Source organism: Xenopus tropicalis, chromosome 9, assembly GCF_000004195.4.
Source record: "Xenopus tropicalis strain Nigerian chromosome 9, UCB_Xtro_10.0, whole genome shotgun sequence".
Taxonomy (NCBI): domain Eukaryota; kingdom Metazoa; phylum Chordata; class Amphibia; order Anura; family Pipidae; genus Xenopus; species Xenopus tropicalis.
The window spans coordinates 82,923,198-83,211,555 of record NC_030685.2 but is presented as its reverse complement, the minus strand read 5'-3'; the positions used below and the strand labels follow the sequence as shown (position 1 = coordinate 83,211,555).

The 288,358-nt window shown below is 46.2% G+C and overlaps 9 protein-coding genes across 13 annotated transcripts in view; all 9 read left to right on the top strand.

The window, feature by feature from the left end:
* The window catches only part of asic4 (acid sensing ion channel subunit family member 4), a 122,481-nt gene extending 108,455 nt beyond the window's left edge, over window positions 1-14,026 (top strand). The window contains exons 2-10 of the mRNA XM_031893271.1: window positions 6,396-6,540; window positions 6,925-7,052; window positions 8,815-8,974; window positions 9,388-9,441; window positions 10,077-10,230; window positions 10,673-10,764; window positions 11,809-11,888; window positions 12,056-12,160; window positions 13,245-14,026. Of these exons, the coding sequence (XP_031749131.1) occupies window positions 6,396-6,540; window positions 6,925-7,052; window positions 8,815-8,974; window positions 9,388-9,441; window positions 10,077-10,230; window positions 10,673-10,764; window positions 11,809-11,888; window positions 12,056-12,160; window positions 13,245-13,358 (1,032 nt within the window). The 3' untranslated portion in view covers window positions 13,359-14,026. The remainder of the gene's footprint in view (window positions 1-6,395; window positions 6,541-6,924; window positions 7,053-8,814; window positions 8,975-9,387; window positions 9,442-10,076; window positions 10,231-10,672; window positions 10,765-11,808; window positions 11,889-12,055; window positions 12,161-13,244) is intronic.
* An 18,491-nt stretch (window positions 14,027-32,517) lies between these two features.
* retreg2 (reticulophagy regulator family member 2) lies at window positions 32,518-50,639 on the top strand. The gene is given in 10 exon segments (NM_001127953.1): window positions 32,518-32,925; window positions 35,459-35,565; window positions 37,527-37,557; window positions 39,585-39,729; window positions 40,613-40,697; window positions 40,781-40,912; window positions 41,042-41,136; window positions 41,779-41,914; window positions 42,920-44,272; window positions 49,772-50,639. Coding segments are annotated over 9 exon segments (1,455 nt in total). The 5' UTR covers window positions 32,518-32,704; the 3' UTR covers window positions 43,423-44,272; window positions 49,772-50,639.
* Window positions 50,640-57,420: 6,781 nt separating this feature from the next.
* abcb6 (ATP binding cassette subfamily B member 6 (Langereis blood group)) lies at window positions 57,421-72,804 on the top strand. Its single transcript, NM_001079175.1, is given in 20 exon segments — window positions 57,421-57,848; window positions 59,669-60,209; window positions 61,125-61,262; window positions 61,471-61,654; window positions 62,175-62,267; window positions 62,362-62,554; window positions 62,653-62,774; window positions 63,347-63,456; window positions 63,619-63,684; window positions 64,760-64,885; window positions 64,970-65,046; window positions 65,341-65,404; window positions 65,530-65,615; window positions 65,854-65,911; window positions 66,850-66,954; window positions 67,163-67,337; window positions 67,762-67,874; window positions 68,321-68,415; window positions 69,257-69,325; window positions 70,063-72,804. Coding segments are annotated over 19 exon segments (2,550 nt in total). The 5' UTR covers window positions 57,421-57,848; window positions 59,669-59,690; the 3' UTR covers window positions 70,220-72,804.
* Window positions 72,805-74,735: 1,931 nt separating this feature from the next.
* On the top strand, window positions 74,736-82,971 carry cnppd1 (cyclin Pas1/PHO80 domain containing 1). The gene is given in 8 exon segments (NM_203604.2): window positions 74,736-74,955; window positions 77,935-78,037; window positions 78,921-79,002; window positions 79,105-79,225; window positions 79,579-79,707; window positions 80,343-80,404; window positions 80,793-80,910; window positions 82,134-82,971. Coding segments are annotated over 8 exon segments (1,374 nt in total). The 5' UTR covers window positions 74,736-74,856; the 3' UTR covers window positions 82,794-82,971.
* A 9,968-nt stretch (window positions 82,972-92,939) lies between these two features.
* On the top strand, window positions 92,940-114,118 carry ttll4 (tubulin tyrosine ligase like 4). The gene is made up of 19 exons (XM_002933944.5): window positions 92,940-93,086; window positions 100,164-101,619; window positions 102,110-102,210; window positions 102,571-102,634; window positions 103,366-103,490; window positions 103,785-103,895; window positions 104,704-104,780; window positions 105,002-105,196; window positions 105,679-105,761; window positions 105,891-106,019; window positions 106,093-106,215; window positions 106,774-106,872; window positions 107,597-107,731; window positions 108,057-108,188; window positions 108,620-108,719; window positions 108,805-109,015; window positions 109,578-109,645; window positions 111,929-112,005; window positions 113,059-114,118. The coding sequence occupies exons 2-19, from the start codon at window positions 100,250-100,252 to the stop codon at window positions 113,168-113,170; spliced, it is 3,312 nt and encodes a 1,103-aa protein (XP_002933990.3). The 5' UTR covers window positions 92,940-93,086; window positions 100,164-100,249; the 3' UTR covers window positions 113,171-114,118.
* A 12,633-nt stretch (window positions 114,119-126,751) lies between these two features.
* On the top strand, window positions 126,752-142,101 carry prkag3 (protein kinase, AMP-activated, gamma 3 non-catalytic subunit). 2 transcript variants are annotated; one of them, XR_001171769.3, is made up of 13 exons: window positions 126,752-127,086; window positions 130,549-130,597; window positions 132,194-132,300; window positions 134,225-134,306; window positions 134,412-134,470; window positions 134,563-134,608; window positions 136,344-136,398; window positions 136,893-137,019; window positions 137,145-137,310; window positions 138,701-138,738; window positions 138,882-139,028; window positions 139,223-139,398; window positions 141,019-141,947. XR_001171769.3 is itself a non-coding variant. In NM_001078938.2 (13 exons), exons 1-13 carry the CDS (start codon window positions 127,054-127,056, stop codon window positions 141,039-141,041), a joined length of 1,026 nt encoding a protein of 341 aa, NP_001072406.2. In that variant the 5' UTR covers window positions 126,752-127,053; the 3' UTR covers window positions 141,042-142,101. The 2 variants fall into 2 exon arrangements, 1 of the variants encoding a protein (NP_001072406.2); NM_001078938.2 differs by having other exon boundaries at window positions 139,223-139,316; window positions 141,019-142,101.
* Window positions 142,102-144,470: 2,369 nt separating this feature from the next.
* slc23a3 (solute carrier family 23 member 3) lies at window positions 144,471-158,235 on the top strand. 2 transcript variants are annotated; one of them, XM_002933961.4, is made up of 12 exons: window positions 144,471-144,670; window positions 148,210-148,361; window positions 148,495-148,586; window positions 149,713-149,786; window positions 149,907-150,088; window positions 151,809-151,929; window positions 152,345-152,540; window positions 154,524-154,777; window positions 155,386-155,491; window positions 156,451-156,618; window positions 156,707-156,802; window positions 157,549-158,235. In XM_002933961.4, exons 1-12 carry the CDS (start codon window positions 144,572-144,574, stop codon window positions 157,800-157,802), a joined length of 1,794 nt encoding a protein of 597 aa, XP_002934007.2. In that variant the 5' UTR covers window positions 144,471-144,571; the 3' UTR covers window positions 157,803-158,235. The 2 variants fall into 2 exon arrangements, with proteins under 2 accessions (XP_002934007.2, XP_012826889.1); XM_012971435.2 differs by having other exon boundaries at window positions 152,345-152,552.
* A 2,793-nt stretch (window positions 158,236-161,028) lies between these two features.
* nhej1 (non-homologous end joining factor 1) lies at window positions 161,029-224,367 on the top strand. Of its 2 annotated transcripts, none has more exons than XM_031893506.1 (8): window positions 161,029-161,134; window positions 161,732-161,920; window positions 162,682-162,891; window positions 165,478-165,616; window positions 166,673-166,731; window positions 219,776-219,884; window positions 221,086-221,201; window positions 224,064-224,367. In XM_031893506.1, exons 2-8 carry the CDS (start codon window positions 161,735-161,737, stop codon window positions 224,154-224,156), a joined length of 912 nt encoding a protein of 303 aa, XP_031749366.1. In that variant the 5' UTR covers window positions 161,029-161,134; window positions 161,732-161,734; the 3' UTR covers window positions 224,157-224,367. The 2 variants fall into 2 exon arrangements, with proteins under 2 accessions (XP_031749366.1, XP_031749367.1); XM_031893507.1 differs by having other exon boundaries at window positions 161,131-161,200.
* Window positions 224,368-236,342: 11,975 nt separating this feature from the next.
* Window positions 236,343-279,009, top strand: ihh (indian hedgehog). Of its 2 annotated transcripts, XM_002933942.5 has the most exons (4): window positions 236,343-237,299; window positions 258,398-258,659; window positions 264,941-265,112; window positions 268,219-269,665. In XM_002933942.5, the coding sequence occupies exons 1-4, from the start codon at window positions 237,000-237,002 to the stop codon at window positions 268,421-268,423; spliced, it is 939 nt and encodes a 312-aa protein (XP_002933988.2). In that variant the 5' UTR covers window positions 236,343-236,999; the 3' UTR covers window positions 268,424-269,665. The 2 variants fall into 2 exon arrangements, with proteins under 2 accessions (XP_002933988.2, XP_004917692.1); XM_004917635.4 differs by lacking the exons at window positions 264,941-265,112; window positions 268,219-269,665 and adding an exon at window positions 276,482-279,009 and having other exon boundaries at window positions 236,742-237,299.
* The last annotated feature ends 9,349 nt before the right edge of the window (window positions 279,010-288,358 follow it).

Genomic DNA, 288,358 nt, shown 5'->3' with positions numbered 1-288,358 from the left:
GGGTACATTATCCCTTATAATACATGAGTGATACTCAGAGTTCCCTGTATAACTCAGCCTGCAGCCTTGTGCCTTTATATGGGGCACAGAACCCCTCAGTGACTGCTAATATCCTTATCATTTACAGTAGGGGGTACATTATCCCTTATAATACATGAGTGATACTCAGGGTTCCCTGTATAACTCAGCCTGCAGCCTTGTGCCTTTATATGGGCACAGAACCCCTCAGTGACTGCTAATATCCTTATCATTTACAGTAGGGGGTACATTATCCCTTATAATACATGAGTGATACTCAGAGTTCCCTGTATAACTCAGCCTGCAGCCTTGTGCCTTTATATGGGCACAGAACCCCTCAGTGACTGCTAATATCCTTATCATTTACAGTAGGGGGTACATTATCCCTTATAATACATGAGTGATACTCAGAGTTCCCTGTATAACTCAGCCTGCAGCCTTGTGCCTTTATATGGGCACAGAACCCCTCAGTGACTGCTAATATCCTTATCATTTACAGTAGGGGGTACATTATCCCTTATAATACATGAGTGATACTCAGGGTTCCCTGTATAACTCAGCCTGCAGCCTTGTGCCTTTATATGGGCACAGAACCCCTCAGTGACTGCTAATATCCTTATCATTTACAGTAGGGGGTACATTATCCCTTATAATACATGAGTGATACTCAGAGTTCCCTGTATAACTCAGCCTGCAGCCTTGTGCCTTTATATGGGCACAGAACCCCTCAGTGACTGCTAATATCCTTATCATTTACAGTAGGGGGTACATTATCCCTTATAATACATGAGTGATACTCAGAGTTCCCTGTATAACTCAGCCTGCAGCCTTGTGCCTTTATATGGGCACAGAACCCCCTCAGTGACTGCTAATATCCTTATCATTTACAGTAGGGGGTACATTATCCCTTATAATACATGAGTGATACTCAGAGTTCCCTGTATAACTCAGCCTGCAGCCTTGTGCCTTTATATGGGCACAGAACCCCTCAGTGACTGCTAATATCCTTATCATTTACAGTAGGGGGTACAGTATCCCTTATAATACATGAGTGATACTCAGAGTTCCCTGTATAACTCAGCCTGCAGCCTTGTGCCTTTATATGGGGGGCACAGAACCCCTCAGTGACTGCTAATATCCTTATCATTTACAGTAGGGGGTACAGTATCCCTTATAATACATGAGTGATACTCAGAGTTCCCTGTATAACTCAGCCTGCAGCCTTGTGCCTTTATATGGGCACAGAACCCCTCAGTGACTGCTAATATCCTTATCATTTACAGTAGGGGGTACATTATCCCTTATAATACATGAGTGATACTCAGAGTTCCCTGTATAACTCAGCCTGCAGCCTTGTGCCTTTATATGGGCACAGAGCCCCTCAGTGACTGCTAATATCCTTATCATTTACAGTAGGGGGTACAGTATCCCTTATAATACATGAGTGATACTCAGAGTTCCCTGTATAACTCAGCCTGCAGCCTTGTGCCTTTATATGGGCACAGAACCCCTCAGCGACTGCTAATATCCTTATCATTTACAGTAGGGGGTGCATTATCCCGTATAACTCAGCCTGCAGCCTTGTGCCTTTATGTGGAGTTTAGTGTAAGTGACAAAGACTGGATATTTCTGGGTAGGGAAGGGGTTAAATGGTTTCAGTACTGTAGGAGACGTGGGACTTATTTCCGCTGATACCATGAGGCTGACGCTTTATACCAATAAGATTAAAACTACAAATGTGTTCAGCGTTTTTCTCTCCACTTTAATCCGAGCTCCTTTATTCTAATGCTCATTCACAGGCTTAATTAGAAGTCTCAAGATGCGAGCTTGGCGCCTGCTAAGCACTAGACTCAATTAACCGCTTCGGATGTTTAGGAGGATTCGCGAGCATTTCCAGGCAGGCAGTTTAATAACGTCCTCTCTCAAGCACTTTCATAGCGTCTGCACAACAAGAACCCTTTAAAGCCAAAGGCTACTGGAGATTCTGGGAGTTATAGTTCAACAATGGATTGTGGGAAGTTCATGCTCTTCATCGCCTTTATGAGGTGGGACAGTTAACAGGGCTCATTAACTAAGCTTGTAGGACAGAGAATGTTCATATCCTTATTATTGACAGTAGGGGGTACATTATCACTTATAATACATGAGTGATACTCAGAGTTCCCTGTATAACTCAGCCTGCAGCCTTGTGCCTTTATATGGGGGGCACAGAACCCCTCAGTGACTGCTAATATCCTTATCATTTACAGTAGGGGGTACATTATCCCTTATAATACATGAGTGATACTCAGAGTTCCCTGTATAACTCAGCCTGCAGCCTTGTGCCTTTATATGGGCACAGAACCCCTCAGTGACTGCTAATATCCTTATCATTTACAGTAGGGGGTACATTATCCCTTATAATACATGAGTGATACTCAGAGTTCCCTGTATAACTCAGCCTGCAGCCTTGTGCCTTTATATGGGGGGCACAGAAGCCCTCAGTGACTGCTAATATCCTTATCATTTACAGTAGGGGGTACATTATCCCTTATAATACATGAGTGATACTCAGAGTTCCCTGTATAACTCAGCCTGCAGCCTTGTGCCTTTATATGGGCACAGAACCCCTCAGTGACAGCTAATATCCTTATCATTTACAGTAGGGGGTACATTATCCCTTATAATACATGAGTGATACTCAGAGTTCCCTGTATAACTCAGCCTGCAGCCTTGTGCCTTTATATGGGCACAGAACCCCTCAGTGACTGCTAATATCCTTATCATTTACAGTAGGGGGTACATTATCCCTTATAATACATGAGTGATACTCAGAGCTCCCTGTATAACTCAGCCTGCAGCCTTGTGCCTTTATATGGGCACAGAACCCCTCAGTGACTGCTAATATCCTTATCATTTACAGTAGGGGGTACATTATCCCTTATAATAGCAGGAGGAGCACCCTTGAGGCTGCTATTGATACTGTGTAGGAGATGTATCTTACGGACCCCTGGGCACCCATCAGGGGGATACAGAGCATCCCAGTCATATTTAGGGATCTGAATCCAGTATGGCAGGAGTGGCAGACAGGGCCCAGACTGGCAATCTGTAGGTTCTGGCAAATGCCAGGGGGGCTGTAAGATGCCCCAGTCAGTGACTATTTAGTGGGCTGGTGGGGGGCTGTTTAGACATGTGTGTACTGGGAATGCCAGGGAATATTTTGAATCCCAGTCCAGTCCCAGTCCATGGGTCCCTGTGGGTTTAATTGTACTTTGGGCCATTTTCCAAACTAATGATAGGTACAAAAGCCTCTGCCCCTGCTTCTCTCCAAGGGGGGGGTCCTCAGGATCCAAGACACCCGCTGTATTTATTCCCCTGGGTCTCAGGCTCTTGCTATTGGTCAATAAAGAGCGCAGAATGACATCAGACCCCTGCCAAATAGGCACGAGAGTGCGGTGCCCGACTGAGCGTCTCTAGAGACTCCCCAAGAAACGTGCCAAGAAAGTTAGGCCTCGCCGATACGCTCAGCGCCCACCTTAGCAAAGTAGGGTTAGATAGAGACTGGAATAAGCAATGTGGTGGGGAATCTGGAGAAGGGATTGGCCAGAACTCACTCTTGGGAACTTGCACTCCTATTGGGTTCAGATTCATTGGATTTAGAGTGGGACATAAAAGCCTTAGTGCCCCGGAATCAGACGGGCCTATGACACTGATTAAATGTTGTTAGCTATAATCATTATATTAAGGGCTAAAGTACTGTTAATATGAAAGCAGCGCCACCTGCTGGTCAGTTTCAGACCATGATGTAGTCGAGGAAATTGTCAGGAGAAAGAAAGGGCTGATGCTCTTCTGGTTGGGAAAACATAAATAAATATAAATAAGGAATGTACATTGCAAAACTGCTTAGAAGAGCACTCTCCTCAATTTTACATCAAGGTTTACTTACCCTTTAAGTTCTGAATGGAGTTTATGAGATGACAATGCAGAAAGGAGAGGATAAAAGAGTTCAAGCTGATCCTACAGAGGCCTGTAAGTTCATGCCCGCAATAAACTCTCGCCCACGGCGCGATGCTGCTAATTGGTCTCCGTCCATTGCCGGGTATCAAAGTAATGCGTCTAAGTGATGGGATCAGTAATTAGAGAGAGCTTCCCTCTCCGAGAGATAAGTGACTGAGACGAGACTGTGCCAAAGAGAGGATCAGTCTGGAGCTCAGAAGAAGAGAGCAGCCTGGGGTAACAAGCAGCAGCCTGGGGTAACCAGCAGCATCCTGGGGTAACAAGCAGCATCCTGGGGTAACAAGCAGCAGCCTGGGGTAACAAGCAGCAGCCTGGGGTAACAAGCAGCAGCCTGGGGTAACAAGCAGCAGCCTGGGGTAACAAGCAGCAGCCTGGGGTAACAAGCAGCAGCCTGGGGTGACCAGCAGCAGCCTGGGGTAACAAGCAGCAGCCTGGGGTAACCAGCAGCAGCCTGGGGTAACAAGCAGCAGCCTGGGGTAACCAGCAGCAGCCTGGGGTAACCAGCAGCAGCCTGGGGTAACAAGCAGCAGCCTGGGGTAACAAGCAGCCAGTGGGGCAAGGAGAGGACCTGGCTAGAAGCAGACACTCGGGGCAATAGGGAAAGAGCAGGACCTTCAGCACCTAGAACTTGGCTCCTTCGCCCCATCACCTAGTGCCAAGGTTCCCCCCATCCCTTTGTTGGTTGCCTAAGATTTTGGGGTGAGGCTCCTGCGCCCCTGGACCCCTCTCTTACACCTCCTTTGACCCAGCAGTCGGAGAGACTATGGATGGTCAATCTCCTGTCGGTGCTGATGAACCCAAAATAGGAGCAACCAATCGTTTCCTGGAAAGCACCAATATCCATGGGCTGCGCCACGTACAGTCGTCCTTCTCCCGGTGCCACCGGGCATTCTGGGCCGCGGCGTTCCTAGCCTGCCTCTGCTCTTTCCTCATCTGGTCCTTGGAGCACGTCACCTACCTGCTGTCCAACCCGACCAACGTCCTTGTCCATATGCTGTGGTCTAGAACCCTGAGCTTTCCTGCCGTCACGCTCTGCAGAGCATCTCACCTCAATGGATCTGTTTGGGTCACTCCCATCTCTTCCACCTCGGGGTTCCACCATGCAGGCTATGGGGGTGCTCCCCAAACAGGCCAATATATAGGTGCCAGGATGATAAAATGTACTTTCCAAGGGGAAAACTGTACAGCCGAGGACTTTACTGAAGTGAGTGGGATTCTGGGTAACTGGGGTTCAGATGCACGGATGGAAACTGGGGCCCTAGGCAGGGTAGTAATTTGGGGCCCACTCCTACTGCCAATGTAGGGTCTCTCTGAACAAACTGGCAGCAGTTGTTGGCAGATACAGTGGGTATATAGAGAGTTGGGCTGTATTTCTATTAGTAAAGATCAGTGATTGTAGCATCTGGGTCACAACTGTAAGGGACATTAGAGCCCTATGGCATTTGCTGTAGACTTACAGGTTTCAAAGGGGGGGTCTGTGAGTAAATGGGTGTGGTTAGGGTGAAGCAGTCCCAATTTTAAAATGTTTGGGGGGGGGGGTTGTTGTGAGCAAATGTAGGGGGCTGTTCCTGCTGAATTGTGCTTAGTACAGGGGAATCCCTATGTGCCATAGTTTTATGGTATCTCTCTGTACAGGCTATGAGCAAACTTAGGGGACTGTTCCTGCTGAATTGTGCTTAGTACAGGGGAATCCCTATGTGCCATAGTTTTATGGTATCTCTCTGTACAGGCTATGAGCAAACTTAGGGGGCTGTTCCTGCTGAATTGTGCTTAGTACAGGGGAATCCCTATGTGCCATAGTTTTATGGTATCTCTCTGTACAGGCTATGAGCAAACTTAGGGGGCTGTTCCTGCTGAATTGTGCTTAGTACAGGGGAATCCCTATGTGCCATAGTTTTATGGTATCTCTCTGTACAGGCTATGAGCAAACTTAGGGGGCTGTTCCTGCTGAATTGTGCTTAGTACAGGGGAATCCCTATGTGCCATAGTTTTATGGTATCTCTCTGTACAGGCTATGAGCAAACTTAGGGGGCTGTTCCTGCTGAATTGTGCTTAGTACAGGGGAATCCCTATGTGCCATAGTTTTATGGTATCTCTCTGTACAGGCTATGAGCAAATTTAGGGGGCTGTTCCTGCTGAATTGTGCTTAGTACAGGGGAATCCCTATGCTGCCATAGTTTTATGGTATCTCTCTGTACAGGCTATGGGCAAACTTAGGGGGCTGTTCCTGCTGAATTGTGCTTAGTACAGGGGAATCCCTATGTGCCATAGTTTTATGGTATCTCTCTGTACAGGCTATGGGCAAACTTAGGGGGCTGTTCCTGCTGACTTTAAAACAAAGTGGTATCTGTAATGCTAAAAAGTGTCCCTTTATTTCCCAGGTATTTACAAGGTACGGTAAATGCTACACCTTTAATGCAGACAAGAAGCACCCGAAGGTGAGCAGACAAGGAGGAATGGGCAATGGGCTGGAGATTATGCTGGACATTCAGCAGGAGGAATATCTGCCGATCTGGAGAGAGACCAGTAAGTCAATGTCAGGGACCCTAAAGTGTCACCCTATTTGCCCTGATTCCTCTACTGCCATTTTCTGACCCTTAACTGAAATGTAAGTGAATTGTTTCTAGTTTGCACGATATAAGAAGCTCTTACATAGAATAGAATGAATGTGAAACAACAGCACCACCTGCTGTTCACTGTAAATATATTGAAGTTATTGATAAAAGAGCAGTGATGTCTCTGCTTAGAACTGACCAGAGAAGCACCACAAGACTCTCTGCTCACTAACTTTATTCTCTAGCAAAGAAATATCACAAGACTTTCCTTCTCTCAGTCATTTCATTTTCTGCCAACTGTGTCCTGCAGGGCACAAAGCACATTTAAGCACCCGGTTCCCTCTTTCCCCTCCAGACGAAACATCCTTCGAGGCGGGAATCAGGGTGCAGATTCACAGCCAGGACGAGCCTCCCTATATCCACCAGATGGGGTTTGGTGTATCCCCAGGATTCCAGACGTTCGTTTCGTGCCAGGAGCAGAGGGTATGGGGCTTATTGTCCATTCGGGGCAGGGGGGGCACTGGGCGTTGGAAATAGAGAAAGAGTCGAGCCTCACACGCGGGACACCGCTTCCTCACACGCGGGACATTGGTTCCTCACTGTATCTAGAATCTTCGTTCATTCCGTCTGACTGACACCAACGGAGATAAAGGGGAAATAAATCCTCTGTGTCTGTACCTGTCCAAGTGCAGAGAGAGATTCCATTCTGTAGTGACCCAGAAATGTCCCATCATTCTTTTCTATTACTGATACCAGCCCAGTCTATTCACCAGAACCTCCTGAAACTGATTCCCTAATTCTTACTGCAAGCTCTTCAGCCAAGGATTCCTTTAGGCCATGATACTGTAAATGGGCACCTACCTAGGCCTGGGCACCTACCTATCTCTCTGCAACAGAGACATTAAGCTAGACTGCCCCCAAGCTGCCCACCCAGCGTCGGCGAGGCCCCCTGGAGCTATTACAACAGGGGCCCCCACACCCCCTCAGGGGACCCACCGCCCCCACTGCCAGCCCTTTCCTCCGACGCACGTACCTATTACTTTGTCCCAATCAGGGGTAGGTGGGTGTGGGCTGGCGAGGCCCACAGGGTCCGGGGCCCACCTTTGTTCTTCTGGTGTTTGGCCGGCCCAGTCTGACCCTGTGCCCACCCTGGAGGTGTCACAGATGGATATAAATGGAGCCTTAGTAGCCGGATAGACAGATTTTCTATCTAAGGTGCCATTCAGAGTTTTTAAAGGAACAGTAAACATATAATGATAGTTCCATGGCCCATGTATAAAGCAGCAGGGCTGCTGTACAGTATGCATTATACATAAGCACCACCGGCCTCTCTGCCCCTACTTGATCCCGTGAGTAGATTTCGTGCCCCCCCCCCCCCCCATTGGCCTTGCTGGTACGGCGTGCGTCCGGCTTATCTGCCCGAGGCGCCGAGGGGAATCAGTATTCGGAGCACGGGCCCCCCCGGCTCACACTTATCTCTCCCGTTCCTCTCATTCCCAGCAAATGAGAAGTGAGTCTGAGGAGCCGACAAGTGAGTTTGAGGGGCGAGGAGGGAATCAGTCTGTTTAATTCTCATATATCTCTGTAACAATGGCGGGCAGGGAAGTCTGGCCAGAGATTAACCCTTTGTGCTCTTGGGCCAATGTGCTACACGGCACTACTTGTGCCCATACATAGTTATGGAACTACAACTCCCAGCATCCCCATGTCACCTTCTATAACAAATTAGCAACACCACTTGCCCCTGTGGTGTCTAAGGAGTCACATTGGGTTTGGGGGGCAGGGTAAAGATCCAATAGGGTCTAAGTCTGTCCTGCAGCCTATCAGGTTTATGCCCCACCAGCGCACCCAGTATTTGCTGCTTGGTCAAGCCAAGTGTTAATGGCTCCCTTGCACCCAATAGGGCTCAACCAGAAAAAGGGTGCTGTATACGGGATCACATGTAGGTGCTAATAGTGCAAGTCGCCATTATCAGTACCAAGGGGCAGATAGTTTTATAGTAATGCCCCAGTCAGGGAGAGCTCTGTAATGGAGCTTGGGCTCCCCCTGCTGGACAAGGAATATACTGCAGCAGCCAGAACACCAGTCTGTGTGTAGAACAGGGTAAGTAGGCAATGGCACCCCAAGTTTGACTTATAAACTGCTGTTCTAATAGGGGGTTTGCCCACTACCTGGAGGGGGAATAGGAAGGGGTTTGTCCCTGTGCTAAACAGAATCTAACATTCCCATGCTCCTTTGCCCATAGATGACATATTTGCCCCAGCCCTGGGGTAACTGCAGATCCAGCATCCCAGGGGAGGAGTTCCTGTCCGGCTATAGCACATACAGTATCTCAGCCTGTCGCCTGCAATGCGAGAAAGAAGCCGTCATTAGGAAATGCGCCTGCCGCATGGTGCATATGCCAGGTAAAAGCCCCCGGGGGGGGTAAAGGGAAAGTATTCCCAACTGATATGTAGGCTGCACAGCATTCACTTAATTATCTGCAACTGTTTAGTAAACCTTATCGCATTGCACAGGGAGTATAGGAATCCTAATGCTAATACTGATTTTATACAGGTCTTGTAACCCATAGCAACCAATCATAGGCTTGCTTTTTAAACTAAAGGCTAGTGTATGGTGCCTGGTGATTGTCCTGGAGCACCAGAGATAGTCTGCCACCTGATGTGGAAGAGGCTGGGCGCCCAATGAGGCCCTACTACATAGCCACTTGAACCCCCTTTTATTCATAGGGAGGGTCCAGACAGTGAAGGAGAAGAAAGGTTTGGGTCTCATAGAAATTCTATGTCAGGAAAATTATTAATTTTTGTTTTTTTCCCAGGAAATGAAACGATCTGCTCTCCTGTGATGTACATGTGCGCCGACCACATCCTGGGTAAGAACCGACGCATTGTCCTACTCCCATAGCATCTCTCAGGTACATCGCTGTCCATAGGGCGCCACCTTGGGGTCAGAAATGGAAGGGCCCAATAGGAATGGGGACAACAGGTTGGAGCAACATAGTGACAGGTGGATCTCTATGAAGCTCTTAGCCCTTATACAGATACTATCAGAGCCACCAAAAGACTAGGGATGAGATGGGGCTCAAGGTGAAATGCACTTGAGATGCCCCAATTTATTTAAAACGCTCTAGCTTATTGGTTGCCAGATTTGTTCAGGTCAGTCTCCTCTTAAGATCCAACCTTTGGTCAGTGTCCTCCTTGGTTCTAAGAATATATAAGTGAGCAACCATGTTCTCAACCCATTTCTAACCCTACTTAACCTTCAGGCTAAGCCCTCCTTCCAATGCTCCAGCCCCAGAATCCAAGAACCACTGTTCTAGCTGCTGGTGCATGTTGGGAGTGGTCCAAAACAACAGTTAAAGTGGTGGGGATGGAAGAGTAGGAGACTTGTAGACGGGATGATTGAAGACTAGATGCCTCCAGATCATGACCATTGAACTCTACCATGATCCATTGGTCCCTTCCATTTTACAATGAATCACATCCCCGTCTCTTTCTCCATTCTCAGACAACATGGTGGAGGATACCAGTGAGAAGTGCTCCTGTCCCACCCCGTGCAACCTGACTCGCTACAGCAAGGAGATCTCTATGGTTCGAATTCCCAACAAGGGATCTGCCCGTTACCTGGCTCGAAAGTACAATAAAAATGAGACCTACATCAGGTGACTATGATAGCGTTGTAGTGAATTTCAAAAATCAAAAAAATACCCTTTTCAAGGCAAACTAGTACTCACTAGAACATTTTGCATCAAGTTTCTCTCCAAAAAAAATCAGTGCCAAAAGCAACATACTCTTTCTACCCAGGTAAAGTCCAACCTTGGTCAAACAAGAGGGCTGAAGTCCAAGTTCTGGGAACCTATGGATTGCAACCTGGGCCTCCAATGGCCCATTCATGGAGCACTTGTGCCCATGGGATTGGTAGTTTAAGCCCTTGTGTCACACAATCTCCATCATTAATAAATGAATCTGCAGTTCTAACCTTACTGGTGCCCACTGGCCCTCCATCTTATTCTAGGCTACAACATCTAGTATCTCAGCTGGGACCATTCCTTCTGTAATCTCAGAGCTTTCAAATGTTCTCAGTGGTTTTATCTTTTTCAACAGAGAAAACTTCCTTGTTCTGGACATCTTCTTTGAAGCTCTGAACTACGAAACCATTGAGCAGAAAAAGGCATATGACCTACCCAGCTTACTGGGTAAGTTAACTATCTGCAGTGATACTTGGACTTTATGGTTTGAGGCATTTGTCCTATCGTCATCATGGCTCAAATATTGACCTTTGCGGCTAGAAAAAAATGTCATGGTCTAAATCAGTGATCCCCAACCAGTGGGGCAATTTCAGGGCTGAACACGTGGTCTAGATCGGTGATCCCCAACCAGTGGGGCAATTTCAGGGCTGAACACATGGTCTAGATCAGTGATCCCCAACCAGTGGGACAATTTCAGGGCTGAACACGTGGTCTAGATCAGTGATCCCCAACCAGTGGGACAATTTCAGGGCTGAACACGTGCTCTAGATCAGTGATCCCCAACCAGTGGGGCAATTTCAGGGCTGAACACGTGGTCTAGATCAGTGATCCCCAACCAGTGGGGCAATTTCAGGGCTGAACACATGGTCTAGATCAGTGATCCCCAACCAGTGGGACAATTTCAGGGCTGAACACATGGTCTAGAACTCTAGATCAGTGATCCCCAACCGGTGGGACAATTTCAGGGCTGAACACGTGGTCTAGATCAGTGATCCCCAACCAGTGGGACAATTTCACGGCTGAACACATGGTCTAGATCAGTGATCCCCAACCAGTGGGGCAATTTCACGGCTGAACACATGGTCTAGATCAGTGATCCCCAACCAGTGGGGCAATTTCACGGCTGAACACATGGTCTAGATCAGTGATCCCCAACCAGTGGGGCAATTTGAGCACTGAACACATATTCTGAGGCATCCCAACTAACCTCTGAGGTTGTGAATGTGGTTCTATTACCTTTTTAAGTGCCAGTGAAGGTTTCTATGTGTAGTACTAAAGGAATCTAGATACACATACCTGATTGGATATGGGAAAGTATGAAGGCACTCAACATTTCATGTTAGGCTTGGTCAATTCAGTTCATAAACAAAAATAAGAGTCACAACATGGAGGAGGTATATAACATTTTACCATATCATGATTATGAGATTTGGTTGGATCAACGTGTTGAGGAATCTAGAACTTTAAAGAAGTTGTTGTTTGTTTCCCCAGGTGACATTGGAGGCCAAATGGGTCTATTTATTGGGGCCAGTTTCCTCACCATACTGGAAATCTTGGATTATATGTACGAGGTGAGTTATGTTAAATAAGTACCATCTCTACCTGAGGATCCTATAGTCCTGGGATGATCAGAGGCCGGAGGGACCCCGTTTCCACCAATCCCAAGCAACGAATGTGTCATTCCTGTCAGGGCTCAGAATAATTCCTTCCTCAGTCACCATAAATCTCTCTTTTCCAGGTGATTAGAGATAAAGTAAAGCGGGTCGCTGGCAGAAAGCAATCTCCTGCAAAGAAGCCATCAGAGAATATAGCGACACTGGTGATGGATGATAACAAGGATCAGGTATGAAGAGGTTGCGCTTGGGATGAGAGACAGAAGGGGAGGCCGAGAGGAAGAGAGGAGGAGGGAAATTAGTTACACCTTGGTAGCGCTCATAATGGGAGGGGGAAGTGGGGGAGCAGGAAGCATAGGACCTGTGCTAGTCTCATACGAGACAATGGTGGGGGAACTGGATAATAAGAAAGTGGGTTGAGATTAATGGACAAAATAGTGACAATAGTCCAAAACATACTCTGATGCACTCTTTATTATGCCAATGTTTCAACACCGTAGAGTAGTGTCTTCCTCAGCACAAAAACACATAACAAATGTTAAAAAAAACATTTATACCATAACATTAAGAACCTCCCACTATGGGTTGGTCCAATAAACAAATCCTTTGGGAGGTTCTACTGCTCTCTATGGTATCAATCATAAAACACCAGAAAGGGGTGGCATAAGGCTCTCAGCAGCCCTCTACTTACTACCTGCTTAGGGCACCTGTTGGGACCCTTTATCCAGAATGCCCCAGACCTGCAGATTTCCTGCTAAGGGGTCTTTCTTTCTTTTGGACCTTCATACCAAGTCTACTAAAAAAAAAAAAAATAAACCCAATAGGGCTGTTCTGCCCCAATAAGGGGTAATTATATCTTAGTTGGGATCAAGTACAGGTACTGTTTTATTATTACAGAGAAAAGGGAATCATTTAACCATTAAATAAACCCAATAGGGCTGTTCTGCCCCAATAAAGGGTAATTATATCTTAGTTGGGATCAAGTACAGGTACTGTTTTATTATTACAGAGAAAAGGGAATCATTTAACCATTAAATAAACCCAATAGGGCTGTTCTGCCCCCAATAAGGGGTAATTATATCTTAGTTGGGATCAAGTACAGGTACTGTTTTATTATTACAGAGAAAAGGGGGGGAAAAAATCAAACATTTGAATTATTTGATTAAAATAGAGTCTACGGGAGATGGCCTTCATGTAATTTGGAGCTTTCTAAATAATGGGTTTTGGACTTACTTTTTAAGAAAAAGGGTAGTCACATGAGAAGTGAGGGTCAGCTGACCCTATAGATAACGGTTCTTTTGCTGTTGTTCTTAGAGCCCTTGCGAGGTACGAGGAAGACACCCAGAAGGCGCCTACGCCACCACAATGCTCCCAAACCATCACCGGCACTATACGCACCACGGCGTGTTCGAGGACTTTGCCTGCTAGGCGACTAAACGGCGGCGGCGCATTCACCTGAAGCCAACTGTGTGGGGGGTGTAAAGACACTATGAGCCTTACCCTGCCTCCGTTTCCTACAAGGGAACACAAAACCCATTGACCACAATATGGTTGGACTCAGCTTCTAAACCGACGCCTAAGGCTATAAGAACTTGGGGAACCTCTGGAGAGACGTGTCCTTCATATCTACAGGAAAACCCCAACCCTCCACTTTTGCTGCCTTTCTTTAATGCAGGAAGATTCCCCCCGAGTACCCGTACAGGTCAAGGGGTCTCCTTGGTCGCCCCGCGTGAATAGAGGACTTGTACCCAACAATGTCCCCTGTAGGCCACTGTCAGAACGTTTTGGACTTAGACATTAGAAGTCTCCAGTATCCCTGTTGGTTATTGATAGAAAGATTGCTATACAGCAGCACAGACACCTAAACATCTCTATGTCTTTATTAACCGTTTCTATGGATTTTTATAAATATATATATATATATATATACGTATATCTCTATCGCGCCGCCAGGTAATGCAGTACAACAGGACAGGCACAATTTCTCCAAAGATCTTACTAACGCGTTGTCCGGCACCTTAAGCACAGCAATCGAAAGCAATTGATCTGTTATCCCTCTGGACCCCAATAAAATAAGGTCTTTGTGGATCCATAAATGGAAGTCCTGAACCTTTTTGCATGAAATGCGTAGGCAGTGATAGATAATAAGAGGGGGGAAAGGGGGCCAATTATAAACTCCAGGGATGAGAGAACGGGGCAGTCTCTCTGTGTCGGAGAGTTCATAATAACTTTATTATAAAATGTATTTATTTTTGTCGTTGATACTAGTAACCCTAATATCCCAAACTGTGGGGAGTCAATACCAGAAGCCTCAGCCGGAAGATTATTTAGGGGGAGATACTGCTGGAAACCCAGTTTAAAGGGGAACTCCGGCTTCTGAACAGCCCCACGCAACTCAGAAACCCCTAATATCCCTATCCCTGTAATCTGTTCCTTCAAAAAGTATGAATAAATCCCATTTTTATATGCTGAAATCCAGCTGCAAAACAGTTTCTGCATCATTTGAACTCTTGGCAGGGGAGGAGGGACTAAAACATTGATGTTACTGTGTTACAGCTCAATAGTGTCGGTACTTGATCAGGCCGGTATCTCCCATATAGTTATCTCTGCGGCCGCTTGTGAGACTCTTTTCCTTGGTTTAACAGGACTGACAATTCCTCGGGGGGCAACTGCGCCTCCGTCTCTACATTCCCACAAATTACATGAATGAAGGTTCTGCCTTTAGTTACCCATTTGGACTCCCCGTAACCTGCCCCGGGGGGTATTTGAGCAACACCTGCAACATTTAGACACTAAGGAGTCTCATTCATCTTGTGAATATGTCTAGTCGCCTCATCCACAGCCGCGGCTTTAGCCATTAAACTGAGCCCCTATTTATCATTTAAAGGGAGGCGAGATTGGCCGGGGGGGGGGGGGTGTAGGGGAGAAGCGAGGCAACAAAGGCAAAACTAATCATTTGTCACTAAAACTATCCATCAGCCAATCTCTGACAATCATCTGATATGGGAATTGCACGGCCGGCCTGTCATATGCACAGAATGTAACTGTGTGTGTCTGTGTGCCCCCCGCCAAGTTAATAAAGGAGAATGTACAGCTAAGGGGGTGGGTGGGGTTTAACAGAATAGAAGAAATATTAACCCATAGGGCTCATACAGAGGAGGAGATAAGTCTTTCCTATGCCCCAGTATAGATAATGCAGAGTTATATAGGGAAAGCTATTACTGCTACATAATATAGTGAATAAAGTACCCCCTATTGTAAAATATAAGGATTTTATAAGTCCCCCGAAGAGTTCATTATAATATATAGTGAATAAAGTGCCCCCTATTGTAACATATAGCGATATTATAAGTCACCGAGGAGTTCCTTATAATATATAGTGAATAAAGTACCCCCTATTGTAACATATAAGGATATTATAAGTCCCCGAGGGGTTCCTTATAATATATAGTGAATAAAGTACCCCCTATTGTAACATATAGGGATATTATAAGCCCCCGAGGGGTTCCTTATAATATATAGGGAATAAAGTACCCCCTATTGTAACATATAGGGATATTATAAGCCCCCGAGGAGTTCCTTATAATATATAGTGAATAAAGTGCCCCCTATTGTAACATATAGGGATATTATAAGCCCCCGAGGAGTTCCTTATAATATATAGTGAATAAAGACGCCCCTATTGTAACATATAGGGATATTATAAGTCCCCGAGGAGTTCCTTATAATATATAGTGAATAAAGTACCCCCTATTGTAACATATAGGGATATTATAAGTCACCAAGTGCTTTTATACAGGTCATGGAACTTCGAGGTGACTTTTAATATCCTTATATTTTACAACAGGGGGTACTTTATTTATTATAATATATAAGTTTCACTGAGTCATGTGACTGAAATTACATCACTAAGCTCCAATTATAACTGATGACATCACTAAGCACCATTTATAAGGATATTTATAGTTTGGTCCCATAGGGAAATGGCCAAACTGTATATCATAAAGCTATTATTTATTTTACGCTATAATCATGGCCGCACTCATAATCTTGTAACATATTTTGATATATTTATATATGGACCTCTCAGAAAGATTAGCCATAGCTTATTGTGACCCTCATATATGGAAACCAGTAAGTAAGCTAGATGTTGCTTTACCTGCGGTACATTCTGATAGTTAGCTCCCCTGCCTACTGCCATTGGTTGCTCTACGTGTAGCACTGAGCTCTGTTAGTACTGGAGTAGAACCAGGGGAGCTTTATTAGAGAGCTCTGGCCCAGACCAACAGGTACTTGGGTTCTTCACCCTTGAGTTCACTTTTTGTATGATGTAGAAAGTTGCAATTGGTCTTCATTTTTTATTATTTGGTTTTTTTTTTCAGTGTTTGTTCAGCAGCTTTCCGCTTTGGAGTTTCAGTGGTTCTATCTGGTTGCTAGGGCCCACATTACCTTAGCAACCAGGAAATGGTTTGAATAGGAGAGGGACTGAATATAAAAAGTAATAATAACAATAAAACTGGAGCCTCAAAGAGCAATAGTTTTGAGTGCCAGGGTCAGTGACCCCCATTTGAAAGCTGCAAGGACTTAGAAGAAGACAGCAAATAATTAAAAAATTGTAAAAAAATAAATAATGAAGACCAACTGAAAAGTTCCTAGGAATAGGCCATTCTATAACATACTAAATGTTAACATAAAGGTGAACCACCCCTTTAGGGGATAATAGTGGAGGCTGTACCCAAGGATAAAGGGTAAGGAAATACACTACTCACAGATTTGTCCCACATGTCAATGTGAAATGATGTTGTGTGTAATTCTGTCCTTATAATTAAGCATTACACTTACACTGAGGCCCATACAGTACAGCGCACAGGGAGACTATATAGAGCCCTGTGTAAGGGCGCCACCTGGAGGGGAAAGCTAAACATACGGGTGATACAGAGGAACAGGACTGGCTTGGGAATACTAGGGAATATCCTGTTGGACCCCCAGTCCCGTTTGGCCTCTTTCTTCTATGATGTTCTACTGGGGGCCCCCAACGCTCTGATCAGTCTCTGATAGATGCCTTATACCTTTCATTGTGTCTGTAAGGGGGTGAGCCCACAAATCCTGCCAGGGAAACCCCATCTTTCTAGCTCCCTCTGTTGGTGACTAACAGTAATTACATCCTTAACACCAGAACTCTGCCATCTATTGGCAAAAAAACTCACATTACACAGAACATAACATTTAGACCTTTGGATCCCTCCCTTTACATGCACAGTTCTTGCCTTGGGCCACAGTCTCCTACAGATTTACCTTTACTTTTCACTGTTCCTAATTATTGTGGGGAAGTGAGGAAGCGCTATGGCCGCCAGTAAGATATCCATGGCACTCGGGGAAGGTGGGCCCACTGAGAATGGGTTCCAAGGCAAGAAATACCAACAAGGAAGTGTATAAGGAATCTGTCGGATACTGAAGGCATTTTTCAGGCAGCCAGGGGAACAGCTTCCGAGAAAGCGGGACCACTGGGAATAAGGCAAGAGTTATGCTCAGTCTCGGGCAAAATGTATACATAGGCATGCTTGGTGGGCATCTGGCACCAGGCCGGACTGGCAGGTTCTGGCTGGAGGTGCCCCCGCTGAACGTGTCCCCTAACCCCTTCACCCCCACAGGTGCCACCCCTAACCCTGCATGCAGGGTCCCCCACCCGACGGCCTCCCCTAAACGCGCGTAAATTTAACGTGTCAGGGGAGGTTGGGCAAAGGGAGCGCCGACAAGGGTTGGATTTTTCGCGGTGTCCCGGCGGTCAGGTCTGACCCTGGCCATAGACAGTCACTATTTATTGGGCTGGTGGGGGCTGTTTGGGCCTTTGGGTACTTGGAATACCAGGACCCATTCCTCTGGTGGGTCCAACATACCCTAGTCAGACAATGAAAACATACAATGAGGAATGTGAATATAACTTAGTGAATACATAACTTAGTGAATACAGTGGCCACACGCAGGGTTGTATAGTTCAGCACTGCCCCTGATACCAGGCACTATTTTGGAAAAATTTAAGTTCACAACAAAAGACACTGAAATCGGTTACAGTGACATCAGTAGCCACAGCTTGGCCCTTCTCTGGCTCTGTAATGGCTTGGCCAGTTGGCAGGCCCGGGGGGTAGCCTTGGGCGCTGCATGTAACGCAGATATAGGCTCATTAGGGAGGGTTACACTGCTGTCTCCTATTATTAATGAATACAATGTGCTGCTCACTTGGGGGCTGCAGGGGAAAAAGACTTGTTTTGACTGTAAAATGTTCTACTGTTCAATATTCAAAATAAAAAGAAAAAGTATTTTTAAGTGTTAAATGTGTCCTGTCCCATTGCCAAACAGGCGCCTCATAGGGTGGAGCTGCGCTTCCCTTTCAGACACTAACCAACCAATCAGGTTAAAAGGATAAGTAAACCTATAAAATAAAGGTTTTTGTACAGGAATAGGATCCCTTATCCGGAAACCCGTTTTCCAGAAAGTTTCAAATTATGGAAAGCCAGTCTCCCACAGACTCCATTTTAATCAAATAATTCAGAATTTTAAAACTGAGTATTGTAGAAATGATACCAAGTTTTATACAGGACACTACTGACCTTCTAAACAAACTGGCTACCATAGGTCCACTTCCAGAGGGCACCATCCTAGCTACCATGGATGTGGAGTCTCTTTATACCAACATCCCACATGAAGATGGTATTGCAGCCTGCCAGTATTTCCTTGAAAAATCTCATTTGTCCACAATGCCAACTCTACAACTAATCAGATTTATACTAACACACAACTACTTCTCATTGGGAGATGCCATATACCTCCAACTGATGGGAAGTGCTATGGGAAGCAAAATGGCCCCTCAGTATGCAAACTTGTTTATGGCCCAGTAAGAAGAAAATTTCCTGGCTTCCTGCAACACCAGACCGTTGACCTATTTACGGTATATAGATGACATACTTATAATATGGACAGCATCAGAAAAGGAACTATTGACATTCCACCAAAGATTCAACCAATTTCATCCCACGATTAACCTTACCCTCAACCATTCCTCTTCACACATCAATTTCCTGGATACCACTATCTACATCAAAAATGGAATCATACAGACATCCCTATACCAAAAACCAACAGGCGTCCAAGCATATCTTAGGTGGGACAGTTTCCATCCACATCACATTAAAAAATCAATTGTTTTTAGCCAGGCTCTTAGATACAACCGGATGTGCTCAAATACTGATGAAAGAAATAAACATCTCCATTCCTTACGGAAAACTTTTGTTAATCAGGGCTACCATCCACAGGTTATTGATGATCAGATCCACAGAGCAACTCAAATACCCAGAGACACACTCTTGGATTACAAACAAAAAACAGAAATCAACAGGGTACCAATTGTAGTCACCTACACCCACAGCTGAACATTATAAGAAAAATAGCCAGAGACCTGCAGCCCATGCTCCATACAGATACCAGACTAAAGGAGATATTCCCTGAACTACCCCTTCTGTCCTATAGACCAGTGTTTTTCAACCTTTTTTGGGCAAAGGCACACTTGTTTCATGAAAAAAATCACGAGGCACACCACCATTAGAAAATGTTAAAAAAATTTAACTCTGTGCCCAGCAGCAGTGCCCCCCTAGTACATTGGTGCCCAGCAGCAGTGCCCCCTAGTACATTGGTGCCCAGCAGCAGTGCCCCCTAGTACATTGGTGCCCAGCAGCAGTGCCCCCCTAGTACATTGGTGCCCAGCAGCAGTGCCCCCTAGTACATTGGTGCCCAGCAGCAGTGCCCCCTAGTACATTGGTGCCCAGCAGCAGTGCCCCCTAGTACATTGGTGCCCAGCAGCAGTGCCCCCTAGTACATTGGTGCCCAGCAGCAGTGCCCCCTAGTACATTGGTGCCAAGAGCAGTGCCCCCCTAGTACATTGGTGCCCAGCAGCAGTGCCCCCCTAGTACATTGGTGCCCAGCAGCAGTGCCCCCTAGTACATTGGTGCCCAGCAGCAGTGCCCCCTAGTACATTGGTGCCCAGCAGCAGTGCCCCCTAGTACATTGGTGCCCAGCAGCAGTGCCCCCTAGTACATTGGTGCCAAGAGCAGTGCCCCCTAGTACATTGGTGCCCAGCAGCAGTGCCCCCCTAGTACATTGGTGCCAAGAGCAGTGCCCCCCTAGTACATTGGTGCCAAGAGCCGTGCCCCCCTAGTACATTGGTGCCAAGAGCAGTGCCCCCCTAGTACATTGGTGCCCTGCCTACGGCACACCAGGCAACATCTCGCGGCACACTAGTGTGCCACGGAACAGTGGTTGAAAAACGCTGCTATAGACAACCACCCAGTCTGAGGAAAATGATTGTTAGAAGTGCTCTTCCCCAAACAACGTGCAAATACATCCTGTGCAAAGATCAAATTGCAATACCGAATACACAAAAAGTCTACACCATTCGGGACTGCTATTCATGTGCTTCCTCCAATGTTGTGTACTTGATCATATGTACTAAGTGCCCTACAGGAGGAATGTACATTGGAGAAACAGGGCAAAAACTGCGCACAAGGATGAACCATCACAGACATAAGATCAAAACCAAAGCATGTGATACACCAGTGGGACAACACTTCTGCAATCAGGGACACAGGCTTCAGGACATGAAGGTGTTAATTCTAAAAGGGAACTTTGGATCTGAAGGAGAAAGGAAGATCTATGAATTCAAATGTATGGAGTTATTCAACACATTAAGACAGGGCCTTAATTTGGGGTCAGGTTCCATGTCTCACTATCTGATCTGACTGAATCCAGACCCCTGGACTATTTACAACCCACCCCAATAAACCTTAATTACTTTCACTATCTTCACAAGTTATCTCTATCTGTAACTTCCTAATTTATTGCTTGTAAACACTTCTCTCTGATCTATCAGTATAAATGTTGTGCCATTTCAGTTCTCATTTGTATTTTGCCTGATAAAGGGGCCTTAGAGCTCCGAAAGCTTGCAATGTATTTTTATTGTTAGCCAATATAGGTATCATTTCTACAGTACTCTTGTGTTTGTGTTTTGTTGTTTTTTTTATTATTATTTGTGACACTGGCTAACACGGTACTACAGTTTTTGCTCTGTATAATAAAACAGTACCTGTACTTGATCCCAACTAAGATATAATTACCCCTTATTGGGGGCAGAACAGCCCTATTGGGTTTATTTAATGGTTAAATGATTCCCTTTTCTCTGTAATAATAAAACAGTACCTGTACTTGATCCCAACTAAGATATAATTACCCCTTATTGGGGCAGAACAGCCCTATTGGGTTTATTTAATGGTTAAATGATTCCCTTTTCTCTGTAATAATAAAACAGTACCTGTACTTGATCCCAACTAAGATATAATTACCCCTTATTGGGGGCAGAACAGCCCTATTGGGTTTATTTCATGGTTAAATGATTCCCTTTTCTCTGTAATAATAAAACAGTACCTGTACTTGATCCCAACTAAGATATAATTACCCCTTATTGGGGCAGAACAATCCTATTGGGTTTATTTAATGGTTAAATGATTCCCTTTTCTCTGTAATAATAAAACAGTACCTGTACTTGATCCCAACTAAGATATAATTACCCCTTATTGGGGGCAGAACAGCCCTATTGGGTTTATTTAATGGTTAAATGATTCCCTTTTCTCTGTAATAATAAAACAGTACCTGTACTTGATCCCAACGAAGATATAATTAATCCTTAATGGATTGCAAACAATCCTATTGGATTTAATTTATGTTTTATTGATTTTTTAGTAGACTTAAGGTATGGAGATCCAAATTACTGAAAGATCCCTTATTCGGAATACCCTTGTTCCAGAGCATTCTGGATAATGGGTCCTATACCTGTATAATAATATACTTTAGTCCACAAAATTAATTTTTGTTCTCATTTTTCACTAGAAATATATCTTTTGTATATTTTTTACCAATGTATATGTCCACATATTAATTCTGTGTACTGGAGATTGTTTTTTGTATATAGAATGTATTTTTGTAGACAAAATATGCTTTGGACAAATGGCGCCCCATAGGGAACTAGGGAACCGCCGTGTTAGTTAGGGAAGGAAATAATTCAGTCTGTGGCACAATACTGCCACCCTATGGTGAGACTATGCGATTGTCATGCAAGTGGGAAGAAGGGAATATATTTTACCTTTATGCACAACATGAAACCGGTTAAAAAGCCAAAGATATGTGGTTCCTTTAGCCTGTGTAACGCTGGGAAAGAACTGCAGAACCACGGCAAATAAATAATGTCTAACCGTTCAGCAAAGTATGCTTCTAAACCTCACCCACCTGTGGGGGGGCCCCAGTTACTTCCCATGGCACCCATGGAATGGCTGGGGCCACAGTATAACCCAATAAGCTTTACTAGATACAAAAAGAGGATAGTTTACTCTATAGAGAGAAGCTTTTTGGGTACAAGTTTCTCTTTATACTCAACATTTGTTCACAACCCCCCTAAGTTTATAACAAGGATTGGATAAATAAAAGAATAGTTTTTTTTAGCACAGTCACTCTACAATGGCTCTAAAATTATCCAGAACAGCAGAAAGACATGTCCTGTACAGGTCTGGACTGGCAATCTGTGGATTTGGGCAAATTCCAGAGGGGCTGCTGTGAGATGCCATAGACAGTCACTATTTATTGGGGCTGTTTGGGCCTCTGGGTACTTGGGGTGCCAGGGAATATTCTGACTTCCAATCCAGACCTGGCACTGTATACTATATCCCAGCCTAATTCACTGTTTGGGCCCCAAGTGTGGGAGGGGGGCTACCCCATAGCTCCCACAGACCCTCATTGTATATAGCGCAGGCAGCTGTACTGTAATGCTTTTTCCTCATACCCTGGTCCTGGGATCCCCCCACGGATATTTTCCCAATGACAAGTGAGACAACAAGCAGCCGTTCTGGGAAATAACAACTTTTTTGGTCGCTGCTGGGAAAACCTGTTCCAATAGTTTAACGCTGCCAGTGTGACGGTGAAGTAGGACAGGTGTAGGTGGGAAGATTCCCCCCGGGCCGGGATGTTTCCATAGAAACCTGAGCATTAAGCTACTAATTCTTGTCACATTTGATTTCTCAGTAATTTCATTGAGCAAGAGATATGGCAGCTATTATCAGAGATTATCCTTCTGAATCCCCTGCCTTGGTGCTGAGCCGGAGACGCATTGCTTAACTCTTGAAGGGTACAACTTATGCCCTGTACACGGGCTTTACCCCCAAACTGCCACATTCACACCCAATTACCCCTCAAACCCCACCCCAGGCACAACCCTTAGGTTTAGGTACAAACATTTTTACAAGTTGCCCCAGGGACTGGTCCGATTGCCATCTTGGAGTCAGGAAGGAATTTTTCCCCCTCTGGGCCAAGTTAGAGAGGCTTCAGATGGGGTTTTTGCCTTCCTCGGGATCAGCTGACAGTTAGGCAGGTTATATATAGGCATTATGGTTGAACGTGATGGACGTATGTCTTTTTTCAACCTAACTTACTATGTATTACTGGAACCACCAAGCAGGGTCGGACTGGGCCACCGGGAAAAATCCCGGCGGCCCCGGCCCCGGCCCTATGGGCCCAGACCCGACCCTCGCCAGCACTCCCCCGGCCCGACCGTTCCTCCCCTGACGCGTTAAATTTACCCGAGGTCAGGGGAGGACGTTGGGTGGGGGACCCTCTGAGGGGTTAGGGGGCCCCTGCTGGGGGGGGGTTAGGGGACGCGGCCAGCGGGAGCCTCGGTAGGTCCTGAACCCCCCAGTCCAACCCTGCCCAACCAAATGTTTAACTGCAAAGACGGTCCTTAACCCCTAATGATCTGAATACCTCCAAGAGGTCCACGGAGGCCACCATAAAAAATGTCCTCTCCGCCGGCAGAAGTGAATTGAGATAAAAGTGATAACGGCAGCCTCACTCTGCACATGTATTTTTTTCCCCCCACATTAATTTATTCACTGTTTTCTGCCAAGAATATGAATATTTTAGTTTGATAATAATATGAAACAGCTGCAGCCTTCCCTTATTAGAAAGTAACCTCTCGTTTGCCCGAATGGCTAGAGGGACACTGGCTCTCAGTGTGCCAAGCCTCAATTTAATCAGGAATTTTGCCTTGTGAAGCATATTATGGGCTGTACGGCCCTGAATGTCAATCCCCGGGCAAATTCCTCTATCGGTGAGTTGGAGAGAGGCAGCCGTTGCCAAAAGCAGATTAGGAGGCTGCCTGGGGATCCGGCGAGCACTTCCCTGGCTTCTCACTGAGACGGATGGAAAGTAGAAGAGACACCGGTACCCAGCGAACAGATGACTCCTGGCATAGGACATGACAGCTAGAGGGCACGCGTGTTACACACATGCCCAGTCACTATGGGTCGGAAGCTTTAGGGAATGCGGCTGAAACCGTTGCGCTGCTTCAAGGAAAAAACATAGAAAACTGGTCAATGTCTGTCTTTATCTTGCGCTTTTGTCTTATTAAACCCCAAGCATCTTCATTTTCTCTCATTTTACCCCAACCAGGTTGTTCCCCATCTAATGCCATCGTTTAAGGAATGAAAACTGCTCCTCAAAAATTTTAGGATAAACCATTTATTCTCTAGATTTCAGAAACGAACATTTTTTTTCACATATAAAAAGCGTTGCCACCTTTGTTAAACAATAACAAGGGCCGGGAAGGGGGGGGGGCATAGCAGCTAGGGGTGGAGTTATGATACAAAATGCGTGGGGACACAGTATGAAGGGGCGGAGCAATGACGTGACAGGGGTGACACGGGACATATGGGGCTATCACTTAAGAAGGGGGGGAGAGAGCTAAAGGGCAGACCTGTTGGGGATGGGCGGGGGAAGAACAACAGGTTATTACAAATTTACCAGCAGATACATTGCCTGTAAATTTGTAATATTGGCCCTGGCCATGGCTGGCAGCGAGGGATTGGTCCGCCAGGGTACTGGGAAAAAACCCGGTGTGCCCCGGCAGCCCAGATCCGATCCCCCCAGTGAGCTCCCGCGATCTGCCGTCTCCCTCCCCCGACACGCCACAGGTAAGTTTCTTCCTGGTGGGCCCTGCACCCCCCCCAGTCTGACCTTTTTGGCTGGTATTTTGGTCCATAAAATACTAGCAAGGTGGCATCCCCACATATAAACATGCTTTAAAATCCTTGCTTGCGGTCTGGCAGCTATAGCTCTGATTGGCTGCTGCTCACTCAACAAGCTCAAGCTGGATTAGATTTCACCATTGCAAAGATCTATATGAAGTCAGAAATCAATTGCATTGCCCCACCTAGTGGTAGACATGAGAATGGCACCCAGGCAGGAGAAACCCTGTTTTGCTATTATGCAACTAGGGCCATATTAAAAGTACATGGGAGTAGGAGAAACAATAGGTTAGCTGAAAGCAGTTCTAATGTGTAGCGCTGGCTGAAAGCTCAGACTCAGGCACACTTTACTGCTGCGCTGCAAGTTGGAGTGATATCCCCCCCCCTCACCCCCAGCAGCCGATCAGCAGAACAATGGGAAGGGAGCAAGATAGCAGCTCCCAGTAGGTATCAGAATAACACTCAATAGTAAGAAATCCAAGTCCGGCTTGGGACTCCTCCAGTTACATGGGAGTAGGAGAAACAATAGGTTAGCTGAAAGCAGTTCTAATGGGTAGCGCTGGCTGAAAGCTCAGACTCAGGCACAAGGCACTGAGATGGCGCCTACACACCAATATTACAGCTACAAATACATTTGTTGGTTCAAGAATAAAAGGTTAAATGGCAGAGGGAATTATTTGCTGTGTAACAGTGTCATGTAAAAATAAAAAGTGCCCCATTAATATCATGACAGAATCTATGTTCCACCCTGCCATCCAAGCCACTGACACCCTAGAAACGAATGAATGAATAATAGAAACAAACATTCTACATGATACTAAGGGTTAATTCTGAGGTGAGCTACATATTCAGCTACACTTGGTGAGCTCGTTCTTCCAAGGACTGAGGGGCCACATTCCCCCCCCCCCCGAGACCTTAACTTACTCTGTCCGCCTTGTTCTGTCTAAAGCAGTCGCCACTGGATCAGCAAATTCTAGAAATACTGATGAATATTTTATCTCTGCAGGACAAGAAACGGCAACAAATCTAACATTTCCAATCCGGCTTTAACAGATGAGCAATAAAAAATAAAATCACCATCATAAAGAACAGAAGCTGCTGCCAAAACGTGGCCGGCTACTTATCAACCCGACGTGCCAGCTCTGCGCTCACCGGCAGCGTCATAAAAAAAAAAAAAAGGAGCCTCAAATGTTCTGTGGTTTCGCATTCATATAAATCATTCCGGAACCTTGGGCATAAAACTGGGATATCCAAAGAGCGTGAAAGGTCATTCGCTACGGACTGCTGCATTAAAGGGGAAGCAAACCAAAAAATAATCATTTGTCTTGTTAAAATCTAAGCAACTTTCAGTGGTTTTAGAGATATTGAAAGCAGTATCTGCCTGTCGCTTTGTTCTCTGCCCTGCAGGGTCTGACTTTTGAAACAATGTAGTAGAAACCAGATCATTAAAGGGGAATTCCGCCCAAACACAACTTGTTTTTTGTTTTTTTTAAAAGAAAACAAATTTCAAGCAACTTTGCAATATACATCAATTAAATAATATGCAGCCTTTTTATGATTGTTAATGTTATAATATGGATTGGAAGAGTTCCCTAAGCCCCGCCCCCTGCTAATCTGGCTGACTACTTTGTGACTCAAATAAAATATAACAGTAGTCGCCTGCCCTCAGCCTGCCTCCTCCCAATCCCACAATCCCCTGCTGCACATGTGATGTCAATAAGGAAAGGAACATCCCAGTGCAATGCACTGTGGGTTATGTAGTTCCTGCGTGCTGTCTGTAAGCTGTGGAGAAGTTGTTACAATTTGTAACATCAGTGTTTTAGTCCCTCCTCCCCTGCCAGGATTTCAAATGATGCAGAAAGAGAGCCGTTTTGCAGCTGGATTTCAGCATATAAACATGGGATTTATTCCTACTGTTTAAAGGAACAGATTACAGGGATAGGGATATTATGGGTTTCTGTGTTGTGTGGGGTTCTTTAACACATTTTGGTTGGGAAGCCAGAGATTGAGGCAGGAGTAAGGAAGGGGTTTCCTTGAAGCCCACTCTTGTATAGTTATGCAATAGATCCTTTGCTGAGAGCACTGCAGAACTGCGGCTTACAATATAAGTAGCCTATGTGGACAATGTGGATATTTTCATTTCTAATTCTATTGAGGTTAAGATCATAGCTAATTACAAGCACAGTTATTTGAGAGCCTCTGGTTCGTGGATAAATCAGAAAAAAAATCAAAAGCTTTTTGGATTTGGGAGAATGAATCAGTGTCCCTGTGTTACCCAGGCAGTCGTCCCTCCTCAGTATCCCATATGCAGCTTCAAGGATAAGTAAACCTATAAAATAAGTTGATGTAAAATTGATGAAAGTGCCATTCTAAGCTCTTTTACAAGCTACAATCATTGTTTTTTTTTTTTTTAATACCAGGATATTAAGGGTTAAATTACTGTTACTATTAATGCATTTTGCTACAACGGCGCCATCTGCTGGTCACTTTTTGAACATGAAGTAGTCATGGAAATTGTCAGGAGAAAGAAAGGGCTGATTTGATGTTCTTTTGGTTAGGAAAACATTAGAAACCTCAGAAGTTTTTTTTCATGTCTTTCCTGACCAGAAAATATCAGATTGAAAAAAAAAATAATAATAAATTGCAAATGTGCTTAGAACAGCTCTCATCAATTATACATCAACTTCTTTTATAGGTTTACTTATCCTTGAAGCTGCATATGGGATACTGAGGAGGGAAGACTGCCTGGGTAACAGAGACGCTGTACATTATAATCCTGATAATTGTATTTGTTGCTTTTAATGTCTATGAAATCAACAGGACGGGATGTAGAGTCCATTAAACATACTGCCCATGCTGTGATAAGGAAAATCCTCTTTATTTGGGCGGAGAAGGTAAAATCTCAAGCGAAATCCTTAGTTATGAGACAACACTTATATTGCTTTGTGATACTTCGCTATGGCGACTTCTTCTTTAGTCTTTGCTTCCTGCGTTTGTATGATATTGATCTTAGTAAAGAAAGTTTCAGTGTTTTATGAATTCCCAAAATTAAGGGCCATAACAGTCCTACTTTATATAAATAACGCTCTCTCGTCTTAACCCTTTCTATCTTGCTGCTCCTTCCCTCTGGAACTCTATCCCTGAATCCCTCCGTAGGGAACACTCACCCACTCTCTTTAATAAAAAACTCAGCTGTTACCTTCTGGAGCACTAAGACATTAATTTTGCCCAGTCCTGCGCTTAAGGGCAAATGCCCATACCTGGTGCCTCTTACCTTCCAGTTTGTGCCTGTATGTTACCCAACCACTTAGACTGTAAGCTCTACGGGGCAGGGACCTCCTTCCTACTGTGTCTCATACCACATGGCACTTATATATATATATATATATATATATTGTATTTATTTATTATATCACTCGTTCTCCCTGTGTGTAATTGTGTATTCTGTAAGACTGTACAGCGATGCGTACCCTTGTGGCGCTTTATAAATAAAGTTATACATACATACATAACGGGCCATGCAAGCCCCTCCTCCCTCTGTTCCGTAACTGACGCATACCTCCCAACTGTCTCGATTTTCGTGTTTTCCAGTCCCTCTTTTGACAGCTCAGCCCGCAGTCTCGGATTCTTACTGAAAAGTCCCTCATTTCCCCTTCAACTCCTGCACTGAAGCTAAAAGGATACAAATTTAATTAAAAGTAGTTTTTGGCAGAGAGCCCAGAAATCTTAACGAGCGACACCTGCACTTAGATACAGTGTTTCTCACTTTTAATTAAATAAGTGGGCTTTTGGCAGAGAGCCCAGAAAGGTAAAAAGCCCCCCCCCCCCCCCTGCACTGAGATACAATTGTAACTAATAAACTAAACAGGGCAACTTCACCTTTTTTTTAGCAAAACTGTAATAACACATAAAACAGGACCCCAAAACCCCCAGAAATGTGTTGAAACATTAAATAACCTGCCAAATTTAGTCAAATGGGAGTGGTATTTAGGGGGTGTGGTGAAAAACATTTGCAGCACTGCGCGCGGCATTTAAGTTGTCCCTCTTTCCATTTTTTATAGTGTTGGGAGGTATGCTGACATACGTGTAAAAAGTGGAGTAAAACATTACCGGTGATGTTGCTCATAGCAGCCAATCAGATGCTTTGCTTTGGTTTTCTAACTGTTAAAATCTAATTGCCGATTGGTTTATCTGGACAACATCACCAGTAAAGTTTCACTCCACTTTTTACACAGCATGATAAATATACCCCATAGTGTGAATCTGAGAATTCTTGGCTCTTCTCATACAATGTCTCCTCCTTCCTAGAAATCATTCTGAAACTTCAGCTAGTTCAACCCCATTGTCATCTCCTTAACTGAGAAAAACCTGCCCATTTTTTGCACAAAAAACACTGGAAGCAGGGTTGCCAGATTTATTTTTCCAAACCAGCCAAAGTCAGTTCTAAAATCAGCCCAAAACTAGCCAAAAGCCACTTTGAAAGTAGATCAAAAATAGCCCAATATGAAAAAAAATAAAAGTATATATGGGAAAACCTGCCTTTTTAAAGCGTATAATCACTCCCCAAGCCCTGTGCCCCCTCTCCAGTTACTGGGATGGCTGATAATTCCCTCTGTGCCCAGTCCCGCTGGGAAGTCACTACAGAAATGGATTCAGAATGTTGCATTAACCCCAGACATGATATACATATGGGTGTGTTAAAACTACAACTCTCTGCTGCCCCAAGATTTCCTGAGAATTATACCTTAAGGATCAACTGCAAACTGCCCCACATCCCAGTAGAAAGTAATAGTACAGTCACATACCCTATAGAGCAGGGAGCAGGGGGTAGAACTGCCCCACATCCCAGTAGAAAGTAACAGTACAATCACATACCCTATAGGGCAGGGAGCAGGGGGTAGAACTGCCCCACATCCCAGTAGAAAGTAACAGTACAATCACATACCCTATAGAGCAGGGAGCAGGGGGTAGAACTGCCCCACATCCCAGTAGAAAGTAACAGTACAATCACATACCCTATAGGGCAGGGAGCAGGGGGTAGAACTGCCCCACATCCCAGTAGAAAGTAACAGTACAATCACATACCCTATAGAGCAGGGGGTAGAACTGCCCCCACATCCCAGTAGAAAGTAACAGTACAATCACATACCCTATAGAGCAGGGGTAGAACTGCCCCACATCCCAGTAGAAAGTAACAGTACAATCACATACCCTATAGAGCAGGGGGTAGAACTGCCCCCACATCCCAGTAGAAAGTAACAGTACAATCACATACCCTATAGAGCAGGGAGCAGGGGGTAGAACTGCCCCACATCCCAGTAGAAAGTAACAGTACAATCACATTCCCTATAGGGCAGGGAGCAGGGGGTAGAACTGCCCCACATCCCAGTAGAAAGTAACAGTACAATCACATACCCTATAGAGCAGGGGGCGGTAGAACTGCCCCACATCCCAGTAGAAACCAGTAACAGTACAATCACATACCCTATAGAGCAGGGGGTAGAACTGCCCCACATCCCAGTAGAAAGTAACAGTACAATCACATACCCTATAGAGCAGGCCGGTAGAACTGCCCCACATCCCAGTAGAAAGTAACAGTACAATCACATACCCTATAGAGCAGGGAGCAGGGGTAGAACTGCCCCACATCCCAGTAGAAAGTAACAGTACAATCACATACCCTATAGAGCAGGGAGCAGGGGTAGAACTGCCCCACATCCCAGTAGAAAGTAACAGTACAATCACATACCCTATAGAGCAGGGGGGGGTAGAACTGCCCCACATCCCAGTAGAAAGTAACAGTACAATCACATACCCTATAGAGCAGGGAGCAGGGGGTAGAACTGCCCCACATCCCAGTAGAAAGTAACAGTACAATCACATACCCTATAGAGCAGGGAGCAGGGGGTAGAACTGCCCCACATCCCAGTAGAAAGTAACAGTACAATCACATACCCTATAGAGCAGGGAGCAGGGGGTAGAACTGCCCCACATCCCAGTAGAAAGTAACAGTACAATCACATACCCTATAGAGCAGGGAGCAGGGGGTAGAACTGCCCCACATCCCAGTAGGAAAGTAACAGTACAATCACATACCCTATAGAGCAGGGAGCAGGGGGTAGAACTGCCCCACATCCCAGTAGAAAGTAACAGTACAATCACATCCCCTATAGAGCAGGGAGCAGGGGGTAAGAACTGCCCCACATCCCAGTAGAAAGTAACAGTACAATCACATCCCTATAGAGCAGGGAGCAGGGGGTAGAACTGCCCCACATCACCAGTAGAAGTAACAGTACAATCACATACCCTATAGAGCAGGGAGCAGGGGGTAGAACTGCCCCACATCCCAGTAGAAAGTAACGGTACAATCACATACCCTATAGAGCAGGGAGCAGGGGGTAGAACTGCCCCACATCCCAGTAGAAAGTAACAGTACAATCACATTCCCTATAGAGCAGGGGGTAGAACTGCCCCACATCCCAGTAGAAAGTAACAGTACAATCACATTCCCTATAGAGCAGGGAGCAGGGGGTAGAACTGCCCCACATCCCAGTAGAAAGTAACAGTACAATCACATACCCTATAGAGCAGGGGGTAGAACTGCCCCACATCCCAGTAGAAAGTAACAGTACAATCACATACCCTATAGAGCAGGGAGCAGGGGGTAGAACTGCCCCACATCCCAGTAGAAAGTAACAGTACAATCACATACCCTATAGAGCAGGGAGCAGGGGGTAGAACTGCCCCACATCCCAGTAGAAAGTAACAGTACAATCACATACCCTATAGAGCAGGGAGTAGAACTGCCCCACATCCCAGTAGAAAGTAACAGTACAATCACATACCCTATAGAGCAGGGGGTAGAACTGCCCCACATCCCAGTAGAAAGTAACGGTACAATCACATTCCCTATAGAGCAGGGAGCAGGGGGTAGAACTGCCCCACATCCCAGTAGAAAGTAACAGTACAATCACATACCCTATAGAGCAGGGGGTAGAACTGCCCCACATCCCAGTAGAAAGTAACAGTACAATCACATACCCTATAGAGCAGGGAGCAGAACAGACAGGTTGAGCCTGAATAGAATAGAAATTGGAGCCCAATTGCATGCTGGGTATTGTAGTTTTATTTTAATTCGAGCTGTAGGCTAATTGTTAGACACAAACTACATTACCCAGCATGCAGTGGAACAGGCAAAATAGGGGAAAAAACTTTGGCTAGTTTCCAAACTACAAACCCGCCAAAGCTCCAAAATAATAGCCCAAAGCTGTACCTTAGCGGGCTGGTACTTTGGCGGGAAAACCACCAACCTTGCAACCCTGACTGGGACTGAAACTTCTGAGAAGCTCCATCCCTGCGTGTCACGCCTCACAGGCAGCTGCGTGCTGCGTCACCGCGCTTAGTCATGACGCCTAGTTCCCGCCCAATGAGACTTGCGACGGCGAGATTTCCTGTGAGACAGGAGCCGAGGCGCTTGTTATTGTCAGGGCTGCAGGATGTGTGCGTAGCGGTCCGGCACTGCGGGGCAGTATGGGGAATGCTGTGCCAGGGCTCCGGCCGTATTCCCTCTGTGGAGCCGGGGGCTAGAGCTCAGCCTGAGCCGCGCACAGTATGACTAGCGCCGCCGCCACTGGGGCTCCGGTACAAGGCGTCGGAACCATGCAGAGAGAGGACGCGGGGTCGTGGGTGTCGGGGGAGTCGGAGGAGAGGAGCGGCCGGGCTCCCGGATCCTTAGAAGATGAAATGAGGCGACTGGAGCTTCATCTGCGCCTTGTGTTACACGAATGGGGCCCTGTGCTCTCTGCTGCCCAGCGCCTCCTGGTGTGGGAACGGGCCCTGCCCAGCCTGCTCACTGCCGCCGCCCTGCATGGCCTCTTCTGGTGAGCGTCTCCCTGGCAACCCAACCCCCCTCATTGCCTTCTATTGGAACCCAGGGCTCTCGTTTAAAGGGGAACAAATATGTCTTACAGAGCCCACAAACCCCTAATATCCCTGTAATCTCTTCACTCAAACAGTAGGAATAAATCCCATTATTATATGCTGAAATCCAGCTGCAAAACAGTTCTTCTCTTTCTGCATCATTTGTAATCCTGGCAGGGGAGGAGGGACTAAAACACTGATGTTACACATTGTAACAACTTCTCCACAGCTTACAGACAGCATGCAGGAACTGCATAACCCACAATGCACTGCACTGGGATTTTCCTTTCCTTATTGGCATCACGTGTGCAGGGGATTGTGGGATTGGGAGGAGGCAGGCTGAAGGCAGGCGACTACTGTTACATTTATTTGAGTCACAAAGTAGTCAGTCAGGTCAGCAGGGGGCGGGGCTTAGGGAACTGTTCCAAACCAGATTATTACATTAAACATCATGAAAAGGCTGCAAAGTTGTGTTTGGGTTAATTATACCCTAGCAACCACATTGCAAATACAATTCTAAACCGGAGAAAAAAAAGGCTCATTTAGTCAAAAGCCATAAAAAAAGTCCCAACTGCAAATTGTTTGTCTCAGTTTGCCACTGTCTACATCAGGGGTGGGCAAACTACGGCCCGCGGGCCACATCCGGCACGTTAGCCCTTTCAATCCGGTCCGCAGTCTCCGGCCCCCTTAAAAGAATGACGGGCCCTGATTGGTTGAGCCCCGTGCATGCGCACAACGTCAGCGCGCACGGGGCGCAACCATATAAAAGAATGCACTGGGGAACAGAAGGATGGGACGGAGGAAGGAGCGGGTCGCTGGAGGAGGGAGCCGCAGGTCATGGCGGATGCGGGGGGGAGCTGGTGGGAGGATTTTGAGGAGAAGCTGGAAGATGCTGGGGAGTGGAACTGCAGGATGCTGGGGAGTGGAACTGCAGGATGCTGGGGAGTGGAGCTGCAGGATGCTGGGGAGTGGAACTGCAGGATGCTGGGGAGTGGAGCTGCAGGATGCTGGGGAGTGGAACTGCAGGATGCTGGGGTGGGGAACTTCAAGATGCTGGGGTGGGGAACTTCAAGATGCTGGGGTGGGGAACTTCAAGATGCTGGGGTGGGGAACTTCAAGATGCTGGGGTGGGGAACTTCAAGATGCTGGGGTGGGGAACTTCAAGATGCTGGGGTGGGGAACTTCAAGATGCTGGGGTGGGGAACTTCAAGATGCTGGGTAGTGGAGCTGCAGGATGCTGGGGTGGGGAGCTGCAGGATGCTGGGGTGGGGAACTTCAAGATGCTGGGGTGGAGCTGCAGGATGCTGGGGAGTGGAACTTCAAGATGCTGGGTAGTGGAGCTGCAGGATGCTGGGGAGTGGAACTTCAAGATGCTGGGTAGTGGAGCTGCAGGATGCTGGGGAGTGGAACTGCAGGATGCTGGGGAGTGGAACTGCAGGATGCTGGGGAGTGGAACTGCAGGATGCTGGGGAGTGGAACTGCAGGATGCTGGGGAGTGGAACTGCAGGATGCTGGGGAGTGGAGCTGCAGGATGCTGGGGAGTGGAGCTGCAGGATGCTGGGGTGGGGAACTTCAAGATGCTGGGGAGTGGAGCTGCAGGATGCTGGAAAGTGGAGCTGGGGGGGAGCTGAGAGGCCCCATAATTTCTGATGGCAGCCCCGGGCGTAACGCTGTCATGGCCCGTCTATGTGGCCCCTGAGCCAAAAAGTTTGCCCACCCCTGATCTACATCATACAAAAAAATGAATCTAAATGTGTCCTTGTTCTTTAAAGAGTCCAGTTTGGGACGGCCTGCTAAGTCATATCATTGTGGGTTATTTCTGTGTGTAACACCCTGTTCTGCTTTGCCCACATTATTTAACACATTATACAGATTTTCTAAACTTGTCTAGTTATTCAGTGATCACACAGTTTCATATTAAAGGGGAACTCCACCCAAACACAACTTAAGCTTTTTGAGAGGTAAACATAATTTCAAGCAACTTTGCAAGATACTTCAGTTACAAATATGCAGCCATGTTGTGGTTTTTATGGGCTCATTTGTCAGTTTGAGTTTGTTTTTTAAATCAAATAAACTTGCATATCGAATGCTCGCTTATTTATTAATAAGGAAAACTCGTTTGAATAAATAACTTAAACAGGTTTATGAACTCAAAAAAGGAACGTCCCAGTGCAATGCATTGTGGGTTATGTAGTTCCTGCATGCTGTCTGTAAGCTGTGGAGAAGTTGTTACAATTTGTAACATCAGTGTTTTAGTCCCTCCTCCCCTGCCAGTGTTTCAGATGATGCAGAAGGAGAAGAACTGCTTTGCAGCTGGATTTCAGCATATAAACATGGGATTTATTCCTACTTTCTGAAGGAGCAGATTACAGTGATAGGTTTATTAACACTGGCATTCATTTTCATTTGTTTTCCCTGTGCCAATAAGGGGAGGGAGCCAAACCTTTATATAACAAACAGGCTGACGGATCTGTGGTTCTGCTCTCTCTGCAGGCTCTTCTCGTACCTGTCCCCAAGACCTGTGTTTTTATTAAGCTTTTTCCTGCTGTTGCTTATTTGTGTGGAACGCTGGAAGCCATGGCTGGTGGCGCACTTCAGAGGTAACCGTTATTGGCTTTCATTTCTAAACGGAAATGCGCGGCACGCCCGCTCTTGTAGCTGCCATTGTTATGGAGTCGCCAAAATCTGCACAGAAAAAGGCTCTGCGGGCACGGAACCAGTACATATAGGGATATATTTATCATGCTGTGTAAAAAGTGGAGTAAAACATTGTGGGTGATATTGCTCATAGCAGCCAATCAGATGCTTTGCTTTGGTTTCCTAACTGTTGAAATCTAATTGGTGATTGGATGCCCTGGTCAACATCATTTAGTAATGCTCCACTTTTTACACAGAATGATAAATATACCCCATTGTATATCTAATCACTGCTGGGAAGGTCTCTGCTCCTGAATATGTACTCTACCTATAGTAGGGACATACTGGACTTGGCTTAAGGTCCCCATACACGGGCAGATCCGCTCACTTGGCCCACCTACGGGTGGGGCCAAACTATTGAATTATAACGATGGGCATAGCAAAAGTCGGTCCGGGGACCGCATCAACGAGCGATGCGGTCCCCGATCCGACTAGATTTTCTAACCTGCCCGATTTCAGGCCAGATATCGGTCGGGCAGGCCCGTCAGTAGTGCCCATACACGGGCCGATTAGCTGCTGAATCGGTCTAAGGGATATCAGCAGCTACAATCGGCCCATGTATGGGGACCTTTAGGTTAGTCCCTTCTATATGCCAATAGCCCAGTTAAATCCCATTGTAACTTGGGTCACGATAGGTGTTCACTGCACAGTCCACTGGAATATACCAACAAAAAATGGCATTTAGAGTGACACGATGGTGTTACAGAGGGCATTTACAACTGTAGATCTTCCCTCTGCTGTATCCCCAGGCTTGTACGGCAGTTGTATGATGAAACATATGCTGTTTCGGCATTGTGTATACCCAGCCCTTATTTAAGCCAAAGTGGACTTACCCTTTAACTACTTGCCTGCTGGAAAGTGTTAATTCCACAGCACCTGCTGTCACAGACCTGTCTGTTGACACAATACAATTTACACATTGTCTGCTCTTTCATCTGTCCCCGCAGAACACAGGACTGCAAAAACAAAGAGCCAAAGTAAGAAAAGGCTTAAATGAGATGTATAACTTATTTATAAGTAGCGGTATATTGGGAGCGGATTAGGGCCAGTTAGAGATGTAAAGGGGACCTGTCACCCAGCCATAAAATGCTGTATAATAAGTCCTTTTTCAAATTAAACATGAAACCTCAAATTGTTATTTCTTTTTTTTTTTTTATGAACACATCCATATCTGTTATTACATTATTTTAAAACCTCAACTGTCAATAATATATTGCTTGCCCCGCCTCTTTGCATAGAGACGGGGGCTTTTCACTTTCCATTCAGCACTTCCTAGACGTCACTGCACTCCTCCCATTTTGGGGAATACACATGATTTTGGGATAATGCAGAGCTTGCCTTATTAACAGTATTCACAAAATAGCCCCTGTCTAGGTACTCTAACTGAGGAGTCCAAAACAACGAATGGAAAAATATTTAAATCATTTTTATAGTGTCAGTAAAGTTTATTTTGCAAGACAAACACAATAGAAATGAGTTGGGAATTATTTCTGGACAGGTCCCTTTTAAATATTGGTATGTGCTGCATTCACTTAACTAGTGGGGATGATTCTATTGAGCCTCGTGCCAGTAGGTTAGATCAGACTAATGCCGGCCATACATATAAAGATCTGTTCCATTGCCCAGGTCACAGGCCGAATGTATCTTTGCCTGATTTAGCCATCCACATGTTGGCATAGAATTGTCCAAACTGATCCAAATCTTTCGGTCCCTTGGGTTACTATTCGGTTCACCACACTGGGCAGTATAATTGTGGGACCTGTGGGCTACATACATGGATCACTGGGACCCTTGCTAGATAGGATAACTGCCCCTGTATCATTATTATTATACTGTTATAACACAACTTTGTTTTCTTTCACAGCACCATCTCGGGGTGATCCTTCCAATGATAGGTATGAACAATGCAAACACTTGTATGAGCATAAAACTCATCATTAGCACTTTATTTGTACTAACATATCTCTATAATCACTGCTGTGCAGCTTTGGTTTCTATGAATACTATTGTACAAGAACATCTGCTGCCAATGCGTCATTCAGGCGTCATTTTGGAATCTTTAAAATGCTGTCAGCAGTTGCAGCCGTCGCTGGCATGTGTGATAGGCATGTTTATTTTGGGGCATTGCCGGGCACGTGATTGGTTAATATGCACTCATCTGGCTTTTACCAGCTGAGCACTCGTTAGGCATTGGAGCCCCTTGCATGCCCAAAATAAAGCACAGACCCATGGCAGCTTATAGCAGTTATTTTAAGGTTTGCCAGGATCTTCATTTTACCAGTCTGGGTCTTTTCTCCTACTCGGCACTCGAGTAATAAAATTAATATATACCTGTTAAACCTGAAGAACTTGACCTTGTGTTATGGCATCAGCTCCGCACTATATAATCATTGTCATCATTAAAGGAGATCTAAAGCTTAACTAAAGAAGTAGGGCAGGAATGCTCTGTTATATTTGGGGTATCTGTACCAGCCCAAGGCAACCACAGCCCTTTAGCAGTGCAAATATGTGCCCCCAAATATGCCCCCAGTAGCCCTCCTTCTTTTCTGCTGATTCATTAAACTTGCTCTGTGCTGCTGTGACTTACCTGAGCTTAGGGACCCACTCCACATCATACTGTATATATATATATATATATATATATATATATATATATAATAGAAGTAATTGATTCAGAATTTAATAATCAGCCCTGTAATATCAGCTTATATGGTGAGCCCCATTTTCTGCTTGATAATTTGCCATAACCCTAGAGTGCACTGAGTAAAACCTAACAAAATGCAAGATGGGGAGCCCCTGTGACAATTTGAAGGCCTGGATCAGTACTACTAAAATGATTTACCATTAGGCTGGTGCAATAAGTTTATTATATAAAATATGGCCTTTCCAGACATATTCATTTGTAGGGTTTTTTTTTTTGTTTTTTTTTTAAATGGCTTATTAATATGAACTTGTAATATTTTTCTATTGTGTTTACACTTGTATCTACCCTAGTATCCGCTTTTGTTCCTTGTCAGCGAGCTTAGGTCTAAGTGGCTCTCTTGAGTACAGAGATCTTCTTCTTATATGTTGTTTGTTATTGTAGGAAGTTGTGCTTGGCTTTTATTAATTATTCCCACAGGACTTTTTCAGGAGCTGCAGCTTTCACACAACACTTATCACTGTAAAGATAGTGTTCTAGGTGGCACTAATGTGGCTAATCTATTGGCAGTAAAATGCCAAAATGCCTTTCCTTCTCCTTTGAAGGTGAGCTAAACCCTTAAATGAATATTGCTAAAAATGCTGAACTTTTTGCACCAGCCTAAAGTTTCAGCATCTCAGTAGCAGCAATGAGCCCAACTTGAAAAGTGTGTGCGACACTCACATACTCGGGGGGCTCTGAGAAGCTGAGCTTAGGGGTCGTCAATTATCAAGCAGAAAGTGAGGTTGGCCTGTCATATAAACTGATGCTTCATGGCTGATTATTAAATTCTAATTCCAATTGCACTGGTTTCTGAGCTGTCATGTAGTAATTATCTGTATTAATCACTAATCCGCCTTATATTGTGACATTTGTATTCTATATACAGTATATTGTGAGTCCTTTCCTAAACTCCATAACTGACCGCAGCACAGAGCATTTGCAGTGAGTCAGAATAAAGATGATGGGGGGCTACTGGGTGCATCTCCAGGGGCACAGATCTTCCCTGCTAAAGGGCTGTGGTTGCCTTTGGCCGCTACAGAAGCCCAAAACATAATGTACAACGTTTCTACTGTACTACTTTAGTTAGGCTTTAGTTCTCCTTTAAACTTTGGCAGAAGTGCCGGCTACAAGGTTTCCTTGTGAGAAATGTCACTAAATAACATACATACAAGTATTTTGTTAAAGTTTTAACTGACTTCTGTGCAGAACTATAACAAATGTACTTATTTTTGTGTGTAGTGAAACCCTGTCATCTGTGGCTGGAGCAGGGCACCCCCGCCTTCTAAGTGTGCCTGAATTGTGCCATTACCTGGCAGAGAGCTGGGTCACTTCTCAGCAGTACATCCAGGAGCTGCTGCAGTACAAGAAGCAGAATCCTGGCACGGTGAGTAGAGATGTTCTCATCTTTTTGCACTCTCTGGTTTCCTTCCTGCAGTCACTTTATACCCGGTATTATCATAGGCCACACATCTCAGAAGTATTTAATGAGACTCTTTCTATGGAATAATGGACCCAGTTAGGACAGTTCTAATGGTGCTATAGAATTATTGGCGTAGAGCAACAAGGCAGCAACCATTCATTTAAAGAGGTGCTGTCGCCTGAGAGGTTGGCTTCTATATTTGCACTGTTCCTCTCCAGTGTTATTTGGACATGAACTATGTGAAGCCAAGAGATCTAGAGCCTCTCTAAAAGGGTAAATTCACTCAGGATTGAACCTGGATCCGTTTTATTAGCAACCTCTGACTGGGCTGGACTCAGTATTCATCCTTTATACATCCTGTTCCTCAACTGCTCTCTTTTCAGTGGTTGCCTATTGAGGCAGGGCACAGACCTAAACAAGAGGCTGCATTACATTCTTGGTGGACAAAGGAAAAGCTGCATGATACAGTTAGACTGAACAAGAACTAGTGGGCAAACCCCTTTTAGACTGTTGTCTTTAGTGCTACAGATAAATCTCTGCCCCTGCCGGAGTGTTAGGAAGGATCAAGCCTATGTATATTTGAAAATGTGGGGGCTACTAAGCAGCAGATTTCTAGAGGTTCTAATTCAAACGAGCCCATGCTTCATGACAAGGACTTACCTTTAAAATGTAAGTCATCGGGCCTTTTCACATTTCTGTTCTTGAGCTGTTGCTAAACTACATCTCCCAACATCCTCTGGCAGTTTCAGGATACCGGATGCTGTAGTCCATGAGATGCAGAAGAGAGAAAAACAAAATATTAACCACCCAGTGACTTAGTTTGGTGTTCTTCCTCTCTCTACCCCAGTTTTGCGCTGTGGTGTGCTCTGGCTGTGCAGTAATGGCTATCATCGGACATTATGTGCCAGGGATCATGATCTCCTATATAATCTGTAAGTATATCACTAAGGAATATAGCACGGGGGCAGAGTTTGCCCTGGTACGCCCTGTTTATTCCTATTACCCTCTCTTGCAGTGCTCAGTGTTTTGTTGTGGCCTGTAGTCGTTTATCGTGAGCTGATTCAGAGAATGTATACGGCACTGGAACCAGTCCTCATGAAGCTGGACTACACCATGAAGGGAGAAAGACTACACCGCTCACACAAGAGTAAGAGAAGTGCTGATGCCCAGCCTGACAGTGGCAGAGCTCTAAGGCCTAGCCTACAAACCATACAATACTCCTTATCTGTGTCCTGTGCTCTATGTGGTATTAATATATATATATTTCTCTTCCCAGAGAGGCAGGGAAAGAAAGAAGCTGAACAAGGTGAAGAATTGGTCGCCGAAACAGACAGTGAAAGTGAGATTGAGCTCTCTGGATTTTCTCCTGAGGTGAGTCTGTTGTTAGCAAATAATTATTGGGTGACAGTGTGTCTAGCACTTTCAGAGCCGGGTTGTCTAACCACGGAACACGTAGGTGTGAAGTTTAGGTGTTCAGCTACCTGGTGGGGAAAGCTTCCTAGTCTTACCAAAGGCTCTTTAATGTCAGATTTAAACCTTTTATGTTACATAGCATGCCTGTAGGCACCCCAAAATGTGCTTAAAGGGATTCTGACGCTATAAAAAAAATACTCATCTGTCACCAACAAGAAAGGATGCTTCCCAGCATTTCTGTACTCTCAGGGACTTCTATAAACCAGCTCTACATCATGTGCATTATTACAAGCCATTTTGCAGCTATGCCAGAACAGCTAGCTGTAACTAGCCATCAGGAATGGCTTTGTGAATAAAAGATTGCTGAGGATTCTAGTGCCAAAAGTGGCAGGGAATGAGAGTGAGCTATTTGAGATTGCTATTTTCTGTGGTCATCACAGGCTTTCGTTAAGATTTAGGAGTGTATATATATTTTTATCCGTATAGCCCTACTTGTATACACTGTGTCGGCATTCAAACAATTTCTAATTCAACTGACTGTGTCTGATAAAGAGAATTGCAGCCAGTAGATAGAATATAACACGTGTTCTTTGCTTGCAGATGGATGTAAGAATTACAGCCTTGGCTCTATCTATTACGGATTCCGAGTTGTCTGACGAGGAAGCCTCCATTCTAGAGAGTGGTGGGTTTTCGGTCTCTAGGGCAACCACACCCCAACTGACAGACGTGTCTGAAGGTAAGAGCTTTACTCGGCAAGGTCCGAGTTCCAGGGGGTAGAATTCTGTTAACTTGACTGTGTACAAATCTACAAGGTGCTCAAACAAGCCAGGTAGCCTTGCCCAGCCAACATCATCATCGGACACTGACCTGCCCTGAGTGTTGCTTTAATATAAATGAGTTTGTATCAATTTAAAAATGAGAAGCCTGCACAGGACACATTTGGGCATAAAAATTAAAGTGAGTTGTTAAAATAGATGATATGGGCTAACTGCATCTCTACAGTGTAGCTCTGAGCAAGCAGTATTAGTTGACCTCGGTATTAGTAAAACATTATCTAAAGGGGTGGTTCACCTTTAGGTTAACTTTTTAGTAGGTTATAGAGTGCCCTAATCCTAGCAACTTTTCAATTGGTCTTCATTATTTATTTATTCTTTATAGTTTCTCCAAAGGGGGTCACTGACCCCAGCAGCTAAACAACTGTTGCTCTTTGAGGCTACAATTTTATTGTTATTGTTACATTTTATATTTCTATTCAGTTCCTCTCCTGTTCATATTCCAGTCTCTCATGCAAACTGCCTGGTTGCTAAGGTAAACAAGGCCCTAGCAACCAGATAGCTGCTGAAATTCCAAACTGCAGACCTACTGATAAAAAAGCTGAAAAACCACAAAAAATGAAGACCGATTGCAAATTGTCTCAGGCTATCAATATGAACTAGAAATGCACTGAATCAGTGTTTTTTTTTCTTTTGGGCAAATACTTTGTCCACTACCAAATTTTTGTCCAAATACCAAACTGAATCTGCACCCGAATTAGCAAATTTAATGCCCTGAAAAGATTTGGAGTCTTTTCTTGTCCAGTGGTTCGAATTAAAAAGGACATAAACTCTACATACAATTGCCCAGAATGCTCTTATACCATAAGTTATATAAAAGGGTATATGTCCGAAGTAAATGTTCTATTTGGTGTTTCCCTGGCCATAATACTTTTCTGCTTTTACCATGATTCTCTTTTCCTTTTTAGATCTAGACCAGCAGAGCACTGTGACAGAGGAAGGATCTGCTCCCAAAGAGTCCAGTGACTTGTCTCAGTGGCTGGGGCAGCGCCCAACTGATGAGAAGCCTTTATTTGAAACTCACTCTGTGGCTCACTCACAAGCCCAGTCTCTTAACTTAGATACGGAAGAGCTGTTGCCTTCGCTAACGTCCCCTTTGCACTTTGTCAACACTCACTTCAATGGAAAGGGACAAGCGGTGGGAATGGCGGTTGAAGTCCAATCGCTAAGGGAGGGCGGCGCGGTCATTCCCTCCGATTTGCAAAGCCCTATAATGCCGGTTGCTACTTTGGGACACCTTCTTTCTGAAATGCAAGAGCCGGGGGATGATGGAGAGGATTTTGAGTTGTTGGAGCAAGAGGAGGCGGATCAGATGGAGCAGGAGCTAGAGGAGGACGAGAGGCACCGAGCTGCCGGAACATCAGCAACCCCAGTCTGTCCTGAACTGGAACAAGAGAAACCTGCTTCCTAGGGCTCACAAAGACTAGATGTGTAGGGGAGGAACACAGGGCTCCTCTCTGATTTGTCTATATGCACAGTATCTGATAGGCAGCTCTGCTCAAGGGAAAGCTAACCTTTCAATTAACTTTTAGTGTGTCACAGGCAGATGTAACTTAAGCAACTTTGCTGTTGGTCTTCATTTTTTATTGATGCCTCTTCTTATTTCATCATTTCAGTTTCTATCAAAGTGAAACATAAAATGTTTTCAGTTTGTTATGGTGAACGACTCAAGGAAATAAAAGGCAATGAGGACAATGGCACGGGCAGCGATATCTGGGCATTTAGTTGCCCAAGAGTTTTATTAGCTCCTCTGGCAAAATGTCTGGAATTGCTTCCCAGTAGCAGTGGCCTGGACCCCTGTGCCGTCTAGATGATTTGCCAGTGAAGCAACTAAATGTGCTTTTCCTAAGGTACAGGTATGGGACCTGTTATCCAGAATGCTCGGGTCCTGGTGTTTTCCAGATAAGGGATCTTTCTGTAATTTGGATCTTCATAACCTAAGTCTGCTAAAATTAATTTAAACATTAAATAAACCCAATAGGCTTGTTTTGCCTCTCATAAGGATTAATTACATCTTAGTTGGGATCAAGTACAGGTACTATTTTATTATTACAGAGAAAAGGGAATCATTTAACCATGAAATAAACCCAATAGGGCTGTTCTACCCCAATAAGGGGTAATTATATCTTAGTTGGGATCAAGTACAGGTACTGTTTTATTATTACAGAGAAAAGGGAATCATTTAACCATTAAATAAACCCAATAGGGCTGTTCTGCCCCCAATAAGGGGTAATTATATCTTAGTTGGGATCAAATACAGGTACTGTTTTATTATTACAGAGAAAAAGGAAATCATTTTTAAAAATTCGAATTATTTGCTGATAATGGAGTCTATGGCAGACAGGCTTTCCGTAATTCGAAACTTTCTGGATAACGGGTTTCCGGATAAGGGATCCTATACCTGTATTTTATTTTGCTTCAAACAAAAGCCTGGTTGCTAGGGCACTGAAAACCGCAACTACATTGCAGTTTCCATTCCAGACTTGGTGAGCTGCAAAACAAACAAAAAAAAGACCAACTGCAAATTGTCTCAGAATGTTATTGCCTACGTCATACTAAAAGTTGATTTTATGGTCAAGATCCCTTTTAATATTATCCGGCAAAGCATAGAACGGCCTATCACGACGGGCATTGGCTGAAGGGACGAGCTTTTTGCCATCCTTTTCCCTAGGGAAAGGGTTTTTTTTATCTAGACAAACATCTTCCTTTTTTTAAATATTTTGCACCCCTGGATATGCTTTATAGTATTAATTATTATTTTTTTTTTTCCATCTGAAAATTGCTAACCTGCACAGCTGGACAGATCGGGCGGCATTTTGTAAGTGCGTTTATATTAAGTGGGGTGCAGGCATTTATGATTTTTGTAAGTATTTTAATATTCACGGTTCATGTGAGTTGGTTGTGTCGGCACTTTTGTACCTTGCGTATATTTTTTAAACATGTCCGAGTGCGTGGGCTGCTCTTGATGACTTTCATAGTACCCCTAGGCGTGTCAAACTAGTGGCCCCTTTAGCTGGCAGTTGCTGTAGACAACGGCTGGAGGGCCCCGGTATTTGCTAACCCTATACTCCCTGGTCTGTTACAGTTTAATGAAAGGCAGCCACACTGGACTAGAGTACACTTTGCTCTTCGATAAAGGGAATGGGATAATGGTCCTTATACTATTTATATAGAGAGTTTTCTGCTCTTATTCAATGATAAAGAAATGCAGAAATTCCACACTTGGCTCTTATTTATAGGAGCATTTTATAATTTTCAATAATTTATAGTTTTCACCTTTAAAAGCACTTAATGAATGCATTTTAGCAACAATTTCTTCCATCGGACATTGTTAGTAGTTTTTGCTCTTATTTTGGGGAATGAAAATTAATTTATAAGTTGTCCTTCCATTAAAAAAGGGTAGATGTTAATTATATTGTGAAGCAGCAGGTGTCCGGGGGGGGGGCGGGAGGAGGAGGGGGGGGGGCATTTTCTTTTTGCTTCTGACAGGACTTGCGAGACATTTGCCGACCAGAAACATCTAAGATGTAATAAACGCATGTTAAATTGCTTCCATTAGCTGGTATTCTGTGTCTGAAAACAATGTGTGGTATTAAGTGAATTTGGGTTGTTTTGAGGAAAAGGGGTTTAAGTCAATTATAAAAGTTGTCACTTTTATGCTTTCAGAAGGTAAAGCAGCAGTCCTGCCCTGCTTTATGGCTGAGATTCTAGCTATCTGTATAACAGAGCATTCTGTCACAGTGGCACAGATCCTATCTGATCCCCCCATTGTAAGCAGCAGTCCTGCCCTGCTTTATGGCTGAGATTCTAGCTATCTGTATAACAGAGCATTCTGTCACAGTGGCACAGATCCTATCTGATCCCCCCATTGTAAGCAGCAGTCCTGCCCTGCTTTATGGCTGAGATTCTAGCTATCTGTATAACAGAGCATTCTGTCACAGTGGCACAGATCCTATCTGATCCCCCCATTGTAAGCAGCAGTCCTGTCCTGCTTTATGGCTGAGATTCTAGCTATCTGTATAACAGAGCATTCTGTCACAGTGGCACAGATCCTATCTGATCCCCCATTGTAAGCAGCAGCCCTGCCCTGCTTTATGGCTGAGATTCTAGCTATCTGTATAACAGAGCATTCTGTCACAGTGGCACAGATCCTATCTGACCCCCCCATTGTAAGCAGCAGTCCTGCCCTGCTTTATGGCTGAGATTCTAGCTATCTGTATAACAGAGCATTCTGTCACAGTGGCACAGATCCTATCCCCCCCCATTGTAAGCAGCAGTCCTGCCCTGCTTTATGGCTGAGATTCTAGCTATCTGTATAACAGAGCATTCTGTCACAGTGGCACAGATCCTATCTGATCCCCCCATTGTAAGCAGCAGTCCTGCCCTGCTTTATGGCTGAGATTCTAGCTATCTGTATAACAGAGCATTCTGTCACAGTGGCACAGATCCTATCTGATCCCCCCCATTGTAAGCAGCAGTCCTGCCCTGCTTTATGGCTGAGATTCTAGCTATCTGTATAACAAGCATTCTGTCACAGTGGCACAGATCCTATCTGATCCCCCCATTGTAAGCAGCAGTCCTGCCCTGCTTTATGGCTGAGATTCTAGCTATCTGTATAACAGAGCATTCTGTCACAGTGGCACAGATCCTATCTGATCCCCCCATTGTAAGCAGCAGTCCTGCCCTGCTTTATGGCTGAGATTCTAGCTATCTGTATAACAGAGCATTCTGTCACAGTGGCACAGATCCTATCCCCCCCCCCCCCCCCATTGTAAGCAGCAGTCCTGCCCTGCTTTATGGCTGAGATTCTAGCTATCTGTATAACAGAGCATTCTGTCACAGTGGCACAGATCCTATCTGATCCCCCCCATTGTAAGCAGCAGTCCTGCCCTGCTTTATGGCTGAGATTCTAGCTATCTGTATAACAGAGCATTCTGTCACAGTGGCACAGATCCTATCTGATCCCCCCCATTGTAAGCAGCAGTCCTGCCCTGCTTTATGGCTAAGACTCTAGCAATAAGATAAAGTTTAATTATCTTTTCTCTATGCTTTGTGTAAGTTTGAGTATACACCTAGTCATAAAGCAAAAAGTGACTTTTTATTCAGAAGTAAATATTTTTCCCCAAAACCACACTTTATTACCCAGTATTGCATATTGTATCATTTATTCGGAATGAAAGACACCCGCTAACCCAAGCTGCACTGGGATATGAATAACTAAAGTACCAGCAGAAAATGTAGGTACTGGATGGGGATCAGTTATTCCAATGCCTGTGAATGTCTGGGCCCATCTATCAACTTCTTTTGAATTAAATGACATCCTATTGGCTATATATATAATGGCTCTTCTTGTGGCTTTTGTTGCCCCGGGTAGTTTAGGCGCACAGCTCGCTCTTCAGCTTTCCTTGTTCCGACTGAGAGAGATTGGCTGGTGTGAGTGGGGGCAGGTAGGGGTGTGCTTTTCAGCAATAGTTGATCAGATAGATGTTATTAGTACCTGGCTTGTGATTGGTCGTTGGCTAAATAATGTGAGCATCTAATTGCTCCATGGGCTAAGCAGCTACATTGTACTGGCCGGAGCTTACTGGGGCCACGTGACTTGTTTGGCTTGCTGTATAGCAGGCAATTATTTGCATCTTGGGTAATTTCCTTGGTGTTTGATGACCACAGCTAAACCGCCCAGTGTGACGCTGATATTCCATACCATTGTGTGTGCTGGAAGCTTGAAGCACTTTATATTCAACAAGCATTTCCGTTGCTTCCTTGGTGTTTAGGCATTTCAGTCTTTATCGGCTACGGGGAGCAATTTAAGGTTGAAAAGGGTCTGTTAAAAGGACCACAGTACAAATGTATACTCCAGGGCAAATACATGTAATTTCCCTATTTACTTACCAGGGTACAGAGCTCTTATTTACTTTGAGTCCCTGGGCTGTTCTCTTTCCTCGTGGTCCGAGGAGTCAAGGTGGAAAATTGATCTGAAAGCAGTGGTTTATAGGATTATTCCATACATTGGTCTCTTTTCAGTAGTGTTCAAAGCTTCATAAAACCTTAGAGATAACAACAATAACAAAAAGAACCCATCATGTCAGCCTGACAATGGGAAAGAGAGCAGCCCAGGAGCTGGAAGCACAGAGCTTTCGGATCTTTGTTACCAGATAAGAAATGGGGAAAGATTGGTTTCCTTTATCCTGGGGGAGGATCTAACCGGGTTAAGGCAAGGCAGATCTTAAATTACCCCCTTTAATGAGGAATTGTATCTTTTAACTGTTAAGGTGCCCATACACCTTTTGCGAGCGAGGTCGCCAAGTGAGCGGATCTTCTCCCGATATCCCCCACCTACGGGTGGGTGATATCAGCGAATCCAGGCTCATTCGGTCATTTGGCCCTGGGGCCAAACGATAGAATTAGAACGACCGGTATTGGCGAAGTCGGATCAGTTAAAAAAAATTTAGTTGGACCGGCGACTACGTTTTTTAACCTGCCCGATTTCAGGCCAGATATCGGTCAGGCAGGCCTGTCGTTAATTCCCCTACACGTGTATGGCCACCTTTAGTATGATTAAATTCCCAGCAAAGTTTCAATTGGTCTTAATTTTTTTTTTTTTTTATATATATATATATATATATATATATATAGTTTTTTTAATTATTTGCTTTCTTCTTCTGCCTCTTCCTGGGCAAAAAACATAACTGCAAGACTTCAGTTTTATTGTTTTGTTAGTTTTTATATAAATATAGATCCTATCAACCTGAAATTCCAAGCTTGAGAGCTGCTGAATAAAAAGCTCAATCATTTTTAATTGATAAAAATGAAGACCAATTGCAAATGAAAGGGGAAGTACCTTTTGAAGCTACTACATACAAACAATTAAACACTTTTATATTGGTGCAATTTTGCTAAAGACAGACCCATATACATTGCCTCCTGGCAGGGTTGGACTGGGCCGGTGGGCCCCCGCTGACCCAGACCCAACCTCCTCCTAATGCTGCCCTCCTTTCTCCCATAGCAGCAATGTATAAGGTATGCACTTGGGACTCCCCTATGATTACATTTTCCCATGACCTCCCAAGTTGTTTGACAGCCGCTGTGTATAAAATGATTTTATTTATGTGACTGGTAACTTTCCCTTGAATTGCTTTATAGTTGGGTCGCTTTCTCATGCAGCCATTCTGATTGGTCCAGCCTCACTACAATACTCCTATATTGGCACTAGGTTGGTTTTACAACCTAACGGAACAGGTATAAGCTAATGTTGTGACACAGAGGAGCACTCGGGGGGTTTTAACTGCCATTTTCATTTGGCGAGTAACAATGGCAGACAAAACACCCGTCTCTGCCTATTACTACTCTTAAAGGAACAGTAACACCAAAAAATGAAAGTGCATAAAAGTAACTAAAATATAATGTGCTGCTGCCCTGCACTGGTAAAAGTTGTGTGTTCACTTCAGAAAGTCTACTATAATTTATATAAATAAGCTGCTATGTAGCCATGGAGGCAGCCATTCAAAGGAGAAAAGGCACAGACACATAGCAGATAACAGATAAAACACTATTGTATTCTACAGAACTTATCTGTTACCTGCTATGTAACCTGTGCCTTTTCTCCTTTTTTCCAGCTTGAATGGCTGCCCCCATGGCTACACAGCAGCTTATTATATAAATTATAGTAGTGTTACTGTAGCAAATACACCAGTTTTACCAGTGCAGGGCAACAGTGCATTATATTTTTATTACTTTAAAGCTCTCTCATTTTTTGGTGTTACTGTTCCTTTAATTCTATTTCAACAAAAGCTTGCCATTGGAGCAGACTTCACTGCCATAACACCCCCTAGAATTTTCCAGGGGCCTAATACTGCTAAATAAAAAGAGCCCTATTGGACCTATAGTGGTAATGGGTGGAGCTCAGCCCTGCTATTTCCTATTCTTCATATTTATGGACCCAAAGCAGTGACCCTATTTGCAGCCCCCCTAAAGACAGTCCTAGATCTGACCTGGTGTCTGTGGAGGAGAAATGGCTTTGTAACCAAAGGCAGTAATCGCGCTGTTACTGTAGAGACCCGATCCATCTGAATTACAGTATCTCAGCCACTGACGTTCAGCAAGAGCTGCAAATTAAATGTAAACCCTAAAAACAAATTCAAATAATTATAGTTTATGACATAAGTAGTTATTACACTGCCAATAAAATGAATTTGAAACAACAGCGCCACCTGCTGTACGGCTAAGGTAACAGAGGGAAGTCTTATGAGGTTGCTAATCTTGAAAACTAGGGGGGGGGATGTAAATTACAAAAATGTTTATTTTACATACATTTTCAAGGGTTAATGTTTCCTTTAGATATCACAGATGCAAACTAATAGGAACATAGGAAATGTCTCTCACTGCTGTGATACCTCCCCCACGTGTTTGTATGTAAGAGGCTGCTTGTGAGTGTGTGTAGAGCAACCCCATGTGGAAGTATCCATGTTTGTATAGCTATAGAACTGTATTTTGGTGTAAATCCATGCGTTACTCTGCGCGTGAGTGTATGGGTGTGTGTATAATGTGTACAGTGTACAATAAGTGTACTAACCCTAATGTATTTAATGATCTCTTGTGTTGCCTCATTAATTAATAAACATTGTTAAAGAATTGTTTGTGTCACTGTTAATTTGTGGGAATGTAGTTTAATCTTGCAGGGCAAATAGTGGCCCCTTTATGGTCTGGGTGGCTTGTAGCTGAGTGGGCTGCACAGAATCCTTACTGATTCACATTGGCAGATGTGTCCCTCGGGGTACATTTTGCTGCCCACCTACCGAGCCAGGCCCGGACTGGCAGTCTGTGGATTCAGGCAAATGCCAGAGGGGCTGCTGTAAGATGCCATAGACCTGGGGTCCACAAACTATTATGTGTGTGTGTAGCCTCAGGCGCAACCAGTCAAAGGAGGAAAGGCTCAGGTTACACAGATAATACACAAAACGCCATTATATTCTACAGAGCTTATCTGTTACCCACTATTTAACCTGTGCCCTTTAGAGCCGGTGACACAAGGAGATTAGTCTCCCCCTGGTTAATATCCGCTAGCGATTTATCTCCTCTTTTCTACTGGCGACAATGGAAATTGCCAGTAGGAAAATATATGCGTTGCTTCGGCATTCCTTTAAAGGAGACATATATAAAAATTATGAAATTAGTTAATTATACTCCTCTAGATATAGAAAGATTGTGCTTAAAAAGTTGTGTTTTGGACCGATTTATTGAGAAACGCCACCAAAACCCCACTAGCCCCGCCCATCTGTTCCACTTCCTGCTGGCTGAATTCTCTGGATAGGCAGGGGGGTCAGCGGCACTGTGGGATAGGAACCAATCAGCAGCTAGGCTGACCTGATAGGGAACTGAAGCCTGTCTGTGCTTGTGTGACTGCAGGGCTGTGATTGGCTCTCCCCCTCCTACTGTGCTTCTGGCTGGGACCATTAGGACACTCCCACCCCTCATTTGAAACAAGGACCGACAACTGAGAGGATCTATAGGGAGCTCCAATAAAGGGGCCATTGTTACAGATAGGATTAGTGTTTAGCCCAAAGGGAAACCAGCACCGGATATTATTCATAATTGCCTATAAAATATATAGGGTTTTTTCCATTTATCCAATATGTCTCATTTAAGGCCAATGTATGTATGTATAACTTTATTTATAAAGCGCCACAAGGGTACGCAGCGCTGTACAGTCTTACAGAATACAAAATTACACACAGGGAGGACAAGTGATATAATAAATAAATACAATAAATACATATATGTATATATATATATATATATACACTATATCCGTGTTCTATCCCGCAAAATTTAGTGCTATATCCCGATTTCTGATAGTGGATAGTCACTATGTAACAAGTAAGCAATGAGTTTTTGGTACAACTACAATTTATTACAAGGCAATGACACGGGGCCCGAATGAGAATAAGTTTTTACAAGTGTAACAGTTTTGACACACGGGAGAACATATTATTACAGATAACAACTTACTGACATTTAGTACCCATTTTGTAACATTCTTTCACGATGACTTCTTACCATTCATTATGTGCTAAAGTAGCAATAGCTATCCCAGCAGAAGCAATAACTTAGCAGTATAAATGATTGATGCCTCTAATTATCCGGAGGAAAGCCACAGATACCCCCGATCCAACAGGACAAACTATGCTGGTGATTGATTCCCCCAGACTAGCACAGCAATCCTCGGTATAAATCTCTGCTTGAACTCCTATACGTGTGCTAAAGGTACCCCATGAGCCCTCATGTTTGCCGCTGCAAGGTGACCGAACGGCCTGACGAGTTTCCTTCTCCCGGAGTGAGTTTCTGTTTTTTGTCACAGATAGTGATCAGTGGCCCTGATGAGTATGCGGACAGACATAATTTAGATAGGAATGTTTGTGTTGTATACATTATATACATCAGTTATACGTGTCAATCTTGGTTTTGACTTCCGACTGCTTGCTGCTTTGGCATAGCAAGCCCTTAAGTTCGGGAGAATCATTGGATTTTATTTGTACAACAATGTTTAACACGAGATCGTGACCCGGTTCTGAATAATGTTACCCTGTTTTGAATAAGTGTCACGCTGTGTATATTATCTGTGTCCCATTTTCTTTATTTTTTTATTTTTCCTTTACTTCTTTTGGGTAAATTCACATTAACACATACTCTTTTATTTATTCGGATCGTCTAGCATAATTATTTGTTATATTTCGTAACCTCGGTGTGGATTGTGTATATGTACTGTTTGATGTCATCACATTTGCATTTTTTGGGGGGTGTTTTCTCACGTTCACGGTATTGTCCGTTGGTGTTCCCGCCAAACACTGTTTATAAGGTTTTTTTTCACTTGTATTTGTAACTTTGACAAAGGCTGGTGTTGCAGCCGAAACGTCAGTTCCCCTGCCTCTTCAATAAAACTACAAAATTGAACCTAAGACCTGAGTGAGCGGTACCTTCCTTCGAGTACCTATGAACAATAATTGTGGAACTGCACCCAGGCATCTGTATTCGTTTTATACGAGAGTGCTGGCCTCTGCTGCATAATATATATATATATATATATATATAAGTGCAATGTGGTATGAGACACAGTAGGAAGGAGGTCCTTGCCCCATAGAGCTTACAATCTGAGTGGTTGGGTAACATACAGGCACAAACTGAAAGGTAAGAGGCACCAGGTATGGGCATTTGCCCTTAAGCGCAGGACTGGGCAAATTAATGTCTTAGTGCTCCAGAAGGTAACAGCTGAACTTTTTCTTAAAGAGAGTGGGTGAGTGTTCCCTACGGAGGGATTCAGGGATAGAGTTCCAGAGGGAAGGGGCAGCGAGACAGAAAGGGTTAAGACGAGAGAGCGCAGTGGGTGTGGATGGTGTAAAGAGACGGAGGCTCTGAGAGGAGCGGAGGAGACGACCAGGAACATGTAGGGAGACCAGGGAGGGAATGTAGTGAGGAGCAGGGAGACCAGTGAGGGAATGTAGTGAGGAGCAGGGAGACCAGTGAGGGAATGTAGTGAGGAGCAGAGGAGTGAAGGGCTTTGAATGTTAGCAGAAGGATTTTGTAAGCTATCCTTTGCTTGACAGGCAGCCATGCTAGTGAGCTTAAATGAGGCTGAGCAGGATCCCTCTTAGGAGAGAGCAGGAGGATCCTGGCAGCAGAGTTTAAGATTGATTGCAGGGGAGAGAGGTGGGAGGCAACCCTACTAGCAGCTCCTCTGAGCATTTCTGAAATGTACATTTATTTTCTAGTTTTCAAGATATTAGGGGTTTTTTACACTGTTTTTATAAAGAATTTTAAACAAAACCTCTGAATTATGGGTAAAAAAAATTACCATTTGTATAATTGTGTTCTGCTGTTTCCCAGAGTTTAACCCTTTCTGCTCTGCCTGGTTTCCCATGCTACCTGAATATGACAGTATAACTGGTGTTGCCCCCTTTTTGCACCCTCCTCATAAAGGGTTAATAGGTGCTGCTGACTCACACCAGCCTGCACTTTGCTCTCTTACAGAAATATAACTGCTGCACCCTATAGCAGCCACTTCCACACCCCAAGCTGGGGTATCATTATATATATATATATATATATATATATATATATATATATATATATATATATAAATCATTTTTATTTATTTTTTTTGTTTACATTTACATTAACCTTTAGTATAATGTAGAGAGTGCTATTTTGAAACAATTTGCAATTGGTCTTCATTTTTTATTATTTATGGTTTTTGAATGATTAAACTTTTTGTTCAGCAGCTCTCTAGTTTGCAATTTCAAAGGCTACCTGTTTGCTAGGGGCCAATTTAACCTAGCAACCAAGCAGTGGTTTAAAAGAGAGACAGGGACATGAATAAAGGAGGGCCTAAATAGAAAGATAAAAAGTAACATCTACAATAAAGTTGTAGCCTCACAGAACAATAGTGTTTTGGCTGCCGGGGTCAGTGACCCCCATTTGAAAGCTGGAAAGAGTCTGAAGAAGAAGGCAAGTAGGTTAGCATCTATAAAAAATAAATAATAAAGACCAGTTGAAAAGTTGCTAGGACTAGGCCATGCTACAACATACTAAAAGTTAATGTGAAGGTGGACCACCCCTTTACTCCCTAGCTATTCGCCATTTGCTCCACTCCTTTGTTACCAAGGACACAAAAAAATAGGACAAATCTGTACCTTGGAAACCCGCCTGGGCTTTAAATTAGTAGCCCAATTTGGCAGAGAAACCTCCAACCTGGCAGCCCTGCCCCTGGCCAAGATTTTAACCCTCAAAAGGGTACTTGAACCTGGCTCTCGCCCTGATTGGATTGAAATTGAATAAGCCATTCTGAATCCGCTCAGTGATTGACTCACATCATAAGTCCTTGTATTTTGATTGGTTCGATTGGTGACAGCGACCAGGAGTCCGATTTGTTGTTTGGTGAAGGAGGTAAAAAGGCAGGGGCAGAATGGAATCCCGCTGAGTCACGGTGCTGAGAGTTATACAAGCAGCCGAACCCCCAGTCCTGCTGAGTCACAGTCACAGCGCTAGGGCCCATGGGAGCAGACAGGCTTTTAGCATGTGTTCTGATTTCCCGGGCTGAAGGAGAGAGACTGCCCCTGGCACTGAGAGACTGCCCCTGGCACTGAGAGACTGCCCCCGGCACTGAGAGACTGCCCCCGGCACTGAGAGACTGCCCCCGGCACTGAGAGACTGCCCCCGGCACTGAGAGACTGACTGCTGCCGCCGCCAATAGACTGCAAGGTCTGGCTCAAAACTCACAGGCACGGCTAGCAGAGAGACAGTTCCAGTTTGCAGTTTCAAAGGCTACCTGTTTGCTAGGGGCCAATTTAACCTAGCAACCAGGCAGTGGTTTAAAAGAGAGACAGGGACATGATTAAAGGAGGGCCTAAATAGAAAGAGAAGAAGTAACAACTACAATAAAGTTGTAGCCTCACAGAGCAATGGTTTTTGGCTGCTGGGGTCAGTGACCCCCATTTGAAAGTTGGAAAGAGTCTGAAGAAGAAGGCAAGTTGTTTAACATCTATAAAAAATAAATAATAAAGACCAGTTGAAAAGTTGCTAGGACTAGGCCATGCTACAACATACTAAAAGTTAATGTAAAGGTGAACCACCCCTTTGAGAGGCCTAGCTATCCGCCATTTCCTCCAATCCTTTTTCCCTGAGGAAGCTGTAGGGAACTTGCCGCCAAGACACAGCATATTTTCGTGTGTTTTTTGCACCCTGAAAAATGGTCGATAATAGTCAATTGTGAAGTGAAACAGTTTTCTCATGGGAAAACCCAAAGTTTAAAGAAAAACAAAAAACTATTTCCAGATGCCACTTGAGAGAGTCACCCTGTTTTGGCGCCAAACTCTGTCACCTACTGTAATGCCCGCTCCTTCTAACTGGAAAGGCCTTAAAAAGCTGCCTGAAATTACCTCAGACAGACAGAGCAATATGGGGCGTGGCCAGGATTGTAATAGTGACTGGTGTGCGCCAAACCTGCCAGCCATTTAGAATGACATTGGGGTGCAAGACCGTTTCCTTAAATTGCATATACTTGAAGCTTGAAGGTTCAGGAAGAACCCTTACCTGCAGGGTTGCCAGATTTATTTTTTCAAACCAGCCAAAGTCAGTTTTAAAACCAGCCCAAAACTAGCCAAAAGCCACTTTGAAAGTAGCCCAAAACTAGCCAAAAGCCACTTTGAAAGTAGCCCAAAAATAGCCCAATATGCACAAAAAAAAGAAATTCTAAAAAATAAAAGTATATATGGGAAAACCTGCCTTTTTAAAGCGTATAATCACTCCCCAAGCCCTGTGCCCCCTCTCCAGTTACTGGGATGGCTGATAATTCCCTCTGTGCCCAGTCCCGCTGGGAAGTCACTACAGAAATGGATTCAGAATGTTGCATTAACCCCCGACATGATATACATATGGGTGTGTTGTACTACAACTCCCAGCAGCCCCAAGAGATCCCGAGAGTTATAGATTAAGGATCAACTGCAGAAAGTAACAAATGGCAGCCCCCTCCCCTCAGACAGGTTGAGCCTAAATAGAATAGAAATGGGACTCTCCATCTATACTGTCCAATTGCATGCTGGGTATTGTAGTTTTATATTAATTCTAGCTGTAGGGCAGGGGTCTCAAACTCGCGGCCCGCGGGCCATTTGCGGCCCTCGGTACAATATTTTGTGGCCCTCACCAACGCCTTCTCAAAAGCAATGAATGGATTGCGATTTTTATTGCGATTCAAGAGATAATGCAAGGCACGGCGGGCGGGAGCTGCTGATTGCGGAAATGACGTTATGCCATCATAAGGAGCTAATTGTGCACACAGAACGTCTTCCCATAATAACTGTTATGATGGCATAACGTCATTTCCGCAATCAGCAGCTCCCTCCCGCCGTGCCTTGCATTATCCCTTGAAAGCCAATTTTTTGTGAAATCCCTTATGCGGCCCAGCCTCATCCTGACTTTGCCTCCATTGGCCCCCAGGTAAATTGAGTTTGAGCCCCCTGCTGTAGGGTAATTGTTAGATACAAACTACATTACCCAGCATGCAGTGGGGCAGGCACATCAGGTTTACTAGGGGAAACAACTATGGCTAGTTTCCAAACTACAAACCCGTCAAGGCTCCAAAAAATAGGCCAAATCTGTACCTTAGCGCGTTTGTACTTCGGAAACCCCAACTTGGCAACTGTGCACTGGGGTGCAAGACCGTTTCCTTGTATTGCATATACTTAAAGCTTGAAGGTTCAGGAAGAACCCTTACTCGGCAACCTATGGCTGCCCGACCCCTGGCCAACATTGTAGCCCTCAAAAGGGCACATGAACCTGGCTCTCGCCCTGATTGGTTGAAATTGAGTAAGCCTTTCCGAATCCGCTCAGTGATTGGCTCACATCATAAGTCCTTTTAGTTTGATTGGTTCACATCGTAAGTCCTTGTAGTTTGATTGGTTTCATTGGTGACAGCGACCGGGAGTCCGCTTTGTTATTGTTTGGTGAAGGAGGTAAAAAGGCAGGGATAGAATGGAATCCCGCTGAGTCACGGTGCTGAGGGTTATACAAGCAGCCGAACCCCCAGTCCTGCTGAGTCACAGCGCAGCGCTAGGGCCCATGGGAGCAGACAGGCTTTTAGCATTCTGACTCTCCGGGCTGAAGGAGAGAGACTGAGAGACTGACTGCCGCCAATAGACTGCATCGTCTGGCTGAAAACTCCCAGGCACGGCTAGGGGAGAGACAGTTGTGTGTGAGAGACGGAGAGACAGCCTGTAGCAGCGGGTTACGGTGCCTGAGAGACCTCCCTGTTCCTGTGGGATTTGAGGCTCAGAGGAAAGGTCAAAGGTGAGTCTGGCAGCACTACCCCCCCCCCCCCACATTCTTATCCTTTACTGTTTTATTATTATTATTATTATTATTAAGCACTGACCTGAGAATAGCAAGGGAAGCCGGGCAGTCCTGTAATCTTATTTACTCCAGGGTTATACCCACCTCCCAGCCCTGTTGTGTAACTACAATTCCCACAAACCTTTCCCTGTTCTTTAAAGGGGAACTAAACCCCAAAACACACTATTTTGCCTAATGAAAGAAAATACAATCCTAAATCACTTCTCAATATACATTAAGTACAGGTTTTCACTGGGTTTTAATTGAATGCAACTGAAAACAACGTGTTGCAAATAACAAGTGGTTGTGGCTTCTGAAACAATGCCGGCTTTAATACGTAACTGCCCTGGATGGTGTTAGGGCAATGGTACATTCCATCACATGGCAATAGAGTAGTGCAGGGATCCCCAACCAGTGGCTCCAGGGCAACATGTTGCTCCCCAACCCCTTGGGTGTTGCTCTCAGTGCCCCCAAACCAGGGAGTTATTTTTGAATTCCTGACTTGGGGGCAAGTTTTGGTTGGATAAAAACAAGATTTCCTACCAAATAAAGCCCCTGTAAGCTGATAGGGTGCATAGAGGCTGCCTAATAGCCAATCACAGCCCTTATTTGGCTCCTCCATGAACTTTTATGGTGCTTGTGTTGCTCCCCAAGTCTTTTTCCATTTGGCTGTGGCTCACGAGTAAGAAAGGTTGGGGATCCCTGGTGTAGTGTATCCATAGTACATGTATGGGATCTGTTACATGGAATGCTTGGGACTGGGGGATTCCAATTAAGGGGGTTTCCTTAATATGGATCACCATACTAAGCTTATAGCGCCCACACTCCATCCCATGGATCCTATAGGAGAGACCTTTCCCATAAATCGGAGCATTCTGGATATTGGGTTTCCCCATATCTGTAATTATTTTATCGGTATAGTTTTCGGAATAACATTGATGTACGAGTGTGTGCGCCCTCAACCTAATATTGTTCTCCTACTGCAAACAAGCCGACCATGCCGCAGGTCCTTGATCTGTTGCTATTTGCTGATTCATGCCAGAAAGAGCCAATTAGAGCACGGGAAATGTGACAGTGACTCTCAGCATCAGTGGCTGCAGCCAGGAAGAAAAAAGGTTAGGTTGAGGAAGTTACAAATAACATTAGGAAAAAAAATAATAGGTTGATTATGGTCTGAAGGAACTTTTTCCCCCTCTGAGGGAAATTAGAGATGCTTCAGATGCAGGGGCGATTCTGGACATATCGCCGCCTGAGGCGGCTCCTGGATGCCACCCCCCCCCCCTGCTCCCCAGCGCTTACCTTCTGAGCACAGGAGCGGGTCCGGGGGCAGTGAGATCGCTAATGCAGAGAGCGCAATTGCGCTCTCTGCACTAGAAGAGCCGAATTTCCGGTTTAAAAACCGGAAATTCGGCTCTTAAAGTTACCAGGAGCGGCTTTTTGCTGCCCCTGGTAACTGGGGCGCTTCTGCCGCCTGAGGCTAATGGCAGAAGCGCCCCTGTTCAGATGGGGTTTTTTGCCTTCCTGTGGATCAACTAGGAGTTAGGCAGGTTATATATAGGCATTATGGTTGAACTTGATGGACATATGTTTTTTTTCAACCTAACTTACTATGATTATGTATCTGCTATAGTTTAGTTTTTAATAGTGACAGTTCCCCTTTACATCAATACCATGTGACCACAAGTTATTACTTTACTTCACTTTTAACCTTCCTAATGTCACTGAATATATAAGTGTGTTTTGCCTGTATCTATAAGCTGTTTTTCTTTTTCTTTCAGGGGCCGCTGCTCATAGTTGAAGATGGTGCGACTGGGCAGTTACTGTGAGCACAATGGCAGCATTTCCCAGGCCTGGCTGGATAGCGGCCTCTCCCCTTGCTTCTACTTTACCCTGGTCCCCTCCATGCTCCTGAGTTTCTCTTTCTTATTAGGGGCCTTACAGTCTGCCTTGTATGCCCGGCACAGCACCACCATGGAACCCAAGTACATCCCACGGTCACGTCTCTACCGCCTTCAGATAGTGCTGTCTGTGGTGCTGATACTGCAGTCTGTTATAGGCCTGATCTGGCAGGCTGCAGGCACCGATGTGGTGTATGGCTACATGATTGTGCATGGCTGCCTGTCTGTAGTGGCCTGGGGATTCAGCTTGTGGCTCCTTCATTTGGAGAGGACAAGGGCCCTAGTGAGAGAGAAGAGCCGGGGCCATGGAGTTGTGCTGTTACTATTCTGGGCACTGGCCTTTGCTGCTGAGAACCTGGCATTTATTTCATGGCAGAGTCCGAACTGGTGGTGGTTATCGAGGGATACCGTGCCACAGAAGGTAGGTCTGTTTGTCCTCACTATACTCTGTGCCTGACTTGCATAGAATATAGGCTGGGGGGCACCTAAATCAGGATAGATTCTACCACATGTTGGAAAGCTGCCTTTATAATCTTAAGGGTGAAGACACACAGAGCTATTAGTAGCAGCTACTTGTAGTGGCTACTAAAATAGACAATGCTGATCATTTACAAAAACCACACCATCAGCTTGACGCGTTTCTATGGCTTCTGAAGAAGTGGGAGTAGGCCACGAAACGCGTCAAGCTGATGGTGTGGTTTTTGTAACATGTTTTTAATGGAGATATGAAATAAAGCATTTATTATTTTTATGAAGAAGTAGTCCTGCCGTGCTCCATCCACCAACACCAACTATTCTGCCTATTAAACATGTGGGTTTGTTATTTCTTATGCTAAACAGCTCAGAACTGTGAACTGTCAAATTTGCTTCTATATTATAAGGGATAATGTACCCCCTACTGTAAATGATAAGGATATTAGCAGTCACTGAGGGGTTCTGTGCCCATATAAAGGCACAAGGCTGCAGGCTGAGTTATACAGGGAACTCTGAGTATCACTCATGTATTATAAGGGATAATGTACCCCCTACTGTAAATGATAAGGATATTAGCAGTCACTGAGGGGGTCTGTGCCCATATAAAGGCACAAGGCTGCAGGCTGAGTTATACAGGGAACTCTGAGTATCACTCATGTATTATAAGGGATAATGTACCCCCTACTGTAAATGATAAGGATATTAGCAGTCACTGAGGGGTTCTGTGCCCATATAAAGGCATAAGGCTGCAGGCTGAGTTATACAGGGAACTCTGAGTATCACTCATGTATTTATAAGGAATACCAAGGGGCTGTACCAAGTTTCTCGAAATGAGAATAGCAATCTGTTGTTTGGAATTCAGGTGCAGTTTGGCCTGTGGATTACACGGTATGTGTGCACACTCTTCCTCTTCGTACTGGGAATCCGTGCCCCAGGCAGACCACGCAAGCCTTATATTGTTCTTATAAATGAGGATGAAAGGGATGTGGAGACTTCACAAGTGAGTAGAAAGAAAAAGATGTTATTTTGATACATTGTAAGACAAGGAACGGCTCTGCTATCAAGTAAGCTACCTCCATTCTTGCCATAATCCTCATGGTCATGTGTCCTTTTTTCTGTCTTTCACCTAATTTGCTTAACTTTGTTGCTGGTTCATTTATATTCTATGTATTCAGTGTTTTATTAAATTGCATCTCTTTTGTGTTTAGCCTCTTCTGAGAGATCCAAACCAATCCACCTGGCAGGGTTTCAAAAAGAAGTTACTTCTGGTTATGCAGTACATTTGGCCACGTAGGAACATACCACTGCAGCTACTGGTGGCTCTGTGCATGGGGCTGATGGGATTGGAGCGGGCCATTAATGTCTTCGTTCCCATATATGCAAAGAAAATTGGTAAGTGCCTAAACATCTCACTCTAATATATGAACTATATAGGGATGCACCTAATCACTATTTTTGGATTCTCCCGAACCCCAAATCTTTCATGAAAGATTCAGGCAAATACCGAACTGAATCCTTCAACATGCACATAAGGTTGGGGAGGGGTGAAAGAGAACTGCGCGATTTGCACGCAGAGAACATTTTTCAACTTCCATGTTTAAGTGACAAAAGTCACGTGATTTTTGGATTTGGTTTGGCCAAGAACGTGAATTTGGCTGAATCAGAATCCTTCCTAAAAAGGCAAAATTGTGGCCGAATCTCAATCCATATCCTGGATTTTTAGCATCCCTAGAACTATAGTATGCTAATAGCAAAACAGTAGTGTCCGTAGTTGACCAATAAGAAACTTGACCAGAAGGAGCATCTCTCAGTTTAGGGAGCATCTCATCAGGGCATTAAACCCATCTCCCAGTTTAACAGCACCAACTCCAGCAGATGATATTATATATTTTATATTTTCTCTTTGTCACAGTGGATGGGCTAACAGAGGATTCTACATGGAATATACTGGCTGTGACTGTCTGTATTTACGTTCTTCTGAAGTTCCTACAAGGTGGAGGAGCAGGTAATCATGGGAGCTGCAGCCCTGACCAGTCCCCTCATACTCAAATTTACACTAGTAATATTTCATAAACTCAGTTCTCTTGCGCCCTTCCAAGGTACGACTGGGTTTCTCAGCAATTTGCGGACCTTCATGTGGATACGAGTCCAACAGTTCACCAACCGGGAGGTGCAGATCCGGCTCTTCGCCCACCTTCACTCCCTTTCCCTACGTTGGCATCTTGGTCGCAAGACGGGGGAAGTGTTACGCAGCGTGGACAGGGGAACCAGCAGTATCAACAGCCTTCTCAGGTGCTAAAATCTCTGCCTACGTAAAAAGTTATTCCAGCTAAGCAATCATGATCTTGTTATGTAATATATCTGCCCTGCTCTCGCCCTTTGTCTTCCAGTTATATTGTGTTCAGCATACTGCCCACCATTGCTGATATTATTATTGGGATTGTCTACTTCACGTCTTCCTTCAACGCCTGGTTTGGGCTCATCATTTTCGTCTGTATGACCTTGTATTTAAGTAAGTAAGATCTGATTCTAATTAACAATTTTATTTGGTGAGCTTTATCCTGTTAATGGGGGGAAAGAACTTCCTCCTTCACTTCATTACAGCCAGTTCAACTACAGCTCTTTTACTGGCTTCCTTGTCTACAGTGAAGCCCCACCCCTTTTACTTTCTGAACACTCGTTCTCTCTCCGACAATGACCTCAAAGAGTTGCCTACTGCACATGCCTGATTGATTTTAATTGTAGCAAAGGCAGTGAGCATGCCCAGTAGGCATCTTGAGGTCTTCATCGCTGAGGAGAGAGGGAGAGAGAAAGAGAGCTTCATGCTAGACAAGGAAGTCAGTAAAAGAGCTGCAATTCAGGGGATTTGTAAAATTAAAAGGCTTACTTATTCTTTAATACAGCTAGCCTTGCTAGCCCTTTTTTGAATGTCTCTAATGTATCTGCAAGTACAACCATTTGTAAGAGAGAATTCCACTTCTTCATACTGTCTTTATGGTTGGACATGTTAATAAATTCCATGTGCACATAGCTATTTAAAGGGCAAAACATCCAGCCTATTTACTTATCATCTGCCCCTTGCAGCTCTGACCATCATTATCACCGAATGGAGAACCAAGTATCGTCGGGAGATGAATACCAGGGACAATGAAGCCAAATCCCGTGCTGTAGACTCCTTGCTGAACTTTGAAACGGTAACCAAGCAGTTCTTATTTGTATAAGGCAATACAGTAAACACTGTGTAACCTGTCTGTTATAGCAGCTGTAATATACAGAACACCCCATGTTATAAATACCATAGTAGTAAATCCATCCCCTCCCTGTCTTTACTGTATCTCCTATCTGTTCTGTTACAGGTGAAGTACTATAATGCAGAAGGCTATGAAGTGGGCAGATTTAATGATTCAATTATGAAATATCAGGTGAGTAACTTACAGTATGTTTCTACGTTTCTATGCCTACAACCTCAACAAAACACACATAATTAAATAGGACATTCTGTTTTTTAAAGCACATTCCAAATGTTATTGAAATTGAATATGTTCATATGTCTCTGCACTGAACCCATTGTAAATATTGAATTTTATTGACTCCCCTCCTACTGTGCTTCAGGCAGGAACACACCCATCACTTAAATCATAGGGAGCTCCAATAAAGGGGACATTTTTACAGATAGTATTAATTTTTAGACCTAAGTGAAACCAGCACTACATATTATTCCGAATTGCTTACAAGACAAGAGCTTTTTTTTTTCTTTATCCAATTTGACTCCAGGAAGCACCTACCCATCAAAAAAGATTGTTTGTCTATGAACAAAGCCGTCCCAGGATAAGTGTTCTACCTTAACCATAAACCCAGCCTCCCTAGCGCATAGCATTTCCATCAGGGTTGGTCTGGGGGGGGGCAGGGCCCACCGGGGCTCCCGCCCCAGGGGCCCTATCCCCCCGCAGGGTCCCCCACCTGACGTTCTCCCTTGAATTCGCATAAATAATGCGTCAGGGGAGGAATGGTCGGGCAGGGGGAGCGCCAGCAAGGGTCGGACTGAGCAGCCGGGACACCGGGAAAAATGCCCATTAATTCAGCTTAAATTTTGCATCAGTGCAGCCTCCTCAGCTCAGGTTCTGTATGGCCTCCATATCAATTTATCCAGGCCCAGACTGGCAATCTGTTGCCATAGACAGTCACTATTTTTTGGTCTGGAGGGGAAGGGCTGTTTGGGCCTCTGTGTACTTAAAAAGCCTGGGCCTTTTTGAATTTCACTGCAGACCTAAACATATTCTTTACATCTGCCTCCTTAGCCTCAAAACCTTTTTATGGGCAGCCAGTCTACCCCTAAACACAATCTCCTAAACAGCAAAGCGTGCTTATCAGGGTAGGAGTGCAGTCTTCCATCTGCCTAAACCTCTCCACCCCTGTAGCCTCCCCAGCAGCACAGTCTTTGCATTGTTGCAGCCTTTCCACCAGTGTAACCTCCTCTATTGCATTTGTTACCTATAGGTTTCTGAATGGAAAGTTAATGCTTCGCTTGCCATGCTGAACCAAACCCAGAATCTTATCATTGGACTTGGGCTGCTGGCTGGGTCTCTACTTTGTGCATACTTTGTAACTGAAAATAAGTTTAAGGTGAGTAAACAAGGACCTTTGAAATGGGATCATTATGTGAAATATATGCACTTACCTAAATATTCCTTACTTTGTTACACACAGGTGGGCGACTATGTGCTCTTCGGAACATATATTATCCAGCTGTATACACCCTTGAACTGGTTTGGCACATACTACAGGTAAGCCATGGGGTGTCAGGGCTGCAGTTGTATTTTTTGGTAGGGTTTCAAATATTCAGGAAAATGAGCAGCTTTAATGTATGAATTGAAGATTGAAAGAGATTATCAGTCAGGACCCCTCTGGGCTCCCTTAACTGTCAGAGGGTCTGCCATCCCTACTGTTACACCCTTTAAGCCATTGTCTGCTTTGTAGTTGTTTTGGTGATGTTTTATCCCTGTATCAGTAATACCTCTGATCTCAATGTTTTATGCCGAAAAGCTATTTTTTTTTTTTTTTTTTCTTCTCTTTTCTAGGATGATTCAGAGTTCTTTCATTGATATGGAGAATATGTTTGAACTCTTCAATGAAGACCAGGAGGTAGGTTTGCAGCCGTAACTATCTTGATCTGGAGATTAAATTGTAAAGGGTTCTATGGATATGTAGGGCCACTCAGTTCTTCAGTCTAGCAGATGAAGCAATGTCTCCATTTCTCTTTACTCCAGGTGAAGGATGCAGTAAATGCCCCAGCTCTCATGTTCCGCTCTGGAAAGATAGAGTTTGAGAATGTCCATTTCAGCTATCTGGATGGGTATGTATATTCCTCGGGGATGTTATTCTCTCCCATTTTTAAAATGTAGTTTGTAGACGAACTCGGGCTTCTTGCTGGACCGTATCCATCTTAGGTGCAGGGGCAAAAACTGCATTTTTTTTTTTTTTACTAGGGGATGTGCTAATAAACCTTAGAGTAGCAAACTTATTAGACATACAGTATGTGTATATTGCATACAAGTTGTATCTTCTTATCCTTTGTCTCTTTCCCTGACTAGTAAAGAAATACTACGGGATATATCATTTACAGTAATGCCAGGACAGAGTATAGCACTGGTAAGTATTAAATAAAATGATTCCATTGACTTATATTGAATGTGTTTCTGAGTTGTACATACAGTGTCAGTGAGAAGATACTGTGAATTGCTGCTTAGGCTCAAGATATCATCACTGAGTCCAGTCCTCTTCTTCTTCTGATCATTCCCCTCTATAAATAAAGTTCAATAACCTGGAGCATATGCCTCCATAGACCTCTTAAAGGAGACATATCATGTGAAAATCAAAAATATGCCAGTACATAATACAGAAGAGATGTGCTTTAAAAAGTAGTGTTTTCGACTGGTTTATTAAAACTTCAGTTCAGTTCACTAGCAATGCAGCCCCCCGTGAGACGTGAAAAAACTAAGCAAGGGGGGCGGCATCAACTTGGCCGCCATAGACGGCTGGGACCTCTAAGGCAACGCTGCCTACTAGCCCCACCCATCTCTTCCACTTCCTGCTGCTTCCTTTCCCAGGCTGTGCAGCGGAGCCAGTGGCACTCAGCCCACTGCACTGTAGGAAAGGAACCAATCAGTAGCTAGCCTCACCTGATAGGGAACCAAAGCCTGACTATACTTGTATGACTGCCGGGCTGTGATTGGCTATCTCCCTCCTACTGTGCTTCTGGCAGGGACCATTAGGACACGCCCACCCCTCATTTAAAACACTGACAGCAACCATAGCAGATCAATAGGGAGCTTCAATAGGGGAGCCATTTTTAAAGATATTTATTTTTTGTCCCAAAGTGAAACCAGCACCATATATTATACATAACTACCTACAAGACTGGATGGGGTTTTTAGTTATGCTATTACTTTTAAGGTTAGAATAGGACCTGAAGGAATCAATGGCAGGATAATGCAGATAAGAGACCTAGCTGCTGTGTTTAATGACAATAAGAGGAAGTTTGGATATAAATGTTACATTAAATGTTACAAGATGATTCTGTTCTTCAGGTGGGTCCATCTGGTTCTGGGAAAAGCACCATTATACGCCTCCTGTTCCGCTTTTATGATGTCAAAGGAGGTACTATTAAGGTTGATGGTCAGGACATTTCCACGGTAAGTCTCTTATGGGTAAAATGATCTATTGCCAGTAAGTCATAATACGGTAGCCTATTCCTCATACTGTAGAAAGGAAGTTACCAAGCTTAAGGTGCTTCCCCTAACCATACAATATTGGCTCGTGTTTGGGACTTGTTTCCTTTAGTATTTGGACCTCTGTCGATGTTAATGCTGAGCTTGCAAATCCCTACTCCTGTGCTTGTAGGTCCGGCAGGAATCACTACGCTCTCACATTGGGGTGGTACCTCAGGACACGGTGCTATTTAATGATACAATTCGGAACAACATACGCTATGGGCGGGTCAGTGCCACAGATGATGAAGTGGAGGAAGCTGCAGCTGCTGCTGATATACATGAACGCATTCTTTCTTTCCGCGATGGTGAGAATCCCTTTGCTGGTTTCCCTATGATTGGTTTCTATACAATTTCTGTAAAATACATGGTTATGGGTTGTCCTTGATCACTGTAGTGTTTCTTAATACAAGTAGGCACCCTACATTATCCATGGAGTGCAGGAGGCAGAGGTTGAGGCCCCATGACATTTAAATATAGTGTATAGGGATAACTATTAGTTGGGTATAGAACTATCACTGGCTAGTGTTTATGGGAAACCCCCTTGTTGGACAAGGGTCTCACTTGACATTCCCAGTTGTGTGCTTAGGTACATTGAAACTGTTTTTGTTGTCAAGGGTCAGTGACCCCTACATCCAGAGGCATATTTGAAACATTCTACATTCAGTGCTGGGAAATGTGTCAGTGTTGTGTAAATAAAGACAATAATATGTGATCATGTTACATTTGTAGGATATGACACACAGACTGGAGAGCGAGGACTGAAGCTGAGTGGAGGAGAGAAGCAGCGGGTCGCTATAGCTCGAACCATTCTGAAAGCGCCACAGATTATCCTACTGGATGAGGTAATTTCTGGGTTATATTCATCGCCAAGCTGGCAGCTCTCCAGCTGGCATAAAGGTTGCCTACCTGCACTTGCAGTTCAGCTAAAGCTTTAAAGCACAGTATCAGTCCATGATGTGATTAAGGCCAATAGGCCAGAAGGTTGCCTAGGTTCTATACATACAGGCCTAGGTTCTATACATACCGGCTTCTGTGTGCATCTAGTCTCCTGAATGGGAGACCTGTTCTTTGCATAAGGGTTGCTGGATTGTATACACACATTGCATAATACACACCTTGACCTTGTAACACACGAGTAAAAGTTCCATTTTTCAAGGCACCTCACCCTCAATAAAGGATACAAATACCTATGTGTACATAGCCATGTAATAATTAGGTGTTAGTCTAATAATGTTTCTCTCTTCTGCTATTTAGCTTGATGTTACATTTTACTCCCATTCCCACACAGGCCACCTCTGCCCTGGACACTGAAACAGAGAGAAATATCCAGGCATCTCTGGCCAAAGTCTGTGCTAATCGGACAACTATTGTGGTTGCCCATAGGTAAGTTCTCCTCAGCCAACCTGATGCCCAAACAAATGAAACAAGCGAATCTTTTCCCCAATATGCCCACCTTGGTTGGGCAATATTGTGCTAATGCCCTAGGGCCAAACAATTGCATTACAAGGAAGGGGATGTGAAAACTCCAAGTGAGAACTGCATCAGTGAGCCGATGTGGTCCTTGATTCATCAGAAAAATCAAGCCTGCCCGATCAACATCTTGTTGATTTTTGGCCAGATGTTGGTCGGGGAGGCCTGCTGTAAGGCCCCATACATGGGCAGATAAGCTGCCAAATCAGTTTGAAGGATCCAAATCAGCAGCTTAAGTCTGCCCTTGTATGGCCACCCTAAGGGTACACAGGGAGACTTGCGAGTCTTTTTCGGTGATTTCGAGAAATCGCGCCGCCGCGTGTGCCATCCCGCCAGCGACTTACATGTTCGCTGGTGGGATGGCAACTCTGGGAGATTAGTCGCCCGCGAACAGGGAGTTTTGTCGCGGGCGACTAATCTCCCCGTGTGCCAGAGCCCTTAGGGTGAAGACACACTAGTAGCAGCTACTTTTTTATGGCTATTAAATGCCAGAAAATCCCCTGCCATAGACAATACTGAGAATTGCCTCTGCTAAAACACACGTAGAGACAGTTATCAGTAAATGATCAGCATTGTCTATTTTAGTAGCCACAAGAAGTAGTTGTTACTAGTAGCTCCATGTGTCTTCACCCTTAGAATGGCTAAAGAAACTACGAGGAACAATGTAATAGAAAGCAACCTATTTGATTTTTTTTTCATGTTTACTTTCAATTTTTTTTACATTTTAACCTTATATATTTTTTCTTTTTTCCAGGCTTTCGACTGTAATAAATTCCGATCAGATCCTTGTACTGAAAGAAGGGCAGATAGTAGAACGTGGGAGGTAAATACTCTTACAGCATCTCTCAAAAACCAGTATAACTATGAAAAACTATATAAAATATCTTGGTTTGTTTTTTTTCCAAATTCATCATTAAGTATAGTAAATTTCCAGCAGCTGATAATTACTAGTAACCTGTGATACTCAATACAGGCTCTTGGCCCTGAGTTTGGGCAAAATTTGGTAAATTTTTGGCAAGTCATGTCATATAAATTCCAAACTCCATTTACCGTTAACTCTCTGTATACAAATTTCATCTGCTAAGAATGCTATATGGTGTCTTTATGTGATATAGCATCACAAATAGAATACTGAATACATAAAGGATTGTTAGCCAATGGAATTATGTATGTATGTAGTAGTAGTAGTAGTAGTAGTAGTAGTATAAGCAAATGTACATTTCCATTCGTCTAAAATGTTATCTATTCTATTTGCTAAAATTGTCTAAAGTTCTAAATTCTATATAAATTCTCAGTTTCATTTGCCAACGATGCTATATAAATTCTAAATTGGTTATTTTATTATCCTGTAATAGAACACCCAGCCAATCCCCAATTATGCCAAAGCTCCACCCGTTATCTACCCAAGCCCCCATATTCTTAACCCCTTTTGTAATCTGCAGTACCCCACATGATGGCAGCCCTGCCATTCACTAACAAAGCCACATAGATTCTAGATTCTGTTTGCTTGCTATATAAAAGCCAAGGTGCTCACCATCATTTATTTCTTTTACTTTGTAGACACGAAGAACTCCTACTTAAAGGGGGAGTCTATGCTGGAATGTGGCAGAAGCAACAGAGCGGCAGCGAATCTTCCTCAGACTCTGATTCTGAAAGAAAAGATCGGACCTCAGAGAAATTGCAGCCCCCCAAAGCAACACCAAGAAGAGGCCATTAACCGAGATGTATTAATTGAAGCGGGGTCCTAAAAAAGGGGAAAACCAGAGACTTAATGCAACCACCGCCCAGGTTGCACTAGATGTGCTGATCTTGGGCTTCCTCAGTACAAAGCTCTCTTTCTGCTACAGAATGTCTCCAAAGCTAGGGTTGCTCTATTTGTCCTATTAGCAGTAGGTCTGCAATGACTAGCCATACAGCTAGCAGTCAGCACCTTACCCCTATAGCTTTCAATTTGGGTGCATGGCCCTCCATTGTCACCTTATAAGGCCAAGCAATATGGACATCCCACACAAATTTTTAATTGGAAAAAAATGCCTTTATTGGTAACATTGTGGGACAGACCATGAACCGTGACAATTCAGGCTTTTATTTAGAGCCAAAAAGCAAAGCTCTCCGTCTGTTCTCATGAACCAACCCCTTCCAGATTCCACAGCCAAAGAAATCTCCTTGTGTTTTGTGGATCTCACCCAGATCCAGGTGAAACAGGTCCATATGAACAGTGGATTTCCCAGGACTGCAGCCCTTTGGTATAAATCCATATAAGACAAAGCCAAATGCACAGCGAAACAACATTTCCTCCAATAAGAGGAGACTCACTGGATGCGTCTAAGAAACTCAGGGTTAGATAACAGCACTTGCACCAGCTGTGAGAGGGCACAGCTATTTCTAAGCTACATTTTTTAGAATATAGATTGTTGTTTTGAAATATCAATATGGTGTTTGGGTGGGGAAAATGAGTATTTATTCTGATGCAGTAATCCTCTGATTTGTAGTTCAACAGCATCTGGCCAAATCCAGTATGGACATCCCTGTTCCACAGTGTGAATTACTGCTAATGAATGGCAGTATTTGTTTATATGTAAGGTGTGTGTTTTACGTATTCTCTTATACCACCTGAGAGAAGGGGGCAGAGCCACTAATATTCGTGTAAAGCCTCCGTCCATTTAAACCATCTTTAAACGTTCAAGTTTATCCCCCACCATCCCTTATTATGGGACACTAGGGGGTAGCCCTGTAATTAGGGAACCACTGAGTTATACCATGTAACACCGCCCAATGAGAAGAAATCATTTATAAAGTGGATATGAATGGAATAAGCAATGACAATAGGGGAACTCCACCCTGTTATAAAATCTAACTTCTTTTACCCATAGGCATTAGCAACCTCTCTCAGATACATTACAAACCTCTCTATAAGAGATGGACATACCTTAAAGCTGGCCATACACGTTATGATTTTTAAAAGATCTTTTTATTATTGTAGGACCAAGCTTATCCTGAAACGCTTGTTTAAAAGTATGACTTGTTCATCATCGTAAAACCAACCATTTCAAGCAATAGGAAGTTAGGAAACTACCCGCTTGCTCCTACTAACTATTGGACAATGGGCAAATTTCATTAAAAATTTTCAAACCTGTCCGATCGTTTTTTGAACAATATCGGATGAAAAATCTCTATATTTGCAGTTGTTCGGTGCCCACTGATCTTACAATAATTTGTTGGATCGCTCTAAAATTGTTCATTAGGGAGAGAAAAATCTTAATGTGTATGGCCACCTTAAATGTGTGGAATGCAAGGGTTCTGTTCTGTGACTGGAACAAAGTTGCATTGCAAACATCATACCTGCGCCTGAGCTGCATCTGGGCACGTGTACTGGTATTTTTTTAAACCTATAATTGCCCCCCATTCTGCACACACAAGGCACAGCACCCTTGCCCACCAGTGAAAATGGCTCTTCATACCCATTTTCACCAACCAGAGCAATGGCTGAGACTGTGTTATCCAATGCAGGGCAGTTTGATTTAGAAATCACTGTCCTAGTTACCCTTTAAAAGGCAGCAAAGATTTTATACATTAAAGTGAAATGTATAAATAGGTGTAGAATCTCCATGAACAGTACCTGTACTTGAGAGCAGCGTCGGACTGGCCCTCCTAGTTAACTTTTAGTATGTTACAGAATGGCCAGTTCTGTGCCTTCTTCTTCTGACTTATTACAACTTTCAAATGGGGGTCACTGACCCCGGCAGACAAAAAAAACTATTGCTCTGTGAGGCTCCAATTTTATTGTTAGTGTAATTTTTTATAACTTATTTTTCTGTTCAGGTCCTCTCCTATTTATACAACAGTCTCTCATTCAAGCCAATAATTTCGACCCAAGCTGCTGAAATTCCAAACTGGAGAACTGCTGAACAAAAAAGGGATATAATTAAAAAAAAACTTGAAATAAAAAAAATGAAGACCAATTGCAAATTGTCTCAGACTATTACTCTCTACATTATGCAAAGGTGACCAACCCCTTTATAAATGGTATGGCTCTCAGGCTGATGGGGATTGTCCTTTGGAGAGGGGGTCCTATTACAGAAAGATTACTGGCACCCTAATAATCCAGTCGGGCCCTGCTCAAGATGTTTCTATGGGGGTGTCTTGGAAATGTGAGGCAGAATGTATGTGATTGCAGCTGACTGACTGATGAACCTGCTCCCCAAAGCTGCAGGATACATGGGGATGTAATTAATTACATTTGTGCCGCCATATTTATTACTGAATTTTCTTGGATAACAAATAAACGATCTTTTTCTATGATCTGGGCATGTTGTGTGTGATTTGCCTCGGTGCCTGGGAGTAAGGGCTTGTGGGAAGGGGTTCCGGGAAGGACTTGTGTGTTTATTTCTTCTGCGTCCCTCCATGTCAGTACACATGGGTAGCATCGCCCCTCCCACACAGGAGGTAGGACCTATACCAAGCCAATTAAAATTAATCGTGCCCTATAAGACCACCTGACTTCCTCCTCACCACTGTTATTTTTTGTCCTACCAGACAGGTAGGTAGGATCTCCTTGGACTTCTTCATGTTGCATCAGCGCTTGTTGGGTCTTCTTTTGGTAGGTGTACACAGTTGTCCATTCTTTTTTGAGCTGCTCCCATTGAGCTGTGGAGTAGATGCTTGCAGGTGACAAGCTTTATTTTCTAGTGCAACTGTTTGGGGCTTAGGGTCAGTTCCTTAGCCCCAGCACTAGTGAGTTTATTATCCTAGTTGTTGCCAGTTTCTGGTGTGGTTTTTCTGGCCTGCTGGCTGTGCTAGGGTAGTGATAGTACTGAGCTGGTTTTGCCAGGATTATGGTTTTCTGCAGTGAGCATCTGGGTCTTGTGAAAGGCCCTCTGGTCTGTGAGGGAACCCTTGTTGCAGGGAATGGACATTTATTGTTCTGGCTTGCTTTTCTCTCATTATGTTAATTGCAGTAGTTGGAAATTTCACCCTTGGTTGTCAGCCACTTACCAATACCTTGGGGGGGATTGTTGTTGTTCTTTTGGTTGTTCAGCATTCTTGTCTTATTTCCAGGGATTCCTTAGTGTCCCTAGTTCCTCTACGGGATGTTGGCCTTGCATTTGGCATTACTAGCTCTTTTGGGCTTTGTACCTTTTTGTTTCCCACCCCTTACTGCTTGTGGGGCATAGCTTGGTAGATCCCATGTGTACTGACATGGAGGGACGCAGAAGAAAAGGAGAATTTTACTTACCTTCTTGACGTAAATTCTATTTCTTCTAGTCCCGACATGTCAGTACAGGTTTCCCATCCCAATTTTGCTTCCTGTACTGCTATGGCAAATGTATAACAGTGGTGAGGCGGAAGTCAGGTAGTCTTATAGGGCAGGATTCATTTTAATTGGCTTGGTATAGGTCCTACCTCCTGTGTGGGAGGGTACCCATGTGTACTGACATGTCGGGACTAGAAGAAATAGAATTTATGTCAAGAAGGTAAGTAAAATTCTCCTTTTATTGTAGTTCTAGAACAGCGGTTCTCAGCCTGGGGGTTGGGACCCCTTTGGGGGGGTCGCTTAAGACCATTGGAAAACACATATTTCCGATGGTCTTAGGAATAATTTTATGGTTGGGGGTCACCACAACATGAGGAACTGTATTAAAGGGTCGCGGCATTAGGAAGGTCGAGAACCACTGCTCTAGAGGATTAGGCGGTGAATCAAGGGCCAGGATTGGGCAAGTCGGGGGTAACAAGCTGTTTTGGGATTGGGGGGTTGGGTGGTCACATGGGTGACTGGGTGTTTGGGCACAGCTGGATTGGTTGGAGACAGAAGAATAGGGAAAATTAATTTTAAAAGTAAAATTGCTGGTAAATGTGTAATTCTGGCCCAGGTAGAAATCTAAAAACTACTAGGCTAGGCAGGTTGGCCAATACTGCCTGTGGGATATTGGTATAGTTTGGCACACACTCCAATGGCTGTGCAGAAGTAATAGAATGTACTTGGACAATAAAAGTTCATACTATTTACCCATACGTTTGTGATGGATTTTATTTCATTATTGCCTTACAGGCTTCTGACCTTCACTCAAGCCAAATCCCCTTTATCCCCACACAGAGTTGTATTGCCCAGAGGCGCCGCAAGAGGGCGCTCCCACTAGGCTGCCAGTGGTTTCCAGCGGGAAGCGCAGACCTGTGACAGACAGCAGCTGCTCTTCTCAAGTCCCCGCCCTTTCGTGTCAGAGCCCGGAAGCGAGCGGAGGCGGAGCTAGGCCTAGCGGGTTGTGAGGGGAGGGAGAGCAAGGGGCGGCGGGTAAACAAGCGGTCTGTGAGGGATTCGGTGCTGGTTGTAACGTAAATCTGTCCGAATAGGCCGGCATGGAGCGCAGGGTGTTCGGCTCCTTCGCTGGGCACCTACAGCGGGAAGAGAGCAGCCGCCAACGGGCCGGGATCGGGCGGGACTTCCAGGACTTCCCTGTGAGTGACTGTGTGGTGCCCACTGGGGGGCATGGTGTATATAGTGTCACTGGCACATTGTACCTATGGGAGGGGGCACAGTGTCACTGGCACATTGTACCTATGGGAGGGGGCACAGTGTCACTGGCACATTGTACCTATGGGAGGGGCACAGTGTCACTGGCACATTGTACCTATGGGAGGGGGGCACAGTGTCACTGGCACATTGTACCTATGGGAGGGGGCACAGTGTCACTGGCACATTGTACCTATGGGAGGGGGCACAGTATCACTGGCACATTGTACCTATGGGAGGGGCACAGTGTCACTGGCACATTGTACCTATGGGAGGGGCACAGTGTCACTGGCACATTGTACCTATGGGAGGGGCACAGTATCACTGGCACATTGTACCTATGGGAGGGGGCACAGTATCACTGGCACATTGTACCTATGGGAGGGGGCACAGTATCACTGGCACATTGTACCTATGGGAGGGGGCACAGTATCACTGGCACATTGTACCTATGGGAAGGGGGCACAGTGTCACTGGCACATTGTACCTATGGGAGGGGCACAGTATCACTGGCACATTGTACCTATGGGAGGGGGGCACAGTGTCACTGGCACATTGTACCTATGGGAGGGGGGCACAGTATCACTGGCACATTGTACCTATGGGAGGGGGCACAGTATCACTGGCACATTGTACCTATGGGAGGGGGCACAGTATCACTGGCACATTGTACCTATGGGAGGGGGCACATCACTGGCACATTGTACCTATGGCACAGTATCACTGGCACATTGTACCTATGGGAGGGGCACAGTATCACTGGCACATTGTACCTATGGGAGGGGGCACAGTGTCACTGGCACATTGTACCTATGGGGGGGCACAGTATCACTGGCACATTGTACCTATGGGAGGGGGCACTCACTGGCACATTGTACCTATGGGGGGGCACAGTGTCACTGGCACATTGTACCTATGGGAGGGGCACAGTGTCACTGGCACATTGTACCTATGGGAGGGGCACAGTGTCACTGGCACATTGTACCTATGGGAGGGGGCACAGTATCACTGGCACATTGTACCTATGGGAGGGGGCACAGCACACGGCACATTGTACCTATGGGAGGGGGCACAGTATCACTGGCACATTGTACCTATGGGAGGGGGCACAGTATCACTGGCACATTGTACCTATGGGAGGGGGCACAGTATCACTGGCACATTGTACCTATGGGAGGGGGCACATTGTACCTATACCTATGGGAGGGGGCACAGTATCACTGGCACATTGTACCTATGGGAGGGGGCACAGTATCACTGGCACATTGTACCTATGGGAGGGGCACCTATGGGAGGGGCACAGTGTCACTGGCACATTGTACCTATGGGGGGGGGCACAGTGTCACTGGCACATTGTACCTATGGGAGGGGGCACAGTATCACTGGCACATTGTACCTATGGGAGGGGGCAACATTGTACCTATGGGAGGGGGCACAGTGTCACTGGCACATTGTACCTATGGGGGCACAGTATCACTGGCACATTGTACCTATGGGAGGGCACAGGGCACATTATCACTGGCACATTGTACCTATGGGAGGGGCACAGTATCACTGGCACATTGTACCTATGGGAGGGGGCCAGTATCACTGGCACATTGTACCTATGGGAGGGGCACAGGCACATTGTACTATGGGAGGGGGCACAGTGGGAGGGGGGTCACTGGCACATTGTACCTATGGGAGCAGTGTCACTGGCACATTGTACCTATGGGAGGGGCACAGTGTCACTGGCACATTGTACCTATGGAGGGGGGCACAGTTCACTGGCACATTGTACCTATGGGAGCACAGTATCACTGGCACATTGTACCTATGGGAGGGGGGTATCACTGGCACATTGTACCTATGGGAGGGGGCACAGTGTCACTGGCACATTGTACCTATGGGAGGGGGTCACTGGCACATTGTACCTATGGGAGGGGGCACACACCTATGGGAGGGGGCACAGTCACTGGCACATTGTACCTATGGGAGGGGGTATCACTGGCACATTGTACCTACAGTGTCACTGGCACCTTGTACCTATGGGAGGGGCACAGTATCACTGGCACATTGTACCTATGGGGGGCACATCACTGGCACATTGTACCTATGGGAGGGGGCACAGTATCACTGGCACATTGTACCTATGGGAGGGGGGCACAGTGTCACTGGCACATTGTACCTATGGGAGGGGGCACAGTATCACTGGCACATTGTACCTATGGGAGGGGGCACAGTATCACTGGCACATTGTACCTATGGGAGGGGGGCACAGTATCACTGGCACATTGTACCTATGGGAGGGGGCACAGTATCACTGGCACATTGTACCTATGGGAGGGGGCACAGACATATTAAAAGGATATTACTCGGCTGTTTATTGTGACAGTTCATCACTGACATCACTCCCAGTGGAGCTGCCTGATTGCTCTTAAATACACGTCAGTTTCATCAGAAGCCATTTAGCCTCCCAGGAAGGTTACAGACTGCACACAGATGGGGCCCGGCTTGTACTCTAACCCAAGGCTGTTATCCAACCCACCTCTCTCTAGCCTGTACCTATAGGGGAGAGTGTGGGGTAACTATGTAGTGCCTGCGCATTGGAGGGGGACATAGTTATAGTACTAGTACAGTGGTGCTTGAAGCTCATACAAAGGGAATATGCAGTGTTGCTAGCCTATATTATATATAGTAATTCTTTAGATTATAAACTCTTGTGAGTAGGGCCCTTTAATCCCATTTATGTTCTGTATCTCTTGTTTGTTAAATTATTATAAGACCCCTGTTTGTTATAAATGAACATAAAAGTGTGCGTAACTTGCCGAGAACTATATAAATATATAAGGGTGTAATGTAATGAAAGATATAAATGATGGTAACTATTTTAAGACTTTGGGGTCAGTGACCCGTACTTACAAGCTATTTTTAATCCCTGACAGTTTTTGCCTGGACACACCCAGCTGAGCAAGAGGGTCTGCAAACGTTTGTACTATGGCTGGGAGGATGATTGCTCCATGGAGAACTTATCTAGCCCAGTGACAGGTAAGTAGGCTTCTATAGTGACGGCGAAGCTACAGAAACCATATCATACCAGGTTTCTGCCTGTTTTACAACAAATAAGATGACACAGGCCTATTGCTGACTTGGCCCATTCTAACAGAGTCATTAGCTCATTGGTTCATGTACTGGGCCCTTGGCAGGCTCTGTCCAAGCAGCATCTATTGGGCAGGTTTGAACATCCCACAGCACCCCTGTACTTTCTCTTGGCCAGCTGTGTGGATGGCCAAATTACACTGTATGTGAGCCATTTAGCCAGATAGTCGGAAGGCAATTTACCGGTAATTATCTGTAAACCGTAATGTGCTCATCTCACTTCTCATACTACTTCCAGCTTTCTCGTCCCTTTTCCCTGTTATATTCCCATTCCCTTACGGGAGACCCATAGTCCTAGTGCTTATACACAAATAGACCTCTGTGTTAATGTTTTACTGTATGATAAAAATATGTCCTAATTAACTCTATTAATTGGGGGTGGGATATGTAAAAGTCCCCATACAGTGGCAGATGCGCTCGCTTGGCGATGTCGCCAATCGAGCGGATCTTCTCCCGATATCCCCCACCTATGGGTGGGGGATATCGGGAGAATCCAGGGTAATTCGATCGTTTGGCCCTAGGGCCAAACGATCGAATTATAATGACGGGCATAGGCAAAGTCTGTACCAACTAGATTTTCTAACCTGCCCGATCGAGATCTGGCCAATTTCAGGCCAGATATCGGTCAGACAGGCCCGTCGGGAGTGCCCATACACGGGCTGATTAGCTGCCGTAAAGGTCCAAGGGCCCAATATCGGCAGCTAGAATCGGCCCCTGTATGGGGACCTTTAGAGTCGGGATGTTGATAATAAGACGTGTTTCCCTTTACCAGATATTGCAGTGGAACTGCTTCAGAAGGCTGCCCCAAGTCCCATCCGCCGCTTGCAGAAGAAATATGCTGCTCATGTGTCCAGGTGAGTTCTGTGCGATGGCAGCCATACCTGCAGCTGTGTGTATGTTGGTATTAGCAAAGTGCTCCTCGCTGTAGTACTAACACAACTGCTTTGTTTTTATAGGGAAGCCTGCATTTCTCCTTGCTCCATGATGCTGGCCTTGATTTACATTGAAAGAATTCGGAACCGGAACCCTGAATACCTGCAGCATATCTCCTCGTCTGATCTCTTTCTCATATCCATGGTGAGTTTCCATAATGGTTAAATAACTATGTTTTGGAGTTTTTTCCCCCCTCTGGCAGTGCAGGGGTTAAACTAAACCTATAGATGTCTGTTACATGAAATACTGCAGGTTAAAAGGAACAGTGATTTGAAACCTGCTTTTCTGGTCTTGTGGCTAAAGCTGGAGTTGTGCTGTGCTCTCATATAGTGATCACTGCGCGGCTGTTAGTAGAACATGTGATTTTATCTGTAAACAGTAACGCTGATCTGTAGCCATATCCCTACAAAGGTACTGGCACAAAGCAGAATTATTGGATGAATGTCGCTGTAAGGTAAACAGTTTCTAAACACCCTCTTATGTGGGCTTTTCTGCAGATGGTGGCCAGCAAGTACCTGTACGATGAAGGCGAGGAAGAGGAGGTGTTTAATGACGAGTGGGGAGCAGCTGGGAGACTAGATGTACAGTTTGTCAACTCCTTGGAGATGAACTTCCTTCAGGCTATTGTAAGGCTATGATAAGGGCAAGTGTGCCCCCTGCAAACAATTCAAGCGCACAAAATGTTTTTTGCACTTGTGAACATCATGCTTTAGATCAGGGGTGGGCAAATTTTTGGCTCAGGGGCCACATTGACTTACAGACGGGCCAGGCCAGCGTTACGCCCAGAGCTGCCATCAGAAATCACGGGGCCTCTCATTTTCCCCCCAGCATCCTTCAGCTTCCCCCCCCAGCAGCATCCTTCAGCTTCCCCCCCCCCCAGCAGCATCCTTCAGCTTCCCCCCCCCCAGCAGCATCCTTCAGCTTCCCCCCCCCCAACATCCTCCAACTCCCGCCCAGCGACCTTCCCAGCATCCTCCATCTCTCCCCTTCGGCTTCTTCTGACCCCGGCTCCCCGCTGCATCCTCTTATATGGTTGCACCCCTTGCATGCTGACATCACGCGCACGCACGGGGCGCAACCAATCAGGGCCCGGAATTCTTTTAATGGGGCCGGATGGAAAAGGCCAGCGGCCCATACTTTGCCCGCCCCTGCTTTAGATTTTTATTGAGTAAAAAAAGATAAATCCATTAGATACTTGTTGTAATGGCACTGTAAAAATTATTAGTGACCCTAATTAGTGTTTCAATGTCTCCCATCATAGGACTGGAGTCTGTATACACATCCCAGGGAATTCTTTGAGGTGCTCAGATGGCTGGAAGGAAGGTGAGTAGTCTCTTCAGGGGATGGTTATGTCTCAGAAAGCTCATAAAGAGGCGCCATATCCTACCTTTGGCACAATCTGGGCATTATGCTGAGACTTGCTCAGGGAGGTAGCAGGGCTTGTGTTCTGAAAGCGCCATTACTTGAAAGCATTTTGTCCCCCAACCCTATATTTGGGATATTCATGGTACTGTTGCTTGATCCCTGACGCTTAGATTTTTAGACAATGGCAAGGAGAGCTTGAATCCACTGGCTTCTTAAGAAGCCAGTGGATTCAAGCTCTCTTTGCCATTGTTTAATCAGGTGTATAAATAACAGCAGTACAATTTTAATATGTCTCCCTGTGTGTAATGTTCTTTCCCACTCTAACCTGGTTTACCCTTACCCACAGGGTGGCAGAGCAACAGGGTATGAAGAGGGGCTGGTTCACCTACACAGACTTTTGTGCTCTGCTTGAGCAAGGATTGTGGCAGAAAGTGTTTAGTGATTTCTTCCAGCAAGTAACCAAGGTAAGATCTGTGTAGGCCTGATGTGTTATGCTTGCCTGGTAACTACGTCCTGCATGCCTGGTAACTGTATGATGCGTGCTATATGCTATACAGACTGGTTCTTTCATGTACAATACAATCCTGTTCAAACAATGATTTCTCATCAAAGCATTCAAGTTTCCATACAATGTTCCTTCTATAGAAGGAATGGCAGTAGTTAATACAGTATTTTGTTGCCTAATACAATATGTTTGTATGTATGTATATGTTAGGTTCTTGTTGTTAGGCAGGGGGCGGGGTTGTTTTATTTCTGTCAGATTTTTATTTGTTCTCTTTCCCATGTTTAGACAGAATGCGATTTGTTTCTGGTTCTGAAATGCAGAGCATTAATTCTCAGTATTTCCAATTCCTGTATTAGTCCTATTCAATGTAAAAAATGGATAGAGGGTGTTGCCCATAGATATATTTATGTAAATATGTATATTCTTATATACACCTCTACATGAATATTCCTGGTTGTAAGGGTTCTTAAATAAAAGGGAGAGTTCAGTCAAAAATATACATTTATTAACAAAAGCTATTGACACATATCTACAGAAATAACAAACATGCAAAAAACAACGGCACTAAATCTAAATACAATATATTACTGATATTTACAAAGATAATTATAAATGTGGATATGTTACATATAAGCCTCCCTTATACTCATCCTTCCATTGAGTCTGGCATCTGTGTCCGAACTCCAGGAACACACTAACTTAAAACTTAACCCATGCTATTAACCTACCTGATCATAGATGATGTCTCAAGTTCTGATTGGTCAATGACCATTTAGTTAAATTTAGGGAGTTGGCCATGGATTCCTGAGGCCGGTTGGACAGTGGAAATTGGGAAAATGCAGTTGAATTTCCAATACCCTTGGTCAAAGGGGAGGAGACTTAGCAACTGTGCTAAATAGGATGTGTTTAAAGCTTACATCTGTTGTAACCTGATTGTATCTAATATGTAAATAACACAGCATTCTTAAATTCATAAGTCACAATGTATATATAAAATACAGGCATATTGTATTTAATAGAGATATAATGCAAGCAAGTCTCCCTGAGGTAACAGAGGGAACAACCCCTTATAGGGAGCTTTTGCTACTTCATACTTTCAAGTGGACCTTCTACTAGTTCTAATGGAGTCCTTCCTCAGAACATATGATAAAGTCATAATTAAGCTGTTTGTCTCCTTTGCAGCTGGCTTGTATCTTGGGCCTGATGTACCTTACCGGAGTTGCCACGTTGTTTGCTTCCATCGCCGTGCTTCACAAGGCCACCTGGGAAATGAATGGTACACTATTGGTTCCTTCTGTTTCTGATCAAAGCTCAGGTGAACCAGCCCAGCTTCCACTGCTCGTGCCAGCTACTGTTCCATCAGAGGAGTTCATCCTACCTCCTGATTCAGTTCCATCATGGTCTGTGGGAGAGGAGTCACTGGAGAAAAGGTCTGGTGTAACAGCCACTGCCTTGTACCTGTGGGGTTCTGTGCTGACAGCGCTCACTTACAGCGATACAGGAGGGGTTAATAACGAGGAATCCCCACCCCCAGACTGGATTTGCCCTTTCTGTTCTAAACATAAGGTATCCACTTTCCATCCTACCAGCAACAAGCAAAACCACACTCGCTGCAATTCTAATTATCCAACTCTTGGTGCCTTACCTGGACTCTTTCGTTATGGGTTTCCCCGCACGCTGTTCTGTCGAAACCACCCAACCTCACACTCGAGGGAAAACCCGGACACTTTCCTACCGCATAGGCCTTTTCCAGAGACTGACTTGGCACATCCAGACCAGAACAAGTACGCCTTCTGCACCACTGAATTCTCAAGGTTTAAATCTTTTATAGTCCCCGGTTAGTGAAAAGTGGGCTTATGGGAACATCCAGGCAGAAATGACACACACACACCCAGCCTATTATTTGGAAGCCAGAAATAGAAATATCTTCTAAATCAACTGCATTTCATATATTCTTATTCTTTATGTTGATGCTTTTTAGCGGGTTTTAAAAAAACAAACAAAACATTTTTTGCTGTAACCTTCAGCTAACCGAATCTGTTTGCAGGTATGAGTGAGGTTTTTCTTCATTTTGTTTTATTCTTGGTAAAAGAGGTACTTTTCCATTAGCAGGGACTATTGGGTGGCTGTAGAACAAGCGGGCTTAGTGCTAATATATGCAACCCTTTGTGACTACACAATATTGTGCTACCTGCTATGTAGAATAATGTTCATAATGGGTCACAGATTCACTCAATCTTCCAAAATAACACCACCTATATATCACTTATTGTTGCCCCAGACTGGATACCAGTCTAGTGCTGCCCCTGCCCTGACACACTGGGAATCAGCACCAAATCCACACCAGTTTTGCACTTTACCCAACATTTAACAGATCTGAAAAATGGGAAAGTACCCCAAAATACACCCACACACAAATAATACCAGCAAGCACACAATGGTATGTTTGGCACTTACACCGATTGATAAAATCACTTACAGACAGACTATGGAATGTTGTGGTCCCATTTCTAGAGGGAATTTACAGAGTTTTTTTTTCATTTACAAGATACTGCAGGAAAGAATTCTATATTTTATTATTCACAATGGGAAAAGGATTTGTAAACTAGTGAGTACTGAGATGGTTTTTATGTTTTAGGGCAATGGTGCATGGGCTAATTCCACTTGTTATGTAGCTCACTTGGTGGGAGACCCAGACTTACATAGGATTAAATGGGGATGCCTTACTTTTGTTTTTTGCCCGCCAACCTACAAAGCTCTCTGTGTGCTATTGTCCTAATGTTGGTGGCAGTTTCTTGGAACCGATTGCTTTTGGGTATGTTGTTTTCCTGGGATTCACCACATATTGATGACTGTGATTAATGTGAGCACTTGAGGGTGGCTGCCAGTGCCTTTTATCCTAAAAGGAGGCACAGTTTTTAAAACTGAAAGGGATTACACTAGGGATACACTAAATTCAGGGTGGGCAAACTACGGCCCACGGGCCATGTCCAGCCCGTTCGGCTTTTTAATTTGGCCCGCCGACTCCACAAGTCTCGTCATGCGAGACTCGGACTGATGAGCGGAGATGGCGTAACGCTGGTCCGGCCCCTCTGTTGGCTCCTGAGCCAAAAAGTTTGCCCACCCCTGCACCAAATACATCATTTTTAGGATCGGTGCAATTTTGGCTTTTGATCTAATACTCATTCCTCCAAATAGCAAACTTATTCTGAAGTCGCTATACTGATTTCAGCAATATTCCCAAAAAGTAGAATTATCTGGTGGGGGGGAAAGTGTCAGTTTCACAGAGTTTTAGGGGCACATTTACTAATCCACGAACGTCCGAAAAGTGTCCGAATGCGGTTTTTTCGTAATGATCGGTACTTTGCGACTTTTTCGTGAATTGTCGCGACTTTTTCGAGCTCTCAATACGAAAGTTGCGATAATTCGCGAAAGTCGTAATGGCTATGAAAAAGTCGCGACAATTCACGAAAGTTATAATGGCAATGAAAAAGTCGCGACAATTCTCCAAAGGCATAATGGCAATGAAAAAGTCGCGACAATTCTCCAAAGGCATAATGGCAATGAAAAAGTCGCGACAATTCTCCAAAGGCATAATGGCAATGAAAAAGTTGCGACAATTCTCCAAAGGCATAATGGCAATGAAAAAGTCGCGACAATTCTCCAAAGGCATAATGGCAATGGAAAAGTCCCGACAATTCTCCAAAGGCATAATGGCAATGAAAAAGTCGCGACAATTCTCCAAAGGCATAATGGCAATGAAAAAGTCGCGACAATTCTCCAAAGGCATAATGGCAATGAAAAAGTTGCGACAATTCACGAAATTTGTTATGGCTATGAAAAAGTCGCGACAATTCGTGCAAGTCGTACCGGTTACGGAAAAGTCGCGACAATTTACGGGAAAGTCGTAACGGCGAGGAAAAAAATCGCAAAATGTTCGTTTTCCAATCCGAATTTTTCTCATTCGGATTCGTGGATTAGTAAATCAGCCCCTTAATGTTAAGGTTTAGCTGAAAACTAAAGCATCCTGTCCTGCAAAAAGTGCTAAAATATGGCAGATTCACTAACCTAAACTGAATTTAGCGCATCGCTACCCATAAACACGTACAGAAGCAAGGGGGTAGCCAGATGAATGTACATATAATAGGAGCAGAGTGAGAGCATCTAAAGCAGATTCTGGGATTTGCTAAATAAATAGGGACTTTAAGTGAGTTCAGAAAGTCAACAAAGATTGATTTGGTAGGCTGGTGGTTACTATAGCAACACTTTCTAAAAATGGTGTCTGATCCAAAAAGCTCCAATACATCCCCTGATTTGGACATGAATGGCCGTTAGGAGACCCCCTTATAGTATTTTCTCATTGACTGTGATGTTGCTGTGTGCTGTCTGTTGTACGTATTTTGCAATACAGCCACTTCTAGAACAATCATTTTTCCTTCCCCGGGGCCTGTAAATAAACGGCTCTTAATTACTTCTTTCCCTTTCAGTGGCAAATAAACAGTGCTTTGTGTAGGCTCCTTTGTTACCTACTCGTTAGTGTTGTCATAAGGATTTAAAGCATCAACTTCCTTGACTGAGTAAAGACTGTGTGTTGTGTAATACTCTCAGTGACGCAGCCCCAGTGTCTGGGGGCAAACATGGCCAAAAACATGCAATCTATGTGGCAATATTATGTTTATGCAGTTCACTCCCAACAGGTCTCCATAGGCCCCTGTAATGATCTGATCATTTGGCCCCTACTGACGGGTCTCCATAGGCCCCTGTAATGATCTGATCATTTGGCCCCTTCTGACAGGTCTCCATAGGCCCCTGTAATGATCTGATCGTTTGGCCCCTTCTGACGGGTCTCCATAGGCCCCTGTAATGATCTGATCATTTGGCCCCTTCCAAAGGGTCTCCATAGGCTCCTGTTATGATCTGATCATTTGGCCCCTTCCAAAGGGTCTCCATAGGCCCCTGTAATGATCTGATCATTTGGCCCCTTCCAAAGGGTCTCCATAGGCTCCTGTAATGATCTGATCATTTGGCCCCTTCCAAAGGGTCTCCATAGGCCCCTGTAATGATCTGATCATTTGGCCCCTTCCAAAGGGTCTCCATAGGCTCCTGTAATGATCTGATCATTTGGCCCCTTCCAAAGGGTCTCCATAGGCCCCTGTAATGATCTGATCATTTGGCCCCTTCCAAAGGGTCTCCAAAGGCCCCTGTAATGATCTGATCATTTGGCCCCTTCCAAAGGGTCTCCATAGGCCCCTGTAATGATCTGATCATTTGGCCCCTTCCAAAGGGTCTCCATAGGCTCCTGTAATGATCTGATCATTTGGCCCTTACTGATTGGTCTCCATAGGCCCCTGTAATGATCTGATCATTTGGCCCCTTCTGATGGGTCTCCATAGGCCCCTGTAATGATCTGATCATTTGGCCCTTACTGATTGGTCTCCATAGGCCCCTGTAATGATCTGATCATTTGGCCCCTTCTGACGGGTCTCCATAGGCCCCTGTAATGATCTGATCATTTGGCCCTTACTGATTGGTATCCATAGGCCCCTGTAATGATCTGATCATTTGGCCCCTTCTGACGGGTCTCCATAGGCCCCTGTAATGATCTGATCATTTGGCCCCTTCCAAAGGGTCTCCATAGGCTCCTGTAATGATCTGATCATTTGGCCCTTACTGATTGGTCTCCATAGGCCCCTGTAATGATCTGATCATTTGGCCCTTACTAATGGGTCTCCATAGGCTCCTGTAATGATCTGATCATTTGGCCCCTTCTGACGGGTCTCCATAGGCCCCTGTAATGATCTGATCATTTGGCCCCTTCCAAAGGGTCTCCATAGGCCCCTGTAATGATCTGATCATTTGGCCCCTACTGACGGGTCTCCATAGGCCTCTGTAATGATCTGATCATTTGGCCCCTTCCAAAGGGTCTCCATAGGCCCCTTTAATGATCTGATCATTTGGCCCCTACTGACGGGTCTCCATAGGCCCCTGTAATGATCTGATCATTTGGCCCCTACTGACGGGTCTCCATAGGCCCCTGTAATGATCTGATCATTTGGCCCCTTCTGACGGGTCTCCATAGGCCCCTGTAATGATCTGATCATTTGGCCCCTTCCAAAGGGTCTCCATAGGCCCCTGTAATGATCTGATCATTTGGCCCCTTCCAAAGGGTCTCCATAGGCCCCTGTAATGATCTGATCATTTGGCCCCTACTGACGGGTCTCCATAGGCCCCTGTAATGATCTGATCATTTGGCCCCTACTGACGGGTCTCCATAGGCCCCTGTAATGATCTGATCATTTGGCCCCTACTGACGGGTCTCCATAGGCCCCTGTAATGATCTGATCATTTGGCCCCTTCTGACGGGTCTCCATAGGCCCCTGTAATGATCTGATCATTTGGCCCCTTCTGACGGGTCTCCATAGGCCCCTGTAATGATCTGATCATTTGGCCCCTTCTGACGGGTCTCCATAGGCCCCTGTAATGATCTGATCATTTGGCCCCTTCCAAAGGGTCTCCATAGGCCCCTGTAATGATCTGATCATTTGGCCCCTTCCAAAGGGTCTCCATAGGCCCCTGTAATGATCTGATCATTTGGCCCCTACTGACGGGTCTCCATAGGCCCCTGTAATGATCTGATCATTTGGCCCCTACTGACGGGTCTCCATAGGCCCCTGTAATGATCTGATCATTTGGCCCCTACTGACGGGTCTCCATAGGCCCCTGTAATGATCTGATCATTTGGCCCCTTCTGACGGGTCTCCATAGGCCCCTGTAATGATCTGATCATTTGGCCCCTTCTGACGGGTCTCCATAGGCCCCTGTAATGATCTGATCATTTGGCCCCTTCCAAAGGGTCTCCATAGGCCCCTGTAATGATCTGATCATTTGGCCCCTTCTGACGGGTCTCCATAGGCCCCTGTAATGATCTGATCATTTGGCCCCTTCTGACGGGTCTCCATAGGCCCCTGTAATGATCTGATCATTTGGCCCCTTCCAAAGGGTCTCCATAGGCCCCTGTAATGATCTGATCATTTGGCCCCTACTGACGGGTCTCCATAGGCCCCTGTAATGATCTGATCATTTGGCCCCTACTGATGGGTCTCCATAGGCCCCTGTAATGATCTGATCATTTGGCCCCTTCTGATGGGTCTCCATAGGCCCCTGTAATGATCTGATCGTTTGGCCCCTACTGACCGGGCCCCATAGGCCCCTGTAATGATCTTATCATTGGCCCCTACTGACGGGGCCCCATAGGAAGCTGTTGGACTGGCATAATGAAACCCCGACACCGTTCCATATGATATTAGACTGAGTGTGTGGATCTGCTTACAGGGATGCCCTTATTCTTCTAATCCATTTATCTTTTAGTATTGTGTTCTATATACAGGTATGATTATAAAATACCAGTTTGCTCTTAGAAACAGCAGGAAAGGCACCCTTGGGCACTTTAGCGCTTGCTGAACTACAAGTTCCAACATTCCCCCCTCAAGGGAGTTGCAGTTGTGCAAGAGCTGGAGTGTCGATGTGCCGACCTGTGTTACAAGATGTTACAGCACTTTAACTAAAATGATATGTTTAACCCTTTGGGTTCAGACGTTGGTTCTTCCCAGTGGAGTGAAGGCCCCTTTCTCCCAAAGCGGTGAGCATCCACTAATTTTATGCTTCATGTTTATAATAGCAGAGTTGTTACTATTTTGTAGGAAACGAATAAACTCCTTGTGCTGCAATAAAATGAGTATTTGTTGACTGCAAGCTGCCATGTTTGAGTTTTTTCTTTTTTACACATAACTTTAAAACCAGAGAAAACCAGCAGCCTCCTGCGATATCGACTCGCCAACTTGCCGACTTGCCATACACGCACCAAATATCCTACGAAACGAGGTTTCCTACGATATTACCGGTGTGTGTATGGCCAGCTTAAAACTCAGTAAGCTTTATCAGAAAGGTCTATGTAAATACAGCCATAAGCACTCACAGAAACGCTGCACTCTCTATCAAGTCCAAGTCAAGTCTATCGAATCCTCTATCAAAAGCAACACAGGATTTCTTCTCCTCCTTTGTGTAAACATGTACTTTGGTATCAGACTTCCTCTCTCAGAAAAATTCTTCATTCTCAGGGCCGGGGTCTGTGCAGCTCTCTCCCCCTCCCTTCTCCTGCTCCCCCTCCCATAAGAGTTCACTCCCCTCTTCCATCTGAATGTGTGATCTGAGCTACCAGCCCCTAGAGCTGTACCAGGGAAGCTACTGAGACCAAGCTAAAATGGCAGCTGCTATCTTAAACAAACAGAGGGAGCTTCTAGGGCTGTTTACTCAGGTATGGTAAAGCTTTCTGCAGAATAAATATAGCGTTCTAGGTGGTAATATGTCAAATCTATTGGCAGTAAAATACCAAAATGCGTTCCTTAATGGCTGTAATGGCCTTGTGTTTGTGAAATGTTAGTTCTCCTTTAAAATGATTTTCACTTCCAGTAAATATAATAATGGGAAAGTGCTAGGAAAGAATTGATTTAGGAAAATGCTGACTGCACCGGGGCTTTCTCAGTATAGGAGGGAATGTAAAATAAACACGTTGTACTGGTCTGCAGCAAACAGGTACACCCCAAGCCCGGAATGCTGGATATTATTTGCTTAGAATGGAGTCTATGGGAGATGGCCTTTCCGTAATTCTGAATTTTCTGGATAAGAAAAGGATGAATATAGAGTTCTCTCTATTCTCACCCATTCATAAATATGCCTGTGCAATATCTATACAAGTGAATAGAAAGAAAGATGTGATTTTTTTTTCTTTTTGCTCTATGCTCTGTTTTAACCCTCTGATAACTATGTCTCTAAGAGCCGTGTCAGTCAAGGCGTCTCCTCTGCCGGCGTACTTACACCTTGTCCGACATGGCCCTGAGTAGCCGTGTTAGGGGTGGGCCTCAATATAAATAGCAGCTGCTTCTCTCTTATCTGCATTCTGCCGTACAGACATTCTGTAATGTTAAAGGGGGACTCCACCCAACACCTGTTTTTGTTTACGCAACTGTAATGTACACACGCATATGCCCATCGTTGAAATTCGGGCATTTGGCTCTAGGGCCAAACTATCGAATTCGCCTATCGCCCACCTTTAGGTGCGCATATTGGGAGAAGATCCGCTCACTTGACAGCCTTGCCACACAAGGGAATCTTCCCGTGTCTGGCCACCTAAAGAAAAGGACAGTAGCAGGTATGAAAGGGGGCTTGCTTGTGACCACTGAGCCTGTCATTAAGTTCATAGATAATTCCATGTAATGGGCCAAATATCAGGCCTACAAGTCATCAGGTGCAGTGTTATATTACAAATAAAAAGAGAAAGGAAATGAAGTTTGCCTTTAAATAAATAAACTGGCAGAGTTCAGCATTCTGATTGTTACTGCACAGACACTGCCCGGTTCCGGCATGACACGCTGACAGCGGGAATTTCATTTACATTAAGCCTGGTGGCACTGCTGACTCACGGATTTCTATGGAACGGGAACAACAAACATTCACATTTAACAGGAAGCGGAAAAGAAGGCATTTGTTTGATACAGATCCCCTGAGCACTTTTGCAATTGCCTATTTTTAATATTGGTTGGTTATGTTTCCTCGTTTGGGCACAGCGGTCTTCCATACTGTTCCTGGCAGCCATGGGGTTCATTATATGTCTATGGGTTGTTCTGTTCCCTGGCATTTTCATTCTGTACAGAGAACTGGAGAGAGACAGCTGCTGGCCTCTAATCCAAGACAATGACTGGAACAAAGGGGAACATCACCCTAAAACCATTGTTTTGCCAAATTAAATTAAAGAAACAATTTTCCAGTGTATATTTATGTCACTGGATGTTAAGTTTTTTATCATTATAATTGATACTGAAAGCAGCATTTGTTTATCCCTTTGTTCCGACTCTTGCAACTATGTAGCAGGTGCAGGTCTGTTAATATGCTGGTTTCTGCTTACAGTTATAGTTCTACATAGTCAGAACCAGCACGTCAGGAAAAACAGCCAGGCAGACACTGCTTTCAATAGAAATTACATTTACACGTAACTTAAAAACCAGTGAAAATGTAGGAAATTGCTTAGAATTACATATTATTATTGGGCAACACACAGTTTTTGGGTATAGTTTCCTTCTTAAGAGTGGCTAGTTGTTAGGTACCTACAGGGCCACCATCAGTTATTATGGGGCCCATACTACTGAGTTAGGAGGGACCTCCCTGCCAGGGACCCCAATTTTTAGTCCACCAGTCAATAAGGCTTCACCCCAGGTAAAAGGCATGGCCAGCCCCTGATCTGCCCTGGCAACTGCCAGTTATACCAACCTTACTGATCTGCCCAAACTCCACTTGCTCCATCACTATTTTTTTTTTTATTATAATCACTGAGGGTGACTAACAAAATGGCATATATATAGTAGACAGAGAAGACCACACCTTCACAACAAAGCAGCAACCCTGGGTGCAAGTTAAAAAAATAAAATTTAGAGAAATTGTACGTCAGTCAGAATGAAACCTCAAAGCAATGATTAAAAGCAACATATATCTGAGGTAACGTTTGACAGGTTTAAGGAGCGGCTGAAGATAATGAATAAGTGACCCAGATTCTGCCCCACATCCAAACAACATCACATATTTTGCAAATTCTTGACTCCAAGGGTGTCTGAGAGTATTATCATGGCTACGGCATATTACGTGAGGTGCAGGGTTGCCAGTTTTATTTTTCCAAACCAGCCAAAGTCAGTTCTAAAATAGCCCAAAGCTAGCCGAAAGCCACTTTGAAAGTAGCCTAAAAATAGCCCAATATCATACCTCCCAACATTTGAAAAACAAAAAGAGGCAATTTTTGGCCACGCCCACTTTTGTGACCACGCCCCAATTAACACACCCCATTTTTTTCTAAAAAAAAATCCTTTTATATAGATGAAATGGTGGGATCAGATGCAAATGTGCTATACCCTCATACTGTACTACCTAAGGAAGCCCACAGAGCCCCCCCATACACAGTGCCCTCCCATATACAGTACCCCCCATACACAGTACCCTTTATATACAGTACCCTTTATACACAGAGCCCCCCCCATACACAGTGCCCCCCAAACACAGAGGCCCCCCCAAACACAGAGCCCCCATACGCGCTCCGACTCCTTGCGCTACTTCTCTCCTGTGGCTCCTTCGCCTGCGGTCCCTGGCCCTTTTATAAGGTTGCGCCCCGTGTGTACGTGTGACGTCATTACGCACGGGCGCAACCTTATAAAAGGGCCAGGGACCGCCGGCGAAGGAGCCACATGAGAGAAGCAGCGCAAGGAGTCATTCCGCTGTCACGGATCCTTCTATGAATGTCCCGCATTTCCGTAATCTATTACGAAAATGCGGGACATTCAGGGAACTATCTGAGACAGCGGGACGAGCTATAGAAAGCGGGACTGTCCCACTTAAAGCGGGACAGTTGGGGTGTATGCAATATGCACAATGAAAAAAATGTCTAAAAAATAAAAGTATAAATGGGAAAATATGCCTTTTTAAACCATATAATCACTACCCCTCTCCAGTTACTGGGATGACTGATGTTTCCCTCTGTGCCCAGTCCATGTAGGTTATAGTAGTTTTGCTGCTTCAGGTTCAGCAAAGAAAAAGGAGCTTCTGTCTATAATTGCATGCTGGGTATTGTAGTTTTATCTGAATCTTAGCTGTAGGCTAAATTTACAAACTACATTACCCAGCATGCATTGGGATAGGCATGTCAGAGGAATAAACTTTGGTTAGTTTCTAAACTACAAACCCGCCAAGGCTCCAAAAACTAGGCCAAATTTGTACCTTGGCGGGTTTGTACTTTGGGCTTTAAATTTGTAGCCCAATTTGGCGAAAACCCGCCAACCCTGGTGAGGTGAAATTCGTCGTACGGGTGTACAAAGATGGCTGCCTACCGCAGTGGCGAATAGACGTCTGCGCGGCACTTCTATTAAGGGGGCGCGGTGATTGGCTAATTGCTTTCTAAGCCGGAAGTGACGTACGCCGCGCTAGTGAGATGCGTGGTTGCTAGGCGAGCTGAGGCCGCCAAGCCCGGGAGCGGCGGGGTGGAGCGCAGCTTTTGCGCACTACGTGAGGCTGCCGGCCGGCTTGGGACGGGGCTCTTCGGTAAGTTGTATAATTCGTGTCATGTTGCTTAAAACTGGGGGTTTCATGCCCATGAGTGGGAGGAAAAGCTTTCACATCGTTCAGCCATGAGGTTCTTCACCCCTGGTGGTGCCTGCTGGGGAATGGGGCTTAATGAGGGCCGAAACGTTGGCAGCCACGTTGTACATATGGGATCCATATGCAATTCCGAGCAGCTGGAGGGTAGGCAGCACTTGGCTTTAGCTTCAGTCGGACTCACGACTAGTTTTATTGTCCCTTGGTAGAAGATAGATGGACGTATCCTTATGTTTAACAGCAGGGGGTCATGCCCGGCTTCCCTGTGTCCCACCAACCTGTCTGTTTCTTCAACTCTTGGCAGGTTACTAGTAACCAGGGTTGCCAGATTTATTTTCCAAACCAGCCAAAATCAGTTCTAAAACCAGCCCAAAACTGGCCAAAAGCCACTTTGAAAGTAGCCCAAAACTAGCCAAAAGCCACTTTGAAAGTAGCCCAAAACTGGCCAAAAGCCACTTTGAAAGTAGCCCAAAACTAGCCAAAAGCCACTTTGAAAGTAGCCCAAAACTAGCCAAAAGCCACTTTGAAAGTAGCCCAAAACTAGCCAAAAGCCACTTTGAAAGTAGCTCAAAACTAGCCAAAAGCCACTTTGAAAGTAGCTCAAAACTAGCCAAAAGCCACTTTGAAAGTAGCCCAAAAGTAGCCAAAAGCCACTTTGAAAGTAGCCCAAAAGTAGCCAAAAGCCACTTTGAAAGTAGCCCAAAACTAGCCAAAAGCCACTTTGAAAGTAGCCCAAAACTAGCCAAAAGCCACTTTGAAAGTAGCCCAAAACTGGCCAAAAGCCACTTTGAAAGTAGCCCAAAACTAGCCAAAAGCCACTTTGAAAGTAGCCCAAAACTAGCCAAAAGCCACTTTGAAAGTAGCTCAAAACTAGCCAAAAGCCACTTTGAAAGTAGCCCAAAACTAGCCAAAAGCCACTTTGAAAGTAGCCCAAAACTAGCCAAAAGCCACTTTGAAAGTAGCCCAAAACTAGCCAAAAGCCACTTTGAAAGTAGCCCAAAACTAGCCCAATATGCGCAATGAAAAAAATTCTATGAAAATAAAAGTATATACGGGAAAACCTGCCTTTTTAAAGCGTATAATCACTTCCCAAGCCCTGTGCCCCCTCTCCAGTTACTGGGATGGCTGATAATTCCCTCTGTGCCCAGTCCCGCTGGGAAGTCACTACAGAAATGGATTCAGAATGTTGCATTAACCCCAGACATTATATACATATGGGTGCGTTGTACTACATCTCTCAGCAGCCCCAATAGATCCTAAGAATTATACCTTAAGGACCAACTGCAGAACTGCCCCCACATCCCAGTAGAAAGTAACGGTACAATCACATACCCTATAGAGCAGGGAGCAGGGGGTAGAACTGCCCCACATCCCAGTAGAAAGTAACAGTACAATCACATACCCTATAGAGCAGGGGGTAGAACTGCCCCACATCCCAGTAGAAAGTAACAGTACAATCACATACCCTATAGAGCAGGGAGCAGGGGGTAGAACTGCCCCACATCCCAGTAGAAAGTAACAGTTACAATCACATACCCTATAGAGCAGGAGCAGGGGTAGAACTGCCCCACATCCCAGTAGAAAGTAACGGTACAATCACATACCCTATAGAGCAGGGGGTAGAACTGCCCCACATCCCAGTAGAAAGTAACAGTACAATCACATACCCTATAAGAGCAGGGGGGTAGAAACTGCCCCACATCCCAGTAGAAAGTAACAGTACAATCACATACCCTATAGAGCAGGGAGCAGGGGTAGAATTGCCCCACATCCAGTAGAAAGTAACAGTACAATCACATACCCTATAGAGCAGGAGCAGGGTAGAACTGCCCCACATCCCAGTAGAAAGTAACAGTACAATCACATACCCTATAGAGCAGGGGTAGAACTGCCCACATCCCAGTAGAAGTAAACAGTACAATCACATACCCTATAGAGCGGAGCGGGGTAGAACTGCCCCACATCCCAGTAGAAAGTAACAGTACAATCACATACCCTATAGAGCAGGGAGCAGGGGGTAGAACTGCCCCACATCCCAGTAGAAAGTAACAGTACAATCACATACCCTATAGAGCAGGGAGCAGGGGGTAGAACTGCCCCACATCCCAGTAGAAAGTAACAGTACAATCACATACCCTATAGAGCAGGGGGTAGAACTGCCCCACATCCCAGTAGAAAGTAACAGTACAATCACATACCCTATAGAGCAGGGGGTAGAACTGCCCCACATCCCAGTAGAAAGTAACCGTACAATCACATACCCTATAGAGCAGGTTGTAGGGCAGACAGGTTGAGCCTAAATAGAATAGAAATGGGAGTCTAATCTCTCTACTGTCCAATTGCATGCTGGGTATTGTAGTTTTATATTAATCCCAGCTGTAGGCTAATTGTTAGACACAAACTACATTACCCAGCATGCAGTGGAACAGGCACACTAGGGGAGAAAACTTTGGCTAGTTTCCAAACTACAAACCCGCCAAGGCTCCAAAAAATAGCCCAAAACTGTACCTTGGCGGGTTTGTACTTTGGAAACCCACCAGGGCTTTAAATTAGTAGCCCAATTTGGCAGGAAAACCCGCCAACCTGGCATCCCTGCTAGTAACCCATGTGAGCCAATGAGCTGCTGTTTGATAGCATATGTCTGGTTGGTTGCTGTTGGTTACTAGACCTGGGGCAGAAATTACACTGCTAGGGGTATTTCAATGTGCAGCACTGCCTAAAATGTCCTGTATCTCATTGTAAGCTCTTTTGGGCAGGGCCCTCTTCACCTCCTGTATCGGTTATTGATTGCTTTATATGTTACTCTGTATGTCCCATGTATGTAACCCACTTATTGTACAGCGCTGCGGGGTATGTTGGCGCTTTATAAATAAATGTTAATGTAATGTATCTCTCTCCTGTGAGGAGTTTCATGGTAGTGACCTGCTGAGGAGAAAGAGCAGATGCGGATCAGGCTGTTTAGTTTATATAAATAAAGATATTTTTGGGACTGCAGTAGAGGAATTACCACTGGGTATTAGTCCATAACCGTGAAAATATTTTCCTATATCCTAGAGTTATTGTATATTTGCCACTTCCCTCGGTTAAATGGGACTTTTTGATGTGTTTTAGTGATGTATAATTAAACATGTGAATAAACATTGCCCAAGGCTTGGCTGTTTGTAGCCACAGATTCTGCTCAGGGTGTTTGATTTACTGCTCTATACCTAGCGATCAGCATTAGATGAGGTCTACCATACAATCATGGCCCCCTTTTCTAAAAAAAAAAAAAAAGTTCCCTTCCTGTTCGTGAGTGGGTCTGTGTTATGGGTGGATGTGAGTCCGTTAACCCAGACCCAAGCAGGTCTCTTACAGGACTCCCAGTATGAGATGGAGGGATGCTGGGAGATCTTGAGGCTTATATGTTGAGTTCTCTGACTCCTTTTTGGCTCCAAAGTGGGTGTTTGAGAGGGTGGAGGAAGGTGTCCCCCCGAGTATATGCTGAATAGATCTTTGTAAGCTATGGACTGTATATGTGTCTGTTTAGCTGAGAGAGAGAGATTATGTAGCTAAGGGCAGAACCTGCTCAGGCACATCCTTCCAACTGGGCTGGAGCACAGATATCACTCTGTTCTCTTAGTTATGCAATATCCCTTCATAAACATATTCCCTCACTAACAATGTATATGGACTTATACCTGTGTATGTTGCACAGAGAAGTGCTCATACTCCAACCAGGCAGCATGCCTTTTAAATTTAACTATTAGTATGTTATAGAATGGCCTATTCTTAGCAACTTTGCAATTGGTCTTCCTTATTTATTTGTTATAGTTTTTGAAATATTTGCCTTACTCTTCTACATCGGGGGTCACCCCGGCAGCCAAAAACATTTGCTCTATGAGGCTGCAGTTGTATTGTTACTGTTTATTCCTTATCTTTGTATTCACTTCCTCTCCCTCATTCTAACCACTGCCAGGTTACTAAGGTAAACAAGACCCTAGCAACCAAACTAAAAAACCAAACCAAAGAGCAGCTGAAGAAAAAGTAAAATAACTGAAAAACCACCAAAAATAAAAAATGAAAACCAATTGCAAATTGTCTCAGAATACAACTGAGGAGAACTTCACCCAAAATTTCATACTGTAAATCTAAGCAATGTACATCCATTAAAAATCTTCAATGGTTTTAAAGTTATTTGGAAATGCTATTGTAATTGATAGAGGAATCTGTCTGTCTCTTAGAGTTCCCGCCGCTGCTTCCCCTGATTACTCACATCATATTGAAATATTATATTGGCAGTCCGCTCACCTCCAGCCAAGACTTTCTTTCCCACAATGCCATATTCGGTGATTAACACACACCTTAAAAGAAGAATAACATAAGCCTCCAAGGCATTGTGGGAAATGGAAGAGGGCTGATTTCTAATAACCAATTCTGTGAATGAGAAGGCAATGGCATAGGGCAGATATTAAGGTGTAGCTTATAAACCCAGCGTATGCTGCTTTTATCCATATGCACATTAATATGTGTGGGAGCTGCCATATTGCTTTTATTTCCTGTAGTAGAGTTCAGCTTAGAGTAAATGAATGATGAATCCATTCCAATATGCAGATAATGTGCCCTTAGTTTTTTTGTTTATTGGCTTATATTAAAGCTAGGGATTGCTTAATGAGCCCCAGCACGTTTGTTGCTCAGTCTGTATGTACTGGGTGATGTAGGCCGTGGGGTATTTCATGCAAATGTCAGCTGTCCCATTGCACAGGCTGAAATACACACGGGCAGTGTCCGTTACATAACAGAGCTGACGTCTGTGCCAGTGAAATTAAAGCTGCTGTGACTCTTAGATCCATGGAGAATGTACCCCCTGCCCCTTTCCCCCTCGCCCCACAGTCAATCCAAAATATATATTTTTGCCTAATAAAAAAAAAACTAAGTTTTAAGCAACTTTGCAATTTACATTCATTACAACATTGCAATGGTATTTGACTTATCTGTATATATAATTGCTATTAGAAGCAGTGTTTGTTTTCTATTCCCTGCCCTGGGGGCTCCGGCATAGGAAACAATGTAACACAAGGCAGCAGCCTGACAGACCTGACTCGCTGGGGGAGACAGACCCCTGAAACAGTGTAACACAAGGCAGCAGCCTGACAGACCCGACTCGCTGGGGGAGACTGACCCCTGAAACAGTATAACACAAGGCAGCAGCCTGACAGACCCGACTCGCCGGGGGAGACTGACCCCTGAAACAGTGTAACACAAGGCAGCAGCCTGACAGACCTGACTCGCTGGGGGAGACTGACCCCTGAAACAGTGTAACACAAGGCAGCAGCCTGACAGACCTGACTCGCTGGGGGAGACTGACCCCTGAAACACTGTAACACAAGGCAGCAGCCTGACAGACCTGACTCGCTGGGGGAGACTGACCCCTGAAACAGTGTAACACAAGGCAGCAGCCTGACAGACCTGACTCGCCGGGGGAGACTGACCCCTGAAACAGTGTAACACAAGGCAGCAGCCTGACAGACCTGACTCGCTGGGGGAGACTGACCCCTGAAACAGTATAACACCCCTTTAAGCATAGGTTTCCTAAACTGTAGCAATTTCTTAATCTCCTGTTCCTTGAGCTGCAGGCTATTAGCTTCCTCTTGTTCCCCAGCTAATTTGCGATATCGGAACCACACAGTATAGTTTTTGCACGTAGCATAATGGATATATGTCTGCAGGCAATTATAATATAATCATAAAGTAAAAGTACCTGAGTAATCACGAAGGCTGGAACCTGTTGGATTGGGTGGTTCACCTTTAAAATTACCGTTAGTATGATGTAGACACCCCTATTCCAAGACAGTTTGCAATTGGTTTTCATTTTTTATTTTGTGCCTTTTTTTAATTACATCGCTTTGTGTTCATCAGCTCTTCAGTATGGAATTTCAGCAGTTATCTGGTTGCTAGGGTCTTGTTTACCTTAGCAACCAGGCAGGGCTTTCAATAAAAAGACCAGAATATGAATAGGAGAGGGACTGAATAGAAAGATAAACAATAAGGATCACAGAGCAATAGTTTCTGGCTGCTGGGGTCAGTGACCCCTATTTGAAAGATGGAAAGATATAATATAAGTTGAAAAACGATAACAAATACATAATGAAGACTAATTGTAAAGTTGAAAGGAATAGGGTATTCTATAACATACTAAAAGTTTACATAAAGGTGAACCACCCCCAGTATACTTAGTAATGCACATTGTGTCCACGCTCAGGGACCCCCAGATTTAGGTGTTTATTTAGGGGTTTATCCCTTTCTGTACAGCCGATATGCAGTGCTGTGGCCCCAACACAGGGAGGCCAGATACAGGGCTTTGGGGCTCATTGTATCACAGTCATGCATAGTTGTAGGCAGCCCAGTGTGTAATGTACATGTTCAACTACACTGGGCACTGCCAATGAAAGAGCTCTGCCAGAAACTGTATCAGTTGTTAGTTGGCTGCCTCTCCATGCTGGGCATTGGCTGCCATTCCTAACGGCATTATCTCTATGGAGTTTGTATACCGACAGTGGCCAAATCCTGGGTTCTCTTTGGGATTTGGCTATATCTTTAATGTTCAGCTGAACTGGATCCAACACTTAAAAAGATATGTGATAACTCATTTTTTTTCATTTTATACGAATTCACAAGTATTTGGCACAGACGTAATGTATAAATTGGAGTTATGGATTCAGTGCATCCCCATGTAATAGTCTTATGCTGGGCCGATATGTCATTACTAAAGTGCTGCGTGAAGCACAGTTCCCTTTCTCATGAATGTTTAACACAGGGGAGCATTAATTACATTTCTATGGAGTCAGTCTCCTAGTAAACCTTGACAATGGCCGTACTAATTGCTCTGTGATCTTGTTTCATCCACTTCGACCAAGCCAGCTCAGATGTGTTTATAAGGAAGTAGGTGTAAGCTGGAGCAAGCCTTACATAGTAAGCACGCAGTATGTACTCATTCCCCTAATCATGCTGCCTTTTGTAATGCATTTTCTGTTTGTTTCTCCTAAGGGTAAAAGCGGTGGAAGGATGTACAAGGCGGCCGCTGCAGGCATGTTTCAGGGGCAACAGGGCAAGGCCTTGTGAAATGGCTCTTCATGGCATCCGTCGGGACAGAACAGCACCATGCAGCATCCAAACGTGACAGTGAGAAGCTTTTGACTGCCGTTCCTTCTTTCCGATTTAGCGTGTGCAAAAGTAGGAGCCACAGCACCCGGTACACGCCTGTTTGGAAGCTAGAGAGGAAATATGTCGGTGTGACTAATGAGAACAGGCCAGATCACTGTTTTGTCCCCCCAGCTGTTCATCTTTACTCCAGCTACGGCAAAGGGGTAGCTCCGCTTTCACCGACTCCCCCACTAAACCCACCAAGTGGCTCTTTTCACCGTCTCCGATCCTTCCATGACCCATTTGATAGAGAGCTGTTTCTCCAGAGACCTGTGAATGACCATACATCCTTCCAGAGACTTGAGTCTTTGTGGCTAAGGCCAAAGATTGCCATTCTGAGGCCTTACACAGCTTCAAACAAGCATCCACCTATCACACCTACCCTAAAGTTACCCTATAGCGCCATGGCCACCTCGTTGATAGATCAGCGTCACTTGCCAAGTGCAGCTGGTGAGCCACATGACATTTCTGTACGGAACCCAACCCGAATAGCAACTAGGACGCTTTCGGAGAACCCAAGACCGGCCCTAGTCACAAACTCATTCTTACGGCCCAGCAGCGCCAAAGTACATTTCTATCCGCGATTAGACAGGAAGCCGATGAATAGCACTTCTAGTTCTCCATTGCACCATGGTCCAAAAGACATAGGCCAGTCTAAAGAGGAGACCCAGCCATATTGCCACAGCTGTATTCACCCAGGAACTACTTCCACCGACCACAAGGGAGCAGCAACAGCCAAAGCGAATGATGACATTCTCTGGAAAATGGTTGAAGATAATAATGCTGTGGACATCATGCACTACCAAGAGGCTCAACTTACTGAATTTGTGAAGCAGTTAACAGATAAGGGAGACCTGTTAAAAACAAGCCACATTGTCCCACCGCTTGAAGCAATACCTGTAATTTGTGACGACACTGCGTATACCAGCTGCAAGGAAAGTGTTCCTTTTGCCTTAAATCCAGCTGGACACCCACAACCTACCCTCTTGCCATCTGTTTCTGGTGACGTTTGCCTTAATGGCAATGTTGATTGTACCTTAGCCAATAATGCCAATGCCTGTACCCAGCAGGCTGCTGCTCATCTCAAAGCCCAAAGTCCTGGTGCTTCATGTGAAAGTAACTCATGCCCCAGTTTATATACACTTGCCCCAAAGAGTGAGTCCCATCTGCCAGAGATTGGGAATAATGTTCAGGGGGTCAACATAACTGTGATGGCCACCCAGATATCCACAATCCACCTGAACAGGACTTCTGGTGCCAAAGATACCCAAGCACAGCCTGAGCGTATTGATGACTTACCGTAAGTTTGGCCGAAGTATTGGATATAAATAGCTTTATATACCCTTGCACTGATATAAACATCTTGCACTGAGGCAAATGCAGGAAATTTGAGTATCCCTATAGCCAATCGATTGTGTGCTTTCAAAATGGATTTATGAAAAATGCTACTTTCTGATTGGTTACTTGGGTTACTAGGCCTGCTCTAACCCTAGTTACCTGTCTCATCTGCACTGTAATGGTTTGCATTAGTTTCCCCTTTATGAATGATACTTTCTTTTTCTGATGATCTTTGCTGTCATGAGGTGAATCCATTATTAGTTTTCTGTGTTGAGTAATAAGGCATTACCTTACACTGCTTTGTGCTCATTGCTGGTACACCCACAGCTTCTGTTGGAATGGATTCCCCGTACCCCTTTGTCCACTTTACTCTGCCTAATAGGGTTCCTGGGGCTGCTGTTTACCTTTCATAACCCATTGTAATCCCTGTTTTGGCCACGTTGCGATTACAGGTCTCCTGTGCCAAATCAAGAACTGGATGGCATTGAGGAGGAGCTCCCAGATGACTTAGATGACAGTGAGGTAGAGGAGGAGGAGGAGGATGATGAAGACAGTAAGTGATTTGCATATCTTTGTAACTTTTTCCTACTGAATTTAGTCGCAATGTATCTGCTGCCACCCTGGGGCTGTGTAGTAACTAAGAACTTACATCCAAGGGTTGTTCAATGGGCAGTTGTGGTTCAGCAACAAATATGGATACATTGGGCCCTGGTATAGGCTGGCATGCACTGTGTGTGCGGCAGGGATAAAGGGAGCTGCAGCCAATCAGAATATGGAATGTATCACATGACTAATCAGGTCATGAAACGTCAGTAGTTCAAATGTTAACAGAGCCCACTGCCAACTCCAGTAGCAACATGTGTGGAAAACTCTTTATTGGATCAAAAAATGTGTCTCTTTTTTTGTAACATAGGCAACGTGGACCAAAGCAGTTCAATTGGAATCCCCTCCGCTGCATCTTCATTTTCTAACGCCAGGTAAACTGCATCTGAAGTAGCCACGTTGGCATATGGCAAGTGTGCCTTTTGTAGTCTCACAATCAAAACAAATGTCTGTCTACAGAGATGCCATTTTATCTTGCACCGATAAAATCTTTCATGTGATTTTCGGGCCATGTCTGGGCTCAGAATTGTCATCCTGATAATTTTCATATCGCGATGATCGGCCAGGTTAGAAAATTTCAGTTGGACAACAATAACATCTGTACATGTATTGTGTTTTTGACTATATCCTCGTACGATTGGTCTCTGCCAACTATTTCATGTTCAGAACATTGTCCCATTTGTATTTTTTATCCTGCAGTTTCAGTCATTTTAGATTGTTGCATTTAAACTTATGATCGATATCCGAAAGTTTGTCAAAAGAAGACTAAAATCTGAAGGTGTATGGCCACCCTTTACTGGCTACAGTTGAAAAATGGGATGGGGTTAATTAAACAGATGTTTCTTAGTAGAATGGGAAAGTATAATTCAGAAGTATGTTCAGCACAAGCCCTATTTATTGTGCTTTTTTTTTGGGGGGGGGGTATACTTTCCCTTTATAGCTACTAGTCTACTGCATGTGATTTGGTTGCTTTTGGTTATTGTACCAGGTCAGTTTTTGTCTGTTACTCTACTTAACTGTGTGCTTCAGCTTCTGTATGGAATAAGGTAAATGGCCATTATTCACCATTTATATCTTATCTGAATTTTTTTTTATTTATTTGAAGGCAAATCGATGAGTCCGTAGAACAGATGTCTTCAGAAATGGATTACACAGTGAAACCTGCTTTTTCCAAGAGTCTCTTCCCCAATGTTCACCCAACATTATACTTTGGCACTCAAGAAGAAAAGGGTAAGTTCACGCAGTATTTTGGTTATGCAACCTTTCCGCTCTAAATCTACCACTGAAAAGCTAGACTTGCACTAGTGGCAGCCTATTTTTTTGGGTGGGGTGGGTGTGGCAGGTTGACTATACAAATCATCTATAGTATAGATTCATCATTAGTAGTTATTGAAATAAAGGGCGGAAAAGGGTATTACTATAGATACATAAGGGCGTAAAAGGGTATGTGTATATATGTGTTATATAATATATAATAATCTCTGTTTTGCTATATACACCTAACGATCTCTGCTTTCTTTGTAGTGGAGCTGTTACCATGGGCACAGAGGAAGCTGCTGAAATGGAAAATGAGCAACGTAACCCCGAATGTAGTAAAGCACACTATTGCACGTTCTCACTTTCGAGTCACAAAAAGTGAGTGACAAAGCTGCTGGCTTGGGGCTCTTAAATGAATCTCTTCTGGCCCCTTCAGACACCACTGTTTCAATTTCTCATAAACAGACCATAAACTGACCTGCATTGGCCGCTCAGTATGGTGCATCCTCTGTCTTTCTGCAACCATTAAAGGCAATTTACAGTGAGGACTGCTACTCCCTACTAGCTCAGTAAATAGGTGTCTTCCTGTAGGTGTCATAGTAATGCCCCCTTCCTTCCTTCCTTCCTTTTTCTTTCCCATTGGTCCTATTTGTTGGTGCTGTCGGCAGAGGCAGGGCATTTTTAAGAGGCAGTAAATACCTGAATACAACTTTTTTTCAACATAAGCAAAATAAATAGTAATAATGCTGAAAATACATTAATTATAATGCAGTAACTGAGCATTATTTTGCTTTCATGCTTACTACCTCCCCTATAAGTAGCTAAGTTGGGTGATGGCTTTTGGGTCGGCTTTAAACACTTTAAAAGCAAATTCAAACAATTTTGTGAATGTTATACCCATGGTGATTAACATTAACTGCCCTGCCAAGGTCTATTGTTGTAACTGTAATGGCACAAACCATGATGATTGAGTATATGCTGGTATACTGCCTCTTTGAATTGTCCATCCTTACGCCCCGGAACTTCAGATGATGTTGCTCTATCCTAGGATGTAGGCCCATGGCCCCTTGTCCGTCTAGTTATTGGTTTTTGTATTAGAGTTGTGCTTTAACCACCCTCAGATCTATGGTAGTTTCCCTTCCCTTTAAAGAATTACATTTAATTCTAAGCTTTGTTTGTTTTGCAGAAAACCAAGACTGGTTGGGATGCTGGGGTCACCATATGAAGTCCACTGCATTTAAATCCCTCCGGGCATATCAGAAGGTATTTAGAATGACAATGCAGCTGGTTATAAATAACCCATTTTATTACCTATTTATACATTATGCCCTTCTGTTGCCTTCTCTGCATGCTTCCTCATAACCCAGAACATACCTGCAAAGTGTAAGAGAAAATCTCAAGAAATCCTGTTTTTATTGTTACTATGATCTTTGCCTCTCAGTCTATTTGTTCATAATTCCTTTTCCCATTCCCCCACCCAACAGCTAAACCATTTCCCAGGCTCCTTTCAGATTGGCAGGAAAGACCGGCTGTGGCGCAACCTTTCTAAAATGCAAGCCCATTATGGGAAGAAAGAGTTCAACTTCTTTCCGCAGTCGTTTGTTCTTCCTCAGGACATCAAGTTGCTAAAGAAAGCCTGGGAGGAAGGTGGAAACAGGCAGAAGTGGATTGTGAAGCCGGTACGTACCAGGCAATAGTGCCTACCCATAAGCCCCATGTGTTTTAACCCGCAGCCACACTGAGATACCTGTTTATACCCAATGATGCAAACAGCCTTGGGCAATTCGGGGAAGACGTTTAACCCTAAGCCCCATAGTTTCCTAAGGTTTTTAGGTGCTAACTTACAAATTCAGTTGCCAACAGACTACACATTCGAAAATGAAAGCAAAGACCTGATTGGTTGCTGCTGGCAATAGCACTTGTGCAAGTTAGCACCTATGTAAGTAAATGAGCCCAATGCATTCAATATTATGCAGTATCAGCACTATGTTCATTTCCTTTCCAAGTGTATGGGAGGCAGAGCAGTGTTTAGTGTTTCTTTATTGCCAGAGGACTATACCTGTGCGCTAGGGACAGTCTCTTCCTCCTCAGGTTTTCTGCATCTCTGGAGTATTTTTCAGTTGCCACTTATTCATAATGAATGATTTCTTATTTGTTTTAGCCTGCCTCAGCCAGAGGGATGGGGATCCAAGTTATACACAAGTGGAGCCAGCTTCCCAAGAAAAGGCCATTGTTGGTGCAGAGGTAAGAGATAATATATTTGGACATTTGGGAGGTGGGCCTTTCAGCTTGTATTATAGTACAGCATTTCCAACCACTTATGTTACAGGGCTGGTTTTGTGGTTTGGTTACTAATTTATCTCTGCCTCCTAGGTACCTTCACAAGCCCTACCTCATCAGCGGGAGCAAGTTTGATCTGCGAATTTATGTTTACGTCACCTCCTTCGACCCCCTCAGAATCTACATGTTTACAGATGGCCTTGTGCGCTTTGCTAGCTGCAAGTATGGCTGCTCCTGATTCCCGTTTCTTGAGGGGACCCCATGTTCAGTTACATGACTAGGCATATCTTTCCAGGTATTCTTCTTCCATGAAAAGCCTTGGCAATAAGTTCATGCACTTGACAAACTACAGCGTGAATAAAAACAACGCAGACTACCAGGCCAACCCTGACCAAACTGCATGCCAGGGCCACAAATGGTAAGAGCTATGAGTGAATCATAAGTAAAGATGGGAGAAAACAGCAGTGACACATACACTCACACAACTTTCAAACTGAGCATATTCTTGGGCAATAGGGCCCACTACTCAACTATTAGTACAATGTAGACTGTAATATTCTGACACTATTTGTCATTGGTATTGCTTTTTTAATGATTTTTATGTTTAGCACTTCTCTAGTTTGGATTATTATAAGCGATCAGGTTGAGTTGCAGAGGTTTGAATGAGAGACTAGAAGGCATATAGGAGAAGGCCTAAATAGATTATTATAAAAGCTTCAAAATAATTGCATGCTAAGTAGCTCTAAAATGTATGTACAAAATACCTACAGTTAATTATTAGAAGAACTTCTCCATTAACCAAAATAGTTACCCTTTAATGCACACGTGTTAAAATGTTTTCTGCAGCACAGCATAAAAATGTGTGGTAGTGTGCAGAAAACATAAAAAATGTAAGCGTCAGGGAAAGGACATACCTGTGCCATTGTGTTTGGATATTAATTCATTTGTGTGAATTCAAACCTGTCTCTCTGTGTAGGGCGCTGAAGGCGTTGTGGAACTACCTCAACCAGAAAGGGTTCAACAGTGATCGAATCTGGGAGAAGATTAAAGACATAGTGATAAAGACCATTATTGCGTGAGTTCCCTAATTCTTAAAGACTGGCTTATAAAATGCATAGAATCATGATGTTGTACATATAAACCTTAAGTTTAGGGGTGTTATTGTTGTGCCCCCCTGATGCATCCAAATGACTTCCGGCATCTGCCCCACAGTATCTAGAAAGTAAGCGACCTGCTCCACTCACTGTCCTGGAAAGACAGAATTGGCCGTTTGGTTGCACTAGAGAAATTTTTGTAATAAAAATTTTGTGTATTAATGTCTCTAGCTGCTGTACTCCTTACTTAATAGCAGGGCTGTTTTAATAAGGTTGTTGCCCCTCCCAATTATTCCCCTTATACTTCCCCTGGCCTCCCTCTTCATGCCCACCCCCAATCAAAATGCCTGCTCAGGTTATCATGTGGAAGTGCATTCCTAGACATGTCTGTGAAGGTTCTCATTCATCTGTGCCATGGTATATAGTAGTGATTAAGTCTAAAGCAGCTGGACTTGCTGAGTAATCTTGAAAATGTTTCACCACTCAACCAAGCGGCTTCTTCAGAAGCTGGGCAGTACCAGACAAGCCACACATAGACCAGGTTAGGGTAACTGAAGTTTTATTGGGCTTCTGAGTGTATGAAGCTTGTGCTGGGGCTTAATTTCCCCTTTAATTATGTCAGCAATTAACACTGCATAGATATATGCAGATATTAATTTTTTTTTAATATAATTGTATGTGTTTTTGTTTTGTTTCTGCCTTTAGCTCTGATCCCTATGTGAACAGTTTTGTGAAGATGTACGTGCAAAGCCCATACTGCTGTCATGAACTGTTTGGCTTCGATATCATGCTGGATGAGAACCTGAAGCCGTGGGTACTGGAAGTCAATATCTCCCCAAGGTACAGTGTGTACAGTCTTATTATATTTATGGGCAACCACACTGCATGCTTTAATCGCTGCTTCTTATAATTTACTAGTAATGGCTACTTGTACCTAGTTAATCCTGCTATGAACGAACCTGTTTGTAGGGAGAAGCACAGGTCGTTCTGCCCCCTTAGGGTAATGGCACCAAGGGCACTGCTGATGGTGAGACCTTGTAGGTCATCTGCTTGTGTTCAGCCTAGCGTAAACAAAAAACCCCTCCCTGCTCAACTGATTAAATATGAATAACTATCTCACTCATTTTTGTAATATGTTTAATGTTACATTATTGTTCCCCTAAAGCCTCCATTCCAATTCTCCACTGGATATAAGCATCAAAGGCCAAATGATCCGAGACCTCCTCAACCTTGCTGGCTTTGTTCTTCCCAGTAAAGATGAAGTGTGCACGGCAAGTCCCAGCGGCTCTTCCATCAGGTGAGTTTGAATTTAGGGCTGATAGGCTGCAGCCGACTTCTACTGGTGCTGCAAAAGATACATTTCCAGGCTCGGATTTGTGACGAGGCCACAAAGGCCCGGGCCTAGGGCGGCAAAAAACTTAGGGGCGGCCCGCCTCAGTGCAGTTTTTACACTTTGCTCCCATGCGGTCCCGTATAGGACTTTTACTGTTTGCGCATGCACGCTCGGCTGGGGGAAGTGTGGGGGTTCCGTTGGTTGCACATGCGCACGGGGGGGGGGGAGAGTGGGGGCGGCCTCGGGGTGCCCCCATTAGAAATCCGACCCTGTGCACTTCCCTCGAGGATACTGTAAAATCTGTGGCATGTTTATGGGGTCACCAAAGAAGCTGGGGCAGGATTGTGGAGCCACTATAGAAGCATAGAATGAATGTTTTCCTATCCTTCTGTCAGTGAGTCCAGTGCGGGAAAGGATAAAGGGCATTCGTTGGAGATAGTTGCTGAAGAGAAGATGAAGCGAGCCCGCTACCTCATACAGAAGATCCCTGATAAGGTTCTTTAACTTACAACACTCAAGAGATATAGTCCCTGAATATGGAGGGTTCTATTTGTTAATGATTGTGTTGCTCCACCCACAGGATCTCTATGCTACTGTACTTGACCACCTAACACCAGAAGATGTGCGAGTTCTGGTGGAGACCGAGGATGAGCTCTCTCGCTGCGGCCAATTTGAACGCATCTTCCCATCTCCCATTACCTCGCGGTACCTGCGCTTCTTCGAGCAGCCTCGTTACCTTAACATTCTCACCAACCAGTGGGAGCAGAAATATTACACAGACCGAGAGAGAGGTGAGAAGTGGGTTTCTACTGGTTACCTAAGGAACAAACTAGCTGTAGATTGTTAGGGGACCTGTCACCATAAGAAATCTAAATCCTTTTCTATCATGTTGGTTTAGCAAAATAAATGTACACTATATAACTTATTAAGGCAAGTTTTGTGACATCTACAAAGTGCTGAATGAAAAGTGAAAGTAATTGCCTGCCCCACATTTGTGCCTGAGACATGGAGACGGGGCCGGTGATACATGATTGACGGTTTAGATTTTTAAACACATTTATTACAGGTAGTGATGCTTTTAATGAAAAAAAAAATGATTTGGGGTTTAATTTGGGAAAGGCTATTGTTTTTATATAGTTTGTCTGGGTAACAGGTTCCCTTTAGTTTTTAGTCTCAAAAGATGATAATCTGGGTTTCTTAGGATCCAGAATATTGTGCCTAGAGCCCTGCAAGAAACTCATATGTTACAATATAAGGAATTGTATGCAAACTGTTAAAAGTTTTTCAGGGATGCTCAATCTGTGATATGGTGGAAAGGCCTTGTTTAATTTTGTTACTCTTAACTCTGTTTAGGACGTGACTTGCTCAGAAGCTTTTGCTTAAAGAATTACCATTCTGGTACAGTGCTGCCTTCCCAGCTGGTGAGTATGATCCAGCTTTCTCTCCTTCCTGCTGATTTCATACCCAAGGCCACAAACTGCTACTATCCCAGAGGCTATTCTGCCTACTATATATGCAGAATGTTGATGGAAGCGCATGGAAGTAAAAATAAAATATATATAGTGCAACAACGTCAAATAATAAATAAATCAACCATAATATAAAGTGAATGCTTAAGTAAAACACCACTAATACGTGTGACCCCAACTCTATATATATGTTCAAACTGCTCACCAGAACAGCAAATCAGAAAGCATATAGGCAACACACAGCTGGGTATTTGATTGAAGTGGGATCCAATTCAACAACATATATAGAATGGAAGATGAGGCAAATATAGTGTGAAACTGTTTAATAGATATAAAAAGCCCTGCGCTCTGCAGGCTACTTACAGTACAGAAGTAGTATAAAAGCAATGAACAAATGAAGTGTCCTCCAAGTGTCCTGGAGGACACTTCATTTGTTCATTGCCCCAGTCCCTTCCCAGAGGCTATTATCCCCCCCCCCACTGCTACTATAGGCACCATCTCTCCCTACTATGCATGCTATCCCACTGCCCCAGTCCCTTCCCAGAGGCTTTTATCCCCCCACTGCTACTATAGGCACCATCTCTCCCTACTATACCTGCTATCCCACAGCCCCAGTCCCTTCCCAGAGGCTATTATCCCCCCACTGCTACTATAGGCACCATCTCTCCCTACTATACCTGCTATCCCACAGCCCCAGTCCCTTCCCAGAGGCTATTATCCCCCCACTGCTACTATAGGCACCATCTCTCCCTACTATACCTGCTATCCCACAGCCCCAGTCCCTTCCCAGAGGCTATTATCCCCCCACTGCTACTATAGGCACCATCTCTCCCTACTATACCTGCTATCCCACAGCCCCAGTCCCTTCCCAGAGGCTATTATCCCCCCCCACTGCTACTATAGGCACCATCTCTCCCTACTATACCTGCTATACCACAGCCCCAGTCCCTTCCCAGAGGCTATTATCCCCCCACTGCTACTATAGGCACCATCTCTCCCTACTATAGCTTGTATCCCACAGCCCCAGTCCCTTCCCAGAGGCTATTATCCCCCCACTGCTACTATAGGCACCATCTCTCCCTACTATACCTGCTATCCCACAGCCCCAGTCCCTTCCCAGAGGCTATTATCCCCCCACTGCTACTATAGGCACCATCTCTCCCTACTATACCTGCTATCCCACAGCCCCAGTCCCTTCCCAGAGGCTATTATCCCCCACTGCTACTATAGGCACCATCTCTCCCTACTATACCTGCTATCCCACAGCCCCAGTCCCTTCCCAGAGGCTATTATCCCCCCACTGCTACTATAGGCACCATCTCTCCCTACTATAGCTTGTATCCCACAGCCCCAGTCCCTTCCCAGAGGCTATTATCCCCCCACTGCTACTATAGGCACCATCTCTCCCTACTATACCTGCTATCCCACAGCCCCAGTCCCTTCCCAGAGGCTATTATCCCCCCACTGCTACTATAGGCACCATCTCTCCCTACTATACCTGCTATCCCACAGCCCCAGTCCCTTCCCAGAGGCTATTATCCCCCCACTGCTACTATAGGCACCATCTCTCCCTACTATACCTGCTATCCCACAGCCCCAGTCCCTTCCCAGAGGCTATTATCCCCCCACTGCTACTATAGGCACCATCTCTCCCTACTATACCTGCTATCCCACAGCCCCAGTCCCTTCCCAGAGGCTATTATCCCCCCACTGCTACTATAGGCACCATCTCTCCCTACTATCCCTGCTATCCCACAGCCCCAGTCCCTTCCCAGAGGCTATTATCCCACTGCTACTATAGGCACCATCTCCCCCTACTATACCTGCTATCCCACAGCCCCAGTCCCTTCCCAGAGGCTATTATCCCCCCACTGCTACTATAGGCACCATCTCTCCCTACTATACCTGCTATCCCACAGCCACAGTCCCTTGTAGATGCTTGGGATATACAAGTCTGTCTTCAGCATAAACTAACCCTTGTTGCTGGTTGGGTGCCTAACAAAGGACGGGATGTGGTGCAGCCTTGAGCTGTAGGGGCAAATTTTTTTTTTTTTTTTAATTTGTTTTCCCCAACCAGAGTGTGGGCTCTATTAGCTAGCACCTCGGGGGGGGGGGGGGGGGGATGGTTTGAGGGGTGGTAAGTGCCCTTTAAAGAATCAGAACCAGCGATGGGGCTGTAAGTCTTGATCCAGTTACACAGAGCAATTCTTGACATCTCCTTCTTTCTTCTCACAGTTCTCATTCCCGAGATCACCGACTCGAACTGACGCGCATCTAAATGGCTTTACTAGATCAGAAGTGATGCGGCATGGGTGAGTGTGCTGACGCTACAGGGCAGGACTGGGCCAAGTTTTAGATAACTGCTAGTCTATTCTCTGCCCAGAGCATCACTTACTCGCCATGCTTGCTGCAAGGGGTTTCTCATGGTTTGATGGTCTCTAAATATATTTAGTACATTTAATTGGTAACTTAAAGGAACAGTAACACCAAAAAATAAAGTGTTTTAAAGTAATCCATCACTTCAAAATGGAACAAGATATGGATGGGGTAGCATTACAGGGGGGGGGTGGAATTTGCACACAGTCTTTTTTGGATCTTTTCAGTCTCTGTCTCTAAAATAAAATACATTTATATTTTTAAATGGAAGTTCAGATTGTCTTTAGGAACCTTTTCTACACTCCTGACTTGAATACTCTGATGGCAGCTTACAGGGGAGGGATAGGGAGTCTGTAACTCAAGCAGTGGGTGGGACTAGAACACTCTGATGGAAGCTTACAGGGGAGGGATAGGGAGTCTTTAACTCAAGCAGTGGGTGGGACTAGAACACTCTGATGGAAGCTTACAGGGGAGGGATAGGGAGTCTGTAACTCAAGCAGTGGGTGGGACTAGAACACTCTGATGGAAGCTTACAGGGGAGGGATAGGGAGTCTGTAACTCAAGCAGTGGGTGGGACTAGAACACTCTGATGGAAGCTTACAGGGGAGGGATAGGGAGTCTGTAACTCAAGCAGTGGGTGGGACTAGAACACTCTGATGGAAGCTTACAGGGGAGGGATAGGGAGTCTTTAACTCAAGCAGTGGGTGGGACTAGAACACTCTGATGGAAGCTTACAGGGGAGGGATAGGGAGTCTGTAACTCAAGCAGTGGGTGGGACTAGAACACTCTGATGGAAGCTTACAGGGGAGGGATAGGGAGTCTGTAACTCAAGCAGTGGGTGGGACTAGAACACTCTGATGGAAGCTTACAGGGGAGGGATAGGGAGTCTGTAACTCAAGCAGTGGGTGGGACTAGAACACTCTGATGGAAGCTTAAAACAGGAGATCATTACCATTAACATCAAATTGTTCTTGTGTTTCTGCCTTCAGCCCCCTGCCCAATAATCCTAGTGGCGGAGACACTGGCCAACTAGAACTCGGCAAGCAACCTCTCTCATCCCAGACTCTCTCCAGTGTGTCTGAATCGGCCTTCATCATGTGACAAGCCTCGCTCTGACTCCCTAATCCTGCATTGAAGAATCTACCTCAAAGTACTATCCTTACGCAGCTGGACCCTGGCAAACCCATTGCCTAGGGTAGGGGTGCTGGAGGGGCATCTTTTCTAGCTGCACCCTTGTGTGATGGTCTCGCTCTGGCAATAAATGAGTTTTTGGCACACAAACTCTCGGAGGTGAAACTCTTATAATCATGTTCCTATATTTTTGTTAATGAAAAACATCGTAAGTGCCTCAGGTTCCTGAAACGGGGGAAATGTGGAGCCACAGAGAAATAACCCGTTTGGACTTTTATTCATATTGGAAAACCTGGTTCCAAAGGGAACCCACCTGCGTTTTTGTGCTTTAGGGTCTGTACAGGGAGGTGTTTAGCCCCCTGCTCCTAGTCTGGAGTTTAATGGCACTGCACTGGTTAAATGCTGTAGTGATGTAGCGGTGCATTATGGTTACAGGGCCTATAGGCATGGCTAAACCCTAGTGTGCACTCCCTGGTACAGACTATTGCTTGCCCCAAGCACTAACGTTTCCTACAGTTTGCTCAGCCTCCCACCCAGCTGTGTGACCCCTGCTGGGAGTTTCTGCCCTTCAAATTTATGCTGCAAACAACTGTGATATAAACCATTCTGGAGCATGTATCTGCTACTGGCCGACCTGGAAATGTACTGGCTGGGCCTGTCTGCCTGATCTGCACAATCTGACCACCCACATGTGTGACCCGATTGGCCTAATATCCAGCAGATCGGCCACTGAGCCTTTAATCCTGATAGGGTGAGTGGCACGAGTAATGGTTACGGGTTGCTAACGGTCTGTACGGGGTTAACTGCAGTCATTTCATTGCCCTCTGCTGTGATAGGGTGAGCTCTGTTCTTCATGGGTTTATTTCTTTCTTTTGTCAAAATAATATATTAATAATAATAAAGCATCAATTTGCAAATTGCTTTGCCTGCGTCTTTTAGAAGCAACTTTATTAAATGCGCAGTACTTTAAAAGGGGCGTTATGCCTGCCCCCTACTCGTCGCCCACACATGGCCGCTTTAGAAGATGGGCCACAACAAGGGGGCCCTATGCCCCATGTGTATTATTTTGCTCTATTCCCCCAAGCTGCTGTGAACGTGTTCCTAGCTCATCCTGCAGTCTGTGCCGTGTGTTGGCAGCCATTGGTTGCTCACAAGTGCCGTACTTCCCTGCTGTGTTCATGATGGGCACATAAGTGGCACTTTGTTGGCAGGGATAAACCCGAGTCAGAAAATGGTGGCTTTTTTTTTTATCTTTGTTTTTATTTTGTCATCAAACATTTCTATTATAACATTTTGTGGTGATATGTTTTCTTACATTTGCATCTCGTAATAGAGAATAAAACATTTGAGCTCAACTTTTATCTCATACCTGTTCGTCCTGGACCTTGTGGGATTGATTTTTACTGTAAATATGTTGCCAATATTTTGTTTATTTGTTGACTCCTGGGGGGGTTCGTGGTTTTGTTGGTTAGTTTCTTGGGTTTGCAGGTTTTATTGGGATGCTTCGATCAGGAGTGGGTGTTCCTTGAGTGTTTCTATATCGTACCATGTGGTTTGAATGTGTAGACCGTGAGATTTCTGATTGTCGGAGGTAGAGAGGATATGTATGTGAGCCATGTGTTAAAGAATTTTGCAGTAATTTGTTCTTTTTTTGTTGTTGTCTCTAACCAGTCCATGTAGAAAATATGGTGTAGTTTTTGTTTTGCTAGTTTTATGGATGGGGTATCTGAGGTTAGCCATTGGTGTAGTATTGTCTTCCAGGCCGCCGCTGGCAGTCTCCCCGAAAATAATTTTTCAGGTTTGGTTAAGTGCGTATAGAATTTGGTCGTGCTGAATAGTAAATGGTGGCTTTTTATCAATTTGCTACAGGGCTAGACGGACGCATAGGGGCCCGCCAGGGCTACAACCTTAAGTCTCCAACCAAGAGTCTGCCCCACTCTCCTTCACACAGCATCCCTTTTACCTCCTGGGGAGTGGGGAAGAGGGGGGGCAGCCCCTGAGCAGATGAGGGGAGCCGGGGTGGGCCGGGTCAGAGTGACCTGGCTGGGAAGCTGTCTGTTTTTTTTCCCCGGTGTCTCTCACCGCCCCACTCTGACCCAGATTTGCTACTGTGCAGTGCATTGCTGTGTGCAGGCAACATAAGTTCATTGGTTTCCTAATGGAGCTGTGACCCTGACAGGTGTAGGGCTGTAATGTACAGATACCCCCCCTATTATTAGCATAGGGCAGTAAATCATACAGCTTGCCCTCTCTTGCACAGCTGCCCTCGGTGCCAGCTATCTTGGGGCGGCACGGAGACGCCCGCTGAATAAATCTTCCTTCTACAGGGAGTTTTCGCATTACTTGATGATGTTCAGGGAATTCTTTTTTTGTTGCACTTGTTTAGTTTTATCCAGTCATCCTGGCCGGATTGAGTGCTGTACATGGAATATCCCCCCCTGCAATGGGCTGGAATGTAAATAATCACACTGCGGAAGACAACAGCATGACTTTGACATTTTTTGCAAGACATGAATTGGTTAAGTACCGTATCTCTGGCCATTAAGAGCGTACCAAAATAAACTTATCCCCTCCCTCCTTCTCCCCACTGGCCGTACAGCTGGGGTGTCACTTAGTACGTCCCAGGGACGCTAAGTCCTTCCAGTGAGGACTGAGCCGAAGCCTGGAATCCTGCAGCTGTCACAGGGCGAGCTCTCGGGATTACGGAATGGGCATCTCTGGGGGCATTGGGAGGGGGGAGAGGCGCCCTATTTAAAAATATGGCGGTAATGAGTTTTGCACCAGGCCCCCTCTAAAAACAGTTGAAGGGAAAGCACTGGGAAAGACACGGAATAGCTGTTACATGGGGCAGGGATTTATTTGCCCCGGAATGTTGCCATTGGAACGCTGAACCTGGGGGGGGGGACCTGTAGATTAGCCAAACTAGCCTTGTGCTTACCTCTTATCTTTAGGTGGCAGATCCAGACTGTGCCAAGACATCGACAGCATAAGGACAGTATAAAACTATTACCCCTGGGGGTCATGGCAGATGGGTATAGCAAAAAAGCACTGGCACTCAGAGCTGCAAACGGGACTAGCCCTTTAAGGTTGCGGAGGTGCAACCTTTCGGGGCAAAGTGATCCTTTTATCAAGCAGGGGTCACTTTGCCCCGAAACATTGCACCTCCGCAATAAAGACTTTTAAAGTCCCATTTGCAGCTCTGAGTGCCAGTGCGAGTAAAGTCTACTTTGTTTGTGGTCATGGCAGATGGGGTAATTCAGGTTGTGTTGTTGCCTGGGCCATTCTCAGCCTATTGGGCGGCCAGCAAATTACTTAAAATTACTCCTGGACTCATCGGTCAAGTTTTGGTTTAATATATTGATTTGGGGGTTTCCACCTAAAAATTCCCACTTGTCCATTTCTTCATGGCTGCGTTGCTGGGCGAGTTGGATAAGGACGTTCCTTTGGGCCCAACAGTCTCTAAATAACTCCCAAAGTATGAGCACCGAATCCATTGCAAAATGTTTGGCCAAATACCGATTTTGGTTTGGCCAGAGGCATGGATTTGGTGCACCCCTATTGGTTTTCCACCCCCACCCTGTTCCAGATGGATCTTGTTTGGTTTGGTTAGTTTGGTGCTTAATGATTTACATCTTGGGCGGGTTAAGAGGGGTTCAGTGGGGTGTCCAAAGGGGTTCAGGGCCATGTACCTTTAACAAGATACTTGGGTCATATGATCCATATAATTTACCAATACTGCAACACAGTGCATCTATAGCTGGCCATACATTGTGAGATCTGCTCAAGTGGATCAGCACCAGATCTGTCTATACAACTGGGCAAATACGCTAATCTGATTGCGCCAACAAATGGATTAACCAGCTGTCCTACGGAGACCCGTGGAATGTGGGCCGTGGCAATATGGTGCTCACTCAAAGGGATTTCCAAACCTTACTGACTGGGTTTTTATTTTATATCTGGATATTGGTTGGGCAGAGCCTGTGGATTTATCGACCTGTGTATGGACAGCTTTTATCTAGCAGCCAATTGCACTCTCATTGACGGTCATACTAGAAAATCACAAAATGTGAGTATTCCTTTATCTTTTAATGGGTTTCTCTGCTTAAAACTGGAAGAAATAGGAACCATTATGTTCAGTGGAGTAATATAAACAAGCAGGCCTGTTTGGTTCCGACTACTTGGGACTTGATGGAGAGTTGCTCACCCATGGTCCAATTGGCCTAAGGCTGCCCCAATTCTTAAGAATAAGGATAGCACATGAGTTTGTATTGGGGATGGTACCTAGCTATCTAGTCTTGTAAAGTATGTGCTCTCCTTGCCAATGTGGGAAGCATGGAATGTTCTGTATCTGATGCTGATGTCATCATTCTGCGCCCATATCCAGCGGCACCTACTCAGCCATGACATCAGTGTCAGGAATAGCGGCACAATCTGGCAGCTCCGTGTCACTTGTGTATCTCATGTTCCCCTGACAGGAGCCAGATGTCAGAAGCTTTTGGATCTTTGCTCTCTGTATATTGTTGGTTCTGTGCAGGTAAAGCAGAGAGTCTGGTGGAGAAACATATCCGGTGACATGGATGCATCCACCATGAGATATATATAAAATAAATTACTCTGTTTATTACTCTGTTTATTTATTCCAACAGTCGTCTCTCCAGGAATTGTCACCTAAATAAATAAATATATATATTTATTTATTAGGTGACAATTCCTGGAGAGACGACTGTTGGAATAAATAGACAGAGTAATGGTGTCAGCAGGCGGGGGGGGGGGCTCCAAGAGGTCCAAGAGGGACCTACTTTGATGCTGAACATCTACTGCTCAGCCAACTGGGTAACCCAACTGCACTAATGATATTAGTATAAGGCCTGGCCTAGATGACTGTCCCTCTTTGCTTGAAGACAAGTAGACAATCACTTTTCAGTTCCCACAATGCCTGCAGTTAGGGTTGCTACCTGCCCAGTATTTAATTGGCTTAGCTAATAAATCACCGGCTAGGGCCCGGCACCAGTATTACTAATTTACCGGCAATGTACTCTTTATAACCATTGGCCCAACTCTGCTCTGCCTATTTCCCTGCCCAGTCAGCCCATTTCCCCACCCTTACATCATAGCCCCACCCCCAAACAATGTCATGGCCTAACCCAAAGACTGGTTTTAGGGACAAAGGTGGCAACCCTACCTACAGTTTAAGTTGGGGGTGTGGCTACTCAGATCTATACTGTGCCAATCACCTTGATTTATACTGATATTGGATGGTCACGTGATTGAGCATCTTCTGGTTCCTCTGTTTGGTGATACTGTGTAATGTTCAGCCCTGAAGGAGAAAGGGGTGTGGGGGCCCCTGAGGTAACAGCCCCGGTGGGCCTTGCACACCCCCAGTCCAACCCTGTACACTGTACAGCTACCTCCAGGGATGAACCCTGCCCCACCCTAAAGTGCCCCCACCCAACAATGAGCTGAAGGACACAGTTGTCCCTAGCCGGAAGCTGAGCCATTTGCCCCTATGAGGATATCCTGACAGATAGGAACATATACTCTGCTCTCAGGGCTCTATTTACAGAGAGTCATTAATAAACCAGAATCCATTCAGGGAGGGACACTGATATTGATTATGGGATCAGTAATGAAATGTACCAGGAAGGACATAAAAGACCTTGAGCAGAAATCCCTTCTTTTATGAGGGTGATTGCTCTGTGTATCCAAGGAGTGAATCAGTGGGACCTTCCAGCGTGGCTTTCCCACCTTAGGGAATGGCCCATTCCTAGCAACTTTGCTATTTGTATTCATCATTTATTCTTTATAGTGTTTGAGTTACTTACCTTCCTCCTCTGTCTCTTTCCAGCTTTCAAATGGGGGTCACTGACCCCGGCAACTAAAAAACTATTGCTCTGTGAATCTACAATGTTATTACTGTTACTTTCTATTTCTTATCTTTTTATTCAGCCCCTCTCCTATTCGTATCCCTGTCTCTCAGTCAATCCACTGCCTGGTTGCTAAGGTAAACAAGACCCTAGTAACCCGATACCTGCTGTAATACCGAACTGGAGAGCTGACGAACAAAAAGCAAAATCACTGAAAAACCACAAATAATAAAAAATAAAAACCAATTGCAAATTGTCTCAGAACAGCATTGTCTACATCATACTAAAAGTAAAAGGTGAACAGCCCCTTTAACAACTTATTCCCTTAAAAGAACACTGTCATGGGAAAACATGTTTTTTTCAAACCCCATCAGTTAATAGAGCTTCTCCAGCAGAACCCTGCATTGTAATCTGTTTTTCCCATGGGGCTAGCCATATTCTTCATTTCCCAGGGTGCCACAGCCATGTGACCTGTGCTCTGATAAACTTCAGTCTCACTTTACTGCTGCGCTGCAAGTTGGAGTCATATCCCTCCCCCCCAGCAGCCGATCAGCAGAACAGTGGGAAGGGAGCAAGATAGCAGCTCCCAGTAGGTATCAGAATAGCACTCACTAGTAAGAAATCCAAGTCCGGCTTGGGACTCCTCCAGTTACATGGGAGTAGGAGAAACAATAGGTTAGCTGAAAGCAGTTCTAATGTGTAGCGCTGGCTCCTTCTGAAAGCTCAGACTCAGGCACACTTTACTGCTGCGCTGCAAGTTGGAGTGATATCCCCCCCCCTCATCCCCAGCAGCCAATCAGCAGAACAATGGGAAGGGAGCAAGATAGCAGCTCCCAGTAGGTATCAGAATAGCATAGTAAGAAATCCAAGTCCGGCTTGGGACTCCTCCAGTTACATGGGAGTAGGAGAAACACTAGGTTAGCTGAAAGCAGTTCAAATGTGTAGCGCTGGCTCCTTCTGAAAGCTCAGACTCAGGCACACTTTACTGCTGCGCTGCAAGTTGGAGTGATATCCCCCCCCCATTCCCCCCCAGCAGCCGATCAGCAGAACAATGGGAAGGGAGCAAGATAGCAGCTCCCAGTAGGTATCAGAATAGCACTCAATAGTAAGAAATCCAAGTCCGGCTTGGGACTCCTCCAGTTACATGGGAGTAGGAGAAACAATAGGTTAGCTGAAAGCAGTTCTAATGTGTAGAACTTGAGAGTAGACTCCGTTTAAAGGCAAACCCACATAAATGCTATAAATATTGGAGAGGTATGCTTAATTAATTAGTAATACTTCCTTGGGTGACCAAAACCAACCAAACAATTCCATGTATGGTCAGTCATACTGTACTTGAGTCCTTAAGCCGCTGGGCAGGAACAGTAGGAAGCGCTTCATTACTCGCCTGTTATTTGCGGCATTAATGTAGGAGTATGTGCCTGTCTCAGTGGGGCATTGGGAATGGCGCCAAGTGTGAGTCGGGCCCAGCAAACAGCTGGTGTAGAAGCCGCTCAGCCACTCGGTGCAGCTACGTGAGGAGTAAAGGGAAAGTCACACCCTCATTGCCTGCAGCTACGCGAGTCACAATACATACCCGTCATGCAAAATATATAGCATCCCTGTAGGCCAGTCACTATAATCAGCAATAATGACCGGCAGCTGAAAAGCAAGGCTGGCAGCGGGGTGCTGGGAGTTGTAGTCCATAACCCCCTATACTTATAGATTGTAAGCTCTTTTGGGCAGGGCTCTCTTCCCCTCTTGTATCGGTTATTGATTGCTTTATATGTTACTCTGTATGTCCCATGTATGAAACCCACTTATTGTACAGCGCTGCGGGGTATGTTGGCGCTTTATAAATAAATGTTAATAATAATAATGTAGAGTGTAAGCTCTTTTGGGCAGGGCTCTCTTCCCCTCTTGTATCGGTTATTGGTTGCTTTATATGTTACTCTGTATGTCCAATGTATGTAACCCACTTATTGTACAGCGCTGCGGGATATGTTGGCGCTTTATAAATAAATGTTAATAATAATAATAATAAGCTCAATGTGTGCAAGGCTTTATGGTTGGAGAAAGCCAATAGGAAAGAAGTAAGGGCAAAGCTTGGGCGTGATGATGTCAGCATACAGGAAGTTGTCAGTGTATTAGGGTTGTCAGTGTGTTGGGGTCAAAATAGGCCCCTCCCATCCCTTCAGCAAACTGATCAGAGAGACAGAGGAAGGGCTGATTTAACAGATATAAAAAGTAGATTTTACAGTGGCCTTTGTACTTATTTTATGGAAAAAAGAGTTTCCAACATTCTGAGAGCGTTCTTGGTGGTTTCAGTGGGTGGTTCACCTTTAAATTAACATTCAGTATATGATAGAATTTCCTATTCCTAGCAACTTTGCAATTGGTCTTTATTATTTATTTTTAATAATAATACATATTTTCAGCTTTCAAATGGGGGTCACTGACCCCGGCAGCCAAACCCTATTGCTCTGTGAGGCTCCAGTTTTATTGTTACTGTTACTTTTTATTTCTTATCGTTCTGTTCAGCCCCTCTTCTATTCATATCCCTTTCTCTCATTCAACCCACTGCCTGGTTGCTAAGGTAAACAACAAAAAGCTAAAAAAAACACAAGTAATAAAACATTAAAACCAATTGCAAATATATATCTCTTTGTCATACTAAAAGTTAATTTAAAGATGAACAGCTTTTAATGCAATAGGTATTTAGTGTTAAACTGAAAGTTCCATGTGAACTCGCCTGCTGGGACTCATACAGACTGATACAGGGGGGGCTATAATCTTCTCCTGATAATCTGGTCTGAATAATTGGATCAATAAGAATTTTACAAAGCAAAATTGTATTGTTTGTACATTATTTACATTTACTAAAGCATGGATTCCTATAATCATTAGGGCTAGGGCTAGGGTCAGGGCTAGGGTTAGGGCTAGGGTCAGGGCTAGGGTTAGGGCTAGGGCTAGGGTTAGGGTTAGGTCTAGGGTTAGGCCTAGGGTTAGGATTAGGTCTAGGGTTAGGGCTAGTGTTAGGGTTAGGGCTAGGGCTAGGGTCAGGGCTAGGGTTAGGGCTAGGGCTAGGGTTAGGGTTAGGTCTAGGGTTAGGATTAGGTCTAGGGTTAGGGCTAGTGTTAGGGTTAGGGCTTGGGCTTGGGCTAGGGTTAGAGCTAGGGTAAGGGCTAGGGTAAGGGCTAGTGCTAGGGTTAGGGCTAGTGCTAGTGTAAGGGCTAGGGTTAGGGCTAGGGTTAGGGCTAGGGTTAGGGCTAGGGTAAGGGTTAGGCTAAGGGTTAGGGCTAGGGTTAGGCTAAGGGTTAGGGCTAGGGTTAGGCTAAGGGTTAGGGCTAGGGTTAGGTCTAGGGTTAGGCCTAGGGTTAGGGCTAGTGCTAGGGTTAGGATTAGGTCTAGGGTTAGGGCTAGTGCTAGTGTTAGGGCTAGGGTTAGGGCTAGGGCTTGGGCTAGGGTTAGGGCTAGGGTTAGGATTAGAGTTAAGGTTAGGATTAGAGTTATGGTTAAGATTAGGGTTAGGGCTAGAGTTAGGGCAAGGGTTAGGTCTAGAGTTAGGGTTATGGTTAGGGCTAGGGTTAGGGTTAGTGTATTAGGGTTAGGGCTAGGGTTAGGGTTAGAGCTAGGGTAAGGGCTAGGGTTAGGGCTAGGGTTAGGGTTAGGGCTTGGGCTAGGGTTAGGGCTAGGGTTAGGTTTGGGGCTAGGGCTAGGGTTAGGGTAAGGGTTAGGCTAGGGTTAGGGCTAGTGCTAGGGTTAGGGTTAGGTCTAGGGTTGGGGCTAGGGTAAGGGTTAGGGCTAGTGCTAGGGTTAGGGCTAGGGTAAGGGCTAGGGTTAGGTCTAGGGTAAGGGCTAGGGTTAGGTCTAGGGCTAGGGTTAGGTCTAGGGTTAGGGCTAGGGTTAGGTCTAGGGTTAGGGTTAGTGTTAGGGCTAGGGTTATGGTTAGTGTTAGGGTTAGTGTTAGGGTTAGGGCTAGTGCTAGGGTTAGGGTAAGGGCTAGGGTTAGGTCTAGGGCTAGGGTTAGGGCTAGGGTTAGGGCTAGGGTTAGGTCTAGGGCTAGTGCTAGGGTTAGGGCTAGGGTTAGGTCTAGGGTTAGGTCTAGGGCTAGGGTTAGGTCTAGGGTTAGGTCTAGGGTTAGGACTAGGGTTAGGGCTAGAGTTAAGGTTAGGGTTATGGCTAGGGTTAGGGTTATGGTTAGGGTTAGTGTATTAGGGCTAGGGTTAGGGTTATGGTTAGGGTTAGGGCTAGGGTTAGGATTAGTATATTAGGGTTAGGATTAGAGTTAGGGTTTGGGTTAGGGTTAGTGTATTAGGGCTAGGGTTAGGGTTAGGGTTAGGGCTAGGGTTAGGATTAGTATATTAGGGTTAGGATTAGAGTTAGGGTTTGGGTTAGGGTTAGTGTATTAGGGCTAGGGTTAGGGTTATGGTTAGGGTTAGGGCTAGGGTTAGGATTAGTATATTAGGGTTAGGATTAGAGTTAGGGTTTGGGTTAGGGTTAGTGTATTAGGGCTAGGGTTAGGGTTATGGTTAGGGTTAGGGCTAGGGTTAGGATTAGTATATTAGGGTTAGGATTAGAGTTAGGGTTTGGGTTAGGGTTAGGGTTAGAATTAGAGTTAAGGTTAGGATTCGAGTTAAGATTAGGGTTAGGGGCGCTAGGCATGTACCTTTTCTATCTCCTCCCTCTTGCCCATCCCTGCTTTGTGTTTATAAAATTATTTTTAATAAGCCATTATCTGTCTTTATTTAGGACATGTTCCTTCCTGTTAGAATAGTTTTCCTTCTTTTGGCTCTAATCTCTATATAATGTATGTAATGGATACGTCCCAAAAGGACAATGATACACAGAAGTGAGACCAATGTCTATTGAGAAGCCAGAACCTGTATTTCATTTTCATTATGTAAAAAATCTGGTTTTGGCTGTATTGCCCCAACATGGACCCCCGCGCTGGGAATGAGCAAAACCCAATACTGTTGTTACCACTATCTGCAGTGTGGCCTCAGTTATCTTCAACTTCTGATGGGGGAAACAAATTTTCTATGGTAAGTGCCATTTATGAAGCCTACGGAGACAATCTGCATGGTACGACTTTGCAGCAATGCCAGTTTCCAAGTCTGTTAGTAGAGTTTTCTCTGCTGTTAGGTTTTTACTACATACGCCACCTAGTGGCAAATTATATGAATAATTATCACTTGGGTCAAAAAACAGGGAGTGTTTGCTCTAATGGGTATAAATAAAAGTGAAGGAACCCAAAAGTGTTATTGTTCCTTTACAATTTAAACTGCAGCAAATGTGGGCCTGAATCGTTAGTCTTTAACCCCTTCAGTGCACAAGAGGCGGAACATAGAGACAGAGGCGCTTTCCTGCCAGAGGGGACACAACACTTTCCTATCCCGGTGGCACTGCCAGTTCTTTCCTTTCTCCCAGAGATGAACGCTTTCCAGGTCTGTACATAGGGGCATTCACTGCTTACCCTTTAACCCAAAGAGTTGCTATGTGCACCCTCGGAGGGGCGAGAGGAATGTCGGGATTGGGGGGGCAGATAGTTTGTATCATTATGTGAGACGCTTCACTTTGGAAGCACCGGGCCCCGATCTCTTAAAGGGACACATTGATATTCTGAGACAATTTGCAATTAGTCTTCATTTTTTATGGTGTTCCAGTTATTTAGCAGCTCTCCATTTGGTATTTTTGGCAGCTATCTGGCTGCTATGGTCTTCTTTACCCTAGCAACCAGGCAGTGGTTTAAACGAGAGATGGGAATATGAATAGGAGAGGGGCTGCACAGAAAGATACGTAATAACAAGTAACAATAATAATACAATTGTAATTGCCGGGGTCGGTGACCCCTGTTTGAAAGCTGGAAAGAGGCAGAAGAGAAAGGCAATTAATTCAAAAACTATAACAAATAAGTAATGAGAACCAATTGTAAAGTTGCTAGGAACGTATAGGTGAATTTCCCCTTTAAGCTTCTGGCATTGTGTCCGACCAGCTGGCCCTGACACTCTGTTCTTTACTAAAACATAACAAGTAGAGGAGAGAACAGCAGGGGGGACCCCTATTACAGATCCATCATACTAACAGTGTAAAACTGCTTATTACATAGTTACATAGTAAGGTTGGGTTGAAAAAAGACCAAAGTCCATCAAGTTCAACCCCTCCAGCACCCACACATAGACCCCTACTGGCCTATACACTCACATACATAAGCTATATATACCAACATCAATACTAACTGTCGATTTAAGTCACAATAGCCTTGGATACTCTGCTTGTTCAACAACTCATCTAGGCCCCTCTTATAGGCACTAACAGAATCTGCCCCCCAACATTTATTTTCCCTATGAGGGGTTCACACTGAGGCCCATTTTATTAGAAGCAATCTACCTGCCAGTTTGGTTGGGACTGTGTAGGAAACCCCCCATATACACAGAGAGAAGCTACTAAGGGCACATCCTTGGTCAGAATTGTAAGTATGGTGCCACCCCCACACTGCAAGTAACCCCCCCAGCTCATCAGACTGGACTGAACGGCCCCTAAACCCCCATTGTTCTATTTGTTTGTGTGTGCCCTTCATCCTAAAATAAACACGGTGACTGCTCCTAACAACTGCCTCTCAGCTCTAACACCAACGGGGCCAAAGGGCTACAAGCTCCAGGGGCCAAGCAAGGTCACCATATGTGAGGGTATACTTACCCTTTACCTGAAGGGCAAACTCTGCTGATTCACAGCTCTCCCGTAGGCACTGGGCAATCCCAGTACAATAATGAACTATACAAAGAAGCCTATTAACAAGAGAGGGCAATTAAAATACCACAAAGGGCCACATCCGACCTGTGAGCTGCCAGTTAGGGAATCCATCCATCAGGCATAAATGTCCATTTAAATGAATGGGATGTTGGGAGCTGCAGTCCAGCAATATCAGGGTTGTGGTGGGGGCCCCTTGGGGGGGGTGCAGGGGCCCCTGGGACAGCAGCCTGGTAAGCCCTGCACCCCCCAGACCGACCCTGTGTGCCTCTCCCTTCCTGCCCTGCCCCATGGGCTGCCCCATTTCCTATCCTGTCAGAGAGGAGATTTCCTTACAAGATCTGGCAGTTTGTTCTCCTGTACAGAAAGCCGTGGCAGGAATGGCGTCAGGCCACTGAGTGGGGCATTAAACCTAAATAATCAAAATAATAATTAAACCTATATAATCAATAATTCACTAACCCCCTGTCAGCATTCAGTCTCTGTACATTCAGCTTTGCATCATATTTTTGACAGACAGATATCTTTAATACATCGCCTAGGTAACGGGAGCATGGACCAATGATGTATTGAAGGGGGGGGGGGGGGCTAGTGAAGTGTCAGTATGATGCAAACTATTGCTATTGGAAGCTGTATTAAAACCTTGAAACAATGTAGCTGAAGTCAGTCTAAGGTCTGCTACATTGTTTCAGGAGTCAGAACCAGAGAACAGAAAAGGACACTGCTTTCAATTACATTTGCTCATAACTATATGTAATATATAAATACTGGGAATATGGGGCTCACGTGCCAGTGCAAGGTGCCGCCCCGGAGCCCCCCAGCCTGGCACCACAGGGAGCTGTTGCCCAGCACTGACATTCTATACCAGGAGCAAATGTTATCAACACAGACCTGCAGCGAGGGAGGGAGGAGAGGAAGAACACGACACTGGGGTGGGGGGGTGGGAAGCTCAGACATGAAGAAGACAGGGGAAAGATACAGCAAGAGAATATACCAGCAGGGCAGGAGTCGGAACAGACAGAGAGAGGGTCACACAGGAGCCACAGCCGGGGGAAAGGGGCCATAGGGGGCTGCTCGTTGGCAGGGGGGTGCTCAGAGGCACAGGGAGCAGGGAGATTGGGCTAAAGCTGCCTGACCCACTTAGCACAAGCTGCGAGACCCTTCCTACCCCTGCCCCGGGGAGGGTGGGAGAAGAGCTCGGGGGCAGTATGGGATAGGGAGTCACAGCCAAAGGAGCTCAGAGAGACCCAAGGGTGCAACATGGAAGTGATGGAGCAAGAGGAGTCCCAGCAGGTAAGTGATACCTACTGTATAATGTAATGCCCCGGCACCCTAGGGCACCTTCAGGGGCCAATTGTATTGCTTTAAACAGGGCTATCCAGATCCTGCTGTTGTGCTACCTGCATCCTGTCATAGGGAATAATGGGGGGCAATAGCTGGGGGTCTGTTAGTGAAACTGTCTTGCCTTACTATACACACTGTCCAATTTAAACTCAAATTAGAGCTTCAGGCTTTAGCGCATCTCTATATTAGTTGCTAATTAGGCATCGTTAGTTCCACAGTTCATTCAATCTCCAGGGTGTAAATAATAAAACTCTGAACACAACTGCTATGTGGGACCCTGCCAACATTGGGGGCGAGGGTGGTTGCCAGGTCTGACTGAGGGTCAACATGGTCCTGGCAACAGGCAGTTATCCCTAAGCGTTGGCTAGTGAGCAACATGTTACTTGCCCCCCCATCCCGGTGATCTTGCCCCCAACAGGTGCACAGCTATAGTCCAACTTTCCAAGGGTCTCTTCTTATTGGAGAACATGTAACAGCCAATTAAAAACAGTTATAGGCTGGAAGGTTGGAGACCCCTTAGTGCACTGTAAAGAAGCAGATAATGAAGGTGAATGTTTTTGGTTCCCTGGCAACAGAGGGTTAATAATGGGTTTAAGGGGCCCTGCCTGACCTTGTTACAGACAGGGAGATTTATGGGCCGCAGCCTGTCAGCCTCTTCATCTGGTTACTGCTCCCTGCAGGGGTCCGATGGGCAGTTACAGCTCCCTGCAGGGGTCCGATGGGCAGTTACAGCTCCCTGCAGGGGTGTGTTGGGCAGTTACTTCTCCCTGCAGCGGTCTGATGGGCAGTTACTGCTCCCTGCAGGGGTGTGTTGGGCAGTTACAGCTCCCTGCAGCGGTCTGATGGGCAGTTACTGCTCCCTGCAGGGGTGTGTTGGGCAGTTACAGCTCCCTGCAGCGGTCTGATGGGCAGTTACTGCTCCCTGCAGGGGTCTGATGGGCAGTTACTGCTCCCTGCAGGGGTGTGTTGGGCAGTTACTGCTTCCTGCAGCGGTCTGATGGGCAGTTACTGCTCCCTGCAGGGGTGTGTTGGGCAGTTACTGCTCCCTGCAGCGGTCTGATGGGCAGTTACAGCTCCCTGCAGGGGTGTGTTGGGCAGTTACAGCTCCCTGCAGCGGTCTGATGGGCAGTTACTGCTCCCTGCAGGGGTGTGTTGGGCAGTTACTGCTCCCTGCAGCGGTCTGATGGGCAGTTACTGCTCCCTGCAGGGGTGTGTTGGGCAGTTACTGCTCCCTGCAGCGGTCTGATGGGCAGTTACAGCTCCCTGCAGGGGTGTGTTGGGCAGTTACTGCTCCCTGCAGCGGTCTGATGGGCAGTTACAGCTCCCTGCAGGGGTCCGATGGGCAGTTACTCTCCCTGCAGGGGTCCGATGGGCAGTTACTGCTCCCTGCAGGGGTGTGTTGGGCAGTTACTGCTCCCTGCAGGGGTGTGTTGGGCAGTTACTGCTCCCTGCAGTGGTCTGATGGGCAGTTACAGCTCCCTGCAGGGGTCCGATGGGCAGTTACTCTCCCTGCAGGGGTCCGATGGGCAGTTACTGCTCCCTGCAGGGGTCTGATGGGCAGTTACTGCTCCCTGCAGGGGTCTGATGGGCAGTTACTGCTCCCTGCAGGGGTCCGATGGGCAGTTACTGCTCCCTGCAGGGGTCTGATGGGCAGTTACTGCTCCCTGCAGGGGTCTGATGGGCAGTTACAGCTCCCTGCAGGGGTGTGTTGGGCAGTTACTGCTCCCTGCAGGGGTCTGATGGGCAGTTACAGCTCCCTGCAGGGGTGTGTTGGGCAGTTACTGCTCCCTGCAGGGGTCTGATGGGCAGTTACTGCTCCCTGCAGGGGTCCGATGGGCAGTTACTCTCCCTGCAGGGGTCCGATGGGCAGTTACAGCTCCCTGCAGGGGTCCGATGGGCAGTTACTGCTCCCTGCAGGGTTCCGATGGGCAGTTACTGCTCCCTGCAGGGGTCCGATGGGCAGTTACAGCTCCCTGCAGGGGTCCGATGGGCAGTTACTCTCCCTGCAGGGGTCCAATGGGCATTTACTGCTCCCTGCAGGGGTCCGATGGGCAGTTACTCTCCCTGCAGGGGTCCAATGGGCAGTTACTGCTCCCTGCAGGGGTCTTATGGGGAGTTATTGCTCAATTATTAACATTTTTTATTATTAACATTTATTTATAAAGCGCCAACATATCCCGCAGCGCTGTACAATAAGTGGGTTTCATACATTGGACATACAGAGTAATATATAAAGCAACCAATAACCGATACAATGCAAGATTTTCCCTAGAATAAGCCCAATATAAACACAATGGGGCTCATTTATCAACACTGGCCAAATTTGCCCTTGGGCTGTAACCCATAGTAACCAATTAGCAAATTGCTTTTCTCAACCAGCTGCAGATAGAACAATGAGTGCAACAATCTGATTGGTTGCCATGGGTTAAGGTGCCCATACACTATAAGATCCGCTCGCTTGGCGATGTCGCCAAGCGAGCGGATCTTCACCCGATATCCCCACCTACGGGTTGGCGATATCGGGTAGCAAGTAACTTAAAAAAAAATAATCCGATCGTTTGGCCCTGGGGCCAAACGATCGGATTACATTTGTGGTTATGGGGCAGTCGGTTCGGGGACCGCATCAATGAGCCAATGGGTCCCCGATCTGACTGGATTTTCTAACCTGCCCGATCGATATCTGGCCAATTTCAGGCCAGATATCGGTCGGCCAGGCTGCTCTGTTCTGCCCATACACGGGCTGATTAGCTGCTCAATCAGTCCAAGGAACCCATATCGGCAGCTATAGTCGGCCCGTGTATGGGGACCTTTACTGCTCATGGGCAATTTTGCCCAGTGTTGATAAATTACCCCCAAAAACTTACTGTATATCTCTATAAATGTATCCATAATTATTATACCCCCCTCACTTGCCCCACCCCTATGGGGGCTCTACTGGGGCTCATTTATCAAGCGCTGTGGGCAATGGGCAGCTACCAATGTAAATGGAGATTTCAGCACTTTGCCCCAGTCCAAGTGTACCCCTATAATGAGAGGGGCTGGCCAGGGCTGTGGGGCAATGGAGCTACAGTTTTTCTTTGGGGGGGGGGGGTGACTTTATTGATTGCTGTATCGCCAGACTCATACAGCAGCACTATGACGGGGGGCTAAGTGCACTTTGTTTCATTTTGGTATTTACGCTATATTTTTGTCTGTATACTTTATTGGCCCTTATTGCCCTACCCTGTTTAGTTTTTTTAAATACAATGAAGCTGCCATGCTGGTTATTACTTTACCCTGAGCATTGCAGTGTATTCTACAAAGACACCTGCTGGGAATGCTGGGAAATTTCACACTCCAGCACCAAGGCAGTCATTATATATTATTATATAGGGGGTCCCTTTATGGTCTCACCCGCCTTTTATCTTTCAGGAACCCATCTTCTTTGGAGCAGGACCACCTCCCATGTGCGAAGCCCCAGGTAATCTCTGCTTTTTGATTTCCCAGGGCGGCTGGGCTTTTCACTGGTGGCACGGTTACATAGGGAGACCCCAAATGGAAGTGCAAAAGCACCAAGGGTGCAACATTGCCCCCCTAATTACTCATGTCCCTGGTTCTGCAGCATTCAGCACCTTGCATTGGATCAAAGAGGTTGTTCACCTTTTGCAATTGGTCTTCATTTTTATATTATTTGCAGTTTTTGAATTATTTAGCTGTTTGTTCAGCAGCTCTGCAGTTTGGAATTTCAGCAGCTATCTGGTTGCTAGGGTCCAATTTAACCTAGCAACCAGGCCGTGGTTTGAAAGAGAGACAGGAATATAAATAGAGGAGGGCCTAAATAGAAAGCTAAGTAATAAAAAGTAACAATGACAATCAAACTGGAGCCTCACAGAGCAATAGTCTTTTGGCTGCCGGGGTCAGTGACCCCCATTTGAAAGTTGAAAAGAGTCAGGAGAAGAAGTGAAATAATTCAACAACTATAAAAAAAATAATGTAGAACAAATAAACATTTATATAAGGTACTGAAAGTCCACCTAAGGGTGACCCACCCCTTTACACATTCTGCAGTGCAAGGATTTCTGGGTGCCCCCCCCCCCGGGGCAGCTTGTTACTGCTGTTTTGCACGTTGCGCCCTGCCCTGTGCTTGATTAATTGCCCCATATTATGTATCCCCTTGGCTCTCAGTCAGCTGCTATAAAACTGATGGGTTGCTACGGATTATTCTTACCTGTCCCAGCCATTCCCGGAATGGATCCTTTCTCGCTGATGTCATTGGCTCAGCCGATATTTCTGCAGTTCTGCTGTCACCCTATCAGGTTCTGTTCCCCAATCCCCAATCCCTGGGGGGCACTCACAGATGGATGGGCAGTTGGTCTGCTGGGAAATTCATCCATATGAAAATACATTTCATTTTAATAAGGGACTTTTCAATGGCATAGTATCCTTTTTAAAGGGGAACTCCAGCTTCCGAACCAAACTTAGTTAAACAGCCCCATACAACACAGAAACCCCTAATATCCCTATCCCTGTAATCTGTTCCTTCAAACAGTAGGAATAAATCCCATTTTATATGCTGAAATCCAGCTGCAAAGCAGTTCTACTCTTTCTGCATCATTTGAAATCCTGGCAGGGGAGGAGGGACTAAAACACTGATGTTACAAATTGTAATAACTTCTCCACAGCTTACAGACAGCATACAGGAACTACATAACCCACAATGCATTGCACTGGGATGTTCCTTTCCATATTGACATCATGTGTGCAGCAGGGAATTGTGGGATTGGGAGGAGGCAGGCTGAGGGGAGGCGACTACTGTTACATTTATTTGGGTCTCAAAGTAGTCAGCCAGATCAGCAGGGGGCGGGGCTTAGGGAACTGTTCCAAACCAGATTATGACATTAAAAATCATGAAAAGGGTGTGTATTTTTTAACTGATGTATATTGCAAAGTTGCTTGAAATGATGTTTAGTTAAGTTGTATGTTTGGGTGAAGTTCCCCTTTAAAAATCAGTGACCTCCTCCTAGACCTGCCTGTCCCTGTCTCTCCCTGCCCTGTTCATGCCGCCTCTCTCCGGTAGATCTGGGGGAAGATGCCGGCCTTTACATGGAGTTCATGATGAAGAACTGCTGTTACGACGCCATTCCTACCAGCTGCAAGTTGGTCGTGTTTGACACCACCCTGCAGGTCAGTGAGGAGATACTGGGGGGGGAGATTCTGGGGGGGCTCGAGAAAGAACGACAACAAAGAAAAAAAAGTTTTTTCTAAAATGCTAAATAATTCAATGTTTTTTTATCTTTGCTCTGTACTTAAGTGGTTAATTAGATCCCTGCAGCAACAAGCAGCAGCCTGCTCTGTTATTAAAGGGCAACTACTACTATTCTCTTCTCTTGCTTCTAAATGATTCTACTGCTCTTGGTTTGTCATTGAGATCTCGTGGCGCTGGGGACATTAAGATGAAATTGATTGCAGTCTTCAGGGGAATTCTATGGTTTCCATGGAAATCAGCTCGGTGGTACCTGGCCAGTGAGCCGGGGGTTATATTAAGCCTACGTTTAAGGGAAGGTTTTCTGTTAGATGGAGCCGACGGGAGCAGAACGGCAACGCTGTGTTTCCTGGGAGTGGGTTTACCCTATTATGGGATATGTATAATAGTTCTGTACATTATATATTATATATAAATGGATTGGGGCGGGGCATGCCTTAGCCACACCCTGTAATGCCCAGTCCATAGCCCATTGAGGCCAAACCAGACCATGCAGTTGCTCCACCATGAGAATAAATCCTGATATTAATGGGGGGGGGTATCGCCTTGGCCTCATACATGGTCATGATTGGTTGTTGGGAGCTGAACTTTGGGCTCACTGGTCTATGGGTCAGTAGTCACCATGGCTTTAGCGTTGGCAACTCTGTTTCCCAGATGCTGACAGTGATCACAGAAGGGAAAATGGACCTTTACCTTCCCGGCAATTGCAGAACCAGTTACAATGGATCAGTGCTAGTCAGTCTGCTCATCCATCTCCCGGTCCAGTCAAGCTTTAAAGGGTCTTGCACTACTCAAAGCTGTATCTGTTTGGCTCTTTCTGTTCCCTATACTGCTGGTTCTGACTCCTGAAACAATGCACTGACCTGGAGGAGCACTGACCTCTGCTACATTGTTTTGTTTCACTTATGTATATTGGAAAGTTGTGCAGAATTATATTTTCCTTCATTATGGGAAAAAACTGTTCCCATTTAATGGAGAAGGCAGGGCCGGAACTAGGGGTAGGCGGAAGGAGCAAATGGCTACAGGGTCGGACTGAGCTGCTGGGACACTGGGAAAAAATCCGGTGGGCCCCGGCCCTAGTGGGCCCCTGTGGTCCAGACCCGACCCTTGCCGGTGCTCCCCTGGCCAACTGTTCCTCCCCTGATGCATTAAATTTATGCACACTCGGGGGAGGATGGGGGGACCCCGCGGGGGGGTGGTGTAAGGGGGTGCGGGGGACGCAGTTAGTGGGGACACCTGCAGGGCCCATGGGGCAGCAACCCCAGACTGGGGGTTGCAGGGCCCACTGGGGTTGCTGCCCCATGGGCCCTGCAACCCCCAGTCCGACCATGAATGCCTAGGGTGCAAAAGTGGGGAATGGGGGAGGAACAGAAATACTGGCAATTTTGCGCCTGTCAATGCATTCTCATATTTGGGGGGGGGGCATACATGGTTGAGAACGGGTTGCCCAGGGGGCCCATCCAACTTGGGAATGGGCACTCAGTACAGCGCTGGATCCGATTCTGGCCGCACGTACAAACATCATAAAGTTTAATGGCCAAAATGAGACGTGAGACTGGTGGAGTTCTAGTTTCCCAATTAAGGTTCCAAGCTCAGGCTTTTGAAAGCTGATACATATGAAATCCACATCATCCCTGCCTAATCATCACTTAATTTAGTGCTGACCGCACTGCTTTCTGTGCAGCCATGTAGGGCCCCTGTGATTATTATATGGGGGTTTATGTGCCCTAGGGACAGGGTAAGGTGTTACCCCTATATCCAGTTTTGTATTAGTTCCCCTTTACAGATCCGTCATTTCCCTCTCTTCTTCTGATTCATTCACTGATTGGTCCTGTCTCCCCCCAGATAAAGAAGGCGTTCCTGGCACTGGTGGCCAATGGAGTACGGGCAGCCCCTCTATGGGACAGCAAGCAGCACAGCTTTGTGGGTAAGTGCATCCCAAGGCCCAGGGTAAGGGTAAAGCCATTGGGCCCCTAACAACATATTAACTGTATGAGCCGGATCTGAGCCAGTTTCCCTCTCTGTTCCCCAGGAATGCTCACCATCACCGACTTCATCAACATCCTGCACCGATACTACAAGGCGCCCCTGGTACAAACGCCATTTTCCTCCTTTTCTTTCTTTTTGCTTTTCCTTCCCATTGGTCTCTATCACTCATACTGTGTCTCTGTATCCGACTGTAGGTTCAGATATACGAACTGGAGGAGCATAAAATAGAGACATGGAGAGGTAATGTCATATCTACTCTATAGGGAACTGCATTGTGTATCCATACAGGGCCAGGCCTGCCTGCTTCATATACACATAGATAGATAGATAGATAGATAGATAGATAGATAGATAGATAGATAGATAGATAGATAGACTTATGTCATGCTTATACATCATCTTCATGTATAACTCAGCCTGCAGCCTTGTGCCTTTATATGGGCACAGAACCCCTCAGTGACTGCTAATATCCTTATCATTTACAGTAGGGGGTACATTATCCCTTATAATACATGAGTGATACTCAGAGTTCCCTATATAACTCAGCCTGCAGCCTTGTGCCTTTATATGGGCACAAAACCCCTCAGTGACTGCTATTATCCTTATCAGTTACAGTAGGGGGTACATTATCCCTTATAATACATGAGTGATACTCAGAGTTCCCTGTATAACTCAGCCTGCAGCCTTGTGCCTTTATATGGGCACAGAACCCCTCAGTGACTGCTAATATCCTTATCATTTACAGTAGGGGGTACATTATCCCTTATAATACATGAGTGATACTCAGAGTTCCCTGTATAACTCAGCCTGCAGCCTTGTGCCTTTATATGGGGGGCACAGAACCCTCAGTGACTGCTAATATCCTTATCATTTACAGTAGGGGGTACATTATCCCTTATAATACATGAGTGATACTCAGAGTTCCCTGTATAACTCAGCCTGCAGCCTTGTGCCTTTATATGGGCACAGAACCCCTCAGTGACTGCTAATATCCTTATCATTTACAGTAGGGGGTACATTATCCCTTATAATACATGAGTGATACTCAGAGTTCCCTGTATAACTCAGCCTGCAGCCTTGTGCCTTTATATGGGCACAGAACCCCTCAGTGACTGCTAATATCCTTATCATTTACAGTAGGGGGTACATTATCCCTTATAATACATGAGTGATACTCAGAGTTCCCTGTATAACTCAGCCTGCAGCCTTGTGCCTTTATATGGGCACAAAACCCCTCAGTGACTGCTATTATCCTTATCAGTTACAGTAGGGGGTACATTATCCCTTATAATACATGAGTGATACTCAGAGTTCCCTGTATAACTCAGCCTGCAGCCTTGTGCCTTTATATGGGGGGCACAGAACCCCTCAGTGACTGCTAATATCCTTATCATTTACAGTAGGGGGTACATTATCCCTTATAATACATGAGTGATACTCAGAGTTCCCTGTATAACTCAGCCTGCAGCCTTGTGCCTTTATATGGGCACAGAACCCCTCAGTGACTGCTAATATCCTTATCATTTACAGTAGGGGGTACATTATCCCTTATAATACATGAGTGATACTCAGAGTTCCCTATATAACTCAGCCTGCAGCCTTGTGCCTTTATATGGGGGGCACAGAACCCCTCAGTGACTGCTAATATCCTTATCATTTACAGTAGGGGGTACACTATCCCTTATAATACATGAGTGATACTCAGAGTTCCCTGTATAACTCAGCCTGCAGCCTTGTGCCTTTATATGGGCACAGAACCCCTCAGTGACTGCTAATATCCTTATCATTTACAGTAGGGGGTACATTATCCCTTATAATACATGAGTGATACTCAGAGTTCCCTATATAACTATATATCCTTAGAATTTACAATAAGGTGTGTTGTTTTCTTTAACTCAGTTTTACCATGTGTGTATAAGGCAGAGGGGCCTTAAAAAAAACTAAAATATTTTTTTCCAAATCTCCTTTTCTTTAGAAGTTTACCTGCAAAGTTCTTTCAAGCCATTAATCTATATCTCCCCAGCAGACAGGTAAGAGAGCAGATCATGTTTGTTATTGCATTTTAGGTTTACGAAGAACAATCATTACAAAATAAATTACACATCACTTCATCTCATAGAAATGCATTCAAAGGGATTCTGTATAAATGACACTGTTACACAGCAAATAATTCCCTCTGCCATTTAACCTTTTATTCTTGAACCAACAAATGTATTTGTAGCTGTAATATTGGTGTGTAGACGCCATCTCAGTGCCTTGTGCCTGAGTCTGAGCTTTCAGCCAGCGCTACACATTAGAACTGCTTTCAGCTAACCTATTGTTTCTCCTACTCCCATGTAACTGGAGGAGTCCCAAGCCGGACTTGGATTTCTTACTATTGAGTGCTATTCTGATACCTACTGGGAGCTGCTATCTTGCTCCCTTCCCATTGTTCTGCTGATCGGCTGCTGGGGGTGAGGGGGGGGGGATATCACTCCAAGTTGCAGATAAGACGCCATTAATCATCTTATTGACTCTCTCTCAGCCTTTTCCACGCTGTATATTCACTTATCAAGAATAAGATCCACCGGCTGCCAGTAATGGATCCCATATCCGGAAACATCCTGCATATCCTTACGCACAAACGTCTCCTCAAGTTCCTCCACCTGTTTGTAAGTCGGGCGCCTGTAGTACCTGTGCCTGTAGTACCTGTGCCTGTAGTACATACAGTTAGTAAGTAGTGGGTATATACAGTACAAATGCTCACACTGTTCATGTCCCACAATGCACTTTGCAGGGAGACACTCTCCCAAGGCCACGGTTCTTGCAGAAGACCATCCTGGAGTTGGGCATCGGCACCTTTAGGGATGTGGCAGTCGTGCAGGACTCCTCCTCTGTCTACAACGCACTGGAAATCTTTGTAGAGAGGAGAGTTTCTGCCCTCCCCGTGGTGAATGAATCTGGTGAGTGCAGTGACTCCCCCAGACTATATTGTCCCTGCAGAACTATGCAAAACCCCAGGCCAGGCTGTTCCTGCTTTACTATCTACCTGTCCCAGGCCAGCTTGTCCCCACATTACTATGGCCAATGCCCAGGCCAGCTTATCCCCACATTACTATGGCCAATGCCCAGGCCAGCTTGTCCCCACATTACTATGGCCAATGCCCAGGTCAGCATGTCCCCACATTACTATGGCCAATGCCCAGGTCAGTATGTCCCCACATTACTATGGCCAATGCCCAGGCCAGCTTATCCCCACATTACTATGGCCAATGCCTAGGCCAGCTTATCCCCACATTACTATGGCCAATGGCTAGGCCAGCATGTCCCCACATTACTATGGCCAATGCCCAGGCCAGCTTTTCCCCACATTACTATGGCCAATGCCCAGGCCAGCTTATCCCCACATTACTATGGCCAATGCCTAGGCCAGCTTATCCCCACATTACTATGGCCAATGCCCAGGCCAGCTTATCCCCACATTACTATGGCCAATGCCCAGGCCAGCTTATCCCCACATTACTATGGCCAATGCCCAGGCCAGCTTATCCCCACATTACTATGGCCAATGCCTAGGCCAGCTTATCCCCACATTACTATGGCCAATGCCCAGGTCAGTATGTCCCCACATTACTATGGCCAATGCCCAGGCCAGCTTATCCCCACATTACTATGGCCAATGCCTAGGCCAGCTTATCCCCACATTACTATGGCCAATGCCTAGGCCAGCATGTCCCCACATTACTATGGCCAATGCCCAGGTCAGTATGTCCCCACATTACTATGGCCAATGCCCAGGCCAGCTTATCCTCACATTACTATGGCCAATGCCTAGGCCAGCATGTCCCCACATTACTATGGCCAATGCCCAGGTCAGTATGTCCCCACATTACTATGGCCAATGCCTAGGCCAGCATGTCCCCACATTACTATGGCCAATGCCTAGGCCAGCATGTCCCCACATTACTATGGCCAATGCCTAGGCCAGCTTATCCCCACATTACTATGGCCAATGCCTAGGCCAGCATGTCCCCACATTACTATGGCCAATGCCCAGGTCAGTATGTCCCCACATTACTATGGCCAATGCCTAGGCCAGCTTATCCCCACATTACTATGGCCAATGCCTAGGCCAGCATGTCCCCACATTACTATGGCCAATGCCTAGGCCAGCTTATCCCCACATTACTATGGCCAATGCCCAGGCCAGCTTGTCCCCACATTACTATGGCCAATGCCTAGGCCAACAAGCAGTACTATGCACAACACCAGGGCCAAACAGTCCATATTTTTTCTCCTTGCCCCACAGTGTTCCATTCCCCTCAGTATAACCTTTATGTGCTTGTTTTGCAGGGCAGGTGGTCGGACTCTATTCCCGCTTTGATGTAATAGTGAGTATCCTTCCCTTCCCATAATGCATGCAGAGCCATAACCTTGCCCCCCAGAGAGGCTGAGCTTTCCCTGTAGCCTTAGCTTATAGACAGCACCCTGCCCTGGGTGCCACATCTGGGTACATTTGTCCCTTCCCTTTCAGCACCTTGCGGCACAGAAGATCTATAACAACCTGGATATCAGCGTACGAGATGCCCTGCGCTTGCGTTCTCTGAGTATTGAGGGGGTCCTCATGTGTTACCCCCATGAAAGTCTGGAGGTGGTCATTGATCGAATTGTCCGAGAACAGGTAAGTACCATTATACCAAAGGTGGGCTCTGGGTGCTCTTCAAGCTGTAGTACCTCCCCCAGCCTGCAGAGGGAGGAGCTCCATAATAATAATAATAAAGACACATGGTTATGGAAACAAAACCCAGAATGTTCTAAGTTTCTCTCAAACAATCCTATGGGATCTCCTGTCATTCCTCTTCCTCCCAATCCCAGATTCATCGCCTGGTTCTGGTGGATGAAGACCATCGGCCTCGGGGTATTGTGTCTCTCTCTGACATTCTGCAGGCACTGGTGCTCACTCCCGCAGGTATTGATGCCCTTAATTCCTAACCCTGGGAAGGCTCTTTTCTACCTTCACCCTGAACCTCCTCTTCCTCTCAGAGGCACAGGTAGGCTCCCCATTGGCGGCAGTCAGGAGCAACGTGGGTGCTGGAGACTGTCTGCACTGCTCCTCTCTGCACTCTCTGCCGTGTGTCTGACTTGGCTCTGATGAACACCCCCTTCCTTTGTACTTGGCAGTGTGAACCCCACAACTCAGAGACCCCTTATGTTAACCCCTACACTTGTGTGGATCCCTGTTTCTGTCCTTGGGCCCCTACATCAGCCAAACAACCAAGTCTACTTGGCCACATTGGGAACCCCCCTTGGAAAGTGGTACATACCCAGGCACAGTGAGAGGGGTACCTAGTGGCTCAGTGGCTGCACCCAAGGTTCTGTAACTTACATCCCACCCATATAGAAATGGCAACCTTACCCACCTGTAAGTTCGCAACAGCAAAACAGTTTAGCTTAGAATCCCTCTATCTGCCAGTGTTGCTTATTTGCCAGTCCCATGGGCATGGTTTGGTGGTGCAAGTTGCCCTTTATGTAATCTGCACCTTTGTGCAACCCTGGCACACCCTAGATTGCTACCCACCTACCTCTGCATTCATTTGTGGTTCATACAAGAAGCTCTGGGTGCAATCCATGGGTACCTTGCCCATAGTTTAGTAAACATGGTCTATTGTATTTTACCATGAATTCCATAAGAACAAAATCATGACCCATCCCTTATAGCTCTACCCACATTGACATCCATATCCATAGATTTTATGATCCTAAAGCCCATCAGGGCATTTACTGTATGTGTTACCTTCATGCCCCCTGCATGCCAGGCTCTGTATGTGGCCGTTCTGCATCTGCTCCTCACTGCTTTACTGAGTGCTGATTGAGTTCTGTGCTTTGCCAGTTTGACCAATGAGAAGCCTTGGTCCCAACATACCATCATGCTGTTCAGCTTACAGTACCCTGCGTATTTAACTGCCCCTCTGAGTAGCCTCTTACCTTACTTACCCCAAGCATTATTAAATTATGTTTCAATTCAGCCTCTTATTCTCCTGCTGGAATATAGTTCCATGTAGCCCCCACCCTATCTCCCATCATAGAGCTTCAGGTTTTCCCCTCTTAATCAATCATTTGTCTTTCACTCCCAAGGTTTCTGTATCTTTACTTAACCACCAGGCATGTTCTAGTCATAAGGCCAATTTTGGATTTTATTAACCCAAAGGGGCTGCTGAGACATTTCTGGAGATGATATGAGCATTTGGGATGAAACCGTTGGCTTTAGATCCTTTGGGAACCTTTCTCTGAGCAAGTGAATTCAATCTCTCCACAATACTTATCTACAGTAGATTCTCTCTACTTCCTGAACTTGTTCTGTTCTTCAGAAAATACCTGGAGCCCAGATAGCAGAATTGTACAATTGTATTGACTTACCTAGAGGAAGGTTTCTGCAGGTTTCACCCATATTGGATTTGTTAATGCCAAGGCTATTGGTTCCTACTTACTGTATGGCTTTGCTCTGCATTGCATTACCTAGATTGGTTGCCTTTATCACAACTGCCACTTACTCTCCTTCAACCTTGATATTACACCACCCAACTGGCACCCTGGAATATAGCAAATAGCATTCATTCTCTGTCTCTGCCACTGAGTATGTAGCCTTACATCTTGTCTCCTGTGTCCTACAGGTATTGACCGCAATTCCTTGTGACCCGACGAAGCTCAGGATGTTAAGTATGTTGCATTCTTGCGGATTGGTGTGATTGGATGTTTTTGTGGTTGTGTAACCAGAAGAATGACTCTGGACATAGTCCAAAAAGGGAAACGGTCTATTCAGGTCTAGAAGACCATGGTGGACACTTCCAGGCAATGCCTTACTGATGGAGGCCAAAGATGGTGAATGGTCGCTGAGCTGTGGATGGGATATCTTCCATATAGTCAAGCCTCTTCAATCCAGTGCCTCATAAAGTGATGATCCCCAAAGGATTGTAGAACTTTTTCATAATGAATATCATTGGACAGTATATGGAACTGCCTTCTGTTGTTGGGTTGATGACTACTCTTGGGTTGATGGTACCGTCAGCCACACATGAAGGAAAAAGACAGAACTGACATTAATTCCACCAACCTGGAGTATTGGTGAAGCTTGGTAAGGAAGCAGATCATGGGAGATACAATGAGCCCACATATAGATAATGTTTGCACCCCTATAATTTAGGGAATTCCCCCCCGTGGGAACCTTTGGCTGTTGAGAATCCTTCATTTATTAAAGGTGGACATGGCTACTCACTGTATCTCTTGAATGGCATTGGTGCAGAGTCGGCATAGACAACCGATCCCTCCTTGTAATTGGATCCTCAGTCAGCCAATGGCCCATCACTACAATTCCCTGAATAGTAAATTGATCAGAACTTAAAGGGAAAGTAAGACCATAAATTTCCACAAATGCATTTACCCATTGAGTTTGCACCTTTGTAGAACGTTTGATATTTAACGGAAACATCTTTACCACTGTAGGGCTTTGTGTCCCAAGCTATGGACATATATTATAACATGTTCCACTGAATGCAGCAGCTTGGGCTTTATTGAGACCACAAATAAAAGATGGCTGAACACAGCAGCAAAGATACTGCGAATATAAAAACATTACAGAATAATGTCTGTGCTAATCCAAATGAATGGTTTTGTGTGTGCCACTAGCATCAGCTGGGTAGTATATGTCTATATACACCTCAACACGTGCAGAATAAATAGAACTTATGCTGACAATGTATTCGACCATAACTTTATTTGAATAGAGATAATGAGCTCTGTTTAATCAACCCCTCCCTTTCACCCTTAATTGTGTCTGTTTTGTCTCACAGGTATAAAGAGGGTTCATTATGCAGGATATTAGGATTTCCTAATATTTGTATTTAATAGCTTGAGTGGTAGTGCCAACATGGAAAATAAATAATGATCCATAGATGCCAAAGAACCAGTGCCCCCAGTGGTCAAATAATCATTGTGGGTTTTATAAATAAATTCTTGTTATGCACTTTTTTAGCATGGCAGCAATACTCAAATGAGCATTTGTGAGTATCTGTTTATCTGTTAATTCTGGCATCCAAAACCGGGGGGGGGGGGGGGGGGGGGGGGGCTGGAGATGTGGCTGCAATTCCCAGCATTCCATGGGCCGTGGTAGGTAGTTCAGTTACATTTGCTGGGTCCCAAATTGCTCATTCCTGACCCACAGGCAGACCCCAGGGTGCGCCGCAGGCCGCTCTGCTATAGGCAATGCTGATGTCAGTATTTGCTATGAATAACTGGGTATTTTAAGCCGTTGATTGGAGTCGGCTGCCGGGTACAGTCTGTATCATATTATCTATCATGTTAGAGAAAAGGATATTTTCACTTGGCTCGGGGAAGGTTTTAAATACCAGAAAGGGCAGATGTGCAACATTACCCTTGCAGGAAAGAGAAGGGGGTCATTTTCTCTGCTTTCAAGTTCTCCTATGGGGAGAGGGGTCCCCTTCTGGGCCACATTACATAAGTGAGAGTAGCGGTTGTACAAACTGGCAGTTTAAAGCCAGAATCCAGACTGTCTGTTTCATAACTGGGTATAAAATCTGATGCCGTGGGGCTGATCGCTTTCCCATGGATACACAGGGGATGTGGATTGATGCCAACGTCCAAGAAGACGGTTCACATTGATCTCTAGGGACGTTCTAAGGCCGATTTTATCTCTAGAATATAAGTTCTCTCAAACTGAGGGACTGGCCAAATCATTCGGAGAAGGTTGAAGACCAGTTGGGTTGATATATGCCGTGAATGCTTATTAGGCCAATAAATGGTTTTATTAGCTAAGGGGAATGAGCAAGGGATATACTTCCAATGAAGCTTGAATGCTAGGCTACATGAGGCTATCAGTTGGGAGAAAACCTGGTGGAACATGGAAGAAAAATTCCAAAGGAGGGGTGGAGCTCTAGCAAAACATATATGTGAATGGGAGGAGCTTATGTTGAGAAGCAGATCATTAGAAGAGCAGAATGAGTACTGGAGGTAGAAGCCACTGTTGCGATTGGAAGGGTTCATGTCAGAGGAAGAGTAGCCGGGGAGGTGTAGGAACCTGTGACATGATAAGTGAGTAAAGATGGAATTTTGATGGCTGTTCCATGCAATCAGAAGAAAAACCTGTATTGACTTTTGGTCAAGTTCATACTCAATACCCACCTGATCATGGGAGAGATGGCGGCCCAAGAAGAGGAAGGATATGGCCAAATCGTTTGGAGAAGGTTGAAGAGCAATTGGGTTGATATATGCCGTGAATGCTTATTAGGCCAATAAATGGTTTTATTAGCTAAGGGGAATGAGCAAGGGATATACTTCCAATGAAGCTTGAATGCTAGGCTACATGAGGGGGGCTTCTTTAGTTTAGACAAACATGTTTTCAAATATAATTTGGGAGAAAACCTGGTGGAACATGGAAGGCAATTCCAAATGGAGGGGAGGAGCTCCGGCAAAATATATATGTGAATGGGAGGGGCTTATGTTGAGAAGCAGATCATTAGAAGAACAGAATGAGTACTGGAGGTAGAAGCCACTGTTGGGATTGGAAGGGTTCATGTCAGAGGAAGAGTAGCCGGGGAGGTGTAGGAACCTGTGACATGATGAGTGAGTAAAGATGGAATTTTGATGGCTGTTCCATGCCCATTTCCCACCTGATCATGGGAGAGATGGCAGCCCAAGAAGGGGAAGGACATAATGCAGCACAATCAAAGATATGAAAGTTGTGTTGCTTTAGTCCTGCACAAACATTGGTTAGCTCCACAAACTACACTGTTCATAGTCCTGGGCAATTATGGTGACCATATGGGGTTCAAATCAGCATTTCAGTATCTATTATAGTGTTTGTTTAGTAGGTATTGGATAAGATGACATCTATACTACAGAAAACGATGCTTTATTCCTGTCAAAAATCATTTTTTCTTGCCATGTAGTAAAGTGCTGAGTCCCATAGCAAATTCCCTTACGTAGGGCCGGCCCAGGCAGGGAGCCGCGGGTTACTGGAAAACCAATGTGCAGGCAGCCAGAACATCCATGTTAATAGCTAATCAGAGGATGGGACTAATGGAAGCAAACAAGCTTTCAGTCCAGATGGGTCACTGGGTAGGAGTCCTGCTGGTACCCACCTCCTCCCATGTAGGCGTCTTGTAAGCTGGCTCCAAGGCTCTTCCACAAGGCAGATCCGCTGGGGCTAAAATGTCTGTGATCTGCTGTGGTACCAGAACCTCCCGGGTCTCCTCCTACCGACCGCACCACTCGCCTCCTTGGCTGCTCAGCTTCTTCTTTGCAATCCAGGTACATAAACACCTCAACAAAAATTGGGTGAACTTGGATAAAGAATGAATTGCTTCTAGGTTGTAGCCAATAGGGGGTCCCATCAGTTTTTAATTTATTTACGTTCTATTCTGTCTCTCAGACCTGAAGTCAAAGCAAAAGCTTCCGATTGTTCTAGATCGGTCTAAATTGTAGACTTTCACTTACGTAAAGGGCAAGTAAATGTATGACTTAACCAGGGCTTCAACTTACCTTCTGGATTCCTCTAATGGTCTTTCTCCTTCTCATCCTCCTCATCATCATAATTGAGTAGTTTAACTGTTTCCTTTCCATGACAAGAGGAAGAGGAAAGCTGTTTGGGTGGGTACTGGAGGTCGGACGACAGGGAAAGGGTTTCTTTAAGAATTAAATTTGTCCTACCCATCAACATGTTGGAGCTACATTCAAGCTGTGCTCTGTTTATCACTATCACAAGTTGGCACACCTTTTTTAATTTAATTTAATACAAATAATCTTCATTGTAAATTAAATAGGTTTCTAACTGTAAGCTTAACTTTCCCTTCATGGTTAATTTCATACATTTTGGCTCAACTATAATGAAATGAAAATGATTGGTCTATTGGATTTTAATTGTGAAGTCATTAGTGCTGAGTATGGGATTTTGGCAGGCCCGTGATAGCCAACTGTTGCTTTGACCTTTCAGCCTGTGACATAATGAAGGGGGTGGAGTCTGTGGCCCATCCCATCCGGCTACTGTAAGTCTGACAACTCTGCTCCGCTTTATGTGACATTGCATAACTCCTGGCAAAGGGACAAAAACTCTGATGTTACCCCCCCCCCACACCCTACACACGCCATCGTTCCTTTTTAGCATCAATGCTCGGGGGTTATTCTTTATTATTTATTCCTACTGCAATATATATTGGGATATTTTTAAAAAATTCAGTTTTTTACATTCATTGTTTCATTGGTAATTATATTTTATGGTGTCCTACTTTTGAACTTAACAGATGTTTTTGTATTGGGGAGCCCAGACTGGCCCCCAAATAGATCTGTGACTGTACTAGAGTCCTGCAGTGGGTCAGGTACCCGAGCTTACCCAGGGGTTACCTACAAGAAAAGTGGGTACCCTGCGGGTAGGATTTTGCAGGTTGGTGGTTAGCGAGTCTGGTTGGGGGTCTTATCCATATTTCTTACCTTATATTATCTATATTTTACTCCTTTTTACACTTTTTTAAACTTTTTTCTACCCCTGCCCACTTCTGATGATGTCACTTCCAGTTTGCAGCAACTGCACTTCCTGTTTAATGGTGGTCAGTGGGTCGTGGATTGCTTGGGGATAAGGCAGTTGCAGGTTGGGTTGGGTAGTGGGTGAAAGCAGCTTGTGGGCCACATGTCCGTGTCTTGTGTTGGTCTGAAAAATTGGTTCCTTGCAGGACCCTCCTTTGTACAAACAAGTGCAAGTCCTGCTAGGTCTGGAGAGGGTGAAAATAGAGCCCACCCCTGTTTGTGGTGAAAGTAAAGTTTGCTGGAGGTTTCCCCTGTGGATGAATCCTATGTATATATATATGTGAATATGGTGCTGATGTTGTCCCCTCCGGTCAACTATGGTGGACTCTATTGTCACCCATTGATGAATCTTCTCTTGCAAATCTGATCCAAGCGAATAGAGAGCTGGCGTGTTCCCCTCTGTTCAACTATGGTGGACTCTATTGTTACCCATTGATGAATCTTCTCTTGCAAATCTGATCCAAGCGAATAGAGAGCTGGCGTGTTCCCCTCTGTTCAACTATGGTGGACTCTATTGTTACCCATTGATGAATCTTCTCTTGCTAATCTAATCCAAGCGAATAGAGAGCTGGCGTGTTCCCCTCTGTTCAACTATGGTGGACTCTATTGTTACCCATTGATGAATATTCTCTTGCTAATCTAATCCAAGCGAATAAAGAGCTGGTATATTCCCCTCTGTTCAACTATTGTGGACTCTATTGTTACTCTTTGACAAATGTGCTCTTACAAGTGAATAGAAATTTGCTGTGTTCCCCTCCGGTCAGTAATGGTGGGCCCAGTTGCCATTGCCCATTGTCACCCACTTTTACAAATCTGATTCAAGTGAATCGAGAGCTGGGGGGGCAGGTGTGCGGGTTCAGCAGAAGCGATGAGCGTAAAGTTACACAAGTCAAAAAGCTCTGATCAGCAGGGCTGGCGTTTAATTAGTAACTCCCTGCCACGTGCCCAACAGAGTCAATAATTTCTTTTTTGGGTTTTGTTTTTCCATTCTGTGTTTAGTTAAGGCCCAGTAGGGGGTCCCGCAGAGCATCCGTTGTAGGTAGGAAGAGTGAAGGGATAGCTGGTCAAGTAGGGCAAGATGTTCTCATAGGCTGGAATGGCAACGGTACAGTGAGATGGATGGAATTGAACAATATGGCAACCATAGGGCCTATAGCAGAGGAAGTTGGCTTCAGTAGGGGCAATGTAGCCAGAGCAGAGCAAGATGGTGTCAGTAATAACCGTATATCAGTGCTGGCCAGGCTACAGCCCTTTATCTGATGCTAAATACAACTCATAAGGGAACATCTTTCATTTAGATGCACAAAGCCCACATGAGAGGTAGGCTGGGGGCACAATAAACCTGATATCCGATACACAAGCAGGAAGCAAAACCCTTGGCAGACACCCCTAGTGCCATGCAGAGTTATGCAATCCTCACATGCAGGGCATAGTTACCCTTTAAAATTATTCTTGGACATTAAATTGCCTATGAGTCGGGTACTGCAGAAATGTTAATTGGATTTAGCAGCTTTGTGACATTCATGCCCCCGTGTGACAGATAATGGCTGGAAATACCCGTTAGTGTCTGTATCTGGCGCGGCATCTGTGCTCATAAACACATTCCTGGGATAATCAGGGATTTTCTGCTTAAAGGGACAGGGGGGCAAGTGTCAGTTAGGCAGAATCGCTAGCGAGGGTTTATAAGCATGGGGGGGGGGCGAAGACGCTAAATGGTTTTTATGGTTTGATTTTTTTTTTAACCCAAATGGAAGAAATGTAAAAGTTGAATGATAGTTTAGATTTAATGTTTTTACTATACATGGACACTGAGTACCTATAGACCAGAGTACCTATAGCCCCAACCAGTGGCTCGGGGGCAATATGTTGCTCATCAACCCCTTGGCTGTTGGTCCCAGTGGTCTCAAAGTAGGTGCCCATTTTGGAATTTCTGACTTGGAGTTGGAGACAAGTTTTGGTTGAAAAAAAAAACAGCTGTACATATAGGGGCTACCAAATAGCCAATCACAGGCCTTATTTGTCACCCCAGGAACTTTATTTATGCTTGTGTTGCTCCCCAACTCTTGTATAATAAAGGTTGGGGGCCTCTATAGAGAAAAGGTGCCCTAGGCCACTTACTCTAGGTATAGAGCTGAGGGGAAGCTCCTATTGGGTCGGTGCATGGGTCATGTGACATGACAGTAAGGGGGGATGTGGTATTTTTATTGTGTAATTTATTCTGTAATGGGTTTAATTTCACTTTGTATATGAACTCTGATTCTCTCCCCCAGCACCTGTTGGTTCAGGCTTCCCTGCTCTGTACCTGCCATTACCTTCTCCTCCAAGCTCGTCCCCTGGCCCCTCAGGAGCAGAGTCGGCTACTGGCCAACAGCCTCTTCGCATGTGGCATTGCCACCTCATTGCAGAGCGGCCTTGGCACCAGGTATATTTTTCAGATAATGGTTTCTCTTTGAATGTGGGGGGGCAACATAACTGGGCACACAGGCTTGAAGCATTGTCTCATCCATAGATAGACACATGGTGAAGTCTCTTGAATTTGCTCTCTTGTCTTTCAGGTTGCCTCTTGTCCAAGCTCCCACCTTTGAATTACTTATCCCAGCGCTGATTCTCAGCAAGCACCAACCAAGTAACGAGACCTCCAGGAATGGTGAGTTGATGTGCCGAACTTTACAGAGCTGAAGGCCAAAAGTATAAGTACAGTATTGGGTTGGAACTCATACCTCCATAAACATGTAAATACTAATGAGCCAAGGGCTACAGTGTGCTTGTATCAAAGGCATCCAGAACCCCCACTATAGCTCCTTCAGCCTCAAGAACTGCATTGATATCCCCCACCAAAGAGCGCATCCCCAGAACTGCAACAAAGGGAGTGACCACTAAAGTTCAATGCAGTTCAATACTTTTGTGCAATCAGCCACCCCCCACCCCCACCCACCAAATGCATCATAGTCTTCTGGAACTGCAACTCAAAGAGTGTCCCTTGAGCAGAACCAGGCCATGGAACTTTAGAATCCAAGGTGAGGATGGTCAGTGTTGGACCGGCCCACCGGGATACCAGGAAAACTCCCAGTTGGCCCATGTGTCAGTGGGCCCTCTTGCTTCTAAGTATTTGGCCTATTTCATGGTCAATGCCCACTTCTGTATGGGAACAAAGTGGCTTAATAGATGGAAGAATAGTACAGTATGTAGAGAAAAGAGACTAGGGTAATAAAAAGATTGAGGAAGAGGAGGAGGAATAATAGTTTAGCAATGGGCCCATGGTCCAAGGTTTTTTGGTGGCCCCCTGGCATTTCAGTCCGACACTACGGGTGGCAATGGGCAATAGCCAAGTGTGCCAGGGTCCCATTAACCCCTGTTTCGTAGACATTAGTGAGGAGCAAGTATAATAGGAAGGCACAAATGTGTTCTATGAAAATGCCAATCTGTCCAGAGGATGAATGCGTGCCAGTAATGTTGGCAAACTCAAGCTCATTAGCTCTGTGCCATGAAGAGTAGAAGCTGGGGACAGATAATTAATGATTAATCAGGTTTAATGTGTGTAAATACTGAATTCAGCCAAGTTGTACTTGAAGTAACAGATCATGGGTAGGAAATGCTTGGCATTCTAATCTAGAAACTGGAGAACTCCCAGCAACCCTCTGCCAACGCTATACAAATTGCCTAAGGTTGTTTATTATTGTACTAGCGCAACATAACATGGATACAATAATCTATTCTATTGCCCAAATGAATTTCCCAAATCCTTCCTACTTACCCTTCTCCTCTTCCTACAGACACCACCAGATCCCTGTTCTGCCAGGGCAATGGGTGTGACAAGCTGCACCGAGGCACCCAACCAGTAAAGGAGGTGGGTAAAGCATTCTACAAACTGGGACCATATGGGTCAGTCACTATAGGGGGGTCCATTAAGGGGCAAAAAACCGGAAACAAGTTTGAGTAAATAGTCATTATTTCTTGTTTCCTGCAGGTTTCTGGGGCACTTGTGGTTTCAGGGGGGCTCCAGGCTTTCTTTGGTGTCACCGGTCTGTGCGGCTGGATCCTACAGAACTGCGGCCCGGTGATTTTAGCGAGCGCTCTCTCCATTATTGGCCTCTCTTGTTACAAACCAGCAGCCTTGTTCTGCTCAACAAACTGGGCCGTATCCTTGTCGTATGTATCTCACCCAGTGATTAATCCATCCTATTGCTCCCTTACTAATAGCCTCTGGGAAGGGACTGGGGCTGTGGGATAGCAGGTATAGTAGGGAGAGATGGTGCCTATAGTAGCAGTGGGGGGGTAATAGCCTCTGGGAAGGGACTGGGGCTGTGGGATAGCAGGTATAGTAGGGAGAGATGGTGCCTATAGTAGCAGTGGGGGGATAATAGCCTCTGGGAAGGGACTGGGGCTGTGGGATAGCAGGTATAGTAGGGAGAGATGGTGCCTATAGTAGCAGTGGGGGGATAATAGCCTCTGGGAAGGGACTGGGGCTGTGGGATAGCAGGTATAGTAGGGAGAGATGGTGCCTATAGTAGCAGTGGGGGGATAATAGCCTCTGGGAAGGGACTGGGGCTGTGGGATATCAGGTATAGTAGGGAGAAATTGTGCCTATAGTAGCAGTGGGGGGTAATAGCCTCTGGGAAGGGACTGGGACTGTGGGATAGCAGGTTTAGTAGGGAGAGATGGTGCCTATATTAGCAGTGGGGGGATAATAGCCTCTGGGAAGGGACTGGGGCTGTGGGATAGCAGGTATAGTAGGGAGAGATGGTGCCTATAGTAGCAGTGGGGGGATAATAGCCTCTGGGTAGGGACTGGGGCTGTGGGATAGCAGGTATAGTAGGGAGAGATGGTGCCTATAGTAACAGTGGGGGGATAATAGCCTCTGGGAAGGGACTGGGGCTGTGGGATAGCAGGTATAGTAGGGAGAGATGGTGCCTATAGTAGCAGTGGGGGGATAATAGCCTCTGGGAAGGGACTGGGGCTTTTGGGATAGCAGGTATAGTAGGGAGAGATGGTGCCTATAGTAGCAGTGGGGGATAATAGCCTCTGGGAAGGGACTGGGGCTGTGGGATAGCAGGTATAGTAGGGAGAGATGGTGCCTATAGTAGCAGTGGGGGGATAATAGCCTCTGGGAAGGGACTGGGGCTGTGGGATAGCAGGTATAGTAGGGAGAGATGGTGCCTATAGTAGCAGTGGGGGGGATAATAGCCTCTGGGAAGGGACTGGGGCTGTGGGATAGCAGGTATAGTAGGGAGAGATGGTGCCTATAGTAGCAGTGGGGGATAATAGCCTCTGGGAAGGGACTGGGGCTGTGGGATAGCAGGTATAGTAGGGAGAGATGGTGCCTATAGTAGCAGTGGGGGGATAATAGCCTCTGGGAAGGGACTGGGGCTGTGGGATAGCAGGTATAGTAGGGAGAGATGGTGCCTATAGTAACAGTGGGGGGATAATAGCCTCTGGGAAGGGACTGGGGCTGTGGAATAGCAGGTATAGTAGGGAGAGATGGTGCCTATAGTAGCAGTGGGGGGATAATAGCCTCTGGGAAGGGACTGGGGCTGTGGGATAGCAGGTATAGTAGGGAGAGATGGTGCCTATAGTAGCAGTGGGGGGATAATAGCCTCTGGGAAGGGACTGGGGCTGTGGGAATAGCAGGTATAGTAGGGAGAGATGGTGCCTATAGTAGCAGTGGGGGGATAATAGCCTCTGGGAAGGGACTGGGGCTGTGGGATACCAGGTATAGTAGGGAGAGATGGTGCCTATAGTAGCAGTGGGGGGGGATAATAGCCTCTGGGAAGGGCTATTGGTTGGGCAGTTATAACCACAGGCCCCACTACCACTATAAAGGGACACGGATAGAAATGGCAGATGATCTTGTGGCGCTTCTATTTTATAGACTCATCTCGCTAACTGCCTTCCTGTCCCAGACGCTGCGCTCCTGCTACCTGCCTGTCTGCACATGGAGGAGGAAGGAGGGAGTGAGAAAGAAATACGCGCCGATATTCCGCATGTTGTCAGTAGGTCAATAATTAAATATAATGTGCTGTTAATGAGGGGCTTGTTTTGGGCAGAAATGTTTTCTAATTAAAAAAAATCAGTAAAGTTTCTGAGTATAGTGGTTTTAAGTCATTCTTACTGTCATGGCCACCCATACTGGGTTCTGCCCAGTCCCATGATCCATTACGCAACCAAATGGTTGCGTAATGGATCATGGGACTGGGCAGAACGAAGTATGGGTGGCCATGACAGTAGGAGGCACCAATGGAGCCCATGGCAGTCCCTATAACATAAGAACTGGGATGTCCCAGAATGGAATGTGCAACTTCAATAAACTGAAATAATAATAACTTCCATTAATCTTTATTATTTTGTCTCTTTATTGTTAACCTTGTTACTTCCCCTATATATATATATCACTGCTTCCCCCGACAGATATTCATTCCAGTTACGTGCATCATAATTGCCTCTAAAGTTCTGGATCACACCGCTGAGCTCCCAGCATTCCCTGTTACTGACAGATTGGGCCACAATGGATCCATGTTGGTAGAAGGCCCAAGGCAAGATTCTCTCTCTGGTCTTGGAGAGAACAATACCCAACGGAACCCTTGGTTTCAAGTCCCATCTATAGGTATTTATATAGGTAATTCTGTGACTTGTTTAGCCCTAAGGGTTCTGTACAGTCAGAACCACTGAGGAAGGGAGGTATCCAGCTCTAAGTACCATCTAGTTCAGTAGAGTGTTATAAAATAAGAATGCACTTACACAGAGATAATACTGACTGAATTATCATTTTTGGAGAAACCGGGGCACTGACTTTATCCGAATAAGGCTGCTGTGCACGCAAAGTAATAGACCAGGGGTCCCCAAACTTTTTTACCCATGAGCCACATTCAAGTGTAAAAAGACTTGGGGAGCAACACAAGCATAAAACATGTTCCTGGGGGTGCAAATAAGGGCTATTATTATTATTATTATTTATATAGCGCCATCAATTTGCACAGCACTTGAATAGAGGGGTACAAAAGACAAAACAGTTAACATGTACATATAAACAATTCACAAAAAGGGTTTGTGGTTACATTGGATGAGGAACAGAGACACTGGGGGGGGGGGGCTGCTCGCAAGAGCTTACATTCTAAAAGAATGATTTTATTATTGGCTATTTGGTAGCCCCATATGAACTGGCTATAGGAGGCTCTGTTTGGCATTATACTGAATTTTTCTCCAACCAAAACTTGCCTCCAACCCAAGAATTCAAAAATAAGCACCAGCTTTGAGGCCACTGGGGACAACATCCCAGGGGTTGGGGAGCGCTGGTTGGGGATCCCTGCAATAGAGCAGCCCTATGGCCAGTAAAAAACATGCAAAGAGGTGAAATAGTTATTTCTGCAATCTTTGATTGGTACATTGCTGAGTACTGTTTATGGGCCCAATCTATAAGCATTTCTTACTGCACCAATGTGTAAATTATAGGGATGCTCCAAATCCACTTTTTCAGATTTGGCTCACAGGCACCGCTAGGGACTCTGTATGAGCTGACCCCATAGACCCCAGAGCAACACAGGAGCTTTCACTGGTGGGGCTCACAGGGTGCCCATAGTAGTGCCAATCAGTGCCGCTATCATCTCTGCGCTCATCCCGGTCCCATAAGGGCATCTGTTAGTGCTGCCATGGGCACTGCTCTTATGGATTATAATTAGTGATGGGTGAAAAGTTTCGCCAGGCATGGATTCGCGGCGAATTTCCGCGTTTCGCCATTGGCGGATTGTTTCGTGAAACGGATGAAAAATTTCGCCGCGGAAAAATTCGCCGCACGTCCAAAAACAATAGCACGTGACAAAATAATAGCCGTGGACGACGAAACAAGAGCCGCGCGACGAAACAAGAGCCGCGGGCGACGAAACAAGAGCCGCGCGACGAAATAATAGCCCCGCGACAAAACAATAGCCGCGGGAGACGAAACAATAGCCGCGCGACAAAATAATAGCCGCGGGCGACAATTTTTTTTGTCGCACGACATTTGCGCCGTTTCGCGAATTTTTCGCCGTTTCGCTTCGCCGAAAAATCCGCGAATCTTTGAAAAGATCCGCGAAACGGCGAAAAATTCGCTCATCACTAATTATAATTAATATGATCCCTAATGGATAGCAGGCAAATTCCCTCAGGGCCTGGGAATTTCTCAGTGACTTCTTAGACTAATCCTGGCAGGGGAGGAGGGAATAAAACATTCATGTTACAACACCACAGCTTACAGCCAGCATGCAGGAACTACATAGCCCACAATGCATTGCACTGAGAGGTTTCTTTCCTTATTGACATCACGTGTGCAGGGGATTGTGGGATTGGGAGGAGGCAGACTGAGGACAGGCGACTACTGTTACATTTATTTGAGTCACAAAGTAGTCAGCCAGATCAGCAGGGGAACAGGGGGCGGGGCTTAGGGAACAGGGGGCGGGGCTTAGGGAACTGTTCCAAACCAACATCATGAAAAGGCTGCATATTGATTACTTGATGTATATTGCAAAGTTGCTTGAAATTATGTTTACTTTTCAAAAAGCTTAAGTTGTGTTTGGGCGGAGTTCCCCTTTAATGCCGTGGCCCTTCCCTGCAGGTGCCTGGGGTTGGCCCGAGTTCAGTCTCCAGACTCTCAGTGTGGGCATCGCTATGGCTTTGACTTCTACTGTCTCTTCTATGGGCTGTTATGTTGTATGTGCTCGGGTCCTGCGCTGCCCCAGCATCCCGCGGCACGCCTCCAACCGGGGCATCTCCATCGAAGGGGTTGGGAACGTCCTGTCTGGCCTTCTGGGTAGTGTCTGCGGCGCAGGATCCAGTATCCCCAATGCCGGATTGGCTGGACTCACACAGGTAACAAACTGCTTTGGTTTATGCACAACTGTATCTCCCTACATGATTGGTCAATGAAATCTAATGCTGGGAATCCATCTCTGGTGAACTCCACCCCCCACCCCACTCAGCCATTGATTGGTTTATGCACAACTGTATCACCCTACATGATTGGGCAATGAAATCTAATGCTGTAAATCCATCTCTGGGGAATCCACCCCCACCCCACTCAGCCATTGATTGGTTTATGCACAACTGTATCTCCCTACATGATTGGGCAATGAAGTCTAATGCTGGGAATCCATCTCTGGTGAACTCCACCCCCCACCCCACTCAGCCATTGATTGGTTTATGGACAACTGTATCACCCTACATGATTGGGCAATGAAATCTAATGCTGGGAATCCATCTCTGGTGAACTCCATCCCCCCCCCACCCCACTCAGCCATTGATTGGTTTACGCACAACTGTATCACCCTACATGATTGGGCAATGAAATCTAATGCTGGGAATCCATCTCTGATGAACTCCACCCCCCCACCCCACTCAGCCATTGATTGATGATGTTAGTATGTGAGTATGATGTCATGGCGAGTCATTCTGATGATGTAATAATGCTGTTTTGCCAGGTGGGGTCCCGCCATTCTGTGCAGTTTAGTGCTCTGCTGTTTGTTGTTTTGGGGTGTTCGCCCAAACTGTGCGAGTTCCTAATGAGTATCCCCTTTGCTGTACACGGTACGTTCCATTTGACTTCATGTATTCCGTAATATGTCTTCTGGACGCTCAGCAAAAATCTGAAAAAACAAAAAGCAAAAAAAAAAATCCCTGACCAATCACCTATCCCCCCCACCCTAAGCTAAATATTTCATTTTACAAACAGGCTAAATGTGTAACTGTGCTATACAAGTAGCTTTAGAAATGAAAAATATTCTAGGAATCAGAAGATGAGTTTTACAGAGCAACCAATCAGCAATTAGCTTTGTTCTGTCTACTGAAAATGAAAGCAAAGATGTGACTGGCTGCAAACATATGCTAGTAAATGAGGCCCCTAAAGTGTTGCCTGTTGGGGTTGGCCAATGGCCTGAATTCCCAATGTTTGAATGTCGGCTACAAACTGGTGTATCCATAACAGGATGCTAGTGATCCAATTAGCTTCAGGCTGTTCTATTTATTAGAACCTTCCGGTGCTCTGATTGGCTATAAATATTCAACAAATCGGTATTGAAAAACACTGCCTGAATGTGGCCATACACAGGAATATTCCAATGAGCAGATCTTCTCCAAATATGCCCACCTAAAGGTGCCAGATCAAACCTGCCTGATCAAGATCTGGCAAATTTTAGGCCAGATATTGGTTGGGTAGGCCCATCAGGGGTGCCCATACATGGGCAGATAAGCTGCCGAATCAGTCTAAAGGGCCCAAATCAAGTCGTGTATGGCCACCTTAAGCTTGCTCAACCTGCCAATATCAATAGATGATAGACAGATAGATAGATGATAGATAGATAGATAGATGAGAGAGATAGATGATAGATAGATAGATAGACTAATAGTCATACTTACTGGGTTACAGTTACCTGCACCATTGCAGCCTACCTAGCAAACAGTTCTCCGGGCTCCTTTCCCCCTCTCTTGGAACATGCCCCATATGGAAATGGCTATGCCCAAAAATAAAACCATTGTGTTTCCTACAGGTGGAGTCTTCTGCATTACCTACTCCATGGCGGTGGGTGCGGGAGTCTCCTATTTCCTGTACACAGACATAGACTCGGGAAGGAACATCTTCATCGTGGGGTTTGCTGTGTTCATGGCGTTGCTTGTCCCACGCAGGCTGGAAGCAGATCCAGGCCAATTAGCCACTGGTGAGAGATGGAGCTCACCTTGACTCTATGCCTTTATCTACTCCTCGGCATGTGGGGTAACGTGCTCTGTCCCCCATTTTCTCTGCAGGTTGGCCGATCCTTGACTTGTTTCTCCTGTCCATATTGACAGTTCCAACCTTCCTTGGGGGATTATTTTCTTTTGTTCTGGAAAACACTATCCCAGGTGAGGGGTACAATTGCTTAGTAAGTAATCAAGTTCAACCCTTCCACACTAAAGGTCCCCATACACGTTAAGATCCGCTCACTTGGCAAGGTCGCCAAGCGAGAGGATCTTCCCCCGATATCCACACCTACAGGTGGGTGATATTGGGAAAATGTAGGCTAATTCGATTGGCCCTGGGGCCAAACGATCGAATTCTAATGGCGGCAATGGCACAGTCAGTTCAGGGCCATATCAACAAGCCGATGCGGTCCCCGATCCGACTAAATCTTTTAACCTGCCCGATAGATAGCTGGCCAATTTCAGGCCAGATATCGGTCGGGTATGGCCGTCGTTTCTGCCCCTACATGGGCCAATAAGCTGCCGAATCGGCCCATGTATGGCCACCTTTAGATGTAAAGTGTTGGTGAGCCACACAATCAAGTTCTTTGGGGATGCCAAATAAGGGCTGTGATTGGCTATTTGGTAGCCCCATATGGACTCCTAGCCTGCAGGAGACTCTGTTTGGAGTAAAACTGTGTTTCTGAGCTTCCAAAACTTGTCTCCAAGTGAGAGATTTAAAAATGGGCACCTCATTTGAGGCTACTGTGAGCAACATCAAAGGGGTTGGGGAGCAACATGTTGCCCTGAGCTACTGGTTGGTTGGGGATCACTGGTCTGAGTAGATTGTTAGAGTTGAACATGATAAATGGAAGCCTTTCTTGTTAAACCTCATCATCTATATGTTGTGTTACTACCTGTGCCTACAGGAACCTTGCTGGAGAGAGGTCTGCATTCGCTCATCACGTTTTGGGTCCCAGTCTCAGGGGAAGACACGCCGAAGGCCCGTCAGGAAGAACTGGTCAAGTCATACAGCCTTCCCAATGCTCTAACTAGGCCCTTCCCTGCCGTGTACCCCTTTAGCCAGCTTTTCCCCCCATCTCATGTGAGTCTTGAAGGGCCGGTGGAAGTGGAAAAGTTACTCAAAGCTAAACCTTCAGGAAAAGACCCAGAACTGGGATGAAGGTGACAGCTGGCCAACATCCATGGATCCACATCTCCAGACTTTGTCATTGTTGGACCTGGAACCTCCCAGCCTTGTGTTCTGTGCACGTTCCTTGCACCTTGAGTACAGCAGTGTGTAACAATATTCAGCAGCCTTGTCTGTCCAGGGAAGAGACCACAGAAACACGCTCACCTCAGAGTTCAGTGCTGTAATACATAATATTTAAAGTAATATTGGGTCATAGAGGCCTGAACGGAACCAACAGAGCTCTCTAGGGCTGTGGCTACACAATGTTCTCAGGGATTACCGATCTAATTGCCCCAAACCACTAGTAGTCACCTTCTATGGCATTAAATGGGAAAGTGCTTGGCTTTGCCTCTGGTAAAGGGGGGTGGACCTTATCTTTTCATCCATGTCATTGTATCAATAAACAGTTATTTATTTGTTAGAACTAATGTGTCATTCTGATTGGCTGAGAGGTTGTTTGTGGCTCATTGACATGGAGTGTTGGGAACTGGCAGTACCTTGTATTAAATAACATCAGGGAATGACATTGATCCCCAAGTAAATAAAATCAGAGCTCCCCAGTTCTTGTACGGAAACCTGTCCCATTTATTGCCATGTTCGGTTGTAACCTGCCGTGTATTATATTTAATGGAAGAAAGCAGAAAAAAAGGCAACATACAAAAGGAAAAGCCTCCAGCTGCTGCAGAACTTCAGCTCTCTGTATCCCTTGGGGGTACCAGGCCCTGCTCAAGTACAAGTGGTCCATTTGGGTTTCTAAATGTTCACAAACTATTGGCCACTGGGATGAGCAAGTTGTATTTATAATTATATATATTAAGTGGATAACTAGTGCACACCTAAGGTTGCCACCTAGCTGGTATTTGACTGGCCTAGCTGGCAAATCGCCAGAGCCGGTGCCAGTATTACTGGCAAGTAAATTTGTAATGGTGGCAACCCTCCCTATAATCTCTCCCTTCCCTGATTCTTACCATGGCAGATTACCCCCTTTTATATAGAGGCCAGCCTCTGCTCTGCCCATTATCCCCACCCTATTCACCCATTCCCCTGCCCTATTCACCCATTCCCCTGCCCTATTCACCCATTCCCCTGCCCCATTCACCCATTCCCCTGCCCCATCTGCCCATTCCCCTGCCCCATTCGCCCATTCCCCTTCCCTATCAGCCCATTCCCCTGCCCCTTCGCCCATTCCCCTGCCCCATCTGCCCATTTCCCTGCCCCATCTGCCCATTCCCCTGCCCCATTCGCCCATTCCCCTGCCCCATTTGCCCATTCCCCTGCCCATTCGCCCATTCCCCTGCCCCATCTGCCCATTCCCCTGCCCCATTCGCCCATTCCCCTGCCCCATTTGCCCCATTTGCCCATTCCCCTGCCCCATTTGCCCATTCCCCTGCCCCATCTGCCCATTCCCCTGCCCCATTCGCCCATTCCCCTGCCCCATCTGCCCATTCCCCTGCCCCATTCGCCCATTCCCCTGCCCCACTGGCCCATTCCCCTGCCCCAGTCCCCTGCCCCACTGGCCCAGTCCCCTGCCCCACTGGCCCAGTCCCCTGCCCCACTGGCCCATTCCCCTGCCCCACTGGCCCATTCCCCTGCCCCATTCGCCCATTCCCCTGCCCCATTCGCCCATTCCCCTGCCCCATTTGCCCATTCCCCTGCCCCATTTGCCCATTCCCCTGCCCCATCTGCCCATTCCCCTGCCCCATTCGCCCATTCCCCTGCCCCATCTGCCCATTCCCCTGCCCCATTCGCCCATTCCCCTGCCCCACTGGCCCATTCCCCTGCCCCAGTCCCCTGCCCCACTGGCCCAGTCCCCTGCCCCACTGGCCCAGTCCCCTGCCCCACTGGCCCAGTCCCCTGCCCCACTGGCCCATTCCCCTGCCCCACTGGCCCATTCCCCTGCCCCACTGGCCCATTCCCCTGCCCCATTCGCCCATTCCCCTGCCCCATTCGCCCATTCCCCTGCCCCACTGGCCCATTCCCCTGCCCCACACGCCCATTCCCCTGCCCCACTGGCCCATTCCCCTGCCCCATTCGCCCATTCCCCTGCCCCACTGGCCCATTCCCCTGCCCCACTGGCCCATTCCCCTGCCCCACTGGCCCATTCCCCTGCCCCACTGGCCCATTCCCCTGCCTCACACACCCATTCCCCTGCCCCACTGGCCCATTCCCCTGCCCCATTCGCCCATTCCCCTGCCCCACTGGCCCATTCCCCTGCCCCACTGGCCCATTCCCCTGCCCCACTGGCCCATTCCCCTGCTCCACTGGCCCATTCCCCTGCCTAGCCTGCCAATTTTCCCACCCCAAGTGATGTCACTTCCTGCCCCTAACCTAAAGAAGCTGGCAGCCCTGTGCAACCCCTATCCTAATGTTTTTTTGTCCCGAGGGACAGGGGGGGCCCCGACGGCTTCCTTTATAGTTATGCCACTAATGATGTCATACAATGAAGTCTATGGGGCCATTAAGCAGACTGGGGACCATAAAAAGCCTTTGGAGGGCCACATCCACAATAGCCCCGCCCACGACACTGCAGCACTAGAAGTATTATCCCACCACAGCATGGCTGATAGGCAGTTTGTCACTTTCTAGATCAGTAAAGGGGGTAAATAAAGTCAGATCAGTAAAAGTTATCTTTTAGTAAGTTACAGAAAGGCCAATTCTAAGCAACTTTTCAATTAGTCTTTGTTCTTTGTTTTCCATTGGTTTTAAATTATTTGCCTTCTTCTTCTAACTCTTTTTAACTTTCAAATGGGGGTCACTGACCCCGGCAGCCAAAACCTATTGCTCTGTGAGGCTCCAGTTTTATTGTTATTGTTACTTTTCTTTCATTCATTCAAACCATGCCCTGGTTACTAAGGTAATTTGGATCCTAGCAACCAAACAGCTGCTTCAACTCCAAGCTCTAGAGCTGCCGAACAAAAACTGAAATAATAAAAAAACTACAAATGACAAAAAATATTGACCAATTGCAAATTGTCTCAGAATATTATTCTATATATCCTTGTAGATTGTACGCTCTTTTGGGCAGGGCTCTCTTCACCTCTTGTATCAGTTATTGATTGCTTTATATGTTACTCTGTATGTCCAATGTATGAAACCCACTTATTGTACAGCGCTGCGGGATATGTTGGCGCTTATAAATAAATGTTAATAATAATAATTCTATTTACCGATATCTGTTTCCATTGCGCTTTCCCAAACCCTGCATTTAGCGTAACTACCAGCAGGTGGCGTTGTAGTGCACCGAACGCTTCTCTGAAACCCGGAACTATCGTGTGTTTGTGTTTCTGGCCGGAAGGTGCAGCAGCTGGACCCGGAGGCAGCAGGTAGGGGGCTTAGGTTGCAGGGGGAAGGATATATTAACAGCTCTGTATCATTAAAGAGCCCTCTAGGTGGGTAATAATGTACACATATATAATCTCCATGTCCTTATATTAATGATATCTTGAGCTGTGACTGTTCAACACTGTAGTGAACTACAGCTCCCATCATCCTCTGAGAAACCCCCATGAAATACTTTAGGGGCACTTCCCACATATATAGTGTTTTATTAATCCTGCTTTCAGCTTGTGGGCTGTTCTCCTCCCTAGGGATGGGGTTGAGCCTCCTTTACACTTTCTCCCTTTGGACCAATTCTTTCTTAGGCAGTTAAATAAAAAGTAAATATAACTTCAGCCTGAATAGAGGTTTGGCTCTTTGCAGCAAAGTGGTACCAATAAATAGCTACCCCCCAGTATACATTAATCACACATTTGCAGTGGTTTAATTTTATCTGTAAATGTAGTTGCTATTGGAAACATTATGTTCTCTGCACTGCTGGTTCCGACGCATGAAACACTGCGGCACAGTCAGCAGTCTTATTAAAGTGATGGCCGTGTCTCCTAATCCATTAACCATTGCTTGTCATTGTATATCGGACACAGGACATGTCTTTCTCGCAAGGAACGGACGCCCAACTCCTGCAGCTGCCATGGAGGACGCTCCGAATCGGAGACTGCACTTTCCTTGGGAAGGTTTGCTTTGCAGAGTCCGGCTATGCCCTGCTCCTGTCTGATCTCAGCAGCGTGTGGTGTGAGGAAGCGGAGGCCGACGCCATACAGGAGCGCGCGAGGGTCAGTACAGAGGGGGCACCTTGTTAGGGCTCCATTATGACCTAAAGGCATCAGGTTAGCAGCTGTTACTGTGCCAAGCAGAAGGGCTTGCCTTTTAGTATGATGTAGAGAGTAATATTCCGAGACAATTTGCAGTTGGTCTTCATTTTTTATTATTTGTGTTTTTTTTTTTTTTAATAATTTCAATAATTGTCCAGCAGCTCTCCAGCTTGGAGTTATAACAGCTATCTGGTTGCTAGGGTCCAAATTACCTTAGCAACCAGGGAGTGACTTGAATGAGAGACTGATATATGAATAGGAGAGGGACTGAATAGAAAAAAGAAAGTTTAAAAAAAGAGCAATAGTTTTCTGGCTGGCGGGGTCAGTGACCCCCATTTGAAAGCTGCAAAGAGTTTAAAGAAGAAAGCAAATAATTAAAAAACTATAAGAAATAAATAATGAAGACCAATTGAATTAGAATTGTTCATTCTATAACATACGAAAAGTTAAATAAAAAGGTGAAAATGTGAACCGCCCTTTTAATTCTCTGTACAGAACAATATCAATAATTACATAATCATCACTGAGTGCCTGAGCTATACAGTGGCCTGGGTTCTGATCTGACCAGGGTACCCTCCGTGTCTCTAATGATCTGAATGCTCAATTCATGCTCTCAGAGGATGCTGGGTGTTGTAGTTCCTAACAGGAGGGCTGTGAACATCTGGCAATAAACTCAGTGATGCACAAGAGTTAAGTCATTTACCTTTTCCCTCTCTCTGCAGAAACTAAACAAGCGCCTGAAAGCCCCAGTCTCTTCTTTCCTCTCGTACTTGTCCCAGATTGTCTTTCCCGCGCTGGACTCCAAGGATAATGGGCAGAATGTCTTCTCTTGTCACAGGACAGAGGCAGAGTTGGTGCTGCAGGTGAAGAGTCAGCTCTCTGGCCTTCCCTTCTACTGGAACTTCCACTGCAAAGAGGCCAAAGTCAGCACGGTGAGAGCGCTATAGCATGGCGGCGAGAGTGCTGCAGCACGGTGAGAGTGCTATAGCATGGCGGTGAGAGTGCTGCAGCACAGTGAGAGCGTTGCAGCATGGTGAGAGTGCTATAGCATGGTGGCGAGAGTGCTGCAGCACAGTGAGAGTACTATAGCATGGCGGCAAGAGTGCTGCTCTAGTTTCATGAATGTGCTTTTTTAGGTCCATATATTTCAATGCAGCAGGAAAACCTCTGTCGTTTCCAGGCTCTGCCCCTGCCTAACCTATCGGCGCAAGAGTCCAAATTGTCTCTTAGTTAATACTTGGGAGGAACAGGATTCCCCTTGGCAGATCCAGACTGGGATACAAAGTAGGCTCTGGCACCTTACAGCCCCCCTGGCATTCCCAGTACCCAGAGGCACAAACAGCCCCCCAGCCCAATAAATAGTGAGTGTCTGTGGCACCTTACAGCCCCCCTGGCATTCCCAGTACCCAGAGGCACAAACAGCCCCCCCAGCCCAATAAATAGTGAGTGTCTGTGGCACCTTACAGCCCCCCTGGCATTCCCAGTACCCAGAGGCACAAACAGCCCCCCCAGCCCAATAAATAGTGACTGTCTGTGGCACCTTACAGCCCCCCTGGCATTCCCAGTACCCAGAGGCACAAACAGCCCCCCCCCAGCCCAATAAAGAGTGACTGTCTGTGGCACCTTACAGCCCCCCTGGCATTCCCAGTACCCAGAGGCACAAACAGCCCCCCCAGCCCAATAAAAAGTGACTGTCTGTGGCACATTACAGCCCCCCTGGCATTCCCAGTACCCAGAGGCACAAACAGCCCCCCCCCAGCCCAATAAATAGTGAGTGTCTGTGGCACCTTACAGCCCCCCTGGCATTCCTAGTACCCAGAGGCACAAACAGCCCCCCCAGCCCAATAAAAAGTGAGTGTCTGTGGCACCTTACAGCCCCCCTGGCATTCCCAGTACCCAGAGGCACAAACAGCCCCCCCGCCCAATAAATAGTGACTGTCTGTGGCACCTTACAGCCCCCCTGGCATTCCCAGTACCCAGAGGCACAAACAGCCCCCCCAGCCCAATAAATAGTGAGTGCCTATGGCACCTTACAGCAGCCCCTCTGGCGTTTGCCAGAACCCACTAATTGCCAGTTCAGACTTGCCGCTCAGAGAGGCTAATGATAATGGGATGCTACTTTATCCCGAATGAACTTACCCTTTATAGGACGAGTTAATCCTATATGAACATTTATCTCCCAGTGTCATAAAAGTAAAACTACATACTGGTCAATTCCTGCGACCCACAAAGAATTCATTTGCACTTAAAAATGCCATCAGATGATTTGTAACTAAAAAAACAAGTGAAGAAGGACAAAGGGGCTCATTTGTGTAGGTGTCAAACACATGTATTTGGAACCAATCATCTGTTAGCTTTTATTGCTGCAGTGCAACCGGAAGGGTTGACCAGTTATCAGTGTAGGGCAGTTAGGAATCAGGTTGCTATGGGAAAGTGCACCTAGAGTGTAGTGGGAAAACTTATACATGGTTTTTAGGTTATTATTAGGTTAATATTGTTTGGCTGGAATGGGATACTGTACAAGCTTACTGCGTCATTCTTAGTCTTAGCCTAAGCAAAACCCTCTGAGATGTAGAGAGTTGCAGTTTGCACCATAATGCTTTGATAATTCTTGTTATCTACATCCACTGTAACTGCTACTCCATCCTCAGCCATCCAGCTCTGCACATGGGCCTCATATAGAAATCAGGCACTAGAGGGCGCTCTCTCTACACCTAAACTGCAGCCAACTTCTCTTTATCTGCAGAAACTACTTCTTAAAGTGGAGTTCTGTTACGCCAAAACCAGTGAATGAAATGAATCTTATGTAACGAGAAACAAATATAAAAAGTTCTACGGAATAAGCCAAAAAAGGTGTATATGCATGAATGTAGCCGTAAGCCCTGGTTCTTTATGTGTCTCTGTGCCATTCTCTGTACCTGCCCCGGCCAAGCTCAGACTGGATGGGGCAGCACTGCCATAGTCATCTGATTGGGCAGATCAGTCCCAGGTCCAATCTGCTCAGAGCTGAACTGCATGCAGGCTGTTTAGACTGTGTAATACAGAGGGTGCTGAGGTTAAAGGGATAGTATGCTATATATATATATATATATATGGGCTTTAGATTTGTTTTATATTTAAATTAATTTTAATTCCTAACCCATTGTGTGGGTGCTGGGTATCCTACACCGGGGCCTTTGCGATTATTACTACTGTATCATATAATTTAATATTTATCAGTTCCCTCTAGAAGCCAAATTGGCTTGAAAATGATCAGAATGCTTGATTGGGTCTAAATCCCTAATTACCTATCATGCAATCCCTTTAACTCCATGAGACCCACTATGAATTCCATCAGTCTGATTTAACCATATGAGCCGCTACAGCCCGGCCCTCGGGCCCTAAATGAATCCGCACATATCTGTGATTAACACTTCCATACATTTCCAGAGGAAATTTGGGGAAATTTTTGCTAAAGATTCAGGTAACCCAATTCTTGTGCAGTTCTTCTTTGGTTTAACCTTCTCTTCCCTGGGCAGGTCTGTCGCCACCTTGTTAACCCTCTGATGTCCATGGCGGAGGCGCTGGAGAGGCAGAATCAGGAGCTGTACCTGCTGCTGGGGAAGAAAGATGCTGAGATTCAGGAGTATCAGGACAGTGGAGCTGTTCTAACCCGCGGTGAGACTGCTAATTGTATTCCAAAGTGTAGGAAGAATTTACCTGTATTAATGGGGATCTGTTTGTGGGTCCCAGGCCTGGACTGGCACTCAATATAGGCCCTGGCATTCCCAGTACCCAAACAGGCCCTAACAGCCTCCCCCAGCCCAATAAATAGTGACTGTCTGTGGCACCTTACAGCCCCCCTGGCATTCCCAGTACCCAGAGGCACAAACAGCCCCCCCAGCCCAATAAATAGTGACTGTCTGTGGCACCTTACAGCCCCCTGGCATTCCCAGTACCCAGAGGCACAAACAGCCCCCCCCAGCCCAATAAATAGTGAGTGTCTGTGGCACCTTACAGCCCTCCTGGCATTCCCAGTACCCAGAGGCACAAACAGCCCCCCCAGCCCAATAAATAGTGACTGTCTGTGGCACCTTACAGCCCCCCTGGCATTCCCAGTACCCAGAGGCACAAACAGCCCCCCCAGCCCAATAAATAGTGACTGCCTGTGGCACCTTACAGCCCCCCTGGCATTCCAGTACCCAGAGGCACAAACAGCCCCCCAGCCCAATAAATAGTGACTGTCTGTGGCACCTTACAGCCCCCTGGCATTCCCAGTACCCAGAGGCACAAACAGCCCCCCCAGCCCAATAAATAGTGACTGTGGCACCTTACAGCCCCCCTGGCATTCCCAGTACCCAGAGGCACAAACAGCCCCCCCAGCCCAATAAATAGTGAGTGTCTATGGCACCTTACAGCCCCCTGGCATTCCCAGTACCCAGAGGCACAAACAGCCCCCCCAGCCCAATAAATAGTGACTGTGGCACCTTACAGCCCCCCTGGCATTCCCAGTACCCAGAGGCACAAACAGCCCCCCCAGCCCAATAAATAGTGAGTGTCTATGGCACCTTACAGCCCCCCTGGCATTTGCCAGAACCCACAGATTGCCAGTCCGGGCCTGGTCGACCCCAAACCCCTAGAATAAGAGCCTTTGGCACCGATTATGTGTATAGCTGAGTGTACCTGATCCATTCTATGGGTGATATTTGCTGATTTGAGACATTTACCTTGCAGGTCGGTTGAAAACAGAAGTCTTTGATGAACTGAAATTCCAGGAATCCTTCATGGCAGAGGTAGGGGGCTTATTTATAATTTCATATACATATAACAAGGGGCCCTTCTTATTTGTTGTATTTGCTCCCCAGTTTGTAAATAACCAATATGGTTTAAAAAACTTTCTGCTTCCTTTTTCTGGCAGTTCCCTTTATTAAAGGTAAAACCTAGAACCCTGTATGCTCAGAGAACTGCCCGGCACCGGTAAGATTGTCTGTGTGCTCGGTGCTTAAAGGGGAACTAAAATCTTGCTCAACCTCTTTACTTAAAGGCATCGTTTACCTTTAAACTGACATAGTATTAAGCAGTCAGTAATGTTGTAAGACAATTTGCAGTTGCTCTTCTTTTCTTTGTGTTTCTTAAAAAACTAAAATAAATAATGAAGACCAATTAATGCAGCTTAATGCAACGCATTCCTATTCCCTAACATTAGCACTGCTTATATGAACAGTAGACGGGGCTCAGCCCACAAGTACAAATTGGTGCAGAAAGACTCTGGAAGGTACTGTATGGGTACAGTCTGCACACAGCATATGGATTTATCCATATAAGCACTCCCTGCTTTACGTCCTTGACATTTTCTTCTATTGGGGCCCTGGTTGCTAAGGTATTTTGGACCCTAGCAACCAGATAGCCATTATAACTCCAAACTGGAGAGCTACTGAACAATTATTAAGGTGATTAAAAAACTACAAATAATAAATAAATAAGACCAACTGCAAATTGTTCAATGTTACCAAAAGTTAACTCAAAGGTGAACATCCCCTTTAAAGAGTCGGGCCGGACTGTCTCCATGTTCCTTCTGGCGTGGGTTTCAGCAGGAGAAGCCGGCAGGGTCGGGTACAAGTTTAGTGTGTGGGCTTGTGATAAAATCAAATACTTTGCTCCGAGAGAAAATAAATACGAAATGTGTTTTAGGTTGTGCCAAAAGTAACAGCCGGAGAGGTCACAATTAGTTTGTGCCCATTTGTGCTTCCGACCCCGCGTTACCTGTTACACTATAGATAAAGTGCTGCCCTGACATGAAAGGGTTATTCTAATATTCAGAAATATTTATTTAGTTACTTGGCTTCGGATTAAACTTGAGTCTATTTGCATTAACCCCCACCCCGGTTCAGTCAGTTGGGGAGGGTTCAGCCAAGGATCTTAGGAATCATTGTGGCGCCCTCTGCTGGCCACAGAGAGAAATGTCCTGGCAGGCTCTCAATTTGTTTGGCCAATCAGTTAGAGCAGTAATCCCCAACCAGTAGCTTGGGGGCAACATGTTGCTCACCAACCACTCGGATGTTGCTCAAAGCTGGTGCTTATTTTTGAATTCTATGCTCGGGGCAAGTTTTGGTTAAATAACAATCAGATGTACTGCCAAACAGAGCCTCCTGTAGGCTGCCAGTCCCCATAGGGGCTACCAAATAGCCAATCACAACCCTTATTTGGCACCTCCAGGAACTTTCTTTTCATTTGTGTTGCTCCCAAACTCTTTTTTCAATTGAATGTGGCTCTTGGGTAAAAAAAGATTGAGGATTTAGAGCCAGAAATAAGGCTCACAGTGGGCAATCCTGGGTAAAGGTGGCCATACACAGTCAGATTTAAGCTGCCCATTTGGTTCTTTAAGCGGGCCATACACGCACAGATGATATCATATGAAACCTCATTTCGTACGATATTCGGTGTGTGTATGGTGGCTGAATGAGGCGAGTGATATTGCAAAAGGCTGCGGATAACGGTCGGTTTGTCGATCGCCCAGTTTAAAAGATTTTGATTGGGTGCCATTGAAGGAGCCCAAGCAAAGTCTACGTTCAGGGCTGAATCGGCGGAAGGAGGTAGAATTTCTATTGTTTCTACCTCCATATCTGACAATTCAACCCTGAACATCTGTGGAGGGTGGGAACGATCTTTTGTGCGACCGATGGTTGCACGAAAGATTGAAAATTGTTACGTGTATGGCCACCTTTAGACTGATTCAGCAGCTTATCTGCTCCTGTGTGGGGACCCCCGACAGGCCTACCCAACAGATACCCGGCCTAAAAATAACCAGATGTTAATTGTCCAGGGTTGATTTTCCCATTTTCCCATCAGCTGATGGATGCAGTCCTTGCTCTTATGGGTCCTATTCCCATTGTTGCAATTCGATTGCTTGGCCTGAGGGCCAGACGATTGGATTACTCTGATATTGGTGGGCACATGGGTGCAAAGATGACCTAGTGTATGGCCACCTTTACTCTCCCAAAGCTTATCCATGCCACACCCACTTGCCCTTCCCACCAGTCCTATCTCCCACTTGCCCCTGGCCATGAAGGTCTCAGCCGATGCCACCTATGTGCTCCCTAGTGAGTAGCCCTACGTGCCGCCCTGTGCCAGCGAATGCCATACTAGCTCTGTGTATCTCACTACTATAGACAGGGCCAGGCTGGGTGATGTTGGTGCCGGTGCGGCCCTGGGTTATAAGGAAAGGAATCCGACAGAGTAATGAGGCCGACGCTGCTCCTATGGAGGCAATGAGAGATTGTGCACCCTGAGACGTGTGTGAATCCGCGTGTGCAAGTAGCACTTGCATGTAATTATGTGACCAGCCCTGTGAATACCTTTGCTCCCATTTTACCTATTTCCATTCCTTTGATGTTCTGTTTATACACACGACGCGCCGCCTCTAATTGTTTGTGTTGCGGGTGCATCATTAAGCTCTCACAGCACTGCTAACCGCAGCGGGACCTGGCTGGCACCCAATGCATAATGTTCTTTGGGCGGCTGCTCCACTACAATATAACCTTTCTGCTGTATATTGGGTTTGGGAGCTTTATGCATGGGATGGATTTTAGCCATTCAACTCTGTGTCTGGATTTTAAGGGCCACGGACACCCCCTAGCACATTAACTCTGTCTCACTACAGCAACCAATCAGCATCTGGCTTTGATCTATCTAGTTCAGGTAGAAGAATGAAAGCAAAGGCCTGATTGGTTTGCCATGATTCCCTGTGTTTGGTGTTGCTTCTCCTAGTCAGCGTGGTAGGGTGGGTGACTGTCTATGGCACCTTACAGCAGCCGGCTTCTGGCATTTGCCAGAACCCACAGATTGCCAGTCCGGCCTGCTCCTGTACTTACTTGCAGCTCTAATGGAAGTTGATGAGAGCCGCGAGAGGCAAATTTGGGGGTTCTCTGCAAAATGCTTCACCAATCCCACAGAATAGGGCCACCTGGCTAGTATTTTATTGGCCTAGCCGATAACACACCTGCCAAAGCTGGGGCAAGTATTACAAATTTACAGGCAATGTAGTTGCTGGTTAGTTTGTAATATCGGTTAAATTAGCTCCTGGCTCACCCACCTAAGCCCTTGATCCCCCCCCCCCAGTCTTACCTTTTCCCTTCCCTGATCTCCCCTCAGTCCGTTTTCAAACTTAACGACGTGCCTTAGCCTGCCCCCTATTATGTCATCTGCCCCTGCCATGCCCCCATCACTGTCCCCGCCCACCACTATTTGTCACCGCCCCATCACTGTCTCCACCCCTATTTGTCACCAGCCCATCACTGTCTCCACCCACCCCTATTTGTCACCGCCCCCATCACTGTCTCCACCCACCCCTATTTGTCACCGCCCCCATCACTGTCTCCACCCACCCCTATTTGTCACTGGCCCCAGCCTGCTGTTATAATTTTTGCCAACACTACCTGAGGGTGCAATAGGGCTACCCTTAGGCCTCTATCCCTTATACCAGTGGGACTAGATAATTACCCCCCTAATGTATAATTGGTAGGAGCCGGGCCCTCCCTGTGATCCCGCCCCCCCCCCCACTTATTCTGCATTTGCTTCTCTTATTTACAGCGAAACATGAAACTGTTTTTGTATTTCCCGATTTGTTTTAAATGCCAAGATGATTCCATGGTTCCGCGTAACCCCCGGCTGTACTATTATTGGGGGTCAGAAAGTTAATGCAAAGCAGGGGCCCCAGGTGTGTTATTTCTGTCGGCCACCCGAGCCGGGCGTGTCCCTGTATGTGTCAGGGCCTTCATTTCTCTCTCATTCTCTCTGCGGATTCCTTTGATATAAAACCACAACAGAGCGAGATACAGACGGCACGGAGGTTGGCTCTAGAGCGGGCAACTTGGGGTTTTCCAGATGTTGATGATGAATGTCTACATGAACAGGCGGCTGTAATCATCACTGTTGTTTGGTGGTAAATATACTTCCTGCTGCACCATAGGCTTCACCCTTTCTTATCCATTTGTGAAATGAAGATTAGGGACACATGTATTATTATTATTAGCATTTATTTATAAAGTGCCAACATGGGTTTATACATTGGACATACAGAGTAACATATAAAGCAACCAATAACTGATACAGGAGGTGAAGAGAGCCCTGCCCAAAAGAGCTTACAATTTACAAGGAAAAAGGGTTTAGACACAAGGTGTGGATCTCTATTTACCCCCCACCTCCCTCTCTCTATCCATCTCCCCAAGAAGGCAGCTTCCCTGCCTCTTCACCATGGGCCTCCTGTTGTTTTTCCATTACGGCACCAGGTATCAGGCAGACCCTTCTGTAGCCGCACCCCCTGTGGCCCCCTACAGTTACAATGCTGTATTTGAGGAGTCCATTTGGGCCTCACAGATTGCCCAGAGATTTGCTCCTTTACTAAACAAACAGATATTTCTGTAATAAAAAGTGATCCTTCATGGAGCAAGGCCACGCTACCTGGGGGCTGTACTGAGCACACCCAAAGCTAGAGCCCCCAATCATAAAGTCTGAGCACCCCGGATGAAGGTGGCCATACAGCGGCTAATAAAAACTGCCTTTTTGGCCATATGCTTATTGGCCTGTGTATGGGACCCTCCTGCTCAATTATATATTTGTCCCAAAATCACCCAGATATCAATGGGGCAGGTCTTTATAAGCCCAGGGGCCAAACGGATCCATTTGGGTGATGCTCTGATTAAATGCACTATAGAGTCCCAGAATGCTCCTTTTTTTTCTCTCCATAAAACGTAATATTGACTCTTTTAATTATAGAAACCGCCCCACTATCAATCAACCCTTATCACCGATCAATCCGACCTTTTATTACCCCCCTCCTCAAAGCCTTGATAGGGCAGTTAATCATTTTGGGGTTTCTCCATGGCCCTTTCTGTTCCTTTATCCTAAATATAAACGTGTCTGTATGTTTATTTGTCTGTGTACAGAAGCTGAGCCATTCCTATAAGCCATGAAACTATTAAAATAGCCACATTTCCATATTTAGCCCGCGCGCCGGGGCTGAGAGGTAACGCTAATAACGGCTTAAGTGATGTTTTTGGCTTTCAAACTGCTTTAAAATTTGTTCTCGAGGAGTGAAATTAAGAAAAAAAAAAAAAAGAGGCAGAAAATTGGCCGGGGGCCCGAGCTACTGTAGAGACTGTTAATAAAAGTCCGTGTGTATATGTCTGTATGTATATACACGTATATAAATTTTATTAGTTGAAGCCTGGCTAAGGCAGCATTCACATGTCGTGCAGATCAGAGGAATAGCTGGCTGGCCAGTAGCACTCAATTAGCCACTGGAAGGAGACACGGAGCAGAATAAACAAATTAGTGGGGGGAAAAAAGTGAATATTGCAGTCTGCGCCCTCGCTCCCCCGAGAGGAGGGTGACAAAAAAACTTGTTAGAATGCACAGACGTGTTGGATATAAATATGTTTGGGACGGAGCGGAGTGTCAGGGATTAGGGTTTGGAGGGCACGGAAAGTATATTAACCCTTTCACCCCCTGGTCAGATTGAGAGATTACGACTGACGCTGTTTGGGTCCAGTTTTTTGCTCAGCGGTGACCAAGTTACACGTAAATTACACATAGAAAAACACAAGTAAATAATTATTTTGCTCTGCGGTCGGCTCCTGTTGTAATGGGTTGCATGTGTGTCGGCTTTGAAGGTAGTGGGGCTAGAACCAACCGATTGTTAAGGTGGCCATACACGGTACCATTCGCTCATTTAGCGAGGTCGCCAAATGAGCAAATCGTTCCTCCAATATGCCCACCTTGGGGGAGCGATATTGTGTTAATGCATTAGACGAAGGGAAAAGGTCGCAGCAAGGACCTCATCAATTAGCCAACGTGGTCCTCGATCCAACAGAAAAATCAAGCCTGCCCAATCGACATCTGGCTGATTTGTGCCCAGATATAGGTCAGGGAGGCCTGTCGGCGGCACATAAGCTGCTGAATCAGTCAGAAGGACCCTAATCTACAGCTTAAATTTGCCCATGTATGGCCACCTTTAGGACCTGGCCAGTCTAGAACTAGAAACCTTGTGTTTATGGGCTACTTATGTGTAAGCCGAGAAGGGCAAAGGCAAGGACCACTTGTCACCATTAGTTACAAGCCTGCACCAGTACTGCCTCCTGTGGGGAAGCCATAAGGAGTAGTAGCCCCTAAACACAAGATTCCTGGTTCTAGACTGGCCAGGTCCTAACACCAATACTAATCTGGGATATTGGGATGTTCTCAGTACAAAAGGTAGAACCATGCCCTTACTGACCCCGCCAGAGTTATAACTCCCAGGTGGGTTGACCGATTTGCAGCAGCTCGTATGAAACTCATCTTTATGTGAAGTTAATAAAGCACCAAGTTCATAACCTTGAGTGCTACTTTGCTTCTTTGTACGGAAAAAGTACAGTACATGATGGTGGCTTCAACGTGCCCCAAGTGACAGTCCTACTGTTGGTCAGGCCCTTGCTTAGCTAATGTATGGTAGGTATACAGATAGGTTAGTAAATCAGTTATGGATTCAAGAACAGGGTAGCAAGTACGTGAACCCCAAATCTCGCTCTAACTGAACTTCATGCTGGGCGTTTCTAGAAGATCAAATGGCCATTCTCCCCAGTTCTCACCCTAACTGGCCTTCGGGCTGTGCAAACCCTCACCCACACCACTGATTCAAGCACCCCCAGTGGGGCCACAGTTTCTGCAATGATTACTTAGGGTGTCAGTCATCAAAGTCCAGTCACTATGGTGCTGTGCTGGGAACCTCATTAGGGAGATTATTAACTGTTCACATTCCCTGACTGGAGTTACAATAATATCTGCTGTTAGGCGGTATCATTGGTGCCCCACCCCTCTCTAGTTTAGGAATGGTTGTTCTAGCTTAGGTGTCCCCAACCTTTTTTGTACCCATGAGCCACATTCAAATGTAAAAAGAGTTGGGGAGCAACTGGTGGTGGGGGGGGGGGGGGGGGGGGTGTCAAATAAGGGCCCTTATTGGCTATTTCGTAGCCCCCAAATGGACTGGCAGCCTACAGGAGGCACTGTTTGGCAGTACAACTTAAGAATTCAAAAATAAGCACCTGCTTTGAGGCCACTGGGAGCAATATCCAAGGGTTTGATGAGCAACATGTTGCCTGTGAGCCACTGGTTGAGGCCATTGTTCTAGCTTGACATAATTGACCTTCTTCAGGCTTTTTTAGAACCAGTTGTCTTCTCTTTGCAAAAATGTGGCACCTAAAATGTGGTTCCTAAAGGCAGTGTCCCTTGTGCTTCAGGCATTGAATGACCACTGACTCTTGAGCTTTAGAATTAGCCTTTCTGTACAGGGCCATTCATCTACCAAAGCGTTTTTATGATTACTCATCAGTTCCAGTTGGTTTAGAGTTACCACTCATGACCTGGCTGAATGAAAGCCTTCACCATCTTACAGAATGATTGATTTTATCCAGCAGCGGCGGAACAGCACAACACCGTGCATCAAGGAGAGAGTTTAGCAGGCAGCACGGGCTGAGTGATGTAATTGAGTAACCAAAAACTATGAAGTTGAGACTTTTTCAGGCAGTAATGAAATACTTCAGAATATAGGTTTGTTCTAAAGAGCGTATTGACCAACAATTTGCCAGCTTGAAGTGGAAGAGCTAAGTCTGCATCTAATAGCAACCAGTGGGCAGAAGAACAGATTTATCAGCAACAAATAGAGAGAATCCAGTCAAGAAGTTGTCAGGATTCCAGGCCAAGTACACAGGGCAAAAAGTGATTGGTTGTTCCCATGTGACAAAATCCTTCTAGAAAAACAGTTATTGGCCACTGGCAAATATCAAATATGTAGTTGTGTATACTTGCCATTTACCTGAACAGAGGCCCAGGTCCAGTTGTTGTGTTGTTATAGGAGTTGTTGTTAGGGTTTGATGGTTCCACACTGAATACTGAACCAGTGTTATGGGCCCAAGTATTTCTTGACTGGATCAGGGTAATGATGGAGGTTGGGATTCATGAGCCCATGGATGCTGCTGCATCAGCCATACTTTTCCTTATTTAGTGCTTAACTTGGTTGTCACTGTTGTTCGGTGTTCTTCTTGCTCCATCCCACATCTGCTGGGGCACTGTCTGAATCTCCCAGTTGTTATGATAGCTAAAAGTAGTTTGGGTTCCATGCCGTAGAATTTTTATTGGTGGTGATACAATGTACTGTAAGGCCAGAAGTATTTGGGCACCTCTTCTAAACACTGGAACTGGCTTTTTAATCAACACCAATCATGATAATTCTGTGGTTCTGTTCAACTACTGTGGAACTATTTGGGGGAAGCTTTTTTCCAGTTAAAGCACAATAATGCCCCCATGCACAAAGCTAAAATGGGTTTGCTGAGATGGCAGAACCTGAGCTCAACCCAATTGAACACATATAGGTTGAATTGGAATGCAAATGTAAGGCCTTATCACTCAACATCAGTGCCCTATCTCTTATATATAAATGGGAGCAAATTCAAACAACAAGCCAAAGAGGCTTTTATAGCAGCTTCATATTAATCCCTGCGGTTTGGGAATGAGATCTTGGGAAAAACAGGAAAGCCTCTTGGCCATGTAGTGTGCCTTCTGCTCTTCAGCCAATTGACATCATGCAATTCATTGACCTGTCTCTCAAAGAAAAGAAAGTTTACGTAGGGCGCTGGCACCATGGTTGTTTAAATGGAAAGAAAAATATTGACATATATATATATGTATCTTTCTCTGACGTCAGTGACAAATGGTAAGGGTATATTCAGTTCCGTTTCTAGCATGGGAACCTTGTATAAGATTCAGAGCAACCATCAGTATGGGGCCCGTTCTACAAAGTTAGCAGGGTCCACCAACCAGGGGGCCTTTGTGACCGGTGTGCTAATAATTGGGGTAAAGAGGAATGGTCTCCAGTGGGATAAAATATGCCCATTGCAAAAAGGACCAGCCTTGCCCATACCTCAGTATATTCTACCCATGATTCAGCCAAACTCCCACAAACCCCACCCGTTCTCTGGCACATATATATATATATATATATAACACTTTTCTACCTTAGAGCTTCCCTCTGCCACAGGTCCTCTGACTGCATTACCCCCCATACCCCTCTGATGGTGGCCCTGCCTAAGTGGCACCATACCAGGGCTGGCAAAAAGTTGCACTGGTATATAGCACCAGGGAACAAATATAAAGCCTCTTGGAAGTGGCACTTAAGCAGCATTTCACATGGCAGCAACAGGGCAGCTGTGAAGGAAAGGCACCCCGGGGTGTCAGTTACAGCCCATCTGTTTGGGAACGGCTTCAGAGCGTTATACTCCTGAAAACATTACTTCCACATCTCTCAACCAAAGTAAAGATTATTTTTCCCTTGCGCCGCTGCTCGAATGGCGTATGGGAAATAATATCATTATTTTATGAGCCCTGCCAGCCGCTGTTTGTGTAAGGATTTCCAGCCGAGCAAAAGCCATTAAACAAAATCCTCTAAATGTTTTTTTGTGTACTTGATCCTTTCTCATAAATTTTGGACCTTGCCAACCTTGAGCGGTGAAAAAAAAAAAAAAAGGCTTCGTTGACTAAATCAATGTTGTGGAGTAAAGCTATAAAAATGAATTGCTAGTGAGGGATTTTAATATGTGACTTGCGGGAGTCTTAATACACGAGCAGCTCCTTTAGCAATGGGCACGTAGTGGGATTGGTGTGGTGGCAGCTTAGAGGGTCCACAAGCCAACGGGACCGGGGTGACCAGGAGAATATCGGGCCCAGGCCGGGGATAGATAGACCTAGAAACCTCCGTGTCCTGGTCTTGCAAAGGGGAGAAAGAGAGAGGAAGGGAGGAGGCCACGGGCAGAGAGAGGATCCAGTGTCTCCTGGAAAATGAAGAAACCTTTGGTGAGTTAAAAATGGCATCACAGTAAACAGAGGCCTCAACGGGACAGAACATGTATTTTATGGCCGCGCTGACCACTCTCACCAGATTTACATGGGGCTTGGAGCTCGCCCGTCTGTTTTCCTAACAGAGTCCTGTTTGTCTCTTTGTCTTTCGAGTCTCAGCGGGGCGGGAGTAAAAATAATTGGGGCTTATTTGGACTGCAGGGCCTAAACGTGGGTTTGTGTAAAAGCAGCAAATGCTGTGGTCAGTGGACCTGAATCAACATTGTGCCTAGCACTCCATCTTGCTCTTATAGCCAGGGACATTCAAATGGACTTTTTAGTAATGGCTAATAGATATATGATAGCATTAGAGTCAATACAGAATTGCCCTGGAACCATGATATATCAGCGGATATCTGCGTCTGCTCAATCTCTTGTTCCTTCTTACCCTTGTTGCACACTGAGACTAGCTTTTGTGCCTCCATGGCAAGGCATCTGCCATTTTGCGTGACCCTGTAGTATTTCTGTTGGCCCACACAAGCCAGGAATATAGTAAAGTGTTTTTTCCCTAGGGCTTTTCTTAGCCTGCAATCAAGAGCCCCAACAAGCCACATGGCCTAATTCTAGAGCTTTAGAAGAACATCAGCAGACTATGTTGTGTGTTCCTTGAGCCCAATGGTCTAGAAGTACAGGTACCAAGGCATTAGAGACCGGGGTTGCCGATAGGAATGGTTTGGCCCTTGATCACCATTCCAGCCCCTGATCTATGCAAATTCTTCTTTGATACATGCAAACCCTGCCCTATCAAGGGAAGCCCTGCTCCCTGATTTGACTAACCTTGGGGCCTTCCCCCCACACCTCCCTGGCAAGGCATCTACCATTTTTCTTGACCCTGCAGTAATTCTGTTGTCCAGTAGAGAGTGCTCTAACATGTTGGGGTTCTAACTAGTATTGTTGGCCCACACGGGCCAGGAATAGAGTGAAGACAAGTGTTTTTTTCCCTAGGGCTTTTCTTAGCCAGCAATCAAGAGCCCCAACAAGCAACGTGGCCTAATTCTAGAGCTTTAGAAGAACATCAGCAGACTATGTTGTGTGTTCCTTGAGCCTAATGGTCTAGAAGTACTGGTACCAAGGCATTAGATACCAGGGTTGCCGATAGGAATGGTTTGGCCCTTGACCACCATTCTAGACCCTGATCCACTCAAACTCTTCTTTGATGTATGCAATCCCTACCCTATCAAAGGAAGCCCTGCTCCCTGTTTTGACTAGCCTTGGGGCCTTCCCCCCACACCGACGGTGCCCTGTTAGAGATATAAGATGCCTTAAATGCCATAGAGGTTTCTGCTGATGCAATAAACATCATATTGAAGCAGGAGGGAGGAGTATGCTTGCGGAAATCAGCAGACTCCGCCTTCTTGATGATTCTCATGCCATTGGCTCTGGTGCCAAATGTGTTTTTTTAGAAGCAATGTACCATTGCAGAACTGGATCCTACAGAAGAGAAGGCACTGTACACAAGAATTTCCAATCAATGCAAAAAAAGGCCCTTGTTCATTTTAAAGGGGAACTTTTTGCTGTAATGAAAGAAAATGTAATTCAAAGCAACTTCCCAGCACAGAAGAGCCTGGTGGATTTATGTCACACGGTGAGGGTCACTGATATCCCCTTGTGGTGTGAGCCTTAGGGACACATATATATGTCAGTCAGAAACCCCAATGACTCTCTTTTTATGCAGCCTCTGTTAGAGACCCCTTGCCAGCTGTCACTTATTATTGCATAGATGTCTATATTATAATATAGAATAAACTTGGCACCTTGGAATGAGTCCAGATTATCTATCAATGAACTAAATGCCCCACGCAGGGAAGATAAATTTGTTTGTCGGAGGCTTAGAGGTAGGGGTATAAATATAAGTACAGGTAAATATAAACCTCCATACGCACATCCACATAAGTAAGCGCAGAAGGGCTATAATTAGGGCCCTGCAATGGGCTGATGGCAGGGAACGGAGCCAAGAAATAGGGTAACCATGAATTAGGTGGACAAGGGCTTTACGGTGAGCCGGAGTTGCCCGGGCTTTGTGTAAGCAAGTTCTGATTTAGCTCTGGCTGATACTCACCTTACTGAAGAGATGGACTGTTTGAGTACTACGCATGATATGGGTGGGCTTAATATTATCTGCTGCTTTAGGGGTCCCCTTTCAGGGGAAAGTGGAATTTCTTCCCGGTTCAAATAGACAAATGGACAAGGCCATTAGGGCCCCATTTTTTAAATAACATATAGACTGTAAATGTAAAAACGGCTTTTTGGCCGTCGTTAAACTCCCCAGCCGCTGCGTGAATCTGTCTGGTTGTATTATGGTTTTCGTAGGAATTTATACTGTTGTAAAGAAGGTTTTTGAGAGTCCTGAAGCTCCTAACATATTTAAAATAAAGTAGAACTGTCCGATGTAAAGACCCTTGCCTTACTGTCTCCATCTTGTCCTACATTCTCCATCTTGTCCTACATTCTCCATCCCACCCTACTGTCTCCATCTTGTTCTATTATCTCTATCTTGTCCTACAGTCTCCATCTTGCCCTACTGTCTCTATCTTGTCCTACAGTCTCCATCTTGCTCTACTGTCTCCATCTTGCCCTACTGTCTCCATCTTGCCCTACTGTCTCCATCTTGTCCTATTATCTCCATCTTGCCCTACTGTCTCCATCTTGGCCTTCTGTCTCCATCTTGCCCTACTGTCTCCATCTTGTCCTATTATCTCCATCCTCCTCTACTGTCTCCATCTTGCCCTACTGTCTCCATCTTGTCCTATTATCTCCATCTTGCCCTACTGTCTCCATCTTGTCCTATTATCTCCATCTTGCCCTACTGTCTCCATCTTGTTCTTAGTCTCCATCCTTCTCCACTGTCTCCATCTTGCCTACTATACCTGCTATTCACAAACCTACACGTAAGGGTTTCTCCTTAAGTGGATATTGGATAAAGTAAGCAGATGTGTTGCTATTTTTTATGGCAGATTGGTGCAAGTTGGCCTGACTCTGTGAACGTACAAAGAGGGTGATGTTTTAAAACCCTCAGCGGGTCACATTTACTGGTTGCCTTTTGTACGCAAAACATCTGATTGGATTCTATGAGCTACTATACCTGGTGTAACTTTTATCCATTCCAAACAGTTTGATTGGCTAAAGCTTGTCCAACGCCACATTAGGCATGCATTCAGTTTTTGCCGATTCCTCTCCAGTTAATTCTCTTTATCTTCCTAATCAAAGCTTTCCTCCCATTGGTCACAACACCGTTTGCCCAATGAGTGGCGCTGCATAGGCTGAGCAGATTAGGGTTTCCTATCCTTCCTTGCATTCCCGCTGGCAGTTTCCCTGTGATAGAATGACAGGGCTGCGGTTGCACTAACAGACCCGTGGTTAGAGTGACAACACAATGCAGTGAATTAAAACCCATTGTGGCGATAGGGCGTTCCCATTGTGTTATCATGCATTTCTAGTGCAGGTTCCGTTCTCTGGACTCACAACTCGGCAGGACGTTGGTACATAGATGCCAGTTAGTTCATATGTAGTAGATGGGCCATTGCCATGCTAAGGATCTCCACTTGGGGGAGCCATTGGGGCTTGAAACTGTCAGTATCTCTTTCAGTGCTTACGGTGGGGATGGCTGCATCCCTTCTTTCAGCTCCTACTTCTTATATCAGCTGTAACTTACTCTCTTTATTTATAATAAGAACCCTAGTACTGAATAGTGGGCAATAGCAGATTAATGGGAGACCGATTAAAGGGGAAATTCACCTAAAATTACATTTTTCCCCATTGTATACTGAGCTCCTAAGCATCTTGGGTATTTATTTTTGCTTCGGATTATATACCCTTCTCAACAGTCTAAAATGTCAAATGACTATATCTAATTATTTATATAAATAAAAATCACTAAGACTACAAGTGTGTAGTGTGTTCAATTAAATTACTTTTTTCTAACAGTTTAGGCATTTATTTGTGATTTATTTTCCTACGTCGCTGACAGATCTTACCGGATCTAGATCTGGCATCCACAGACCAATGCTAGCTGCCTACTTGGCCATTTGGGACCCAGTTGACAGATTTGTAGGTCGTTATTGAGACTGTAATGACTGATTCCTTGACCACGGGGTCTACAGAGGGTCCCTATGTGATCTGATTGTTGACCCAACAAGTGGATGAATCTAATCATTACTTATTAGGGACCCTCCTAGATGGGGGCAACATCCCATTGACCTAACTACAATAAGCTTAAGTGGCCCTTCTTCTTTGCCCCCAGACCCTATGGATAAATGAAACTTTACTGCCCCCCCTCCGCAGTCCACCCAAGCCTAGTTTTCAGCTCAGATCTTCCTCTCATGCAGCGGAAGCCCCTTGCATTTCTGGAAGCTCAAGGTTCCATATGGACTACTTGTTTGTACAAGATAAACCCATAACCCCAGCATTGTCCTTGGTATCGCCTAAAGAAGCATGTGCATGCCGGGCCCTTGCAGTGCCTCCGTGGCTCAGATATGGTTTCCCGTTGGACTGAGGCTCCTTCCCATTTCTTGTCTGGGACGATGAGCTCAGATTTATCGACCTGTTCCGTGTGTGCCCCGAGTGAGGATGGCTGACCTGGGAGGAGGACAAGGAGGAGGAAGGCCGGCCACCAGCATTGTTTTTCAGGGCAAAAAATAGCCTTGTGTATTTTTGGAGAGGGAGGAAACACTTCTATTATGTGCATCCGAGAAGCTAAAGGACCTCATGTCAGGCCCCCGTGATTCATGAACGATGGAAAGGAGATGGCTGACGTTCAAAGAAAACCCTCACTCAAAGGGACACTCTTATAGGTTGCCCCCGGGGCTCCAGAAATGGGATTTATTGTATTGTGATTGGGCCCCTGGGGACTCTAAGAGCTTGGGATAAATTCATCTGCGACCTTTGCTTTGGGTATATTCTATTTTAATAGTGTCGGGCAACGGACAATTTATTTCATAGAGGATGGATTTTGGCTGGCTGCCCTTGCATCTGATTGTAGACTCTTTGGGCGATAGATCTAAACAGAGAAGCCTCAGGAAAAGCTGTCTGCATCAGTAATGATATGGTGTCAGTAATGATGATATCAGCCAAAATGATAGCATGAATGTGGAACAGGAGGGCCCCTTGCTGTTCTGCCCTGGCAATGGCAAAAGATTTATATACTGATAAAGAAGGTGTCTCCTGAGTCTTCTCTGCTCAAGTCTATTGATGACGTTTTCTACAACAGTAAGCTTTTTCTGCACCCAGAACAACATAGCAGATCCCATGAATGTGTAACTGGAGGGCCCCTTAATGTTCTGCCCTAGCAATGGCAAAAGGTTTAGATACTGATAAAGAAGGTGCCTCCTGAGTCTTTTCTGCTCAGGTCTATTGATGACGTTTTCTGTAACAGTAAGCTTTTTCTGCGCCCAGAACAACATAGCAGATCCCATGAATGTGTAACCGGTGGGCCCCTTAATGTTCTGCCCTGGCAATGGCAAAAGGTTCAGATACTGAAGCAGGAGGTGTCTCCTGAGGGTTTTCTGCTGCGCGATAGAATTGAGCAGATAGGTGCCAGGAGTCACTTCCACATCAGAAAAGGGTGCTTCTGTTAGTATAGTGTAAAACTGCAAATATCATGAACACAAACAATTAGAAAGGGGGTTGAACCCAGTCAGACTGTAGTTGGAGCCCTGGGCCCCCCCCCAGCCTTACTAATGATCCCAAGTGGCCACTTTATTACAGAAGCTGATGTGGTTAAAGTTGTCCAGTTCTGCTGTGATGTCATTTAAATTACAACATGTGCATCAGAGGCTTTTGGGAAGGGAGTGGTCCTCCTTTGCCCACGGCCCACATCCCCTCTAAAGGTTGCCCCTCATTGCTCGATGGAACTTGGAACTCTGGAACATTGGAACGTGCTGCCATTGCAATTATGGTTTAGTAGGTCGGGCGGCTTAACCTGCTGCGCTCCAGCCACGGGCAGCAGCTAATTGCTGGGAGATATATGGCATGGATTTCTGGGGAAAAAAGGTTAAAGCCTGTCAGTGCCGGGACCGCAGCTCAGTAAGGGAAAGCAAACAGGGGAAAGACACAGATGTATATTCAGGGCTGTGGCTACCTGACAGGGGTGACTGGTGCCTGAATCACAGAGCCGTGCTGTGAGTCTGTATCCTGCCTCCGGCCGCCACTCACCCTGTTTAAAGAGTTAGTCACTTCTAGTGTTAGTGGCTCCTGTTCTCACCCCGGCCCGGAACATTCTACCATCAGGAATATCTTCCAGCAACAATGTTCCATGTGCAAGGGCGCCCCGCTGTCTGCCTGCGACCCGCTGCCTACAGGCCGCCATTGGCCATGGAATCCTTGTATATGGAACATAGATTGATATTAAGGCTAAGGTGCCTGGCGCTGTTATTGGCTTGTCTGATTTTATTTTTCTTGTTTTTAAAATAACAGTAGCGTATTGCAGAAAAACTGTAGCTGCTGGTCAGGTCCCAACCTGCATTAACGGAAAATAATTTCTAATACAGGTAAGGGATGCCTTATCTGGAAACCCGTTATGCAGAAAGTTCTGAATTACGTAAAGGCCATCTCCCATAGACTCCATTATAAGTAAATACACTTGATCCCAACTAAAATATAATTACCCCTTATTGGGGGCAGAACAGCCCTATTGGGTTTATTTAATGGTTAAATGATTCCCTTTTCTCTGTAATAATAAAACAGTACCTGTACTTGATCCCAACTAAGATATAATTACCCCTTATTGGGGTAGAACAGCCCTATTGGGTTTATTTAATGGTTAAATGATTCCCTTTTCTCTGTAATAATAAAACAGTACCTGTACTTGATCCCAACTATGATATAATTACCCCTTATTGGGGTAGAACAGCCCTATTGGGTTTATTTAATGGTTAAATGATTCCCTTTTCTCTGTAATAATAAAACAGTACCTGTACTTGATCCCAACTAAGATATAATTACCCCTTATTGGGGGCAGAACAGCCCTATTGGGTTTATTCAATATTTAAATGATTTTTAGCAGACTTAAGTTATGGAGATCCAATTTACAGAAAGACCCCTTATCTGGAAAACCCAAGGTCGCAAGCATTCTGGATAATAGGTCCCATACCTGTACACCATGTTGTTCCTGCATCAAAATGTGCCATGGGAGTTTGAATAAACAGACAATAACATATAATAAAGTTAAAGTATAACTAAGCCAATGACAATGTTTTTGGCTAAGGTCGAGCTAGGGAACATTGCCAGAGGGTAAGTTCTATCTATTGCATCCATTTAACTATTATAAAAAAACATTTACTGGCCAGGATGTGGTGGGAGGCAGGTCTATGGGCATGTTAATTATATAAATGGGTCGTTAGGGTTGGATTCTAGGCAATTCCTGTAGAGATGGGGTAAGATTGAGCTGAATTTGGGGCAGATCGGTGTTTAAGTTGGCAGGTCAGGGGCAAACCAAGAGGGTATTATATTGCTGGGAAATGTGTAATTCCGGCCTTAGCTGGTGTTATAGCGGCCGGGCAGGTGAATTACTGGCCAGGGGGCAAGTGCAATCACAGGGACCAGAAGCAAGATGGCAGCACTCCCTACAACGGTGCCAGTTAGAATCACTGGAGCCAGCCTTACCAATTGGCACCCCCAGTAATAACGCCTTTCCTTTTTCTTTTAAGACTAGAAAACTCATATTTTCTCACTAGCGTATGTGCCAGTACAGCTGCTCCCCCCGGGGGGGTACATACGGATGAGAATGGCAGCATGGATAGCCCTGCTACTGAATTGCAGCAATTCTCTGCCCGGCTCTTATTTCCTAATTGCACTACTTATCCGACTGCCAGTTCACAATTACCCAATGTCAGCCTGGCTCCCTGCGCTCCTCACTTTAACACCCCCGCTCTCTGTGGCGTGGCACGGGCTCAGCAGATAGGATAACTAAGCCGTGGTTTGGAATGGGGCTCTGTCTGCTCCCAGAAGCGCAAGGGGAAGTTAAAGCAGATGCTATCCCGGCCGTGCTCTCTGATGCCTTAATGCTGCCTTGTAATCACCCTGCCGTGCTGCCTGCCTTGTAATAAACACACCCTATATTTGTGCTGCTATAGGGAGGGGGCCATTATACTATTTGGGATTCTTGCTCAAATCTGTTGAAGGAAACAAAGGTAAAGTTTTGCATGGCACTCTGTGCCAACATTATGCCAAACATCATAGTCTTTGCTCTCGTGAACTCACATAGTCATAGTGCAGGCTGTAACATGTCAACATTATTGTATAAATGTATTTATAATGCACTCACACTCCTGCACTTATAGGTCGGAGACCATCTCAGATGGCTGTGCCAGGATCTCAGCCATAAAGCAGGGCAGGACTGCTGCTTACAATGGGGGGATCAGATAGGATCTGTGCCACTTTGACAGAATGCTCTGTTAAACAGATAGCTAGAATCTCAGCCATAAAGCAGGGCAGGACTGCTGCTTACAATGGGGGGGATCAGATAGGATCTGTGCCACTGTGACAGAATGCTCTGTTATACAGATAGCTAGAATCTCAGCCATAAAGCAGGGCAGGACTGCTGCTTACAATGGGGGGGGGGGATCAGATAGGATCTGTGCCACTGTGACAGAATGCTCTGTTATACAGATAGCTAGAATCTCAGCCATAAAGCAGGGCAGGACTGCTGCTTACAATGGGGGGATCAGATAGGATCTGTGCCACTGTGACAGAATGCTCTGTTATACAGATAGCTAGAATCTCAGCCATAAAGCAGGGCAGGACTGCTGCTTACAATGGGGGGATCAGATAGGGTCTGTGCCACTGTGACAGAATGCTCTGTTATACAGATAGCTAGAATCTCAGCCATAAAGCAGGGCAGGACTGCTGCTTACAATGGGGGGGTCAGATAGGATCTGTGCCACTGTGACAGAATGCTCTGTTATACAGATAGCTAGAATCTCAGCCATAAAGCAGGGCAGGACTGCTGCTTACAATGGGGGGATCAGATAGGATCTGTGCCACTGTGACAGAATGCTCTGTTATACAGATAGCTAGAATCTCAGCCATAAAGCAGGGCAGGACTGCTGCTTACAATGGGGGGATCAGATAGATAGGATCTGTGCCACTGTGACAGAATGCTCTGTTATACAGATAGCTAGAATCTCAGCCATAAAGCAGGGCAGGACTGCTGCTTACAATGGGGGGATCAGATAGGATCTGTGCCACTGTGACAGAATGCTCTGTTATACAGATAGCTAGAATCTCAGCCATAAAGCAGGGCAGGACTGCTGCTTACAATGGGGGGATCAGATAGGATCTGTGCCACTGAAAATGGATGTTTACGCCAGGCTTCCAACTGATTCTTGAACTGCAGCAGTGGTATTGGGGGGGATTCTGGGTAATTCTGGCTTTGAACCATAACCCTTTTGCTGCCAGGACAATAGGCTACCACTCTGGCATAGAAGTCATTTATCCGCACTCTCCCCTCGCGAGTCTTGCATCACAGTGTTGTGTTTTGGAGGAGTGAGAGCTCCAGCCGCTGACCAATGCTTACTTTGGACCGGGCCCAGCTGGGAACACAATGGGCGTGAGTGTGAAATGCCAGGAATGTTGTTTTAAGACATCTGAAAGGGAAGACAGGGATGGTCATCCCTTTAAAAATAGTGCAGGCAGCAATGTGGCCCGTTGGGTCTGCGGTTCCGCGCTACTAGCTCATGGCATTGGCCAGTCGGGCCATCTGGCTGCAATCTTGTCGGCCACTTTCATTTCCCACTAAGAGCGTCATGGAATTTACTCATCAGAGAGAAGGAGCAGTGGCTGCGGGAGTCACTGTCGTGGTGCGGAACCCAACCCGATCCAACTTGTTCTGCATTAAAGGGACATTATACCTTCTCTTGTTGTAATGTTGTATTTGTTTGACAAAGAGGGGAATTTATACTTTGTTTTGTTTTACCTAGCTGATATTACTGACTGTGCTTTCAGTTTAAGTACCGAAGCCGCCATTGTCTCAGGCTGGCTGCTCACAACCTTCCTTTCTTTTTCCCAGAACCCTCCTATTGTGTTACAGGCCCCTCGCAGGAAGCTGAATGAGCTAAGGGACATCGTTCAATGTCATGTGGAAGGGATAATTGCAAATATTCTAATTAGCTGTACATAGAGATGCTATAGAACTATTCCAGCAAAGCTATCCCCCTACTAAGCACAATTCAGCAGGAACAGCCCACCAAGTTTGTCCATAGCCTGTACAGAGAGATACCATTAAAAGTATGGCAGCATAGGGATTCCCCTGTACTAAGCACAATTCAGCAGGAACAGCCCCCTAAGTTTGCTCATAGCCTGTACAGAGAGATACCATGAAACTATGGCAGCATAGGGATTCCCCTGTACTAAGCAGAATTCAGCAGGAACAGCCCCCTAAGTTTGCTCATAGCCTGTACAGAGAGATACCATACAACTATGGCACATAGGGATTCCCCTGTAATAAGCAGAATTCAGCAGGAACAGCCCCCTAGGTTTGCTCATAGCCTGTACAGAGAGATACCATAAAACTATGGCAGCATAGGGATTCCCCTGTACTAAGCACAATTCAGCAGGAACAGCCCCCTAAGTTTGCTCATAGCCTGTACAGAGAGATACCATAAAACTATGGCAGCATAGGGATTCCCCTGTACTAAGCACAATTCAGCAGGAACAGCCCCCTAAGTAGGTTTTAGGAAAAATAAACAAAGCTGTGAGGAGTGAAGGGGATGCAGTGAGGACTGTATGGGTGCAGCAGGGAGGAGTATAGGGGTGCAGTAGTGAGGGGTGCAGGATGTAAAGCCAACCAGCCTTTTACTTTAGATGCTTATGGGGTGTCTGGGTGGCTTGCCCTTTCAACATGTTATTGGTTTATTTGTCGTACACCCTGGGGGCCACTGCAGTTATTAGAATGGGCACCTTGTAAGTTCCCTACACAGCAACCCCCTCTGGCCCCACAGCACCCCCTGCTGTCCCCGTAATCCCCGAAACATGGGGCACAGGAGCTCACGTCCCTGGATCCCTCCTGCGGCCGCTGCTATTCCTGCCATGTCTCCCTCTCGGCAAATGAAAAGGCAGAGTCATTGCGGAGCCGCCGGCATTAATGCGAGCAGTGTGGCTTCACCTGTCTATTCATAGAAAGAGCAGTTGCCTCCTGGCCCTCCAGCCCGGAAGGCTTGGTGGCCGCACTGTCTGACCGTCCACATTGGCTCCCACTGTTTGCCTCCCTGTTTACTGTTCTCTGTGGGATTTCTGGTTGGCCCCGAGGACGGAAGGCTTTGTAGGATAAGGGGTGAGCAAAGGAGGGCCCCTCGCAGGCACACATACAGCCCCTTGTAGGGTGGGCACTGAATCCGTCTGCCCGGAGGCACTGCAGATAAATCATCCAGGCAGCAGGAACGTGGGTCAGCAGGGGTCAGACGAGAGCTGTGCCAGTGAGTGCGGCACACACAGCTATCACTGTATCGCCCCCGGGGATTTTAGGCTGCTCTTATGTGACTGTGTGTCTGTTCCTTGCATTTACCTGTACTTGTAATAGCGGCTGATTTCATTCAAACTGACACATCCCAAGAGTCACAATAAAAAAAGCAAGATGAAAATGTGTGATTGTAATACAGTCATTTGTGAAGGGTGGGAAAGTGCTTTACTCAAAGGGGAACTCTACCCATAAACCAAATCACAACGTAATTGCTACTGAAAGCAGTATCTGCCTGTCTCTTGTATTCCATACGCTTCCAGTTGTGACTTCTGAGATGGGGAAGCAGAAGCCAGACCTGGAGGAGAGTGATTTCTGCTGCATTGTTTCATTGGTCAGAAGCAGAGAAAGGAAATGGATAGAGATCTATAATTGAGTGGTTTATGGCTGAGATTCTAGCTATCTGTATAACAGAGCATTCTGTCACAGTGGCACAGATCCTATCTGATCCCCCCCATTGTATGCAGCAGTCCTGCCCTGCTTTATGGCTGAGATTCTAGCTATCTGTATAACAGAGCATTCTGTCACAGTGGCACAGATCCTATCTGATCCCCCCATTGTAAGCAGCAGTCCTGCCCTGCTTTATGGCTGAGATTCTAGCTATCTGTATAACAGAGCATTCTGTCACAGTGGCACAGATCCTATCTGATCCCCCCATTGTAAGCAGCAGTCCTGCCCTGCTTTATGGCTGAGATTCTAGCTATCTGTATAACAGAGCATTCTGTCACAGTGGCACAGATCCTATCTGATCCCCCCATTGTAAGCAGCAGTCCTGCTCTGCTTTATGGCTGAGATTCTAGCTATCTGTATAACAGAGCATTCTGTCACAGTGGCACAGATCCTATCTGATCCCCCCATTGTAAGCAGCAGTCCTGCCCTGCTTTATGGCTGAGATTCTAGCTATCTGTATAACAGAGCATTCTGTCACAGTGGCACAGATCCTATCTGATCCCCCCCCATTGTAAGCAGCAGTCCTGCCCTGCTTTATGGCTGAGATTCTAGCTATCTGTATAACAGAGCATTCTGTCACAGTGGCACAGATCCTATCTGACCCCCCCATTGTAAGCAGCAGTCCTGCCCTGCTTTATGGCTGAGATTCTAGCTATCTGTATAACAGAGCATTCTGTCACACTGGCACAGATCCTATCTGATCCCCCCATTGTAAGCAGCAGTCCTGCCCTGCTTTATGGCTGAGATTCTAGCTATCTGTATAACAGAGCATTCTGTCACAGTGGCACAGATCCTATCTGACCCCCCCATTGTAAGCAGCAGTCCTGCCCTGCTTTATGGCTGAGATTCTAGCTATCTGTATAACAGAGCATTCAGTCACAGTGGCACAGATCCTATCTGATCCCCCCATTGTAAGCAGCAGTCCTGCCCTGCTTTATGGCTGAGATTCTAGCTATCTGTATAACAGAGCATTCTGTCACAGTGGCACAGATCCTATCTGATCCCCCCATTGTAAGCAGCAGTCCTGCCCTGCTTTATGGCTGAGATTCTAGCTATCTGTATAACAGAGCATTCTGTCACAGTGGCACAGATCCTATCTGATCCCCCCATTGTAAGCAGCAGTCCTGCCCTGCTTTATGGCTGAGATTCTAGCTATCTGTATAACAGAGCATTCTGTCACAGTGGCACAGATCCTATCTGATCCCCATTGTAAGCAGCAGTCCTGCCCTGCTTTATGGCTGAGATTCTAGCTATCTGTATAACAGAGCATTCTGTCACAGTGGCACAGATCCTATCTGACCCCCCCATTGTAAGCAGCAGTCCTGCCCTGCTTTATGGCTGAGATTCTAGCTATCTGTATAACAGAGCATTCTGTCACAGTGGCACAGATCCTATCTGACCCCCCCATTGTAAGCAGCAGTCCTGCCCTGCTTTATGGCTGAGATTCTAGCTATCTGTATAACAGAGCATTCTGTCACAGTGGCACAGATCCTATCTGATCCCCCCCATTGTAAGCAGCAGTCCTGCCCTGCTTTATGGCTGAGATTCTAGCTATCTGTATAACAGAGCATTCTGTCACAGTGGCACAGATCCTATCTGATCCCCCCCATTGTAAGCAGCAGTCCTGCCCTGCTTTATGGCTGAGATTCTAGCTATCTGTATAACAGAGCATTCTGTCACAGTGGCACAGATCCTATCTGATCCCCCCATTGTAAGCAGCAGTCCCGCCCTGCTTTATGGCTGAGATTCTAGCTATCTGTATAACAGAGCATTCTGTCACAGTGGCACAGATCCTATCTGATCCCCCCATTGTAAGCAGCAGTCCTGCCCTGCTTTATGGCTGAGATTCTAGCTATCTGTATAACAGAGCATTCTGTCACAGTGGCACAGATCCTATCTGATCCCCCCCCCCCCATTGTAAGCAGCAGTCCTGCCCTGCTTTATGGCTGAGATTCTAGCTATCTGTATAACAGAGCATTCTGTCACAGTGGCACAGATCCTATCTGATCCCCCCATTGTAAGCAGCAGTCCTGCCCTGCTTTATGGCTGAGATTCTAGCTATCTGTATAACAGAGCATTCTGTCACAGTGGCACAGATCCTATCTGATCCCCCCATTGTAAGCAGCAGTCCTGCCCTGCTTTATGGCTGAGATTCTAGCTATCTGTATAACAGAGCATTCTGTCACAGTGGCACAGATCCTATCTGATCCCCCCATTGTAAGCAGCAGTCCTGCCCTGCTTTATGGCTGAGATTCTAGCTATCTGTATAACAGAGCATTCTGTCACAGTGGCACAGATCCTATCTGCATGTATCAAGCTTCTTGTTGCCCCCATACGACATACAGTAAAACCGCTAGCTGTGCCCCAGAGAATACAATTGCCTATACCATTGTGCATTCTATCAGCCTGGCAGCTGTGGGCATTTGCCTTTTCCCCAGTGCACCTTAAAGCGCCCCTCTCAGTATGGCGGATTCGGGATTAGCCAGGAATGTGTCTCTCTCTCTAATTAGGCCTCATTCAAAGTGAGCAGCGTTCCCTCTCCTCTGTCTCTCGCTCCCGTCTCTCTCTTGCTTCTTCCTCTAGTGGCGGAAAGCGATTAAGCTGCGGTTTCTCTCTCTCCCTATTTTTTTCCCCTCCTTGGGCACATGGCAGACTTATTTTTGAAACGCATAACTCTGTGAATGATGGAATTCCGTGCCCAGCCCGCACTTTAATGTTGCCTGACTTTTCAAGTGGTTTCAGCGTTACAGGTTTGAGGGCACAGGCCGCTGTAGCATTTCCATCTAATTACAGGGACTGCTCCTCGGCTCACATAACTCAGAGCTTTCTATATGGCTTTTCAGAATGTATTTTCTTTTTATTTCTTTTTTACCTTTCAGCATTGAATGAGTCTTTATGCCGGGAGGGATCCTGTTGCTCTGTACTCAAAGGCCAGTAATAAGACGGGCTACTGACCCCAGCAAGGGACATAACAAGGTATAAGGGCTAGTAAACAAAGGATCATCCTGCTTAGAATGCACTACAGCCTGGCTGTTGGAGAATTCTGGGAATTGTAGTTTAACAGCCTCTACATTTGATATAAATGATTGGGTGAGAGTTTATGTAATGGATAACCCTTGGCCTTACCATAAGGGCCAATAACATAGTAACATAGTAAGTTGGGTTGAAAAAAGACATACGTCCATCACGTTCAACCATAATGCCTATATATAACCTGCCTAACTACTAGTTGATCCAGAGGAAGGCAAAAAACCCCATCTGAAGCCTCTTGCACTTGCACTTCACCTGATATCCTGAGGGGGGCACTTCTCTCTTTAAAAAAACTTGTGGCAGTACAGGTCCTGGAAGATTAGGCCACTGAAACCCTTGTCAGGGGGGGCAGTCAAGCTGCTGTCCTGTTGTCCCCAGTGTCACGTGGTTGGTAATCCGACTGTCACCATGTCCCACCATGTTACCAGTAGCATTGCTGCCATGGGGGCCATGATTCAATTCCACTACCTGAAAGTAGTTGTATGTTTTCCCAGTGTCTCCGTTGGTTCTTCCCCACACTCCAGAATCATACAGAGAGGACTTTGGATTGTAAGCTCCTCTGTCAACGAGAAATAATCTCTGCAAAGCACCACAGAATCAGTCATCTCTTTATAAATAAACACCAATAGTAATATTGTTTGCTTAATGTCTAGTAACCTATAGCAGCCAATCAGATGTCTGCTTTCAAACAGCAGGCCAATAATCCTGCCAGCTGATTGGTTGCTATAGGTAACCTGAGGCAAAGTTTGCACTTGTTATTACATTATCCCGTAGAGCAGCGGTTCCCAAACCACTAGGGGAGGCACTTTGCTGGGTGGACCCAGATTAAAGGTCAGTGAAGTGATCACTCTTATGAGGAAAGGGGGGCCGTGGCCAAGTGTTGAGTTTGGAAGGGGTCTTGGCAATACTGGAAACCACTGCCATAGAGGGAGGTTCCTTTTTTGGGGGACCCCCCCAGGCTGGACTGGCAATCTGTGGGTTCTGGCTAATGCCATAGGGGCTGCTCTAAGGTGCCATAGTCAGTCACTATTTAGCAAGTTGGTGGGGGGCTGTTTGGACCTCTGTGTACTAGTAATTCCAGGGCCTATATTAAAACCCAGTCCAGGCCTAATATATATCTGAAAACACAGTGGCATTTTATAATCTAAGGCCCCTTGAACCCAAAGAACCAGTGTGGAAAATCCAGCACTAATGTGTTAAAAAGTCCCATGCTGCCCCTTCCCCATAGCGAGGCCGGCTCTCATGTTCGGCCCATGCACAGAGAGAGAATAATAATCCATAATATTACTGGAATATTCCAGAAGCCTAAAGGGAAGGCAGCCTGTGGTGTGCAAGCAACTTGATATTGGGTCATTATGCCCCTCTATATTTCCCATCTTACCCCTTCATTTTCTGTCTGCCCGGATCTGTAGCAATCAGGCACGTTCCGACTGTGTCAAGATGTTCATATGTGCCCGTAGGTTAAATTAACCCATTTCCAGCTCTATAGCGGATACAGTTTGTTACCATCAACCCATCTAACCCTGTGCTTCAAAATATTCATTTTTATTTATTTATTTTTTCGCCCAAATCTCCCTTCTCCCCCGACCGTCATTGGAGAGGCTGTGCCTTTTCCGGTAATTATTCCCATGACCAGTCTTTCTGTGGCTTGCCCCGTGGTTTGTCCACACTGCCTACTCCGACTCCCTCCTCACCAGACGCATTTGTGGCTTTCTTGTTATTTCTTATTTCCCTGGTTCGAGCCAGACTCTGGTTGCTAACCCCAAAAAAACAAACAAGCAGATCACGGAAAGGAGCCGCTGACAGGCCGTAGGGGACGGGGCAAATAAATCCATTGACTGCCGAGTGACGGCACCTTGTGGTCTCGGGAGATCGGCGTAAGCGTCACTGTCCCCCTGACATTTGTCTTGCTTATTTTCGAGGCGTTATAAATGATATTGGTTTTCCAGCGTGAATCCCTTGGAGGGGTTTCAGGGTGAGGATGGTTTTTGAGGTGCACCGGGGACAGTAAAGCCGTCTTTGTGCCTTGTGTACGTCGGGCAGTTTGAGTTGTGGGCGTGCGGTCCGGCCGTTTGTGTGCGTCCCTTGAGGCGCACCGGAGAAAGCGCGTGACCGCAGGAGTCACACAAACAACCCCTCTCTCCAACCCTGACATCCAACCATGGCTCTTTCACCGTGCACACAGGTTCTATGGTCTGAGGGAGAAACCGAGGTGGCAGCCACCGTGGGCAGCGGTTCAAGATGGGCTTCTGGGCTCAAGTGTTCTCTTTAGCGTTGCGATGGGAGGATGAGGTTTTTAGTTTTAGTTTTGTGACGCACTCTACACCAGCCGTGCAAGGGTTCTTCTAAATAAAGGGTTTTTGGTTTGGCTGGATAGTGTGTATCATAGATGGATTTGTATTGTAAGGCAGCAATAAAACAGTATGAAAACAATTTCTCCATCCCTTCCCAGAGGCTATTAACCCCCCACTGCTACTATAGGCACCATCTCTCCCTACTATACCTGCTATCCCACAGCCCCAGTCCCTTCCCAGAGGCTATTATCCCCCCACTGCTACTATAGGCACCATCTCTCCCTACTATACCTGCTATCCCACAGCCCCAGTCCCTTCCCAGAGGCTATTATCCCCCCACTGCTACTATAGGCACCATCTCTCCCTACTATACCTGCTATCCCACAGCCCCAGTCCCTTCCCAGAGGCTATTATCCCCCCACTGCTACTTTAGGCACCATCTCTCCCTACTATACCTGCTATCCCACAGCCCCAGTCCCTTCCCAGAGGCCATTATCCCCCCACTGCTACTATAGGCACCATCTCTCCCGACTATACCTGCTATCCCACAGCCCCAGTCCCTTCCCAGAGGCTATTATCCCCCCACTGCTACTATAGGCACCATCTCTCCCTACTATACCTGCTATCCCACAGCCCCAGTCCCTTCCCAGAGGCTATTATCCCCCCACTGCTACTATAGGCACCATCTCTCCCTACTATACCTGCTATCCCACAGCCACAGTCCCTTCCCAGAGGCTATTACTCTCCAACTGCTACTATAGGCACCATCTCTCCCTACTATACCTGCTATCCCACAGCCCCAGTCCCTTCCCAGAGGCTATTATCCCACTGCTACTATAGGCACCATCTCTCCCTACTATACCTGCTATCCCTGCTATCCCACAGCCCCAGTCCCTTCCCAGAGGCTATTATCCCCCCACTGCTACTATAGGCACCATCTCTCCCTACTATACATGCTATCCCACAGCCCCAGCCCCTTCCCAGAGGCTATTATCCCCCCACTGCTACTATAGGCACCATCTCTCCCTACTATACCTGCTATCCCACAGCCCCAGTCCCTTCCCAGAGGCTATTATCCCCCACTGCTACTATAGGCACCATCTCTCCCTACTATACCTGCTATCCCACAGCCCCAGTCCCTTCCCAGAGGCTATTATCCCCCCACTGCTACTATAGGCACCATCTCTCCCTACTATACCTGCTATCCCACAGCCCCAGTCCCTTCCCAGAGGCTATTATCCCCCCCACTGCTACTATAGGCACCATCTCTCCCTACTATACCTGCTATCCCACAGCCCCAGTCCCTTCCCAGAGGATATTATCCCAATGCTACTATAGGCACCATCTCTCCCTACTATACCTGCTATCCCACAGCCCCAGTCCCTTCCCAGAGGCTATTATCCCAATGCTACTATAGGCACCATCTCTCCCTACTATACCTGCTATCCCACAGCCCCAGTCCCTTCCCAGAGGCTACTATAGGCAGTGAAGCACAGCCTGCACAATGAAGAGGTGCACTTGTCGTGCCTGGTTGAGGTTTCTCGTGCTTTTCTGCCTCTTGCAGTATCAGCTCTGTGGGACACAGGTCAGTATCTGGTTCCCGTTCACTCAAAAGACAACTGTGGCAGAGGACAAAGGGTTAATAAGCTTCGGGCCAGGGCACTCAGCCTGGGGTTAAGCCGACAGTGTCGGTCGGGAAGGTAAAAGGTGTTATATCTGTCACTATCAGACAATAGCGCAGGGTTGGGTGCAGGACATGCACGTGCCCCAGTTTCCTGTCTGTACTCAGAGCTCAGCGTTGCCAACTCCCCTGCTCTCTATGGCGTCAGGCCCTTCTCTCTATTAAACTACTAAACTGAGTGTTTCCACAGCACAGGGGATAATATACTGCTCCATGCAAAGGTGTGAGGCAAGCAAACAGTTAAATGTAGTTCCCTTCATGACCTAAGGATATTAGGGACCCCGTAAGGCATGGGCTGTGTGCTCCCAGGTATAGGGTAATATGGCAGCATAATAAGTAATAAGGGCAGCATTTCTCCATCAGCAGCCAATCAAAATGCAATTACCATTTCCCTCACAACCAGGCTATGAGCCAACAGAAGCCCCTAGTCACCGGGCAGGGAAGGTAGAGTCAGGTCACTGTGTACTACATGTACTTACTGTAAGAGCAAAATTAATCATCTTTTATGACGAACAGTAGAAAATGGTAGTAACTAGGACAAAGGATGGTGAAATATAAAGCCTAAAACTAACAAGGAGTCATCTATTGTAACAAAAAAAAAAAAAGTATTATCCCTGCAGGGAGATGTAGGTATATAGGTACACTGTGTAACTAAACAGCAGATAATGCTGAGTAATGATAAATGTAAGGTAATGAGAATGAACTGTGGGATAGTAGGTATAGTAGGGAGAGATGGTGGCTATAGTAGCAGTGGGGGGATAATAGCCTCTGGGAAGGGACTGGGGCTGTGGGATAGCAGGTATAGTAGGGAGAGATGGTGCCTATAGTAGCAGTGGGGGGATAATAGCCTCTGGGAAGGGACTGGGGCTGTGGGATAGCAGGTATAGTAGGGAGAGATGGTGCCTATAGTAGCAGTGGGGGGATAATAGCCTCTGGGAAGGGACTGGGGCTGTGGGATAGCAGGTATAGTAGGGAGAGATGGTGCCTATAGTAGCAGTGGGGGGATAATAGCCTCTGGGAAGGGACTGGGGCTGTGGGATAGCAGGTATAGTAGGGAGAGATGGTGCCTATAGTAGCAGTGGGGGGATAATAGCCTCTGGGAAGGGACTGGGGCTGTGGGATAGCAGGTATAGTAGGGAAAGATGATGGTGCCTATAGTAGCAGTGGGGGGATAATAGCCTCTGGGAAGGGACTGGGGCTGTGAGATAGCAGGTATAGTAGGGAGAGATGGTGCCTATAGTAGCAGTGGGGGGATAATAGCCTCTGGGAAGGGACTGGGGCTGTGGGATAGCAGGTATAGTAGGGAGAGATGGTGCCTATAGTAGCAGTGGGGGGATAATAGCCTCTGGGAAGGGAATAGGGGTGTGGGATAGCAGGTATAGTAGGGAGAGATGGTGCCTATAGTAGCAGTGGGGGGATAATAGCCTCTGGGAAGGGACTGGGGCTGTGGGATAGCAGGTATAGTAGGGAGAGATTATGCCTATAGTAGCAGTGGGGGGATAATAGCCTCTGGGAAGGGACTGGGGCTGTGGGATAGCAGGTATAGTAGGGAGAGATGATGCCTATAGTAGCAGTGGGGGATAATAGCCTCTGGGAAGGGACTGGGGCTGTGGGATAGCAGGTATAGTAGGGAGAGATGGTGCCTATAGTAGCAGTGGGGGGATAATAGCCTCTGGGATGGGACTGGGGCTGTGGGATAGCAGGTATAGTAGGGAGAGATGATGCCTATAGTAGCAGTGGGGGGATAATAGCCTCTGGGAAGGGACTGGGGCTGTGGGATAGCAGGTATAGTAGGGAGAGATGGTGCCTATAGTAGCAGTGGGGGGATAATAGCCTCTGGGAAGGGACTGGGGCTGTGGAATAGCAGGTATAGTAGGGAGAGATGGTGCCTATAGTAGCAGTGGGGGGATAATAGCCTCTGGGGAGGGACTGGGGCTGTGGGATAGCAGGTATAGTAGGGAGAGATGGTGCCTATAGTAGCAGTGGGGGGATAATAGCCTCTGGGAAGGGACTGTGGCTGTGGAATAGCAGGTATAGTAGGAAGAGATGGTGCCTATAGTAGCAGTGGGGGATAATAGCCTCTGGGAAGGGACAGCGGCTGTGGGATGGTATAGTAGAGAGTATTTGCCTGATGCAGTGGGGCAATAGCTTGGGAAGAGAGTTTGGTGGTGCCTGTGGGTGAGGAGTTGAATGTGGAATCTTCCAGTTGCAGCGAGTAGCTCAGTTACTACACACAGGCTACTTGCAGAGATAGCCCTTCAGCAGGGACTGTGAAATTACCATGTGTTTTTGCTGTTCATTTCACCCCTATCACCAGTAGGAATTTGCTCATATTTCCCTGTCCCTTGAGCAGAATATGGCACCTTTATACTCTCACCCTCTGCCCCCCAACCCCACTACCTGTCCCCTTTTACCTCACTGCTGCACAATCCCCCTATTCCAACACCCTTGCACCATCTGCAACCGATTTCTTCATCCTTTTTCACAGTGTGGGCACATTCCATTCTGGGTTTATACTTACTAATCACACATTTAGATGAAGGCCTCCGTTAACCTGACTTGCTCCCAGCGCTGCCACCCCTCTGCCTCATTTTTATTTCACACCATCATTTACTCGACAAACCCCGTCACGACTCCCATCCCACGTTCTTCCTTACTACTTGCTTTACAACGAAATCCCACTGACCCTCCCATACTGGGTCTCAGCTGAGTTCTGGAACCATTGCTTTAGGCTCATTCTCTGTTAAGTTCTAGGCTATTAGAAGCCATCATCATCCAGTTTCCTATTCTAATATTAAAGGGGTTGTTCACCTTTGAGTTAACTATTAGTATGATAAAGAGTGTAATATTCAAAAACAATTTGCAATTGGTCTTCACTTTTTATTATTTTTTTTTTTTTTTTAATTATTTCACTTTTTGTCCAGCAATTCTCCAGTTTGGAATTTTTAGCAGTTATCTGGTTGCTAGGGTTGAAATCACCTTAGCAACCGGGGAGTGGTTTGAACAAGAGACTGGTATATGAATAGGAGAGGACTTAAATAGCAAAATAGGTAATAAAAAGTAACAATAACAATAAAACTGTAGCCTCACAGAGCAATAGATTTTTGGTTGCCGGGGTCAGTGACCCCCATTTTAAAGCAGGAAAGAACCAGAACAAGATGGTAAACATACTAAAAGTTATCTTAAAGGTGAACCACCCCTTTAACTTTGTCTTACTTACAGTGATCACTTTATTTGACTCCCTGTTCCTGCCATGATGTAAGCTGCCATTAGTTACATAGTCCAGCCCACTGCTTGAATTACACTCCTTGCTCCTCCCCCAGTAAGATTGGTCTAGTCCAAACCACTGCTTGATTGATTGTCTGTAATATGTACAGGTGTATTTTCCCTTTACTCATCCTTACCCTGCAATGAGCAGAGTTTTGTGACCGATAACTGACTTTGTATGGGCTTTGTATATACTTTTATTTTAAAATCTCTTTTACGGACTTCCTTGTCTAGTGTTAAGCCCCACCCCCTTTTGGTTTCTGACCCCTCCCTTCTCTGTCTATGGGGTGGAGCTTCACATTAGACAAGGAAGTCAGTAAAAGAGATACATTTCAGCTGCTTGTAATAGAGAAACACAATCTGCATACAAGGGGAAATGTATATATAGAATATGTGGCTGAATCGCAGGGATCTGTAATGATCGGGGTGTTTACACACGACCCATATGATGACGGAACACAGATAATAAAAGTGCTGATGTGTTTTTCCAGCATCCAGAACTTTCCCAGTGAGTTATCCATAGGAATCAGCGATACCTGTGAGTTTGTATCCCAGCTGGGCACAAGCATTATGGGAAGAATGTTCTGCAGGGTGGGCAGTGGGCACCCAATTGGCATCCAGTTATGTGACAGGAAATGGAGTTCTATACATGCACAAATGATAATATTTAATATATTATTTTAGCTGTGGGCCTGTATTGGATCCCAGCAGTCTCTCCTGCTCTCTGGCTCTGCTTTGCCTGGGGCCAGGGGAATGGGCGTGTGGGGCAGGGCAATGGGCGTGTGGGGCAGGGGAATGGGCGTGTGGGGCAGGGGAATGGGCGTGTGGGGCAGGGGAATGGGCGTGTGGGGCAGGGGAATGGGCGTGTGGGGCAGGGCAATGGGCGTGTGGGGCAGGGGAATGGGCGTGTGGGGCAGGGCAATGGGCGTGTGGGGCAGGGGAATGGGCGTGTGGGGCAGGGCAATGGGCGTGTGGGGCAGGGCAATGGGCGTGTGGGGCAGGGCAATGGGCGTGTGGGGCAGGGGAATGGGCGTGTGGGGCAGGGCAATGGGCGTGTGGGGCAGGGCAATGGGCGTGTGGGGCAGGGCAATGGGCGTGTGGGGCAGGGCAATGGGCGTGTGGGGCAGGGGAATGGGCCAGTGGGGCAGGGCAATGGGCGTGTGGGGCAGGGGAATGGGCCAGTGGGGAAGGGAATGGGCCAGTGGGGCAGGGGAATGGGCCAGTGGGGCAGGGGAATGGGCGTGTGGAGCAGGGGAATGGGCCAGTGGGGCAGGGGAATGGGCCAGTGGGGCAGGGGAATGGGCCAGTGGGGCAGGGGAATGGGCCAGTGGGGCAGGGAATGGGCGCGTGGGGCAGGGGAATGGGCGCGTGGGGCAGGGGAATGGGCGTGTGGGGCAGGGGAATGGGGTGTGTGGGGCAGGGGAATGGGGTGTGTGGGGCAGGGGAATGGGGTGTGTGGGGCAGGGGAATGGGCCAGTGGGGCAGGGGAATGGGCCAGTGGGGCAGGGGAATGGGCCAGTGGGGCAGGGGAATGGGCCAGTGGGGCAGGGGAATGGGCAGGGTAGATGTGTCTCTATTTATAAATGGCTGATCGGTCACGGAGCGAGTCAGGGAAGGGAGGGATTTATAGGTAGGGCACCAGCCTTACAAATCTACCTTCAGGTACACTGCTGGCAAATTAGTAATACCGGCACGACCCTGGCCGGCAGTTTGCTGGCCGGTAAATACTGATTGGGTGGCAGTCCTACAGGGCACCCATATTCCAGGTTTGCTCCAACGTTGCTGAACTTCTTTGCTGCGTTTCCATGTAGTTGTGGCACAGACTCTGCATCTCCTCCTGGTCCTGTTCTTGACCCGTTGCTGGGCTGGCGCCGCTCCAGGGACTCTTAGTGCTGATTCATAGAGACTCCAGGTGTCTCTCACATCTTGCACCTACTTTACGCCCGGCTACAGCTCAGATTAATGGGCACGGGACGTAGAAACAGTTACAGTCTGTGGTGATGAAGGAAAGAAAAGCAGCTTCTCCGTTTGCCACCAAGTGTAGCCTTTTGCGGGGCAAATACACATTCAGTCAGTATTTTAACAGTTTCATTTAGAAATAAAAAGTGCCCAATAAACATCATGAAAGTATCCCTTTAACTAAATTATAGTCTTTTATAGTTCTTTGCAATCCAACATGCAGAAAATACCAAAGCCCATCGAACTCTTTGGCCTGGTACCTTGGATCATCTGCGCCCTGCATTCACTTTCCCACATCCGCGGTAACAATTTTAACAAATTTAACAAAGCAGTTTTCTCGTATATTCCCTCCATGTCCATATAAAAGATGATTAATGCTTTGTATAAATATCCCAAGTAGCTTCTAAGCCACCAATTGGGCCACCTCCCTGGCTCAGCGATTAATGTAGGTTTGTAGCCTTAAATAATATTTAGGCATGCAGGTTCTGCAGAAAAATAGGACAAAGAAACATCAAATATGTTTATATGATTAATATTAGGTTTTGGCTATTATCCCCCCACTGCTACTATAGGCACCATCTCTCCCTACTATACCTGCTATCCCACAGCCCCAGTCCCTTCCCAGAGGCTATTATCCCCCCACTGCTACTATAGGCACCATCTCTCCCTACTATACCTGCTATCCCACAGCCCCAGTCCCTTCCCAGAGGCTATTATCCCCCCACTGCTACTATAGGCACCATCTCTCCCTACTATACCTGCTATCCCACAGCCCCAGTCCCTTCCCAGAGGCTATTATCCCCCCCCCACTGCTACTATAGGCACCATCTCTCCCTACTATACCTGCTATCCCACAGCCCCAGTCCCTTCCCAGAGGCTATTATCCCCCCACTGCTACTATAGGCACCATCTCTCCCTACTATACCTGCTATCCCACAGCCCCAGTCCCTTCCCAGAGGCTATTATCCCCCCACTGCTACTATAGGCACCATCTCTCCCTACTATACCTGCTATCCCACAGCCCCAGTCCCTTCCCAGAGGCTATTATCCCCCCACTGCTACTATAGGCACTATCTCTCCCTACTATACCTGCTATCCCACAGCCCCAGTCCCTTCCCAGAGGCTATTATCCCCCCACTGCTACTATAGGCACCATCTCTCCCTACTATACAGGTATAGGACCCGTTATCCAGAATGCTCGGGACCAAGGGTATTCCGGATAAGGGGTCTTTCCGTAATTTGGATCTCCATACCTTAAATCTACTAAAAAAATCAATAGACCATTAATTAAACCAATAGGATTGTTTTGCACTCAATAAGGATTATTTATATCTTAGTTGGGATCAATTACATGGTACTGTTTTATTATTACAGAGAAAAAGGAAATCAGTTTTAAAATTCTGAATTATTTGATTAAAATGGAGTCTATGGGAGATAGGCTTTCCGTAATTCGGAGCTTTCTGGATAATGGGTTTCCGGATAAGGGATCCCATACCTGTACCTGCAATCCCACAGCCCCAGTCCCTTCCCAGAGGCTATTATCCCCCCACTGCTACTATAGGCACCATCTCTCCCTACTATACCTGCTATCCCACAGCCCCAGTCCCTTCCCAGAGGCTATTATCCCCCCACTGCTACTATAGGCACCATCTCTCCCTACTATACCTGCTATCCCACAGCCCCAGTCCCTTCCCAGAGGCTATTATCCCCCCACTGCTACTATAGGCACCATCTCTCCCTACTATACCTGCTATCCCACAGCCCCAGTCCCTTCCCAGAGGCTATTATCCCCCCACTGCTACTATAGGCACCATCATCTTTCCCTACTATACCTGCTATCCCACAGCCCCAGTCCCTTCCCAGAGGCTATTATCCCCCCACTGCTACTATAGGCACCATCTCTCCCTACTATACCTGCTATCCCACAGCCCCAGTCCCTTCCCAGAGGCTATTATCCCCCCACTGCTACTATAGGCACCATCTCTCCCTACTATACCTGCTATCCCACAGCCCCAGTCCCTTCCCAGAGGCTATTATCCCCCCACTGCTACTATAGGCACCATCTCTCCCTACTATACCTGCTATCCCACAGCCCCAGTCCCTTCCCAGAGGCTATTATCCCCCCACTGCTACTATAGGCACCATCTCTCCCTACTATACCTGCTATCCCACAGCCCCAGTCCCTTCCCAGAGGCTATTATCCCCCCACTGCTACTATAGGCACCATCTCTCCCTACTATACCTGCTATCCCACAGCCACAGTCCCTTCCCAGAGGCTATTATCCCCCCACTGCTACTATAGGCACCATCTCTCCCTACTATACCTGCTATCCCACAGCCCCAGTCCCTTCCCAGAGGCTATTATCCCCCCACTGCTACTATAGGCACCATCTCTCCCTACTATACCTGCTATCCCACAGCCCCAGTCCCTTCCCAGAGGCTATTATCCCCCCACTGCTACTATAGGCACCATCTCTCCCTACTATACCTGCTATCCCACAGCCCCAGTCCCTTCCCAGAGGCTATTATCCCCACTATAGACTCAATCCCAACAGTATGAGAGTGAATGCTTAGCAGGTTGATGATCACAGAATTCTCCCATGCCTAAGTTTAGCAGCACAGACTAGAGATCGCCAAGTTAGTTTGTGGGGTGCTAGTACAGGCTGCATTTCCATTTCATTTCCTGTCCTGGTTAAACCGTAGAATAATTGGTATTGTTTTATCTTTCCCCATCACTTTCCCTATTAAGGGACATACTCTGGCTAACAGCGCCATTGCTGTGGCTTAGGCCAGGGCTCCCTACACCCTTTCTTCCCTGTAATCAGGATCAGGATTTGGCCACTTTCCAGTCCAAACATCCCCACCCTGGCTACTGCACAACAAGTGACAAGAGGCAATAATACTTCAAAGCCTAATCCCCCCCTTTCTGCTACACCCTGAACCCTTCACTATTTATTGTGCCAATTTATTAGCCGACCCCCTGACCCCGACAAGAACGGGATCTTTCCAGGATGCTGTTTACCCAGCCGGATTTTGCCACTAGGAATGCAAATTGCCGCTTGCCCCCGTTTTTCACTTCCCCAAGTGGCTGGAGTCTGGCTTTGCCTGGGCCGGCGCCCCCCACACCCCTCCGTGGCTACTTTATGTGTCCCCTCGCAGCAGCCGGAGGTGTTTCTGCTCTCTGGGCTGAGGGTAATAAGGGGTCTGGATGGGCCGACAGACAGAAGCCTTCACTTCTGTGCAAACCAGAGTTATTTTTGCATGAATACAGGGGAGTGTCTCACCTTTTATTATGTTTGTTTTTCTGTTTGTGCGTGCGTGGGTATTTTTAGTTTTAAAAGACGGAAAAAAAAAAAAGTGCAAAGTCTCCCTTCGAACACAGGGCCTGCTCTGAGCCGGATTTCGATGGTTGGTCCCTGCGGACTCCGAGGCTGAGAGTCAGGTTTCTCAATAAAAACGGCAGGGCCCCTGTCCCCGGCAGCAGCCAGAGCGGGACTGTAGGAAGTCGGGGGCCAGTCTCGCATTGAGACCCCATCATCGGGCCCGACAAACCCACAGATGACTTTGTGTCCATAAAATAACAAGATGTCATTCAGCATTTCTATCTGGCTATTCCAAGCCAGAGTGGCACGGCGAACTGGCCGTATATATATATATATATATATATATATATATATATATATATATATATATTTATACAGACCTTTAACCCTACATCCGCCAGGATGCAGTGCAGCAGTATATTAAGAAGTCATTTACTATTTACCTTTCAAGCCTGACATTTATAATGCTGGGGGTTATGATTTTTGTAGAAGAAGAATTGCCATAAGCCTCTACGGTTCATAAACAGGGTCGGACTGGGCCAGAGGGGCACCGGGGGATAAAAACAGATCCCCGCTGACCCAGTCCGCTCCATCTGCCAACTGCGGGTACCGGTGCATTTTTTTCCATCGTGGCCACAAGGAAGAAGTGTGGTACGCAGTGGGGGGGTTGACCTTAGACTGTGGTGGGGGCCCAGGATACCCCAGTCCAACCCTCTCTATATGAGACACTGGGGAGTCTAGAACCCACCAGGGCTACAACTTTAAGGGGCTCTCTTTTTTTCAGAGTCAGAGCCTGGACTCCTGTTCCTTTTATCACTTATCCCTCTGTTCATACCTTCTCCTATTTTATTCCAGTATGTAGGCTGGTTGCTAGGGTAAGTTGAGTGCTAGCAACCAGATGGCAGTGTAAGTTGTAAACTGGAGTGCTGTAGAAGAAGTCATATTTTCCCCAAAACACAAAGAATTACAAATAGAGACCAGCTGCAGTTTTCAGGGACTCCATTACACTAGAGGTTCACTTGTGGCAGCTAAATGTTACAGAGGTCTTTATTGGGGGCAAGTAGGGGGGAGACTGCCAGGCGAGGACTGGGATTCCAAGTACACAGTGGCCCAAACAGCCCCCACCAGCCCAATAAATAGTGACTGTCTGTGGCACCTTACTGCCCCCCTGGCATTCCCAGTACCCAGAGGCCCAAACAGCCCCCACCAGCCCAATAAATAGTGACTGTCTGTGGCACCTTACAGCCCCCCTGGCATTCCCAGTACCCAGAGGCACAAACAGCCCCCCCCCAGCCCAATAAATAGTGACTGTCTGTGGCACCTTACAGCCCCCCTGGCATTCCCAGTACCCAGAGGCACAAACAGCCCCCCCAGCCCAATAAATAGTGACTGTCTGTGGCACCTTACAGCCCCCCTGGCATTCCCAGTACCCAGAGGTACAAACAGCCCCCCCAGCCCAATAAATAGTGACTGTCTGTGGCACCTTACAGCCCCCTGGCATTCCCAGTACCCAGAGGCACAAACAGCCCCCCCCCCAGCCCAATAAATAGTGACTGTCTGTGGCACCTTACAGCCCCCTGGCATTCCCAGTACCCAGAGGCACAAACAGCCCCCCCCAGCCCAATAAATAGTGACTGTCTGTGGCACCTTACAGCCCCCCTGGCATTCCCAGTACCCAGAGGCACAAACAGCCCCCCCCAGCCCAATAAATAGTGACTGTCTGTGGCACCTTACAGCCCCCCTGGCATTCCCAGTACCCAGAGGCACAAACAGCCCCCCCCCCAGCCCAATAAATAGTGACTGTCTGTGGCACCTTACAGCCCCCCTGGCATTCCCAGTACCCAGAGGCACAAACAGCCCCCCCCAGCCCAATAAATAGTGAGTGTCTGTGGCACCTTACAGCCCCCCTGGCATTCCCAGTACCCAGAGGCACAAACAGTCCCCCCAGCCCAATAAATAGTGAGTGACTGTGGCACCTTACAGCCCCCCTGGCATTCCCAGTACCCAGAGGCACAAACAGCCCCCCCCAGCCCAATAAATAGTGACTGTCTGTGGCACCTTACAGCAGCCCCTCTGGCATTTGCCAGACCCCACAGATTGCCAGTCCGGGCCTGAAGGCCATGCAGGGCAGTAGCTACAGGCAGAGGGAGGTTGTACAAGGTCTGTTTTGGGGAATCAATTGTATAATGAAAGAAACTGTCATTCTTAGCGACTTCCCAACATGATCGTATTCCTCATTCTGTCTGGCGTTTAAAGTTATTTGTAAAAGTAATTGGTATTAAAAGCTTTTTATTTTCTATTCTGCACTGCTGGTTCTGACTCCCAAACCAATCTTGCAGGAACAGACCCGGAGGAGAACCTTCCTTTACTCCATTTATAAGAAAGGGCTCAACAAACACGTCATCCTTTCTTTCATTTCAGCTTTTAAGAGGGGATCCCTTATAATTAATGGGGGGGGTTCCCTTGGTTCTCCATGCTTAGAGCCGTTTGGGCAAGGCTAGGAATGATTGATAGTACCTGTGACACACGTATGGCCAGGCACACACTAAAGCGCCTTCCGTCGATGCCTCTCAGCGGTGCCTTTGGCTTGTGCCTTGGCCGTCTCCTTTCAGCTTAGGCCCCAGATGTTTCATGTCATTCCTGACCAACGGGAATGGCTCCAAATTCTACTAAGCCACAGTCAGTACCGAGACCTGGAGACAGAAATGTACATTTCTCCGGAATTCAGGAAGCGGCATATTTTAAGGTGAGGACTTTCAATCCCTCTGTTGTGATGTGGGGTTTGTGCACTCTAGAGAGAGGGGCGCTCTTTCTCCTGCCGCGCCGCTGACCTATTTACCAGCTTCTGATTGCTGGCAGCGCTGCTGCCTGGGCCTCCATGCCTAGAATGGCTCCTGTTACTGTTTATCCAGCAGCCCTGACGAGTTTCACCTTGCTTGTCAGATGCACAGGGCCCGGCCAACTGCGCCCGGATGTCACCAGAAAGTTCTATGATAGCCAACAGGTCCGGACTGGGACTCAGAATAGGCCCTGGCATTCCATGTACACAGAGGGCCAAACAGCCCCCAGAGCTGGCAACCTATGAGGTCGGCCTGATACCCACGGAACCCATGGGTCGCGCCGACCTCTGCACAACATTTTTGGGTCGAGCTCTTTTGCTTGGTCTCTACCCGCGCTCTTACACTGCCGGCTTCCCGGTTCCGCTCCTTATTTATAGGCGCCGACCCTCCATGAAGACATCTGTGGGTGGGTCGGGCGCGGGTCCATAAATAGATTGGACTAGCCGGGTCGGGATTTGCTCAGAGTGGGCAGGTTAGGATCAGGTGCGGGTCGAATTTTACATCACGGCTGTCTGTGGCATCTTACAGCAGCCCCTCTGGCATTTGCCTGAACCTACAGATTGCCAGTCTGGGCCTGATAGCCAAGGCTATAAACCCACTTACAGAATCCTACTTGGGCTGCCATATTGCTTGGATGTCTCTCTAGGAATAGTTGGGATCAAGTACAGGTACTGTTTTATTATTACAGAGAAAAGGGAATCATTTAACCATGAAATAAACCCAATAGGGCTGTTCTGCCCCCAATAAGGGGTAATTATATCTTAGTTGGGATCAAGTACAGGTACTGTTTTATTATTACAGAGAAAAGGGAATCATTTAACCATTAAATAAACCCAATAGGGCTGTTCTGCCCCCAATAAGGGGTAATTATATCTTAGTTGGGATCAAGTACAGGTACTGTTTTATTATTACAGAGAAAAGGGAATCATTTAACCATTAAATAAACCCAATAGGGCTGTTCTGCCCCCAATAAGGGGTAATTATATCTTAGTTGGGATCAAGTACAGGTACTTTTTTATTATTACAGAGAAAAGAGAATCATTTAACCATTAAATAAACCCAATAGGGCTGTTCTGCCCCAATAAGGGGTAATTATATCTTAGTTGGGATCAAGTACAGGTACTGTTTTATTATTACAGAGAAAAGGGAATCATTTAACCATTAAATAAACCCAATAGGGCTGTTCTGCCCCCAATAAGGGGTAATTATATCTTAGTTGGGATCAAGTACAGGTACTGTTTTATTATTACAGAGAAAAGGGAATCATTTAACCATGAAATAAACCCAATAGGGCTGTTCTGCCCCCAATAAGGGGTAATTATATCTTAGTTGGGATCAAGTATAGGTACTTTTTTATTATTACAGAGAAAAGGGAATCATTTAACCATTAAATAAACCCAATAGGGCTGTTCTGCCCCAATAAGGGGTAATTATATCTTAGTTGGGATCAAGTACAGGTACTGTTTTATTATTACAGAGAAAAGGGAATCATTTAACCATGAAATAAACCCAATAGGACTGTTCTGCCCCCAATAAGGGGTAATGATATCTTAGTTGGGATCAAGTACAGGTACTGTTTTATTATTACAGATAAAAAGGAAATCATTTTTAAAAATTACAATTATTTGCTTATAATGGAGTCTATGGGAGATGGCCTTTCCGTAATTCGAAGCTTTCTGGATAACGGGTTTCCGGATAAGGGATGCCATACCTGTAATATAATAATTACTTTCCATGGACATTTTCCCTTATATCCTTAAAAAGCCAATGCCGAGAGGAGGTTCTGCTGGACTTGGAGACGGTATCAGGGCACGCAATATGGGAAATGTATGGGCCCGGTCCTTAATCAATTTTCTTCCAATAGTGGGCGATGCCAGCAATGTCGCTGACTTCCTGTTCCTTCGAGGCCAAGGGGCTCGCGAGGAAACGCTGGCCAAATCTGTCAGTGTCGGAGCCCCTTGGCACAACATCCTTCTAATTTGTACACTTTGCATATGGCATTATATGGTCTCGTGCCAGGCACGGCCTAACGTGGGCACTCCCACAAGGAAGATAAACATGTAGCTACTGAAAGATTCCTTCATCGCCGCTGGCTTTATTGCTGTACGCCAGGAACGACACCCTGCCGAAAGAAAGGCTAGTTTGTGATGCAGGTCGTGGGGCCATTTGGGGGGGTTCCTTGGGGGTTCAAGTAAAATCCAGTGAAGTGACTTGGTAACTCTTTATAAGAGAATAATGGTGGAATCTGGTTCTGCTCTGTATGCTCTGCCCCCTCTAAAATCCACATTACTTGTTTTGTTGATTTTTTTTAGGCACCATCAACCCTTACTATACTCTCTACTATACCTGCTATCCCGCAGCCCCAGTCCCTTCCCAGAGGCTATTATCCCCCCACTGCTACTATAGGCACCATCTCTCCCTACTATACCTGCTATCCCACAGCCCCAGTCCCTTCCCAGAGGCTATTATCCCCCCCACTGCTACTATAGGCACCATCTCTCCCTACTATACCTGCTATCCCACAGCCCCAGTCCCTTCCCAGAGGCTATTATCCCCCACTGCTACTATAGGCACCATCTCTCCCTACTATACCTATTATCCCACAGCCCCAGTCCCTTCCCAGAGGCTATTATCCCCCCACTGCTACTATAGGCACCATCTCTCCCTACTATACCTGCTATCCCACAGCCCCATTCCCTTCCCAGAGGCTATTATCCCCCCACTGCTACTATAGGCACCATCTCTCCCTACTATACCTGCTATCCCACAGCCCCAGTCCCTTCCCAGAGGCTATTATCCCCCCACTGCTACTATAGGCACCATCTCTCCCTACTATACCTGCTATCCCACAGCCCCAGTCCCTTCCCAGAGGCTATTATCCCCCACTGCTACTATAGGCACCATCTCTCCCTACTATACCTGCTATCCCACAGCCCCAGTCCCTTCCCAGAGGCTATTATCCCCCCACTGCTACTATAGGCACCATCTCTCCCTACTATACCTGCTATCCCACAGCCCCAGTCCCTTCCCAGAGGCTATTATCCCCCCACTGCTACTATAGGCACCATCTCTCCCTACTATACCTGCTATCCCACAGCCCCAGTCCCTTCCCAGAGGCTATTATCTCCCTACTGCTACTATAGGCACCATCTCTCCCTACTATACCTGCTATCCCACAGCCCCAGTCCCTTCCCAGAGGCTATTATCCCCCCACTGCTACTATAGGCACCATCTCTCCCTACAATACCTGCTATCCCACAGCCCCAGTCTGAGGGAACTCTGAGTATCACTCATGTATTATAAGGGATAATGTACCCCCTACTGTAAATGATAAGGATATTAGCAGTCACTGAGGGGTTCTGTGCCCATATAAAGGCACAAGGCTGCAGGCTGAGTTATACAGGGAACTCTGAGTATCACTCATGTATTATAAGGGATAATGTACCCCCTACTGTAAATGATAAGGATATTATATTATTCCAAGGTGACATTTGAAAGGACACCTGTATAAATGAGCTATGTGACTGAGCACTGGTTATAACTGACATATCACTGGGCACTGTATATAAGGATACATTTACAGGTTATTGATAGCCTATATCTATAATGGGAGATTACCAAGTTCCTTAGCAATGACATTATCTGGGGAGGGGAGTCCAATAAATGTTTTTCGTCTCTGCCCATTGTTACAGGGCACTGAGATTTCTGAATTTCCGTCTGAGTCTCGGCCTTCTCTTTGGTGAAGGGATGGGTGCTCGTTCCTATCATGGTGACTCACCCATTGGGCACGTAACTCCCAGCTGGCCAAATAGGAATGGGAAATGGTTATCAGGGCTGAGTTGCCATACTGCTTGTTCATAAATATGAGTAATCCAACTGCAAGAAATCTATTTTTACACTGACCCTCATCATACGGTTTTATCATGTTTACTGACATAACTCAGGCCTTGGTGGGAAGGGTTTGGCCCACAAGCACACACAGACTCAAGTCATAACCTTGATTGCTGAGAGTTGTAGTAGGACTAGAGCCGGCGGGTCACACACTGGGCATGAACAAAATCCCGTAAACTGAATATCTGAACCCAGTCGGCAGTGTGTTCAGTCCAGCTGGACTGTGATCTAAAGGCCTGTGCCAGTCCGAGGCTACCGCAGCCCCGAGGCGGATCAGAGCGTTAGGGCACCGGGCAGCCTCATATCCTTAATCTGATTGTTTTTGTTTTGTTTTGGATAAATATAAATTTTAGGCCATTTTTAGATCCGGCCGAATGTGTTGGTTGGGTCATTGGCAGCTCAGCTCTTCCACTCGCACACAGTCGGGCTGGCATCTGTGCCAACGCTTGGCTCGCTCACTGCCGCCTCTTCCAAAGCATCTCTTGTGTCTCCTCCAACCGCCTCATTGGGCATTTCAGCAAATAGCCAACAACCTGAGAGAGAGCAGCCTTAGTATTATACCCGATACCGGCACCGCCGAGGGATACACAGAACATACAGACCTAGAAATATAATATACAGTGTCTGGTCCTCTGCACTGCTCTTTCTCCCATTTATTTCAATAGATCCATTTGCTCATAGCCTGTACAGAGAGATACCATAAAACTATGGCACATAGGGATTCCCCTGTACTAAGCACAATTCAGCAGGAACAGCCCCCTAAGTTTGCTCATAGCCTGTACAGAGAGATACCATAAAACTATGGCACATAGGGATTCCCCTGTACTAAGCACAATTCAGCAGGAACAGCCCCCTAAGTTTGCTCATAGCCTGTACAGAGAGATACCATAAAACTATGGCAGCATAGGGATTCCCCTGTACTAAGCACAATTCAGCAGGAACAGCCCCCTAAGTTTGCTCATAGCCTGTACAGAGAGATACCATAAAACTATGGCACATAGGGATTCCCCTGTACTAAGCACAATTCTGCAGGAACAGCCCCCTAAGTTTGCCCATAGCCTGTACAGAGAGATACCATAAAACCCAGGGGGCACAGGAGTTTTACAGGTCACAGAGTATAGGGCCAGTCTAATATCAGCATTACTAGCCATGTAAAGGTGTTCTCTATATGAACAGCCCCCTTACAAGGAGGAGAAGATGGAGATTGTGCTTATATGGAGGGACCAGCAGGGGGTGCTCTTGCCTCACAGGACCATTCCTGGAACAGGGATCTTATTCACAGGGGAATTATGAGAATATTGGGTGCTGCATGTCTCATACCCTGATTCTAATCCTAATCCGACCCAACGCAAATTATTATTATTAAGATCCCCAGGGCCCCACAAGTGGCCCCTTATTACTCCAAAGGGCCACACATTGTTATGCTCTTAACAATTTGCTGTGTGAGTTGGTGCTACAACAGTCCCCAAATGGTGGGGTTGGTCCAAATCAATGGACAGCGGGGAGCATTAAAGCCAATCTAGGCCAAGGTGTGTGGCCCCTGGGGGCTTAGTGCTACTTTGGGTCACTGGACCTGCACCATCGTGGGCATAAGAGGAAACCCAAAGCACCCGAGTAATGGGAATTAGATTGAGTTTGCCAAGTCCCAGTTTCTAATGGGTCCAAGCAAAGTTTACCCTGCTATCATGCCAGGTAGACTTACCCTTTAATTAACTAATGATCCCACCCTGCATACAACCATTTTCCGTCATTTGTCCCTAATCCATCTTTGTGGTTTCCTGTGTTTTAGTGACGACCTTCATTCTGCCATGCCAACCCCTAGCAGCACCCATTGCAAGCCTTCTAGAGCTGCAATAGGGCCACAGTACCCTTTGTGGGCAGTAACCATAGGCAGATTTACCCTTTAATGCTACTTTTGTGATGCCCTACCCCCAATTATCCTTTTTTTTTATCAATACATGGCCTTTCCACCAATCAGACCCAGACTGGCAATATTAGGCAATAGGGGCTTCTGTAAGATGCCATAGACAGTCACTATTTATTGGTCCATTTAAATCCCAGTCCAGACCAGCACCAATCCACTGTGGTTCAGCTCTTTTCCCCTTAAGGGGGACCTGTCACCCTAAGAAATAATGCCAAATCCTTTAGTATCATGTTAATTGAACAAAATAAACTTTACTTACACTATAGAAATGATTGAATTTGTTTTTCCTTCAGTTTTGGAATTAACAGCCACAGCCAGAAGGCAGCTGCCATTTTGTAATCATCATTTTGTAATTGAAAAATCTGAGCTGTCAATCATATATTGCATGCCCCGCCTCTAGGCCTTCGTATGCTGTTATTAAGGCAAACTGTGTTTTATCCCAAAATCGTATACATTTGCCATCTGGGTGATATCTAGGAAGTGCTGAATGGAAAATGAAAGTGATTGTAATTGAAAAATCTGAGCTGTCAATCATAGATTGCATGCCCCGCCTCTATGCCTTTGTATGCTGTTATTAAGGCAAACTGTGTTTTATCCCAAAATTGTATACATTTGCCATCTGGGTGATATCTAGGAAGTGCTGAATGGAAAATGAAAGTAATTGTAATTGAAAAATCAGAGCTGTCAATCATATATTGCATGCCCCGCCTCTATGCCTTCGCATGCTGTTATTAAGGCAAACTGTGTTTTATCCCAAAATTGTATACATTTGCCATCTGGGTGATATCTAGGAAGTGCTGAATGGAAAATGAAAGTAATTGTAATTGAAAAATCGGAGCTGTCAATCATATATTGCATGCCCCGCCTCTATGCCTTCGTATGCTGTTATTAAGGCAAACTGTGTTTTATCCCAAAATCGTATACATTTGCCATCTGGGTGATATCTAGGAAGTGCTGAATGGAAAATGAAAGTGATTGTAATTGAAAAATCTGAGCTGTCAATCATAGATTGCATGCCCCGCCTCTATGCCTTTGTATGCTGTTATTAAGGCAAACTGTGTTTTATCCCAAAATTGTATACATTTGCCATCTGGGTGATATCTAGGAAGTGCTGAATGGAAAATGAAAGTAATTGTAATTGAAAAATCAGAGCTGTCAATCATATATTGCATGCCCCGCCTCTATGCCTTCGCATGCTGTTATTAAGGCAAACTGTGTTTTATCCCAAAATTGTATACATTTGCCATCTGGGTGATATCTAGGAAGTGCTGAATGGAAAATGAAAGTAATTGTAATTGAAAAATCGGAGCTGTCAATCATATATTGCATGCCCCGCCTCTATGCCTTCGTATGCTGTTATTAAGGCAAACTGTGTTTTATCCCAAAATCGTATACATTTGCCATCTGGGTGATATCTAGGAAGTGCTGAATGGAAAATGAAAGTAATTGTAATTGAAACATCGGAGCTGTCAATCATATATTGCATGCCCCGCCTCTATGCCTTTGTATGCTGTTATTAAGGCAAACTGTGTTTTATCCCAAAATTGTATACATTTGCCATCTGGGTGATATCTAGGAAGTGCTGAATGGAAAATGAAAGTAATTGTAATTGAAAAATCTGAGCTGTCAATCATATATTGCATGCCCCGCCTCTATGCCTTCGTATAGTGTTATTAAGGCAAACTGTGTTTTATCCCAAAATTGTATACATTTGCCATCTGGGTAATATCTAGGAAGTGCTGATTGGAAAATGAAAGTAATTGTAATTGAAAAATCAGAGCTGTCAATCATATAATGCATGCCCCGCCTCTATGCCTTCGTATAGTGTTATTAAGGCAAACTGTGTTTTATCCCAAAATTGTATACATTTGCCATCTGGGTGATATCTAGGAAGTGCTGATTGGAAAATGAAAGTAATTGTAATTGAAAAATCAGAGCTGTCAATCATATATTGCATGCCCCGCCTCTATGCCTTCGTATAGTGTTATTAAGGCAAACTGTGTTTTATCCCAAAATCGTATACATTTGCCATCTGGGTGATATCTAGGAAGTGCTGAATGGAAAATGAAAGTGATTGTAATTGAAAAATCAGAGCTGTCAATCATATATTGCATGCCCCGCCTCTATGCCTTCGTATACTGTTATTAAGGCAAACTGTGTTTTATCCCAAAATTGTATACATTTGCCATCTGGGTGATATCTAGGAAGTGCTGATTGGAAAATGAAAGTAATTGTAATTGAAAAATCAGAGCTGGCAATATATGATTGACAGCTCAGATTTTTAAATACATTTATAACGGGAATGGATGATTTAATTATAAAAAAAGAATGTTTATTTTCTGCTTTTTATGTGTGGGTGACAGGTCCCCCGGGGGTGACTACTCCCAGCACCCTATCACTGCGGCCCCTTCAAAGCAAATTCAGCCATAGCAGCCACACCTTGTGCAACCACCCCCTGAGTTGGGAAGAAGAGAATAAACAGCCGTAACATTTCTTCCGCACTAAATCAATACATCGGAACCCGTTTCTATCGATACAGCACATAGCAACGGCCACCGGTGCCAACGTTTAATGGAAGCCACGGGCACGTGGAAATTTTATAGGCTTCCCCAGCAGCGAAAAGGAACGGCAGGGCCAGATTAAAGTCCACTTAGCACTCCCCGCATTCTTGGCCGTCTGAGTAGCTCGTACCCTTGCAGGAATTAATATGTAATCTTTCAGGAGGAGCCTCAAGGAACAACAGCCTTTGTCTGAGCTCTGCCTAAATAGGGGCACGAGTGCGGGGTAGAACAATCGCTGTCACACACGGCGGCTCTAACCCAAGCCGGCCCCGCACAGTGCCACTCACTTAATAGCCGGGGGTCTGTTAACCTCTGGGGGCATTACCGGCGCACTGTTATATATTTGTGAGCGGGGTTAGCCCTGAACTAGGTCACCGGTCAGATGGGAAAACACATGACTGCAGTGGGTGCTAAAGATCACCGCATACCTTTTAGCTTCCACCCCAACTAGGTGAGACCAAAGATAGCAACGTTTCAGTTGGTCTTCTTTATAGTTTTTGAATTAGTTGCCTTCTTCTGTTTTATTATTACAGAGAAAAGGGAATCATTTAACCATGAAATAAACCCAATAGGGCTGTTCTGCCCCCAATAAGGGGTAATTATATCTTAGTTGGGATCAAGTACAGGTACTGTTTTATTATTACAGAGAAAAGGGAATCATTTAACCATTAAATAAACCCAATAGGGCTGTTCTGCCCCCAATAAGGGGTAATTATATCTTAGTTGGGATCAAGTACAGGTACTGTTTTATTATTACAGAGAAAAGGGAATCATTTAACCATGAAATAAACCCAATAGGGCTGTTCTGCCCCAATAAGGGGTAATTATATCTTAGTTGGGATCAAGTACAGGTACTGTTTTATTATTACAGAAAAAAAGGAATCATTTAACCATTAAATAAACCCAATAGGACTGTTCTGCCCCAATAAGGAGTAATTATATCTTAGTTGGGATCAAGTACAGGTACTGTTTTATTATTACAGAAAAAAAGGAATCATTTAACCATGAAATAAACCCAATAGGGCTGTTCTGCCCCAATAAGGGGTAATTATATCTTAGTTGGGATCAAGTACAGGTACTGTTTTATTATTACAGAAAAAAAGGAATCATTTAACCATGAAATAAACCCAATAGGGCTGTTCTGCCCCCAATAAGGGGTAATTATATCTTAGTTGGGATCAAGTACAGGTACTGTTTTATTATTACAGAGAAAAGGGAATCATTTAACCATTAAATAAACCCAATAGGGCTGTTCTGCCCCAATAAGGGGTAATTATATCTTAGTTGGGATCAAGTACAGGTACTGTTTTATTATTACAGAGAAAAGGGAATCATTTAACCATTAAATAAACCCAATAGGACTGTTCTGCCCCAATAAGGGGTAATTATATCTTAGTTGGGATCAAGTACAGGTACTGTTTTATTATTACAGAGAAAAGGGAATCATTTAACCATTAAATAAACCCAATAGGGCTGTTCTGCCCCAATAAGGGGTAATTATATCTTAGTTGGGATCAAGTACAGGTACTGTTTTATTATTACAGAGAAAAGGGAATCATTTAACCATTAAATAATCCCAATAGGGCTGTTCTGCCCCAATAAGGGGTAATTATATCTTAGTTGGGATCAAGTACAGGTACTGTTTTATTATTACAGAGAAAAGGGAATCATTTAACCATTAAATAAACCCAATAGGGCTGTTCTGCCCCCAATAAGGGGTAATTATATCTTAGTTGGGATCAAGTACAGGTACTGTTTAAATGCTACAGAGAAAAAGAAAATCATTTCTAAAAATTAGAATCATTTCTTTAAAATAGAGTCTATGGGAGATGGTATTTCCGTAATTTGGAACTTTCTGGATAACGGGTTTTGAATAAGGGATCCTATAGCTGTACTTATCTTTCTGTTCAGCCCCCTCTCCTATTCATATATTCATATATTAGTCACTCTCTCAAACTGCTTCCAGGTTACTAAGGTAAATTGGACCCTAGCAACCAGATAACTGATGAAATTCCAAACTGGAGAGCTGAGCAGCAAAAAGCAAAATAAGTAAAAAAGCTACTCATAATAAAAAAATGATGAGCAATTGCAAATTTCCTCAGTATAGCACTATTTTACATTAACTTTAACAACCCATTTAAAACCTTTTTGTATGTAGACAGTGGTATATAAAAGACACTTTGCAATTTGATTTGGTCTAGAATTGAAACTATCTGCTTGTTAGGGTCATTTGCCCTAGTAACCAACTGAGGGGATGAATAGGGCAGGGGATATTGGTCACCGTACAGCTAGCCAAATTGTCCAAATATCTGATCCTTCAGCGACCAGACAAAACTAATTATCATTACTGTGTGTATGTTGTACAGATATCACATAAATACAAAGCTAGTTTATAACACCCCCAGTGTTGGAGTATTATGGGTTCCCCCTACAGGCAGTAAGTCTGATTAACATATGGACACATGAATGAAAAACCTATATTACGGGCTTTCTCAAAAATGTTGATAGAAATCTGTAGAGAAATGATAATGATAATCTTGCCCATAGCCTTATTGCACCCCTAGGGTACTCAGAGCAGTGGATGGGGGGTGCCTTAATGACATTCAGGGTGCAGTATGGGGTCAGTGTTTATACCTTGAGGTACCTTATCACATGTTCAGTAGGATTCTGCTTGGGGGAATAGTGAGAGCGGCTTGGAATAAGGAGGCCTTGGCCACCAGGCAGGGTTCTATATACTCAACATTCTGCCTATGTTTTGCCCTGGCACCTACACAACTGGGTGGGCAATGTGCCTGGGTAGTAAATCAGGGAAGCAGATCAAGGCCTGCACTTGACATTCCATAACAAAGGAAATCCCAGCTGCAACTGCACCTTGGGAGAGATCAAAGGGAGAAGCTGCGTCTAGAAAGTGACTAGTGAGAATCTAGGGAGCCACAGATAGCTAGAATCTCAGCCATAAAGCAGGGCAGGACTGCTGCTTACAATGGGGGGGATCAGATAGGATCTGTGCCACTGTGACAGAATGCTCTGTTATACAGATAGCTAGAATCTCAGCCATAAAGCAGGGCAGGACTGCTGCTTACAATGGGGGGATCAGATAGGATCTGTGCCACTGTGACAGAATGCTCTGTTATACAGATAGCTAGAATCTCAGCCATAAAGCAGGGCAGGACTGCTGCTTACAATGGGGGGATCAGATAGGATCTGTGCCACTGTGACAGAATGCTCTGTTATACAGATAGCTAGAATCTCAGCCATAAAGCAGGGCAGGACTGCTGCTTACAATGGGGGGATCAGATAGGATCTGTGCCACTGTGACAGAATGCTCTAGAATTATAATGACCCAGTATAAGGGATCTGATGTAGGATGATACTGGGGGATAAATACCCAATATGAGACTATATACAGTATCTGTATGTGCTGGATACAGATGACTGAGATGTTAATATAAGTTTTGTTGTTGTTTCTGGCTCCGTATGTATTTTTATTACCAGGAATCGTCCCCGGGAGCCAAGAAAAATAAAAATGTGCTTAACAGGAGTAACAAAGACCTTGGCTCTTCTCTTATTGGCCTGTTATATCAGAGCAGGTGTACCCCAATTTCCCATAATCCTTAGTGCAGCTGTTGCTACTATAGGGGTCCTGCTCGTGTGTGTGCGAGTCGCTGGCGTTGGCGCAGGCTCGGCCCCCTATAAAGACAAGCGCTCGGCGTATTTGCTGTTCCTGACACTTTATAAAGGCCAGCTCTTACGCTGCCTCCAATTTGTTCTTTACCCCTAGTAAAAATCACAGTGATGTCAGGATTTCAGGAATCTCAGCTTGGACACATAGTGATGGGATCGGGATACATTGTATCGGAGTCGGACCCGGCCTGGGTCAGCGCCAGCTTCGTAAAACAAAGGAACTCAACAAAAGGAATGTATTGTGTGGTGCCAGCACCCAATAAAGGAGATTTGCGGTTGCAGGCAATGTGCCCTCTATGGGGTTTCTGGTAGAGCACCTTGTTAACACCCATGTAGGATCTAATGGGAGCAGTCCTACTGCAAATATGTGAATATGTCACTGGCAGCTGAGGCTGTTGGGATTTGTAGTTCAGTAACAGTTGAAGGGCCACAAGCCCTTTGGTTCTGAGAGTATGATTTAAACATATTGTTACTTACAGCCCCCAGTTTAATAATATGCCATTGTCCCTGGATTCATCACCTCAGTATTGTCTAATGTGTCCCTTTGGTTTCTGTTTCACAGAAAGTCCAGGTTCTGAGTAAGTCTGGGGAGACCCACGGATTCAGTGAGCAGCTCCAGCGACTGTACCACGCTCTTACGGCACCGGCACCGGTAAATCCCAAGGGAGAAGGTAAGAACGTAAGGTACAGTACCATAGCCAACAGCACTAATCTGAGCTTTATAGTACGTGTTCCATGATATGGGAGAGAATGTACCCCCTACTGTAAATTATAAGGATACTGAGGGGTTCTGTGCCCATATAAAGGCACAAGGCTGCAGGCTGAGTTATACAGGGAACTCTGAGTATCACTCATGTATTATAAGGGATAATGTACCCCCTACTGTAAATGATAAGGATATTAGCAGTCACTGAGGGGTTCTGTGCCCATATAAAGGCACAAGGCTGCAGGCTGAGTTATACAGGGAACTCTGAGTATCACTCATGTATTATAAGGGATAATGTACCCCCTACTGTAAATGATAAGGATATTAGCAGTCACTGAGGGGTTCTGTGCCCATATAAAGGCACAAGGCTGCAGGCTGAGTTATACAGGGAACTCTGAGTATCACTCATGTATTATAAGGGATAATGTACCCCCTACTGTAAATGATAAGGATATTAGCAGTCACTGAGGGGTTCTGTGCCCATATAAAGGCACAAGGCTGCAGGCTGAGTTATACAGGGAACTCTGAGTATCACTCATGTATTATAAGGGATACTGTACCCCCTACTGTAAATGATAAGGATATTAGCAGTCACTGAGGGGTTCTGTGCCCATATAAAGGCACAAGGCTGCAGGCTGAGTTATACAGGGAACTCTGAGTATCACTCATGTATTATAAGGGATACTGTACCCCCTACTGTAAATGATAAGGATATTAGCAGTCACTGAGGGGTTCTGTGCCCATATAAAGGCACAAGGCTGCAGGCTGAGTTATACAGGGAACTCTGAGTATCACTCATGTATTATAAGGGATAATGTACCCCCTACTGTAAATGATAAGGATATTAGCAGTCACTGAGGGGTTCTGTGCCCATATAAAGGCACAAGGCTGCAGGCTGAGTTATACAGGGAACTCTGAGTATCACTCATGTATTATAAGGGATAATGTACCCCCTACTGTAAATGATAAGGATATTAGCAGTCACTGAGGGGTTCTGTGCCCATATAAAGGCACAAGGCTGCAGGCTGAGTTATACAGGGAACTCTGAGTATCACTCATGTATTATAAGGGATACTGTACCCCCTACTGTAACTTATTATATTTCATTGTAGTTGAAGTTCTAAGGTACCAAATACATATAAAGTAAATGGTTCCATTTCTTCCAGACGTGGGAGACAGTGACAACCTTCCCCCTGTGGCTGAATCCAATAGGGAAAACACCAACATTCCATTTGGGAAAACAGAACCAACACAGGAGGGAGCAGGTCCAGAAACTTCTCAGGTGGGTTACGTGTGTGCTATGACTGGTTGATACCTGTGTGTTGGAAATAATGTATCTGCCCAACAACTGAAGGGCTGCGGGGAGTTGTAGGGCAGCAGGAGCTGATCATTCGCAGGTAGCCAATGGCTGGCACAGTCCAATCACAGAATAAATGACAGAATTTTTGCTTTTCACTTCGAGGCTTGTGATTCTGCCATTAAGCCTCTTGGTCCTGGTTCAGCTTCTCGCATTGTTTTTCCAATCACTAATTTACTGTTTAGAATTTCATGTGACCAAACGCCCAGCGACTTCACACGGGGGCCCTGGGCTCCGAGCCGCTTCCTGTGACCTTGAGCGAGGCTTGGTATCTCCCCGGGCACATTAAACTCCGATACATTGCTTCTTGTAACAATCTGCGCACCCAGAATAAATACTTTCTGTTGCTGAAAGGAGAGGCTTAACCCTTTGGGTGGCGGCCCTGTCGTGCCCCAGTTATTGGCACTAGGCGTTACTAGGTCATGGAGTTCCATAGAACCTGGAAACTTGCAATCTATGGTGCTGGCACACTGGTACTTCAATGTCAGTACTGTAGATTGTATGATCTATGCCATTTAATGGATTAAAGGCAAAGTAGACCTGCTAATGCAACGGCAGGGTCCAGGTGATTACTAGCAGGTTTGAAACAATGGCACCCACCTGTCTTCCATTGCCTTGGCAGAGTGACAGTGACCCCAAGGTAGTAGAAGTATAGAAATTTTCTATCCAGCATTCGCCCGAAGCCACCACTTCTCAACCCAAGTCCAACCCGGCCCAAGGTTAAAGGAACGCTGTCATGGGAAAACATGTTTGTTACAAAACCCATCAGTTAATAGAGCTTCTCCAGCAGAATCCTGCATTGTAATCTGTTTTTCCCATGGGGCTAGCCATATTCTTCATTTCCCAGGGTGCCACAGCCATGTGACCTGTGCTCTGATAAACTTCAGTCTCACTTTACTACTGCGCTGCAAGTTGGAGTGATATCCCCCCCCCCTCACCCCCAGCAGCCAATCAGCAGAACAATGGGAAGGGAGCAAGATAGCAGCTCCCAGTAGGTATCAGAATAGCACTCAATAGTAAGAAATCCAAGTCCGGCTTGGGACTCCTCCAGTTACATGGGAGTAGGAGAAACAATAGGTTAGCTGAAAGCAGTTCTAATGTGTAGCGCTGGCTCCTTCTGAAAGCTCAGACTCAGGCACACTTTACTGCTGCGCTGCAAGTTGGAGTGATATCCCCCCCCCCTCACCCCCAGCAGCCGATCAGCAGAACAATGGGAAGGGAGCAAGATAGCAGCTCCCAGTAGGTATCAGAATAGCACTCAATAGTAAGAAATCCAAGTCCGGCTTGGGACTCCTCCAGTTACATGGGAGTAGGAGAAACAATAGGTTAGCTGAAAGCAGTTCTAATGTGTAGCGCTGGCTGAAAGCTCAGACTCAGGCACACTTTACTGCTGCGCTGCAAGTTGGAGTGATATCCCCCCCTCACCCCCAGCAGCCGATCAGCAGAACAATGGGAAGGGAGCAAGATAGCAGCTCCCAGTAGGTATCAGAATAGCACTCAATAGTAAGAAATCCAAGTCCGGCTTGGGACTCCTCCAGTTACATGGGAGTAGGAGAAACAATAGGTTAGCTGAAAGCAGTTCTAATGTGTAGCGCTGGCTGAAAGCTCAGACTCAGGCACAATGCACTGAGATGGCGCCTACACACCAATATTACAGCTACAAATACATTTGTTGGTACAAGAATAAAAGGTTAAATGGCAGAGGAAATTATTTGCTATGTAAACAGTGTAATTTAGAAATGAAAAGTATATCATAAAAGTCATGACAGAATCCGTTTAAGCCAATTTTCCGCCTGACTCCTCCCCCTTAGCTGATGTCAGAGAGGGCGTTACAAGGGGCGGGCTCTAACAGTATCATCACCACCCACTAACGAAGAAGCAACCCAGCCGCAGCGCACAAATACAGTCATGTGTCCTGAGAAGTTTAACCCCGGACCTGATGTGCAGGTCATTTATCAGCCTGATCCTGCAGGTTTTGGGTCGGCCCACACATCTCTAAGCCAAGGGTGTTCAAAATAACAATACTAAATATGAATTTAACAGGACGCTGCCATGGGTTTATTGGTTATTTGGTTGTTCCTGCATCCAACTCTCAGCAAGTTGAGGGAGTTGTAGCCTAAAACTGGATAGACTGGCACACAGAAGGGCAAAATAATAGTGAATGTATGGGCACAGGCGCTGCCCGTATAAAGGTATTAACCTGAGTGGAGTCTGCTGTTTGCATTGCCGATCAGCAACACAGCACACCTGGAACACTCCGACCCAAATGGTTCTTTGATCCCTTGCCCACTACTGTCCTGTGACCGCCTCCGCCCTCGTCAGGTCACCGCGCTCAGGAGAAAGACAGGATGAGAGGGAAGCCGGAAAAACCCGCAGCCGCTCGGCCTGGGAACGGGCACAATTGGCAGATCAAGGGTTGTCCCAGAACTGCACCAGCCCTACCCCACACTGGGGCAACTAGATGTTACTGGTCCCCACAGCCAGTTCATTTTAGGGCCTCCTTACAATTTCTAGAGGTTGATCTGTTTTACCAATATATATTGATTGGTTATGTTATTTGCAGCAGAAATAAATTGATATATATAATAAATGAAATATCCAATAAATCCTACAGGGGAAGCAGATGTAATATCCATCCCATTAGTCTGAGGCTATCTCATTGCTATGATAGTTCCTGTAACAATCAATTATTGGGAAGGGGACAGGGAATGATAAGAGGTATCTGGCATCCAATCAGAAGCAATTCCTTGGCCTACTTATAATTGGAAATATATCTTTAACCTACAGGTGCCTCAATCTTCTCTTCCCTGCCTGACCCATCGGCCTCCAACTGCAGCCTCCAAACCCAAAAAGAAGAAGGCAAAGGGACTGTTTACATGATCTTGGGGCCCCCTGGTCAGACTTTTTCCCATGATGCCACCTGTCTGCTCCATCTTTTCACTCTCCAGGCACCTATACAAATACATATGGGGGCTACTGCACTAATTATGGGTGTGCGTGCCTGTGATTAGACAGGGTATATGTTTTAATCTCTTATATAATGCACATTTATCATGATAATAAATTATTTTTGTATTATTGTTGCTACACACTGTCTGGGTAATATCCTTTGCTTAGAATTACATTTTCTTTTATTCTGCTGAAAACGTTTTGGGTTGAATTCCCCCTCAATCTTAATGTATATAAAGATAACACTGAGTGATGGATATTGGCTAAAGGAAGAATCGAGCTGCATGGTCCTGGGGCAACTGAAAGCCATACTGCTTGGCAGCTGAATTCAGAGCAAAGCCTACCTCTTTGGTTTAGACCAAGGCCTGAATATTCAGTATAAAGCAGCTGCCCGTAGGAAAGCTATAGAGGGCCTATAGAGGCGAGCAAGTATATTATAATGGATGATATTAGCCGTAGAGGTGACAGGAGTAGCATGGATAATTACACTGAACTTTGAAGCAAATGTTTCTCATCCCTAGGAAGGTCCCACTGATCAGAAGGCACTGAGACTGGAGGAAAGGAGGTCTCAGCATCAGCACAGGAAGAGTGTCTATACTGTGAAGGCAGTCAGGTTAGAAAATTCCCTACCGTGAGAGCTGCCAATAACTTATACATTTATAAAGTTAAAAAATGTGTTGGATGCCATTCCTGGCCAATGACAGCATATAGATGAGCTCCTGTGTGGTTGCGTTGGCAGCCGTAATGCTGGGCAGTGGTTTTCCTTCTTCTGAATCAGCATAGACTGGGGGGGGGGGGGTGCTTTTAGTCTCACTATGGCTTGTTATTTAGGGGGGAACCTTGATTCCGCATCTCTCCTGGTCAGCCAGGGATTGGCCCTTTAGCCTAAACCACCCATTAACTTAGGGAAGAGGGTGTCACACTCAGAAACTCTTGAGTTTCTAACTTGGTGAAGGTGGTGAACACCAGTTGGTCTTGATCCGATTCGTTGGATACTGAACAATATCAAGTAGTGTATGGCCCCATCACAAGGGTACGAAGATGCTGGTCAGGATCATCTCCCCAGCATATACACAGCTTTGTTTTGTACCCAAAAGCCCTGCCATCTTGTTCTAGCCCAATAGGTCAACATATCAAGGCCACCAAAATCTGATTCATTTAGCTACGGAGGGGATTTGGGTTCTTTGATTATTTGCTAAAATGATGAAATCGTAACCTCTATGAAGACTGTAAGCCCATTGGCATAATACCCATCAGAAATCCCCTGCAGCAGTACTCACTACTATCAAGCGCTTCACTCTACTTTACTTCCTGGTTGTAGAAACAAAGTCCTCCTACTTTTCATCAGGGGGAGGGACTTACTGAAACAGGAGTGCTAAGAAGAACAGGAAAACTGTGACGGAGCAGGAGATCCCTCTACTGGACAGAGGAAATAACTGCATTTTAGGGTGAAGACACACGGAGCTACTTAGTAGCAGCTACTAAACTGCAGAAAATCCCCTATCATAGACAATACTGAGAATTGCCTTAGACAATTATCAGTAAATGACATCAGCATTGTCTATTTTAGTAGCTGCCACTAGTAGCTCCGTGCGTCTTCACCCTAAAGGTAGTGCTGTAAATACATTATTGTAGCAGGTAGTTTGTTGCATGGTTCTACTAAACGTCTTGGGAACTATGTTCCTTATGTCTTTTACTGAAGAAAACCTGTGTATTGTTCTCATAGGATTAAAAAAGGACCTTTTAATTTATCAATATTACTGGCCCTTTAAGGCAGTTGGTTGTGCCGTGCCATGTCTTAGTGCCCCCAACAGAGATTGAACCTTGGAAACCTCTCCTAATGTGATTGGTGAATTCCTGGAGTGAAGCTCCGCCCCTTCAGCAGCAAAGCTTGTGTGCGACGCAGCCCTCTGGTGGGGCAGTTCTGCTTCCTGGGATCAAAATATTTTTGACCCATGCTGACCCCAGGGGCAATAATTAGGATATGGAAGGGTTAAAGAGTGACAAAATGTCGGGTTTGGTTCGTCCAGGAGGGTGGATTTGTCGAATATGTATCCTGCTGAAAAAGGCCGAATCCCGAAGCGGATCCTGGATTCAGTGCATCCCTATCACTAATACACCAGCTGTACATGTGCAATAGGGCAGACTTAGCCCCCCAGTGCTGATACTGACTGAATGCTGATTGGAGAATCATTTTATCTTCAGGGCTGATTAGGGATGCAGTGAATCCAGCATTCGGTTTAGGATTCTGCCTTTTTCTGCAAATTCAGATTTGGTTTGATATTCAGCCAAATCTTTCATGAAGGATTCGGTCGGACTGGGGGGTGCAGGGACCACTGGGGTTTCTACCCATCTTCACCCCCTCCAACCCCCTCCCCTGAGCTCTCCTAAAAGAATCTTACCTGCGGTGCGTTAGCGGAGGGAAACGGGATCACGGGAGCACCCTCGGGGGGATCGGATCTGGGCTGCCAGGACCCATCGGGTTTTTTCCCAGTACCCCGGCAGCCCAGTCCGACGCTGCAGCCGTATCCCAAAATAGTGGATTCTCTGCATCCTTAGGGCTAATACATAGTACTGACTCTGGTCCAATGGCTGTGGGGCTATAGTGCAATTCATATTGGTACCCTGGCACCTCTAATGATGGGAGTCCCCAGTGTGCCACCCAGCTGTACCAGCCTTGCATGATGCCACAGACGCTCGGCCCGGCTGCATTTGGGGGGGTGTCAGTAGGGCAACGGATCCATTATGGAAAGGTAACATAAAGTTCAGCGTATTCGAGTTCCGAGGCCTCTGTGGAACTGAACGGGATTCCAGAACCCATAGCCCCTTCCGCCCCGTGCCATATGCCAGCCGAGTGATACAATTCCTAGAGGATCCAGCTGTTAACCCCTAAGAGCCAGGGGCAGAGAGAGAGCCTTTGAGCGAGGCATTAACCCCGCGGTTAGGATGTTATTTTTGGCAGGCCACTTTAAACTTCAGACTAACAGGAACGTTGGCCCTTGGTTGTAAATAGTGGCTTTGCTGGATTTCTCTTTGGCTCACACAGTATTCCAATAATACGGCCCAGGAGTTACCCCCCCCCATCTCCCACAGCTGCCCCACCCTGCTAATTTGTCACTTTTTTTTTTATCTAGTGGTTTTGGGGGAGCCGAGCTGGTTTAAAGGTTTCTTTGATTGGTTAGGGAGTATTTTTAGAATGGGGATAACAAGGGCAGTGAATGAACAAGGCTCGCGGAGAGGCAGTCTCGCTGCTGGCGGGACCTGGTGTCCCCATTTTTCCGGCTTTCCCCCTCATTAGGGCACTCTCCCTCCTCCTCTGTCGGAGACAGCTGGGCTAGCGCGTTGGGGATCGTGCATAGGACACCGGTGTGTGTGCAGAACAGAAGCACCAGAATCCAGAGGTCAAGGAGGGTTTTATTAGGGTTAAACCGCACCTTATAATGAGTTATTTATATACCAATTCCCCCTTAACCCTTTGCTACCCGCTGCAAGATCAGCAGTGTGCCCTGGTTAATAAGGGGGCCTAATGTTCATTCGATCATTGTTTAATACCAACACTAACGGGCGCAAGAGCCCTATGGGGTGCAAAATTACAACCATTAGGGCCCATACACTAACACTTGCACCCATGGCATTACTGAGTATTGCACCCTAAAAACCCATTGCAACCCATTACACTGTGATCTTGGACACCCAAACAAATACAGGGCTTGCTAGCACCTTGCACCCACTGAGTGACATTCAAGCTAGGGGCGTCCATGGGCATCAGGCCTGCCGGTACTTTGCCCCATTGCCCGTGGGGCTTAAATTATACCACTGGCCTGGAGCCCCACATCCCTGACCCTGTTTAACTCGAGAGACTGACCCTGACTGTGTGGCATAAGTTCAGACTGTCAGACTGGGGCTTTGGTCATTTTACAGTCTGGGCTGCCATATTGATTGTTGCTCTTTGTTTTATACTGTACCTATTTTCTGTGGCTATCAGAGGCCACTTGTCTCCGTTGTTTAGTAGCCAGATTCCTGATCTTATCAATGCCCAGGTATAAGCCGCAGCCACTATCCCTGCCCACCTTGCGCATAGGGGGTCTGGATTCAGCAGAAGCACTGCAGCCTGTTTTTCTTCACTCAGCCACTAGGGGACTCTGGTAGGTTCACTTTTACTAATGGGCACCCATACTATTCTATTAGGGCAGGGGCACATGGGTTGCATTCCCTGTTGGGTTTCTTATTGTCGGCCAAATGCGCAAAATCACTGGTACCTGTAACAACTACACCCTATTGTTAGGGCTTTTAGGGGCCATTGGAGGGAGACAAGCATTTTGGCCCCTGGCTGCAAAAGCTGCAATCAGCACAACACCCTCAAATTGTCCCCATATTGTATTCCATTAAGGTTGAGGCCAAATGTATTGTTTACTGCCCTCTGTTGCATAGGGGGTCCTGTTATATATATATATATATATATATATATATATATATATATATATATATATATATATATATATATATATATATAAAATAATCATCTGTGGCCAGCACACCCTTCAATGTTTCATCAAAAAAATTTTTTATTGTAGATATATTGTTAAAACCAACGTTTCGGTCCTTATTAGGACCTTTCTCAAGGATATTTGGACTGGGCCACCGGGACACCGGGAAAAACACGGTGGGCCCAGACCCGACCCTTGCCGGTGCTCCCCCTCCGAGTGTTCCTGCCCTGACGTGTTAAACTTATGCGCACTCAGGGGAGGATGTTGGGTGGGGGACCCTGCTGGGGGGAAGGTGGGAGTTAGGGGGTGCGGGGAATGCGGCCGGCAGGGGCACCCTGCATCCCCCCTGGTTTGTGGGACCCCCCTGCAGAGGAACTTTCAGGGGCCCCCACCATTTATATTAGAGAGGTGCATGGCGGTAACCTGAAAGCAGTGGCAGCAGGCGCTTGTAGGTCCCCTCAGATGCCGGCGGCAGTGTGGCCCTTCAGGACATGGGGCCCCCCTGCATTGTGGGGTCTGCAGGGGGCTTATTTTTGCCACTGATAGGGGATCTCTCCGGGGCAGCTACCCTTTACTATAAAGGAATGAACTGAATGCTGCTGGCGGTTGCACTGTGGGTTCCGACTATCGCTGCACGTGACGCCGGGCCCAGGCCACAAAGCAATTAGCTGTGAGCCCATTTGGCAGGAGCGACATTGTCGAGTAGCAGAGGAAGTAATGTAAGGGAGTCAGTAGCGGCCGGACAGGATCTGTGTGCCATGCACTGCCAATGCAGCTGGGAGATAGGGGGGAGATAGGGGGTTATCAGAGCCCACAGCGCTTCCTGCAGCCCTGGAACCCTGCCGCCACCGCTGTCTGACTCATCACTCCCCGCACACTAACACTTTTTCTATGACTTTACTTTTTTCTCTCAACCTTTTTTTTTGTTTTTTTTTTTGGGGGGGTAGGATTTTTTCAACCTTTGTTAGAAAGAGAAAATTCTGCATTATATGAAAATGGGAATAATTGGAAGGTCAGGAGCAAAAGCTGAAGGGTACGAAAGTATCAGAGCTCTGACTCCAAGTATCACTCATGTATTATAAGGGATAATGTACCCCCTACTGTAAATGATAAGGATATTAGCAGTCACTGAGGGGTTCTGTGCCCATATAAAGGCACAAGGCTGCAGGCTGAGTTATACAGGGAACTCTGAGTATCACTCATGTATTATAAGGGATAATGTACCCCCTACTGTAAATGATAAGGATATTAGCAGTCACTGAGGGGTTCTGTGCCCATATAAAGGCACAAGGCTGCAGGCTGAGTTATACAGGGAACTCTGAGTATCACTCATGTATTATAAAGGATAATGTACCCCCTACTGTAAATGATAAGGATATTAGCAGTCACTGAGGGGTTCTGTGCCCATATAAAGGCACAAGGCTGCAGGCTGAGTTATACAGGGAACTCTGAGTATCACTCATGTATTATAAAGGATAATGTACCCCCTACTGTAAATGATAAGGATATTAGCAGTCACTGAGGGGTTCTGTGCCCATATAAAGGCACAAGGCTGCAGGCTGAGTTATACAGGGAACTCTGAGTATCACTCATGTATTATAGGGATAATGTACCCCCTACTGTAAATGATAAGGATATTAGCAGTCACTGAGGGGTTCTGTGCCCATATAAAGGCACAAGGCTGCAGGCTGAGTTATACAGGGAACTCTGAGTATCACTCATGTATTATAAGGGATAATGTACCCCCTACTGTAAATGATAAGGATATTAGCAGTCACTGAGGGGTTCTGTGCCCATATAAAGGCACAAGGCTGCAGGCTGAGTTATACAGAGAACTCTGAGTATCACTCATGTATTATAAGGGATAATGTACCCCCTACTGTAAACAATAAGGATATTAGCATCATTAGTTCATTGTTCCCTGTATATTATGCTACAATATATTTAGAAATATCTACCTGTTTTCCTATCTTTGTAAAGACACTAAATTTGGGAAACAAACCAAAGAGCTTCCTCCAGCTCACTCATGGTCAGCCTGGGCAGCCAATGGGTTAAAGGGTTAAAGGCTTATAGATCCCAATCAGTCGGATCTCCCGTGGCACCAGGTACCCTTTCCTGGAACTGAGTCTTATGAAATTCTGCACATTAAGTCAATATTTTCAACCCGCTAGAAATGTATTTGGAATACAGAAAAGGCCTAGAACCTACTATAAACAGTAGTACCAATTAAAGGGGAAGTATGCCTTTCATTCCACATGTGAGTGTAGCACCTCCTTTGGGCTTTTCCATCCCGTGGCAACACCTCTTTTTTGTCCATTTTTTTGACGAATCTCTGCTTCTTTGGGATCATTGGGACAAGATGCAAACGCCATAACTAGAGAGGGAACAAGCAAGCAGCGAGCGTCTGGGGAGAGAGATGGATCGAGCAGCAGTGATGGCAACAGTGCAGGGATTTGGTGTGCCGTCTGGTTCTGAAGAGAATGAATGTTCTGGGCTCACTACAGCTGCACTAAGGGAAACACTATGGCACCTCCTACCCATATGTATAAATACAAATATACAGTGAAGGAATGTTCTGGGCACACAATAAGCTGTACCCCCATACTGTACTGTCTAAGGGAAACACTATGGCACCTCCTACCCATATGTATAAATACAAATATACAGTGAAGGAATGTTCTGGGCACACAATAAGCTGTACCCCCATACTGTACTGTCTAAGGGAAACACTATGGCACCTCCTACCCATATGTATAAATACAAATATACAGTGAAGGAATGTTCTGGGCACACAATAAGCTGTACCCCCATACTGTACTGTCTAAGGGAAACACTATGGCACCCCCTACCCTTATGTATAAATACAAATATACAGAGAAGGAATGTTCTGGGCACACAATAAGCTGTACCCCCATACTGTACTGTCTAAGGGAAACACTATGGCACCTCCTACCCATATGTATAAATACAAATATACAGTGAAGGAATGTTCTGGGCACACAATAAGCTGTACCCCCATACTGTACTGTCTAAGGGAAACACTATGGCACCCCCTACCCTTATGTATAAATACAAATATACAGAGAAGGAATGTTCTGGGCACACAATAAGCTGTACTCCCATACTGTACTGTCTAAGGGAAACACTATGGCACCCCCTACCCATATGTATAAATACAAATATACAGAGAGGGAATGTTCTGGGCACACAATAAGCTGTACCCCCATACTGTACTGTCTAAGGGAAACCCTATGGCACCCCCTACCCATATGTATAAATACAAATATACAGAGAAGGAATGTTCTGGGCACACAATAAGCTGTATCCCCATACTGTACTGTCTAAGGGAAACACTATGGCACCCCCTACCCATATGTATAAATACAAATATACAGAGAAGGAATGTTCTGGGCACACAATAAGCTGTATCCCCATACTGTACTGTCTAAGGGAAACCCTATGGCACCCCCTACCCATATGTATAAATACAAATATACAGAGAAGGAATGTTCTGGGCACACAATAAGCTGTACCCCCATACTGTACTGTCTAAGGGAAACACTATGGCACCCCCTACCCATATGTATAAATACAAATATACAGAGAAGGAATGTTCTGGGCACACAATAAGCTGTACCCCCATACTGTACTGTCTAAGGGAAACACTATGGCACCCCCTACCCATATGTATAAATACAAATATACAGAGAAGGAATGTTCTGGGCACACAATAAGCTGTACCCCCATACTGTACTGTCTAAGGGAAACACTATGGCACCCCCTACCCATATGTATAAATACAAATATACAGAAAAGGAATGCCCTGGGCACACAGCAGACTATACTGTACATGGCACAGACCAACTAGCTCACCAGAAACAGGGAATTGACTGCCCCATAATTTCTACTTGGCATCTTAGAGCCTTCTGGGAGTTGTAGTTTCTAGGCTCTTATGGATCCCAGGAGAACCCAGTTTCCTGTGAATCAGTCCCTTGGGCACGGCCCCTGGCACCTAAGCAGTTAACAGACTGTGCTGCCTTCGCTCCATACAGGGTGTTTTACTATTTTTTGTGCACGCTGGCAAGTCCAGGGGAAGCCCATCCCTGCCCGGCATTGTTGTTTAACTGAGTTAATCAGATCATTTAATCCTGTTGTGGAAATATTGGGCCTCATATTAAAACAATAGGGACCAGAGCGAGTTGTGGTTAAACTGTAACCAGCGCCGGTGCGGTGCTCGGCCTCAACCTTTATCCCAAAGGGCCAGAGTCCCCGGCGGCCGTGTTGTGTCTATGGGCGATGCTGCCTGATAAGGGGGAGGAAGGATCTGGGCACGGAGAGGCCAAACTTCAGGCTGCTTATTCGCACCTTTCCCACCCTGCGCTAAGTGCACCTATTTTCAGACTCGGGCGACAAAAACAGCCAATTATAGTACGTGCCCCTTAGCTGGGGTCAATGTGCTGCGACACAGGAGGTGAAACGCGTGGGCCGGGCAGCAAGGTTACCCGGGGGGGGGGGTAACGCTCTTCTAACACCGTACGGGGGCGGGCGGTCCCAGGGAGATTGCTGCTGCCAAATACAGATGAGACGTAAACAGCTGAGTGAAAGGTTGAACTTGATAGAAGGATTGGGTCTTTTTTCACTTTTGCCTATTGTGTGACTGTGTCATTGGTCGTCTTTATTATGGCTTTGTCTGTGCCTCTAATTCTTTCACTCATTTCTCAGAGAAATGAAATTTCCTTAATGTTCTTTTGGCACTTCTCTTCCTTGTATCCCTCGTCCTTCCTATTCACAATAAAATATTGGCACTTTACTAATGACCTACTGAATCCTCAGTGACTGCTAATATCCTTATCATTTACAGTAGGGGGTACATTATCCCTTATAATACATGAGTGATACTCAGAGTTCCCTGTATAACTCAGTCTGCAGCCTTGTGCCTTTATATGGGGGGCACAGAACCCCTCAGTGACTGCTAATATCCTTATCATTTACAGTAGGGGGTACATTATCCCTTATAATACATGAGTGATACTCAGAGTTCCCTGTATAACTCAGCCTGCAGCCTTGTGCCTTTATATGGGCACAGAACCCCTCAGTGACTGCTAATATCCTTATCATTTACAGTAGGGGGTACATTATCCCTTATAATACATGAGTGATACTCAGAGTTCCCTGTATAACTCAGCCTGCAGCCTTGTGCCTTTATATGGGCACAGAACCCCTCACTGATTGCTAATATCCTTATCATTTACAGCTGGGGGTACATTATTCCCTATATAACTATAGTATGGCACACACAGTGGTGATTGGTTAGTTTAACCCCGTGTTTATTTGGCTTCGGGCTCGTAGTTACTGGGTTCCCACAGTGCCTGTGGTTAACAGGTGCCATAATGCAGGGATTGTATCTGGCAGGGAGGGGGGGGGGCGTGGGACAGGGAACGGCAGGGTTGGGGCCGCTGGGTAAGACAAGGGTGCGGCCGCCCCAGCAGGAACTTCATTTCACATCTCTTACAATCCCATAAAATTCGGGGACGGAGAAGCTCTTTCAACTTTTCCACTGAGAAACCAACATGTTTCCATCCAGCGGCCGCTCGGGGTACAATTCCCAGTTGGGCTGACAGTGGAATGATGGGAGTTGTAGTTCTGTGCCGGGGGTATAATCCAGGGCAGATCTGCCAATCACAGACCAGGGATGCAGCGAAGTGTCCCAGGGAAAATACCCTCAGCTCCACTGTCAATTAAATACCCGCCAGTGAGAGATAAGTGTCACTTTGGGAGTTTACTCAGGTACCAAGGGGGTAGATTCTGATTGGCTACAGACTTTACCATACACTATTAGATACTGGCCTATAAATGCATTGCATGAATGTTATTGGCCAGCAGGCGTGCATATGATTCAATTGCCTATTATCTCTCTGAATCCATAATGTACCAGATTCTGTATCATCAGTGTCTGCCCAATGGGAGCAATTCCTGTTCTTATTAAATCTGTTCCATTGGGGACACTGATAGGCTCCCCAACTACTCTAGTAATGTCCTGTGTGATTGGCTATGTGGCTATTATCCCCCCACTGGTACTATAGGCACCATCTCTCCCTACTATACCTGCTATCCCACAGCCCCAGTCCCTTCCCAGAGGCTATTATCCCCCCACTGCTACTATAGGCACCATCTCTCCCTACTATACCTGCTATCCCACAGCCCCAGTCCCTTCCCAGAGGCTATTATCCCCCCACTGCTACTATAGGCACCATCTCTCCCTACTATACCTGCTATCCCACAGCCCCAGTCCCTTCCCAGAGGCTATTATCCCCCCACTGCTACTATAGGCACCATCTCTCCCTACTATACCTGCTATCCCACAGCCCCAGTCCCTTCCCAGAGGCTATTATCCCCCCACTGCTACTATAGGCACCATCTCTCCCTACTATACCTGCTATCCCATAGCCCCAGTCCCTTCCCAGAGGCTATTATCCCCCCACTGCTACTATAGGCACCATCTCTCCCTACTATACCTGCTATCCCACAGCCCCAGTCCCTTCCCAGAGGCTATTATCCCCCCACTGCTACTATAGGCACCATCTCTCCCTACTATACCTGCTATCCCACAGCCCCAGTCCCTTCCCAGAGGCTATTATCCCACTGCTACTATAGGCACCATCTCTCCCTACTATACCTGCTATCCCACAGCCCCAGTCCCTTCCCAGAGGCTATTATCCCCCCACTGCTACTATAGGCACCATCTCTCCCTACTATACCTGCTATCCCACAGCCCCAGTCCCTTCCCAGAGGCTATTATCCCCCCCACTGCTACTATAGGCACCATCTCTCCCTACTATACCTGCTATCCCACAGCCCCAGTCCCTTCCCAGAGGCTATTATCCCACTGCTACTATAGGCACCATCTCTCCCTACTATACCTGCTATCCCACAGCCCCAGTCCCTTCCCAGAGGCTATTATCCCCCCACTGCTACTATAGGCACCATCTCTCCCTACTATACCTGCTATCCCACAGCCCCAGTCCCTTCCCAGAGGCTATTATCCCCCCACTGCTACTATAGGCACCATCTCTCCCTACTATACCTGCTATCCCACAGCCCCAGTCCCTTCCCAGAGGCTATTATCCCCCACTGCTACTATAGGCACCATCTCTCCCTACTATACCTGCTATCCCACAGCCCCAGTCCCTTCCCAGAGGCTATTATCCCCCCACTGCTACTATAGGCACCATCTCTCCCTACTATACCTGCTATCCCACAGCCCCAGTCCCTTCCCAGAGGCTATTATCCCCCACTGCTACTATAGGCACCATCTCTCCCTACTATAGCTTGTATCCCACATTACCCCCAGTACAGGGAGGGGAATGGGGGAGAGAGGCCCAGTGACAGCCCCTATTCCCAGGCATGACTGAGGAGGGGACAGTGACAGTGACAGCGGTGCCCCAGAGGGGGCGGTGCCGGTACAAGTGAGTGTGAGCTCCCCAGACCCGGGGTAAGGCCGCCCCCTCCCTCCTGCGCTCCATGTGCCAAAACAAACCGCCTTTCCTATTTATTGCGGCCGGACAGTGGCGGCTCCTGGGCACAAGCACCGGCTGCTCCTCACTCAGCGCAGGAAGGTACCGGCCGGGAGAGACGGATCAGCCGGAGCCGCCAATACAGCGATCTGTGCCGGAGCCCAGTGACACCTGCGCCGCCTGCACCACAGGACAAGCCCGGGCTACTCCCCCTGGGACCGGGGGGCACAGTGACAGGAGTCCGGGATACAGAACCGCTTCTTCAGGAGCAGAAAGCGCCAGAGTCCAAGTGCGCCCCTTTATCCGGGGAGGCAGGGAAACCGGGATACAGTTTCATCCCCTGGAGCTTAGTGTCAAAATCGGACTAGTGACCTCCAGCCTTGGGGGCTACAAAGGGAGGGTTACCCAACCCAGAACGCTGCCCAGTAACCGGGCACAGTGGTACCAGCCGGACCCCAGAGACCACTCACTCCCCGATCCTTCCCGGAGCGCAGTGTCACCGCCGGGGACTCTATAACCCGCAGAGACAGAGCCCATAGCGGGGCGCAGCGCTGGATCCCGGGATAGCGCTACCGGAGCGCACAGGGGGGGACCCATTGGCACAGCGGGCAGACACCTGTCCCAGGGGCGCAGTGACACCGGCTGGGGACCCCTATCCCGGCGGCTCCGAGTGACTCCCCGGGCGCTGTAGCTCCCACTGGCTGGGGGTGAGGAGGTGTCGGGCGGCGGATGGAGCTGCCCTGATCGGCAGCCCAGGGAGCCCCAGCCGCCCCATGCAGTTGCCCCGGGTTGTGCTGCTGCTCTGCGGCGCTGCGCTGCTCCTGAGCGGGGCGGTGCGGGGTTGCGGGCCGGGAAGGGTGGTCGGCAGGAGGCGCAGACCCACCAAGCTCAGCCCGCTCTCCTACAAGCAGTTCAGCCCGAATGTGCCCGAGAAAACCCTGGGGGCCAGCGGCAGGTACGAGGGGAAGATTTCCCGCAACTCCGAGCGCTTCAAGGAACTCACCCCCAACTACAACCCGGACATTATATTCAAGGACGAGGAGAATACGGGGGCGGACCGGCTCATGACCCAGGTGAGCGGCGGGTTACGGGGCGAGTTATGGGGCAATAGGGTGGGTATTGTGTGGGGACTGGGGGTCGCACATGGGGCAACTAGGGGGAGTGGGAGCGCAGGGGAAGGCACTGAGGGGCTCCTGGTGTGTGTGGGGGGGTCCTGGTGTATTGGGGGGGGGGTCCCTAGGAACGCAGGTGAGGAGACTGGAAAACATGGGAGACACATTAGAATAATGGAAGGTACAGTTGAGGATCTGGGGGCAGGGGAAATAGGTGAGGGGACACAGGTTGGAGATAAATGTGTGGGGACTGGGAGGGTAATGGGATGAGCAGGGGGGAGAATTGGGAGACACAGGGTAATGGGAGACACAGGGTGCAGGTAATGGGAGACACAGGGTGCAGGTAATGGGAGACACAGGGTGCAGGTAATGGGGGACACAGGGTGCAGGTAATGGGGGACACAGGGTGCAGGTAATGGGGGACACAGGGTGCAGGTAATGGGGGACACAGGGTGCAGGTAATGGGGACACAGGGTGAAGGTAATGGGAGACACAGGGTGCAGATAATGGGGGACACATGGTGCAGGTAATGGGAGACACAGGGTGCAGGTAATGGGGGACACGGTGCAGGTAATGGGGGACACAGGGTGCAGGTAATGGGGGATACAGGGTGCAGGTATTGGGGGACACAGAGTGAAGGTAATGGGGGCACAGGGTGCAGGTAATGGGGGACACAGGGTGCAGGTAATGGGGGACACAGGGTGCAGGTAATGGGAGACACAGGGTGCAGGTAATGGGGGACACAGGGTGCAGGTAATGGGAGACACAGGGTGCAGGTAATGGGGGACACAGGGTGCAGGTAATGGGAGACACAGGGTGCAGGTAATGGGGGACACAGGGTGCAGGTAATGGGGGACACAGGGTGCAGGTAATGGGAGACACAGGGTGCAGGTAATGGGGGACACAGGGTGCAGGTAATGGGAGACAGAGGGTGCAGGTATTGGGAGACACATGGTGCAGGAAATGGGGGACACAGGGTGCAGGTAATGGGAGACACAGGGTGCAGGTAATGGGGGACACAGGGTGCAGGTAATGGGGGACACAGGGTGCAGGTAATGGGGGACACAGGGTGCAGGTAATGGGAGACACAGGGTGCAGGTAATGGGAGATACAGGGTGCAGGTAATGGGGACACAGGGTGCAGGTAATGGGAGACACAGGGTGCAGGTAATGGGGGCACAGGGTGCAGGTAATGGGGACACAGGGTGCAGGTAATGGGAGACACAGGGTGCAGGTAATGGGAGACACAGGGTGCAGGTAACGGGAGACACAGGGTGCAGGTAATGGGAGACACAGGGTGCAGGTAATGGGGGGCACAGGGTGCAGGTAATGGGGGACACAGGGTGCAGGTAATGGGAGACACAGGGTGCAGGTAATGGGAGACACAGGGTGCAGGTAATGGGAGACACAGGGTGCAGGTAATGGGAGACACAGGGTGCAGGTAATGGGAGACACAGGGTGCAGGTAATGGGGGGCACAGGGTGCAGGTAATGGGAGACACAGGTGTGAGTTTTGGGCACTGGAGAGAGAAGTTGGCTAAGTGACATGCATGTGGTTTAGGTGCTCGGTTCTAATTCCATTTACTCACTTTCTGCCTGTAACTAGCTAATATGGTGCCTATGCCCCTGCCAGCCATTCTATAGACTGCTATCGCATACACAGAAAAGGATGAGTCCCATCCAGTCACCCATAATCACCTTCCAAGGAGCAGTGTCAGAAAATACCATCAAATTGTCACTTTTACTTAACCTTTAGTGTTCATTAATAATAGAATTAAAACTGCACGTACCCCCCACACACCAATCAGTAAGGGAGGACTGAGCCTGTTGATAACTCCCAGAGGGATCAGTGATACAAATAATGGTTTCCCAGTCTTTATTGGCTGCTATCAGCCCCGTTTATTTACCCCATTCCGACTAAACTAGGGCCCCCTGGGTGCCATATATCTGACTTTATGCCGTGCCGCCGTCCCACAGCCCTAATAGAATCGCCCTCCCTTAGTTAGTGCTCATTGTACATTATACGTGCGGTTTCATTTCTAATTAAAGGGGATATAAACCCAAAAGTAACATCCCAGTAAAAGAATATGTCATTCTAAGCACTGCCTTGTCTGGCGAAGAGTTAACTTCTGGTACATTGCAGCAAGAGTCAGAACCGGCAGTGCAGAGAATAGCACGGGGCACACACACATACTGATTTCATTAGCAATTAAATATACAAATAACTTTCAAATCAATGAAATTATATCGGGAAGTTGATTAGAAGTACATTTGCTTTCATTATGAAAAGCTTTATAAGTTGTTTGGGTATGTCTGGCTGGTCCTTTTTGCTGGTTTGTTTAAAAGGTTTCCCTTAGTTTTACAAGGAGACACAGGAAGGTGAATTATCCTGATTTATGGAATTACTGTATAACATGAATTGAAGAGAAAACCCTCAGTACAGGTATGGGATCCGTTATCCAGAAAGCTCCGAATTACAGAAAGGCCATCTCCCATAGACTCCATTATAAGCAAATAATTTTAATTTTTAAAAATGATTTCCTTTTCTCTGTAATAATAAAACAGTACCTGTACTTGATCCCAACTAAGATATTATTACCCCTTATTGGGGGCAGAACAGCCCTATTGGGTTTATTTCATGGTTAAATGATTCCCTTTTCTCTGTAATAATAAAACAGTACCTGTACTTGATCCCAACTAAGATATAATTACCCCTTATTGGGGCAGAACAGCCCTATTGGGTTTATTTCATGGTTAAATGATTCCCTTTTCTCAGTAATAATAAAACAGTACCTGTACTTGATCCCAACTAAGATATAATTACCCCTTATTGGGGCAGAACAGCCCTATTGGGTTTATTTAATGGTTAAATGATTCCCTTTTCTCTGTAATAATAAAACAGTACCTGTACTTGATCCCAACTAAGATATAATTACCCCTTATTGGGGGCAGAACAGCCCTATTGGGTTTATTTAATGGTTAAATGATTCCCTTTTCCCTGTAATAATAAAACAGTACCTGTACTTGATCCCAACTAAGATATAATTACCCCTTATTGGGGGCAGAACAGTCCTATTGGGTTTATTTAATGGTTAAATGATTCCCTTTTCTCTGTAATAATAAAACAGTACCTGTACTTGATCCCAACTAAGATATAATTACCCCTTATTGGGGGCAGAACAGCCCTATTGGGTTTATTTAATGGTTAAATGTTTTTTAATAGACCTAAGTTATGAAGATCCAAATTACAGAAAGATCCCTTATCTGGAAAACCCCAGGTCCCATACCTGTACCAGAATTTTTGAAGCTAACGATTTCCCGTATCTTTGTGTTGCAATGAGACGCAAATTCCTGCAGGTCTGATTGGCTGCCAGCTGGTCAGAAGACACACGGAGCAACTTGTCGCGGCTACTAAAATAGACAATGCTGATCATTAACTGATAATTGTCTGTACGTGTGTTTAGCAGAGGCAATTCTCAGTATTGTCTATGGCAGGGGATTTTCTGGGGTTTAGTAGCTGTGACAAGTAGCTGCTACTAAGTAGCTCAGTGTGTCTTCACCCTCATTGTGATTCTATAGACAGCGCTGGGCAATGTGGAGCAGTGAATGGAAAGTATCCTTGTGCTGCAGATACACAGTGCTGGTATGGCTTTACTTATGGCTTTAGAAATAGTATCTCAGTCAACATAACATCTTTGGATTTTCCTTTTCTTATATTCCTGTTGCTTCTTAATGACCTTCTTACTGTAACCAGTTTTTTCTTACTAAATATATTCAGTTTTCATACAGTTATATATATATTGTAAAAACTGCTGTGGAGAATTGCTGTAGTTAGAATCTCAGCCATAAAGCAGGGCAGGACTGCTGCTTACAATGGGGGGATCAGATAGGATCTGTGCCACTGTGACAGAATGCTCTGTTATACAGATAGCTAGAATCTCAGCCATAAAGCAGGGCAGGACTGCTGCTTACAATGGGGGGGGATCAGATAGGATCTGTGCCACTGTGACAGAATGCTCTGTTATACAGATAGCTAGAATCTCAGCCATAAAGCAGGGCAGGACTGCTGCTTACAATGGGGGGATCAGATAGGATCTGTGCCACTGTGACAGAATGCTCTGTTATACAGATAGCTAGAATCTCAGCCATAAAGCAGGGCAGGACTGCTGCTTACAATGGGGGGATCAGATAGGATCTGTGCCACTGTGACAGAATGCTCTGTTATACAGATAGCTAGAATCTCAGCCATAAAGCAGGGCAGGACTGCTGCTTACAATGGGGGGATCAGATAGGATCTGTGCCACTGTGACAGAATGCTCTGTTATACAGATAGCTAGAATCTCAGCCATAAAGCAGGGCAGGACTGCTGCTTACAATGGGGGGATCAGATAGGATCTGTGCCACTGTGACAGAATGCTCTGTTATACAGATAGCTAGAATCTCAGCCATAAAGCAGGGCAGGACTGCTGCTTACAATGGGGGGATTAGATAGGATCTGTGCCACTGTGACAGAATGCTCTGTTATACAGATAGCTAGAATCTCAGCCATAAAGCAGGGCAGGACTGCTGCTTACAATGGGGGGGGATCAGATAGGATCTGTGCCACTGTGACAGAATGCTCTGTTATACAGATAGCTAGAATCTCAGCCATAAAGCAGGGCAGGACTGCTGCTTACAATGGGGGGATCAGATAGGATCTGTGCCACTGTGACAGAATGCTCTGTTATACAGATAGCTAGAATCTCAGCCATAAAGCAGGGCAGGACTGCTGCTTACAATGGGGGGGGGGGGGGGGGGGGGGTCAGATAGGATCTGTGCCACTGTGACAGAATGCTCTGTTATACAGATAGCTAGAATCTCAGCCATAAAGCAGGGCAGGACTGCTGCTTACAATGGGGGGATCAGATAGGATCTGTGCCACTGTGACAGAATGCTCTGTTATACAGATAGCTAGAATCTCAGCCATAAAGCAGGGCAGGACTGCTGCTTATAGTGTTGATGTCAGACAGTGACTAAGCACCTATCTGTGGATCTCTGGGTTTGATATCTCTGATCTGGATCTTTTTCCAATGACAAACAGAACAATTCTCCTGAATGGGTTTTCCCTGCTCCCTGTGAAGCCAACAGGCAGAATGGAGTCACTTGCCCAGGGGGGTCCCGGCTCGCACCACAGGGGCAGCTTTTGCCTTTCATAAAGAGGAAAAAACAAACTGACAAATGAGATTATTTGGTGCAGTTTGCCCCCCCCCCCTCCTGTTGGCAGTGACCATAAGGTTTTAGTTGGTTCTTATGTGAGGGGTAATTGTAGTTCAGCAACAGCTACAGAGCTGCATTATCGAGATTTCTCAGATAAAATAAAATGACCGCCCTTTATGTTTATTGCTGATATTGGGAATTCAATATAAATAAGTCAGCCAATCAGGTTTTAGCATATACAGAGAAAGATCACATGTAGAATAGCTGCCAGAATCCACTTCAACCAATCAGGCATTTCCAAGAGAAAACAGAGGGCGGGGAATTAATTAACCAATAAGAAACAATATTTATTATAAGGAAATAAAGTCATTGGTCATTTGTATTTTATTGTGGATATTCTAATGGCTGTTATACTAATGCTTAAGGCTGGCTAAGGATGCTGGGAGTTTTAAGCATATAATAGGGGGGAAGTTAACTGACTGCTTCTTGTGTCCAGGGGGGGCAGTCCAAGGCACAATTGGAAAAGGTAAGTAGCACCCCGTTATTAGGGAGTCGCACCGGACCCCCTATACCCCTGGGCCCTCTGTACCCCTGGGCCCTCTGTACCCCTGGGCCCTCTGTACCCCTGGGCCCCCTATACCCCTGGGCCCTCTATACCCCTGGGCCCTCTATACCCCTGGGCCCTCTATACCCCTGGGCCCTCTATACCCCTGGGCCCTCTATACCCCTGGGCCCCTATACCCCTGGGCCCTCTATACCCCTGGGCCCTCTATACCCCTGGGCCCCCTATACCCCTGGGCCCTCTATACCCCTGGGCCCTCTATACCCCTGGGCCCCCTATACCCCTGGGCCCTCTATACCCCTGGGCCCTCTATACCCCTGGGCCCTCTATACCCCTGGGCCCTCTATACCCCTGGGCCCTCTATACCCCTGGGCCCTCTATACCCCTGGGCCCTATATACCCCTGGGCCCTCTATACCCCTGGGCCCTCTATACCCCTGGGCCCTCTATACCCCTGGGCCCTCTATACCCCTGGGCCCTCTATACCCCTGGGCCCTATATACCCCTGGGCCCTCTATACCCCTGGGCCCTCTATACCCCTGGGCCCTCTATACCCCTGGGCCCCCTATACTCCTGGGCCCTCTATACCCCTGGGCCCTCTATACCCCTGGGCCCCCTATACTCCTGGGCCCTCTATACCCCTGGGCCCTCTATACCCCTGGGCCCACCACCAGTCTGCTGCTATGGTAGTTACCCCAGGGTAGGTACCTAAACACCATTCACCATAAACCCTAGATAATATATAAATATAATATATATTCTTTGTGTTTCTATTAGCCCCTTCAGGGGGCACCTGTCAGGGTGTAGGGGGCCCCAGGGCCAATGCCCACCCCAATATCAGGCTGAAGTGCTGCGCCACGCTGTGGGTCGGAGCGAGTAGCAGAATTCCTGGTCCGTTAGTGAATGTTTTGCTGCTGGAATGAGAGCCAGGGAGCGGCCGGGCCCTTGTGTCTCCCCAGTACAGAGGTGTGTGTATATCTTGGAGGGGGCTCAGAGGCTGTTATACTCAGAGAGGCATGTGAAAAATGTATCTGACACTGGCGCTGAGTCCAAAAGAACTGCCCCAGTCTCTCTTCTTCAGAAGCAACAACAACCTCAGGGGAAAGTTACACAAAAGTTTGGGTTTAAGCTGTTGTTTTAATGTTCGTTATAGGCATTAATTAATAAATGGAGATAAAAACCTGTCATTTTTTTAAAGCATTTTAATGGGAAATCTGGGGCAAAATGATGATGAAATTTAAACTTTCTTAGGGAAGTGTATCCAGCAACAGTCCTGCCCTGCTTTATGGCTGAGATTCTAGCTATCTGTATAACAGAGCATTCTGTCACAGTGGCACAGATCCTATCTGATCCCCCCCATTGTAAGCAGCAGTCCTGCCCTGCTTTATGGCTGAGATTCTAGCTATCTGTATAACAGAGCATTCTGTCACAGTGGCACAGATCCTATCTGATCCCCCCATTGTAAGCAGCAGTCCTGCCCTGCTTTATGGCTGAGATTCTAGCTATCTGTATAACAGAGCATTCTGTCACAGTGGCACAGATCCTATCTGATCCCCCCCCCCATTGTAAGCAGCAGTCCTGCCCTGCTTTATGGCTGAGATTCTAGCTATCTGTATAACAGAGCATTCTGTCACAGTGGCACAGATCCTATCTGATCCCCCCCATTGTAAGCAGCAGTCCTGCCCTGCTTTATGGCTGAGATTCTAGCTATCTGTATAACAGAGCATTCTGTCACAGTGGCACAGATCCTATCTGATCCCCCCCCCATTGTAAGCAGCAGTCCTGCCCTGCTTTATGGCTGAGATTCTAGCTATCTGTATAACAGAGCATTCTGTCACAGTGGCACAGATCCTATCTGATCCCCCCCATTGTAAGCAGCAGTCGTGCCCTGCTTTATGGCTGAGATTCTAGCTATCTGTATAACAGAGCATTCTGTCACAGTGGCACAGATCCTATCTGATCCCCCCCCCCCATTGTAAGCAGCAGTCCTGCCCTGCTTTATGGCTGAGATTCTAGCTATCTGTATAACAGAGCATTCTGTCACAGTGGCACAGATCCTATCTGATCCCCCCATTGTAAGCAGCAGTCCTGCCCTGCTTTATGGCTGAGATTCTAGCTATCTGTATAACAGAGCATTCTGTCACAGTGGCACAGATCCTATCTGATCCCCCCCATTGTAAGCAGCAGTCCTGCCCTGCTTTATGGCTGAGTTTCTAGCTATCTGTATAACAGAGCATTCAGGTTTCAGAATTTTAGAAAATGTTACCTATGCATTACCCACTTATTGTACAGCGCTGCGGAATATGTTGGCGCTTTATAAATAAATGTTAATAATAATAATAATAATAATTATTGGGGCCTTTTCATTTCCTCAGTACATACCACATTCTGCCACTAGGTGGAGCATGCAATGAAAGCTAGGACAGAAATCTCTACTAATATCCCTGGAATATGACATTGCTGCAAAAGGTCTGGGCATCCAGAAACAAGTTTTCACTAGCCCTGGGGTTGGGACCTTCTGGTTGCTTGGAGTTTGGGCGGGGGGGGGGGGCAGATGATGACATGAAGGGGTGTAATGAGTGATGTTGGGGGATTGTGGCATCAGGGGGTGGGACTATGATATGGTTTGCCCAGTTGGCAGTTTGATTTTGAATAGCAGACTGAGAGCCAATGGCAGCAGTTCAGTTCTAATATTTGTACTACCTTTTATTTGCCCTTTAATTGGGCTGTTGAATTTAGTTTATTTGCCACGTGATTGGCCGACCCGGGTTTATGATGTTTGTGTTACACAGGGCATCGCTCACACCCAAACCCAAACACACGTTTATGTGAGAGACGCAACTAATGGGACAAAATGTATCTATTATTGTTGTGGTTGGAGCATCCCGCCAGCGTGTAATTAATGTGCGCAGCCCAGAATGCAATGAGAGAGACGCGGGGATGATTGTGTGGGGAGGCCGTGCCTTAGTTGCGCCGCTCTGATGTGGTTGGCGACTAAATTGCAGCCTGATATGTACAAACACAAACGCATTTATTTAGCGCGGCTTAGGGAAATATTATTCACTGCTCGTGTTACTCACAGTCCTTATTATTATTTACTTGTCCTGGAAATTCATTGCACCTCCCTTGCCCGACACCCCAACACTACTGGCACGTGAACTCTGAGTATCACTCATGTATTATAAGGGATAATGTACCCCCTACTGTAAATGATAAGGATATTAGCAGTCACTGAGGGGTTCTGTGCCCATATAAAGGCACAAGGCTGCAGGCTGAGTTATACAGGGAACTCTGAGTATCACTCATGTATTATAAGGGATAATGTACCCCCTACTGTAAATGATAAGGATATTAGCAGTCACTGAGGGGTTCTGTGCCCCCCATATAAAGGCACAAGGCTGCAGGCTGAGTTATACAGGGAACTCTGAGTATCACTCATGTATTATAAGGGATAATGTACCCCCTACTGTAAATGATAAGGATATTAGCAGTCACTGAGGGGCTCTGTGCCCATATAAAGGCACAAGGCTGCAGGCTGAGTTATACAGGGAACTCTGAGTATCACTCGTGTATTATAAGGGATAATGTACCCCCTACTGTAAATGATAAGGATATTAGCAATCACTGAGGGGCTCTGTGCCCCCCATATAAAGGCACAAGGCTGCAGGCTGAGTTATACAGGGAACTCTGAGTATCACTCATGTATTATAAGGGATAATGTACCCCCTACTGTAAATGATAAGGATATTAGCAGTCACTGAGGGGTTCTGTGCCCATATAAAGGCACAAGGCTGCAGGCTGAGTTATACAGGGAACTCTGAGTATCACTCATGTATTATAAGGGATAATGTACCCCCTACTGTAAATGATAAGGATATTAGCAGTCACTGAGGGGTTCTGTGCCCATATAAAGGCACAAGGCTGCAGGCTGAGTTATACAGGGAACTCTGAGTATCACTCATGTATTATAAGGGATAATGTACCCCCTACTGTAAATGATAAGGATATTAGCAGTCACTGAGGGGTTCTGTGCCCATATAAAGGCACAAGGCTGCAGGCTGAGTTATACAGGGAACTCTGAGTATCACTCATGTATTATAAGGGATAATGTACCCCCTACTGTAAATGATAAGGATATTAGCAGTCACTGAGGGGTTCTGTGCCCATATAAAGGCACAAGGCTGCAGGCTGAGTTATACAGGGAACTCTGAGTATCACTCATGTATTATAAGGGATAATGTACCCCCTACTGTATGTCCCTGCCTGTATTGTGGGAAAATGAGTACAAGCAGGGAGATCATATTGGGGTTCCTCTGTAAATGAAAGGGGATATGAAGCCTTGATTTAACATTTGAGAGACATTTGTTACATAAATCTAGTCGCCGAGCTGGACACAAAGTGCAAATAATTTGACCACTTGCGCCTGTTTTTTTGCACTTTGTACCCTGTGCGCTGTAAATGATCCCAATAGACTCTAGTGCCCCCGCCCCCCCAGAGGACTAATTTATTGAGGCAGATATTAGTGTTTTGGGGGTACAAAGTTACGTTTATTTGGGAAAGGGGGGCTCAGTATCCCTAGTGAGCAGTAGCTGTAGGAAGGTATAGCACCAGGGAGCAGATAAGGGAAAATAAGGTTCAGAATGCTGATTGGTGGGGATTAAGCCCACTCACAGATCTGACGGTTTCCAGCACCGAACCTGCGGCACCCAAACCCAGCGCCACATTGGGTCACATTAGAACCCTCGCTGCCTGACACTCCTGCAGTGTCTCTGTGAGTAACTATGAGCAGGCAGTTCTATGGCAGAGTCAGCCATCATTGGTGTTTTGCTTCCTTCCTTCTCATGCAATAGGGACATTTCCACATTTTCCTCCTTTGTCCTTTTATATCCAAGCGCATATTTCCAGCTCAAACCCAGAAATATTAAAGACAAAAATCCTGTTACCCCAAAGAATAGAGGGAGAAGACTGGAAAGTAGGTTTAGGGGTAACTATACAGGAAGGTTTGATCGGGGACCCATCGGCTTGTTGATGTGGTCCCCGGACCGACTTTGCCTATGCCCACCGTTATAATTCGATCGTTTGGCCCCGGGGGCCAAACGATCGAATTACCCTGGATTCTCCCGATATCGCCCACCCGTAGGTGGGGATATCGGGAGAAGATCTGCTCGCTTGGCGACATCGCCAGTGTATGGGGACCTTTAGATCTTCTCCTGATATCCCCACCTACGGGTGGGCGATATCAGGAGAATCCAGGCTAATTGGATTGTTTGGCCCTGGGGCCAAATGATCGAATTATAATGACAGGTATAGGCAAACTCAGTCCGGGGACCACATCAACGAGCCGATGCGGCCCCCGATCCAACTAGATTTTCTAACCTGCCTGATTGAGATCTGCCCAATTTCAGGCCAGATATATCGGTCGGGCAGGCCCGTCATTAGTGCCCCTAAACAGGCCGATTAGCTGCCAAATCAGTCTAAGGGACCCATATTGGCAGCTAGAATCGGCCCGTGTATGGGGACCTTTACACCTATGCGTTGCCTATGGACATTGCTCAGGGTTCTTTATCTTGCATGGGAGTAGTACAGAAGGATCCACCCGACTCTTACTGACCCAATCAAGTAGATATCAAACACAGGACTCTGTAAACTATATAAATGGAGATAAGTTTTACTCTCTGTATGTTATATGGGATCCACTTAGACTTGAGACCCACTGAGGCTTGTCTTTCCGTGGATCCTAATATTATTTTTAGTCTGCAAACACCATGACAGGTATGTTCCACTCAAAGCTATTCAGAAAGCTGAAATGTTTTAGCCACTAATAATAATAAAAACAATGAAAAATTCCAGCTGTCAATCTCCAGGGTCTGTTGCTAGGTGAGCGGTACAGCGGCTGCCAGCTGGGGGTAACGCCATAGTAGCACAGTTGTAAAAGTAATAGAGTTTGATTTAACAGATTAGTTCCCAATAAAAGGGGAAATCCAGCTTGGGTCCCACTAGGATGGATGTGCCCCCCCCCAAGGGATTAGTATGCCCCCCCTAGCCTGATCAAAGGCTCTGTAGACTTTGTTGTGTAATATAAGGATACAACAAATACATTAGGGGTCATTTGCAAACTGGAAAGTAGGGTGCAAAATGCCAAAAACGGGTATTTATATAAACTATAGTAGGGTTTCTGTAGCAAACACCCCAGCTGTACCAGTGCAGGAATGGCTGCCCCCGGGGCTACACAGCGGGGTATTTATATAAACTATAGTAGGGTTTCTGTAGCAAACACCCCAGCTGTACCAGTGCAGGAATGGCTGCCCCCGGGGCTACACAGCAGGGTATTTATATAAACTATAGTAGGGTTTCTGTAGCAAACACCCCAGCTGTACCAGTGCAGGAATGGCTGCCCCCGGGGCTACACAGCGGGGTATTTATATAAACTATAGTAGGGTTTCTGTAGCAAACACACCAGCTGTACCAGTGCAGGAATGGCTGCCCCCGGGGCTACACAGCGGGGTATTTATATAAACTATAGTAGGGTTTCTGTAGCAAACACCCCAGCTGTACCAGTGCAGGAATGGCTGCCCCCGGGGCTACACAGCGGGGTATTTATATAAACTATAGTAGGGTTTCTGTAGCAAACACCCCAGCTGTACCACTTTTTTACAAATTTTTTGGTGTTACTGTTTCTTTAAACAATAATAAACTAAATTAAAAATATGTTATGAATACTGAAAGTTAAAAGGCAATGCAGATCACTTCCTGGTGTTGACTTTATATTCACCCCCCCCTCCCCTTTGGAATATATTGGTTTCAGACAGGATTGCTTCACATGAAATGATTTCCTGGGCAGGTTACTAACAGATTTCTTAAGAATGATAATGACAATATAATAGTTCGCTGGTATTTCCCTGGTGAGCCGGGGTGACCCCCTGGGGCTTTACAGCTCCGAGTACAGGAGGTTTATTTATGCACAAGGTCAGGGGACAGTAGAAACCTGCCCCATGGGTAATGTTCTTATCACATTTATACAAGTTATCTGATCATAACCTGGAATAAACCACTGTACTTGCATTTTAATAGAGGAAAAACCGTGATATGGCAGGGTCCATTAGGCCGGGGGTGATCATTTTCTAGAACTTGAGCTGTTATAGAACTACTTCTCCTAGAACCCACCCCCGGCCAATGAGTTGTACAGGTAGGGAGTCTGGTTGGCGGCTAGTGGAAGCCAGAGGTCCTTTTAGGAGGTCCAGTTAGAGCTCCACACATGGTGGGGCCCAGCAGTTATAGGCTAGAGGACTAGGGACTGTAGATGTAGTAGGGCACAATAGAGACAGTAAGGAAATATGGCCACAGACGAACAGACACTGAGCAAGATAATGGCAGCAGGACAAGATTGGGGCAATAAGTCTTTATACAGGGGGAGCCCATCTGCTGCTCTGGTCTATGTTCTACTCCAGCCATCTTGCCCTACTGTCTCCATCTAGCCCTACTGTCTGCATCTAGCCCTACTGTCCCCATCTTGCCCTACTGTCTCCATCTTGCCCTACTGTCTCCATCTAGCCCTACTGTCTCCATCTAGCCCTACTGTCTCCATCTAGCCCTACTGTCTCCATCTTGCCCTACTGTCTCCATCTAGCCCTACTGTCTCCATCTAGCCCTACTGTCTCCATGTTGTCCTACTGTCTCCATCTAGCCCTACTGTCTCCATGTTGTCCTACTGTCTCCATCTAGCCCTACTGTCTCCATCTAGCCCTACTGTCTCCATCTAGCCCTACTGTCTCCATGTTGTCCTACTGTCTCCATCTTGCCCTACTGTCTCCATCTAGCCCTACTGTCTCCATCTTGCCCTACTGTCTCCATCTTGCCCTACTGTCTCCATCTAGCCCTACTGTCTCCATCTTGCCCTACTGTCTCCATCTTGCCCTACTGTCTCCATCTTGTCCTACTGTCTCCATCTTGCCCTACTGTCTCCATCTTGCCCTACTGTCTCCATCTAGCCCTACTGTCTCCATCTAGCCCTACTGTCTCCATGTTGTCCTACTGTCTCCATCTAGCCCTACTGTCTCCATGTTGTCCTACTGTCTCCATCTAGCCCTACTGTCTCCATCTAGCCCTACTGTCTCCATGTTGTCCTACTGTCTCCATCTAGCCCTACTGTCTCCATCTAGCCCTACTGTCTCCATCTAGCCCTACTGTCTCCATGTTGTCCTACTGTCTCCATCTTGCCCTACTGTCTCCATCTAGCCCTACTGTCTCCATCTTGCCCTACTGTCTCCATCTTGCCCTACTGTCTCCATCTAGCCCTACTGTCTCCATCTTGCCCTACTGTCTCCATCTTGCCCTACTGTCTCCATCTTGTTCTACTGTCTCCATCTTGCCCTACTGTCTCCATCTTGTTCTACTGTCTCCATCTTGCCCTACTGTCTCCATCTTGCCCTACTGTCTCCATCTAGCCCTACTGTCTCCATCTTGCCCTACTGTCTCCATCTTGCCCTACTGTCTCCATCTTGCCCTACTGTCTCCATCTAGCCCTACTGTCTCCATCTAGCCCTACTGTCTCCATCTTGCCCTACTGTCTCCATCTTGCCCTACTGTCTCCATCTTGCCCTACTGTCTCCATCTTGCCCTACTGTCTCCATCTTGTCCTACTGTCTCCATCTTGTCCTACTCTCTCCATCTTGTCCTACTGTCTCCATCTTGTTCTACTGTCTCCATCTTGCCCTACTGTCCCCATCTTGTTCTTCAGTCTCCATCTTGTTCTACTGCCTCCATCTTGTTCTACACCCCCTCTTGCTCTACTGTCTTCATCTTGTCCTACTGCTTCAGCTTGCCCTACTGTCTCCATCTTGTCCTAGAGCCCCAGCTTGCCCTACTGTCTCCACCTTGTTTTACTGTCTCCATCTTGCCCTACTGTCCCCATCTTGTCCTAGAGCCCCAGCTTGCCCTACTATCTCCATCTTGTTTTACTGTCTCCATCTTGCCCTACTGTCCCCATCTTGTCCTACAGCCCTATCTTGCTCTACTGTTTCAATCTTGTTCTACAGTCTTCATCTTGTCCTACTGCCCCAGCTTGCCATACTGTCTCCATCCTGTCCTACTGTCTCCATCCTGTCCTGCTGTTCCCATCTTGTCCTACAGACCCATCTTGCCCTACTGTCTTCATCTTGTCCTACTGTCTCCATCTTGCCCTACTGTCTCCATCTTGCCCTACTGTCTCCATCTTGCCCTACTGTCTCCATCTTGCCCTACTGTCTTCATCTTGTCCTACTGTCCCCGTCTTGCCCTACTGTCCCCGTCTTGCCCTACTGTCTTCATCTTTCCCTATTGTCTCTATCTTGCCCTACTGACTCCATCTTGCCCTACTGTCTTCATCTTGTTCTACAGTCTCCATCTTGCCCTACTGCCTCCATCTTGCCCTACTGCCTCCATCTTGCCCTACTGTCTCCATCTTACCCTACTGTCTCCATGCAATGCTGTTATCATCCTTACATACTCTTGCCATATTGTCCTGCTGTCTCTGCCTTGCTTTATTTGCATCATTATGCCCTACTGTCACCATCATATTCTGCTCTATCTTGTTGTTCTGTCATCTTGCCCTAATTCTCCTCTCTTTTCCTATATTCCCTATCCTGCCCTACTCTCACCACTTCCACCTGCTTGGGTCCATCCTACCCCACTAGACCTGCTATTCCACCCTCTTCCAATCTGCTGTGTTGCAGACTCACTATGAAGAGCCAAACTTGGACCCTAGAATGGCCCAGTTGGACCTGCCTACGGCTCAGACCTGCAGATCATTACTAGAGGCTGTATACTTCATTGTAATGATGAAACCTGTACTCTCAGCATAAGAACTGCTCACTGTTACAGTTGGACTTTTGAACCTACACAGGGTTTGATTGACAGGAAAGGGTGCTCTGTATCTACGTGGAGATGTTTATGAGGCAGGACCTCACCTTAGATATAAAGCAAACATTACAGCAGCATTCCAGCATCCTCACTCAGCACTGAGGCAAGAGGCTCGGAGGAGCTAAAGTATTAACCACTTCTGTGCCAGGGGGACATCATCATAATAATTGAAGGGAAAAATATATTCTTGACCAGTGATCCCCAACCAGTGGCTCAGGGCAACACGTTGCTCCCCAACCCCTTGGATGTTGCTCTCAGTGCCCCCAAATCGGGTAGTCACGCCCGGATTTGTGCAAGGCCTAGGGTGGCAGGAATTTAGGGGCGGCATGCCCAACCACAGTGAAATTTTGCCCACATACGGAGCAATGAGGAACTGGACGTGCGTATCCTCTCCCCACTTCTCCATATGAGTTAAGTGGCGCGCACGCGCGAGGGGGGGGGGCAAAGGCAGCGGCCTATAGTAGCAGTGGGGGGATAATAGCCTCTGGGAAGGGACTGGGGCTGTGGGATAGCAGGTATAGTAGGGAGAGATGGTGCCTATAGTAGCACTGGGATAGTAGCCTCTGGGAAGGGACTGGGGCTGTGGGATAGCAGGTATAGTAGGGAGAGATGGTGCCTATAGTAGCACTGGGATAGTAGCCTCTGGGAAGGGACTGGGGCTGTGGGATAGCAGGTATAGTAGGGAGAGATGGTGCCTATAGTAGCAGTGGGGGGATAATAGCCTCTGGGAAGGGACTGGGGCTGTGGGATAGCAGGTATAGTAGGGAGAGATGGTGCCTATAGTAGCAGTGGGGGGATAATAGCCTCTGGGAAGGGACTGGGGCTGTGGGATAGCAGGTATAGTAGGGAGAGAGGGTGCCTATAGTAGCAGTGGGGGGATAATAGCCTCTGGGAAGGGACTGGGGCTGTGGGATAGCAGGTATAGTAGGGAGAGATGGTGCCTATAGTAGCAGTGGGGGGATAATAGCCTCTGGGAAGGGACTGGGGCTGTGGGATAGCAGGTATAGTAGGGAGAGATGGTGCCTATAGTAGCAGTGGGGGGATAATAACCTCTGGGAAGGGACTGGGGCTGTGGGATAGCAGGTATAGTAGGGAGAGATGGTGCCTATAGTAGCAGTGGGGGGATAATAGCCTCTGGGAAGGGACTGGGGCTGTGGGATAGCAGGTATAGTAGGGAGAGATGGTGCCTATAGTAGCAGTGGGGGGATAATAGCCTCTGGGAAGGGACTGGGGCTGTGGGATAGCAGGTATAGTAGGGAGAGAGGGTGCCTATAGTAGCAGTGGGGGGATAATAGCCTCTGGGAAGGGATTGGGGCTGTGGGATAGCAGGTATAGTAGGGAGAGATGGTGCCTATAGTAGCACTGGGATAGTAGCTTGTCTGACTGCCGAAATAACTGAATAAATAGTAAAAATCATCTTTCCTCTAGCCAAGGCTCCATTTCCCACAATGCCTTGCATTCACTATAGGAGTGGATCAGTAGTCAGGACAAGCAGTGGAGGGAATTGTAAGAGACAAGTTGTACCCAAAGTGCTTGATGTTGGAGTGGGCGGGGCACAGGCACGAGGATTAACCATTTATAAACACAGTGGAATGAGAAACGTATCTGCCAAGTCCAAGGGTCTCCTGAGACAGAAAGGCTTCGGGCAGTTTAAGGTGGGCAGAGCACCTATCAGAGATCTTATCGTATCCCAGAATGCAATTCTCCTAGCAGCTGTGTTTGCTTTGCACTCCTGCACTTTGGCTATTCCCAGATAAGACTATGTGTTGCCCTAAGGTTGTTCTCACCTTTGCCTCAATTCACTCCCTATTTATGGGACTTGTCTCCTCATTTCCTTCTGTACTCTCTCTCTCTCTCTCTATGCTATAGAAAGTACATTATTGTGCAATATGCATTCTTTCCCTGAATATTTGCACATATGGGTGGGAGCTGCCATATAGTACAAGAACAGTAGAGAATATAACTGATTGGGTGCCCAGAACTCTATTTTATTGTGTATTTGTGTTTATATATATTGTTTGGAGCTGCCATATTGTTTCCCTCAGACTGACATGTTTAATGCCATTACATTACCTTCCCCTATGCCCCAGGGTTTGCTGGGAGTTATATTCTGGCAACAGGGATGTTTAAGGGCAGGGATTTGTTGTGTAGTTTTGGCCAATCAGGTGAGACTCAGATAGGGCTATTGTTTCTCCTACTCCCATGTAACTGGAGGAGTCCCAAGCCGGACTTGGATTTCTTACTATTGAGTGCTATTCTGATACCTACTGGGAGCTGCTATCTTGCTCCCTTCCCATTGTTCTGCTGATCGGCTGCTGGGGGGGAGGGGGGGATATCAATTTAACTTGCAGCGCAGCAGTAAAGTGTGCCTGAGTCTGAGCTTTCAGAAGGAGCCAGCGCTACACATTAGAACTGCTTTCAGCTAACCTATTGTTTCTCCTACTCCCATGTAACTGGAGGAGTCCCAAGCCGGACTTGGATTTCTTACTATTGAGTACTATTCTGATACCTACTGGGAGCTGCTATCTTGCTCCCTTCCCATTGTTCTGCTGATCGGCTGCTGGGGGTGAGGGGGGAGGATATCACTTCAACTTGCAGCGCAGCAGTAAAGTGTGCCTGAGTCTGAGCTTTCAGCCAGCGCTACACATTAGAACTGCTTTCAGCTAACCTATTGTTTCTCCTACTCCCATGTAACTGGAGGAGTCCCAAGCCGGACTTGGATTTCTTACTATTGAGTGCTATTCTGATACCTACTGGGAGCTGCTATCTTGCTCCCTTCCCATTGTTCTGCTGATCGGCTGCTGGGGGTGAGGGGGGGGGGGATATTCTTATTTTCAATCTATATCCTTCTTGGTTGCTGGGGTGAATTGGACCCTAGCAACCAAATAGCTGCAAAAAGCTGAAATCTAAGAAATATATATATATATATAATTAAGAAATATATTACTGTCTTCATCATACTAAGAGTTCATTTAAAGGTAAACAACCCCTTTACTTCATGCTGACATACGGTCAGGATATAAAGTTTTGCTTGTGACTGGTCCCTCCTTCCCTGGAGGAATGTACATATTGCTCTGCCACCAGCAATTCCTCAGTGGGACAATTAATAAATTCCTTAGGGTTATTAAGCACGGGCAGCTGAGCGGGCGTTGGATGTGACTGCCACCTGAGATGGGCAATTGTTTGTGGCTCCACGGCCAGTGCCATAACTACGGTTAGTTTGTGTTTGCTCACACAGAGAGGAGGAATGTTAGAAATTCTCACCCGTTTCCCTGCATTCCACTAACAGCAGAAGGCTCCTGGGGCATGATGGGAGTTGTAGTTCAGCAACAGCTGGAAGGTTGCAGGTTGGACCTCCCTGATTTATGTAATCCATCCAATCATGTTTCCATGTATATAAGGCAAAAAAGTCACATGATTCTAAGAATTTGGATTCAGTTTGGCCAGAGGCATGGATTCAGCCAAATCCGAATCCTGCTGAAAAAGGTTGAATCCTGGATCCGGTGTATCCTATTGTTGAACTGCATCTCACTGCATTCTACTGTCCCCTGGGGTCTCAGGGTCACATCTGGAATTTTATAGGTCATTTTAGGGGCCACTAGGCCTTTATTTCTTGTATGTGGATTTCCAGAATGATTCAAATCTAAATGCATGTTTACTTTGCCCCTGTTGTCTAAGCTTCTATCAAGGTGCAAGTGACTAGCCTAGCCTATCATTTTTTCATTGGGGCCCCATTCTCCTTTGGGGGGGCTGTGATTCCTGATGGCAGCTCTGAGGCTCCCTATAATGTCATAGTCATGTGATAAGAAGCCAGGAGGGGGTGTGGTCTAGCAGCCTTGGGGGTGTGGCCAGCAGATCAGAGCTATAAATGGTGCTGCACATAAAGGATAAAATTCTTAGGTTTTCCCATTGCCCGGACAGAGAATTCCCATAAATCAGTGGCTCCGTACATATTCCTTTGTACTAAGCACAATTCTGCTGAAAAACCTGAGCATCTAGTGGCCCCTTAAATGAGTTATATTAGCCCAATCAATGTTCAGCTTTGGCTGCAAATATCAACAACCTGTAGCCAATCAGAGCACTAGGATGTCCATGGGGGGGTTCCAGTTTCCATAGCCTCAGACCAACCAATGAAATCGATCTAGAAGTTTGGCAACACAATTGTATTCAGCAAGTCACCAGTAAAGGGCAAATTGTGCCATTAGCCAAAATGGGACGTTGTGTGGCTTAGCTTTGCCTTTAAAAGAGCCGCGGCGTTTCAGCCAAGGGTTTGGCTTTGTTTCCATCGGCTCATTGTGGCACATAAACATCAACGCATGAGATGAAATATTAATTTCAGAGTTAATATTTTATAAGTTGTACTGAGCGAGGGCAGAAATGGGCCCCAGACTGGCCAATGTTGGCAGACGTGCCATCCCAGGAGAGACGTACAGCGCCATGCCTACAGGAGAATCAGCGGGGAAAGGAAGGGGAGAAATAACATGCAGAAATGGGCTGAACCCCGGCAGTAATCACAGGGCTGTCTGGATGGGGGTCATGCAATAGCGCCCCCTATAGGTGGTCTCAGTATGTAATTGCCTTTTGTTTTGGCATTTAGCCCTTGCGTTCATATAGGCACTCTGATATGTTTATTTGGAAGAAATCACAAGCCGTTGGCATTTCGGGTAGAATTCCATAGCGAATTACGGCGGGTAGAAGGGCAGGCAGCAGGCCTATTGTGATTGGCTGCTTGGAAAGCGGCCAGTCATTTGTGTAACATTTTTCCTGTTCAGGCCAATTAGTGGCAGGGCAAACCGGACTGTCAGCATCCTTTATTCAGCGCGTGTCGCTGGCAAGTTATTAAATGGCAAGTTCACCTTTTGTTTTATATACTATTACATTACATACTATTACATTACATACTATTACATTCCCCCTTGATCCCTGCAGCCCCGGGATCCCAGGTTCAATTCCAGCCAGGCCACTGTCTATAAGGAGTCTGTGTGTTCCCCCCGAAACTGTGCTCTTTTCCCCCCCCACCCAGACACAGTGTTGGACTGGCCCACCAGGATACCAGGAAAACTCCCAGTGGACCCAGGTGTCAGTGGGCCCTCCTGCTCCTGACCATTTGGCCTGCTTCATGGCCATTCCCTATTTCTGAATGGAAACAAAAAGGAAAAATAGATGGAAGAATAGATGCTATCGTGTATAAAAGAGTCTAGGGGAATAAAGAGGTTGGGTGAGGAAAGGAGGAGAGTGGGCCTAGGGTCTAAGCTTTTCTGGGGGGCCCCTGGGTTGCCAGTCCGACAGATAGTGCCCAAGTTTGAATCGATCTAAGTAACCCCTTCAGAGTGGCATTACTGTTATAAGGATACGCATGTATATATATATATACAAATTACATGTTTTCTTTCTCTCTTTCCTGCAGCGCTGCAAAGACCGTCTGAATTCCCTGGCCATTTCTGTCATGAACCAGTGGCCCGGGGTGAAACTGAGAGTGACGGAAGGCTGGGACGAGGATGGCCACCATTCGGAAGAGTCCTTGCACTACGAGGGCCGCGCCGTCGACATCACCACGTCGGACCGGGATCGCAATAAATACGGGATGCTGGCAAGGCTGGCAGTGGAAGCTGGATTCGACTGGGTCTATTATGAGTCCAAAGCCCATATCCATTGCTCAGTGAAGTCAGGTAAGAACAGTATGTTGGCCTTTAAACATGGAGACTGTTATGTGCCCATAGAGCTGCCATGTTGCCTTGTTCCCAAGAAACCAAAACACTGATAAATAATGAGTTTCCTTTATTAACAATATATGTATTTAGTTATATGTGTTATATGTGTATGTGTGTGTATATATATATATATGGATATTGCTAATCCCTATGGCCGCCCTTCCCACATTGACTTGCTTTTATTGATGGTGTAAATGCAACTTGCATTCATTTTACTTTTCTTTCAATACGTAAATATGCGCCCAAGTAATTACCTGGGAACAAGATCAGTTCTTGGTACTTTGTCTGGGCTGTTCTCTTCCCCATGGTCAACTTGGATCTGTCAGTGTTTCCCTCTGCACTGATTTTCTTTGGGACAGAGGAAGTGATGTAAGAAAGTCTTAAGGAGGAGGAGCTTCTATACCTGCTCTGTGCTGTCCATTGAGATCAGGGCAAAGGGAATATATCCTGGAAGTGTCCATAGGAAAGAGAGCAGCCCAGGAACAGGAAGAACAAACATAGTGCCGCAGGAAGTACTGGGTGCATGTGTAATCATTGGGTTAAGGCTTTGAACTTCTCTTACAGAACTACAACATGCTGGCAAGGGATTCTGGGAATCTAGAAAAGCAGATTATGAATAGCAGGGGCTCCCGTTTATCCATTTATCTCTAGATTGTCCCTGGGGTCCGGCAGCGCCTGCATCTAATTCAAGCCGCGTGTAGAATCATTTAGAGGGGGGATCCCAGTGCTCAGACAGGGGCAGCCAACTAGGCGTGTATGTGGGGAATGTGCTCACTAGGGGGCAGCAGGAACCGGCCGGGGCGGGGGTGATGTTCCCACACAGTAGGGGTAGGGTTCTGAACAAACACACAGGATTCTCTGAGACAGAAAGTCTTGTGAATTGTGATTAGTATTATGGTATCTCTCTGTACAGGCTATGGGCAAACTTAGGGGGCTGTTCCTGCTGAATTGTGCTTAGTACAGGGGAATCCCTATGTGCCATAGTTTTATGGTATCTCTCTGTACAGGCTATGGGCAAACTTAGGGGGCTGTTCCTGCTGAATTGTGCTTAGTACAGGGGAATCCCTATGTGCCATAGTTTTATGGTATCTCTCTGTACAGGCTATGGGCAAACTTAGGGGGCTGTTCCTGCTGAATTGTGCTTAGTACAGGGGAATCCCTATGTGCCATAGTTTTATGGTATCTCTCTGTACAGGCTATGATCAAACTTAGGGGGCTGTTCCTGCTGAATTGTGCTTAGTACAGGGGAATCCCTATGTGCCATAGTTTTATGGTATCTCTCTGTACAGGCTATGAGCAAACTTAGGGGGCTGTTCCTGCTGAATTGTGCTTAGTACAGGGGAATCCCTATGTACCATAGTTTTATGGTATCTCTCTGTACAGGCTATGAGCAAACTTAGGGGGCTGTTCCTGCTGAATTGTGCTTAGTACAGGGGAATCCCTATGAGCCATAGTTTTATGGTATCTCTCTGTACAGGCTATGAGCAAACTTAGGGGGCTGTTCCTGCTGAATTGTGCTTAGTACAGGGGAATCCCTATGTGCCATAGTTTTATGGTATCTCTCTGTACAGGCTATGAGCAAACTTAGGGGGCTGTTCCTGCAGAATTGTGCTTAGTACAGGGGAATCCCTATGTGCCATAGTTTTATGGTATCTCTCTGTACAGGCTATGGGCAAACTTAGGGGGCTGTTCCTGCTGAATTGTGCTTAGTACAGGGGAATCCCTATGTGCCATAGTTTTATGGTATCTCTCTGTACAGTCTATGAGCAAACTGATTGATTGGTTCCTGCTGAATTGTGTTGGTTAATAACTATGCTGTATCTCTATGCTGCTATGGAGAATTCAGCTTACAGCTGGTCACACATCCTGGGCTGCTACTCCAGGGGCCCAAATGGCCCCCCAACAGACCAATAAATAGTGACTGTCTATGGCATCTTACAGCCCCCCTGGCATTTGCCCAAACCCACAGATTGCCAGTCCAGGCCTGACAGTTTATATTTTGGATATGTATAGTGAATAAAGTACCCCCTATTGTAACATATAGGGATATTATAAGTCCCCGAGGGGTTCCTTATAATATATAGTGAATAAAGTACCCCCTATTGTAATATATAGGGATATTATAAGCCCCCGAGGAGTTCCTTATAATATATAGTGAATAAAGTGCCCCCTATTGTAACATATAGGGATATTATAAGCCCCCGAGGAGTTCCTTATAATATATAGGGAATAAAGTGCCCCCTATTGTAACATATAGGGATATTATAAGTCCCCGAGGAGTTCCTTATAATATATAGGGAATAAAGTGCCCCCTATTGTAACATATAGGGATATTATAAGTCCCCGAGGAGTTCCTTATAATATATAGTGAATAAAGTGCCCCCTATTGTAACATATAGGGATATTATAAGCCCCCGAGGAGTTCCTTATAATATATAGGGAATAAAGTACCCCCTATTATAACATGACCATATAAAAGCACAAAGCCAAAGGCCTCATATTTTACAACATCATTTATTATAATATACAAGTTTCAGTGAGTCATGTGACAGAAATGACATCACTAAGCTCTGATTATAACCGATGACATCACTAAGCACCATTTATAAGGATATAATTTACAGTTTGGTCCCATAGGGAAATGACCCAACTGAATATTATACGGATATAATGTTGTCGGTGGGTTGAATGCCGCACACAGTGACTAGAGCAGTGATTTCCATGAGACTCTGAGCCAATACCATAATAGTCTTTGCACGTCTGCAGCCATTGGCTAGAATATGTTTTAGGGTAGGGTCAGATTATAAAATGGTGCTATTTCTCTTATTAGTGATGGGTGCGGTGAGTTACTTTGTGCAGTAACTACTGGTATTTCTATACAGGTATAGGATCCCTTATCCGGAAACCTGTTATTCAGAAAGTTCCGAATTATGGAAAGGCCATCTCCCATAGACTCCATTATAAGCAAATAATTCTAATTTTTAAAAGTGATTTTCTTTTTCTCTTAAATAATAAAACAGTACCTGTACTTGATCCCAACTAAGATATAATTACCCCTTATTGGGGGCAGAACAGCCCTATTGGGTTTATTTCATGGTTAAATGATTCCCTTTTCTCTGTAATAATAAAACAGTACCTGTACTTGATCCCAACTAAGATATAATTACCCCTTATTGGGGGCAGAACAGCCCTATTGGGTTTATTTCATGGTTAAATGATTCCCTTTTCTCTGTAATAATAAAACAGTACCTGTACTTGATCCCAACTAAGATATAATTACCCCTTATTGGGGCAGAACAGCCCTATTGGGTTTATTTAATGGTTAAATGATTCCCTTTTCTCTGTAATAATAAAACAGTACAGGTATAGGACCCATTATCCAGAATGCTCGGGACCAAGGGTATTCCGGATAAGGGGTCTTTCCATAATTTGGATCTCAATACCTTAAGGCTACTAAAAAATCAATAAAACATTAATTAAACCCCATAGGATTGTTTTGCGTCCAATAAGGATTATTTATATCTTAGTTGGGATCAATTACAAGGTACTGTTTTATTTCTACATAGAAAAAGGAAATCAGTTTTAAAAATCTGAATTATTTGATTAAAATGGAGTCTATGGGAGACGGGCTTTCCATAATTCGGAGCTTTCTGGATAATGGGTTTCCGGATAAGGGGTCCGATACCTGTACCTGTACTTGATCCCAACTAAGATATAATTACCCCTTATTGGGGGCAGAACAGCCCTATTGGGTTTATTTAATGGTTAAATGATTCCCTTTTCTCTGTAATAATAAAACAGTACCTGTACTTGATCCCAACTAAGATATAATTACCCCTTATTGGGGCAGAACAGTCCTATTGGGTTTATTTAATGGTTAAATGATTCCCTTTTCTCTGTAATAATAAAACAGTACCTGTACTTGATCCCAACTAAGATATAATTACCCCTTATTGGGGCAGAACAGTCCTATTGGGTTTATTTAATGGTTAAATGATTCCCTTTTCTCTGTAATAATAAAACAGTACCTGTACTTGATCCCAACTAAGATATAATTACCCCTTATTGGGGGCAGAACAGCCCTATTGGGTTTATTTAATGGTTAAATGATTCCCTTTTCTCTGTAATAATAAAACAGTACCTGTACTTGATCCCAACTAAGATATAATTACCCCTTATTGGGGGCAGAACAGCCCTATTGGGTTTATTTAATGGTTAATGATTCCCTTTTCTCTGTAATAATAAAACAGTACCTGTACTTGATCCCAACTAAGATATAATTACCCCTTATTGGGGCAGAACAGTCCTATTGGGTTTATTTAATGGTTAAATGATTCCCTTTTCTCTGTAATAATAAAACAGTACCTGTACTTGATCCCAACTAAGATATAATTACCCCTTATTGGGGCAGAACAGCCCTATTGGGTTTATTTAATGGTTAAATGACTCCCTTTTCTCTGTAATAATAAAACAGTACCTGTACTTGATCCCAACTAAGATATAATTACCCCTTATTGGGGCAGAACAGCCCTATTGGGTTTATTTCATGGTTAAATGATTCCCTTTTCTCTGTAATAATAAAACAGTACCTGTACTTGATCCCAACTAAGATATAATTACCCCTTATTGGGGGCAGAACAGCCCTATTGGGTTTATTTCATGGTTAAATGATTCCCTTTTCTCTGTAATAATAAAACAGTACCTGTACTTGATCCCAACTAAGATATAATTACCCCTTATTGGGGGCAGAACAGTCCTATTGGGTTTATTTAATGGTTAAATGATTCCCTTTTCTCTGTAATAATAAAACAGTACCTGTACTTGATCCCAACTAAGCTATAATTACCCTTATTGGGGCAGAACAGCCCTATTGGGTTTATTTAATGGTTAAATGATTCCCTTTTCTCTGTAATAATAAAACAGTACCTGTACTTGATCCCAACTAAGATATAATTACCCCTTATTGGGGGCAGGACAATCCTGTTGGGTTTAAATGATTTTTTAGCAGACTTAAGGTATGGAGATCCAAATTGCAGAAGGATCCCTTATCTAGAAAGGTCCTGAGCATTCTGGATAACAGGTCCTATACCTGTATACTGGTAATGCCGGTGAATCAGGGCCCATAACGTGGGCAAAGAGAAACATTCCAGGGGGCCGGAATATCATACGGCGACATACCGCGTCACGCTCCGGCCTTATACAGCACGTCGGGTTAGTTCCCCTTTAGAGCACATTCCGTGCCAGAGACTTTGCCGCTCACACCCGGCGCACCAGGACCCTAAGCCACTAAATACAGCGAGTCGGAGGTTCTTTTGCATACCAGGAACAAGCCCGTTACAAGCTCGGTGGATTAGGAACAAAGGACACATTTGTTGCTGGAAATAATGCAGTTTAATGTGGCTTAGGGCGAAATCCGGACTTCCATGTTTTCCGCACCGGCCCCGGTGATCCTCAGGGGCCACATGACAGAGAACTAAATCCATTTTGTAAGAGATTTCCCTCCATAAGCCGCGCTGTCGGCCACGTTTAACCAACTGATTGACAGTTTTTCAAGCTGTTCAGTAGAAGCTTATGTCCTTAAAGGGGAAGTAAACCCATCAAACAAAAAGTTATTTGTATATATATCTGCAGTATCTGTTTCTTTCGAGACTGTAGCTGCTGATTTTTTGTTTTATGGGGGGGTTTGTTTTCTTACTACTTACTTTTTAGGACAGGTGGTATAGGAACCATGACACCCTGATATTTACTAGCAACCCCCCCTTCTTCAATTGGCTGAGTAGTTCAGTCCATTTGTTTAGTTGTACAACATTCCTGGCGACTTTTTAGAGCCCGTCACACCGACTAATGGCAAAGAGCCAGCGCTACAACACTCAGGCACCCTCTAAAGAGTTTATTTTATAATTAAATATAATTTAATTAGCGGTATGAGTGCTTGATACACTTTCTTCTAAAGTGGGTGGGGCTACCAACCATCTGCAGTCAATCAAAGCATTAGAACATGAAAGATTCAACTCCAATATGGAACAGCAACAAAATGGGCCTAGAGCCCCCCAATATAATCTTAGCGGTACCGGCTGTTCCCTGTGGGCTGTCTCTAGTGATGACCCACAGGGGGCGCTGGGTGGAGGAGCGGCCCCATGCCTCGGTAAGTACATTTGGTTTTATTGCTATTACATATTGTCAGGGAAGCTGACTGGCTGAGGGGGGCTTATCGCTCTCCTGTTTTGTTCTCTCTGCAGACGCCTCGTTCAAAGGGTACCCCCTATCCACCCCCCAGAATTCCGCCTGGAAGCCCCCGTCCCATAGGAAGAAGCTGGAGGAAGCGCAGGATCTGTGCACAGACTGGAGGAAGCAGGGAGCGGCGGACGCGCAGGTGGAGCTGGGTTATGGACACATGGATAACTATATGAGGTGAGAAAGGAGGAGGGGCTGAAGAATTACATGAATGAGGGGGTGTCCAACCTTTAGCCCCCCCAGGCTTCATATACTTGCCATATACAGTAGGTAACGCACCCTGTCACTGTACTTAGGTCCCATTCTCCATAGACTTCATTAGTTACACATTCCCTGCCTGGCCACTAGATGGCGCCTTTCAGTTGATGCCAAGAAAACCTCAAGCAGTATGGCAGCACACACTCCCAGCCGGGAGGTTCTCTGTACCCAACAAGTACAAATTTACCATTATACATATTGGGCTACACACCCACCAGCTTTTCCGGATACTCAGAAAGATTCCCCCGAGTAGCAAAAAGCAAAGTATTGATGGAGATGCCGAACGGTCTGGGGCACTTAGGGGCAGATCTGGATATCAGAACAAGTTACTGGTTAATAAAATTGCCATTGGCCCATAAACCTCAAAGTAAGGGCAGCCCCCCCCCCCCCAGCAGTCCTGCCCAGACACGCCCCTGATCTACCTAAAGCTCCACCCACTTTCCAGTAAAACCTCCTAATCCTTTTAGGGGGTCTGTAATTCTGCAGTGAGATGACTAAAGGCTATGGGAAAGTCTATAGGCAAGGTGATGGCAAGGGGGGTGCAAATATGGTGCCCACCCTGTGCCCTGGGGCTCAAAGGCCTCTATTTACACCACTGTCTAGGGGGCTGCTAAACTCTGATCCACTGGCATCAACAAATCAGTAGCCAAAATATTATAAGACTTGGCATAATACTCGCTTGGCTTTCCAAACCAATAACATTAATACAAATTCCTGTTTCCCTGCAATTAATGCACAATTTGTGTAATTTGCACTTTGTATTGGGAATCGTGCCCCTTTATGGCTTGTGTGTGTATTCGTTGCCTTGTGTACAGCAGCCAAAGTCACTGGTCACTGACCCCCCCCCCTATGGAATCCAGCCAGCCCATAGAGGGCCCTTATCTGCCTGGGAAGATCTCGGCGCTTGGCAGGGGGGGCTAATGCTCCAGTCAGGTGCTGAGCAGAGAAACTTGCCCCCAGGGGACGGCTCCCCAAGTTGAAGGGCGATCGGAAAGCGAGATTTTCTTTGTCTCTTGGGTTAAACTTTAATTGAACAATAATTGCCTGTGGGACTGGGGAGGCATGCACTCACCTGAGGAAGGAAGGCCCCCGGCGGGTTTGCCCCCAGGCACCATCGTACTGTAAGTTCAGCCAGACCTGTATAATGTCACCCTGAGACACCGCTTACACCATAGTATCCCCCATAAACATCACCCCTGGTGGGGGTGCCCCGAAAGTCTCAGTCATTGCAAAGGGGCGGTTAGTGGAGCAGTTTCCCATAGCAACCGGCCAGACCATTGCTGAATCCAGTGAGTGTACAGACTGTGTATTGGGCTGGGAGTCGGGAGGTTCTGGTAAATGTGATCCAACAATCAAAGTCAATAGTCGATTCTTTAGACACAACTTTTTTTTTTCTTATTTCAAATGCATTGAAGTCAATAGGTGTTTTTTCTTGGTGACTTTTTTTTATCTCTGCAAATTTTTGCCACAGTTTTGCACAAAAAATTTGCCAGTGGCGAAATGCGGAATTTTGTTTTTGCTTTTTTTGCTCATCACTACCGGCTAATTTGCCCCAGCAGAAAAGGTCTAGACTGGGACTGACAATAGGCCCTTGCATTTCAAGCCCCAACACAGCCCCCTCAGAGGTCTCTCTATAGCACCTTACTGCAGCCCCCCCCCTGGCATTTGCCAGAACCCACAGGTTGCCAGTCCAGGCCTGATTTTACATGGACAGAAGATCCTACCCAGAATTTAACCAAGTGCAGAGCCCCAATTCTTTGTACTTCCTGCTCTTGGGCTGCTCTCCTCCCTAGGAACAGATGGGGGCGTGTCCTGTCTCTGATTCAAAGGGCTGGCTGGGGTTTTCCCATTGCATTGTGTTCTGTGGACCAGGAAAAGCAATGGAAAGTAGTTTGATGGAACAATAGCTCCCTCTAGTGTTCAGAGCTCCATGGATTACGGATACATTAGTGTTACGGTGGCCACGGTTGGCCAGTGTATGGGGCCCTCCGACAGGCCTCCCCAACCGATATCTGGCTAAAAATTGAGCCAAACAATTACATTAACATGATATCACCCCCCCCCCCCCCAAGGTGGCACATTGGGGGAAGGATTTGCTTGTGTAGCAACCTCACCTCTTACCGTGTATGGCCACCTATACTCTGGGATATGGCACCCAAACATGTGACAGACAGTGATTGGTTGCTATGTATGAAGTTATTCTCAGCTGCTACAGTTGCTTTATTGAATGACCAATCACAATGATCCTGACAAGTAAAGGGGCTTTTCTGCCAACCCACTCGCTTCCATTGTTTAATATGGGCCTAATGAAAGAAGGAAATCTATCAATCAGAACAAGTGGCCTTGTGTCCCCATTATATATATATATATATATATATATATATTCCTTAAAGGGGAACTAAACCAAAACCCAAATACAAAATACAATGTACAATAACTTATGGTGCATCTCTGAGCCATTTTCTGTTTTTAGTGGTTTCTGAGACATTTGCATGTTTAGATTGCTAGGCTTTTGGCTCAACTGAAAGTCAGCAACCCAAGGGTTAACCAGATCCAGGAAGTGCATAGACACTTTGGGCTTTCAAACAGCTGTAAAACTGCGCTTTCCTCTGAGAAACCACTAAAAATGGTATATTCACATAAAGTGCTTAGGGGATCACTCTGCACAAGTCTATACCAATACATGTTTGGGGGGTTTAGATCTTCTTTATGGAACTTTAACTCTAACAGTGAAGCAGTGGAGTCCATAATTACCCCTGCCTGTTCCCACCCAAGTACCCAAGGACCGAGCTGCAATACTTTGGGGAGGGGGACATGGCTTTATTCCAACAAAGAAGCCTTCTTTACACCAGCTCCATCAAGCTTGCACCCCTCTACTGAACAGATCAATGCAATGGGTCCCAGCCAATCATTTCTGTTGGGTGCATGCCCCGCCCCCTGGCTGTCCATGGGAAAGAGAGCAGCATAAAGACAGGGCTCTCCCAAAAGTCAGGCAGTTTTAACATGTTCAATCTCTTTTTGTCAGGTTGGCAGTTACGGATGAAGTGGGATCCACAGGATGGAAGTCGAGGAAGAAGAAAAAGAAGGGAAGAAAGAAGAATGAAAAAGAAGGGAAGGGGAGGGAGGAGCAGAAAAAGAGAAAAAGGAAAAAATCAGGGAAAAAGCAAAGTCTGAACGGCAGGAGGGACGGCAGGAAGGAGAGAATGGGAAGAACAGATACAGAGAACTGAGAATGGAGGGAGGTGGGATCAGGGGAATAGAAAGGAGAAGGGCTGGGGGGCTGGACCCCCCGAATACAGCAGCATAAAGGGGAAATAAGCCATAGAAAAGGGGGTTTGGTTTAATGCTTGTTGGACAATCCCCAAATACCCAGCTGTGTAGTTATTTATTGTAATTGGGCCGGGGGGGGGGGGGCCTATTGCCTTCACTGATTCAGTTCTACCTGGGAAACCCACCTACAGACAGATCCACATAAGGAAAGGTAGGGACCAATTAGAATATATTGCGAGTAACTACTAGTGAGAGAGCTACTAACTGCACTCGGGCCCCTGATACACTCAGCCACACCTCTTCCCTGGTCTCAATGTTAATTCCATACGTAATTGCTATTGAAAGTAGTGTCTGTCTGGCTGTGTGTAATTAATATCTGCACTGCTAATTCTGACTGCTGAAACAATGCAGCAGAAGGCAGCGGATTAACAGAGGAGAACTGATCTACTACATTGTTTCAGGAGTCGCAACCAGAGAACAGAACGGGACACACAGGGGGTCCGAGTTTATATTGTAATTTGTAAATGACCCCCACGGATTTTGCTTTCACTACCAATAACATTTACCCGTAACTATGGGACATTGCTTAGAATCACGTTTTTTTCGTTCATCATTTTCTAAGCACTTTTCCTGTTTACATGAATTATATTTTGTAGTTTCTCCAGATATCGGCAGTTTTGATACTGTTAATATAATGTATTTGAAGCAACAGCGCCACCTGCTGTTCATTGTGTTGCAGACTCCCTGGGGCACCGACCAAGCAGCAGCCCCCCACTCAGTCTGTATAATGTTTAATTATTGTATAAAATCATTAAGCTGCACTAGTTCTAATGTGAACCTTCTGATCAGTGGCATTGCCTTGGGGCCCCAGGGATGTTTGGGGCCCCCTATATACAGGCAAAGAGGTGCTGGGGGCGGAGCTTGTCATTACAACACCGCCCAAACTTCAACTCCCAGCATTCTCAGCCAGTGTTAGTGTCACAGGGGATGCTGGGAATATTTCCCCAACGTATCTATGAGTCTGCAGATGCCTAAGTTAACACAGAGATCGCTATTTTTACAGATAGAGATAGAAGCTAATATATTGCGAGTGTATATAGGTTTCTGGTTTATATTATTTGGTACCGTAATAATCATATATTGTATATTTTGCCTCTGTACAAATGTAAGAACTATTTAAAATAAAGTGATTGAAGCCATTATTTTTGTATGTTGTTTGTGTGTTTCCCTATTGAATAGGGATGGGGGGGGCCAAGAGATATTGGGGGAATTCTACAGGAACGTGCTTGTTTCTCAGGATTGTTCTAAAGGGTGAAAAGACCAATAAAAACTACTTTGTATTGGTACAATGCTGAACTATTCTCTGTGCCGATAGTGATATTTCCTTTTCTCCACTGTATATTAATGTATTTCTGCCTGCCCTAGGGTATTCACTCCGTGGATAAATGTTGATTATATATATATAAATAGGTGGTGCCTATAGTAGCAGTGGGATAATAGCCTCTGGGAAGGGACTGGGGCTGTGGGATAGCAGGTATAGTAGGGAGAGATGGTGCCTATAGTAGCAGTGGGGGATAATAGCCTCTGGGAAGGGACTGGGGCTGTGGGATAGCAGGTATAGTAGGGAGAGATGGTGCCTATAGTAGCAGTGGGGGGATAATAGCCTCTGGGAAGGGACTGTGGCTGTGGGATAGCAGGTATAGTAGGGAGAGATGGTGCCTATAGTAGCAGTGGGGGATAATAGCCTCTGGGAAGGGACTGGGGCTGTGGGATAGCAGGTATAGTAGGGAGAGATGGTGCCTATAGTAGCAGTGGGGGGATAATAGCCTCTGGGAAGGGACTGGGGCTGTGGGATAGCAGGTATAGTAGGGAGAGATGGTGCCTATAGTAGCAGTGGGGGGATAATAGCCTCTGGGAAGGGACTGTGGCTGTGGGATAGCAGGTATAGTAGGGAGAGATGGTGCCTATAGTAGCAGTGGGGGGATAATAGCCTCTGGGAAGGGACTGGGGCTGTGGGATAGCAGGTATAGTAGGGAGAGATGGTGCCTATAGTAGCAGTGGAGGGATAATATCCTCTGGGAAGGGACTGGGGCTGTGGGATAGCAGGTATAGTAGGGAGAGATAGTGCCTATAGTAGCAGTGGGATAATATCCTCTGGGAAGGGACTGAGGCTGTGGGATAGCAGGTATAGTAGGGAGAGATGGTGCCTATAGTAGCAGTGGAGGGATAATAGCCTCTGGGAAGGGACTGGGGCTGTGGGATAGCAGGTATAGTAGGGAGAGATAGTGCCTATAGTAGCAGTGGGATAATATCCTCTGGGAAGGGACTGAGGCTGTGGGATAGCAGGTATAGTAGGGAGAGATGGTGCCTATAGTAGCAGTGGGGGGATAATAGCCTCTGGGAAGGGACTGGGGCTGTGGGATAGCAGGTATAGTAGGGGAGAGTGCAGTATGTTTGAAGCTCACACTATATTTGGCCTTGTTTTCCATAAATATTGGCAGCGGCAGGGATGGGACCTGGGTACATAAAGACCACCGGAGGGGCAGATCAAGGGGGGGGGACTTACATACCTGAGCTGCTGGCTGCCATATAATAACACTGATATTAAAATAATAATAACAATAACCCTGTGATTATTTGGCTGAGGCTGGAGACCCCCAGGCTCTGGGTGCAGAACCAGCACTTTTCTGCTGCTGTTTTGGCACAAATCCTTCTGGTTGACAACATTGTGAGTGAACTGTTTGCAGCCGAGTTCCCGACACTCAAGGAACAAACAGCAGAAATGCTCTCAGCGACCCCCAGAGCCCCCGACCCCCCCGGCTACAGAAAGCTTCGCGCCTATGGCACCCTATTCCGAGCAACTTTTTAATTGGTCTTCATTTTTTATAGTTTTTGAATTATTTCCCCCTTTTCTTCTGACTCTTTCCAGCTTTCAAATTGGGGTCAGTGACCCCAGGGACCAAAAACGATTGCTCTGTGGGGCTTAATGCACTGCATTCTGGCAAAACAAGGGTTAACGGACTCTGCTAACGTTTGGGCAAGCGGCCAGGGAAATTAACCCAATTTTTGCGTATCTGGATATTTAGCAATTAACGGTTAATGATTAGTCGGTGCTTTCCCGGACGCGCGCTGGAGAGAGCTGGATCCGGCAGGTCCGATCCTGTCCCCTGGCCCAGTCCCTGCACGTGTTTAGCCGGCTGGCTAGTGGGACAGTGACTGGGCAACTTTTTAATTGGTCTCCATTTTTTTATATTTTTTTTCAATTATTTTCCTTCTTCTGACTCTTTGCAGCTTTCAAATGGGGGTCACTGACCCCAGGAACCAAAATAACTATTGCTCTGTGAGGCGCCAGTTTTATTGTTATTGTTACCTACCTTTCTATTTAGGCTTCTCTGTTCATATCCCTGTCTCTCTTTCAATCCACTGCCTGGTTGCTAGGTTAAATCAGACCCTAGCAACCAGATAGCTGCTGAAATTCCACACTGGAGAGCTGCTAAACAAAATGCTAAATGATTTAAAAACCGCAAATGAAGACCAATTGCAAATTGTCTCAGAAGAGCGCCCTCTACAGTATACTGAAGGTGAACTACCCCTTTAAAGCTACTGATCTTGGGGCAGGAAGGGATTCTATACCCTGACTACCTAACGCTACCAATAGTCAGGCTCCTCGGCAGAGTTAAGGGCAATCGAATGGAGCAACGTCGGGCGACTTATTTAGCCCCGTGGCCCCACGACTTTGCACATTTACTTGCAGTACGATTTGTAAGAACCTATTTAGCTGGGAAATTCTGTAGGGCATTGGGGGCTATTGTGGGCTATTAGGGGCTATAAGGGACTATTGGGGGCTATTGTGGGCTATAAGGGGCTATTGTGGGCTATTAGGGGCTATTGTGGACTATTAGGGGCTATTGGGGGCTATTAGGGGCTATTGTGGGCTATTAGGGGCTATTGGGGGCTAGTAGGGGCTATTGGGGGCTATTGTGGACTATTGTGGGCTATTGTGGGCTATTGGGGGCTATTAGGGGCTATTGGGGGCTATTGTGGGCTATTATGGGCTATTGGGGGCTATTGTGGGCTATTAGGGGCTATTGTGGGCTATTAGGGGCTATTGGGGGGCTATTAGGGGCTATTGGGGGCTATTGTGGGCTATTAGGGGCTATTGGGGGGCTATTAGGGGCTATTGGGGGCTATTGTGGGGGGGCTATTAGGGGCTATTGGGGGCTATTAGGGGCTATTGTGGGCTATTAGGGGCTATTGGGGGCTATTATGGGCTATTGGGGGCTATTGGGGGCTATTAGGGGCTATTGGGGGCTATTAGGGGCTATTGGGGGCTATTAGGAGCTATTGTCGGCACGGCAAACCTGCATGGACTCGCAGCATTCTGTCGCCGGCTGTCGTCTCTCTGCGTTGCTCTTATCCTCCAAACCTGGAACTCTAGACTCCAAGACCATGGAGAAGCAGTGTATTGGGACTGAGTATGGGCCCCAGACTGTAACGAGCCCGCCCTGCCCGGCACTGCCCGGAGTACTGGGTATAGAGTGTCACCAATTACACACATCACTGTAAGCAAATATCTGGTAATGACAGGTGTCAGTCAGTCAGTCTGAGGCTCATATTTTCATCAATAGAGATTAGTGACCTTCTGACTTGGCCTAAGCCCCTTCTTAAGGCACATCATTGACCAGGGACCCCCTTAGCCCATATAAAGGCTACAGATACTGGAAGGCATTGCTATATCAGCCATTCAGCCTAGTCCTAAGGCATCAAATGTGTTGCTCTTGCCCTAACTGCCCTTCCAGGGGTATCCAGGACAGAAAAAGGCACCATCACTAATTTGGCCTAATGCTTACCCAGCACTAGGGGCCTATGGGTAAGCATGAAATGCATTAGGCCATATTTGTAGGGGTTATTCATGTTTTTAATGGATTTAAATAAAATTGTTAATTTTCCAGTGGCTTTTTTGAGACTTTTTCTTAGTTGCTGTGTCCCTCAGTGACCACTAGGGGGTGTTCTCCATTTGCCACATATTATAATAGTTTTTTTATAGATATATTCGTCTTTAAAAATGTCCTCTCTTGGAGTTTACTGTACGCCCCTAGATGGGCCAGCCCCACTGTTTGGTATTGATATATAGATGATGTGGAGACCTTGAGATATTTACTGTGATAAAAATAAGCAACTTTTAATGGGAGAATCTGATTAAATACGTAGGAGAGCAGAGAGGGGCTCACGTTGGGGCTCATTTGCAGGGACAGTGTCACAGTGGGCACCCTAGAACCCACCAGAGAACCTGAAATCTAGGGCCCACTCTATACACCATTAGCTATAATATGGCATCTGTATTACACAGCTCTATGGTAGACAGAACAAGTGGGATTTCTTTTGATCCAGGGACTGGTCCGATTGCCATCTTGGAGTCAGGAAGGAATTTTTTCCCCTCTGGGGCAAATTAGAGAGGCTTCAGATGGGGTTTTTGCCTTCCTCTGGGCCAACTAGAATCAGCCAGATCTCATTTGGGCAGGTTAGAAAATCTTCCTATACCCACCGTTATAATTCCATCGTTTGGCCCTGGGGCCAAACGATCAAATTACCCTGGATTCTCCCGATATCGCCCACCCGTAGGTGGGGGATATTGGGAGAAGGTCTGCTCGCTTGGCGACATTGCCAAACGAGTGGATCTTATGGTATATGGACACCTTTAGGCATTATGGACAACATATAGGCATTATGGTTGAACGTGATAGATGTACGTCTTTTTTCAACCCAACTTACTATTTTACTATGTTCTTTATACAGTGTGTCAGTGTGGCCCACCAGTACCTGGGCCCACTGGGACATTCCCAAGAGGCAAAGTCTGGGGGGGTTATTATGGTTATTAGAGCAGATTAAGGGGGGACCCACTGGTCTAAATGCACATTTCTGCCGATACCCTCAGTCACTAAACCCTATGGCCCAGGGAAGCCTGTCAGGGTGGGGTTAGGTGGGGTTAGGTCGGGTCAGACACTCGAGGGGAAGAGGACAATCTGGCCCAGGAGAGGAGCGGAGCGCAGAAGGGAGGGGTCGGGGCCCATAGGGACAGGCTGATGCCAGGCTTCTCCCCTCTGCGGCTGCAGCAGCATCTTAAACCCACATCCCCCCGACCACAGAGAACACACAGCCCAGCAAAGCAAAACAAGATGGATATTAAAAATAATCACTGTTAGGACCTTGGAAGAGTTCAAAACGACCCAATCACCTATATATAAAGCAAAAGCAAATATGGGTTAGAGGGGGAGAGCGTATCAGAGGGGGGCTCAAGGCGGGGGGGGGCGCCTGAAATAGCCGAACCTTCCCGAGATGCCTTCACTGTTATTAAAGATAAAACGCTGTCACAAAGTAGCCCTAATATGTATTTAAAGCAATATTATTCTGTGGTATTTAATGCTGTTGGGGCAAACTAAATATAAAACCCCTGAGCTGTTTATGGAGGGCAACGGGGGGGGGGGGGGGGGGGGGGGGGGGCGCAGTCGACTGGAATCCCAGGGGCCCCCCACAAACGGGGGTTTGTAGGTCGTAGGAACCAATCAGCACCGAGCTTTAGAACGCTGAAAACAAGCTTCTGATTGGTTACTATGGATTATTTAACTTGGGCGGGTGGAGCCATGGTAGGGCAACAAACTGGGGTAAAAAGGGGTAAAAAGATACAGGGTCACACTGGCCAATGCTGGAAGGGCCACATTCCCATCAGCTCATTCTCATTTCCACCATTAAAACCTATTCCATTTGGCAGTGCCTATATCTCATTGCTGTGTGGGGGGCCCCAGGGTGTCAGGTTGGAGACTGGAATATAAATAGAAGAGGGGATGATAAATAATAGAAAGATAAGTAATAAAAAGTAACAATAATAATAAAACTGGAGCCTCACAGAGCAATAGCTTTTTGGCTTCCGGGGTCAGTGACCCCCAAGCTGGAAAGAGTCCGAAGAAGAAGGCAAATAATTCAAAAACTGTACAAAATAAATAATGAAGACCAATTGAAAAGTTGCTTGGAATTGGCCATTCTATAACATAGTAAAAGTTAACTCAAAAGTGGAAATGTTGAAACCTGACCGTTGCTATGCAGGTCTGGGATAACAGACAGGTACTGAGAGCAATGGACTCTGCTGGGAGGCAGCGCCTTGAACTCTGCGGTGGAAGGTTCCTTGTGCCACTGAGTCCATTAATCAAAGTGCATGAAAGCTGGGGTTTGGCAGCGGTGCCCATCAGATGGCAGAGAACTGAATATCCTTATGCTGGGGCAGCTCTCTGTTTAGCCCCGCCCCCCCGCCGTCTCCCTCAGCGCAAATGTTATTCTGCATTGGAAATGACCAGAGCGTTTTTGGGACGCTGTATGTTTTTTTGGTGGGAATTTGCTTGAAATGCGTGCCCCTTCTTGTACCTGGCACCTCTCCCAGGGCCGCGGGCAGCAGCCCAGCCCAATATTTGCCATCTCAGCCTTGTTTATGTTGCTAATTTTTAGTTGTGGCCTGTGGCCTGTGGCCGGGGGAGACTATATTTGGACGCGGCGCGGGGCAGGAGCGGGTAACAGTCATTCTATGAAGTTGCTGTTTGATTTTTTTTTTAACTGTTTCAATACTTGGGGAGGGGGGGGCTGAATCTAAAAACATAGTGAGGCTTATTCACAACTTGGGGCCCCAAGCAAAGGTGCCTTTCATTGGATTCTATTATCTCTATAATAGACACCACCAATAGCCAATCCAAAGGCTCCTCAAAAACCCCTAAACTCAACCCTTGAGTCCTGTACTTTTCCCCATGTATTTACTGCCCACATGATCCCCCTAGATCAGCGGTTCTCAACCTGTGGGTCGGGACTCCTTTGGGGGGGGGTCACCTAAGACCATCGGAAAACACATATAACACACATAATTTTATGGTTGGGGGTCACCACAACATGAGGAACTGTAGAGGAAGGTTGAGAACCACTGATCTAGAGCCTTGTTTTGTTCCACCATTCTAACCCTTCTCTCTGTGTTTGTACAGAACATTCCGCCGCGGCCAAGACCGGAGGCTGTTTCCCCGGAGGAGCACTGGCCACACTGGAGTCTGGTGAGAAGATACCAGTTTCCCAGCTTCGCCCGGGTCTACGCGTCCTGGCCATGGACGACAGTGGGAGGCCGACATTCAGTGACTTTTTGAGCTTTCTGGATCACCATCCCAAAGAAGAGCACGTGTTCCAGGTGATAAAGACTCAGGACCCCCACCGACAGTTGTTCTTGACACCGGCCCACCTGATCTTTGTGTCGGACAATTATTCCACACCGGCTTATGATTTCCAGGCCGTATTTGCCAGCAGCGTAAGGCCAGGGCAATATATTCTGGTATCAAGTGTGGTGGGGCTGATACCCGCTAAAATCATGTCGGTGAGTGCCCAGACAGACTACGGGGCTTATGCTCCTCTAACTCAGCACGGGACACTGGTGGTAGATGATGTGGTCGTGTCCTGCTTTGCCCTGGTACAGAAACAGAGGTTGGCCCAAATGGTTTATTGGCCTCTCCGGGTACTCTACAATTTAGGGATAATGGCAGGAACGGAACCATCTCAGCAGATGGGCATTCACTGGTATAGCAAAGCTCTGTATCACTTGGGCAGGCTCATACTTCATGGGAATGAGTTCCATCCTTTGGCAGTCGTCCAACTGGAGAGCTGAGCCCAACATTGACAGGAGAACCTTAGAACCTTAACCTTGGACATATGAACTCCTTCCTCGTTTGTAGTCGATTGACTTTGATAGGTTTATAGAAAGGATAGCTGCTGACTTGGTCCTATGGACCTTCTATTAGAACTGACGAAACTCCTTCCTCGAACCAACGTGGCGGTCTCTTTCTCCAGAGGAATTGGCTTCAGAGTAGGCCGGACCTTTTATGTAACAAACACATTGTGAAGGGTTAATCAAGGATGTCTTCTCACATTCAGTGATCTGAAGCACCGCCTCAACCAAATGGTACAAGAGGAGCACGACATTCTAGAAGTGTTGTGTGACCACCACAAGGACCATGATTACCTTCATCTCAACTGCTCTCCAGGAGCAGTCTAGAACCACCCAGGACACATCATTGTCTCCACACAAATAAGATTGTCATTGTGGGCATTACCCAACCACCACGTGGAATGGGCTATCACCAGCTGTGACCATGACGGTCCCTTGAGAAGATCTCTCTTTATCTCCCACAATGGTCTGCTGGGTGTAGGTTGCAAGGGTACTGACCAAAGCAGACACATCCCGTTCCGTTCAAACATTGTCATTCTTATTATGTTATTTTATTTAATATTTTCCATAAATATGCTTTCATTAGTTTGCTGCTAACTCTTAATACTCACGCAAGTGTCTCTTTTCAGAGGAGCAGTAGATCAATTCAACGATACTCTTGTTGTTTGTATAGGAAGGGGTGGTTCCCTTCATAGAAAGATGGGGGTCTGGCTGTCCCAGAAGCAGGTACAGTAAAGCCTACAGCTGCTAGACAACCTCATGAGGGACAACCCTAAGAGAGACCTGTCTGAGGAAACATTCTGAGGTCTGAGGTCATTCTGAGGTCTAGTAACCCATAGCAACCAATTCATTATTTCATAATACTAACTACAGGCGACCAGTAAAACATGAAATGCTGATTGGTTGCTCAGGGATACATGTCCAGCACTGATATTGCCCCCTCCAAAGTCAAAAGGTTCTGCAGGAGCTGAGGTTCCATCCTGAGGTTCTATCTCTGTTCATGAATGGCAGATAAATGCTGTATAATTAAATTATTATTATTATTATTACTGGAATGTTGATGGCATAGCATCAGAACCGTTTGCACCCCTTTGGTACCTGGTCCAAAAAAACTTACTATAGAGGGCAGTAGAGGGTCACGTGAGCCTGAGCGTACCCAATTGGTTGGTACTGGTAAATGGATTCTAACCAGTATGGCTCTTGGGTATATATAATATAGAATTTATACCAGAGAGGGGCCCACTAGGAGGTTCCCTGGTACCCCGACAGGCCAATCCTGGGACCAGCAGTGCTTTATGGCAGAATGTTCCAAGCAGAACATTATTTCCAGCAGGAACAATATAATAGTTGGATGAAGCCCACTGCCCCCTAGTGGCTGCCCTTGGTCATTGCACGCTTAATTTCATAGTGCAACAAATGCCCCTCTCGAGAGGTACCACCCAACTGAATTATGAAGTGTTTGTAGGTATTAGTTACCCCCCTAGAACAGGGGAGTCCCATTTCTCACCCCCCCCAGCACCCTCAGATTTTATTAATAATGAATGGCGGCTGGCTATTTAGTAGGAATGACTGCTCCTCGCTCCCTTGTGCCGAGGGGCCGGAGGCAGAAATGATGGAGAAACTGAGTATTGTGGGCACTTGATGGTGTAAAATGGGGGGCAGTCAGGGGTTAGGATGGCACTGTGGCGACGAGAGGGTGTAGTTCTGCCGGCCCACCTATTTATTTTATCCTGCTAATATGTACAATAGATGTATAAAATGTTTCTTGTTGATATATAATATATAAATATATAAAGCAAATTGTTATTGTTATTATTATTATTATATTTCTGCCAGTACTTTCAGGGTTCGGGGGGAGCCGAGGGTTTTTAGGGTGAGTTTTATTTAAGGCAATTCGCAGAATATTTCCCAGGTTGAAGAAGAGGTGATGGAAGAGGAATCTGCAGACTAAAGGGCTACCTACCCCCACACTGTTCCTGCTGAATTGTGCTTAGTACAGGGGAACCCCTATGTGCCATAGTTTGATGGTATCTCTCTGTACAGGCTATGGGCAAACTTAGGGGGCTGTTCCTGCTGAATTGTGCTTAGTACAGGGGAATCCCTATGTGCCATAGTTTGATGGTATCTCTCTGTACAGGCTATGGGCAAACTTAGGGGGCTGTTCCTGCTGAATTGTGCTTAGTACAGGGGAATCCCTGTGCTGCCATAGTTTTATGGTATCTCTCTGTACAGGCTATGAGCAAATTTAGGGGGCTGTTCCTGCTGAATTGTGCTTAGTACAGGGGAATCCCTATGTGCCATAGTTTTATGGTATCTCTCTGTACAGGCTATGAGCAAACTTAGGGGGCTGTTCCTGCTGAATTGTGCTTAGTACAGGGGAATCCCTATGTGCCATAGTTTTATGGTATCTCTCTGTACAGGCTATGAGCAAACTTAGGGGGCTGTTCCTGCTGAATTGTGCTTAGTACAGGGGAATCCATGTGGGGAGAGACTCAGCCAGTAGTTGACCATAGCAGCTTGGGAAAGGCTGAACTGAAGTTGAGTCACATTCAGAGGAACCAGGGAGACAATGATGGATGATGGCGTCGGGGCATTGGGTGGGTTGGATGATCTGCAGGTTCCTCTTCAGGATCCTACTGTGTGGGGGAAGGGTGCGATGTCCTTCAGTTCTGCAGCACATAGAGGGGTCCATCTTGTAAGGGGGGATCTCCATGGGATCCTTAGGGTTCTGCTGAGGGAAGGTCCTTGTTACAGGGGTGGGAGGAGCCTAGAGGGGGGGTACAGAATGTAGGGGGGCAGCCCAGCAGCTCATACAGGGGTTCAGCACAATAGAGCTCAGGTCTTCCAATAAAATTCTCTTTCAACTCAGATCCTGCTCTCGTGTTGTTATTCAGCCGGGACTGGCGCCATTTTATTCACGTTTCCCCGAGGCGGAGGCTCAGCAGAATTACATTTATTTATATTGTTTTCCACCCAAGTCCCAACTCCTTCATCAGCCTCGGCCTGTGCTGGTCCCACTGCCCCACTGCCCAATGCGGCTACGCCAGGGAAACACCGCCAGGGGGCAACTCCTCTTGGCCCGCCCCTGCTGGTCACATGTTTAAAGCCAAACATCGCATTGGATGCTATAGGTTACTGCCCCCGGGATTTGGTTCGGGATTCGGCAAAGATTCTGCCTTTATCAGTAGGATTCCGCCAAATCCTTAACAATCATGTGACTTTTTGTCACATAAACACAGGGGGCTCCCAATAGTTCCTGGGGCCCCCAGCAGTTGCAGGGTCTGTTTCCACCCCTCCAGTGCGGCATCTATAATACAGCCAGTCTGGGGGGGGGGGGGTAACTATAATACAGCCAGTCTGGGGGGGGGGGGGTAACTATAATACAGCCAGTCTGGGGGGGGGTAACTATAACACAGCCAGTCTGGGGGGGGGGGGGTAACTATAACACAGCCAGTCTGGGGGGGGTAACTATAATACAGCCAGTCTGGGGGGGGGGTAACTATAATACAGCCAGTCTGGGGGGGGGTAACTATAATACAGCCAGTCTGGGGGGGGTAACTATAATACAGCCAGTCTGGGGGGGGGGTAACTATAACACAGCCAGTCTGGGGGGGGGGGGGTAACTATAATACAGCCAGTCTGGGGGGGGGTAACTATATTACAGCCAGTCTGGGGGGGGGGGGGGTAAGTATAATACAGCCAGTCTGGGGGGGGGGTAACTATAATACAGCCAGTCTGGGGGGGGGGGGTAACTATAACACAGCCAGTCTGGGGGGGGGGTAACTATAACACAGCCAGTCTGGGGGGGGGGGGGGGTAACTATAATACAGCCAGTCTGGGGGGAGGTAACTATAACACAGCCAGTCTGGGGGGGGGTAACTATAATACAGCCAGTCTGGGAGGGGGGTAACTATAATACAGCCAGTCTGGGGGGGGGGGGGTAACTATAATACAGCCAGTCTGGGGGGGGGTAACTATAATAACAGCCAGTCTGGGGGGGGTAACTATAATACAGCCAGTCTGGGAGGGGGGGTAACTATAATACAGCCAGTCTGGGAGGGGGGGTACTATAATACAGCCAGTCTGGGAGGGGGGTAACTATAATACAGCCAGTCTGGGAGGGGGGTAACTATAATACAGCCAGTCTGGGGGGGGGGGGAACTATAATACAGCCAGTCTGGGGGGTAACTATAATACAGCCAGTCTGGGGGGGGTAACTATAATACAGCCAGTCTGGGAGGGGGGGTAACTATAATACAGCCAGTCTGGGAGGGGGGGTAACTATAATACAGCCAGTCTGGGGGGGGGGGGGGTAACTATAATACAAGCCAGTCTGGGGGGGGGGGGGGTAACTATAATACAGCCAGTCTGGGAGGGGGGGGTAACTATAACACAGCCAGTCTGGGGGGGGGTAACTATAATACAGCCAGTCTGGGGGGGGGGGGGTAACTATAATACAGCCAGTCTGGGGGGGGGGGGTAACTATAATACAGCCAGTCTGGGGGGGGGTAACTATAATACAGCCAGTCTGGGAGGGGGGGTAACTATAATACAGCCAGTCTGGGGGGGGGAACTATAATACAGCCAGTCTGGGGGGGTAACTATAATACAGCCAGTCTGGGGGGGGGGTAACTATAATACAGCCAGTCTGGGGGGGAGGTAACTATAATACAGCCAGTCTGGGGGGGGGGGGTAACTATAATACAGCCAGTCTGGGGGGGGGTAACTATAATACAGCCAGTCTGGGGAGGGGGGGTAACTATAATACAGCCAGTCTGGGGGGGGGGTAAACTATAATACAGCCAGTCTGGGGGGGGGTAACTATAATACAGCCAGTCTGGGGGGGGGTAACTATAATACAAGCCAGTTCTGGGGGGGTAACTATAATACAGCCAGTCTGGGGGGGGTAACTATAATACAGCCAGTCTGGGGGGGGGGTAACTATAATACAGCCAGTCTGGGGGGGGGGTAACTATAATACAGCCAGTCTGGGGGGGGGGGGGTAACTATAATACAGCCAGTCTGGGGGGGGGGGTAACTATAATACAGCCAGTCTGGGGGGGGGGTAACTATAATACAGCCAGTCTGGGGGGGGGTAACTATAATACAGCCAGTCTGGGGGGGGGTAACTATAATACAGCCAGTCTGGGGGGGGGGGTAACTATAATACAGCCAGTCTGGGGGGGTAACTATAATACAGCCAGTTGGGGGGGTAACTATAATACAGCCAGTCTGGGGGGGGGGGTAACTATAATACAGCCAGTCTGGGGGGGGGGTAACTATAACACAGCCAGTCTGGGGGGGGGGGTAACTATAATACAGCCAGTCTGGGGGGGGGTAACTATAACACAGCCAGTCTGGGGGGGGGGTAACTATAACACAGCCAGTCTGGGGGGGGGGGTAACTATAATACAGCCAGTCTGGGGGGGTAACTATAATACAGCCAGTCTGGGGGGGGGGGTAACTATAATACAGCCAGTCTGGGGGGGGGGTAACTATAACACAGCCAGTCTGGGGGGGGGGGTAACTATAATACAGCCAGTCTGGGGGGGGGGTAACTATAATACAGCCAGTCTGGGGGGGGTATATGTGGCGGCGGCGTTGCCTTAAAGGCCCGGAGTATGGCGAAGCCTCTCACATAAACATTGGGAAATTAGGTTAAACTCTGCGCAAAGGGCCGGTCTCCCCCAGGAAAGGGCGGCGCGTCGGAACCAGACGGAGGAATCTCTCAAACGAAAATATTTTGTGTATAAATATCCTATAGTTTTGTGGGCCTTAAATTTTGGTTTTGAAAAGTGGCCAATTCTATCCCACAAAGAGCTAAAATGAGCCGTGATGTAAGGATCTCGGTGCCCGGGCCTGTGAGTCAGGGAAAGTGGGAATGGAGGGCCAAGCTAGGGGCAGGGGGACCGGCGGGGCCACACAGGGGCCCCCAGTAATGCCAGGAGCCTGAGGGTATGAAATATCCATTCTACAGGGCAGCAGGGCATGCTGGGAACTGCCCCCAAACAGCCATAGTAATACGAACTTATATATATATATGGAGGCAATGATATGGCCACTAGAGGGAGCTCCTGTTCCATGAAACTATATGAATGATACCTTTTAGCAACCTCTAATGTCCCAAAAGCTTGCAATTTATAATCTACTCAGCCAATAAAAGCTATCGCTCACTCTGTATTCTCTGGTTATTTCATGGCTGACACAGAACAACCCTCTGCTATTACTTTTGTTCCAGCTCAGGGAGGTACAGTGGAGGCTGCAGCTCTGAAGATGCAATTGCTGCTATGGCCACTAGAGGCCAATAAAAATGCTTTACACAGCGCAACTAGTTTGATGGAAAAGGAGCTCTCTCTAGTGGTCATAGGCAGTAATTGCATCTTCAGAGCTGCAGCCTCCATTGAACCTCCATTTGTTGGGATAAAGAGTATCTGTAAGAAGGTAACTAAGCTTCAAATGCATCTACTTACACTGTGTGTGGGTAGGGTTGCCACCTCACCCCTTTAATACCAGCCACATATTGAATCCACATCCTCCATATATATTGTATCCTGCCCCCCCCCCCAGCCCAATAAATAGTGACTGTCTGTGGCACCTTACAGCCCCCTTGGCATTCCCAGTACCCAGAGGCACAAACAGCCCCCCCAGCCCAATAAATAGTGACTGTCTGTGGCACCTTACAGCCCCCTGGCATTTCCAGTACCCAGAGGCACAAACAGCCCCCCCAGCCCAATAAATAGTGACTGTCTGTGGCACCTTACAGCCCCCTTGGCATTCCCAGTACCCAGAGGCACAAACAGCCCCCCAGCCCAATAAATAGTGACTGTCTGTGGCACCTTACAGCCCCCCTGGCATTCCCAGTACCCAGAGGCACAAACAGCCCCCCCCCACCAGCCCAATAAATAGTGACTGTCTGTGGCACCTTACAGCCCCCCTGGCATTCCCAGTACCCAGAGGCACAAACAGCCCCCCCCCAGCCCAATAAATAGTGACTGTCTGTGGCACCTTACAGCCCCCCTGGCATTCCCAGTACCCAGAGGCACAAACAGCCCCCCCCCAGCCCAATAAATAGTGACTGTCTGTGGCACCTTACAGCCCCCCTGGCATTCCCAGTACCCAGAGGCACAAACAGCCCCCCCAGCCCAATAAATAGTGAGTGTCTGTGGCACCTTACAGCCCCCCTGGCATTCCCAGTACCCAGAGGCACAAACAGCCCCCCCCAGCCCAATAAATAGTGACTGTCTGTGGCACCTTACAGCCCCCCTGGCATTCCCAGTACCCAGAGGCACAAACAGCCCCCCCCCAGCCCAATAAATAGTGACTGTCTGTGGCACCTTACAGCCCCCCTGGCATTCCCAGTACCCAGAGGCACAAACAGCCCCCCCCAGCCCAATAAATAGTGACTGTCTGTGGCACCTTACAGCCCCCCTGTCATTCCCAGTACCCAGAGGCACAAACAGCCCCCCCAGCCCAATAAATAGTGATTGTCTGTGGCACCTTACAGCCCCCCTGGCATTTGGCAGAACCCACAGATTGCCAGTCTGGGCCAGTTGGGATTTCAGTATGGCTACTGGTGCATCAGCCTAAGTGCCTGTAACTGTGCCGGCTGCTGAGATGCTGCTGTATGGCAGCTCCGCTCTGTTACTCCTGGCTCGGCCCCCGGGGCCACAGGCAACAGGATCCAGCGACTGGGCTCCCATCAAGCTGAGAAAATATTGCTTCTCACAAAGATCCACACACGGCCCAGAACCTCCGCTCCTAGTGCAGCAACTGGACCCGAGACCAAGGGGAATGTGTGTATTGGAACCAACAGGTTTACTGGTAAGTAATCGCTAAATAAAGGGGATATAAACACCTTCACATTGATTTAATACTATTAAAATGTAAATAATGTATATAACATTTCCTTCCATTAGGCACATTCAGGGTAACTTTTTCAATTGGTCTTAATTTTTTATAGTTTTTGAATTATTTGCCTTCTGACTATTTCCAACAAATGGGGGTCACTGACCCCGGCAGCCAAAAAACTATTGCTCTGTGAGGCTACAATGTCATTGTTATTGTTACTTTCTATTACTTAGCTTTCTATGTAGACCTTCCTCTGTTCATATTACTGTTAACTATTGCTGGGTTAAACTATTGCTAGGTTAAACTTGACCCTAGCAACCAGATAGCTGCCAATATTCCTAATTGGAGAGCTGCTGAACAAAAAGATAAATAATTGGAAAACCACAAATAAAAAAAAAAATGAAGACCAACTGCAAATTGTCTCGCCATACTGTACGCCTTTACCGAGTCTGTTGCAATTAAGGCTGCAGTTTACGCCTTTAGGCAGTAGAGGGAGCTCCTCCTCTCCTCAATTGAAATAAAACCTATAGAACCCAATGGAAAGCAATTGGCTATTACTGCTCCAGCCGAGCTCTCCACCCTGAGCGAACAGTGGGAGGAGAGCAGCCCACAAGTAGGAAGGAGAGACAGAGAGTGTCAGTATTGGAGGGAGATTGGATTTACTTTTCAATTCAGCCAATGGGCTCCCTTCCAGCTTTCCCTAAACACGTCCCAATAAATACCCTTCCCCTATATCAACCCATATTCCATATGAAGCTCTATTCATAAGGTTAAATCAACTGATCTGGAGGCGGAACGTTATTTGTGAACAATAATCTTTGCCTTGGTAACATAGTTGCCAAAACAGAAATCTTTTTTATGATAAATGAGAATTAAATTGATAATCAGATAATAATTTAGTATTAATCAGTGTAGGCACTTTCATTCTATGAGGTACAACTGTACCTATAGAGCTACATAAATCACATTCAGCAAAACCCTTTTATAGCATTTAATAGGGTGAGATTCCATGAAAGATACTGCCCCCTTCAGGTAGTAGGGAGAATGACTGCATCCTTGGAAACAAAATAGCTTCCATGGAGGTAACGCCCATCAAGGCCAGAAGGGGGCAGTGTCTCACTGCAAATGACATCCCCATTAGAGGAAGAACAGATTAAACATTAAAAATGTTGGAAATAAAAACAAATACATTCCAAATAAAATCACACTTTTCCACCCCAGTTTGACAGCAGTTTTGCTTTTATTTGATTTATAGAGGTTTCACTGCTCACTGACTCCCCAATAACAGTGACAGAGAAGGAAGTGCAGTCATTGTGCCCTTGTGCCCATATGACAGGACCAAGAGCGGATCGGGCCCCTAACTACTTAGATATCAGGGCCGGCCCTCCCATTCCTAGTAGCCCATGTTATTTGCCCACTGCCTGCCCCGGCCCCCTGGGTGGTGGGTCTTTTCTCCTGCCAACTAAGTAGGACCCACATTATAAAGAGTGTTTATATAAATAAGAGATGCCCCCCATTCCATAATCTCTGCTGCCCATTGTGCCAAAACACGGCACTGCATTGCCCACGAAATGGAACCACTCTGACACCGCTCACCCCATCCCCTCCATGGCCCTATATACAAGGGTCTGTAACTGCCAGCTGCCGGCTGCCGGCTGCCAGAGGGTCCCTCCCCAGGCTGGTAGTGGTGGGAGAGGACCTAGGTTAGAAAGAGCCCCCCCTTTGGTGCCCTATTGCTCCACAACTGGTACCGCCTGGCATGCTGGGAAAAATAACTAAGGGCAGTTTTCATAGCCAAAAGTGATATTAGATGGAGGTGCGCTGTACTACTGCAACTTGTAGCAGAAAAGGAGCAACTTATCTGGTCTGTCCAGTTACATAGGAAACCTTTATTGGAATCAGATACATATTTATACATACACATAAGGGTGGAAGTATCTGGATTCTAATCAGGGCCGGATTTCTCTTCTGGGCGCCCCGAGGCCTCCCCTGCTGGTCACCCCCCCCCCCTCCACCCATGTGCATGCACGAACGCACGACACCCCCCCCTGTGCGTATGCGCGAACGCGCGACAACCCCCCCCGCACCCGCGAGTGCGCATTTTTAAACTCCCATACGGAGCAGGGGGGAGAGGTCCCGACTGCTCCGTATGGGAGCCAAATTTAAAAATTTTCTTGCGGCTGGGCGGCATGCCGCCCCTAAACTTCTGCCGCCCTAGGCCCAGGCCTTTGTGGCCTCTCCACAAATCCGGGCCTGATTCTAATGCCCTCTTGTTTGCCACCACATTTTGCATAGGAGTCAGTGGAAAGTGACAATCCCAATGGCAGCTCCCACCTATACACATAATGACAGATAAGCAGAATGTTCTGAGCACAGGATTAGCTGTACCTTCATATTGTACTGTGCTTGTCCCAATGGGACTCTAGCCCCAGTAATAGAGGTAATTATTGGGTTACTATTAAATGGGTTGTTCACCTTGAAATTAACTTTTGGTACAGGTATGGGACCTGTTATCCAGAATGCTCGGGACCTGGGGTTTTCTGGATAAGGGATCTTTCTGTAATTTGGATCTCCATAACTTAAGTCTGCTAAATATCATTCAAATATTGAATAAACCCAATAGGGCTGTTCTGCCCCCAATAAGGGGTAATTATATCTTAGTTGGGATCAAGTACAGGTACTGTTTTATTATTACAGAGAAAAGGGAATCATTTAACCATTAAATAAACCCAATAGGGCTGTTCTGCCCCCAATAAGGGGTAATTATATCTTAGTTGGGATCAAGTACAGGTACTGTTTTATTATTACAGAGAAAAGGGAATCATTTAACCATGAAATAAACCCAATAGGGCTGTTCTGCCCCAATAAGGGGTAATTATATCTTAGTTGGGATCAAGTACAGGTACTGTTTTATTATTACAGAGAAAAGGGAATCATTTAACCATTAAATAAACCCAATAGGGCTGTTCTGCCCCCAATAAGGGGTAATTATATCTTAGTTGGGATCAAGTACAGGTACTGTTTTATTATTACAGAGAAAAGGGAATCATTTAACCATGAAATAAACCCAATAGGGCTGTTCTGCCCCAATAAGGGGTAATTATATCTTAGTTGGGATCAAGCAGGGCCGGAACTAGGGGTAGGCAGAAGAGGCAGCTGCCTAGGGCGCAACGATTGAGGGGCGCCAGGCAGAAGGCAGGCCTCTCCTGCCTACCCCTAGTGCTACTTTGTCATGTACTTGTAATGACAAGCGGCGGAGGCAATGACCAATCTAATCGCACTGCCCCCCCCTGCGCTTTAG

Coding starts and splice junctions, on each gene's coding strand:
- slc23a3 (XM_012971435.2), top strand. CDS start 144,572: ATGTCTGTGATCTGCTGTGGTACCAGAACCTCCCGGGTCTCCTCCTAC. Junction 151,930..152,344: donor CGATATTCCGCATGTTGTCA/GTAGGTCAATAA, acceptor TTCCCCCGACAG/ATATTCATTCCAGTTACGTG. Junction 154,778..155,385: donor GATTGGCTGGACTCACACAG/GTAACAAACTGC, acceptor CTGTTTTGCCAG/GTGGGGTCCCGCCATTCTGT.
- ttll4 (XM_002933944.5), top strand. CDS start 100,250: ATGGCATCCGTCGGGACAGAACAGCACCATGCAGCATCCAAACGTGAC. Junction 109,016..109,577: donor TTACACAGACCGAGAGAGAG/GTGAGAAGTGGG, acceptor AACTCTGTTTAG/GACGTGACTTGCTCAGAAGC. Junction 112,006..113,058: donor TCAGAAGTGATGCGGCATGG/GTGAGTGTGCTG, acceptor TTCTGCCTTCAG/CCCCCTGCCCAATAATCCTA.
- ihh (XM_004917635.4), top strand. CDS start 237,000: ATGCAGTTGCCCCGGGTTGTGCTGCTGCTCTGCGGCGCTGCGCTGCTC. Junction 237,300..258,397: donor CGGACCGGCTCATGACCCAG/GTGAGCGGCGGG, acceptor TCTTTCCTGCAG/CGCTGCAAAGACCGTCTGAA. Junction 258,660..276,481: donor CCATTGCTCAGTGAAGTCAG/GTAAGAACAGTA, acceptor GTGTTTGTACAG/AACATTCCGCCGCGGCCAAG.
- prkag3 (NM_001078938.2), top strand. CDS start 127,054: ATGGAAGTGATGGAGCAAGAGGAGTCCCAGCAG. Junction 130,598..132,193: donor TCCCATGTGCGAAGCCCCAG/GTAATCTCTGCT, acceptor TCTCTCCGGTAG/ATCTGGGGGAAGATGCCGGC. Junction 139,029..139,222: donor ATCGAATTGTCCGAGAACAG/GTAAGTACCATT, acceptor TCCCAATCCCAG/ATTCATCGCCTGGTTCTGGT.
- nhej1 (XM_031893506.1), top strand. CDS start 161,735: ATGTCTTTCTCGCAAGGAACGGACGCCCAACTCCTGCAGCTGCCATGG. Junction 162,892..165,477: donor AAGAGGCCAAAGTCAGCACG/GTGAGAGCGCTA, acceptor TTCCCTGGGCAG/GTCTGTCGCCACCTTGTTAA. Junction 221,202..224,063: donor CAGGTCCAGAAACTTCTCAG/GTGGGTTACGTG, acceptor TTTAACCTACAG/GTGCCTCAATCTTCTCTTCC.